The sequence below is a fragment of the Hemiscyllium ocellatum genome, unplaced genomic scaffold, assembly GCF_020745735.1.
Source record: "Hemiscyllium ocellatum isolate sHemOce1 unplaced genomic scaffold, sHemOce1.pat.X.cur. R1, whole genome shotgun sequence".
NCBI classification, from domain to species: Eukaryota; Metazoa; Chordata; class Chondrichthyes; order Orectolobiformes; family Hemiscylliidae; genus Hemiscyllium; species Hemiscyllium ocellatum.
Window position 1 is genome coordinate 1865200 of NW_026867603.1, and position 288358 is coordinate 2153557.

A 288358-nucleotide genomic window follows, 5' to 3' on the forward strand; every position below is an offset into this window, starting at 1 on the left:
AAATAATTTGGCAATACAGTGGGAAAAAAATCAGATCGTCTTTCTGGAATTTAAAAAAAGCAAAGTGTCTTGGAGAGACATGTTCAAAAATCTTGAATGCATGATTATAAGTTGATACTCCGATTAGGAAAACTAACGTGAAACTTTGCTTTGATAGGGGGTACGCTGAAAAGAATGAAATGATCATGATTCACCCTTCTCTCTTTACTTCTCTCATTAGTCCTGGACTTTAAAGTTGTGAAAAAAATTTTCGCTGCCCTACTGGATAACAATGCTGAGGCTGTTGCAGTGAAGTCGACGATCCGAGTAACATGAGGTATCTGAGATCAAATAAGAACAGTAAGTGCACAGATGATTAATACTGGACGATTGACATTTTGAATATAATGAAGACATTTGATAGACACAAAAGAAGGGAAGAATTTTGCTATATTTGGATGGCTAAATATGCAATACAAAATTCCTGAATTAAAATGAACAAAACATAATTGCTGCAGATGTAGGAAGGAAGTACTTTTTATACAACAGTAAGACGTGAAGCGCTGTACTTAATGCAAAGAAGATGGAATTTCCAAAGGAGGTTTGAATAACAACAAGGGAAGTTAACGTTGAAAAATCTCTTGGCACTTGGGCATATCAAACTATTTCCCAACAACCGAAGTTAGGTCTTTTTGTATTTGTTAGAACACATGTCTCGTGCTACCATAAGTGTGTTTGAAGTACGATTTTGTGCAAGGTAATTTATCCTGATGGGAATTTAATTCATTTGTCAAAATCATATTTGACATGCTCTTAATTAACGCAAGTATTACATGTTCCGATTTCGATTCCTCCTTCTCAAACTTTCTTAATATATTTACAATTTTCTCTAAGCGATCGATATACACAATAGTAAATAATAACAAAGAGTGCTGCAGTAGGTCACCAGTCAGTGTGCTGAGTTAATGTTTTGAACCAGATATGATTCTCCTTCAGAACAGATGAGATGCTGCAAAATATTATGTTTCGTATACTTCAAAATGAGTTGTGACGCACCATAAAACTATAACGTGGAAGAGTGGAATTAGGAATTAGTTCATTTATCTCGTTCAGTCTACTTTTCAATTCCATCATTTCTGAGATACTTCTCAAGCACATTCTCCTGCCTTTCCATTTAAAACTTGATCCCGAACTTTTCAAAAATCTGTTTACATAATCTGTCTGAAATAGGCTCAATTACTTGGATTTCACAACATTTTCAGATAATGAGCCCCATAGAGTCACCGCTCCCTTCTTCTTAATTAGTTGAAGGCGTGTACTGTCCCCGGAAGAGAAACCTGCATATCCCAACGTGTGGTGCAACTAGATACCAGTTGCTTTCACAGCAGTTTGAAGTTTACCGATCAGTGGAAATTATGCCCTACAACTCTAAGACCCAATCTAATTTGAATTTTACTGTTTTGAAAGCATTGAACCAATGAGGTGATCTGATGTTTGGTCATATCAAGCAGGATGTTTGAACTGTTAGCCAGAAAGATCACCATTTTCCATTTGAAACAATGCTCTCTCTCAAGTGTACGTACTTCGGATGAAATATCTTGCAGCAGTAGGCTGAAGACGACGCAGGACGAGTGCCAAAGCGAGGAAGATTATCCGTGCTGATGACAGACGCTGTCTGGTTTTGAAAGAAAAAGTTGCAGTAAATCTAATAAGGCCCTTCGTGCATAAGTATATTGTGATGGAGTGGGTTTTGGAAGCTGCGTAAAAGTTTTCTTCAAGAACTTGGAAAGTTTCTGGGCCCAGAATTTTGCAATCAAGTGGAAGGAAGAGATTCGTCGTTCTTCCGTTTGAAGAGGTGAAGGATTGGTTCTTACAAAGGGAAATATATCACGAGGTGATCCATCATTCTGTCCCACTACACCAGTCAATACGACCTTGGCTGATCTAATTATGACTTCGCCTCCTTCACTTTGTGGAGATTTTATGTCTCTGCAGCCTCTGCTCCATTTGCTCCTAATGTTTCAGAATCAGGTGCGCTTTCACTACCGTCCCCATCCCTCACGTAGAGTGGTTGTGGGGGATGGGTGGTTCCACACTCACTGGTCTCCCTGAATGTCAGCAACATCTCACAGCACAACATCCAGCATATCATCCCAAGCACGTCTACTATATTTCAAACAGAATTTAGCTGAATTTCCGTCGACAACGAATTACATAATAATTCCAAAACAATTGCATTCGAGGGGATTTCACAGTTACTGAATACATGATTATGTAAGATTAACGACAACAGGCATTCAGTATAAGCACACAGACCAAGTTTCAAAAATGAGTGCGAATGTTTCGAAACCCCGGTGTACTATGTGAGGTCTCCTATTCGATATATATGACAAAACGGCGACTAAGTATCTGTCGAACTTGGGAGCCGCGCTGAACAAACAAATGCATTCATAGATAATCCAAGACAAAATGTCTGTCTTGCTTGGGAGATGTGCAGACAGCACCAGCACAATTATCTATAAACATAGAGCACGAGTTCAAACAACTTGCGAGGCTCTACCGATTATACCAATGAATTGGTCATTAGCTTGTTTTGGATTGGTGCACAATATGGGTGAACTTGCAGCTTGTGCTGAGGAGCACAAATCACATGGCTCCCGGTCATTTCCTGCTCCATTTTTCCGTTGTGGCTTGATCATTTCTAGAAAGAAATGAAAAGGAAATCAATTTAAAAACATTAATTGTTTTGGTGTTCTGTGAAATAAACAGCGAAACACATAATGACTAACTCATGGAAGAATATATTCATTGATTTCAGAATACTGAAAAGAGGATATTTCAACAGAATCTTGCAACATGGGCCAATATTCTCCAGCAAAGGTACCTAAGCAGGATTTTGGTGTGCATTCAGATGTAAGAGAATTTGGATAAGCATTTGGACAATAACTTTGCAAATAGAATTGGGGTCAGCAGACTTTGGAATGTTTGGATTGAATCTTACAATAAATTGGCGAAGTTCCTTTATTTCAGAGTTTGAGGGAGGGATTCAAGCATACCCTGCCTGATAATATTCTTCACCTTCTATGCTCGGCCGATTCGTTGTGAATTAAATAGTCTTCAGTGGCAGTGTCCACATCTCATTACTACATCTTCTAAATCAGTTTGTTCTGGCCCATCTCATTTTGACATGGAACCGACCTTATCAATCTCCAGTAAGTTTCCACTCTCATGCGATGACCCTGAGCAATTGTGTTTCTGCAGGACCCCGAACGGCACTGAGTAATTTGAAAGTATTATCAATCATGAGACTAAACTTACAAATGTGCAACTGGAGCATCCGGTAATGCAGAGTAGCTTTCACTCAGAAATTGGCTTTTGGGATATGGACAATAGCAAGAGGAATATGACAGTGTCAGCGGAGACCAATGCAATCTATCGTTTTCTTCCAAAGTGAAGTTCTAAAATGAAAGCATATACGACAGGGAAAATCGATAAAGCCAATCAGAGTCAGCTAGTTGCACAGCATGGAAACAGTCCCTTTTGTCCAAAAGGTCCATGCCGACCAGCTATCACAACACAATCTCGTCCCGCCTCCCAGCACCTGGCACATATTCCTCCAAACCTTTCTTATTCATATACCCTCCAAATGCCTTTAAGTGTTTCAAATATATCGGCCTCCACCACTTCCTCTGGCAGCTTTTCCTTACACATACCACCCTTTGCGTGAAACGGTTGCCCCTTAGGTCTCTTTTATATCTTCCCCTCTCATCCAAAGCCTATGCCTTCTAGTTATGGACTCCCTGACCCCATGGAAAAATCTTTGCCTTTTTATCTTATCCATGCCGCTCATTGTTTTGTAAAATTGTATAAGGTCAACACTCAATGCTCCAGGGAAAACAGCTCCAGCCTATTCAGCCTCTCCCTGTAGCTCAAATCCTCCAACCCTTGCAACATCCTTGCAAATATTTTCTGAACCCTTTCAAATTTCAAACATCTGTTCGATAAGACGGAGACAAGAATTCTAACATTGGCCTAATCAATGCCCTTTACAGCCGCAACTTGACGTCCCAACTTCTGGACACAATACTCTGACCCATGAAAGAAAGCTTACCAAACGCCTTCTTCACTATTATATCTACCACCGACTCCACTTTCAAGGAGGTATGAACCTGCACTCCAAGGTCCCCTTGTTCAGCAACGCACACTCGGACCTTACCATTAAATGTATAACTCTTGCTAATATTTGCTTTCCAAAAAATGCAGCACCTCGCGTATTTCTGAATTAAACTCCATCTGCCATTTCTCAGTCCATTGGCCCATCTGGTCAAGATCCTGTTGTAATCATAGGTAACCCTCTTTATTGTCCACTAAACCTCCAATATTGTTGTCATCTGCAAATATACTAACTGTACATCTTATGCTCACATCTAAATCATTTCTGTAAATGAGCAAAAGTAGTGGACACAGTACCGAACCTTGTGGTGGTCAACTGGTCACAGCCCTCAGTTTGAAAACCAACCCTCCACCAACACCTTTGCGCCAGTTCTATACCCGAGTGGTAGTTCTCCCTTAATTCCCTGAGATTTAAACTTAGTTAATAATCTCACATGGAAAACCTTGTCGAGAGCGTTACTGATGTTCACAGAGATCAGTAAGGCTTTCGACTGTGCTACTGAGACTTTATAAAGCTCTGGTTGGGCCCCATTTGGAGCACTTTGTCCAGTTTTGGTCCCCACACCTCAGGAAAGACATACTGGCACGGGAGCGTGTCCAGCGGAGATTCACATGGATGACCCCTGGCATGGTAGGTCTAACATTCGAGGAATGGCTGAGGATCCTGGGATTGTATTCATTGGAGTTTAGAAGATTAAGGGGAGATTTAATAGAAACGTACAAGAAAATGCATGGCTTGGAAAGGGTGGATGCTCGGAAATTGTTTCTGTTAGGCGAGGAGACTAGGAACTGTGGACACAGCCTTAGAATTAGAGGGGGTCAATTCAGAACAGAAATGCGGAGACATTTCTTCAGCAGAGACTGGTGGACCTGTGAAATTCATTGCTGCAGAGTGCAATGGAGGCCGGGATGCTAAATGTCTTCAAGGCAGAGATTGAAAAATTCTTGATGTCACAAGGAATTAAGGGCTACCGGGAGAATGCTGGTAAGTGGAGTTGAAATGCCCATCAGCCATTATTGAATGGCGGAGTGGACACGATGGGCCAAATGGCCTTACTTCCACTCCTATGTCTTATGGTCTTATGGAGAACACATCTACCGGTCTGCCATCATTAATCCTCTTCTTGACTTCTTCTTTCAAAAACTCAATCAAGTTTGTGAGATATGATTCCCCGTGATTTGTTTGCTATTGCAGTGCTCGCTTATAAAAGAGAAAATTGGCTGAAAAACACAGCTCGATTACAGAAAAAATGAGTTGGCGTTAAAGTTTGATAACGAAATTCGTGCAGTGATTTGTTGTAACGATGGTGCAGTTACAAACTGGCTTACCTCAATTCCTTTCGCATTCATTATCTTTCTACCAACAGTGCTTTTTTTCATCGCATTACATTGCAGACATGGCTGATAACCTATTTCACGTGTCTGTAAGATGAAATGAAGCCCTATGTGGAAAACGAAGGGAAACGACTCATGGTGTCTATTTAGACAGACACAAAACAAAATGCTTTCTGAACTGTCTCAAAAATGTAATGGACGCAAAAAAAGCTGTTGATTAGGCTGGCCCCTTACATAGATCTAAAGCCTGAACAATAGTGGGCGGCACGGTGTCACAGTGGTTAGCACTGCTCCCTCACAGCTCCAAAGATCTACGTTCGAATCCTTCCGGCGTTTCTCCGTGTGGAATTTGTCCATTCGCTTCGTGTCTGCGTGGGTTTTCTCGGGATGCTTCGGTTTCGTACCACAATCCAAAAATGTGCAGGACAGGTGAAATGGCCATTCTAATTTGCCCGCAGTGTTAGGTGAAGGAGTAAATGTAGGGGAATGGTGGTGGGTCAGTGTGGATTTGTTGGGCTGAAGGGCCTGTTTCCACACTGTAAATAATCTAATACCTTTAAGTGTGTAATTCGAACCAGGGTAGTGAGAAATTTTTAAAAAACTCTCACGAAAATTCATGGTTTTTTTTGTATTCCTCCAAAAGTACATCGTCGATCCAATTCAATACGACGTGACAAGAACAACAAAATGATGATCTCCGTTCTATTTTACAGTAAAGTAGGGACAACACCCCGTTTCTGCATAAAGCTGTAACTGTGTCGGCAGAGCCAATGCCCTACTGAACAGAGGGATTTTGAAGTCCATGTTCGAGAATAGTAGTGTAAAGTTTTGGGCGACAAAGCTGTTGCATATAACGCAGTCCTATGTGGAGGTGAAACGTGGACTGCCTATGTAGATAATTCAAGACAGTGGAGCTACAATAACAGAGACTCTGCAAAAATTTTGTCGAGATTTGTGCAATTCGTTAGAGTGTTGGAGGGGGTTAGCATATTCAGTATCACTACCAACTTAATTGAGCAACTACACAAATGAACCCTTCATGCCATCCGAAAACCCAACTCAAGTCTCTCAAATCACATCATGTATTCACCAGCTGAAGGACGGATGGCGTCCGCCTGCTGGCCAAAGGAACAGGTTCAAAGATAACGTCCAGACCACCTCAAGTACTTCCATATCAACGTCAACAACGAGGAGGACATGGCTGTGATTGGAATCACTCGATAAAAATCATCGAGCAGAGAACTTTACAGCAGTGTAATCATCTCTGCTCTGCCACTGGACAGAGGTGTCTTCTGTGCAAAGAGAGAGAATATCAAGCATGCACAACCATTGTGAAGAAATGCCCAGATTGGCGTCTTCAGCCAGCTGAAGATACACAGGTCGATGCCGTTATGTAGAACAACGTATTTGACCTGAGTGATTGCTGACGATTTGAATAAAATAGGTATTTCTGACATGTTTCGATCTGGGAACTTATTCCGTCATGATAATCACTGCACTAAGAAAGACAGCACAGCCGTTGATAAGATTAAGTTTCTGTATTCTCTGTCATTCTGCACTGTTTCGCTCAAAACATAATTTAGCTAATCGTCAATGACTTAATTAGAACTCACTCGTACCAAGTCTCAGTGTGGTAAGTGACAATGAAATGCAGAAGCAGTTACATTTGCGTTTGCACCGTCTAAGTGTACAAACCTGGGCCCACGAAAAAAACGCGCTCTAATGTTGTGGCTAAAATACAGCATAAGCAAAAGCGTAGGGAAAGAAATCCATGATTCCAATCCTGATGAACTATTTTCTTAGCTTATCAGGAATGTACAGACACACTATGATTTTCTGAAGATACCTTTCAAGATACAATGAGCTGAAAAATTTAATATTTCTGTGAGAAAATATATTCGATATGTACTGATGAAGAAAACAGGAATGGAACGACTTTTCATTAATTCACACATTTATGATGGACACTGAGTTTGGGTCTGCTCAGGGAAATAACAGATTTCGCATTTTGATGTCAAACGATTCGCCCCAGACTGCCGAGAACAAGCACAAAGCCGAACTAGCTGCATTGTCGAGAATAAGATATTCCATTCAAGTCTGCCTTTGGGCCAATATCGATCATGTTACTGTGTCATTGGTTTAAATCCTGTCATGGCAGGTGATAGCATCTGAGTCCATGAACGAAGCCGGCAATGGGAGTCTGATGATCACAATGTAAATCTGTTATTAGTGAAGCCCAGACTGCACGATGATATGCTTCCGGGAAGGAAAATGCTATTCTGAACTGGACTGGTGTACATGTGACTCCCGAACAACAGCAGTGCAATTACCTCACCCATATCCAGTTAATACGTTGCTCGTGACTCACTTCAATACTACTGTTTAAAAAATGTGAAGCGTTATTGCAAATTTCTTCCCTTTCCAAAACAGACATTGTCGTTATTGAGAATGCTAGGGGTGGGTGTGGGCGCAACAATTTTCTTTTTGGCGTCCCCCAAATGACCTGAGTAGCTGAAAGTCAAGTCTCAACCAAAGGGAGAGTTCTTGGAAAGACAAATAATTGAAGCAACACCGTTATGATTTGTTGAATGGTAATCAACTTGGTTGCAAACTGCCGGCAGCATATGAAAACCGAATCTATTTGTGTCTGAGTGCGTAAGTCAATAGGTTGAGGATCTTTTGATTTGTAACTGTGGAGGACTGCTTTGAGCTGACAGCGTTTCTAATTATTCTTGACTTCTTTCTTTTATTCTTGGTTTTGTAGCGGTTAACACAGAAACGTTGCTGTTTCCAAAATGACGTGAACCAGGCCTGTTGATCTCAGTATGAAGAGAAACTCATGCTCAATATACCTTCAGCACACTTGCTTCTGGTAATTTATCTTTTCTTCCATCCAGTTTCCAAATAAAAAATCCTTCTGCTGGAATGAGAAGGTCAGGAATTGACTGACACACAAAACAAAAGAAGTATTCAATATTTCCACTGTCACTCTTCAGACAGGTTAGCCGTTCATTCAATAACAGAAGTTAATGGCTCCAATGGATTTGGCCAGATTTGAAACACTAACACTACTTCCTCACGCTTTGCTCTCATACATTGACATTCCTGCTGAATTCTGGCAGCATTTTTCTTTTTTTCCTGATCTCCAAATTAAATTTGCTTTGTTTAATCAGTAAACTTAATATGTTTCTTGAGGGGGAGGAATAGTTACACTGACACAAAAAGATAACAATGGCAAGTGGGAAAGAGGGAAATTGATCATCGACAAACAAAAGTGGTGGAGTTGGAGCAGCAATACCACAGGCAATGGGTAAAACTGCAGCAGCAGAGACCAAAGCAGTGCAAAGGGAGCGAGACCAGGGAGGACATTGTTTAAAACAGCATGCGGCATCGGAATAAGAATGCCACTCAGTGTGATAGCGTGCGAGAAACACCTGCCCTGCCGCCGCACAGCATAAGCACATGAAAAACACAAAATAAATTCTGCGAAACACAGAGATTATGCTTGCCAACACATGGAGAACACACCCACAATGCCCCAGTTTTAGCCAAACAGGCTAACATACGAAGCAAAAATGGCCAATCTACTCCCAGACTAAAGAATAAACTTCCCAAACAGTCTTCACAGTAAACTCTCAGCCCAATATGCGTTTGTAGGATGAATTTGTACTGCAGAGTTACATTGTACTTTGCTCATAAACTGCGTGAATCCTTGTAAATCTCTTTTTAGATTAGAATCAGTCATGATTCTAATTAGAAACATTATGGCACAGACAGGGAACACAGGGGGATAACTCCTTTAACATCTCAACATCTTAGCTGTTCTGACACTAATTGTTACAGTTAACATGAGAATGTCATTAAAAAAACGTTTTGTGATTTGCATGTGAAAGAAATGCAACTATCATCATCATTCTAACAGATGAGAGACTTAGCAAACAATCAAGGCATTTTTCAATTTATAATTTATAATTTCTTCTACATCACATTGTAAACGTTTGCTATAAATTCTGTGTCTTACAATTGCGCACTCCACAACCACCTGATGAAGGAGAGTTGCTCCGAAAGTTAGTGCTTCCAATTAAAGCTATTGGACTATAACGTGGTGTGTGTGATTTGTAACTGAGAACAAACAGAGTTGTTAGCAATCGTTATTCCCCGTGCCATGTGATACGGATGCAAAGAATATGGAAAAAATACCAGCGCAACACGTGGCTCCAGGGATGGTGCAGGAAGGAGGGTTTCAGATACTTAGATGATTGGGATTCATTCTAGGAAATATCGGACGTGTACAAACAGGATGGTCCTCACTTGCACCAGAGGGGTACTGATATTCTGATGGGAAACTTGCGAGTGCCATTCGGGTGTATTTAAACCGGCTCAGCAGTGGGAACCTAATGTGTAGATGCAGTAAACAGAAGAATGAGAATAGAGAAGATCGGTACAGGATTTCATGTTCACAAGAATGGCAGATAGCAAGCTGGTTTGAAGTGTTTCTACTTCAATGCCTGAAGTATCTGAAGTAATGTAGATGAACTTGTAGCATGGATAGGTACCTGAGACTTCGATGTTGTGGCCATTTTGGAGAGATGGGTGGAGTATGGTGAGGAATGGGTGTTGCAGGTTCCAGGGTTTAGATCTTTCATTAAGAACAGGCAAGGAGGTAAAAGAGGGTGAAGTTTGACCTGGTTAGTAAACAATAGTAGAACGGTGGCTTAAAGAATTTTGACGAGGACTCGTCGACTGAGGTAGTATGGACTGAGGTTAGAAACAGGAGAGGAGCGATCACACTGCTTGGAGTCTTTTATAGGCCGCTGTAGAGTTCCAGGGAAGTGGATGAGAGAATTGGCAAAATGATTCTGGGTAGGAGTGAAAGGAAGAGGGTAGTCATGATGGGCAAGTGTAACTACCCCAACATTGACTGGATTTAGCAGTTTGGATTAGAAACTGGATGGCGGTTAATGGAAAATATTCAGCCTGGAGTTCGGTTACTTCCGATGTACCACAAGTATCTGTTTTGAGACCAATGCTGTTTTTGTTATATTTTTAAATGATTTAGGCACTTACATTGATGGATGGATCAGTAAATTTGCAGAAAACACTAAAGTCGGTGGAGTAATTGACAGTGTGCAATAATGTTACAGGTGATAGAGGTACTTGGATAAACTGCATAAGTGGGCTGAGAGGTGGAAAATGAGGATCAATTCGGCTAAATGCGTGGTGATTGACTTTGTGAAGATTAACAGGAAAGCAGAGTACAAAATCAATGGAAAGATGCTTGGTAATGTGGATGTGCAGATGGATCTTGGAGTCCATGTACATAGATCACTGAATGTTGCCACCCAGGTTAGATAGTGCTTTTAAGGAGGCATACGGTGTGTTAGGTTTCATAGGGGGATGGATTGTATACCTGAGCCATGTCATGCTGCAACTATACAAAACGCCAGTGCGGCCACTCTTGGAATATTGTGTACAGGAATGATGTGGAAGCATTGAAAAAGGTGCAGAGGAGATGTTGACTGGTCTGGAGGGAAGCTGTTATGAGTAAATCCTGATATACTTAGGTCTGTTCCCATTTGAAATATGTAGGCTAAGAGGAGATTTGCTAGAGTCATACAAGATCATCAGAAGTTTAAATAGGGTAGACAGTAAAAGTCTTTTACCTAGGATTATGACGTTAGCTTGTATGAAGGAGCATAACGACAAGGTAAGGGGTAATAGATTTAAGACAGATGTCAGAGGCAGGTTCTTTACTCAGATCGTGGCAACGGCATGGAATGTTCCACCTATCAATGTTAACTCAGATATATCAGGCTGATTTAAACAATTCTTGGATAAGCACATGGATGATGGTAGGTTAGTGTAGGGGGATAATATTAAAATAGTTCACAGTTCGGCGCAACAGCGAGGGTGGAAGGGTCTGTTCTATGCTGTTTTGTTCTATGATCTATGATCTCTATGATCTATGAATGTCCACCCTCTGCCGAGACGTACAATCAGCGGGACCGTTTCTGTCTTAGCCGTGTGAGGTCACCTGGTCATGACCGTCAATCATAGACAAAAAGATGCTTAGGAGGCAGGCAATACGTTACCTTCAAGACAAATCTAGGAGATCCTCGTTTAACACCTAGGTCTAGTGGGAACAACGCTCAAAGAAAACAGGGAACTGCCCTATGTCACCCGCTTCAGTCGAGACCTGGACACCTGGTCCCACGGAAAGTGGCTATCTGTGATTTCTTTCGAATTTGAAAAGATTGGACTGCAGTCATTGCTGGAGGAAATGGTGACCCCTCCTCGGGCACTGTAGATTTACTGAAATGTACAGGAAAATTCATAGAGGTTGCAAACCAACACCAGCCCACTAACGTGAAAGAGCATCACGAGAGCCCCCCCCTAAAACGGCCATACCACAACTCCCAGGCGTTGCCCGCCTCATTATGCCATTCAGTACCCCAACCTGCCCCTACCACGTCCTGAATCAAATATGCTGCAAAATGGGTTGCCTGCTTTAGCCCCGTCCCAGGCTAAGGAGGGCACACAGGAGGACGCAGCGGACACAGAGCGACCCGAATTACCACCGCCGCCATACATCGCCGACCATTCTGATTACCTGCAGCAGAGTTGCTGCTGCTGCTCAAAAACAACAGAGCACAGACCATCTACTCCCTCTCATAATCATCAGTTGCACTACGATGGATAAGCTCTGGATCCATGCAGAGTTCTGGAACATGTTGAAGAACCTTTGGGCGGCACGGTGGCACAGTGGTTAGCACTGCTGCCTCACAGCGCCTGTAGACCCGGGTTCAATTCCCGACTCAGGCGACTGACTGTGTGGAGTTTGCACGTTCTCCCCGTGTCTGCGTGGGTTTCCTCCGGGTGCTCCGGTTTCCTCCCACAGTCACAAAGATGTGCGGGTCAGGTGAATTGGCCAAGCTAAATTGCCCATAGTGTTAGGTAAGGGGTAAATGTAGGGGTATGGGTGGGTTGCGCTTCGGCGGGTCGGTGTGGACTTGTTGGGCCGAAGGGCCTGTTTCCACACTGTAAGTCTAATCTAAAAAAAAAACCTTTTAGAAAGCCCAATGCCCTTCCACAATTGGCTAGTGCAAATTTCAGCCATCTATAATTTCCTGCCCAAAGACACACAGATCCTTTTGCAACTGGCATATTGGAGAACTGTTCGTTCCGCTGTAGAACTGCCTACCCGAGAGTGGGACTCCACTTTGTACAAGTGGGAGTGCAGGCTGAACAATTGAACAATACTGTAAAAGATGCAATAAATAAAACAATGCAATGCAGCACGCAGATCTTAGCGTTGTAACACGGTATCTGCAAAAAGCAGATGAAACACGAACAGACGTCATTGACCGTTTCAAAAAAGTTTACGATCGTTCAGCTATCTTGTTTGTAGGAAACCAACAACTTGCAGTACAGACTCTTGTAAACAACATTTTGCCATCCGATGACCAAATATATAAATTACACAGCATGGCCTGGCAAACAGCAGAATGGGGAAACACGTTAACGACAGGGAACAACCTGGATGGAAATCAGTTGCTTCCCACTTGCAGCCAGAAAGGGACATTCTCTCGGACTGCATGACCAACCCACCGGACACACGGCAACAAGCCACCACAATGGCCCAGCAGCCGCCCCAGATGGCAATGCTGCAATTGCGGGAGAGTGGGACATTGGTGAGGGGATTTAGTTCAGGAGTCAGAGTCACCCATATGACCACACACCACCCCATCTCCAGTGGGCACCACAACAGAACACTGCACCTGTGAGGCAACTTCGATAGGCTGCTAACACAATAACTAATGGCTTTTCCCGTATTCAACAACCCAACGAGGGCTGTCACAAGAGGAAACAGCTGCAGGCAGTTTCCGTATGCGTCTCCTACACGCCGTCTGGAAATCCAACGGTGGATATTAAACTCGAGGGCCACCCATTCGTCTGGACCTCCCTGACTGAAATTTAAAACAAGCTGGAAAACTGTCTGAACCCTGGGGTTTTCGGGAATGCACAAGTTGTAGCGACTTCCAGATATCATGCAGTTCACCATAAGACCCACCATAGTCCTAGCCACTGCCATTATCTCTGTCTCTTGTCCTGTCGGCCTCCTGCCTCGCCAGATACTGTGCAAGTTATATTTCTACATCCAATGCTCCCCTTCAAGGACTCACGCTCGAAATCCCAGAAGCAAATTATTCCATGCTGTTGGCAGTCCTGAGCCCTCTGAAAAGGGAAACACTTGCTCTGCCTGGTTGTGCCAGGAGAACGTACCCACGCCTTATTGCAACCTCTCATCTCCCAGCTCTCAACCACAACTGCATCCCCCGCATTATCCTTCACGTTGGCTATCGTGAGTCCAGCCCGCAGCAACAGGCATCAATTAATGTGTTTTCTGTGTATAATGCAGAAGTTGCAGGATCAATTCATTCCAAAAAGGAAGAAAGGTCCTAGGAGGAGGCATGGGTGGCCGTGGCTGACGAGGGAAGTTAAGAAACATATAAAGTTAAAAGAGAAAAAGTATAACATAGCAAAGATAAGTGGAAAAACGGAGGGCTGGGGAGTTTTTAAACAATAACAGAGGATTACTAAGAAGGACATACACTTAGGAAAAGTGAGGTACGAAGGTAAACTGGCCAATAATATAAAGGATGAAGTGCTCTGGCCCGAAACGTCGCATATCCTGTTCCGTGGATGCTGCCTGACCTGCTGTGCTTTAACCAGCAACACATTTTCAGCTCTGATCTCCAGCATCTGTAGACCTCACTTTTTACTCTTAATAATATAAAGGAGGATAGTAAAAGTTTTTTAGGTAAGTGTAAGGAAAAAAATGGTTAAGACTAAAATTGGGCCCTTTAAGGCAGAAACAGGGGAATATATTACGGGGAACAAAGAAATGGCAGACGAATTGAATTGGTACTTCAGATCTGTGTTCACTGGGTAAGACACAAGCAATCTCCCTGAGGTAAGAGTGGCTGAAGGGCCTGAACTTAAGGGAATTTATATTTGCCAGGAATTGGTTTTGGAGAGACTGTTAGGTCTGAAGTTTGATAAGTCCCCGGCGCCTGATGTTCTACATCCCAGGGTACTGAACGAAATGGGTCGAGAAATCGTGGATGCGTTTATTTTCCAGAGTTCGATAGATTCGTGATCAGTACCTGCAGATTGGAGGGTGGCTAATGTTGTACCACTTTTTAAGAAAGGTGGGAGAGAGAAAGCAGGAAGTTATAGACCAGTTAGTCTGACCTCAGTGGTGGGAAAGATGCTGGAGTTTATTATAAAGGATGAAATTACGACACATCTGGATAGTAGTAACAGGATAGATCAGAGTCAGCATGGATTTATGAAAGGGAAATCATGCTTGACTAATCTTCTGGAATTTTTTGAGGATGTGACGTTGAAGATGGACGACGGAGACCCTTGTAGGTGCAGTGTACCTGGACTTTCAGAAAGCTTTTGATAAAGTCCCACATAGGAGGTTAGTGACCAGACTTAGGGTGCGTTGTAATGGTGGAAAAGTACTAACTTGGATTGGAAGTTGGTTGGCTGATAGGAAACAAAAAATAGTGATAAACGACTCCATTTTAGAATGGCAGGCAGTGACCAGTGGCGTACCTCAGGGATCAGTACTGGGCCGCAGCTTTATACAAGATATGTTCATGATATAGAAGATGGTATTAGTAATAACATTAGCAAATTTGCTGATGATACTAAGCTGGGTGGCAGGGTGAAATGTGATGAGGAAGTTAGGAGATAACACGGTGATCTGGACAAGTTAGGTGAGTAGTCAGATTTGTGGCAGATGCAGTTCAATGTGGATAAATGCATAGTTATCCACTTTGGTGGCAAGAACAGGAAGGCAGATTACTACCTAAATGGAATCAATTTAAGTAAAGGGGTAGTACAGAGAGGTCTGGGTGTTCTTGTACATCAGTCAATGAAGGTAAGCATGCAAGTACAGCAGGGTAGTCAAGAAGGCTAATGGCATGCTGGCCTTCATACAAGAGGGATTGTGTATAGGAGCAAAAGGTTCTTCTGCAGTGGTACAGGGCCCTGGTGAGACCACACCTGGAGTACTGTGTGCAGTTCTAGTCTCCAAATTTGAGGAAATACGTTCTGCTATTGAGGGAGTGCAGCGTAGGTTCACGAGGTCAATTCCTGGAAAGTGGGATTACCTTACACTGAAAGACTGGAGAGACTGTGCTTGTATACCCTTGAGTTTAGAAGACTGAGAGGGGATCTGATTGAGGTATATAAGATTACTAAAGATTGGACACTCTGGAGGCAGGAAACATTTTCCGCTGATGGGTGAGTGCTGAACCAGAGGATACAGCTTAAAAATACGGGGCAGACCATTTAGGAGAGAGATTAGGAGAAACGTCTTCACCCAGAGACTGGTGGCTGTGTGGAATGCTCTGCTCCAGTCTCTGGATTCATTTAAGAAAGAGTTGGATAGAGCTCTCAAGGATTGTGGAGATAATGCAGGAACAGGATACCGATTAAGGATGATCAGCCATGATCATATTGAATGGTGGTGCAGGTTCGAAGGGCAGAATGGCCTACTCCTGCATCTATTGTCTATTGTCTATTGTCAAATGCTGCGCTCACGGATTCATATCTCGAACTCACTTCCTCACTAACGATCACTGGGAGAAAATTTGTCGGACCTCACGGTGTTGCAGCAGAAGTTCAAGACAGAACAGAGCAGGCTGTGCTGGTCTGGAACGACCAATGCCATTTCCTCACATTCGCCTTATTGTTAAGGGGCCATGACTCCCACAAGATCTAGCAAGCATGGTAGTGCAACCTGAATAAACATCATTACATTTCACACCCCTTGGGTAAGATACAGATCATTGTGCACAGTTTGGATAAGATGAGTTCTGTGCATCCTGCGCTCCCCCATTACTACAAGGTGCATTTTTTAAAAATGGAACCCAGGCACTATCCAATTGTACGAGAGTCTCTTTTTCCAAGATCACTGTGGGCACAGCACTCGAACCGCGCAGACAAGATACTATCCGCCCCATCACATACAGTTACACTCAGCCAGGGAACCGGAGTACCATTAATACAATCACCCGCTGCAGTGAGGATGATCAAACCAGTTATTGAGTCACATCAGCAACAGGGAATCAGCGTGCCCACCACCTGCCCGTGCAACACACCCCACCCAAAGCCCGAGAGATCTGGAAATTGGCACTTTGCTCAAGATATTACTGTTGTTAATGCCATTGACGTTCCTTGCTCATCAGTGATCCTGGACACAAATGCGAGCTTGACCAATATCTGCACATCTGCCACATGCTTCGCTGTTATCTACCTATGCTCAGTATTTTTTTCACGATTAAATTGTCCCCTGAAAATCAATATGTTTTGCTTTTACGTACAACTGCTGCAAATAGACATTGACCCAGAGTTCTCAAGGGTGTGTGGAGATGCCCGCTGTTTTTGTTGCAGCAATACAACGCACCCTGTCCACCCTCCAGCTGCAGTTTGCAGATGACCTACTATTGTCTTGTGCCTCTGCTATTACATGCGTAAAGGATATAGAGGCCTAGCTCCACTGTCTGGTACTGGATATCTATCGCAAAAATGCAGCTCTGTCAGAAAAAAACGCCCAATACATGGGGTATGACCTTTCACATAGCGTTAGAGCAGTATCCAAGGAGCGGATGGCAGCCATCGCCCAACTTCTCTCACCTGCCACAAGGTGCAAGCTTTTCTAGGAATGGTAAACTACTGCAGATGCTGGATCCCTGATTTGTCATTGATGCACCCCTGCAGGATGCAGCTTCCCATAAACAGCCAGCCAAGTTGAAGTGGACGCCCGGAATGTAATGGGCATTCATTGAAGAGACGACTAATCTCTCATGCTGCTCCAGAAGGCCGAAATTTCTCACAATCTTTATGTAACCAAATCAGAGGGGTTCATGAACCTACTTTTTAATGCAACTTCATGGGGATCTCAGTTGCCCTGTTGCCTTTTACCACCTGATGTGAGGGGAATGTTGTTATGCTTGCACGCATTTACACCAGCTGCAGTAACCTTCAGAATGTTTATCCCCGATGTACTCGATCACTCGTGTCATGTTTAGGTACCACAGTCAGTCTCCCTGCTTCTCAATTGATCAGCAACTCAATATTTTGCGACAACTCGGAGGACTGGCTGCGAGTTTGCTTTGCGATCTGAGGCAAACGTCTCCCTCCAGCATGCCCCAGCCTTGAACCACGCCACCCCTTCCGCTCACCCAGCATGATGTTGCAGACGACCATGACACTTAAGACACCTGCTTCAGCAATGATTACCCAACGTCCTGACTTGCCCAAAACGCCACCAGGAAACTCTGAACTGATGCCTTTTACTGACCACTCTTCCTTTCGGCCATGATACGATTGCACATTAGCAGGGTATGCATTCTGCACCCTTGACACCATCCTAGAACCAGCTGCATTACCAGACAGGTTGTCTTCACAGGTTGCAGAGCTCTTCACTCTCAATGGAGCCTGCCTTTGGGTAAAGTGTATCACAGCCAACATTTACACATACTCCAAAATATGCCTTTGTCATCGTTCACGATTTTGGCACAATATGGAAGCAGAGGGATTCATCACACCAGCATGCTGCAGTCATCGCCAACCTCCGAGAAGCAGTCCTGCTACCTTCTGCTATAACAGTTATAAAATGTGCTGCTCACACCTCTGCCACTGATCCTATCATTAAAGGAAATGCCGTCGCTGATGTAGTAACCCCGGAGGCTGAACTTCACCCGGCCACATATGTCCTGCAGAACCCCAGGGTGGCAAAACCTCCGCAGACCACTGATCCACTCGATTCAGTCAGAGCTGCTTAGTAAACTTCCCCACAAGAAGAGAGGGCCACTTGGGCCCGCATTGGGGCCGTGCACTCACCCTCCGTGCATGTACTTATACACCCTGATGGCTGCATCATCTGACCAAAAGCGCAATTACACTTACTGGCGCTGATGGCACACGAATTCAGACACACAGCCAAGAGAGGTATGATACATGCTGAGCCGTTCTGGATATGCACCGGAATTCCCTGCAGTTGCCCAAGCCCTGCTGTCACAATGTCTCATCTGTGTACAGAACAATTCAAACATGATCTCTTAGCAGTTCCTGGGGGCCATTCACGCACCTTCATAATGATTTGGCCCGCTGGCCTCCGAAACAGAGGGACCCATTTCACTGCGAATATTTTTATTACAGTAAGTGATGCTCTTGGAAAACCCTGGAGACACCACCCTACCGGCCCCAGTCATCCGGAATGGTGGAAAGAATGGAAGACACCTTCAAAACCATCCTCAGAAAAATCCTTCAGGACACAGAACTGACTTGGTCAGACACTCTGCCACTGGCGCTGTACACGATAATAGGACAGGTAAACCGAACGACGGTACTTACACTCTTTCAGGTGCGAATGGGACGACCCATGTCCACAGCCATCAGACCCACAAATCTGCCCACTGACACGGCGCTGATGTAATTCCGGGAGGCTGTCTTAGATTACGTTCAAGTCCTTAGTAGAATGATCACATTAAATCATGATTTGGTAAAAGCTGTGGTGCTCACAGCACATCAGGAACTACTTCAACAATTTAAAATTGCGATTATGTATTGACACAGTCACTGCCGAAACATTTTTTCCCCTCGGTGGAAAGGATCATTCCTGGTATTGCTGAGGAGCAGGACAGCTGTCAAAGCCCTCCAGCTCCCGAGAAGAACGACCAAGCAGGACAGGAAGCAGCTCCTGAACCAGAGAGGGACACAGCTGCGCACCATAGATATTGTTGGTCAGGGATGATACAACGGCTGTGCTAAAGGAGGGCACTATGGAGGGCTTGAGTAATGAGGCATTATGAGTGGAGCTGAGAAATAAGAAGGCTACTTTTACATTGTTGGGGGCTGTATCACTGGCCTCCCAAAAATGAGCATGCGGTAGGAGATCACAAATGTAAATAGATTACGGAAAAAAAAAAGCCAGGCAACAGGGTGTTAGTGGTGGGAGATATTAATTTTCCCAACATTGACTGAGATGAACTTAGTGTCAGACGTCTGGATGAGGTAACACTTGTAAGAAGCGTCTAAGAGAGTTTTCTAGAGCAGTATGTCAATAGTTAGATGAGGCAAGGGATTATATTGGACCTGTTGTTGGGGAATGAGCCAGGCCAGGTAGTAGACATTGAGGTGGGGATTTATTTGGGAAAAGTCCCCACAATTCTGCAAGTTTTAGAATAACCAAAGATAATGAGAGTTGTCCTAATGAACTAAACTGAGCCAAAGCCAATAAAATCAAAATTAGGCAGGAGCTGGGAAATGTTGATTCGACACAGCTATTTGAAGGAAAGTCCACATTTGACATTCGGGAGGCTTCAATGATAGTTTGAAGATAGTGCAGGCTGGGCATGTCCCGTCGAAGTCAAGGATAGAAAAGGCAAGATTCATGAACCGTGGATTACAGAAGAAATCATGCGACTAGACAAGAAGAAAAGGAAATGTACATAAGGTCTAGGCTGATAAGACAGAACGGGAACTGGGTGAATATTGGAAGACCAGGGCCAATCTTAACTGAGGAATCAAGCGAGCTAAAGAGGGTCATGATTTAGCTTTAGTGAGCATAATTAGGGTCTTTTCTTCTTACATAAGAATCAAGCAGGTAACTAGAAAAAGGATTAGTCCACTAAAGAATAATGAAGCAAGGCTGTGTGCCGAATCAGAGATCATGGGTAACATTCTGAATGATTACTTTAAATCAGTGTTCACTGAGGAGAAGGACACGATGATTTTTGTGATTAGAGATACAGGTTTCATTACTCTGGATTACGTTGATATAAGGAGGGAAGGGTGTTGGGTAAGCTAGAAGTTATTTAGGTATATACATCCCCAGGACAGGATGGGATCTAAACCAGGTTGCTGAGGGAAGCGAGAGAGGAAATAACTGGTGCCCTGACAGCTATCTTTGTCGCATCCTTAAATACAGGTGAGGTGTCGGAGCATAGGATAGTTGCTCATGTTGGCCCTGTACGAGAAGGGCTATTCCGGGTAACTATAGACCGGTGAGCCTGACGTCAGTGGTGGGAACTTTGCTGGGGAAGGTACTGAAGAATACAATCTATCTATGATTGGAAAAGAATGGGCTTATCAGTGATAGGCCAAATGGTTTTGTGCGGGGGCTATCGTTCCTTACCAACTTAATAGAGTTCATTGAGGAAGCGAAAAAGATGATAGGTGAAGGAAGGGCTGCAGATATCATGTGCATGGAATTTAGTAAGGCCTTGATAAGGTTCCCCATGGTAAACTAATAGAGATAGTAGAGTCACATGGTGTGCAGTGTGTTCTAGCTAGGCGTATACAGAACTAATTCAGCAACAGGAGACAGAGAGTAGTAATAGAAGGGAGGTTCTCGAAATGGAGAAAGGTGACCAGTGGTGTTCGACAGTGATCAGTACTGGGACCACTGTTGTTCATGATATACAACAATGATCTAGAAGAGGGCACTTTTGGTATGAGCAGCAAGTTTGCAGATGACAAGAAGATTGGTGGAGAAGCAGAAAGCATATGGGTCTGTCAAAGAACACAAGTGACTACACATAGATTAAAGAGTTGCGCGGAGAATTAGCAGATGGATTTCAATCCAAGGCAAATGTTAGGCAAATATTGGGAAATCTAAGTAAGAACTGAATTATGCAGGAAACAGAAGAGTCTTCGAAGAAGTTGATGAGCAGAGAGATATGGGATTGAGGACTAATATACACTGAAGGTTGCTGTATAGATGGATAGAGTGGTCAAGAATGCATATGGTATGCTTGCCTTCATTGGATAGGGTACTGAGTATAAGAGCTGGCAGGCCATGTTAAAATTGTGCACGCCGTTGTTTCAGCCACATTTAAAATACGGTGTGTAGTTCTGATCGCCACATTACCAAAGGAATGTTGATGCTTTGGGAGGGTGTAGAGAAGATTTACGAGGATGTTGCCTGGTATGGAACATACTAGCTGTGAAGAGAGGTTGAGTAGGTTACTTTGTGTTTTCATTATAAAAAAAGGAGATTGGGGGAGGGCCTGATTAAGGTCTGCAGAATCGTGAAGAGTATAGGCAGAGACGATTGAGATAATGTTTTTCCCAAGGGTGAAGGATTAAATAACGAGAGATCACGCTTTCATGGTGAGAGGTGAAAAGTTTAAGGGGGATTAACGCAGCAAGTACTTTGCACAGAGGGTGGTGGGTGCCTCGAACGCATTGTCATCAGAGGTATTAGAAGCAAGCACGGTAGATTCTGGGCAGATGCATGAGTAGGTGGGGAGCAGAGGGAAAAATATGCTTAGGAATTGGGTGACAGGTTTAGACAGGACTTTGATCGGCTGGGGTTGGAGGACAGAAGGGCCTGTTCCTTGGCTGTAAATCTTCTTTGTTCTTTGTTCTCTCCACATGGGAGACTGGTTAGAGCCATTGTGCTAACGCACTTCTCCTGATCCCCGCAGATCACCAGTCGGTAATAGTTTGCAGCATCCTAAATTTATTTGTCCCCATCAAGTCTGCACACAATTCTACTTTCAACAGCATATGAACAGGAACACTAATCCACCCATCTAAAAACACACAATGGCACTTATTTAGTCTTCATTCTAAAGGCATAACCTTGGCTGCCACTGTCATGTACTGGCAGCTGTTTCATCCGGGAAGTGGTACCATTCATTTACCACTCTCAGCCCTTCTCACTTCGAGAAGCTTATTACCTTCAGGAAACGCGTCCTCACTGCGCTAGACGAGGTGATGTTCATATTTATGCCCACTTACGCAATGCTGCAGCTGGACATCGAGGCACATCAGCTGGCCACCACGTTGGAGAAGATAGCAATTGTCACAGTTGAAGTCATTCCCCAGCTGAAAGCAGAGTGTGTCGCCAATCTAACTGTGGATCCACAAAATAGAAAGACCCTGGACAACTTGCTGATCAAAAAACGGGGCAAGTGGGCCCTCATAGGTGTGGACCCCAGCGAAATATAATGGACCTGGCGCACTTCATCTGACAGGCTGCTGCTGAATTACATGTCCTGCTGCAGAGACTGATATGCCTTAATACCGTTCTTGAAGATATCGTAGTTCTGATCATAGTCCTCTGTATATGTTGGTTCCGGTTGTGTGCAGCATTGTTACCCACGACCCCTCACAACCTCGCTAGGACAAGGCCACTGGAATAACATGGAGAAAGTGAGGACTGCAGATGCTGGAGATCAGAGCTGGAAAATGTGTTGCTGGAAAAGCGCAGCAGGTCAGGAAGCATCAAAGGAGCAGGAGAATCGACGTTTCAGGCATAAGCCCTTCTTCAGGACTGATTCCTGAAGAAGGGCTTATGCCCGAAACGTCGATTCCCCCGCTCCTTTGGTGCTGCCTGACCTGCTATGCTTTTCCAGCAACACATTTTTCAGCACTTGAATGACATCCCAAAACCGACACAGCCTCCAATCTGTCAGATTCAGACAACAACAACTACAACTCTGACACTGAACGCTCACCACCTGAATGCCCCAAACCCCAGGATCTGGCCACATTGCCACCTTTTCTCTCCATTAGTAACAAAAAGGAGGAATTGTGGGAGAGCGAATTGTGATCCCGCCCTAAAAAAATGACCACATAACAAACACAGAATCATGCCTGCGAAACACGGAGATCAAGCCTGCGAACGGATATAGAACCCACCCAGAATGCCCCAGTCAGAGCCAAATCGGCTTTCATAGAAACCAGACATGGCAAAGCTACTTCTCAGACCACAGAATGCACTTCCCAAACAGACTTCACCGTGGGTTCCATGCCCGATTAGCACGGCTGATCCAATCCATAAGTGTCAGGCTCATTTCCCATTGAAACTCATACCCTAAAACCAAAAAGGAGCCTGAGAGGCCCTAGAAGACTTTGCTCTCAGGAGGAACACAATGGACGGACCTGGATGCCAGGAGAAGGGACAATTACACATGCTCACGTGGCCGGGAAACACAACAAAGACTACTCTAGACGATTTTCTCACCTACTCACAGGGATGGCTGGAATCTCGTGTGTCAATTACCAATGACGTTTGATTAATGTCCATTTAGATTTTTTCATGTTTTATTCTCTTTATAATTTTAAGCATTGTACTGTAACTACTTTCCAATTATTACCTTTGTGCTATACCTCAATAAAATCTGCCTGCACCTTCCATTCGGGCAAGAGCATTCTGGCTATCTGTGTAGACAACGACTTCTGTGACAACCTGGACAATTTCTCTTCCACGATATTGCTATGTTGAATAAATCACTTGCCAATTTCACCACCATCCTCTTTGTAGTTTCTGAATTATTGGATTGAATTTCTCCAGCAAGTATTCATTAGGAGAGTCAGTGCAGGCATAGTGGTTACTCGTCAAACAATTTTGGTGTTTCAGTGAGGCTACGAAGAGATTCTCAGTCTGGATGATTAGGAATACTTTTCACCACAGATTGCTATAAAATGGTATCTTAAATCTGAAAAAAGCAACTGTAATGTCATGGAATCTCTAAAGTGTGGAAGCAGGCCCTTCAGCCCAACAAGTCTACACCGACACGCCGAAGAGTATCGAAACAAAACCTGTTCTCATATGCTATTACTCGACATTTACGCATCAATAATTCATCTAAGCTACACACCTCTGAACACTACGAGTAATTTTTCATGGACAATTCTGCTGACCTGCACATCTTTGGACTGTGGGAGTAAACCGGAGCAGCCGGAGGGAACCCACGCAAGCACGGGGAGAACATGCAAACTCCAGACAGACCAACGCCCAAGGCTGGAATTTAACCTGAATCCCTCGCACTGTGCCGCAGCAGTGGTAACCACGAAGCCACCGTGCCGCCCCGTGTCATCAAATAAAAAAGGCCATTCAGTCTGCCCCGCTAATTTATATTGACAGTTGTGATTAATGGATAATGTTATTTGCATCAATTTAAATAGTCCGAACCGAATTTTGAAAACAAATTTAAAGTGAAAGATAACTCGAGTATGGGAGTATTACAGCTGTACCAAAATTACAGTCAAATAAAATATATCAGTTATTTTTTTTTATTGCGATGGTGTGTGTTATTCTCTTACGTTATCGCAAATATTTGTATAATTCTCTGAACAAGTTAATGAAAACTGAGTAAATTCCAGCATAGAAACAACAGAAAAAAAGATTGACTTCCGATCAAGATCAGTCGTTTGAGGAGGCAATGCTCCAGAATTAGGCAGCCAAATCTGAACATTTCTCTCACTCATCCTCGAGAGATGGGCTTTCAAGTAAAAACACTGGAAAAGGAATACACAGCCTTTTGAAGTAAGGGTTTGTTGGATACTATAACAAACAGAGGCACACATAACGGAGCATTCACGTCAGATACGATTTTACGAAACCACAGAGAAGATGTGAAGGAAGTATAGCAGTTACACATGGATTGGTCTCATGTTCTCGAACTTCCTGTGTACGCTTAATCCAGCGCCTCATTTCAAATCATTCTCACAACTGGACTGTGGTTTAGAAACACAAACATAACTTTCTGGAAATGCTGAGGACAGCTGTGGAGAGAGCTCACATTTATTGTTGCAGTCCAGTGCCTGTTCCTCAGAAATATCTTCAATACAGTCTGCTGGCTCCATTGTCTTAATCTTGTGGACCAGTCGTGGTCCCGCCTGGGGTTGTGATGCCATGTTAGCATATTTGATTCCGAATCCTACAGCCAGATCATCAGATCAGAACATGACAAGTTCAACTGATGCGACCCTCAGAAAGCCTTCCCTCACCTCAAGTGTTTTCAATTTCCATCAGGGCACAGCATAAAGTAGAGAACTGTTTATCAATCAAAATATGTTTTGCTATTGTTAGCCTTATTGCTGCTATGTCACTTTTTCTAGGCAGTTTCAATTATACTTTTGAATCAGAATTGAGATTCATGGATGTGGCGTGCTCAAAATTTTATGTGTAAGATATGTTTCTCATTGTGAACAATTGTTGAAGGAAGTCCGTGGAGCTGATCATGAACATTAACTAGTTTATCTCACAGTATATCATGGGGAGAACCTCCCTTCTAATTATGGTACGGTAGAACTGCGAAGTAGAGCAGCAAGTTACAACGTTTTGCTGGAAAGAGGTCCCGGGCTAAGACACAACCTGACAATTAATTATAAAGTATCAGTGTGGTCTGAGGTGATACCGAATCAGGAGTCAGCTCTCCGAGTCCGTTTTAATTGATGCTACACCTTCCACAAGTGGACAGGAATGCAAGGTATCATCTAGCATATTGTTTACAGAGATCCATAGCAAGTGTAGGATAGATGTCCTTTATTAGAGGAACCGCACCTATTGGCAGTACATCGGAAACAAATTAACTGGGAAATACTCACTTGAACAAGCAAGCATCACTGCATGGAAGGAGTGAGCAAGCAATACACGGCGCCTTGAAGAGATAAACTACATTTTGGCACTACCTCCTAGTGAGAATGGAAATCACCTATGCGTAGGCCGTTGTGAAACAGCCTTTCGCAGCTACATGCCAAGTACTATATTTCTGCAGGGTGAGGAGCACTTCAGAAAAATGATTTGTTCACTGGGACGGAAGCCACGGCCAAGACAATGGCTTCCATAACAATAAAAACAAAATATTAATCGATAAACACACGGTTGTATCACTGGATACAAGTTAAGGAGTTCGAGATTGGTATTAACAATATTCTCATCTTATAATGCGTAAATGATGATTACTCAGCTTTATTTTAACAACTGTCAGGAGAGTCTACCTCGTCGTCGTAAAGCAGAATGACTGTGACCAGGTTATCAAGGAGTTAATTCACCTTACTGTTCCTGGAACGATGATGGTCATCGATCAAAATTAAAAATCACACAAAGATTTACAATATTTTTTCTCCATAACCATTTGAAGAAGGAGCAGCGCTCTGAAAGTTGGTGCTTCAAATTACATATATTGGACTACAAGCTACTGTTGTGTGATTTTTAACTTCGCTACCCCAATCCAACACCAACATCTCCAAATCATGGTCCTCAATCAGTTTTACTCAACTCATTAAACGCGGAGACATTCACTGGGGAGACATTGGAACACTCTGATGCCAGTATTCTCTCCTGAATATTCTGTCCCTCTTCAACTGGGGAAATCTCTCTTCATATGTTTTCCGTGCCTTTTCTGAACCTGACTTTTTTTACTGTCTGGAAGTCGAGATGTTTGAATTCTCGAGACACAGCGACAAGAATCCTCTGAAAATCTTGCTTTAGTGAATGCTGCTGAGAGCATCAGAGAGAATGTTGCAGCTTGTCAAAGAAGTGAAATGTTTATTGACACTTTGTTATCAATAGGACAACGTTTTTCTGACTTCAGTCCCCACAGATTTGGAAAGAGTCATGGAGTAGTTGACTGCAATTTATGTCACGTTCCTTTCAATGTCCTAACAAACACTACTTTCCAATATCCCATCGCATTACTCCATCTTATATTTTAGCTTTGTGGAGAGATTCCAGAGACTGGTATTCCTCTCCTTGGATTTAACAAAAGTTAAATACAGACATTTCGTCGATCTATTTGGAATGAACCAGGCGTTGCGGTTGGAAGTAAGGGTTTGGAATGGGGAGCTGTTTTATAATTCCAACACATTACACTTGCAAAATAAAACCGTTTCCACTGACAAGGATGAGAATTCTGAAGACTGGAATTAGTGACTACTGAATTAACGATGTAAATCAAGAAGAATAAAGAAATATACAGCCCTTATTTTCATTGACTGATGTTGATACTAAACTAGAACATAAAAAAGCTGTTGGAAAAATCATGTACAAACTCTTCGAGTGACTGCGATGACTTTGGAATCTTCATCACTGATTACCCTCCAGGTGTCTCTGAGTACGTGCTGACCAGCATATGTGCAAATTGTGCCATTGCACACTCCCTTAACCATTATCATTTGAGTTGTTTCATTCACCTGCATTTTCAACAGGCACAGGCATTCCATATTAGGCAAATCCTGAATGATTTTTGACTTTTCAATGAAAAATCTCTTTCGATACTCTGCAGTTCGTGTAGCCTGGAGACAGAGATTACGTTTAATGCTGACTTTGGTTGTGAAAAGCAAATCTTACCTTCAACTTGAACAAACGAGTTTCAACATAAAGGCACACAATCTGGCGTTAAAACCTATAGTCCTGAGATGAAGAGTTTTACGGTATATTGATTATAATGGCCCAACACGTGCAAGGACACGTCAATACCCCCTTAAAAAAGAACAAAATAGAGCCTCTAGATGCAGAAAGAGATCGAGATTTATGGAGAGAAGGGAGGAGAATGGTGTTACAAAGAACAAAGAACCAAGAAAATGCACAACCCAGGGACAGGCCCTTCGGACTTTGATACCACTCAATTGCCATGTCATTTTATTCAAAGAATATCGATTTGCATGTAATGGACTGGTTCTACTCTTACAAGCTATCGTTTTATGGTGCATTGTAGCTCCGTTTGAAGAACATGAAAAATAACATTTTGTTCTGAAAGAGAATCATATCTGGGTGAAAACATTAGCTAATCACACTGCTTGCTGATCGACAGCAGTACTTTCTATTATTATTTAATATTGGCATATCGATCAGTTAGAGAAAATTCTGAACATATGAAGGCATTTTGAGAAGGAGGCATCGAAATCTAAACATGCAACACGCGTTAATTAAAGAGCATGTCAAATATGTTTTGAGAAATGAATTAATTTCAATTCGGGAGAAATTGCCTTATACTAAATATTACTCTGAACACACTTCTGGTAGCAGGAAAAGTGTGTTCTATCGATTACAAAAAAATGCTCTTTTTGTGGGAAATGGTTTGATATGCCCAAGTGCCAAGTAATTCTTGAAAATTACTAATTGTTATTAAAATCTTCTTTGGGAATTGAAACCCCTTTGCATTAAAGGGTTCAGGTTGTGTAAAATGTAATTCCTTACTACATTTGCAGCAATTTTTTCATTTTAATTCATTAATTTTGTGTTGCATATTTAGCCATCTAAATGTACCAAAATACTTGTTTATTCTGTGTCTCACGAATATCTTCATCATTGTTAAAATGTCAATCGTCCAGTGTTAATTACCTTTGCACTTACTGTTCTTATTTGATCTTAGACACCTCATGCTACTCGTATCATCTACTTCACTACCACATCCTCAGCATTGTTATCCAGTTGGGCTGCGAAAATATTTTAACAACACTCACGCTCAGGAGCAATGAAAGAACGGTGAATCATGGCGATTACATTTTTCTTTTTCTGTGAACCCCCTATCAATGCGAAGTTTCACATTAGCGCTCCTAATCGGAGTATTAATGTATCCTTGCACATTCAAGATTTTTGAGCATGTCTTTCCAAGACACTTTCCTTTTTATTCCGAAAAGACGATCTAATTTTGATCCCATTGCATTGCCATGTTATTTCATTCAAAGAGGATCGATTCACACGTGTCAACAAAAATATTTATCTATTTGGTGTGGCATATTCTCGAATAAAAACAGCAGCGATGAAAGGTTAAAAATAAATTGACGAAACTTGACACAAATACAGACATATTTGAATGATGCATCGCTTTGGAATGCTTATGAAGGGAATAGTTGATAAATGTCACTCAGATAGAATAGATGGAGAGACTGATTTATAAATCAATACACCTTCTTGGTTAATTGGTATAAGGCATGGAGAATAAGAGCAAGCATTTTATTTTCAATATGTGGAAGTCCCTCGTTGAGTCTCAGCTGGAATATCATGCTTACTTACAGGTACAATACTATCAGAAAAATGTGAAACTCCTGAATAGATTATAACACAGAATATAGGATCTGCGAACAAATTGAAGACATTCTGCCCCTCAATCCTGCTCGGCCATCCATTACATTCTAGGCTTGTCTCAACTCGCCCTGAAATCCACTGTCTTCCCGCTCTCTATTATACTTGTGTCATTTTCTCATTCAAGGTCTGTCTACCTTTTCCGTAAATTTATAAAATTACCAGACTCTTTGGTGGTGAATTCCAGAGACTCATTTCCTTTGATAGAAGGAATTTCTCCTCAAATCTGCATTCAATTTGTTCAGTTTTGTTCGGAGGTGTAAACTCCTATTTCATACTGCTTCTATTTTGGAAAATCTTCTCAACATCTTTTCTGTAAATTCTTATTAATATAATGCACCCATCTATGAGATAATCACTTATTCCACGAAACGCCACGCTTAGCCTATCTCATTGAGGCAATTTTCTGTGGCATCAGTCTCCTGTGCATATCCTCTGAAGTGCGTCCAATGTACGTGTATCCTCCTCAAGTCAGGGTACAGATAGAGAAAGCAATGTTTCGGGTTCAATCTCAAAAAACATCGTGCACAGTCTCAAAAATCCATTCTGAAATTTATATTCTGTGCATTTAGCAATAAATGCCAACATTCAATTTGCCTTCGTTATTAAATGGTATACCTATGATCTTTCCATTACTTTAGTTCCACTATCCTGCTGTGTCAACATAACCCTTAATTCCATTACTAATCATACGGTCATCCACATTATCTTTAAAACTTAAAATGAGGAAAGCTCAACTACTTCATTGGGCATGGAATCCGATTCGCAACCCTCTTGGTTAAGCCATTACTTCTCAATTAAGTCCGAAATCTATTTCCCCTAACTTGAGGCTGTGCCCTGGTTTCACCGACCCGTCGGAAATTTCTCTCTAATTCTATCCTAAAATTCCCTTCATAAATTTGTATGCTTCTAACGATCCTCCCTCTTTTTTTTATAAATTGCAATGAATGTAATTGCATTGTAATATATTTCCACTTTCAAGTAAAGCCCCTCAGCTACGGAATCAACCTTGTGAAACTCCTGTGCACAATTTCTTGTTCCAGGACATCCTTTCCCAAGTAAGAATATAAAAACTGCACGCAGTGCTCCAGCACCCTTTACAACTGCAACATAAACTGTCTGCATTCAAACTCAGTGCTTCTGGCAATGAAGGAAAACGTTCCATTTGCAAAGAAAAGTTCCATTTTCCTTCTTAATTACCTGTTGCTTCAGTTTCGGTGTTTCCTGCACAAGGGCGCTCAGGTCTCTCTGCTGACCAAGGTGCTGTAATTTCTTACCATTCAAGTAGTAGATCATTTTACTGTGACTCCTAACGACATAAGTGAATTCTCATTTATTAACATTGTACTCTATCTGCCAGACGTTTGTCCAATAATTTAAACTGTCTAGGCACAAGGGCCACAGTGTTCTCGTGTCGAGGAATTGCAAAGACTCACAACCACTTGAATGGAGATATTCCTTCTCATCTCAGTCTTACATTAACACCGCTTAATTTTGAGATTGTGCCCTCGAGACCAGGTCCTCACATGACGGGAAACATCTGTCAGCATTCATGGAGTGGTTCTGGTAGGGGATTTTAAATTTCCAAGCATAGACTGCGCATGCCATTGTGGTAGAGATTTAGATAGAGATGAATTTGTTACATGTGTAAAAGCAAAGTTTCTGAAAACTGTCTGTGAGTGTACCTGCCAGAGAAGGTACAACAATTGACCTACTCTTAGGAAATAAGTCAGGGCAATGAGCGTGGTGGCAGTGTGGGAGCATTTCAGTGTCACCGACCGTAATTATATTAGTTTTAATACATTGATGGAAAAGGATAGACCACTTCTAAAATTTAAATCTCTAACTGAGAGAAAAGCCTTTTTTCAACTGACTAGGCAAGAAAATTCTACAGTTGATTGGAGGAGAATTTCACAGAAAGCGACGGCTGGAAAATGAGAAGACTTCAAAAAAAATGAGATAACGAGAGTCCAGAGACAGAATATCAATACTAAGTTGGAAGGCGAGTTCAGTGGAGAATGCTGAATGATATGATAAATTGAAGTTTTGCCAACAAGAAGAAGGATGATTATGTCGGGTATAGACAAGAGATCGTGCAAATCCTCAGAAAAGTATAACGGCAGTAAGTGTAAACTTAACAGTGAAATCTGGACTTAAAAGAGGACATGCGATAGCTTTCGCAATATGGTAAATCAAAATTGAAATGGATTTTACAGCATGTTTAGAACAAAAGGATAACTAGGGAGAGAAAATAGGGCCTCAAAAATCAAAATGGCAACCTATGTGTTGAACTCAGGAGGTGAGATGTATACTAAACGAATATTTTGCATCACTGATTAATGTGGAGAAGGAAATAGATGACATTGAATGTGTTGAAGTAGAGAGTGACGTATTGAACCAAATATCTACATTGCAAAGATGGAGGTGCTAGATGTCTTAAAATGCATAAAGGTGTGCTAATCCCCAAGACTAGATCACGTGAATCGTTGAAATCCGTGGGAAGCAGGAGAAGTGATGGCTAAGTCCCTTGCTGTGAAATTTATAACATTAATAGCCATAGGTGAGGTTGGAGGCCTGCTAAAACAGTTGCACTATTACAGAAATGTGGTACAGAAATGTGACGGAACCTCAGACCGGTGAGCCTGCTATTGGTGGCCAGCAAGTTTTTGGAGGGAATCCTGAGGGATAGAAGTTCCACATATTTGGATCGTCAAGAACTGGTGAGTGATAGTCAACATGTCTTTGCCCGTTGGAAATCATGTCTCATTAAGTTGATTGTTTTTCTTTTAAGAAGTAACGAAGAGAATTGATGAGAGCAGAATAGTGGACGTGATCTATGTAGAATTCAGTAAGGCGTTCATCAATGTTGCTTATGGTGGACTGGACCACACAAAATACAGCGATAACTGGCCATTTGGATACAAAACTAGCTCGAAAGGAGAAGACAAAGGGTGGTGCTGGAGGTATGCTTTTCAGAATGCAGGACTGTGTACAGTGATGTGCCAAAAAGAGCGATGCTGTGTTAACTCCTTACCATCATTTAAATAAACGATTTTCATACGGTCATACGAGGTATACTTCGTAACTTTGAAGGTTGCACTTCAGTTGGATGTATAGTGGACTGCGATGGAGGTTACCTCAGTGAAAAACGGGATCTAGAACTGATGGGCTAATGGGTCGAGTGCTGGCAAATGGAATTTAATTTAGATAAACGTGAGGTGCAGCATTTCGAAAAGGTAAAGTAGGGTTGGTCTTAAGTAACTAATGTTAATGGCCCAGTGCATGTTGCTGAACAACGAGACTTTGAAGTGCAATTTTATAGTTCATTGCAAGCTATGTCACAGATAGATCGGGGAGTGAACGCGTTTGGAATGTTTTCCTTTATTGGTCAGAACATTGAGTATTGGATTTGGGAGTATATATTGTGGCTGTACAGGCCATTGGTTATGCTACTTCTGTAATACGGTGTGCATTTCTGGTCTCCCTGATTTCGGAAGGATACTGGGCACTGAAACGTATACGGAAACAAATTATGAGGACTATGCCAGGATGTGTTTATTTGAACTATGGATATATATGCACCAAGTGCAAGTAACTTTGACAAAATTTGAATATCTGCCAGTCATGAAGGAGTTTCACGAATGGTTTGTTTCTCTGTTGTACATATCTGTGACTCTATGACTCTATGACCCTGTCAAGCATCTTAGGAATCCTTCATATTTCATTGTATCACCTCCCTCTCCTCTTATATCCTTTGAACAGACTCACAACTTTTTAGTCTTTATTCAAAAGGCAATTACTCCACACCTTCTCTGAACTGCCTCAAATAACATGATATTTTTCCTTATATTCAGGAACCAAAACTACCCGCAATATTGAAGATGCTGTCTCACCATCACTTTGTACATTTCCGGTGAGTTTTCCTTAGTCATATTCCAAACCCTTTGTCAAGGTTTTCGCCATTTAAATAATTATTTTTCTCCCTTCCAAAGCTACCAATTTCACAGTCTCCCACTGCATTTGCCAACATTTTGATTACTTACCATTAACATCTCTGCATAAACTGTTTGTCTTTGTTTTACGACTGGCCTTTCTCCGTGGTTTTGCAAATTTGACAACAGCACATTCTCTATCATGCTACACTTCAAATGTTCCCAGCACTGATTCCAGGAATAAAGTGTTATTTTTCAGTTTGATGCCTCATAACGATAACATGCATAGACAGAGCTTAGGAGGATGACGGATGGAGTTAATTGAAAATTATAAACTGACAGATGACTGCATGGAAATAGCATGGAGAAGATATGTCCACTAGCAAGGGTGAGCTGGACCTGAGGGCACAACACCAGGTTCAAGGAACGATCATTTACTGCTGAAATGAGCAACAAAATCTTCAGTGAGAGCTTCTTGAATATGTGGAACAAATGGCTGCAGAAGGCTGTTTAGGACAAGTGAAGAATGGTAAGCAAGTGAGGGCTGCAGATGCTAGAGATCAGAGTCGAAGAGTGTTGTACTGTAAATGTGCAGCTGGTCAGGCAGTATCTAAAGATCAAGAGAATCGACGTTTCGATTAGATACCCTTCATCAGGCTTGTGGGCCAAGAGGTCTGAGAGATAAATGGAAGGTGGTGGGGCTGAGGGGTAGGTAGCGGAGAATGTGATGGATAGTTGAAGGTGGAGGTAAAATTATAGGTGGGAGACTAACTGTATTTGAGATAGGGATAGATAGCATCTTGATTAGGAAGAGGATCAAGGGTTGTGGGGAAAAGACAAGGAATGTGTTTGAGGAACATATTCGCTGTGACTGAATGGTGGAGCAGACTCACTGGCTAAATTATCTATTTCTGTCTCGGTACCATATAGTTCCTTGCGACAAAGACTTTAAAAAAATTGAAGAACATTTGAATATGAACAAGGATCTCACTTAAAGCACCGTTCAAAAACAGGGAAAACGTGCTTTGAATCATCTTCAGATTGCAGAACTGCTTTATCAATATTAAAAGCTATGTCTGTCACTTTTAATTTAATCAATCAGAAGTCAAGCGAATTAAACAAATTGTTTCGCTTACATTTTAGTTAAAGATCCAAGATACTAGCCTGTAAGTGTTTAAATCTGCTGGAAATTTTCGTACTATAAGTCTATTCAAATTTGTCTAGCCCATTTCAAATCACAAATCCAAAACCAAAACTGTTCAAATCCCACAATAAATCCCCAAAACCGTTCAAATTTCAGCGAACAGTCACCAAACTTGCAGAATGGGGTAAGGCCTCCTGCCAATTCACACCAGCAACACAGAAAAGATTTATCTCTTGCAGTATTCTGTGAAACTTCGAGAGGCCAAGAACTATTTGATGTAAAAATTACAAATTTATTTCTTAATGTATTACAGCGAATAATTAACTAACACATATTAACAAATCCTTCCTATAACATATCTCGAACCTTCCCCTTCTATATTACTAGTCCGGTAAAAACCACCGATTAAGATTTAGAAAACAAACGTCTTACCTCAAACGGAGCAGCTTTTGCTCCTTCTCTGCCTCCCTGTCTAATTGTGGATTCTGATTTACAAGTTACTTATCAATAAAGACACTATTCAGATAGCTATTTTGTTCAAGCAGTCTCTACACGCTGATGGTTTGGCAGTTCTCCTCTCAATGGTTCAAACCTCCACCGTCTTATACCCCAAAGAATTGGATTGCGTCATTGACCTTTAAGATTGTCAATATACTAAATTGAAACTGAATTGTAGATTTTTTTTGCGGGAGGAGGTAAAATGTAAACTGGTTGGTCTAGTTCGAGTCTGGTTTTGTCTCCAGGCAACCAGCTACCCTGACTGCTGGAACAAAAAAATGCATTATATCTCTTCATAGAACACTTTGTGCTATCAGGTAGTTCGGTTTATTTTAACTCTCTGAAAGGTGCAGTACACTCTCATCTTCTAAACACTGATGCAAGGAGGAATTTCTTCACTCGGAGGATGGCAATGCTTGAGGTAGCTCTACCTGGGATAGGTAGTTTCAAGTCAGACGTTGATACATTTATGGATATTAAGGGATATTTAGATGGTGCAGCAAGTTTGCTTTGTGGTAGATAATCATCTGTGATCATGTTAAATGGCGGAATGGCCTTGTGACACAAATAGCCTCCTCCTCTCCCCTTATTTCCTTTTCTTCAGAAACGGGTTTGAGTTAAAGCATCACAAAGGCACGGCGTTCAAAGCCAAATTTGTATTTTCAGGATTCAATATTAGAAGATGCAGAGTGGAAAGCATTGACAATATGAAAATAAGAGCTAGTGAGGAACTCCTGCTCAGCAGCTGCGAGAATGTTTTGGGGATATTATTAAGAATTATTATGTCAGTTCTCTCACTGTTTTCTGAGACAAGTATGCCACATAAATCTGTGACGTGGTTGACTTTCTCAGACCTTTCAATGGTTCACTGTCCAACAGTTGCACAGTGAGGGAGATCAGAGCACATGAATATTGCGTCAAGATTCCACACTCACACACACCAATGTCCCACTGCCTATGTCAGCAGAGACTATAGCTTCAGTCACTGTCTTCCCGCCAATCCTTGAGAAAGAAGATCCTTCCAACTCGGACCAAGCCGCTCAATATACCGAAAACAGACTAAAAAAACACAAGGAGATTATATCCCACTCACGAATCCTCAGAGTGGCATTGAAATAATCCCCGAGCGAGGCAGTCACAAATAAATTCACAACACCTCCTTAAACATTTCAACAGCAAAATACCTTCATTTTGTGCAAACGGTGGCGCCTGCAAATCTGAAAACGAGCTCCACCGAATTTGTGTCAGCCAGTGACTTGTTTCATATCGTTATTCTCATGACTGTAATTTAGTTGGTGTTCGATATCGAAGTCAATCTGATTACAGAATACCCCATGATGGCTGAATGGTTGAGGAGATTTATTCAGAGGTCTATTGGGAATTCACCATACTGACTACCGTTGGATCAGGACAGTTATAGGATAGCTTTGTCCCTTTGGGACAGGGAAGAGGCGGGAGTTGTTTTCACTTAACATGATGGGAATCTGAATCTTTCTCCATCTCTGTATTGTCGAGGGCGAAACCTTCACAAGTTTGTAGAAATATTTCAATGTGAGATGTGATGCCACGTTAGACAAAGCGGAAGGCCAGGTCCTTGAAGATCTGATTTGCAAATCTGGTAGAGAAGACAAGGCTGGCCTTACGAATCCACTGACACTTTGGCTCAAATTACCTGCTGTGTTTTTTGAGATATTTCTTCTTTTTGTTGGTTTCCAGCATCCACAGTTCATTTGGATTTACTTAATAAATAGGCAGGTGTTTACTTTTGGCTGGAGGGACAAAGGGTACATTTTGTGCTATGGACCTCTGTAAACAACTGTGGTGAACTGCTGAACTATTTGGGGCATAACACGGACACGGAAGTACCTGTCTGTTGCCTTGCTTTTCTGTAGCCTGGCTGTGGTCATGTCCGAAGGACGTTGCATTCTGAATAGAGCTGGCAAACTGTATCGAGAGGTGAAGATGATGCGTCTCTCAGCGCGGGTTTACATCACACCGATTCTACCCTGACGGTTTTTGACATGATTCAGTTCCCTGCAGAAATAAATGTCGAAAATCAGGAGGACAAAATCGAACCCAACATTCTAAATTGTTGTATTTGCGGTGAATCGTGAAGAGTCAGGAAATGTAAATCATAGAATGGGATAATAATGATCCAATTTGTGAGATCCTTGTTTTCTGGGGATTCGGCTCTCCTGTGAACTCGATTTGAAAACTGTGGTGCTGGAAAAACACAGCAGACCAGGCAGCCTCCGAGGAGCAACAGAATCGACGTTTCAGAATAAGCCCTTCTTCAGGAATGAGGCTTGTGTGCCAAGCGGGCTGAGATAAAAGGTAGGGGGAGGGAATTTGGGGATGGGCGCTGGGAATACGACAGACGGGAGGAAGAGAGAATGAGGATGATAAGCTGGAGAGGGATTGGGGCGGAGAGGTCGGGAAGAAGATTGCAGGTCAAGAGGACGGTGCTGAATTCGAGGGTTGGGACTGAGATAAGGGGGGTGAGGGGAAATGTGGACTCTGGAGAAATCCACATTCATCGCGTGGGGTTCGAGGATTCCTAGGCAGAAGATGAGGCGCTCTTCCTCCAGGCGTTGTGTGGTCAGGGTCTGGTGATGGAGGAGGCCAAGGACCTGCATGTCATTGACGGAGTGGGAGGGGGAGTTAAAGTGTTCAGCCACGGGACGGTTGGTTTGGTTGGTGCCGGTGTCCCAGAGGTGTTCCCTGAAACGTTTCACAAGTATATAAGTAGGCCTCCTCGATACTGGGGAGACAGGCCGCCTACTTGTGGAACGCTTCAGGGAATACCTCTGGGACACCTGCACCAACCAACCCAACCACCCCGTGGCTGAACACTTTAACTCTCCCTCCTACTCCTCCAATAACATACAGATCCTTGGCCTCCTCCATCGCCAGACCCAAACCACACGACGCCTGGAGGAAGAACACCTCTTCTTCCACCTAGAAACCCTCCAACCACACGGGATGAACTCAAATTTCTCCAGCTTCGTCATTTCCCCTCCCCCACCTTTTCTCATTCCCAACCTTCGGATTCAGCACTGCCCTCCTGACCTGCAATCTTCTTCCCGACCTCTCTGCCCGCACCGCCTCTCCTGCCTATCATCCTCACCAGCACCTCCTTCCACCTATCGTATTCCCAGCGCTCCTCCAAAAAATTCCCTCCCCCTACCTTTTATCTCAGCCCGCTTGACACACCATCCTCATTCCTGAAGAAGGGCTTATGCCTGAAACTTCGATTCTTCTGCTCCTCGGATGCTGCCTGGCCTGCTGTGATTTTCCAGCACCACATTTTTCAGCTCTGGTACTCCAGCATCTGCAGTCCTCACTTTCTCCTGTGAACTCGGACAAACTAATGAGATTCTCTTTCATGAGGGTGCATGAACATACTTATACCAACTCAACCTTCCTTCGCATTTCATTATTCATCTGAATGAAAAAATTCAGAAGAGGATATTCTGCAAGATATTTTGTCTCTTTCTACTTCTCTTACAGAAATGACATTTGTGTATTGCATCGAATATTAAATGAATTTTCCCAATGCGTTTATCAAGAATAAGCTCAATTTCAGATTACTGAAACAAAAGATGCTGTTATGTCATTTGGAAACAATAGAAACGTAATCTCTGTTTTTCGTGGTGGTCGTGGTGATGTTTTGACAGTTAGGATTGAGCTTGATTCCCATTTGAGGGAGGAATGTTTATCACACATTTACTAAATGAACCCCGCTATTTGCTGAAGCACACAAGATTCTCAAAGGCTTTAAAAGTTTGGATGTGCAAAACTGTTCCTCCCCTTCTGCTACAGTCTTCAACCAGATGGCAGAATAAGAGTTGCACATTACATAGAGAGTTGAGGGCAAATTAATTCTATTCTTGAATCTGAGATTTTCCTTACCGGAGAGGACTGTCGAGGCTGGATCATTAGGTACATACAAGGATGCAGTCGACAGATTTTTAATCGGCAGAGAACTAAATGCTCATCGTGAAATGCAGGTCGAACCCCGCAGTGGCTTAGCGGTTTGGGTTCGACCTTTTCATCACAGAGGCCAGGGTTTGAATCCTGTTTAATGAAAGCTATTTTCATAAGTGCTGCTGATGCATCATAATGATAGCATTTCGAGCTGATTTCCAGAATATGAAAATAAGCTCTGGAGTCCTTAGATGAATTCATGTCAACCCAAACGTGTTCATCTAACGATAAAAGAATTGTGGTTGCTCGAAATCTGAAACGCAAAGCAAATCACTGGCGTTTATCAGCTGAAAACGGCAGCAATTATGCAAAGGAAAAATAGGTAAAATTTTAGGTTCAGTGTCCCTTCTTCAGATCTAGCTTAGTTTTGCAGCTCTGCATCAAAACGGCTGGGGTGAAAAATGGAGTTTTTCTGGCATATTTGAATTTTTAAAACACAAACTCAGCTTTACTGTTGAAGCCTCTTTTAAACGGTACCATCTCCCAGTAATACTGTTGATATCCAATTTTACAGACCTCAAGCGTCTCTAATCCAAAACACAGAGTGGAAACAGTCCGCAGTGCTGGAAATCAGTAGTACCTGTAAGGAGATTGGTTCGAGAGCTGTGATAGACTGTGATGCGGGAGGAACTTAACACCTGATAACCAGAGGGACTCGGGACTGCGACGACAGCTTGAAACAGTGCGAGTGTTTAAAGGGAGGTATTCTGTTATACAGCCCGAGGTGGGAGATGATCTGAATTCTGGAAAACACAATGGGAGTGGTAAGATCCTGAAAATAGCAGGCGTACATGCAGGATAGGGGTAGGTATCTCAGAGATCGAAAGTTGTCCGACATAATATACATCTGAGAGTTGAATAATAGCATGATGCGACAGCTGAAAAACGGGGTGAGCCGTAAACTCTTTGAGATGTCAAAACTCCCACACGAGGGAGATGTCTGAGAATCTCAAAAGCAGTGTTTCAGGCTAACTGTATGTGAGCCGGAAAATAATGAGAATGGAAAGCTACAAGAGAGTGGTGAGTTTCAAAAGCCGCGTGGGAATAGATCCAAGAACTGCAAACCAGCAAGTGAGTTTGGAAAACAACCCGAGAGATGAGTAGTGTCAGCGCTAGATTCCTCCACAAGATTGTAGTGTTCTGACAGTTTGAAGCTTGGCGATAATGTGATTGGCCTGTGAGCTAGAAAGGAGCAAGATAGATGAGTCCAGCAGCCATTCTGCTGAAGTTCAGCACAAACTTCTTGGTAAAATCCAATCAATCCCAGGAACTGGAGTAATACTTTTCTCTTCCTCGGTGTGGGAAATTCCCCATTTACTTTTGTTGCCACATCTCGTGGGTGCATTCGTCCACGTCTAATAACACGGCCCAAGAAAGTGACATTGGCTTTGGCAAATTCACTTTAGCTAGGTTTACCACAGAGCCTGCTTCCCGATGTCAATCAAACAAGTCTGAAAAATGCTGTAAATGTTCCTTCCATGAGTGACTAACCAATCACCAGGTCTTCAATATATGCCACACAGTTGGGTAATCGGGAAACTACCTTATTAGTCTGACTCCGAGAAATGGCTGGAGAATTTTATCGCACCAAATGGCATGACTTCGAACTGATATTGTTCACTTACCTTTGCAAAAACAGAAATTGCCTTTCCACTCTTTAATAGAAGAACTTGCACAGTCGCTTCTGAGCTAGTTCAGCTGCAAAATGTAAGTCGTATGTCCCACTATCTCGACAAAGTCCTACAAATGTGAATTGGATGTGCATCAGTCTTTGTAACAGCGTTGACTTTGCGATAGTCCACACATAACTCTTGGGTACCATCTGGCTTTGGCAACATGACTATAGGTGAGCTCCAGCCACGATAATGACAACGATTATGCCATCTTGTAGCATGTGCTCAATCTCCTGCTGAAGCTGTGCCAACTTTAGAGGGTTATGTTGATAAGAATGCTGCTTAATTGGAACAGAATCATCTTCCATGCACATTTAGCTTAGTATTTCCTAATTTATTTCCACATATCTCCCCATGTGATAGCAATGCCTTTTTCAGGACATTTCGATTTCCTTGTGGAAGATAACTTAATAATTTGTCACACATTTGGACCACGTCCTTACTATCCAATTTTATTTGAACTTTGTTCAACTATGAACTTAGTTATTCCTGTGCTGGAATGACTAATACCTTCTCTTCTTGCTTTCCTTTCCGATCAAGATCAGCATATTCTCATGACGCTCTCTGTTGGATTTCATCCTGTCTGGAGTCTTCATCAAGTTGTTCACTTCACACAATACCCTCTCGATTTGATAAGGTTGACTTAACTTTGCTTTTAAAGGATCACTTGTTCCAGGAATTGACAGAAATACCTTATCCCAATATGCAACATTGCATATTGCATGTGGGCGGCACGGTGGCACAGTGGTTAGCACTGCTGCCTCACAGCGCCTGAGACCCAGGTTCATTTCCCAACTCAGGCGACTGACTGTGTGGAGATTGCACGTTCTCCCCGTGTCAGCGTGGGTTTCCTCCGGGTGCTCCAATTTCCTCCCACAGTCCAAAGATGTGCGGGTCAGGTGAATTGGCCATGCTAAATTGCCCCTAGTGTTAGGTAAGTGGTAAATGTAGGGGCATGGGTAGGTTTCGCTTCGGCGGGTCGGTATGGACTTTTTGGGCTGAAGGGCCTGTTTCCACACTGTAAGTCTAATCTAATCTAATCTAAAAATTGCGAATTTCTGATTTGTTATGCGCTTCCTGTTTCAATGCATGCTGTAATATGTTTTAAATGCTGCCTCGCAAATTCTCTAGCTCTATTTAATCGTTTTTTGTAAAAAAAAATTGACAATAAACCAAATGGGTGATTTCCAAATTCTGCATGTTTAATTTTTCCTTAATCAATGTTAATATTCTTTTACTTCGTGCCTCAAAATGAATTCAAATGTATTGCATTTGGTCACTTTATTTGGTACATCTCAGATCTCAAAAAAGGCAAACAGTACTTCCTTTTCCCAATCATCTGGATAATCATGACCATAAGTCCATTACATGTTATTTAGTGTTTTATTCCATGTCTTTCGCCCTCCCTGCGATTCTGATTGGTGCACACTGGATTTGAGTTGCTTTATTCCCAAGTAATCCATAACCTCTTTGTAGAGTTTAGGTATGAAAAGTTGATCTTTGACCTGACTGGAACTCTATTTGTAGTCCACGTCTAGTTAAAATAACTAAGCAATTATTCTCCAGCCCTTTTAGCTGTGATGTTGCATAATGAGTTTGCCTCTGGATATCTAGTTGCCTCTTCAGTTACCTGCATCTGCACTGGCTTTTCAACTTGAATAGCTAGCAAACCGACAAGTGAATCTGCTTTATTATTTGCAAGGACAAATTGCATTCCTGGAGTTGAGAGGTAGCCCAATACTCTAACACAAATTCTCCATGATTCTCTGGAATCTCGAGCCTCAGTTTACATAATTGAGTACTTCTTTAATTTCACATGATTTTCCGTTGACAGTACCTTTTCTGGCAATAGTCTCTGAGGAGTACATATCTCCTCATCATTAAGCCTTCAGGCAAATGCGAGGTGAGCATTTTGGAAAGTCTAAATCTAGACCGAATTATACAGTCAACGGAATAGCCTTGGGGAAAGTTGATGAGCAGAGAGATCTGGGAATTCAGATCCGTTGGACGCTGATGGTTGCTGCACAGGTGGGTAGAGTGGTCCAGAAGGCATATGGCATGCGTTTCTTCAACAGACGGGGTTTTGAGAATAAGAGCTGGCAAGTAATGTTAAAATTGTACAAGGCTTGGTTCGGCTTCATTTAGAATACCGTGTACAGTTTTAGTCGCAAATGTGTTGCTGGTCAAAGCACAGCAGGCCAGGCAGCATCTCAGGAATAGAGAATTCGACGTTTCGAGCATAAGCCCTTCATCAGGAATAAGAGAGAGTAGCCAAGCAGGCTAAGATAAATGGTAGGGAGGAGGGACTAGGGGGAGGGGCGATGGAGGTGGGATAGGTGGAAGGAGGTCAAGGTGAGGGTGATAGGCCGGAGTGGGGTGGGGGCGGAGAGGTCAGGAAGAGGATTGCAGGTTAGGAGGGCGGTGCTGAGTTGAGGGAACCGACTGAGACAAGGTGGGGGGAGGGGAAATGAGGAAACTGGAGAAATCTGAATTCATACCTTGTGGTTGGAGGGTTCCCAGGCGGAAGATGAGGCGCTCCTCCTCCAGCCGTCGTGTTGTTATGTTCTGCCGGTGGAGGAGTCCAAGGACCTGCATGTCCTCGGTGGAGTGGGAGGGAGAGTTAAAGTGTTGAGCCACGGGGTGATTGGGTTGGTTGGTTCGGGCGGCCCGGAGGTGTTCTCTGAAGCGTTCCGCAAGTAAGCGGCCTGAATCACCAATATAGAGGAGGCCACATCGGTTGCAGCGGATGCAATAGATGATGTGTGGAGGTACAGGTGAAATTGTGGCGGATATGGAAGGATCCCTTGGGGCCTTGGAGGGAAGTGAGTGTGGAGGTGTGGGCGCAAGTTTTACATTTCCTGCGGTTGCAGGGGAAGGTGCTGGGGGTGGAGGTTGGGTTGGTGGGGGGTGTGGATGTGACGAGGGAGTCACGAAGGGAGTGGTCCTTGCGGAACGCTGATAGGGGAGGGGAGGGAAATATATCCCTGGTGGTGGGGTCCGTTTGGAGGTGGCGGAAATGGCGGCGGATGATACGTTGTATGCGGAGGTTGGTGGGGTGGTAGGTGAGAACCAGTGGGGTTCTGTCTTGGTGGCGGTTGGAGGAGCGGGGCTCAAGGGCGGAGGAGCGGGACATGCAGGTCCTTGGACTCCTCCATCGCCAGATCATAGAAACACGACGGCTGGAGGAAGAGTGCCTCATCTTCCGCTTAGGAATCCTCCAACCACAAGGGACGAACTCCGATTTCTCCAGTTTCCTCATTTCCCCTACCTACACCTTGTCTCCGTCCCAACCCTCGAACTCAGCACCACCTTCCGAAACTGCAATATTCTTCTTGACATCTCCGCACCCACCCCCACTCCGGCCTATACCCTCACCTTAACCTCCTTTCTCCTATCGCAATTCCAACGCCCCTCGCCCAAGTCCCTCCCCCTACCTTTTATCTTAGCCTGCTGGACACACTTTCCTCATTCCTGAAGAAGGGCTTACGCCCGAAATGTCGATTCTCCTGCTCCTTGGATGCTGCCTGACCTGCTGCGCTTTTCCAGCAACACATTTTCAGCTCTGATCTCCAGCATCTGCAGTCCTCACTTTCTGCTTACAGTACCCCACTCGTAAATGAAATGGACACTCTCTTTCTTCTTTCTGCCAGCCAATTTCTGGTCCAAACTGATAAACCACTCTCAATGCCACGCCTCCGTATTTTGTGCAATAGTCTGCCGTGGGGAAACTTGTCAAACGCCTTTCTGAAATCAGTTTCCACCACATCAACGCTTTGCACTCATTCAACTGTTTAGTCACTTTCTCAAAGATCTGACTAAGATTTTTGAAGTATGACTACCGTTGAGAAAACCGTGTTGACTGTCTCTAATTAACTTATTTCTTTCCAGATGATTATGTCTCTTATAACCCTTTTCAAGACTACCCACAGCTAAATTACCAGTGTTGTCGCTACTCCCCTTATTGAACAAGGGAACAACATCTGCGATCCTTCAGTCTTCTGGCACGATTCCTGCAGATAATGATGACATAAAGGTCAACGTCAAAGGCTCAACACTCATCTCCCTGGCTTCCCAGCGAATCTGCAGATTAATCCTGTCTGGGCCACCGGACCTATGTATTTTTACACTTCCCAGAAATGCAGATACCTCTTCTTTGTGAACTTAATTCCCATCTCCTGTAGTAGCTTGCTTTTCAGTATTCTCCTTGACAACGTTCTCTTTTTCTAGTGTGAGCACTGCCGAAACGCGTTCACATTAGAAACATTAGTGATTCCCCTATCTCCTCAAACTCTCCGCTCAACTTGCCACTATTACCCTGATTGGCCCCAATCTTAGGCGAAAATGAGGACTGCAGACGTTGGAGATTGGAGACTCGATTAGAGTACTGCTGAAAAAGCACAGCAGTTCAGGCAGAATCCAGAGGCCATTCGTGAGAAGGCTTCCAAACAGAAACGTCAATTTTCGTGCTTCTCTGATGCTCACTGACCTGCTGTGCTTTTCCAGCACCACTCTGAGATAATTGGTGCTAATCTTACTTGAGGCATTCTTATATTCCTGATATACTTAAAGAAAGTCGAAGGGATTTCCTTGATCATATCCTCCACCGACGTTTAATCTAGTCCGGCTCTTCATGCTCACTGTTTAGGACTTTCCTTGGTAAATTGGAACACTGAAGCGCTCTTACTGAGCCATGTCATCTCATCCGAACATAAGCCTTCTTCTTCAGTAAGTCCGAGCTCCCATGCTCCACAGCATTCTCCCTGCCTGACCAGTCCATAGTTATCAAGGATCCAAAGTAGCTGTTCCTTGAATCAGCTACAAATTCCAATTCTGCCCAACCACTTCAGTTTCCGTCCCCATCCTATGCATTGTAGATCTTGCCTATTTGCATCGAAATTTCCTTTCCCCCAGCAATATTTCATGCCCTTCGGTATATTCGTATTCCATTCCATCCTGAAAGCAAACGTAACCGAATTGTGGTCACTATCACACACAGTGCTCACCTACCTCCACATCTAAAACCTGGTCGAATTTATTGCCCAGTACCAAATCTGATGCGTATCACAATCAAAATACAACTGGATATTGAACATGCAAGGAAAGAGCATGTTTCACAGTGAATTGAATCCTGACATGAGTTCTGTGTGTCGAGAACCAGCTGGCCTGTCGAGACACAAATCATGCTGGGAGATGCCATTGGAATGTGGGGACTGTGGGAAGGAATTCAACGAACAGTCTGAGCTGGAAGTTCTCTGACACAAGTCACACTGAGAAACGTGGCGATTGCGGTGAAGGATTGACATCCTTGCCTGAGCTGGATATCCATCAGGCACAGTTACAGTGGGGAGCGAACATTCACATGTTCCTGGTTTGGGAAAGAATTCATTCGATCTTCTTATTTCGCGACCCACCAGTGACTTCAGACTGATGTTTCAAAAGGACAGAGCACAGGAGGTGCCATTAACGTTGTGCAAACCTGTTGGCCACAAACATGTTCAAGAAGGGGAGTAGAAACAATCCAGGTAATCATAGGCTAGTGAGCCTTACTTCCGTTGTTGGTAAAGTGTTTGAAAAGGCTATAATAGATAGGACTTTCAACGATCTATAAAAAAAGTCTGATTAGGGATAGTCATCAAAGTTTTGTAAAGGTAGGTCGTGCCTCACAAACCTTACTGAGTTCTTTGAGAAGGTGACCAAAGGGGTAGATGAGGCTAAACCGGTTGACGTAGTGTATATGGATTTCCGCAAGGCGTTCGTTAAGTTTCCCCACAGTAGGCTATGCACAAAACGTGGAGGTAGGGGATTGTGGGAGATATAGCAGTTTGTATCAGTAATTGGCTTGTTGAAAGAAGACAGAGTATGGTTCTTGATGGGAAATGTTCATCCTGGAGTCCAGATACCAGTGGTGTACCGCAACGGTCGGTGTTGGATCCACTGCTCTCGTCATTTTTATAAATGACGTGGATGAGGGCGTAGAAGGGTGGGTTAGTAAATTTGCGGACGACACGAAGGTCGGTAGAGTTGTGGATAATGACGAAGGATGTTGTAGGTTACAGTGTGACATAGATAAGCTGCAGAGCTAGGCTGAGACGTGGCAAATGTGTTCAATGATGACAAGTGTGAGGTGATTCACTTTGATCGGAATAACCAGAATGCAAAGTACTGGGGACTAATGATACACTTCTTGACAGTGTAGATGAGTAGAGAGATCTCAGTGCCCAGGTACACAGATCCTTGAAAGTTACCACCCACTTTGGCCGGGTTTTTAAGGAGGCATACGTTTTATTTTTTTTACCTTTTATTAAGAGAGGGATCGAGTTCCGGAGCCATGAGGTTATACTATAGCTGTACAAAATTTTGGTGCAGCCGTACTTGGTGAATTGTGTACAGTTCTGGTCACCGCATGAAAAGAAGGATGTGGAAGCTTTGGAAAGGGTGCAGAGGAGATTTACTAGGATGTTGCCTGGAATGGAGGGAAGGCCTTACGAGGAAAGGCTGAGGGACTTGAGGCTGTTTTCGTTAGAGAGAACACTGTTGAGAGGTGACTGATAGAGCCAAATAAGATAATAAGAGAGTTAGATCGTGTGGACAGGGAGACCCTTTTTCTAAGTATGGTGGCAGCGAGCACGAGGGTGTCAGGACAGATCTTAGAGGTATTTACTTTACTCAGAGAGTAGTGAGGGTATGGAATGCTTTGCCTGCAACAGTAGTAGATTCGCCAACTTAAAGTAATTTGAAGTCGTAATTGGACAAAGATATGGATGTACATGGAATTACGTAGGTTCGATGGGCTTCAGATTGGTAAGACAGGTCGGCGCAACGTCGAGGGCCGAATGGCCTGTACTGCGCTGTCATGCTCTATGTTCAGATTAAGGAGAGATCTGTCAGATTCTGTTGTTGTTGGAAAAGGTTGAATTAATCAACAGAAGACACTGCACACCAGAGAATTCACACTGGGGAGAAGCCATTCACCTGCAGTGTGTGGAAATTGATTCACTCAGAAAACCTGCATGCAGTATCACCATTGTGTTCCCGCGTAATTTCAGGAGTTAGAAATTGCTATTAATCACATCCAGGCATAACACATGTTGATTGGTTAATGAATTCGAGCTCAGTTTTAATTCTTAACATTCTGGATAAAATAAAATCAATCAACTTTGTAACAAAACAGAACCTTTTATTATTTTGTGCAATGAGCTCATGTAATTTTCTAGAGAGAACATTGTCGACCCTATCGGAATACAATTGTTAGTTCCCTATAACCCAAACAAAATTGCAAGTCTACAATTGATGATCTATCAAACGAGGCTGTACTCAAAGTTCTGACTTGTGTAGAACTGCCATCAATTGGGATCATAACATTTGGAGAATGAGACACTACATGTATGAAGGGTCAAATGGCCAAGAACAGCTCTTTCAAATATTATGTTATATGTTAAAATGAGCTAGGATTTGATTACTTACACATTCCTGTATCACAAATAATCAGTTGCTTCAAATATCAATAATTCAGAATAATTTCACCACAAACGCAAAATGAGAAACTATTGCAAACACTTATCAAAGCCCATCTGCGTCGACTGATACGATCCTGTTACATTGTAACCACTTGGATATTGTAAAAGATGAACAATCTGAATGTTATTACATTAGTAGACCAATACCAGACACATAAATAATCTGCTATTAGCAATCACTCGCTTTCCCTTTCCTCCAGAGATCAGCAATCTCTGACCTTCTTCATTAAATATTTTACTGTTGTGCAACACAAATTTTGAGGCGTGAAAAGAGTTCACACTGGCAAACGTTTAGGAAAGAAGTGATTTAATATAATTCCTTTCTAAATTTTAAATGTTATGATCTCACTTCTTATCTCATTATTCAATCTCTGTTTTCTATCTCCCTGAAAGAAGGTGTTATTATTCCACAGATATCAGGTGTCCTTGTGGGTTACTTAATTGGTGTTGGGTCTGTTTCATGCCATTCTTGTCGTGTTCGCAGACTAGAGAGTACAGGAATGTGGTTATATAAAACAGAGACCGGAATGAAGACTTCTGGTTTCGAAAACATTTCCCCGAAATCTTTTCACTCCTAATGTTTTAAGCAGATCTGCTAAGAAATAGTAAGGATATAAATCCTGCTCCCAGCTCTTTTCCTGCAGATGGAGAAGACCATGTACGTTGTCAATTTATCAGCACAGAAACCCCATTGTGAATCGCCATAGTTTGGAAACAGGCCACACCAACCGTCGAAGAAATATCCCACTCAAATGCATTCTCCTTTCCTAATACTTTGCATTTCCTACAATCATCCTAAACGCCATGGGCCATTTAGCATGGCAAATTCATCAAAACTGCATATCTTTGGACTGTGGGAAGAAGACAAAGCACTCACGGGGAACCCACACAGCCGCGGGGAGGATGTACAAACTGCACACAGACAGATCACAGCTGGATATTTGGCACTGGGAAGCATGAGTGCTAACCACTGAACGACAATGGCACACCCCCCAAAAAATCAACTATGCTTCAGGATAAATTCGATCTGAAGGTGGATTAAATCTTTCAGATCTGACTCTCGTGAAGGGTTTCCTTATGATACTGTGTGGGCTGTTTCTTCGTTGTTGCAATGTCCTATCACACCTTTTTTTACATACATTATGATACTGCTTGCATCGCGGTTCACCTGTATAACTGATCCAACCTCCTAATGGAGCAAAGAGAAGTCATGAGGGTGGGATGTAGATGTGGCTTTCTGCGTTTGAGCAATTCATCTGGATTTCCAGCATAGTCTCTCTGTTTGTCAAGTAACCAATGACCTTTGTAGGCTTCGGTTCCTCAATTACAATAACCATATAAAGAAGCCTGCAGGAGAGCCTAAAAGAGAAACTGGGCGAAGTCTGTCTCACGGGAGAATCGCTCAGTATCATGATCAACCCAACAGGACATTAGTTGTGTCACTAGCATTAGCACTATCTACTATTTCAGTGTTTAGGGTGTGGTGGTATTAGGGACAGTTGAACATCGTGTCAAATGGTCCTCTATTAAACAGCAGTTTGTATTTTCTAGTCTGTATTTTATTTTGTATTTTGTATTCTCCTGGACAGTTTGTATTTTTTACATTGGCTGATCCCAACAGTGTTTGCAGAGTATTGTTCTTCTTTTCGTATAATTCCTTTGGCTATGTTAACTATTGTTGCGTTCTAGCTGTGTCCGAACGGATTGAAATGGTCACCTTATGGCATCATCATAACAATTATGAATGGTGGAATTTTGTACTGTCATGCCTGTAAAATGCTTCCTTCTTCAGTTTCGGTCTTCTTCAGAGTTTAATGTCATAATACACATTTCATAGACAGTGACAATAAGCGAGAATTGTCAGCAATAAAAATCAGCACTTTTTCATTGGAGGTTTTCATCAGGGAAGGCCTTATGGCAGAGTTACAAATTTTCCACCAAACGTCAATGTTGAATTGAAGTAAAAGTTCAAAGTTCTTGATTAAACAAGTTTCTGAGATTTCTTGAATCTATGAAAAAACTAATCAGTTTGAGCCTTGTATAGGGATATGTGCAGCTTGCAGAATCAGTGAGTTAATCTCGAATATTAATCTGCAGCCACATAGGGCTACTTATGTCAGCAGAAACATAACCAACTCTTTTATAGGATGAGTCTTGCATGAGATTAGTACATTAGATCCTGAACCCTATCTCCACTTCTGAATTTGCTAATATATCAGTAGGTATCACGACTGAGTGAGTTCCTTTCCAAACACAGAATAATGGAAAATGTTCTCCTCAGTTTGTGGCAGTGAGCGTACTGAAGAAGAGGCACTGTAGTCAAAATGCTGACTCTGTTTTTCTCTCCAAGAATTCTACTGGACTGACCGAATTTCTCCAGTAATTTCTGATGCTCCTTTGGATGACTGTCTGAACCTCTTACAAACGGAGAGCAACTGCTTTGTTTTTGCTCAGTGTGAACTCGGCAGTATAACTGGAGAAGATATAACTGAGTTAAACCCTCCACCAAACAGGGAAGGTGAACGGTCTCCCCACCGTGTGAATCCCGTGTCTGGCCAGGTGGAATGATCGAGGGAATCCTGCCCCACATATGGACAGGGTGAACGCTGTATCTCCGTTTGAACTTGCTGGGATGGAGTGAGTGCTAATGAATTGTTGAAGTTCTTCGACAGTAAATGCAGTTGTAGAGTCTCTCCTCAGTGTGTCCTCTCTGGTGTCACATCAGTGAGATGTCCGGGTACATCTCTTGCCACATATGGAATAGGAGAATCGTTCTCCCCAGTGGGACCGCATCAATGGCTTTCCAGCCGACATGAAGAAGTTATTTCTTTACCAATAAGCTCATATTTGCATGGCTTCTCCCTCTTGCCAGTATTTGCTATATCTCTCCAGGATGGACAATCACTTGAAGCCCCAATCCCACATACAAAGAAAATCGACTGAGTCACCCCGCTTTTCGTGGTGTAACGGTTTGTCAAGCTGTGTAACTTGTTCAAGCTCTTTCCAGTTAGTGCTGTCCTGGGATCCTGAAACTCAGTTTATGTGCGTTACCCTCAGTGAGTTTCATTTATATTTGATCAGTTATCCGGCAGGGAGATCAGGCATTTCTCCGACATAAAAAGACAAAAGGAATTCCAGTCCAGCCCCACCCACCCCATCACCCTTCATAAACCCACTTCCAACCCGATCCGACACAGTCTCGCTTACAGACAAGGGGAGAGACACATAATTAATGAGGCATTGTCACTGAGATTCTATATGAGTGAAGAATGCAGCATCTTCAGTGCAGAGCACTTCTCTGACATTTAGATCATTTGTTGACCTTGCTGTCTGACCTGGTGTCGAGATTCATATATGCAGCTGAAACCAAGGAAAGGAAAATGGGAAAGAAAACATCAAGGTGGAAGATGACATATAGCCCCGTTTCATCGTATTCTTCAGCCTGAAACTGTTGTATGTGGTGTGTCATATTACACAACATATGAATAAAGATGAGACTGAAGAGCTTTGCTGGACAAAACATTTGATATAATTCCTTCTGTAACTGTTGCTTTTGAGAATGTGGTAAATATACCTGAAACAAGAGCAGCAAAAACAACAGACTCCAACGCCTGTAGATACTCTTCTAAACTTATTTCATATCTGGGCCATCATATATTTTCTACCTCTCATTGCTGTTGAGAAGATGTTGGGTAACTGAGTTTTTGAGCTGCTGAAGTCCATGGTGCACTGCTGTTCACTTATGAACACGCTCATGTGCCGCTGGCACAAATGAGCCTTAATAATTTTCATAAGTTGTAGAACGTGAAAAGCTGAGCATCCCACTCATCACCTCAGCAGTTGCCTCACGTATGTTAGAGGATGTGGATTCAATACTGAACTCTGCGATCACTTCAGGGCCCACAACACTGCAAACGATGATGGTCATCCTCCATTCAATAGAGGGATGAGATTTTGCGAAAGGGATCATTGTAACGTTAGTAAATATGTTGAGCAGAGATTATTTTGAATGCTATCATTATGCCGTTCAGTCAAAAGTTACCTCTCTAATACTTCATCTTCATCTTCATCTAATCTTGCAATGCTACGATCCCTCAAACTCCTTTTGGTGAAACTGCAGAATATTGGATTCGGCTTCTCAGTTACTTACCGTAAGGATATAAGAGCTGTCAACACGGGGAAGCAATTCAACCCTTCCAGTCTACACCAGCATTTAATACGATGATGTCTGTTCTCAAATCATCCTCAACTTCCCTGTACTGCCTCTAACTCTTCAAACTATTATTAATTAAACTTCTGTATCCATGCATTAAATTTGCTCCATGCCTTCTATTCGACACATTTCGGGGAGTGAATCCTTAAAATTCCTAACATGTTGAAGCAAGCTGTGGGTTGTCCGCGCCGAGCTGAGAAGTTGATTTAGCAAGGCTTCATCCCCTGTCGATGTGACATCTTCAGTGCTTGGAGCCTCCTGCGAACTGCTGCCGCACTGAATCTTCTGGAATTTTTTTTTGTGTTTCTCCTGCTTCTGGTTTCCGGTTCTGGGAGTTCATTATGGTGGCTGGTATGTTGGTTCTCGGTCTCGAGGTTGGTTGAGGGCGTTCGTTGGTGAGTGCTGTGCTTCGAGAAACACATCTACCAAGACCCAATATACCAGTCACGACAATGAAGCAACAGAACCTGCAACCATAAGCAGTAGGAACGGAACTAAGGAAATTCCAGAAAACACTGCACAGCAGTGCTTCACAGGATCCTCCACTCCAAAAAAATAACTGAAGTCACATAGACACGGAACGAAATTTCTACAAAGCAACTTCTAATTTCAGCGAACATACTCACAACCAGGATAACCGCACCTGGGATTCAAATCTTTCTGCAAAACTTGAACTTTGAAACATTTATAAATCTCCCCATCTCTGGTTTAAATCTTGTCTTCTCCATTCTCCTGTACCTCACAAATGACTGAATCTTCATCCCCGATGTCAAAACATGGTTTGGCTATTGGGGCTGTCACAGTAAACTCCAGTAAGTGCTGACATATTACTTGTATCTGAATGGGGATACTACGCCCATCACCCTCCACGCCAGTTCACCCACTTCTCAGAACCAGACCTCAAGTGGATTATTGGGGACTCCGACTCCAACAATCTCTGAGGCACGAAAACTAAGAAGAGGACGTGTGACAAAGCATAGCAAACTGCTTACGTGCAATGAGGAATTGGGTGAAACACATTGCACTTCGTGATTGGTTGGAGGAGGCAGCACTCAGTTGTTGTTCGGCCAAGAAGAAAGTGAGGACTGCAGATCCTGGAGATTAGAGTCGAAGAGTGTAGCGTTGGACAATCACAGCATGACAGGCAGCATTCCAGGAGCAGGAGCTCCTCCTTCATACAGATGAAGGTTTCATGCCTGCAATATCGACTCCCCTGCTCCTCGAATGCTGTCTGATTGGCTCTGCTTTTCCAGCACCACGCTGTTCGACAGTAGTTCGGTCAGCCGTTCGTTATATCACAGACACCCCAAATCTTTCAACCCTCTCTGATGTCTTATAACAACAATGTGTCAATGGGAAACAGCTGAGGACTGGAGGTATTCCGGTCCTCAGCCAATCAAGCACCCTATTTATCTGAGCGAGAAGTCTGAAAAATGAGTTTGTGAAACTACTGCTGCTGCCACTCTCTCCGAATGAAGATGGAACTTCTTCCTCTCGCCATCATCTGGCAGCACAACACAGGCTTTTTTTTCGTTCATTTCCTTGTTTTTAAATTCTATGATTAAATTATTAACTCGTACAAACTGAAGGGAAACGAAGAGAAGCCACGATGGGAGCAGAGACTGTCCAGGACAAGAAGCACAGAGCTGTTTAACTTCAGGAGATTGGGAAGTGTTTACATTAGCAGCAGCATAGTGGGAATAGTGGGATGTGTGTTTGCGTGGGATAGTTAAAGATTTGAAGATATAGAGATAAAGCAAAGCAGTTCCCTAAAACTTAGAATTGTCTGTCCGAATTTCAAATCTGTTCTTATTATTTTAAAAACAATCCTTTCAGAGGATGTCAGAAGGCAAAGATTCACAGACAGAGCTGCATACTGATCGGCTTCCCACTCGCTCTCTTGCTCCCTTCTCTTTTATCCCGTTTAGTTTAATGTGTTTTGATACTTTTTCCACCACTTTCCAAAACAAACTAAATATACAAAACAACATCACTGCTCTAAGAGATCGAGAAAATCAGTTCCAGCACTGAATAAGCACCTCAACACAGGATCCGCTCTGACCGCCAAGATTCTCTCCCGTTTTCCATTTTAACTCCTTACTCCCATAGAAATCATGCCTGTGATGTTTGTGGATGTTGACCTTGCAAAGACACAACGACACGCATAAGACGGAGAAACTGTTGAAAGGTGAGGTTTGGAGAGTTCCTATTCACATGTTCTGAGTGTGGTAAAATATCAGTGTGCATTGTATCCTGTTAACATACGAGTAAACTCATGTTTACCTGCACTGGGACAAATCCCCAAGACCGAATGACACTTATCCCACGTTGCTGATGGAGACAAGGGAGGACATAGCTGGGGTACTGACAGACATCTTTCTGGCATACTTAAACACGAGTGAGGTGCCGCAGAACTGGAGGTTTGGTCATGTTGTCCCTGTACAAGAATAGTAGTAGGGATATTCCGGGTAACTACAGACACTTTAGCTTGACGTCAGTCGTGGGAAAGTTTTTGGAGAAGGTACTGAGGGATGACATCTATGTATATGTAGAAAATAATGGCATTGTCAGAGATCAGCAACATGGATTAGTGCGGGCAAGATCATGCATTGCTAACTTAATAGAGTCCTTTGTGGAAATGACCAAGTTGATAGATGAAGAGAAGGGATGTAGATCTCATATACTTGTACTGTAGTAAGGCGTTTGATAAGGTTCTTCATGGTAAACTAATAAAGAAAGTGAAGTCACATGGAGTCCATATTTAGCTGGGTGAATAAACAATTGGATGAGCAACAGGAGACAGAGAGTAGACGTTGAAGGAAGTTTTTTCAAATGGAGGAAGGTAACCAGTTGTGCTCGACAGGAATCAGTGCTGGGGCCACTGTTGATTGTGATATACATAAATGATCTGGAAGAGGGCACTGTTGGTGTGATCAGTTATTTGCAGATGACACGAAGATTGATAAAGTAGCAGAACGCACAAGGGACAGTCAAAGAATACGCTGAATGTTGCTGCACAGGTGCATAGAATGGTCAAAAATGGTATGCTTCCCTTCATCAGACGGGTATTGAGTATAAGAGCTGGTCGGTCATTGTAAAGTTGTACATGACGTTAGTTTGGCCGCATTTAGAAGGCTGTGTACAGTTTTGGCCGCCGCATTCCCAATAGAATGTAGACGCTTTGGAGAGGGTGCAGAGAAGGTTTACGATGATGTTGTCTGCTATGGAAAGTGCTAGCTGTGAAGAGAGTTTTGAGTAGGATACGATGGTTTTCATTCGAATCAAAAGAGATTGTGGGCGTGATTGTGGTCATGAAGAATATAGTCTGGTAGATAGATATAAGCTTTTCTCCCAGGGCGAAGGTTTTAATAATGAGAGGTCACGCTTTTAACTTGAGAGGTGAAAAGTTTAAAGGGGATACGCACAGAAGGTGGAAAGTGCCTTGAACGCGTTGCCAGTAGAGAAATTGGAAGCAGGCACAGTAGATCCCTTTAAGATGCGTCTGGACGGATGCATGAGTAAGTGGGGAGGAGCGGGAAACAGATGCTTAGGAATTCAGCGAGAGGTTTAGTCAATGGATTTGTAAGCTTGGAGGGCCGAATGGCCAGTTCCAGCAGGGCTGTAAAGTTTCTTTGTTTCTTTGATTGTGGAAAGGAATTTGCTGAGTCATCGAACCTACAGAACATGAGTGAATTCATAAATTAGAACAGCAATTGTATCTGCTGTTAATCAACAACAACGTCCACGTACTTAGACAGCATTTTTCAAACTCTCAACTTCTACCATCTCGAAAAAGGACAGCAGCTGCACGAGATCATCACCACCAGGGGCCTATACTCTATGCCACGCATTACCCTCACTTGGAAGTTTATGGGCTCTTCCTTTACCGAAATTAAGTCACAGTCAGGAATCCTGTGGACCACTTGCATCCTAAAACTGAATTTAAACAGATTATGCAATGAAAGATCTAATTTTCAAGACGCAGGAATGTCTGACTGAAAACAGCTATCGATACTTTTCAGTCTCACAGTTTCAGGATGACATGAAACTTTCAGAACCTTTCAGACACCAAGAGCAGGCATAGGCCATTCAGCTGCTCTCGACTGTTCCCCCATTTAGTATGTTCATGCTTAATCCTCCATCACGGTGCCATATTCCCACTTTCTTTCCATACCCCGTGAAATACTCAAACTATAGCAAAATTATCATTCACTTTCCTGAATATATTAAGCCAGTGACGTCCACCGCCCTCATTTGAAGAAAATTAAACATATTGACCACCCTCTGAGTGAAGTAAGTTCACCTTATCTCCTGTCAAGATCGAATACGTCATCGATGTTTATGGTTAGCACTGTTGTTTCACAGTGACAGAGTCTCAGGTTGATTTCAGCCTCGCATGGCTCTCTGTTTGGAAAAAAAACTCGGTTTGCCCCAGTTTGTGTAGGTTTCAGCTCGGTGCTCCCACAGTACAAAGATTTGCACGTTAGGTCAACTGGCCAGGGTCAATTGTCCATAGCGCTGAGGAATGTATCAGTTACGAGCATCAGCCATGGAACATGCTGGGTTATTAATAAAAAGGATTGTTCTGGAAGGGATAAAATTTCAAGGTCGGTATGGACTTTTTGGGCCAATGGCTTGTTTCCTTAGTGTGGGTGTTCTATGTCCTACTGCCAGGGAAAACATAAGACCGGCATCTAATCTAACAGGTGCTGTTATAATTTACTTGATTCGTTTCAATTATATCACACACTTCATTCGTCCAAATACAGGCTCTCGAAAACCAATGGCTGCTCATGGGACTGTCCTGCCATCTCTGGTGTCAGCTGAGTCACCAGTCACTCTTTTCCCTCTGTGACAAGGATATCCTCTCTTAGGTCGGGAGGCCCAAATTGCACGCTCTCCTCCCCGTCTGGTCTCATCACCATTCCTGTACGGCTGCAGAAAAAAAAACATCCTTATGTCTGAAATGCAACTATCTCACAGTGAGGCCAAAGTAGCACTTACCTTTTAAACTGCTTTCTGATGTTGGTCTGTTTCGCTGTACTGGTTTACAAAGATATCAGGATTAATGGTTCGTGAGCACATAACCTACAGCTGGCTTCAATGTGTTGGGACTGGCACATGGAAGCTCACTGAAACACTGAGAAAGGGGCAGAGATTCATTCCAGATTGAAGTCTGAGGAAAGGCAGTATAAAAGCACCAGTAGCAACGTTAAAATGGGTACACGGCCTTCCTGATGAAGGGCTTTTTCCCGAAATGTCGATTATCCTGCTCCTCGGATACTGCCTTAACTGCCTTGCTTTTCCAATTTTCGATTCCAATTTCCAGCATCTGCAGTCCTCACACGGCCAGATAGACCTCGGCTTTCATCTCAGTGAGCTTTTTCAGAGTTACTATGTATCTCAGAATTCTTCAGTTATACTTACATCTAACAGTCTTTAAAAAGTTGTCAAGTTCCACTGTGTTTGAAACTTAATATTGAAATATAATTCGGCTCCGATTTAGGTCAGTGAGCTCTCATAGCACACAGTCCCACCTCCGTTCCTGTCTGTTGCTTCTGTCTCCCTCAGTCTCACAGTCAGTCTGTCTCTCTCTTTGTCTTGCTCTCACTGTCTGCTTCAGGATGTTCTCCTCTCTGTGTTTATTACAATCACATCACTGACAGTCCACTGACCGTGAATTATAACAAGGCAATGTTAAGGCAGAGTGTCCACTGAGAATAGATGCATTTTCTCTGTCCTTGGGGGGAGAGGATTGGCTGGAGGATAGTAAATAGGAAACAAACTTAATATCTCCAGTATCACTGGGAAAAACCCATATTCAGTGGAGAAAAAGCTTAGGGAACGATCGAAGAGGCTGTATAGAGATCATAGACAGCTCCGTGAGTATGCAAGGAATTGGTAGATGGAATAGAATGTGAAGAAATATCAATGAGCAATATAGATTTACAATTTAACTCAATGACAGATTAATATCCGCGGTCCGGGCATAATTCACACTTCCAGACCAAGCAAGGTTTTGTGCCTGAGGGAGGGCAACTTTCTGACTGGCTATGATTAAATTGAAACCTAAAGGTACTGGCTACAGCACAGTTCACTATGTCTCATATCATCACTGATATAGTATAGTGCGAATTATATTGAAAAATAAATGATGTGGTGGTAGCAGTGTTGGACTGGGCTGGATAGGCATAATAATCACACAACACCATGTTGTAGTCTGACATGTTTATTTTGAAGTACAAGTTTTCAGAACTATGTAATTAAGGAGCAGCATTCTGATAACCTACTGCTGTGTGATTTTTAACATCGTTAAAGATAGCAGTGAACATGTGTATAGGTGAGAACAGTGATTCACACTGTTTATAAATTGTGAGAAATTAATAAGCTTTCTTGTCCAGAGTGGCTTGCAGGAGCAGATATTTAAGTGAATTGTCGATCCAGCTACGCACAGGACACTTGACACATTGATAGTTGTTTCCACCCTCTCGATCGGATTTTCCCTTTCACTGAATGTATTGATAACTCTGCAATTTATCCTTGACATTGTCGCTCTGTGACACATTGTATACACAGACGTGCACGGTCTTGATCTGCCTTTCAACATCAAACACGTCCACAGCAAAAGACATTAATTGAATCTCATACTAAATCCTTTACACCTGCGCACAAACATGCTCAATTTTGGACTCAATTTGTCTGCCACTTACACAAGTTCACACACATACACAATCTCACATCAATGTATCCCATCCTGACACGCACCTGTGTCAATTTTGAACGCATCTTCCCACACACTCAAACACTCTCGCATTCAAATATACTCAATGACACACTCACCTACATCTGCACACTGTTGGATAATATTTTGCGCATGCGCATACTTTCCATCCAAGAGGTTTGTTTTATTGCAGATTTTATTTTTGTATGCAACTCTGTGACAGCAGAGACGATATGAAGAGAAATACTGCTTTCGTACTGTCCCAAGGAATCAACTTGGCTTTAAGAAAATATTTTTCTCCACACAATCCACATCAAACACGCCCAGAACAGGTCCAGCACGGGATTAAATACAGAGAGAATGTGTATCCACATCCTCCTCCTCGAACACGCTAGGATAGGGCCAGCACAATATTAAATACAGAGTGCATGCCCCTCCACATCCTACTCCTTAACCGCGCCCAGGATTGGTACGGCACGGGGTGGGATACAGCGTTAATGTCCCTACTCATCTTCTTCCTCACACACGCCCAAGACAGGGATAGCATGCGATGAGATACAGAATGAATGTCTGTCCACATTATTGCGTTCAAACACGCCCAGGAGAGGTACAACACAGGGTTAGATACAAAATAAATCAGGTCAGTAAGCACACACAGCTCTTTAAATATCGATATCTCTATCACTCTTTCTCTCACTCCATCTCTTTCGTTCTCTTTCTCTTCTCTCTTTTCTTTTTCACTCGTTTTCTCTCACACACACACTCACCCACCTATTCTCTTTCTCTCACTCTTCCTTGCTCACTTTACCTCTTTCTTTCGTCCTCTTGCTCTCGGTCACTCAGTCACACTCACTTGCTCAGTTACATTCACTCGCCCGCTTCCTCCCTAAATAAAAGCAAATTACTGCGTATGCTGGAATCTGAGACCAAAAGAGAAAATGCTGGAAAATCTCAGTACGTCTGGCAGCATCTGTAAGGAGAGGAAAGAGCTGTCAGTTAGACTCGAAAGGTCAGCGTTTTTTTCTCTCTTTACAGATGCTTCCAGACCTGCTGAGATATTCCAGCATTTTCTCTTTTGGTTCTCGCTTACTCCCTCACTGTTATCCACATTCCCCAACAGTCATGGTTCCTAACTCACAGCCACGTCCACTCCCTCATGGTCATGCTTACACCTTCACCGTCATGCTCGTTCACTCAATCTGCACTCACTCCCCCACTATCACGTTCACTCCCTCAGTATCAAGCTCACTCCCCCACAGTCACACTCACTCCCTCACTCAATCTCTAACTGTCACACTCAAGCCATGAAAATCGCACTCACTACCTCACACACCCTCCCTCACTATCACACTCACCCCTCAATCTCAATTATCCTGTCAAGCTGACTCCCTTACCCTCTGAGTCACTGTCTCACGCCCACTGCCTCACTGCCACACTCACTCACCACATCCTCCCACACTATCTCATTCACTCGCCATATCTCACTCACTCTCCAACCCTCGCACACATTATCCAAAAGTCTCACTCACTCCATCACAGTCACTCCCTCACTGACACACTCACACACCCATTGTCACTCTCTCTCCTTCACACTACTCCCTCATTCTGACTCACTTCTTCACTGTCCCCAAACACCTTCACGATAACAGACTGTCACTGCTTCATTATCACACCTCACTCTTTCATTGTCGCCCTTACTCCCTCACAGTCACATTGATGCCCTCGCAGACACAGGTGCTTCCTCATAATCACACACTCAGTCCCTCACAGTCGCACTCAGTCTCGGACTGACACTCACTCTCTCACTGCCACTCCCATTCCATAATATCTCTCACTCCCCTATCTAGCACTCAATCCCTCACTGTTATACTTATTTCTCAATCATACGCTCACAGGCTCAGACTCAATGGCTACCACTCACGTCCCCACTGTCATTTTCATTCCATAATGCTCAGTCCCTCATAGTCTCTCTCACTGTCACATTCTTTTCCTTAAAGTCACACTAATTCCTCGCACTCACTCCTTCACCGTTACATAGTATCCTTCGCCATAATACTGACTCTCTCTCACTCACTATCTTAGTGTCATGCTTAGTGTCTCACTGTCATGCTCATTCCCTTGCAATTACTCCATCACTCTCACTCTCTCACTGTTACCCTCATTGCCTTACTGACACCCCGATTCCCTCTTTGTCATGTTGACTCCCTCACATGCACTCTTTCACAGTCCCTCTAAATCCCTCTAAATCCCTCTAAATCCCTCTCTGTCACTCCCTCACAGTAAAACTCACTCCCTGATTCTCACTGCTCCACCATCTCGCTCATTTTATCACGTCTTGTTTTCTCCCCCAAAGTCTCCTTCACTGTCATATAGCTCTGTCATTGTCACCCTACGTGTCGCACAATCACTCGCAGTCTCATGCAATCCATTAGTATCACTCATTCTCTCACAGTCTCACTTACTTCCTCGGAGTTCCATTCGTTCCCTCACACTGCCTTACATCTCCTGAAAACGACCGCTGAATTCATTCACTCACTCTGCATTGAATACTGGCCCGTGAACACATCCCCAGTCAATCTCCTTGAAATCGCCTTTCAACGCATTCACACTCTATTCTTCGAAAAGCAGACAGTGGCCATGCAAAAGCTATTCCGTTTGTAAAATTCTATTTCCCTCTCCGCCTCCCAAATCTTTTGACCTAGCAACAGCTACACTTCACTTTTTTTTTCCGAACTAACATTTGTGTTCTCTGGGTCACTTCTCCCCTCGCACTGGCTTTTGTCTCAAGCCTCAAACTGATATCCTTACAACGACCAGAAGCTAGATAGCCCTCTCTGTGGCCCTCGCAACAGAAGGTGAGACAGGATTTGAGAAAGATTTGTGTTGGAGGGCAGGGAATCCAAATTGGAGAATACAAAACGGCGGGAGAGTGAAGGAGACAGGGGCAAGGGGGATATTGAGAAAGAGAGAGAAGAAGAGGAGGAGAGACAGGGGGATATGAGACATAGTAGAAGGGAGATATGGACGGAGATGGAACGTGGGATTAATTTTGTCAAGGCCAAGTTGAGGTGAAATCAAGGACAGAGTGATTACACCCCAACCCCTGAGATCAATCTGGGTCCATTACCATTTGCTCAGGAGCAGTACTAAGGACAACGACCACGCTAAAACAAGGGACAGGATAGATCACTCTGCTGTTTCGTACTTTATATTGAACGTTTTTATTTTTCAATTGAATTAATCGATACAGTGAGAAAAATTGTGTCTTTTCGCACTGGCCCCTCAGTTGAAGGAAATGTTGAAACGTGCCCGTAAAATCCCCTTTGGGATAAGGTTGGACAAACCAACAGTGCCTTCAACCAAAGTGACAGACTGTTGCATTCCTGAAGCATTGAATTGAAACGATGAAATGCCGGATGGAGTTTTAATGAGTGAATATTATTGATTAATGAATTTGAGTAAAGGATATTTCAGCACATTCTTCAGCTGCTTTCTGAACTTAGTCTGGGTCACTGCATAAATCGCAGTGTTTGTGCAGCAACTGAGGAGCTGTAACATGAAGCCCAATTCCTGCACAAACTTATGTAGATACACAGAATGATACATAATATTTCTGATGCGGTTCCAAATAGAAAACACCATTAACGTTGACCACAGGAATATGAAATTGGCCGAGATCATAAACAGTAAAATAATGGATTTCTTTCGGTTTTGCATTTCTGTGTCACTCGGACCGTCACCACTGGTGTGAGCCCGAAGTCTCCTGCGGGCTTTGCTGGTCACTAAAATGTGTCTGACGGTGAAAACATTGAGCAGCAAAATCAGGAGAAATGGGACAACCGGGTTTAGAATGTGATGGAAGAACTCGATTACGACCCAGAGATAAACGTAATAAGCTTCGTTCACATTGTCTCTTAATTGACAAAACCAGGGCTCGTTCACCAGCCAATACCGATCTTGAAGCATAAAATACCAGAAAATATTTGTTAAAAAGCTCAGCGTAGTCACTATTCCCAGAACGGCAGCTGACGTTTTCTTGGTACAATATTTACTTTTCAGCTTCTGGCAACAAATGGCCACAAATCGATCAAAGGTGAAAGTGACGGTGAACCAGACAGAACAGTCAGTGGCCGCATAAAGCAGGACGGCGTGGATATTACACACTGGGATGAAAAACAGAAAATAAAACTGTTCCCAGTAAACAATGGGAATGTGTCTCAGTATCAGGTCGAGGATAATCACCAGGAGATCCGCCACTGCCATTGCCCCCAGGTAACATCTGATACATGGAGTCAATCCACAATCTTTATAAAGCAGGATGTAGATCGTTATTACGTTAACTGCGGAGAAGGGAAACAAAGACATTATACATCAGCCTGGAGGCAAAGTTACCAGTATGATTGAGGACAGTGAGAATTTCAGTTGTGTTACTGCATTCCGAGAGTTATTAAAATATTTGGAGCAGACATAACAAATGGAAATTTTTGAATCACTAACAGAAATGTGGCGTAAATCAGAAGATAACCTCCCTCCCCAAACACACCAACATACGTTAATCAGAGCAAATGTTTTCCAGAATGTTCTCACGCACTCGAAAGCAGACACAGGTCACTTCTTCACTATTATGGAGTCTGAATACGTTGTCATCTTGAAGGATTTTCTCCCGGTTCTTTAAAGACATACAGAGGATGGAACTTTTCTGTCCTATTTTCTAAATTGTAATTGATCTCTGTCGTAAAGAAATGTAAACACAGGAAAAACGTATTCAACCTTTAACTGCCTGAGGGAACTTCGAAACAGTGTTTCTGCCTTCCTGGAATAGGACCTCTTCCCTCGGGAAACTGCCTTTTGTTCAATTCACTGAAGTCCAGCCATTTTCCAAGCATGTTGATTACAGAATGTGCTGGGGAATGTGGGGCATAGACCGCTACAGAGAATGGCGTTATAGAATGTTCTGGGGAAAATCAGACATAGAACTTCCTGGAAAATGTCAGTTGTACAATATTCTGGGGAATGTCGAATATGGAATGTTCCAGGGAATATAGGTTCTGGAATGTTCTGTTGAATGTCACTTTTGTAATTTTTGGTGAATATTAGACACAGAATGTTTGAGTGAGTATATGGCACAGGATCTTACGGGGAATCTCAGGTACAGAGTATTCCAAGGAATATGGTGTATAGAATGTTGGATATAGAGTGTTCGGTTCAATGCCCATCTCGGAATGTTCCATGGAATGCCGGTTATGTAATGTTCCATTTAATGTCATGTGTACAATATTTCAATGAATATCTGATATAGAATGTTCAGAGGGATATCAGGTATAGAATATTCCAGGGGATATCGGATATAGGATGTTCCGGATAATGTTGGGTATATAATGATAACAACCTCATTAAAAAAGAGGCCATCTGCCCTTCATGTTTGGTGAGATCCACTCAGCCTCACGGTGGGAATCACTCGCCAAACGCAACTCAGCTGGCACTCTGCATAAAAATAACATTAAAATTAAGAAAATACCTCCAACACTTAATGTAAATCACACAGATGCACTCACGTATTCGGAGATATCCTTCATCTCCTTTTCAGTTTTGCATAAAGCATTCAGCTATGAAGTGTTCAAAGGTATTCAGTTTCCAAAATCAGTCACCCTGTAGCCACGTGTCTTTAATGCCATTAAACAATACGCATTTGTGCAACAAAAGTTGCACAAACAGCTTTTTTTTAGAGTGCAACACAAATTCAAATCGAGTACCTTTCATTCAGATTTTTTAAAACTACTATTCTCTGCTGCAAGTTCACCACCTTTATTTCTCACATTGATTGGTCATGAAATACTCTACCATCATTATATTCATAGAGTCTGACCAGGTTAGTAGTGTGTCATGAATCCCTATCACTATCCCTCGGTGTATTCTGTCCGACTCATAGGTCAGATCCACCAGTGATAGGGCACCGTGGGATGAAGTCACGAAAGGAGCCACCCTGTAATTCCCCAACACAGATGTTTCAGAACCCTGGAAATCTCATGGTAAAAAGTTAAAGGTAATGAAAGGAATCGCCTGATGATGGAAATCTATTGCCCTGATAACTCAGATCCCCTAGATTAGATTTGATTACTTGCAGTGTGGAACCAGGCCCTTCTGCCCAATAAGCCCACACCGACCAGACGAAGCACAACCCATCCATTCCCCAACATTTGCCCCTTTATTTAACACTACGGGCAATTTAGTACGGCCAATTCATCTGATCTGCACATCTTTGGACTGTAGGAGGAAACCGGAGCACATGGTGGAAACCCACGCAGACACGGAGAGAATGTGCAAACTCCACACAGTCATTCGCCTGAGTCGGGAATTGAACCCGGGTCTCTGGCACTGTGAGGCAGCAGTGCTAGCCACTGTGTTACCGTGCCGCCCACAGATCTTGAAAAGAAAACAGAAGTGGCACTTATGGTGACAAGGACACAGAATGTACTCCAAGTGTGGCACTTAAATGCCATCACCAATAGTGTCTCCGCAACCTCGCCACAGACTGAGCTGGGCCAGGTCTCAAATAAGCTGCAGAGATGCAGAAGCCAAGAATAGGGAATAGTGCACAGAAAGCTACATGTCGCCAATGTGTCTGTGCCTTGCACTGTCTGTAGGAATACCCAACATGCAATCCTCGAGCCAGGAAAGATTTTAGTCACACACTAACGGTACTGCTCACTATGTTCTATAACACTATCGCCTGCAAAGTAGAGCGTGCCTCTGCAGGTCTGAGCAAATGGAATCTGGGCATCCATCAGGTCGTGAGTGCTATCAGCAGCTGCAGCATCAATGACTATGCCTCCTTCATAACGTCAGAAGTGGCCTGTTCACTGAGGAATCCAAAATGATCAGCACCATCCACAACTATATTGAAGCAAACTATTCAGCCCATCCAGCGTTTTGAAACAGGAACAGAATGAGGTCATTAAGCCATTCGCGCCTGCTATTCAGCAATTTCAGCAGATTTTTAATCTCTCATGCCTGTTACACAGTAAATGGAAGCGAATATTCAGCCTTTCAAACCTGCTATAACATATTACGGGGAGTATTGTTTACTGAGGCAGAAGCAAATGTAAAATAGGATAAATTAGGATTTAGCAGTTTAACAGAAATTAATGACTGCAGTGACAATTGCTGAGTCCTGAACTATTTGCAAATGAAATCAATAACTTCAATAAATGGCATAGAGACATTCCAATTAAATGTGTCAATGGTATAAAGATAGGTACAAAACTCCTTCAATATGTGTTTAGAAGCAATTTTCCATGAGGACGGACTATCCAAAGAAAGTATTACATCAAATTTAGACTGTGTACATAAGCGTACTTTACACAGACCAATCAAAAATGTGCACGTATTTTATAGTTATCAATACCTAGTCACAATGAGTAATTCTAGTTATTTCACTTGTTCCAATTAAAGGCAGTATCTAAACACTTATCTCGTTGTAAAACATGATTTCAGGAGAGACTTATTTTGACCTGAGTCATTGTCTTAACCATTATGTGACATATAGTATCTGCCTTGTTGTCTTTTATCTTTGACTATTTCTTTCTAGAGCAGTTACATGGTCTCCCCTGCAGTTTTCGAGATGACTAATTTATGATGGGAGAAAGTGAGAACTGTAGGTGCTGGAGATCTGAGTCGACAGTCTGGCGCTCGAAAAGCACAGCCAGTCAGGCAGCATCCGAGGAGCAGCAGATTTAAGATTTCCAGTATTAGCCCGACACGAGATTTCTTGTTTAAGGGTTTATGATTGAAACATTAACTGTTCGACTCGTTGGATACTGCCTTACTGGCTGTGTTTTTCCAGCACCACACTTCGACTGGTTTATGATACAGAGGGACGCCAACAGCGCAGGTTGTATTGCCCATGATGACGAGATTACCATAAAGGATCCATATTCTCTACTCACACCCAAGATGTGGGGACACTCAATTTTAATGACCATAATTGGACTCTGTCAAATCTGAGAGCAGACACATGGTTCTCTGTGACACTCCCTTCTTCATTCGGTCACTACTAGCATTATTACAATTGTTCTTCGTTATTATTTAGTTTTTCATTTTAATCCTGGTTAGTCTAGTCATCTGCAGTTCTGTCTAGTACCACTTTCAGCACTTTTGCCGACATCACACATTTCTGTGCACTTCCCAATAATCATTGGCACCTATGTTCTCTATGAATCTGTTTACCTCGACATTTGTATTTTAAAAAAATCAATATTTCTGCCTCGAGGGGAGAGAATTCCAAAGTCGTACAACACTACGGTAAATATTTTATTTAAAACAAACCAAAAGCATAACATATCGCCGCTAGCTGTACTTGAAATGAACTGTGTCGGAGGACAGTGGCAGTTACACCCAGTCTTTCTGAGAACACATCCAGAGTGCTTTGTGTAAAGATGTCTTTGTCTCCTTATCTGAGAAAGGAGATAAGTACATTGGAAGTAGTTCTGAGCTGTTTCTCTTCACATATTCCTGGGCTAAAGAGCTTATTTTGTGGCGACTTTAACATGTTAACTTGGAATGAGGTTTGAATATATTAAGTCAATCAAAACCTTGAACAGAGTGAATCAGGTCAATATTCTCGCCATTTGGCTTTGCACCTTTATTGAGTCAGCTTAATTCAGTAAGAAACTTTTTATTTGTTGCTGGCTGAAGAAATCTGCCTGAGCTGTTCCTTTAACTGAACCTGACCTAGTCTGAGACTGATAGCCATGCGACCTAGACCAAATCACCAACGTTTTTACGTTGAAAACCTGTTTTGACCAGAAGAGGAGAGGGACGACAAAAGGATAAAGTAACCCCTCCAAACTGTGACAAGACCGGGATTGGGGGAATTCATCAAGTTGGATTGCATTCAAGTGTGAATTATCTTTCCCAAATATATGTGGTGGTTGGATCCATGAATTACATCGAGAGTAAATTTGTTTAATTTTTGATAAAAAGTTGAATCATTGATAATGGGGGGTTTTAAAGAAAAACGCAGGCTGGGATCAGCAATGAGAAGTTTCCAGAGCTTATTTGCTAGTGTGTTCGTTTCAAACTCTCAAATCGATCAATTGTGCTGCCCAGTGCTTTGTTCCGGTGCTCTACTCTGCGATTAAAGAGTAAATAAAAATCTTTTGGTCCGGTGTAAGTTGGGCAACGTAGGTGAAAAAAACAGGCTGGGTTAGGAAGAGGCGTTCCCCCATTCCTCTTTCCAAGTTTCCATTCTCTGCTACTTCAGAACAACTTGTTGATCATGTTACATACCCAGATTCACTGGAAAGACCCCTTCCACACCATGTATCAACAAGTTTTAGCTTAACCGAATCCTCTGCTCTTCCTCAATGTTACATTGCGCAACACGAATTCCAGGAAAACGATCAATTTATCTCCAAACACAGAACATAATTACATAAGAAATGTGATCAGAAGTAAATTGTTCCATCAGGCCTGCTCTGTCATTTAATGAGAAGATGGCTGATCTTCTCCAGAGCTCAAATTCACTTTACTGCCAATTCCTTCTATCTTTCAACTCACTGATATGCCAAAAACTTATCCAACCCAACAGTAAATATTTTCAGTGATCGAGACTCAAAGATTCTTTGGATTAGTGCTTCCCTAATATTCGCTGTCTTCAGAGAGAAGAAATCTGTTCGCATATCATCGACGTCGATCTTTAAAGTGAAGTGTCTGATTCTTTATCTAGGTCCCTGAATTCGAGACTCCACCCAGAAGTGGAACCCCCTTCTCTACTTCTACCTCGTCAAGCACCCTCTGTACCTTGTATGCTTCAGTAATGGCACCCCTCGTTCATTTTAAAACAAAATCAATCAACCCCTAATTATTTGAGACTTTCTGGATAATTCAATATATTCATCACGTAAACCAGCCAAGTGAAATAACCTAGTTGCATGCTGCACCAGAATACTAATTTCATATTCCATAAACAGGTGCACCTCAACCCCTTTGTTCTGCACCTTTTTCCTGAAGCCCTCACCATTAAATGACGGTCTGCCTTTTGTTTCGGTTTTCCAAAGTGCATGACCTCATTTATTTTGTTTACAATCATTTCTGTCTGCTAATGATTTGCCTCCACAGTAACTGCATTTACATCCCCATTCGGATTCCGTTTAACATGTCTCCACACGTATTTCGGAAAGCCGGATATATATTGTACTCACCCCACCCACCGCCTTCAATCCATCAATACAACTGATGCCATAGAACTGATATTTGAGGTGATCCAGTGGATACGTCTTTTTAACTAGATAAAATCCGTTAAATCCCAATGTCCATTTTCTGTGTGTTAACCAATCTTCATTTCATGCTAATGCATTATCCATCACACTGTGGGTTTTATAAGAAGCTTTGTTTTGTGATACTTTATGACATATCCCTGGAAAGTGAAATACTGTGTCTGTCAGTTCTCTTTCAACAAATTTGCTTATTTATATTCTCAGGGAACTCCAACAGAATTGTATATGACTTTACAGGCCAAACCATAATTGCCCATTCACAAAACAATGTTGATCTAATTAATTGAACTTTTGTCAATGTCCAGCAATTCCTTCCTTAATAAATTAGTCCAGCAGATTCCCAGCATTAATTGACAGGCTCATTGGCCGATAGATTACTGCTTTCTGCGTCGCTCTCTTCTTGAAGACATTCCTCGCATTGGAGGTTCTCCAGTTTCACAAGAACACTCATGAAATCCAGAGACTTATGAATTACTTCAAACAACGTCGCCAGTCACTCCGTAAACAATATTTTTAAAACTGAGTATTGATTGCTGCTGACCTGATTACCCTTCGCCATAAATGTTTGTCAAAATCCTTGTTGTTTTTGTTAGAGATAGTTCAAGAACTTTCATCCTATTACCATCTTGCTTATATCATTGAAATCCTTATAGTGTCACCCATATGAAGAACAATGTGAAGTGCTGGTGTAAATTATCTGCCTGTTACCTGTAATCAATTCTACAATCACATTCTCTTGATGTCCCACTTATACTTCCCTGACTTTCTTTCAATATCCATACATCCATCTTGAACTATGTTTGATATGCACGGATGTGTTCTTGCTGAATGTTTTTTTTGTCAATTTCTTTCATAATATTTCTCTTCTTTTTTGCTTTGTATTATCCGATTCCAACAATACGTTTCCCAACTCTAGTCACATTACTGATGAAGGGCTTATGTGTGCAGTGTCGATTATCCTGCTTCCCGGATGCTGCTTAACATGCTGTGCTTTCCCAGCGCCACAGTTTTCAACTACATCAGTTCTTGCCAATTTGAATTCTTTCGGTTGAGATTGAGTATTCTTCTTGATGCCTGTTATGAACGATGGGTGTTTCGCTTTCTTATTGAGTCATTCTTTTTGAACAGGAACAACCATTGCTGACCAATATTTCTGCCCCTGTATACCGACTGAACTTGCTCTTGGTGTATTTCCACATTCCACTTCAGACCCAGATGGAAGACAGGAAGCTGGAATTAAGATGTCTGGTTCTTTTTATTCATTTAGGGGACTTTCTGCATCTGGGTGAACGTACGATTAGCTGACTGTGTCTCCTTCTCCACTTTCTCCATCTTTGCCATTTCTGTTCGATGATGCCATAATCCAGCGGGAAACTTTCGAAATGACCTGCTTAACCCTCAAAGGAGAAATCCTACAAATTCTGGTGGAAAGGGCCTTCAACTAGGCCTGCTTCATCTATCGCACTTTTGGAATCACCACTTCCTCTCCTTTCCAGAGCATTGATAGCAATCTCCGTGTTCGCACTTCCCATTGCACTAGAATTGACATTCCCAAACCTCCACGACGGCATCGTCATTAAACACGTCATCTCTCATCCACGGTCAGCATTTCACAGGTACCTTTACCTCTGTGGCACCCTCGATCGCCCTGAACACTTCCCCACTCCCCATGGAGCCTTCACATGCAAATGCGGAAGTGGCAACTCTTGCCCATATATCTCTTTCCCTTCTCTTCCAATTACCCAAACATATCTTCCAGGTGAAGTCCCATTTCTCTTGGAGTCTTTCAATCAGGTCTCGTGTCATTGCTACTCACAATGCAGTCTCCTTTATATTGAGAGTCCAGAGTCTGCTTTGAGGAGCATTTCCTCACTGTCGGAAAAACACTGACTTTCCCATTGCTTCCTATTTCCATATCCTACCTTCCCCGCGCACTAACATTTCTGTACTGGTCTGCTACAATGTTGCAAAGAAGCACAAACCAAGTTCTAGTAACTTACAACTTCAAACTTTGGTGTGTTACTGCATTTAGGACTTCAAAGTTTGTGAGACGATTTGTAGCTCGTGTGCTCGGTGTTGTGGTTCTGTTCGCCGAGCTGGGAGTTTTTCTTGCAAACGTTTCGTCCCATTTCTGGGTGACATCTTCAGTGCTTGGGAGCCTCCTGTGAAGCGCTTCTGTGCTGATTCCTCCGACATTTATACTGGTTTGAATCTGTCGCTTCCGGTTGTCAGTAGCTGTCCGCTGCAGTGGCCGGTATATAGGGTCTATGTCAATGTGTCTGTTGATCGAATTCGTGGATGAGTGCCATGTTTCTAGGAATTCCCTGGCTGTTCTGTGTTTGGCCTGGCCTATAATGGTGGTGTTGTTCCAATCGAATTCATGTTGTTTGTCATCTGAGTGTATGGCTACTAGGGATAGCTGGTCGTGTCGTTTCGTGGCCAGTTGGTGTTCACTCTCAGACAACAACTCACCAAGACAAAGGACCCGATTCCCAGCATGAGCAAAACCAACGTGGTTTACAAAATCCCATGCAAGGACTGCACAAAACACTACATCGGACAAACAGGAAGACAGCTAACAACCCGCATCCATGAACACCAACTGGCCACGAAACGACACGACCAGCTATCCCTACTAGCCATACACTCAGATGACAAACAACATTAATTCGATTGGGACAACAACACCATTACAGGCCAGGCCAAACAGAGAACAGCCAGGGAGTTCCTAGAAGCATGGCATTTATTCACGAATTCGATCAACAGACACATTGACATAGACCCTATGTAACGGCCACTGCAGCGGACAGCTACTGACAATCGGAAGCGGCAGATTCAAACCAGTGTGAATTCCGGAGGACTCAGCACAGACGCGTTTCACAGGAGGCTCCCAAGCACTGACGATGTCACCTAGAAAGGGGACGAAACGTTTGCAAGAAAACTCCCAGCTCAGCGAACAGAACCACAACGCCTTTAGGACTTAATATATAATTTGACAACTTCACAGCCTCACCCCATTATTTTCATCATTTTTCACACATTTTCCGACCTAGTCCATATGGCCTTAACTAGTGTGCATATTGCGCATCTTTTGCTATGCAGAGAACTGTTCCCCCATTCTTAACTTAATATTCTTCACATTGACATCTACTGCTTTTTTGTAACAACTGAGGGCTTGTTTTTCTTTTGCACTGATCTCCACACTTTCTACTTTTCGTCGTTCCTCCTCCATCTGTGCAAAAACATTAAAGAAAACATTTTCCCATCCTGTCCAGTTCTGAAGAAATGTCACGCTGGACGAGAAACGTTCGAACAGTTCCTGTGTGTCGACAGATATTGCCAGATTTGCTGATTTTTTTCGAGAACTCACGAGGCACAGAATATATCTTCAATACAACTATGAAATTCTGATACTGGCCATCTGAAACAAAACAAAACAAAAATTAATGTTGGAGCTGAAAGCTTTGAAGAAGGCCCACTGGACCCAAAAGTTTAAATCCGCTTTCTCTTCATAGATGCAAGTGTCACTATGTCAGAAACAAGGGTTGGTCACTGGCTACGGATCTGGTAGGTGAGTGGTCTGAGTAGGAATGGAGTTCAGGCAGCAGAATTGCTTTGCAGATATTAAAGTTCAAACTGGGCATTCATGTGGTGCTGTGGGCTGCAGTAACAACAGAAGTGGAATTGTATTCTATCGCAATACATTACATTTTAACGCAAGTAATCCCTCAGAATACCATCAAGCGTATCTATGGTTCAATGACGACCGTGGATGAACATGACAGGGTCAAGACCATGTGTATCTAAAAGTGATGACAACCCGTTCAAGCTCCGGCACTGGCCTGTTTGAATTCCAACAGAAAAACTAATACCTGAAAGAGACAGCGAAATGATCCCAAGACCAACACGTCAGATCAAAGTTCTGCAGTCCTGCCACATCATGCATAATTGGAGAGGGGCTATGGAAAAACTCACTGGAGGAGAGGGCTTCACAAATGTTCCGACCTGAAACAATTGAATAGCCCTCCACATCAGTGTAAAAGACAAGGATATCAAATCTGTCCCATGCTTAGCCAGAAGTGTCGAGTGGATTATACACCTCACTCTCATCAGAATACCCACAGAATCACATACAGCAATTTTCAACAAATTCGACCCACTGCACGTGATATTTAGAGACAGTTGAACACAATCGATAGGACAAAGACAATTGGCTTTGACAAAATTCGTGCAAGAAGACAGGATATTTTGTGCTCCACAACAGACCGTGTTTCTGTGAAGCTGTTTCATTACATTTCCAATTCTGACATCGACCTGGTAACGTGGAAAATTGCTCAACTATGTTCAGTCCACGAATAGAAGTGTAAATGCAAAATGACCAATTACCCCTGCCGCAGTCCGATCACGATAGTCAAATTGGTGGGAGTTCGTTTTGACACAGCTGCCACGCAGCTCAGAAAAAAAAAAAGTGGCTTCCGATAGTTTCCCATGTGGAATTGGAGCTTTTGTGGAAATGTCACCGGATTATCAATCCAAACTAAGCTCATTCTGTCGTCGCTGATGGAAGTTAGAAACAATTTTAAAACATCGAGATCTAAACTGTGGTGTCAGTAATCGTGAACTTGAAGGTAATGTCGATTAAATAAAAACACCAAATTGCTTCGCCAATATACTTTCAGACAAGAAATCTACTTTGCTTTCCTGGCCTGAACTTAAAGTTACTCCAGACACAAGGACATATCATATACTCTTTAATGATCTCTTTCAAGTCCAAGCAAACCACTCAATTGTATCAAACTTCTCCGAGGTCTTAAAGGACAAAATCAGATAGAACACTTGGCACTAGCCTCGATATCGGAAAAGGGAATGGGAACTATATTCCTGTCCACCCTGCATAGATCTCCTTCCTAACGTCTGAGAGCTTGTGACTGCTGTTGCAGATCTTTCGCACAGACATCACTGAAAAATTGGGAAATAAGTAGGCTATTAAATCTACTGAGTCTTACTCATTCTAGGGCATGGCCAAACATCTCCATAGTGCACTTATGTTACACAATATCCATGCCCGTTAATGTGATTGTCCATCAGAGAAATGCAAAATGAGAACTGCAACAGTCCCTTCAGTCCGTTGAATATGCTCCTCCATTCAATATATATAATGAAGTTTGATCATGTATCTCATTCACATACTCCTGCTCTCTGCCCTTCGTTTAGTGTCCAGAAATCTTTATTTATTTTCAGTGCTTTGGCTTTCACAGCTTTATATGATACAGAATTCCCCAGTTTCACTGGTCTCTGAGTGCAGACATTAATTCTTACCTCAATGCAAAATTGTTTACATGTATATTACACTGTGCCACCTTGGTTTAGACATCCCAGCCCGTGGATTTATCATCCCTGCTTCCAGGTTGACCCACCCGATCAGAGATTCATATATTTCACCTAGGTCCCCATTGATTTTCCTCAAAACACAGACCTCATCAGACTAGCTCTGCTCACACATCTCACTTGACAACCAGAGATCAGTCTTGTCATCCTTCGCTATAATCCTTCAATGTCAGGACGATGAAGGTGTTGTGCTCCGAAAGCTAGTGCTTCCAATTAAATCTGTTGGACTATAACCTGGTGTTGTGTGATTTTTAACTTAGTGCACCCCAGTCCGACACTGGCATCTCCAAATCATAACAGCTTTGCCTGTATTTCGGCAGTGACACAGAAAACTGCACATAATGCTGTACAATGCTTGAGGGGCAGGGGTCTCACCAAGGCCCTGTACAGCTATAGTGAGACACCATTACTGTTGTTCTCACATCTCCCGAAATGAATGTCGGACACCATTTATAGTCCTGTTTCCTAATATTGCAGTCATGCTTTCAGCGATAGTTTCACATGGAGATCCCGATCCTTTTCACCATTAAAGCTACCCACTTGGTGGTTCTACGTACCATGGTCAGGTGGCCAATGCCATTCCCAGTATTGACTGTTGGCTACAGAACTCATTGCTTACATTTAATCCAGAGGTCTATGCGGGAGAACACACAAACAGGCACATAATTCTATCAGAGTTAAACATTTTTCAGGTATACCCTTTTTAAGTGGTAGGCTGTCATTCTACTCATCTCACCAAAGCGTACAACATCACATCGGTCCATGCTTCTCTTCATCTGCCACGTATTTGACAATTATCTCCACGTGTCTCGATCACCTTAGAGGATATTACATATCTTCCTCCACTCACACATCCATCCAAAATAAACTCGTGCTGTCAGCAAACTTGGAAATATTGCACTTGATTTATTTAACCGAATATTTGAAAAATATTATGAAGAGCTGGAGCTGAATCATTAATTCTGGCAACATTTCATGTGCCTTCCACTCTGACAAAAAAACTTTTTCAATTCCTACTCTGCTTCTTGCCATCTGTCCATTTCTGAATTCATGTCCACTTATTTACCACAACCGCAAAAGATTTGCTTTGCACACTCGGCTTCGAACTTAGTCAAAACTCTTTCTGAAAATCAAAATGCATTGCTTCTCCATAATTTATCTAATAGTCACTATCTCAAATACATTTCCCATTTAATAGATCTATATTAGCTTTCTCTGCACCCACAACTTTCAGTCCTCATGATTTCTTTAAAACTGCTCATTTAATAATAAAATTCTACACTCACCTGATTTAGGTTTCCTCGTTTTTCTGGGCATTTATTTTTGTTTAGATCATATCTGAACAAATTTGAAGTACTTGTTTCATCATTTTTCCATTCCCCGTACTCCAGTCTCTATTATCTGGTTTCATAATGTAAGATAACTACAATTATTTTACTTACCTTTCCCATTAACGTATATTTAGAAGGAATTATGTTCACTTTTGTAAACCTTGCCATTAGGTAACTATCAATTCCTGTCTTAATCTGATCAATGATTGATCTACCACACTCATACAATCACAGAAGCATCGAAAGTGTACCATGAGAAATACAGTACGGTATACTATAGTCTCATGTTCCTTCACGACGGCTGTAACCATGACTGTTGTTGCACTTCAAATGCTGGTCCAAATACTTCTTGAATATTTGTATGGTTACCCACCATAATTATTGACTAAACAAGTGCATAACAAACCTCAACACCCTCTGGTTGAAACACAGCTTCAAATCGATTCTATATCTCAAAATTGTCACTTTAAAACTGTGTTTATTTTTTGTTTTGATCCTTTGATGAAAAGGAACAGCTGCTGTCTGTCCACCCTGTCCAAACACCTTTTAACCTTATCCTTCTCCAAAACTATAATAATGTAGGATAGGTATGACTTCACTTTGATAATATCTTGCTGATGGTCCCTGATCAAATCTTGCCTCTGAATGGGATTAGTTTTCCACCTGCCTAATTTCTGAAGTAGTTACATTAGCACTGATCTGATACTTACAGGTCTATACATCCCTGGTCTAATGTTCCCTGATCTCACTCTACCATTCTTCCTGAAAATGAAACCACATTGCAGATTCTCCAGTCCACTGGCATGTCCGCTGTGGTCAGATTCTACTTAAACATTTCGGTCAAATCCAATCCTACAGCAACATGAGAGTCAGATTGTCCATATCTGGAGATTTGTCCTGTTTTACCCAGTCCGAACCATTAATTCCTGCTCACGTCCTTTTGTCAATCTACTCAGGAGCATCACAGTCGGTTTCCTAGAATTCAGAGCTGCATCCTCCTTCTCCAGAGTAAAACAGACGTGAAGCTATCACATAAAAATCTATATGAAGGAAAGTCCACATTTGATATGCGAGAGGCTTTCAAAGATAAGTTGAAGATAGTGCAGAAGAGGCATGTCCATTTGAAAGCAAGGGATAGGTATGGCAACATTCGTGAAACGTAGATGATAGGAGAAATCATGTGATTAGTCGAGAGTGAAAGGAAGCGTACATAAAGTCCTAGCAGCTAAGAACTGAATGGGCCCTGGCGGAATATCGGGAAAGTAGGACCAATCTTAAACGAGGAATCAGGCGGGCTAAAAACGGTCATGAGATAGCTTTAGCAAGTACAATCATAGATAATCTCATGCCTATTATTCATATATATGAAGCAAGAGGGTAACTAGAGAAATGGTCGTTCCACAAAAGAATAAGGAAGGAAGGTTGTATTGCTTGTCGAACCTAAGAAAATGGGTGAGATTCTTAATGATTATTTTGCATCAGTGTTCACTGAGGAGAGGGAAATAATGAGTGTTGAGATTTGAGATAGTAATTTGTTTACTCTGGTCAAATTGAAATGAGGAGAGAATATGCGTTGGGTAGGTCAAAAATATTAAGATCATTACCAGGTATGATGGGATCTGTCCCAGGTTGCTGAGGGTGGCGAGAGAGTAAAATTCTGCCACCCAGACAGATATCTTTGTAACATCCTTAAACTGGAGCGTTGTTAATGTTGGCCCCGTGTACAAGAAAGGTAGTAGGGATATTCTTGGTAATTGTAGATCAGTGACTTTGATGTCAGCTACTGGAGAATCTGTTGTGGGATAAAATCTATTTCTACATGCAAAAGAATGGGATTTTCAGTGATTGGCAATGTGGTTTTGTGCGGTAGGATCGTGCCTTACCAACTTAATAGAGATCACAGAGGAAGTGACCAAGTTGATAGATGAAAGAAGTGCTGTAGATGTCATATAAATGGAGTTTAGTGAGGCGTTTGATAAGATACCCCATAGTAAACTAATGGAGAAAATGAAGACACATGATGTGCAGGGTGTTATAGCTACGTGGATAAAGATTTGCTTGCGCAACAGGAGACAGAGCTTAAATGGGTTTCTCGAAATGGGGAACGGCGAGAAGTGACGTTTCACAATGATCAATGCTGGGGTCACTGTTGTCTGTGATATAAGTAAATGATCTGGAATAGGATATTAGTGGTTTGGTCAGTATTGTTGCAGATGGCATGAAGATTGGTGAAGTAGCAGAAAGCATTGGCCATTGACAAATAATACAGAAGAATATAAATAGACTACATATTTTGGCGGAGAAATGGCAGGTGGTGTTCAATCCAGGCAAATGTGAAGTGATGCATTTTGAAAAGTCTAATTCTACAGCGAAATGTACTGTAAACAAAAGAGACTTGGGAAAAGTTGATGCACAGAGAGGTCTGTGAATGCAGTTCCGTTGTGTCCTTAAGTGACTCCCAGGTGGATACAATGGTCAAGAAGACATATTGTATGCTTGCCTTCACCGGACTGTATATTGAGTATGACAGCTGGCAGGGCATTTTTAAATTGTACAAGAATTTGGTTTCGGTCGCGTTTAGAATACTCTATACAATTCTGGTCACCGCATTGCAAAAAGAATGTTGACGCTTTGGAGAGGGTGCAGAGAAGGTTTACAAGGATGTTGCCTTGCATGGAACTAGCCAGCTGTAAAGAGAGGTTGTGTCGGTTATGACTGTTTTCATCAGGGAAAATTGGGATTGAGTGTGGTCCTGATTGACATCTACAAATTCATGAAGGGAACTGATAGGGAGGACAGAGATAAGCTTTTTTCCCAGGGTGAGGGATTCAATAACGAGAGGTCACGTGTTCATGATGAGAGTTGAAAATTTTAAGGGGGATGATCGCGGGAAGTATTTTACATAGAGGTTAGTGTCTCTACTACGTGACAGTAGAGGCAGGCACGGTAAATTCACTAAATGTTCTTTTGGACAGATGCATGAGTAGGTGGGGAGCAGAGGGATAAAGATACTTACCAATTGGACGATAGGTTTTGATAGTGGATTTAGATCACATTGATCGGGCCAAATAATAACAAATTATCCCAGCTTTTGGGTAAGGAAGAGCAGATTTTAAAACATAAAACGTGGGAGAACTTATTTCGCTCAAAAGGTTGTGGATCTGTGTAGTTCCCTATCCCAGACTGCAGTGAATGGTGGGACATTGATTAAGTGAAGGTTTTTTTGAGAGGGGGCAGTAAAGTGGAACATCTGCCGTAATGACATCAGCCATGGTTGTATTAATTGACTGCGCAGGCTCGAGGGACTGAATTGTCGAATGATGCGCTGCATTCCTATGCCTTGATGTAATATTAAGGCCGTAAAATGTGCTACATAGAAATGTGGGAGGTCTGCTATCAATTAGAAAGCAGACACTCAGGATAAATCAGAATTGATCAGCTTTAAATAATGTAACCAATGGGGACACACAGTGACCAGTGCTGGGTCCTCAATGTTTGCAATCTACATCAAACATTTGGAACAATGGAACAGAGGTGTTCTAACTATGCTTAGTGATGACATAGGAGTAAATTAAATAATCTATAAAACGTATAAAGACTTCTAATGAATACAAACGGTCAATTGACAATAGATTAATACGTGGAATACAACATGTAAGATAACTTTTATTCAGTATGAACAGAAGGCAGTATATTACTGAAATGTTCAGAGATTACAGAACTTAGTGATTCGTTATGTACTGAAGTGTTCACTCTGAGCCGTTCACACACGGAAGTGTTGCTCCATTTGCCCTCAGGTCTTCTCCCTGGTGTTCGCAGTGGATCCATTGCTCTCAGTTCACACAGGATATAATGATGTGGTTAGTTGGATGTGGGGTGATGTGATGGGTCGAGGCTGTTTTGCGCAGTGTGTCGAGTAAGCACCCTTTATTCGAGAGGCTACTCCTTGTTTCTATTTGGAGACATGAAGAGGCTGTGGCTGCTGCTTGGAGAGTGGGTATTCACCAACATGATAGAATTTGAGTGATTTCACTGCAGCATTAATCAATGGAGTGTTTGGATTGCCTCATCATAAGAATGAGTACTTAAAATAAAGGCATTTGTGGACCAGTTAAAATAGTCAGTAACATTGCATTCTCAATTCACTAGCGGAGGACGGTAAAAACGTGAATTAGCTGTCGGATGAAGATTTGCTTCGGAGCACTTAGGATTATCAGAAGGAGTACCTTAGCAAGGCAAGATTCGAGGGCAAGCAATCACATGCACTGAAGAGATTGTCATTGTCTGCTAGTTCTTATGGACTTGTTAAGCCCCAAACACTACATTTATATCGTGCTTCTTTCTCCCCACTTCAGTAAACAAAACAAATGTGAAGGGCCAGAGAGATGTGCTATTGCAAAATTTTTTAGAAGCATTGTAATGGGTAGGCCTTTGCCACGAGAGGCTTCGAAGGGCTGCAGCTTCGTAAAAAGTACAGATGAACTCGGGTAAATATACTGCAGTTAAGGTGGCAGTTAGGAAAATCCCATATGTCGCCTGCAGGATGCAGAAACTCATGGAGACTTCCATCGAACCTGATGACGACGCCTGTGTGAAATGAACCCATATGCAGCTCTTAAGTGTTGGAACGGGATGCACTCAGGGCCTTCAAAAATGCTGAACGATTCATAGATATTTGGTAGAATGTCGACAATCTGTGTTTTTTTTTTGGAGCAGCTTATGATGGAAACCATTGTGGAATATTCAATGTTGGAATTACTGTTGTACAATGAGGCAGATCTTTCAAGGGAAATAATGCTGAAGGAACCCTTTGGCGCTAATGGTCATAATATGATTGAAATTACTCTGCAATTTCGAGAAAAGTGTAGAATCAGAGGTCACGGTATTACAGCTAAGTACAGGCAACTACAGAGTCATGATGCAGCATCTGTGTAGCATTGACTGGGAGAGGAGCCTAACAAGAAAACAGGGGAAAAGCAATGGGAGGTGTTTCCGTGAGTAGTTCAGGAGGTGCAGCAGAGATTCATCCCAAGGAAAAAGAAACATGGTGGAGGGAGAATGAGGCATCCGTGGCCGACTGGTGTAGTCAAAGATAGCATAAAAGCAAAGGAGAAAGCACAGACTGTGGGGAAGAGCATTGGGAATTGAGAGAATTAGTAAGCTTCCAAAACAAAACGAGGGCATTAAAAAAACAACAAAAGTAAGAAGGGTAAGATTAAATATGATTGTAAGACAGCCAGTAATATAAAGGAAGTCTGTAAGAGTTTACTTCGATATATAAAGTGCAAAAGAGAAGCCGAAGTGGATATTGGACGGTTGTGAAATGACGCTGGAGAGATAATAGTGGGAAGGCAATATCCCTGCTCCTCGGATACTGCCGGACCTGCTGTGCTTTTCCAGTGCCATATTCTCGTTCTGCTCTCCAGCATCTACAGTCTTCGCTTTCTCCGCAATAGTAGGGAGCAACAAGGAAATGGCTGAACAACTGAATAATTGCTTTGCATCAATTTTCACGGGGAAGACGCGAGTAGTAACCCCTAAATTCAAGAGAGTGAATGGGAAAAGCTGAATAAGTTAGCTATCACCAGGGAGAAGGTGCGAGAAAAGCTAAATGGCTTGAAGATGGATAAAGTATCTGGACCAGATGGAGTATACTCGAGAGTTCTGAAGGAAGTAACTGAAGTGATAGCGAGGGTAAAGGTACTGATATTTCAGGTACTGCTAGAATCAGGGAGGGTCCCAGAGAATCAGAAAATCACGAATGCGCATTCTTTTGAAAAGTATGTCAAGCAAATGACAGAAAATTACACACACATTCGACAAGTTTGGTCATGGGTAAAATCTTGGAATGCATTTCGAGGAATGAGATTTCTGAATACGTGGAACTGTATGGTAAAATGCGACAAATTCAGCTTGGTTTCGTGATGGGGGGTTCTTGCGTGACAAATCTTCTGGAACTCTTTGGGGAAAAATACAAGCAGGTTTCACCAAGGAGTGCCAATGGATTATATCTATCTGGAAACCAAGAAGGCCTTTAACAAGGTGCCTCACAGGAGTCTCCTGAGTAAGATAAAGGCCCTGGTGTTGGAGGCAACATGCAAGCATGTATAGAAGCTTCGCAGTCTGACAGAAAGAATAGAGTGGCGATGAAAGCTTTCTTCTCATGTTGGCAACTGATGACGTGGTATTCAAGAAGGTTTAGCGTTGGGATCACAAATATTGACAGTATACATGAACGAGGGTTTTGCAACTAACTTTTCAGATAAGCAAAGATAGGTCGAGGGACGGCTAGTATCGAAGAGGCGGGGAGGCCGCGGATAGATTTGGACAGATCAGGAAAGTGACCAAAGAAGGATCAGATGGAGCACAACTTGTAAAAAAAAACAATGAGGTCATCAAATTTGGAAGGAAGAATAAGGCATGGACAATTTTCTAAATGGGGAAAATATTCAGAGGTCTGAAGTATAAAGACACTTAGGAGTGCTTGTCAAGGATTCTGAAAGTTGTAATTTATGTCAGTAGTTAGGATGGAAAATGCAATGATGACATTGATTTAAAGAATACCTGATTAGAAAAGCAAGGATGTACTTCAGAAGTTGTATAAGATTCTGGTCAGACCAGCTTTGGAGTCGTGTGAATAATTTTAGCTCCATATCTCAGGAAGGATATACTGGCATTGGAAATTGTTCAGAGGAGGTTCATGAGAATGGTCGCAGGAATAAAAAAAACTTAACATATGAAGAACGTTTCTGGCCATGGTTTATATTCGATGGCGTTTAGAAGGAATAGGGAAAATCTAATTGAAACACACAGACTAGTGAATGGCCTGGACAACACAGATGTTGCAGAGATGCTTCAATTGGTGAAAGAGACAACGAACCGAGTGCATAGCCTTAGAGTAAAGGCAAGAACTTTCAAAACCAGATGAAGAGAAACATCTGCAGCCAGAGAGTGAGGAATATACATAATTTACTGCCACAGAAGGCTGTGGATGCCAAGTCATTGATTACCTTTAAGAGTGGAATATTTAGGTCCTTGAATACGAAGGGGGGAAAGGATTCCTGGAGAAACCAGGAGAACATGTTTCAGAAACTTTACAGCTATGATGAATAGCGGAATAGATGCGTTGAGTGGCCTAATTTCCGCCCCGATGTCTTATGGTCTTGCAATAGTTTGAGTTAGATGGTTACAATAAAGCTGCTGGCTAACGACCAGGAAAGGCAAGGCAGAGTTTACTGGAATCCCTTGTGCTTAATCGCTTCAAAAACAAGTATCACACTTTGAATACTGTTGCAGGTATGGCCGTTCAGGGGAAAACATCAGGACCCAGATTGGTGGTGCGACTACTGTCTCTGGGACGCAGTGGGAAATGGTAATTGTCAACAGGACTTTAGTGAAAAGTGCCTCTATATTTGGCTGTCACATGGCGATTTTGGGCCTACAGAAGGGAATCCAGGATGGTGCGTTGCCTCCCAGGTGCCAGGGTACAGGATGTCTCAGAAAAGCTGCCTAACGTTCTCAAGGGAGAGGGTGAGCAGCCAGAAGTCATTGTGCACGTATACCCAATCGACATGGGGAGGAAAAGGGATGAGCACCTGTACAGAAAGTAGAACAAAGAACATAGAACAGAGAGCATGCAACATTAAAATGCAGTCCAGTCCCTTTGCCCCCCGATGTTGCATTAAACCGAGAAATCTATCTGAAGCCTATCTACCCTACATTATTCCGTTTTCCTTCACATGTTTATTCAACGACCATTTGAATGCCCACAAATTTAGCGAATCTATGACTATTGAAAGCAGCGCCTTAATCAACTTATAGATTTCTAGATGATTGCAAATCCTATCTATTATGACGTGTTCCAACAATTTACACGCAACTGAAGAAAGGCTTATATTAGCGCTTCCTCAATTTCCTTTGACTCCATGCACAAGTTCTCAACACTATCCTTAATTGGCTCGAATGTTATTCGAATCATTCCTTTATTCCTTGTATACTAAAATAAAGCCTTGCTGTTATCCTTCATCCTATTTGCCAATGACTTCTCATGTCCACAGCTGGCTCGTTACTGCTCTCTCTTTAAACTTTCTGTGTTTAACGTGTAACTCTCAAGCCCCCTAATTGAGCCAACACATCTCATCCTAATTCAGGGCAGGTCGTGCCTCACAAACCTTATTGAGTTCTTTGAGAAGGTGACCAAGGAAGTGGATGAGGGTAAAGCAGTAGATGTTGTGTATATGGATTTTAGTAAGGCGTTCGATAAGGTTCCCCATGGTAGGCTTATGCTAAAACTTCGGAGGTATGGCATTGAGGATACATTAGAGGTTTGGATTAGGAATTGGCTGGCTGGAAGGAGACAGAGGGTAGTAGTTGATGGATTATGTTCATCTTGGAGCGCAGTTACTAGCGGTGTACCACAAGGATCTGTTTTGGGACCATTGCTTTTTGTTATCTTTATAAATGATCTAGAGGAAGGACTTGAAAGCTGGGTAAGCAAGTTTGCGGATGACACAAAAGTCGGTGGAGTTGTGGATAGTGAGGAAGGAAGTGGTAGGTTACAGCGGGATATAGATAAGTTGCAGAGCTGGGCGGAAATGTGGCAAATGGAATTCAATGTAGCTAAGTGCGAAGTCATTCACTTTGGTAGGAATAACAAGATGATGGATTACTGGGCTAATGGTAGGCTACTTGGTAGTGTGGATGAGCAGAGGGATCTTGGTGTCCATGTACACAGATCTCTGAAAGTTGCCACCCAGGTAAATAGTGCTGTGAGGAAGGCATATGGTGTACTGGGCTTTATTGGCAGAGGAATTGAGTTCCGGAGTCCTGAGGTCATGTTGCAGTTGTATAAGACTCTGGTGCGGCCTCATCTGGAGTATTGTGTGCAGTTTTGGTCGCCATACTATAGGAAGGATGTGGAAGCTTTAGAACGAGTGCAGAGGAGGTTTACCAGGATGTTGCCTGGAATGGTAGGAAAATCTTATGAGGAAAGGCTGAGGCACTTGGGGCTGTTCTCATTGGAGAAGAGAAGGTTTAGGGGAGATCTGATAGAAGTGTATAAGATGATTAGGGGTTTAGATAGGGTAGATACTAAGAACCTTTTACCGCTAATGGAGTCAGGTGTTACTAGGGGACATAGCTTTAAATTAAGGGGTGGTAGGTATAGGACAGATGTTAGGGGTAGATTCTTCACACAGCGGGTTGTGAGTTCATGGAATGCCCTGCCCGTATCAGTGGTGAACTCTCCTTCTTTATGGTCATTTAAGCGGGCATTGGATAGGCATTTGGAAGTTATTGGGCTAGTATAGGTTAGGTAGGATTCGGTCGGCGCAACATCGAGGGCCGAAGGGCCTGTACTGCGCTGTATCTTTCTATGTTCTATGTTCTATGTTCTAATATAAGGATTATTTTCCTCTGGACACGAGGTTCAACTCCGTTAGGAAACCCTGACACCCGTGCTCGACAACGTCCTCCCGACCTGACAGGTACATACTTATCAAGGACATACATTATATGTACCTTGAATAAGCTCCATATTTCAATTGTGCCCATCCCCTGCAGCTTTCTTCCCCGCCCTCTGCATCCTAATTGTTGCTTAATCACTCGTAATTGGCTTTCCACCAGTTACAACCCTTGCCCTGCGGAATGTACCTATCATTTGCCATTTTAAAACTAAACATAACCGAATTGTGATCACTATCATCAAAGTGGTCACCTACCTCCAATTCTAACACCTGCCCTGGTTCATGACCCTGTACCAAGTCTAATGTGGCCTTTTCCCTTGTTGGTCTGTCTACATACAGTTGCTGGAAACTCTCCTGCACACATTTGACAAAAAATAATCAATCTAAAGTATTTGAACTATCGTATTCCCGGGCAATGCTTGCAAACTTATGGAGCCTCATTACAACGACCCCATCACTTTCGCTCCTATCGAGAATCACCTTTGCTATCCTTTCCCCTACATATCTGCAACTATTCGGAGGGCTACAGAAAGATTCAAACAGGGTGACCTCTCCTTTACTGTTTCTAACCTCAGCCCATACTACCCAATAGAAGAGCCCTCAAGTATCCTTTTCTGAAACAGTAACAATGTCCTTGACTGACAATGCCACCGCCCCAACCCCCCACCCCCACCCGCACCACTGCGTTTTGCCATGTTCTTCATTCTTACTGAAATATTGAAATCCCAGAACCCACAACAACCATTCCTGTCCCTGCTCTACGGATGCCTCCGAAATGGCCACAGCATTGAAGTCCAGGTACCAACCCATGTTGCAGGCTCACCCACCTTCTTCTATATGCTCCTGGCTTTGAAGTCAAAACACTTTAAACAAATTTCCTGCTTGCTGGTGCCCTATTGCGACCTTGAGAATATATTTTCAACCTCACTACTTTCAATCTCCTGTACATTCGGACGAGAATATAACTTTCATCTCCCTGCTGAATTAGCAAAACCCACCCAAACAAATTTAGCAAACCCCGACAGGACCCCACCCGCTCAAAAATCCATTGGTGCCCCTCTGGTTCAGGTGCGGAGTAATGAAAAATGTTAAAACAAGCATCTTGCTGGTGATAATCTCTGGAATATGTCCAGTGTCACGTGTTTGTGAGAGTATGAACAGGAGGAGTTCACAGATGAATGCGTGGTTAAAGAATAGATGCACTGCACAGGGATTCAGATTTTTGGATCATTGCGATCATTGTAGTGCATCTGTCTATATTCAAGATGGACAGTTTGCTCTTGAAGTGGAAGACAATCAATATCTTGTTGGCCACATGTGCTAATGCTGCAAGGGACGGTGCAAACTAGATTGACAGGGGAATTGGGATCCACAACGGCAAGGAGGCAATTGCGACGTTCGAAGGAGATACAGTAATCATAAATAGTAAAGTGAATAACCATGTCAGCTGCAAAACAACAGACAGCAAGGAAAGCTTGTTGGATAATTTTACATTTATTTCAATATAACATTGCTGCCAGGTAGGGCTGATGAACTCAGGGCAAGGATAGTTACATGGAGCTGGAACATTGCCTCAAATATAGAAACATGGCTAAGGGAGGGATAGGGTTGGCAGCATAATGCGACAAGGTCCAGGTGCTTTATGCATGACAGAGGTGGTGGGAAGAAGGCAAGAAGGGTTGCATTTTTGACTGAGGAGAATTTCACAGCAGTAGCCAGAGATGAAATAAGTGAAAGAGCATCAATTGTGATTTTGTGGTTGGACATAATAAAAAAAGAAGGGAATGGCAATGTTACTGGGGTTGTACTATGGGTCGTCAAATAGTATTAGTCCCCTATGTGTGATTCCTTTTTCAGTTTCGCTACGATCAACGCACATTCTTTGAAACTGGAGAGAACACTGGCATATATTCCACATCAGACAATATTACCATCTGAGTGATTCAGCTGGAGGGTGTTCAGTGCACATCCCCTGTGGTCAGTATATTGTTTCTTAGATTGTAGTACCAAACTGTGTACAATATTTCATGTACTTTTCATCAATACTCCATGCATCTGCTTCAGGATGTATTTACCTCTGTACTCACATTCCTTTCAAATGAGTGCAAACGTAACTGAAGCCTTCTATTTGCATATCTTACTCCCAATATCCATAACTTCAATTTTGTTCACTATTGCACTGCGTGAGTTCTTGTAGGTTACTCCTGTATATCCAAATATGCCATACCCATTGCTTCACCATTGTCAATTGCTGCAATAATTACCTTCAATGCATTCAAAATAAAAGTTGGTCATAGGATTGTTTTTCAGAAATGGGTACTATTTCTCTCCAATTTAGCTGTTATTTTCTAAATATTGAATATCACGTCCTTTATCAAAGATTGAAAATAATTCCTCTAGTGCATGACAAGTTGACTAGTCCGTAATTGGCAATTCATCCTTTTCTTCCATTCTTTGATTGTCGGATTACGTCACGATTAGATTAGATTACTGACAGTGTGGAAACAGGCCGTTTGGCTCAATAAGACCACAATGACCCGCCGAAGCATAACCCACTCAGATTCTCACCCTACATTTACCCCTTCACCTAGCATGACGTGCAATTCAGCACGGCCAATTCACTTAACCTGTATATTTTTGGAGTGTGGGAAGAAACCCACACAGAGTCGCCTGAGGTGGGAATTGATCCCGCGTCTCTGGCACTGTGAGGCAGCAGTGCAAACCACTGTGCCACCGTGCCACCCTAACTTCCAGTTATCCAAATTTCCTGTACATTTTGATTTTTCAGAATGTATAAGAAAATAATATAATAATCCCCAATACAATCAAGATGTCTATTGTTCTTTCCTCCGAACTTCTCGTAAGAATTGCATCTCATCAGTCAGACTTATCAATGCTTAATCCAGCTACTTTTTCAAATGCTATCTTAGAATTCTATAAGTGTGGAAACTGGCCAAATGGCTGAACGAGTCCACACCGAACCTCCAAAGAGCATCCGACTCAGGCTCATTCCCCTTCCCTTATTACTCGACATTTCCCCTCACAAATGCAACTCGAAGAACACGGCTAATTCACCTAACCTTCCCATCTTTGTACTTTGAGAAGAAACCTGAACACTGCTAGAAACACACAGATAGAAAGTGCAAACCCCGAACACACAGTCGCCTGAAGCTGAAATCGAACCCGTTTCACGAGCACAGTAATGCAACAGTGCTAATCACTAGGCCACCATCCCGCCTTCTCAGCGATATTAATGATGTTTGACTTTATTTGCACCCGTTCACGTAGTCAAGTCATCTGCTTGACAGACGTTCTCGATCTTCCTTCATGAAGTCAGATGGGAAGTAACTGTTTAGTATCCCAGTCACTTCTCTGTTGTCTACAATATATTATTCTGTCTTCTCACTCATTCTTGCAAATTTTATAACCCTTTTATTTGCTTTGCAAGTTTTTGTATTTCTTGTTAGTTTGCATTATTGTTCTCTTTTTGATTTTCTTATCAGTTTCTTGGTCCTCCTCCGTTTGTGTCTAAAATTTCTCTGAATCCATGGATTACCACAACATCTGGCTTCTTTTTATTTTTCTGAGTCCAATTCTTCGACCTCATGTTATCTTTAACATCTTTTGTTCATTAAATTTGAGTCAACTTTCCGTTTGGCAGTTTGTACCTGGGAGAGATGTATATACATTGTCTAACTTACAGTGTTTCTATGCGTAACAGACATTGCCTAGCTCCTGTTAAAACTGATTCATGTACTCTTCCAATGCATTGAAGCCAACTTGTCCTCATCCCTTCATAGATGGCTGGTCTCGGGTTCATACCCGTAATTTAACATAAAACAAAAAACGTTTTCTTTTATTTCGACATCATATAAAATGCAATATAATGTGTTGAATATGCCCAAAAGCTCCTTTATAACAAAGTTTTCACATCTGATCACACAGCACCTATTCTACAGCAGCCTGATCACTTTCTTTGCGCTCAACATATTGTTAAAGCAAACAGTCTCACACACGCTCATGACATCCATTTTTATCATCATTAATTTTCAGTTCAGCTAACTCTGTTTAGATCCAGCATGAATTTGTCCATTATTACCAGACTACACGGAACTTGTATATCTAATTTCCTGCTTGAAAATATACCCAACATTTGACTTGCCGTTTTGACTTAGACATATAGATTCCATCAAGCTATGCTTTAACTTGCTATTTCTTAGCTCCACCTTGCCACGTTCTGTGAAGATTAAGGGTAGATTCACTGGAGATGTTTTGGGTGGCTTATCTCGACATTGAGAGCATTAACTCTTCTCAAAAAACATTTTGACTTTTTCAACACATCTTCCGTTATGTGGGTGAAGTAGACAAGGCCAAAACGTCTTTTAACAATGCTGTGTATTCCCAAAGACTGGGCTAACCTGGTTCGGAAGTGTACACTAGTGTGGTAATGTGTTGCTGCAGCTTTACACCATTTTAGTGAGATCACATTTGGAGTAGTGTGTGCAGATTTAATCACCTCACCGAAGAGAGGATATTGTTACATTGGAAACAACTTAGATATGATTCCCTCAAATGATTCGTTCAATGAAGCTGTTAACTTTTCAGGGAAGGATTATCAAGTTGTTCAAATATACAATTACTAGGAATGAAAGATGGTCGCATTTTTATCTAACACTGGAAGGAGTAACCAACACAAGACTATCACTGAGAAAAAATGGAGCAATCCATTCCATTACTCCAGCCGTTTACACAGGAATAGCTCAAGTATATTCAGGTCTTCGATGATATTGCACCAGAACAAGAATGGAATGTTCAGGTCCTAAAGCCTGATGCACACTTACAAGAGGAAGCCAATCAGCCCCTCCAGTCTTCAACACTGAACGCAGAGTAGGCCATGCATCTCCAGTATGCTATTGCACAACAACAGGATCAGCAGATTCAGATTCCTCAATCTGTAAAATTGGAATTGCAAAAAGGTCTCAAAGTGACTGCAAATTGTTAGAAGAAAAGACAATTGATCACAGCGAGCCTGTTGCACAGGAAGTGGAGAAGGATACAAAGCCATTTGAGGCCTTACTAAAAATGTGGCAGAAGAACGTATTGCAGCTATATGCCTGTTTTATGGGAAGAGAAAAAGACGAATCCCTCCTCCGGTCCTATTTCAGTGATGCAGGAAAAGAACGTCTCGTACCTCGAGTCTGTTATGAAAGGCAAAGATTGCTCAGCTCCCCCAACTGCTGCACAGCAAGAGAAAGATTCCATTACATATCAACAGTTTGAGGACAAGCAGACAATAAGCCTCTGACTCGCGAACAGGGGCAGGGGATACCGACTATAATGTTAGAACTGCGGGAGGATAGTCAGTCCATCGAGTATTAAAACCAGGAACGCAATGATTCTGTTCAGTTACTCATCCTTCTTGCACAGCAATCTGAGCATACCTTTTAAAACTTTGTGCCCGATAGACAGGTGGTTATGCAACCGGGAGAATTTTGGATGAGCATCTTCAAGAAGGAATATAAAGTAGTTGACAAAATATTGGGATTACATGCAATTTGTTGAATTCCATTGTGTCACAGACAAGGCCATATTCCCTCAGTATAGTTCAATGCAGTAGCCCAGGACCTGTTTGGATCCAAAACACTAGCGGTTTTAAGCAGATGCATTGCGGATAGTCCAAGATTGATGCAGCTGGCCCAACCATTCTGTTTCGAAGAAAAACAAAATTTGCACATAGACTACTGCAACAATAAACGGGCAACAGAGAGCAGAATACAGAATGACTCAATTTATCTGAAAACACCATCGACTCTATCACGACTTAATGATGCTATTCCAAACTGTCAACTGATACTAACGTATTTAGAAGAGTATAATGTAATTAAATGTACGAAATTTACAAATGGGTATGGTTAGTTTCGATGAATGGGCGAACGTTTGGCAGATGGAATTTAACGTGGAAAGATACTCCATGGGCTATTTTGGTTTAAGGAATACAAATACAAATCATTATCTAAATTGAAATAAACTTCAGAGTGCTTAAGCACAGAAGGATCTTGATTTCCTCGTACATATCATAGAAAACAGATATGCAGGCACAGCAGATAATGAAAAACGCAACAGTAATTTAGCGTTTATTTTTACAAGAATAAAATATAAAGGTAAGAATTGCTGCTGCAACTTCGAAGAGCATGAGTCAGGTCACAACTTGAGTACGCTCTGGAGTTTAAAGTAATGAGGGGCGATTTCAATGACGTCTGTAAATGCAAAAGATGATTCACAATGTGGATATAGAGTGGAGATTTCCTTATGTAGAACATGACATCGGTTTTCGGATAAAACAGTAGATTTAAACAAGGTGTGAGGAGAAATTACTTCCCTCAGACTGTTGTGAATCTGCACAATTTACTACCCAAGACTGCAGTGGATGCTCGGACATTGATAAAATGACCATTCAGGCAACAGAGGTGTTGCAATTTCCAGTACAGAGGGTATTCACCAACATGATTTATGCGCATGGTCACACTGTAACATCAATGAAGTGAGAGTTCCTTCTTATCCTCTACCACTGCACATTGAAACGAGGACCCCGCAGAACCATGTTCACCATCGCGATCCCGCTATGCTGGGAAAACAAGGATCCATCTGGGAGCTCGCTGCTGAGGGAGAAAATATTGCCGTCAGATCAGTCAACGTTTTTATACTCTGTCACTTCCTGTTGACATTGATGTTGGTGTGTTCAGAGATGGTGGATATGTGACCCGCTTCTGCCTACAAAGTTCTGGAACACCGAAGCTGAATGAAACTGTGAGCCGAACAGCCACTCGCAACTCCATCCTTCACCTGATGTGTGGCTGCAGTTTGTGTAAAAGCAGGTGACACCGCTCAGTGATCAGCTCCTTAATCAATCGGAGTCCACTCACAATCTGCTACTGTTCTTTGTGTGGCTGAGGAAACGGTTCCTGGAATACTCGAAGATGATACGGCAGATCTCTTTAACACATTCACTCATTTGTCACTTATGGGTGGCACGGTGGCACAATGGGTGGCACGGTGGCACAGTGGTTAGCACTGCTGCCTCACAGCGCCTGAGACCCGGGTTCAATTCCCGACTCAGGCGACTGACTGTGTGGAGTTTGCACGTTCTCCCTGTGTCTGCGTGGGTTTCCTCCGGGTGCTCCGGTTTCCTCCCACAGTCCAAAGGTGTGCGGGCCAGGTGAATTGGCCATGCTAAATTGCCCGTAGTGTTGCACCTAGTGTTAGGTAAGGGGTAAATGTAGGGGTATGGGTGAGTTCGCTTCGGCGCGTCGGTGTGGACTTGTTGGGCCGAACGGCCTGTTTCCACACTGTAAATCTAATCTAATCTAATCTACTTCGCCTGATGGATTTGTATCGAACAATAATTTATTTCAGCGTCATTTTGACGAAGTGTGACGGGGGGATTATCTGCAGGAATCCGAGGCAGTTACCTGGTGCTATCTTATCTAGCACACGTTATTAATTTCCTATCCCACCCCATAGTGTCCCTCTCATTCAATGCCAGCCCAATTCTTCCACTCATCATTGCTGGAGGTACTCACACTCTCCAAGATTCCGTTATCCCTGGCACTAGTGCCATGTTTAAAAGGCCAATGGGCACACAGTTAAGCTTTCTCAGTTCAGAGCTTGCCTGCACATTTTACTCTGAGTATGCAGATAAGGTGTAATTACACCATGATGTGTCGACAGGTGCACGGATGGGTTGCTACTCATGCAGATAATTCTCTTTCCAGAGAATGCTACGCCACCAAATCCAGATAAACTGAGGACCGCACATGCTCGAGATCAGAGTCGGGAGTGTGTTCCATGTGCCCAAAACACCGAATCTCCTGTTGCTCGGATGTTTCCTGACCTACTATGATTTTCCAACACCACACACTCGACACCACCAGACCCATGGAACATGGACTATGATCACCATCCATCTCAATGCAGTCTCTGCAGTCTGAAGAAATATTCAACAATACAGGACAGCATCAATAGCCTTTCCCGCTCTGCGAGGATGCACTTTCCCATATTCTCTCTGCTCCTTCACTCTGATTGTATATGAGGTTCATAGGTCCTTGAAGTAGAGTTGCAGCTAGATAGGAGAGTGAAGAAGGCTTTTGGTATTTTTCCTTTATTTGCCAGACTATTAAGTACAGGAGTTGGGGCGTCGTGCATCTGTATAGAACTTTGGCTGGGCTACTTTTGCGTGCAAATCTGTCCTCCTGCCTAGCAGAAGAATGGTGTGAAATTGAACGAGTTCAGAAAAAAAAACTACAAGCATGTTGCCAGCATTGAAGGATTCGAGCTGGAGGGAGGGATTGAATCGCCTGAACTGTTTTCTCTGCAGAGTAGGAAGTTGAGGCGTGACCTTATAAAGGTTTATAAAATCACGAGTTTGATGGATGGGATAAATTACGAACTGTTTTACCCTTTGATTGTTGAGTCCTGTATTCGAGCGCATAGGTTTATGTTGAGAGGAAAAATATATTAAATCGATATTAGAAGAGACGTTTTTGAGTCAGAGGGTTGTACGTGTATGGAATGAGCGGCCATTGGAAGTAGGGGTATCTGCAACATTTAGAAGGTATATAGATTGTTATATGAACAGGAATGATTTAGAGAGATATGGACCAGGTGATGGCAAATGGAACTAGATTAAGTTGGTATATTTATTTCGGCATGGACGAGTTGGACGAAGTGCCTATTTCTGTGCTGCACATCTGTATGACTCAATGACCTAACCCTGAACAACTGTCATACTCCACCACTTTTACTACTGCATGCAGGACCTTTTCTCTGTCTCTCTCTCTGGCTATCTCTCTCCCTCTCTGTGTCTTTCTGTCGCACACCTCCACTTTACCCCATGCTGTAATCACTGCATGGATTTAACACTGAAGCCTAAATCACTCTGGACACATCACCATTCCTTTCCACAACCCACATTCCATCCAGTCTCATCTCACCCCTTCACTGTCTTTCTCTCATTCAAGGAGAAACATCCTGGAAAAGGACAGAAAGGGTGAAACTGAATAGTTGAGTTCCCGATGGTCGTGCCTTTTTCCTCCTGTCCCCGCCATCTGGGGAGGACCATGATACAATCTGGAGGGGCACATGGCCACTTGTGTGGAGACTCTGTAACATCAAATTCCCACTAACACAATAAGGAGTAATGCTAAGTGAAGCGCCATTCTCACTTTAAACACATTGTCAGTTCCGTTTCCTCCTGGCACAATGTAGAAGCCGTGGTCCTGAAGCCATCTCTGATTTGTGTCGAGCTAATGCAAATAGACTATCCATGATATTAGTGAGCGCAAGGGTGGGCTCACAACAGACTGTTCCCATCACCTCCCAGGGAGGGAACCCGGATGCTTTCTTTTAAACCTCCCCTGTAACCTGCTCAGTTACTCAAACTAATCTGCGACACTTACTGCTCTCCCATTTGTCCTGAACAATTGACCTTCTTTGAACATTGCTAAAGTTTCAGTTGATTAGACGTGGATATTTCAGAATCTGGATATGAGTCGTCCCTGTATTCTTTGGCTCAAATAGACATAGCGCCGTCTGCCACTGCACTCCCATTACCAACACAACCTTTCTTTATGTTGCTTTTCCATGTTTTTGCGAACGAAATCATTACCTCACACTGTGCTGTATTGATCCTCATCTGTCATACACCTGAGCACTCACCGACTTGTTGATGTCCTGTTGGAATTCGACACTGTCCACCACAAAGTTTACAAATTTGCAAATTGCTGCCAAAGACGAGCATTGAATTTTTTATTGAGTCACAATGCACACAGAACAACAGAAATATTGACACCCTCATTCGCATGAGCAAGAGAAATTTTGATAAACACCACACTGAGCAACTGAAAATTTGACACACACCCCACGGAGTCTATCAGTGAACTCTGTTTGCACATATGTTTGAATCAATTCAACTGCTTTTTTTCCCAGCTAGTGCAGGAATTGAACCCACCATGTTGGTTTCATTCTGTTTAATAAACCATACAGCTAGCCAACTGAACTAACCAACACCCAGAGTATGGCATAATGACGCATTATCCCCTACTGTTATATTCAACGTTGCTCTTCATAATTGATACAGTCCTGTGATTTTACCTCATCACCTATCATATGTACAAAACACATATTTGAACTCATGCATAAGGGCATCCAGATTCCATTGCATCTTATAACTCTTTCAACCCTCGTCATTTAGATGATACATATCCAAATATCTCTTTTCTATTATGTCATCGTACTTTCAAGGTCACTGGTTCAAAATCCTGGAAGTTTCTTTGAATGATGACAAGCGGTATATGACAGCTTGCTTCATCCGGAGCCTCATTGATGATGTTACCTAGTATGGTAATATAAGGTTTAAAAACGAACCTTCCAGCTCAGCAAGCAAAATGACATCCGGATTTCTGGGGGATGTTCGAATACCTGCTAATGAAGCTAAGCAACGCATTAACCTCGGTAGGAGTAGGTGACTTCCATCATCAAAATGACACAAAGATGAACAGCATCTCAGGATATGATGAAAGTCACATCTTTCCTGTTGGGGAAGTTCCAGATCATGGGTATTCTCTAAAACTGGGATGTTCATGGCCAATGTGACCACAGTGCTCATCTTGGTATGGTGGTCCCTGTTTTGTTGAAACGGGACAGGTTTGCATAACCCTGACGCCACTTTCTCTTTGAAACAGATTTCCATCACTCTGTGCAACTCTTTTACCAATTTGTTCGGAAAATATTCCTAGAAAATTAGTTGGCACTGCTAAATTACTTCACCTCGATGACCTAGCTAAACTCAAACTTCTATTTCTTTGCTCATAATCTCCCGTTCTGAAGATTTTCCACAGCTTGTTAGGTATATTGCATGATCTCACTGAATATATGCAGCCGCTCAAACACAATTGAGTAAACCATTCAAACACCTCCACGAACTTTCCACTGAGGCAAGAACGTACATTCCACAAATACACAGGATGCCCAATCATTGTTGATCCCAACAATTCACTTCCTTCCTTCTTTTTTACTCTCGTCTGTTCACATCACTTTCTACAGAGACAGTACAATTACTTTCAGCAACATTAATATTGTGACACTTCATCTCTCCATAGAAATGATTCACATAATAAATCATGACATTTTCTGAAGTCAACATCTCTCACACTAACAACAGTGGCGCCTCTGCATGCAAGTCAGAAGCATAGAAATATAGAACACATGGAAATATACAATCATGTCAGATACAGGCCCTGCATGCCTGCTCCACCAAGTATCACGTTCATGGATTACTTGACCAAGTTAATAGCCTAATGCTGTTTTCTCCGCAGAACTTTTGTTCCCATTTGCCCCAAGTGCAATGTCTAGCCATGCCTTGAATGCATTCAATGTTCTGGCATCAAGTAATCCCGCTAGAAAGAGATTTGACAGGTTAACAATTCGTTGGGTGAGGAAATATGTCCCCACCTCCATCCCAAATAATCCATCGCAAATTTCCATTCAGTGAGCGCTATTTTTGAGATGCACCCACCATAGCATTCTTTCTGCATGCATCCTGTTTGCCCTGTTAGAACTATGTAAATCTCTAAAAGAGCCATTCCCCCCACCACGTTCATCTGAACTCCAGCGAAAACAATCCTATGCAAATAAATTTATCCTCATCCGACAATCCTGCTGTACCCCGAATCAGCCTGGTAAACCTTCGCTGCATTCCGTCGACAGATATACATAGTTTTTTTTTAGATTACTTACAGTGTGGAAACAGGCCCTTTGGACCAACAAGTCCACAGCGACCCGCCGAAGCTCAACCCACCCAGAACCATTCCCCCACATCTTAACCCTTCACCTAACAATTTAGCATGGCCAATTCACCTAACCTGCACGTTTTTTTGGACTGTAGGAGGAAACCGGAGCACGAGGAGAAAATCCATGTAGACATGGGGAGAACGCATAAACTCCACGCAGTCAGTCGCCTGAGGCGGGAATTGAACCCGGGTCTCTGGCACTGTGAGGCAGCAGAGCTAACCACTATGCTACCGTGCTGCCCACAATGACCCCTTTCTCAGTAAAGATGATGAAAACTGCACACAATTTTCCAGGTATTGACTCACCAACGCCTCGCAACAACACATCCCTTCTCTTGCACTCTACACCTGTCACAATGAACGTCAAATACCACTTGCATTCTTAAACACCTGCAGCACTTACTTTCAGTGCTCCACTCTCTTTGACTGTATCCTCAATTTCCTGACCTACAAGCCACAATCAGTGAAGACTGGGAACAATATTTCATTTGCACTAACACCCAACACTGGAGACACTGCGATGCATACTCAGTATCCTACTGTACTCAGTACACCCATGATTGTTTTGGCAGTTGTCAAACTAATGCTATTTTCAAGTTATCTGATGACACCACCCTTGGAGGTCGAATCTCAGATGGCGATGAAACAGATGACAGACGTGACGTGGAGGACCTGGAAAAAATATGCACTGAGAACAACATCGATCTCAACCCCTGCAAAACCAAGAAACTCATTATTGACTTTCAGAAGGATGTTACTCATACCCCCCTACACACTAACAACACAGTTGGAAAGAGCGGAGAGTACCAACCTTCTGGGAGTGGTCATCCACAACACGTTTTCTTGGACTCTTCATGTGGCCACATTGTTTGCAAAGGCCCAACAATGTTTTATTTTCCTCAGGCAGTTGAGGAAATGTGGCATGACGGGAATCAGCTTGCCAACTTTTATTGGTGCGCCACGGAGAGCGCTCTGCCTGGATATATCACGACGTGGCATGGCAAATGGACCATTCAAGATCGAAGACCTTTACAAAGAGTGGTGAACTCGGAATCCATCTACCATGATTGCTGTCTAGGAAAGGCCGCCAGCATTCTTGAAGATCCATCTTAAATTGGCAAAGTTTTTCTCCAGCCTCTACAATCGGAGAGAAGGTGCAGAAGCCCGAATACACGCAGCAACAGGCTTTAAAACAGTTAATACCATACTGGTGTTGGGATACTGAATGGACTCGTTAACATTTAACATTCACCTATATCTGTGTTTTTGTTCTTTTGCCTCTGCTTACTGTTTATTTACTGTATATGCTACTTAGCTATGTGCTGTGCCTGTATTGCTCGCACTGTGCCTTGGTACACTTAACAATAAATTCAATTCAGTTCAGTGACTGGTGCACAACAGCATTCAGGTCCTGCTGCACAATCCCCTCTCTAAAAGTACAGCCATTTAAACAACAATCCTTTCTTCCAAAGTCAATAACCTCACATTTCTCCAAATTATACTCTATCTCCCATTGATTTTCACGCTCCTCCACCCTGTCCAGATCATGCTAGAGGACTTCTGCATCTTTGACAAAGTGCACCTCTCATCCAACTTGGTATGATCTGCAAACCTTGGAATGTTACGTTTTGTTCCCTTATCCAAATTAATTTTGCATATTATTTATAGTTGTATCCGAGAACTGCTGCCTATATTATCTCACCAGTTCTACCTGCTAATTTGAAATGCAACGTTAATTCCTCTTCTTTTTTCCTACCTGCCAACCATTTGCCTACTCATTTTAATAACTTCCGCCATTACCATGCGCTATAGGTTTCCACAAAAATCTCACTAAAAACTGTGCTCAGGGAGAGAAAAATGTGAAATAAATTCACTTTAAGCAGGATATCACGTACATATGGAAATGGAAATGATCTTCAGGAAGAAAAAAAGTAATGAGAGAGGAAAGTGACTCACTTTTTTGACAATCATGACGCGGGTAACACTGGCAAGAACAGATTTGTTGTCTAATCCGAATTTCCCTGAATTAAGTGGTTTGTTCGGCCATTCTGAGTTTGTCCAGAATGTAGATAGCACAGACTGAGTAAGAACTGCAAAATCTTTTTTTTCTAATGTATGCATGATCCAAAATCAGTGTCTTAAAATCTTGAAAGTGCTCAGGCAGTAATGGTGAGCACAGGTTAGTTGGACATTACAGCAACTGAAAGGTGGTAGGAACCACATTCCAACCCCCCTCCCCCATTTCTCCAAAATGTGAACCTGGGGCTCTGCGCTCCCATTACAGTGACACCACCACAATCTCACCATCTTCCAGAGAAACAACATCTGTCGGCAGCGGAGCTGGAAACCTTTTTGGGTGAATTAGTTCCAGTAAGAATGGTAAGTGGAAGAGACTTGGAATACGCAACTCTGAGCAGAACAAAAACACAGATGGTGGTATTTTCAGCAGCTGGCGTCAAACTGAGTTGGGGAATTGTGTATTGTGGAGTTGATACTGTACAGTGTTCGTGCTGAGGCGAATATGAAGGTAAAAATAAGATTAGGGCAATCTCACTCCTTGATTGATCCTCAGATATCGGCTTTGAAGTTAAAAATCAAAAGAAGTGAGGAAACGAACATTAGATAGGAACCATTAAATCTGCTTTCTCTCCACAGACAACTGAGCTGTTATGGTAATTTCTGTTTTTGTTTTTGGCTTTAATCACTTTGATAAGGGACAGAAATTATGAATGGCAATTACAGTTCTCCAAACCTTCCACAACTTAAATAACGATGATCAGAATTCAGTGCAACATATTCAGCGGAGTAAATAGTCAGATCGACACACTTACCAGGAACGCCAACCATAGCCAGGATAGGATAGTAACCAGCTTGGATCACCCAAAGTACACACAAGATCCGCATTGGCAAGGATGGCCAATTCTGAGAAAGCCAGGAAAGACCCCAGGATAAACTCCTGTCCATTGCTGGAATATCCCAGTCCGTTGTTCTCAGATTCTGATCCATTTTTCTAACGTTCCAGTCTGTTATTTTCAGATTCCGATCTCTCCTCTTCCTTTATCTGGAATTGCTGATCCCTGTAAGTGTCGGAGTCGATGATCCCGCTGATACTATTGGGTAACTCTTTGAACGGAGTCCCTTATAAATGAAAGAGGGGAACTCTCCAGCGGCATAATTAGAAACCATGGAAACTGACATAATTAAAGTCACTGAGCATAATTTCGAGTTAACTTCATCCAATATAACACCATTACATAGTCAATTAAATCGAATGTTGAGTCCAAGGAAGGCTGCCTCAGGATGGCCGAACCAGTTCTAACAGTATACAAAGAGGTGTGAGCAGAACACTTGAAATACACATTTGGAAATCGATTAAATTTTACAGGACAGTACAGACTTATATGCAATGGGGATGTCTTCAGTGTTTTCATAATGTTGAAACAGGTTTCAGAATCCTCTGCAATGGAAAAAATCTTTTATGAAGGGAAGAGAAAAAGCAATAGACAAAAACATGAACTAGTTACTTATAGATATTTAAAATACAATCGAAAGCAAGTGGGAAGATGTTGTTGCCACAGAGGACTATCAGTGATCATATTGAATCTTGTCATAAGTTCAAAGTAATTAATGCTGGATCTTTGCACATTGCCTCGAAGATTCTGTGTTATTTAATTTCTTGTCCAATATCTCTTCCAATCAAGATAACTTTAAATATAAACAGTTTGGTGACAGTATTAAAAAATATATATCGAGTTCAGGGCAAACATGACTGCTGTGTTTGGTTATTCAGCAACAACAGCGTGGTTATTACCAAGCCACTCTCCACAAACAATACTATGAGACAAATTAAACCACTTCAACGTTAACTGGAAACACTTCGACAGAAAGTTAAACTCATCATAAAAGACGAAATGACAGATTACCTCTGATGGTGTTCCGAAGCTATTCAGCTAAATGTTGCTGGTTCTGCACTCCCGTCCGTGACTAGGTGTTTTGGCTGAATTATTTATGTTCAGCTGACGGAGTTGGTTACAAAGCATACTCTGCACAATTGGTATACATGACTTTGGGTTTCTCAACCTAGAGTCAGAAACTGTTACAGTGTGTCTCAGGGAGAGAGTCAGAGAGTGCCACAGTGTGTCTCAGAGACTGTCACAGTGTCTCAGAGACTGTCACAGTGTCTCAGAGAATGTCTGTCAGTGTCGGAGAGAGTCAGAGAGTGGCAGAGCATATCTCAGAGTGTGACATAGAGTGTATCAGAGAGTGTCAGAGGGAGTCAGACAGTATCACAGTGTGTCATACTGCGTCTCAGAGAGTGTCACATTGCGTCTCATAGTGTCAGAGGGTGTCACACTTTGTCTCAGAGAGAGACAGGGACTGTCGCTGTGTGTCTCAGAAAGTGCCAGGGAGAGTCAGAGAGTGTCACAATGTGTCTCAGAGCGTCACAATAAGTCAGAGAGTTTCACAGTATGTCTCAGACAGTGTCAGAGAGATAGTCATACCGTAACACATTGTGTATCACAAAGTGTCAGAGAGTGTCTCAGTGTGCGTCAGAGTGTCCGAGAATGTCACAGTGTATGTCAGATAGTGACAGAGTGACTCAGGGAGTGTCACATTGTTCTTCAGAGATTGTAAGAGAGTTTCAGAGAGTATCACAGTGTGTCACAGAGTGAATCAGGGAGTGTCACAGTGTTTCACTGAGTTTCTCAAAGAGTGTCACAGTGTGTCTCAGAGAGAGACAGAGAGCGTAAAAGTGCGTCTCAGAGATGATAGAAACGGACAAAATGTCTCAGAGAGTAAAGTCAGTGTCAGAGAGCGAGCTAGAGAGTGTCACAGTGTTTCACAGAGTGTCAGAGAGTGTCGGAGAGTAGCACAATATTTCTCAGAGAGAGTCCTAGAGTGTCAATGTATATCTCAAGGAGTGTCAGAGAGTTGCAAAGTGTATCACAGTCTGTTAGAGAGTGTCATATTGTGCGTCTCATAGAGAGACAGAGAGTGTCGGAGAGTGTCACAGTCTGTCAGAGATTGTCACAGTGTGTCAGTGAGTGTCACCATATGTCTCAGCCAATGACAGAGACAGTCAGACAGTGTCACAGTTTGTTTCAGAGAGAGTCAGAGACTATCATAGGGTCTCAGAAAGTGTCAGCACCGTATATCTCAGAGAGTGTCACAGTGTGTCTCAGAGTATTGGATGGTGCACAGTGTTTCTCAGAGAGAGTCAGAGAGTGTCAGGGAGTGTCACAGTGTGTCAGGGAGTGTCATAGTGTGCATCAGTAAGTGTCAGAGAGTGTATCCGAGTGTGTCTCAGAGTGTCACAGCATGTCGGATTGCCACAGTGTGTCCGAGAGTGTCACCGTGTGTCTCACAGAATGTCAGAGCGAGACAGAAAGTGTCACAGTGTATCTCAGAGAGTGTCAGAGAGAGTTAGAGAGCGCCACAGTGTGTCTCACAATGTTAGAGAATGTCTCCGAGCGTTTCAGAGAGTGCCACAGTGTATCTCAGAGAGTGTTATAGTATGTCGGAGTGTCACAGTGTCTCAGAACTGTCAAAAGTGTTTCAAAGAGCGTCAGCGAGAGTCAGCGAGTGTCACAGAGAATTAGAGAATGTCACTGTGTATCTCAGAGAGTGTCAGAGCGTCACAGTGAGTCTCGGAGAGTATCAGAGCATGCCACAGCGTATCTAAGAAAGTGTCTCAGTGTGTCAGAGTATGTCACAATGTACCTCAGTGACTGTCAGTGATTGTCATAGCGTGTTTCAGAGAATGTCACGTTGTGGCACAGTGTGTCTCAGAGGGTGTCACAGTGCCTCAGGGAGTGTCAGTAAGAGTCACATAGAGTCAGAGAGTTTCAGACTGTATTAAAGAGAGTGTCACACTGTGTCAGAAAGTGTCCACGCTATCTCAGCGTCTCAGTCTATGCCACAGAGTGTTACAGTGCGTCAGGGAGAGTCAGAATATGTATCAGAGTTTGTCGGAGGGTGTCATAGTTTGTCTCCGAGAGTGTCACACTGCCTCAGAGAGTGTCAGAGAGAATCAGAGAGTGCCATAGCATATCACAGAGTGTGACACAGCGTGTCTCAGAGAGTGTCAGAGAGAGTCAGAGATTGTCACAGTGTGTCTCATAGTGCCAGGGTGTGTCACAGTGTGTCATAGATAGAGGCAGAGAGGGTCACAGTACGTCTCAGAGAGTGTCACAGAGTCAGACAGTATCACAGTATGTCATAGAGAAGTTTATAGAGACTTAGACGGTGTCACAGTATGTCTCATAGAGAGTAAGAGAGTGTCACAGTGTGCGTCAGGGAGTTTCACAGCATGTCGCAGAGAGTATCAGGGAGAGATAAAGAGTGTCACAGTGTGTTTCAGAGAGTCAGAGACTGTCACAGTGTGTCGGAGAGTGGAACAGTATGTCTCAGAGAGTGTCACAGCGTATCTCAGAGAGTCTGACAGTGTCACAGAGAGTATCAATCAGTGTCAGAAAGACTCAGAGAGTGGCACAGTATATCTCAGAGTGTGACATAATGTGTATCAGAGTGCCAGAGAGAGGCAGACAGTATTACAGTGTGTACTACTGCCTCTCAGAGTGTGTCACATTGCGTCTCATAGTGTCAGAGGGTGTCCCAGTGTCTCTCAGATCGAGGCAGAGAGTGTTACAGTGAGTCTCAGAGAGAGTCAGAAAGTAGCACATCGTGTCTCAGTGAGTATCATCGTGTGTTTCAGCGCGTTTCACAGTGTATCAGAGAGTACCACAGTGTGTCTCAGACAGTGTCAGGGAGAGTCAGAGAGTGTCGCAGTGTGTCTCAAAAAGTGTCAGAGAGAGTTGGAGAGTGTGAGAGTGTGTCACAGTCTGTCAGAGATTGTCATACTGTCTCAGAGAGTGTCAGAGTCTGTCACAGTGTGTCAGAGAGTGGCACCATATGTCTCAGCGAGTGACAGAGAGTCAAAGAGTGTCACAGTCTGTTTCAGAGAGAGTCAGAGACTGTCACAGTGTGTCAGAGAGTTGCAGCTCAGTATGTCTCAGACAGTGTCACAGTGTGTCTCAGATGTCAGAGGGTGTCACAGTATTTCTCAGAGAGAGTCAAAGAGTTTCAGGATTTATCACACTGTGTCAGGGAGAGTCATAGTGTGTATCAGAGTGTCAGAGAGTGTCTCCGAGCGTGTCAGAGTGCCACAGTGTGTCTCAGAGAGTGTCAGAGTATATCGGAGTATCACATTGTCTCAGAGACTGTCACAGTCTGTCAAAGATTGGCGGCACACTATGTCACAGTGAGTATCATAGTTTGTCTCAGAGTGTCGGAGGGTGTCACACTGTTTCTCAGAAAGACTCAGGGAGTGTCAGGGAGTGTCACAGTGTGTCTCAGAGAGTGTCAGAGTATGTCGGAGCGTCACAGTGTCTCAGAGGCTGTCACAGTCTGTCAGAGATATGCGGCACAGTATGTCACAGTAAGTGTCAGGGTTTGTCTCAGAGTGAGGTAGGGTGTCACACTGTTTCTCAGAGAGAGTAAGAGAGTGTCAAGGAGTGTCACAGTGTGTCTCAGAGAGTGTCAGGGAGGGTCAGAGAGTGCCAAAGTGTGACTCAGAGTGTCAGAGAATGTCTCCGAGCATTTCAAACAGTGTCACAGTTTGTCTCAGAAATTTTCAGCGGAAGTCAGAGTGCCACAGTGTTTTTCAGAGAGAGACAGAGAGCGTTACACTGAGTCTCGGAGAGTGTCACAGCGTATTCCGATATGTCTCAGAGAATGTCAGAGATTATCACAGTGTATCTCAGAGAGTGTCTCGGTGTGTCAGAGTGTCAAAGTCTGTCTCAGAGAGTGTCAGCGAGAATCAGAGAGTGCCACATTGTGTCTCAGAGAGAGAGAGTGTGTCACAGTGAGTCTCGGAGAGTGTCAGAGATGTTCACAGTGTGTCTTAGTGAGTGTCTCAGTGTTTCAGAGAATGTCACATTGTGTCTCAGAGAGTGTCAGAGGGTGTCACAGTGTTTCACAGAGAGTGTCAGAAAACTGTCATAGTGTCTCAGAGAGTGTCAGCCAGTGTCAGAAAGTGTCACAGAGAATCAGAGTGTCACAGTATGTCTCAGAGAGTTGCAGAGTGTCACAGTGTATTTCATTCAGTGTCAGAGAGAGTCAAAGCGTGTCTCAGAGAGAGTCACATTTTGGCAGTGTGTCTCAGAGAGTGTCACAGTGCCTCAGGGAGTATCAGTCAGAATCAGAGGGAGTCAGAGAGTGTCGCTGTTTGTCTCAGAGAGTGTCAGAACCAGTCAGATAGTGTCACAATATGTGTCAGAGAGTGACAGAGTGAGTCAGAGAGTATCACATTGTGTTTCAGAGAGTATCACAGTGTGTCTCAGCATCAGTCAGATAGTGTCACAGTGTTTCACGGAGTTTCTCAGAGAATGACACTGTGTGTCTCAGAGGCAAACAGAATGTCACAGTGTGTCTCAGAGAGAGACAGATCGTAACAGTCTGTCTCGGAGATGTCAGAAACGGTCACTGTGTCTCAGAGAGTAAAGTCAGCGTTTGAGAGATTTAGAGAGTGTCACACTGTGTCAGAGAGTGTCAGAGATTCGCACAATATGTCTTAGAGATAGTCCGAGAGGGTCACAGTATGTCTGAGGGAGTGTTGGAGGGTGTCACAGTGCGTCGCAGTCTGTAAGCGATGTGTCAAAGTGTGTCTCAGAGAGTGTCAGAGATTTGGGGAGTGTCAGAGTGTGTCACAGTCTGTCAGAGATTGTCACACTCTCTCAGAGAGTGTCAGAGCCTGTCACAGTGTGTACATGTGTCTCAGCGAGTGAAAGAGAGTCAACGAGTGTCACACTCTGTTTCACAGAGAGTCATAGTCTGTCACAGTGTGTCAGGGAGTGGCAGCACAGTATGTCTCAGAGAGTGTCACAGTGTGTCTCAGAGTGTCGGGTGGTGTCACAGTGTTTCTTAGAGACAGTCAAAGAGTTTCAGGGAGCATAACACTGTCTCACAGAGAGTCATAGTGTGTATCATAGAGTGTCAGAGAGTGTCTCCGAGCATGCTAGAGTATCACAGTGTGTCTCAGAGAGTGTCACGGTATGTCAGAGTGTCACAGTGTCTCAGACAGTCAAAGTCTGTCAAAGGGTGGCGGCACATTACGTCACAATGAGTGTCACAGTGTGTCTCAGAGAGTGTCAGAGGGAGAGTCAGAGAGTGTCAAAATGTGACTCAGAGCGCCAGAGAGTGTCTCCGAGCATTTCAAAGAGTGTCACAGTGTGTCTCAGAGAGTGTCAGCGAGAGTCAGAGAATGTCACAGCGTTTTCAGAGAGAGACAGAGAGTATCACAGTGAGTCTCGGAGAGTGTCAGAGCGTATTACAATATGTCTCAGAGAGTGTCAAAGAGTATCACAGTGTGTCTCAGAGAGTGTCACAGTGAGTTTCGGTGAGTGTCAAAGATTGTCACAGTATATCTCAGAGAGTGTCTCAGTGTGTCAGAGAATGTCACAGTATGTCTCAGACAGTGTCAGCGAGAATCAGACAGTGCCACATTGTGTCTCAGAGAGAGACAGAGTGTGTCACAGTGAGTCTCGGAGAGTGTCAGTGCGTGTCACAGTGTGACTCATGAGCGTCAGAGAGTATCATAGTGTGTCCGACAATGGATAAGTGTGTCTCAGAGAGTGTCACAGTGAGTTTCAGAGAGTATCAGAGATTGTCACAGTATATCTCAGAGAGTGTCTCAGTGTGTCAGAGAGTGTCACGGTGTGTCTCAGAGAGTTTCAGTGAGAATCAGAGAGTGCCATATTGTGTCTCAGAAAGAGACAGAGTGTGTCACAGTGAGTCTCGGAGAGTGTCAGAGCGTGTCACAGTGTCTCATGAGGGTTAGAGAGTATCATAGTATGTCCGACAGTGGATAAGTGTGTCTCAGAGAGTGTCACAGTGAGTTTCGGAGAGTATCAAAGATTGTCATAGTGTGCCTCAGAGAGTGTCAGGATGTCACAGTGTGTCTCTGAGTGTCAGAGACTGTCAGAGTGTCTCAGAGATTGTCAGTCAGTATCAGAGAGTGTCACAGAGAATCAGAGAGTGTCACAGTGTGTCTCAGAAGTGTCAGAGTGTCAGAGTGTATTTAAGTCAGTGTCAGGGAGAGTCATAGCGAGTCTCATAGAGTGTCACATTTTGGCACAGTGTGTCCCAGAGAGTGTCAAAGTGCCTCAGGGAGTATCAGTCAGAGTCAGAGAGTGTCACACTGTCTCAGAGAGTGTCAGAGAGTGACACAGTGTGTTTCAGAGAATGTCAGAGAGGATGAAAGTGCGTCAGAGAGTGTCACAGTGTGTCTCAGAGAGAGTTAGAGAGTGTCACAGTGAGTCAGAGTGTGTCACAGTGTGCCTCAGAGACTGCGAGAGAGCGTCATAGCGTAAGCCAGAGGGTGTCACATTGAGCGACAGTATGTATCAGAGAGAGTTACAGTGCCCCAGGGAGTCAGTCAGCCTCCGAGAGAGTCCGGGAGTATTACACTACGTCAGAGAGTGTCATACCGTGCCAGAGTCTCACTCTATGTCAGAGAGTGTGACAGTTCGTCAGAGAGTGTCACAGTGCATAGAATATAAAGCATAGAACAGTACAGCACAGAACAGGCCCTTCAGCCCATGATGTTGTGCCGACAAATGGTCAAATTTCTGTGACCATATGCATGTCCAGAAGTCTCTTAAATTTCCAGAATGACCTTGCTTCCATGACTGCTGCTAGCAAAGCATTCTTAGCTGTCTTTGTAAAGAATCCGCCCTTAACATCCCCTCTACATTTTATTCCAACCAGCTTAAAACTATGTCCCCTCGTGTTAGCCATTTCTGTCCTGGGAAACAGTGTCTGGCTATCGACTCTATCTATGCCTCTCATTATCTTGGGTCCCTCAATTAGGTACCCCTTGCTCCTCCTTTTCTCCAATGAAAAAAATCTGAGCTCAGTCAAACTGTCTTCATAAGATAAGCCCTGCAGTCGAGGCAGCATCTTGATAAACCTCCTCTGAAACCTTTCCGAGCATCCACATCTTTCTAATAATAGGGCGACCAGTACTGGAGGCAGTTTTCCAAGTGCGGTCTAACCAAAGATTTACAGAGCTGCAACAAGGTCTAACGACTATTAAACTCAATCCCCCTGTTAATGAAAGCCAAAACACCATGTGCTTTCTTAACAACCCTGTCCACTTGGGTGGCCATTTTGAGGGATCTGTGTATCTGCACATCAAGATCTCTCTGTTCCTCCACACTGCCAAGAATCCTATCCTTAATCCTGAATTCAGGGTTCAAATTCGACCTTCCAAAATGCATCACCTCGCATTTATCTGTTTGAACTCCATCTGCCACATCTCAGCCCATCTCTGCATCCTGTCAATGTTCCAATGTAGCCTACAGCAGACCTCTATACTGTCAACGACAGCTCCACCTTTGTGTCATCTGCAAACTTGCTGACCCATTCTTCAATCCCCACATCCAAGTCATTAATAAAAATTATAAACGGTAGAGGCGCAAGAATATTAGAAATAGTATAGTGGCTGCAGAAAGGCAGTTCGAGGGGGATCTGCCTTTGGAGGTAGTATGGGTTGAAGTCCGAAATAGGAAAGGAGCAGTCGACTTGTTGGGTGTTTACTATAGGCCACTCAATAGCAGCAGAGATGTGGAGAAACAGATTGGGAAGCAGATTTTGGAAAGGTGCAGAAGCCACAGGGTAGTAGTCATGGCGATTTCAACTTCCCAAATATTGATTGGAAGCTCTTTAGATCAAGTAGATTGTTCGACCAGAGGGGAGGCTATATTGGATTTGGTACTCTGTAACGAACCGGGTCAAGTGATGGGCTTGTTAGGAGGTGAGCATTTTGGTGATGGTGACCACAATTCTGTGACTTTCACCTTGGTTATGGAGAGAGATAGGTGCGCACAACAGGGTAGGTTTTACAATTAGGGAAGGGTAAATACGATGCTGCAAGACAGGATTTGAGGCGCATAAGTTGGGAGCATAGGCTGTCAGGGAAGGATGTCGTTGAAATGTGGAACTTTTTCAAGGAACAGATACTACGTGTCCTTGATATGAATGTACCTGTCAGGCAGAAAAGTGATTGTCGTGTGAGGGAACCTTGGTTGACGAGGGAGGTTGAATGTTTAGTGAAGAGGAAGAAGGAGGCTTACATAAGGTTGAGGAAACAGGGTTCAGACAGAGCGTTGGAGGGATACAGGATAGCCAGGAGGGAGCTGAAGAAAGGGATTAGGAGAGCTAAGAGCGGGCATGAAAAATATTTGGCGGGTAGAATCAAAGATAACCCCAAGGCCTTTTATGCGTATGTGAGAAACATGAGAATGACGAGAACGAGGGTAGATCCGATCAAGGACTGGAGTGGGAGACTGTGCATTGAGTCGAAAAAGATAGGAGAGGTCTTGAATGAGTACTTTTCTTCAGTATTTACAAATGAAAGGGACTATATTGTTGAAGAGGAGAGTATGAAACGGACTGGTAAGGTAGAGGAGATACTTGTTAGGAAGGAAGATGTGTTAGGCATTTTGAAAAACTTGAGGATAGACAAGTCCCCCGGACCTGACGGGATATTTCCTAGGATTATGTGGGAAGCAAAAGAGAAAATTGCAGAGCTGTTGACAATGATCTTTTCGTCTTCACTGTCAACCGGGGTGGTACCAGGGTACTGGAGAGTGGCGAAAGTTGTACCCCAGTTCAAAAAAGTGAATATAGATAACCGCGGGAATTGCAGGCCAGTTAGTCTTACTTCGTTAGTAGGCAAAGTAATGGAAAGGGTACTGATGGATAGGATTCATGAGTGTCTGGAAAGACACTGCTTAATTAGGAACAGCTAGCACTGATTTGTGAGGGGTAGATCTTGCCTTACACGTCTTATTGATTTCTTTGAGGAGGTGACCAAGCATGTAGATGAGGGTAGAGCAGTGAATGTAATGTACATGGATTTTAGTAAGGCATTTCATAAGATTCTCCATGGTACTCTTATGAGGAAAATTAGGAGACATGGGATAGTGGGAAGTTTGACCAAATGGATAGAGAACCGGCTAACCAGTCGAGGTCAGAGAGTGGTGGTAGATGGTAAATATTCAGCCTGGGGCCCAATTACAAGTGGAGTTGCGGAGGGATCAGTTCTGGGTCCTCTGCTGTTTGTAAGTTTTATTAATGACTTGGAAGAGGGAGTCGAAGGGTGGGTCAGTAAATTTGCAGACGATATGAAGATTGGTGGGGTTGTGGATAGTGAGGAGTGCTGATGTCGGCTGCAAATGGACTTAGATATGATGCAGAGTTGGACTGAGGAGTGGCAGATGGAGGTCAAACCTGTCAAGTGTGAGGTTGTCAGTTTTGGAAGGACAAATACGAATGCGGAATACAGGGTTAACGGTAGGGTTCTTAGTAAGGTGGAGGAGCAGAGGGATCTTGGGGTCTATGTTCATAGGTCTTTCAAAGTTGCCACTCAGGTGGATAGAGCTTGTAAGAAGGCCTCTGGTGTATTAGCGTTCATTAGCAGAAGGATTGAATTCAAGAGTCGTGAGGTGATATTGCAGCTGTATAGGACCTTGGTAAGGCCACATTTGGAGTACTGTGTGCAGTTCTGGTCGCCTCACTTTAGGAAAGATGTGGAATCTTTGGAGAGGGTGCAAAGGAGATTTACCAGGATGTTGTCTGGAATGTAGAATAGGTCATACGAGGGTAGGTTGAGAGTGCTAGACCTTTTCTTATTGGAACGGCGAAGGATGAGGGGTGACTTGATAGAGGTTTATAAAATGATCGTGGGAATAGATAGAGTAGACAGTCAGAGAGATTTTCCCTGGGTACAACAGAGTGTTACAAGGGAACACAAATTTAAGGTGAAGGGTGAAAAGTATAGGGGGCATGTCAGAGGCATGTTCTTTACCCAGAGAGTGGTGGGGGCATGGAATGCATTGACTGTGGGAGTGGCAGACTCCCAATCATTGGTGGCATTGAAGCAGAAATTGGATAGGTACATGGATAGGTGCTTAAGATAGGTCAAATGTTCGACACAACATCGTGGGCCGAAGGGCCTGTTCTGTGATGTATTGTTCTATGTTCTGTGTTCTATGACAGAGCCCTGTGGAACACCACTCACCACTGACATCCAGGTAAATATTTTCCTTCTACTACCGCTCGCTGTCTTCTGTATTCAGACAGCTATGTTCCCCGAATTCAAATCCTCCTGACCTTCTGAATGAGCTTACCATGGGGAACCTTATCAAATGCCTTGCTGCACTCCATATACACCACATCCACAGCACGACGCTCGTCAATTTTTCTAGTCACATCCTCAATGAAATCGATAACGTTTGTGTGGCATGACCAGCCCCTCACAAAGCCGTAGAATAAAGTGGAGATGCCGGAGATCAGAGATGAAAAATGTGTTGCTGGAAAAGTGCAGCAGGTCAGGCAGCATCCAAAGATCAGGGGAATCGACGTTTCGGGCATAAGCCCTTCCTCATGAATGAAGTGGGTGTGCTAAGCAGGCTATGATAAAATATAGGGAGGAGGGACTTGGGTGAGGGCCGTTAGGAATACGATAGGTGGAAGGAGTTTTAGGTGAGGGTGATAGGCCGTAGTGGGTGTGGAGGCAGTGAGGTCGGGAAGAATATTGCAGGTCAAGAAGGTGGTGCTGTGTCCGAGGGTTGGGACGGAGATAAGGTAGGGGGAGGGTAAATGAGGAATCTGGGGAAATCTGCTATCATCCCTTCTAGTTGGAGTGTTCGTAGGCGGAAGAAGAGGCGCTCTTCCTCTAGGTGTCATATTTCCATGGTCTTGCGATGGAGCAGGCCAAGGACCTGCATGTCCTTGGCGGATTGGGAGGGGGAGTTCAAGTGTTCAGCCACTGGGCGGTTGGGTTGGTTGGTGTGGGTGATTAAGAGGTGTTCTGTGAAACGTTCCGTAAGTATGTGGCCTTTATCTCCAATGTAGAGGAGGCCACATCGGATGGAGTGGATGCAGTAAATGATGAGTGTGGTGGCACAGTTGAATTTGTGACGGATATGGAAGGATCCTTGGGGCCTTGGACGGAAGAGAGGTGAGAGGTGTGGGCGCAAGTTTTGCATTTCATGCCGTGTTAACTGCATTTAATCAAGCTATGCTTTTCCAAATGCTCATAAATCCTATCACTCAGAATCCTTTCTAACATCTTGCAGACGATAGACATGAGACTTACTGGTCTGTAATGGCCGGGGATTTCCCTATTTCCTTTCTTGAAGAGGGGAATTACATTTGCCTCTCTCCAGTCCTCAGGTACGACTCCAGTGGAGAGCGAGGATGCAAAGATCTTCACAAGTGGCGAAGCCATTGCATTTCTCGTTTCCCAAAGCAGCCGAGGACAAATCTGGTCCCGGCCTGGCGACTTGTCAATCTTAATGTTTGACAAAATTTTCAGCACAAACGCTTCTTCCACCTGTATTCTTTCTATCATGCACATCTGCTCTTTAACGGCTTCATTCACTGCAAAGTTCGTTTCTTTTGTAAAGACAGAAGCACAAAAAACATTTTGGACTTCCCCTACCTCCTCAGACTCCACACACAGGCTCTCTATGCTATCCTTGATCGGCCCTACTCGTTCTTTGACCATTCTCTTATTCTTCAGAGTTTGTCAGAGTGTTATCGTTTGTCTCGGAGAGTGTCACGGTGTCTCAGAGAATGTCTCTCAGAGTCAGAGAGAGTCAGAGAGTGGCACAGGACATCTAACAGTCTGACACAGTGTGTGTCAGAGAGTGTCAAAGAGAGTCAGACAGTATCACAGTGTGTCTCAAAGAGTGTCAGAGTCTGTTAGAGTGTGCCTCAGAGATTTTCACCATATGTCTCAGGGAGTGACACAGATAGTCAGAGAGTGTCAAAGTGTGTTTCAGAGAGAGTCAGAGACTGTCACAGTGTCTCAGAGAGTGTCATTCAATGTCAGAGAGATTCAGAGAGTGGCAAAGCATATCCCGGTGTGTGGCACAGTGTGTGTCAGAGAGAGACGGATAGTTTCACAGTGTGTCATATTGCGTTCAGAGAGTGTCAGAGTGTCACAGTGCTTCTCATAGTGTCGGAGTGTGTCACAGTGTGTAACAGATAGTGTCAGAGAGTGTCATGTGAGTATCAGAGAATGTAACAGAGGGTCAGACAGTATCACAGTGTGTCTCAGAGAGAGACAGTGAGCGTCCCAGTGTGTCTCAGAGAGTGTCAGAAAGGGTCACAGCGTCTCAGAGAGTAGAGGCAGTGTCAGAGAGTGTCACAGTGCGTCAAAGAGTAGCACAATATGTCTCTGAGCGTGTCCGAAAATGTCACTGTATGTCACAGAGTGTCAGAGAGTTGGACATTGTTTATCAGTTTGTTAGAGAGTGTAACCATGTGTCACAGAGAGTTTCAGAGTGTCAGAGAGTGTCACAGTCTGTCAGAGATTGTCTCAGTGACTCAGAGAGTGTCAAAGTCTGTCACAGTTTGTCATGAGAGTCAACATATGTCTCATCGAGTGGCAGAGGCAGACAAAGAGTATCAGAGAGAGTCAGAGACTGTGACAGTGTGTCAGGGTGAGTCATAGCATGTCTCATAGAGTGTCAGAGGGATTCAGAGAGTGCCACAGTTTGTCTCAGAGAGTGGCACAGCGTGTCTCAGAGAGTGCCTCTGAGCGTGTTAGAGAGTCTCACAGTGTGTCTCAGTGAGTGTCACAGTCTGTCGGAATTCCATAGTCTGCCTCAAAGAGTGCCACATTGTGTGACAGAGAGTGAGACAGTGTGTCTCAGAGTGTGTCAGAGAGAGTCAGAGAGTATCACAATGTCTCTAGGAGAGTGCCACAGTGTGTCACAGAGAGTGTCACAGTATGTCAGAGATTGTCACAGTGTGTCTCAGTGAGTGTCACAGTGTGTCAAAGAGTGCCACAGCGTGCCTCAGAGAATGTTAGAGGGAGTCATAGCGTGTGTCGGAGAGTGACCCATTGTGGCACAGTGTGTCTCAGAGAATGTCAGAGTGCCTCAGGGAGTGTCCGTCAGACTCAGAGAGACTCCGAGGGTGTCACACTGTCCCAGAAAGGGTCACACCGTGTCATAGTATCACTTTATGTCAGAGAGTGTTGCAGTTCGTCAGAGAGTGTCACAGTATGTCTCAGAGTTTGTCAGACAGTGCCATAGTTTGTCTCAGAGAGTGCCAAGTGTCCCAGCGAGTGTCAGTCAGTGTCAGAGAGAGTCAGAGAGTGGCACTGGATATCTCAGAGTGTGCCACAGTGCATCTCAGAGAGTGTCAGAGAGATTCATAGTGTCACACAGAATCAGAGAGTGCCACAGTGTGTCTCAGAGAGTGTCAGAGTGTCACAGTGTGTTTCAGAGCAAGTCAGAAAGAGTAAGAGAGTGAAACAGAAAATCAGAATGCCACCGTGAGTCCCAAAGAGAGTCAGAGTGTCACAGTGTGTTTGAGAGAGTGTCAGAGAGAGTCACAGCGTGTCTCAGAGAGTGTTGCATTGTGGCACAATGTTTCTCAGAGAGTATCAGTCAGAATCAGAGGGAGTCAGAGAGTGTCACATTGTCTGAGAGAGAGTCAGAGAGTGTTACAGTGTGTCTCAGAGAGAGACAGCGATTGTCACAGTGTGACTCGGAGAGCGCCACAGTGTGGCTCAGAGACTGTTCGAGAGCTTCACAGTGTGTCCGAGAACGTCACAGTGTGTCTTAGAGAGTGTCAGAGAGTGTCACAGTGTGTCACAGATTGTCACCGTGTGTCTCACAGAGTGTCATAGTGCGTTAGAGTGTGTCACAGTGTTCCTCAGAGACTGTGAGAGAGAGAGTCATAGCGTGTGTCAGAGAATGTTACATCGTAGCACAGTGTGTCTCAGAGAGTGTTACCGTGACTCAGGGAGTGTCAGTCAGAATCAGAGAGAGTCGGAGAGTATCACACTGTGTCGGAGAGTATCACACCGTGTCAGAGTCTCACTCTATGTCAGAGAGTGTTACGATTCGTCAGAGAGTGTCACAGTATGTCTCAGAGTTTGTCAGAGAGTGTCATAGTTTATCTCTGAGAGTGTCACAGCGTCTCAGAGAGTGTCAGTCAGTGTCAGAGAGTGTCATAGAGAGACACAGGATATCTCAGAGTGTGCCACAGCATGTCTCAGAGAATGTCAGAGAGAGTCAGAGAGTGTCACTGTGCGTCTCTGATACAGACAGAGAATGTCACAATGTGTCAGAGAGAGCGTTAGAGAGAGTCAGATCGTATCACAGAGTGTCATACTGCCTCTCAGAGAGTGTCAGAGAGTGTCACAGTGCGTCTCATAGTGTCAGAGTGTGTCACGGTGTGTCACAGATAGAGGCAGAGAGTGTCTCAGTTAGTCTCAGGGAGTGTGACAGAGAATCAGACAGTAGGACAGTGTGTCTCAGAGAGAGAGAGAGACAGTGAGCGTCACAGCGTGTGTCAGAAAGGGTCAAGGTGTCTCAAAGAGTAAAGTCACTGTCAGAGGGCGTCGCAGTGTGTCAGAGTGTAGCACAATATGTCTCAGAGAGAGTCCGAATGCGTCGCAGTATGTCTCAGAGAGTGTCAGTGTGTTGGGCAGTGTTTCATCGTCTGTTACAGACTGTCACAGTGTGACTCAGAGAATTTCGGAGAGTCGGAGAGTATTACAGTCTGTGAGAGATTCTCACAGTGTCTCAGAGAGTGTCAGAGTCTGATAAGGTGTGTCATGAGTGTCACCATATGTCTCAGCGAGTGGCAGAGACAGTCAGAGAGTCTCACAGTGCGTTTCAGAGAGAGTCAGAGACTGTGACAGTGTGTCAGTCGGTGGCAGAACAGTATGTCTCAGAGAGTGTCACTGCCTGTCTCAGAGATTGTCGGAGAGTGTCACAGTGTGTCTCATAGAGAGAGTCAGAGAGTGTCAGGGGTCGTCACAGTGTTTCAGGGAGAGTCATAGCATGTCTTAGAGAGTGTCAGAGAGTGCCACAGTGTGTCTGAGAGAGTGCCGCAGTGTGTCTCAGACAGTGTCAAAAAGTGTGCCAGTGTCTCCGAGAGTGTCAGTCAGTGTCAGAGAGAGTCAGAGAGTATCACAGTGAGTCAGATATTGTCACAATGTGTCTCAGAGTTTGTCAGAGAGTGTCATAGTTTGTCTCAGAGAGTGTCACAGTGTCTCAGAAAGTGTCAGAGAGAGTCGGAGAGTGGCACAATATATCTCTGAGTGTGGCACAATGTACATCAGAGAGTGGCAGAGAGAGTCAGCGAGGATCACAGTGTGTCCTACTACGTCTCAGAGAGTGTCACAGTGCGTCTCATAGTGCCAGAGGGTGTCACAGATAGAGACAGATAGTGTCACAGTGAGTCTCAGAGGGTGTGAGAGAGAGTCAGACAGTAGCACAGTGTGTCTCAGAGAGTGTCAAAGAGTGTCACATTGTGTTTCAAAGAGATTCACAATGTATCAGTGAGTTTCACAGTGTGTCTCAGAGAGAGTCAAAGAAAGTCAGAGAGTGTCAAAGTGTGACTCGGAGAGTTTATGAGAAAGTCAGAGCGTGTCACAATGTGTCTCAGAGAGAGTCAGAGAGTGTAACAGTGTGTTTCGGAGAGAATCAGAGAGTGTCACAATGTGCCTCAGAGACTGTCAGAGAGTCATAGCGTGTCTCAGAGAATATCACATTGTGGCACAGTGGGTCTCAGAGAGTGTGACAGTGCCTCAGGGAGTGCTAGTCAGAGTCAGAGGGTGTCAGAGAGTATCACAGTGCGTCGTACTACGTCTCAGAGAGTGTCACAGAGCGTCTCATTGTGCCAGAAAGTGTCACAGGTAGATACAGATAATGTCACAGTGAGTCTCAGAGAGTGTGTGAGACAGAGAGAGAGCCAGACAGTAGCACAGTGTTTCTCAGAGAGTGTTAGAGAGTGTCGCCGTGTGTTTCAGAGAGTTTCACAGTGTGTCTCAGAGAGCGTCATAAAAAGTCAGAGAGTGTCACAGTGTCTCTCAGAGAGTGTCATAGCATGTCTCAGACAATGTCACAATGGCACAGTGTGTCTCAGAGAGTGTCACAGTGCCTCAGGGAGAGTCAGTCAGAGGCAGAGAGAGTCAGAAAGTAACACACTGTGTTAGAGAGTGTTACACTGTGTCAGTAAATGTCACACTGTCAGAGAATATCACAGTGTGTTTCAGATAGTGTCACTGTGTTTCAGAGAGTGTCACAGTGTCTCAGAGAGAATCAGAGTGTGTTACAGTGTCTCAGAGAGTGTCACAGTGCGTCAGAGAGTGTTACAATGTGCCTCAGAGACTGTCAGAGAGAGTCATAGCTTGTCTCAGAGAATATCACATTGTGGCACGATGTGTCATAGAGAGTGTCGCAGTGCCTCAGGGAGAGTTAGTAAGAGGCAGAGAGAGTCAGAGAGTATCACGCTGTGTCAGAGAGTGTCACACAGTGTCAGAGAGTGTCACACCGTCTCAGAGTCTCAGTCTTTGTCAGAGAGTGTTACAGTGCGTCAGAGAGTGAACCAGTATGGCTCAGAGTTTGTCGCCGAGAGTGTCATAGTTTGTCTCCGAGAGTGTCACAGTGTCTCAGAGAGTGTCAGTCAGTGTCAGAAAGAGTCAGAGAGTGTCACAGTATGTCTCATAGTGCCCGGGTGTGTGACAGTGTGTCACACATAGAGACAGAGAGTGTCACAGTGTGTCTCAGAGAGTGTCAGACAGTAACAGTGTGTCATAGAGAGTGTTAGAGAGAATCAGATAGTATCACAGTATGTCATAGAGCGTCTCAGAGAGTATCAGCGAGTGTCCCAGGGCGTCTCATAGCGTCAGAGTGTGACACAGTTTGTCGCAGATAGAGGCAGACAGTGTCACAGTGAGTCTCAGAGAGTGTGACAGAGAGTCAGACAGTATCATAGTGTGTCTCAGAGAGAGAGAGAGTGTCACAGTGTGTCTCAGAGAGTGTCAGAAAGGGTCACAGGGTCTCAGAAAGTAATCTCAGTGTCAGAGAGTGTAACAGTGTGTCAGAGTGTAGCACAATATGTCTCAGAGAGGGTCCGTGTGTGTCACAGTATGTCTCAGAGCGTGTCAGAGAGATGGACAGTGTTTCACAGTCTGTTAGATGGCGTCACAATGTGTGTTAGAGAGTTTCACAGAGTCGGAGAGTGTCACAGTCTGAAAGAGATTGTCACAGTGTCCCCGAGAGTGTCGCAGTCTGTCACAGTGTGTCCTGAGTGTCACCACATGTCTCAACGAGTGGCAGAGACAGTCAAAGAGTGTCACAGTGTATTTCAGAGAGAGTCAGAGACTGTGACAGTGTCTCAGAGAGTGTCAGCACAGTATGTCTCAGAGAGTGTCACAGCGTGTCTCAGAGAGTGTCGGAGGGTGTCACAATGTGTCTCAGAGAGTGTCAGAGAGCGTCACAGTGTATCTCAGAGAGTGGCACAGTGTGTCTCAGAGAGAGTCACAGCATGTCGGAGTGTCACAGTGTGACTCAGAGAGTGCCACAATGTATCTCTCTGAGAGTGCGCCAGTGTGTCTCAGAGAGTGACAGAGCGTGTCGCAGTATGCCGCAGTGATGCCTAGGAGAGTGTCAGAAAGTGCCCGAGAGCCTCAGAGAGTGTCAGTCAGTGCCAGGGAGAGCCAGAGAGTATCACAGCGTGTCTCGGAGAGTGTTCGAGAGTGTCACATTGTGTCAGAGAGTGTCACCTCGTGCCTCAGAGAATGTCAGAGACGGTCAAAGAGTGTCACAGTGTGTTTCAGAGAGAGTCAGAGACTGTCACAGTATGTCAGAGAGTGGCAGCACAGTATGTCTCAGAGAGTGTGACAATATGTCTCAGAGACTGTCGGAGGGTGGCACAGTGTGTCTCAGAGAATGCCAGAGAGTGTCAGGGAGTTTCACAGTGTGCCTGGGAGAGTGATAGTGTGTCTCAGAGAGTGTCAGAGAGAGTCATGGAGTGCCACAGTGTGTCTCAGAGAGGGTCACAGTATGTCGGACTGCCACAGTGTGTCTCAGAGAGTGCGCCAGTGTGTCTCTCAGAGTGTGCCACAGTGTATCTGAGAGAGTGGCAGAGAGTGTCACAGTGTGCCTCAGTGTGTTTAAGAGACTGTCAGAAAGTTCTGAGAGTCTCAGAGGGTGTCGGTTAGTATCAGAGAGACTCCGAGGGTATCACAATGTGTCAGAGAGTGTCACAGTGTGTCTCAGAGAGTGTCACCGCGTACCTCAGAGAATGTCAGAGACAGTCATAGAGTGTCAAAGTGTTTTTCGGAGAGAGTCAGAGACTGTGATAGTGGGGTCAGAAAGTGGCATCACAGCATGTCTCAGAGAATATGACAGTGTGTTTCAGAGTGTCGGAGAGTGTCACAGTATTTCTCAGAGAGAGTCAGAGAGAGTCGGGAAGTGTCACAGCATGTCTGGAAGAGTCATACTGTGTGTCAGAGAGTTAGAGAGTGTCACAGTGTGTCTCTGAGGGTGTTAGACAGAGTCGGCGAGTGCCACAGTGTGACTCAGAGTGTTTAAGATTATCTCTGAGCGTTTCAGAGAGTGTCACAGTGTGTCTCAGAGAGTGTCACTGTATGTCGTTGTATCACAGTGTGTCATAGACCGTCACAGTGTTTCTCAGAGAGGGTCAGCGAGAGTCAGAGAGGGCCACTGTGTGTCTCAGAAGGAGACAGAGAGTGTCACAGCGAGTCTCGGAGAGTGTCAGAGTGCATCACAGTGTGTCTCAGAGAGTGTCACAGTGAGTTTTGGAGAGTGTCATAGATTTTCACAGTGCTTCTCAGAGCGTGTCTCAATGTGTCAGATAATGTCACAGTGTGTATCAGGGAGTGTCAGCGAAAGTCAGAGAGTGCCACATTGTCTCTCAGAGACAGAGAGCGTCACAGTGAGTCTCAGAGAGAATCAGAGAGGGTCACAGTGTGTCCGAGAGTGTCACAGTGTGTATCGGAGAGTGTCACAGTGAGATTCGGAGAGTGTCAGAGATTGTCACAGCGTGTCTCAGAGAGTGTCTCAGTGTGTCTAGGAGAGTGTCAGAGAGTGTCACAGAGCATCTCATGATGACAGTGGGATTCACAGTGTGTCACAGATAGTCACATTGAGTCTCAGAGAATATGATAGAGATTCAGACAGTATCACAGTGTGTCTCAGAAAGTGTTAGTGAGAGTCAGAGAGTGTCACAGTGCAATAGAGAGTGGCACAGTATGTCTCAGAGAGTGTCAGTGAGTGTCAGAGAGTATGAGAGAGAAACAGACAGTGTCACAGTGCGTCTCAGAGCGTGTCAGAGAGTGTCACCGTCTGTTTGAGAAAATGTGACAGTGAGTTTCGGATAGTGTCAGAGATTGTCGCAGTGTGTCTCAGAGAGAGTCTCGGTGTGTCAGAGATTGTCACTGCGTGTCTAGGAGATGATCAGAAAGTGTCACAGTGTCTCAGAGAGTGTTGGTTAGTGTCAGAGATAGTCAGAGAACATCACCGATTGTCACAGAGTTTCACAGTGTCTCAGAGAGTGTCAGAGAGAATCAGAGAGTATCACAGTGTGTTTCAGACAGTGTCAGAGAGAACCACAGCATGTCTCACAGAGTGTCACATTGTGGCACAGTTTGTCTCAGGGAGTGTCACAGTGACTCAGGGAGTGTTCATCAGACTCAGAGGAACTCCGAGAGGGTCACACTGTGTCAGAGTGTGTCACAATTTGTCAGAGTCTCACTCTATGTCAGAGAGTGTTACAGTCCGTCAGAGAGTGTCACAGTATGTCTCAGAGGTTGTCAGATAATGTCGTAGTTTGTCTCCGAGAGTGTCACAGTGTCTCAGAGAGTGTCCGTCAGTGTCAGAGAGAGTCAGAGAGTGGCACAGGACATCTCAGAGTGTGCCACACTGCGTCTCAGAGAGTGTCAGAGAAATTCAGAGAGTGTCACAGAGAATCAGAGAGTATCACAGTGTCTCAGAGTGTGTCAGTGTGTAACAGTGTCAGAGAGTGTCAGAGAGTCACAGCATGTCTCAGAGAGTGCAACGTTGTGGCACAGTGTGTCTCAGAGAGTGTCACAGTGCCTCAGGGAGTATCAGTCAGAATCAGAGAGGGTCAGAGAGTGCCACACTATGCCTCAGAGACTGTCAGATAGCATTACAATGTGTCAGAGAGTGTCACAATGCGTTTCAAAGAGTGTCAGAGAGTGTCACAGTGTGTCAGAAATTGTCACAGTGTGCCTCACAGAGTGTCACAGTGTGTCAGAGTGTGTCACAGTGTACCTCAGAGATTGTGAGAGAGAGTGTGTCTGAGAGTGTCACATTGTGGCACTGTCTGCAGGGAGTGTCACAGTGAGTTAGGGAGTGGCAGTTAGACTCAGCGGGAGTATGAAAGGGTCATACTGTGTCACAGAGAGTCACACCGTTTCTTAGTCTCACTCTATGTCAGAGAGTGCTACAGTTCGTCAGAGAGTGTCAAGGTATGTCTCAGAGTATGCCAGGGAGTTTCATAGTTTGTCTCAAAGAGTGTAACAATATCTCAGAGAGTGTCAGTTAGTATCACAGAGAGTCAGAGAGTGGCACAGGATATCTCAGAGTGTGCTACAGTGTGTCTCAGAATGTGTCAGCGAGAGTCAGAGTTTCACAGTATGTCTCATAGTTCTAGAGGGTGTCGCAGTGTGCCTCAGGGAGTGTCAGAGAAAGTCAGACTGTATCACAGTGTGACTCACAGAGTGTTAGTGAGAGTCATAGAGTGTCACAGTGTCTGAGTCACTGAGAGTGTCAGAGTCTGTCAGAGTGTGTCTCAGAGAGTCTCACCACATGTCTCAGAGAGTGACAAAGAGAGTCAGAGAGTGTCACAGTGTGTTTCAGATAGAGTCAGAAACAGTCACAGGGTGTCAGAGGGTGGCACGGTATGTCTCAGAGAGCGTCAGAGAGTCTCACCGTGCGCCCATAGTGTATCACAGTGTATCACAGACAGAGACAGAATGTGTCACAGTGTGTCTCAGAGAGTGTTAGAGAGTGTCACCGTGTGTTTGAGAGAGATTCACAGTGTATCAGAGAGTATCACAGTAGTTTCAGAGTATATCACAGTGTCAGAGGGTGTCACAATGCTTCTCCGAGAGTAACACAGTGAATTAGAGAGTGTCATATTCCGTCTCAGAGATTGTTAAAGTGTGTCAGAGTGTGTCTCAGTGTCAGAGCGCGTCATAGTGTGTCGCAATGTGTCACAGACTGTCAGAGAGTGTTACAATGTGTCTCAGAGTGTGTACGAGAGTGGAGAGTGTCACAGTGTTTCACGGAGTTTCTCAGAGTGTATCACAGTGTGTCTCAAAGGGAGACAGAGGGCGTCACAGTGTGTCTCAGAGAGTGTCAGACAGGGTCACAGTGTTCTAGATAGTAAAGTCAGTGTCAGGGAGTGTCACAGTGTGTCAGGGAGTGCACAATATGTCTCATAGTGAATCAGAGAGAGTCACAGTATGTCTCAGAGAGTCAGAGTGTCTCAGTGTGCCTCAGTCTGTCTGTCAGTGATTGTTACAGTGTCTCAGAGAGTATCAGAGTCTGTCAAAGTGTGTCAGAGAGTGTCAACATATGTCTCAGCCAGTGCCAGAGACAGTCAGAGAGTATCCCAGTGTGTCAGAGAGAGTCAGAGAGTGTCAGGAAGTGTCACAATGTGTCAGGGAGACTCATAGTGTGGCTCAGAGAGTGTCAGAGAGAGTTAGAGAGTGCCGCAGTGTGTCTCAGAGAGTGCCATAGTGAGTCTCAGAGAGTGTCTCCGAGCGTGTCAGAGAGTGCCACAGTGTGTCTCAGAGATTGTCACAGTATGTCGGAGCGCCACAGTGTGTCTCAGAGAGTGTCACAGTGTGTCTCAGTGAGTGCTACAGTGTGTCTCCAAATGTCAGGGAGTGTCACAGTGTGCCTCAGTGTATCTAGGAGAGTGTCAGAAAGTTTCCCGGTGTCTCAGAGAGCGCCAGTCAGTGTGAGGGAGAGTGAGAGAGTCAGAGAGTTAAAGTGTGTCTCAGAGAGTACCGAAGATTGTCAGAGATTGTCATAGAGTGTCGCAAGCGTGTCAGAGTGTCACAGTCTGTTTTGGAAAGTGTCGGACAGGACCAGAGAGAGACCAGTGTGTCTCAGAGAGTGTCACATTGTCTCAGACAGTGTCAGAGAGTGCCACACTGTGTCTCAGAGACTTTCAGAGAGTATCATAGTGTGTTAGAGCGTGACACGCGTGCCAGAGATTGTCACAATGCGTCAAACAGTGTCACAGTGTGCCTTAGAGACTGTCAGAGAAAGTGATAGCGTGTGTCAGAGAGTGTTACATTGTTGCACAGTGCGTCTTAAACAGTGTCACAGTGCCTCAGGGAGTGTCAGTCAGACTCAGAGAGACTCCGAGAATGTCACACTCTGTCAGAGAATGTCACACCATGTCAGAGTCTCACATTATGTCAGAAGGTCACAGTAGTGTCAGAGAGTGTCAGTCAGTGTCAGAGAGAGTCAGAGGGTGGCATATACCAGAGTGTGATACAATGTGTCTCAGAGAGTGTCAGATTGTGTCACAGTGTGTCTCATAGTGTCAGAGGGTGTCACAGTGTGTCTCAGGGAGTGTCAGAGAGAGTCAGAAGTATCACGGTGTGTCTCAGAGAGTGCTAGTGAGAGTCAGAAAGAGTCTCAGTGTCTCAGAGAGTATAAAATCTGTCAGATTGTGTCTGAGAGAGTTTCACCATATGTCTCAGAGAGTGACAAAGAGAGTCGGAGATGTCACAGTGTATTTCAGAGAGAGTCAGAGACTGTCACAGTGTGTCAGTGGGTGGCACAGTATGTCTCAGAGAGTATCAGAGAGCGTGACAGTGCATTTCATTGCATCAGAGGGTGCCACAGTGTGTCACAGATAGAGGCAGGGTGTGTCGCAGTGTATCTCAGAAAGTATCAGAGAGTTTCACAGTGTGTTTTGGAGAGTATCATAGTGTGACTCAGAGAGTAGCAGAGAGCGTCACAGTGTGTCTCGGAGAGTGTTAGAGAGAGTCCGAGAGTGTGTCTCAAAGTGTCAGAGTGTCTCCGAGCGTTTCAGAGATTGACACAGTGTGTCTCAGAGCGTGTCACTGTCTCAGAGAGTGTCAGTCAATGTCAGAAAGGGTCAGAGAGTGACATATCTACAGGGTGTCACACAGCTTGTCTCAGAGAGTGTCAGAGTGTGACACAGTGTGTCTCATCGTGCCCAAGCGTGTCACAGTGTGTTTCAAAGAGTGTCAAAGAGTGTCCCAGTATGTCAGAAATTGTCACAGTGTGTCTCACAGTGTGTCACAGTGTGTCAGAGTGTGTCACAGTGTACCTCAGAAACTGTCAGAGAGAGTCATAGCGTGTGTCAGAGAGTGTCACATTGTAGCACAGTGTGTCTCAGAGAGTGTCACAGTGGCTTAAGGAGTGTCAGTTAGACGAGGAGAGTCAGAAAGGGTTACACCGTCTCAGAGTCTCACTTTATGTCAGAAATTCTTACAGCATCAGAGAGTGTCACAGCATGTCTCAGAGAATGTCAGACAGCCTCACCATGCGTCTCCCAGTGTGTCACAGATAGAGGTTTTGTGTGTCATTGTGTGTCCCAGAGAGTGTTAGAGATTGTCACTGTGTGTTTGACACAGATTCCCAATGTATCAGAGTGTATCAGCAGTTTCGGAATATAACACAGTGTCAGAAGGAATCACAACGTGTCTCCGAGGGTGACAAAGTGAATTAGAGGGTGTCACAGTCCGTCTCAGAGAATGTCAGAGTGTGTCAGAGTGAGTCTCAGTGTCAGAGCGCGTCATAGTGTGTCAGAAATTTTCCCATTATCTCAGAGAGTGACAGTCAGTGTGTGTGTGTGTGTGTGTGTGTGAGAGAGAGAGAGAGTCAGAGTGAGACAGTGTGTCTCTGAGAGTGTCGGAGAGTGTCAGAGAGTGTCACAGTGAGTCCTAAATTTTCAGAGAGAGTCCTGGAGTGTCACAGTGTGTCTCAAATAGTGTTACAGTTAGTTTCGGAGAGTGTCAGAGATTTTCACAGTGTGTCTCAGAGAGAATCTCACTGAGTCAGAGAGTATCAGAGTGTGGCAGAGAGTGCCAAAGTGTTCCTCGGAGAGTATCAGAAAGAATCACAGCGTGTCACAGTGCCTCAGAGTGTGTCAGAGTATCAAAGTGTGTTTCTGAAAGTATCAGAGAGGGTCAGTATGTCAGAGAGTGCCACAGTGTTTCTCGGAGAGTGTCAGAAAGAATCACAGCATGTCACAGTGTCTCAGAGAGTGTCAGAGTGTCACAGTGTGTTTCGGACAGTATCAGAGACAGTCACAGTATGTATCAGAGAGTGTTACACTGCTTCAGGGAGCATCAGTCAGAATCACAGAGAGTCAAAGAGTGTCACACTGTTTCAGAAAGTGTCAGAGAGAGTGAGTGTGCGTCTCTAAGAGAGGCAGAGAGTGTCACAGTGTGTCTCAAAGAGTGTCGGATAGTGTCACAGTGTGTCTCAGAGATGTCAGAGAGTATCACAGTGTTTCAGAGAGTGTCACAGTGTGTCAGAGATTGTCACAGTGTGTCAAACAGTGTCAAGTGTGCCTCAGAGATTGTCAGCGAGAGCCACAGCGTGTGTCAGAGAGTGTTACATTGTTGCACAGTGCGTCTTAGACAGTGTCACAGTGCCTCAGGGAGTGTCAGTCAGACTCAGAGAGAGTTCGAGAGTGTCACACTCTGTCAGAGAATGTCACACCGTATCAGAGTCTCACTCTATGTCACAGAGTGCTACAGTTCGTCGGAGAGTGTCACAGTACGTCTCAGAGAGTGTCAGTCAGTGTCAGAGAGAATCAGAGAGTGACATATCTCACAGTGTGGCACAGTGTGTCTCAGAGAGTGTCAGTGTTTCACAGTGTGTCTCATAGTGCCAGAGCGCGTCAGAGAGTGGCAGAGAGCATCAGAGAGTATCACGTTGTGTCTCAGAGAATGTTAGTGAGAGTCAGAACGTGTCACAGTGTCTCAGAGAGTGTCAGACTCTGTCACAGTGTGTCTGAGAGAGTTTCATCATATGTCTCAGAGATGTCTCGGAGAGCGGCACAGGGAAAGAGAGAGTGACAGCGACTCTTGGAGAATGAGGGAGAGTGCCAGAGATGTCACAGTGTGTCAGAGAGAGTTAGAGAGTGTCACAGTGCGTCTCAGAGATTGTTAGGGAGAGTCCGAGAGTGCCACAGTGTGACTCATAGTGTCAGGGGGTGTCTCCGAGCGTTTCAGAGAGTGTCACCAGTGTGTCTCAGAGAGATTCACTGTATGTCGGAGTGTCACAGTGTGTCAGAGACTGTCACAGTGTTTCTCAGAGAGAGTCAGAGCATGCCGCAGTGTTTCTCAGAGAGAGACAGCGAGTGCCACAGTAAGTCTTGGAGCGTGTCAGAGAGTATCACAGTATGTATCAGAGAGTGTTAAGCGAGTTTCGGAGAGTGTCAGAGATTGTCACAGTGTTTCTCAGAGAGTGTCAGCGAGAGTCAGAGAGTGCCACAGCGTGTCTCAGAGAGAGACAGAGAATGTCACAGTGTGTCTCAGAGAGTATCGGAGAGTATCACAGTGTGTCCGAGAGTGTCACTGTGTGTCTCAGAGTGTGTCACAGTGAGTTTCGGAGACTGTCAGATAATGTCACAGTGTTTCTCAGAGAGTGTCTCAGTGTGTCAGAGAGTGTCACAGTGTCTCAGAGAATGTCAGAGTCTGTCACAGTGTGTCTCAGAGAGTTCCACCATTTGTCTCACAGGGTGACAAAGAGAGTCAGAGAGAGTCAAGTGTGTTTCAGATAGAGTCAGAGACTGTCACAGAGTGCCAGTGAGTGGCACTGTATGTCTCATAGAGCGTCAGAGAGTGTCACACTGCGTCTCATAGTGTCAGAGAGTGTCACCATGTATTTGAGAGAGCTCCTCAGTTTCTCAGAGAGTATCACAGTGTGTTTCAGAGAGTATAACAGTGTGTCTCAGAGAGTGTCAGAGAAAGTCTGAGAGATTCACAGTGTGTCAGAGTGTCACAGTGTTTCGGAGAGTGACAGAAAGAGGCAGAGTGTGACAGTGTGTCTCAGAGAGTGTGGGAGATTGTCAGAGAGTGTCACCACTGTGTGTCAGAGAGCGTCAGGGAGTATTAGAGTGTGTCTCAGAGATTGTTCGAGAGAGTCTGACATTGCCCCAGTGTCAGTCAAAGTGTCAGAAACTGTCTCCGAGCTTTTCGGGGATTGTCACAGTGTTTCTCAGATCGTGTCACTGTGTCTTAGAGAGTGTCAGTCAGTGTCAGAGAGAGTCAGAGATTGGAATATCTCAGAGTGTGACACAGCTTGTCTCAGAGAGTGTCAGAGTATGACATAGTGTGACTCATAGTGCCAGAGGGTGTCACAGTGTGTCTCAGAGAGAGTCAGAGAGAGTCAGACAGTATCATGGTCTCTCTCAGGAGTGTTAGTTGGAATCAGAGAGTGTTACAGTGTCTCAGGGAGTGTCAGAGTCTGTCGCAGTTTGTCTCAGAGAGTTTTACCATATGTCTCATAGAGTGACAAAGAGTCAGAGAGTGTCACAATGTGATTCTGAGGGATTCGGAGACTGTCACAGTGTGTCAGTGAGTGGCACAGTATGTCTCAGAGAGAGACAGCGAGTGTCACAGTGCATCTCATAGTGTCAGAGAGTGCCACAGTGTGTCACAGATAGTGGCAGGGTGTCTCACAGTGTATCTCAGAAGGTGTCAGAGAGTATCACAGTGTGTTTCAGAGAGTATCATAGTGTGACTCAGAGAGTGTCAGAGAAAGTCAGAGAGTGTCACAGTGTGTTTCAGAGAGACTCACAGAGTGTCACAGTATGTCTCAGAGAGAATCAGAGAGTGTCACAGTTTCTCGGCGAGTGACAGAGATAAACAGAGTGTGACAGTGTGTCTCAGAGAGTGTGGGAGAGTGTCGGAGAGTGTCACAGTGTGTCTCAGAGAGTGTTAGAGAGAGTCCAAGAGTGCCACAGTGTGTATCAAAGTGTCACAGAGTGTCTCCGAGCGTTTTGGAGATTGACACAGTGTGTCTCAGAGCGAGCCACTGGCTAAGAGAGTGTCAGAGAGGGTCAGAGAGTGGCATATATCAGAGTGTGACACAACATGTCTCAGAGAGTGTCAGAGTGTGACAGTGCGTCTCATAGTGCCCAAGTGTGTCACAGTGTGTTTCAACGAGTGTCAAAGAGTGTCCCAGTGTGTCAGAAATTGTCACAGTGTGTCTCACAGTGTGTCACAGTGTGTCACAGTGTGTCAATGTGTGCCTCAGAAACTGTCAGAGATAGTCATAGCGTGTGTCTGAGAATGTCACATTGTAGCACAGTGTGTCTCAGAGAGTGTCACAGTGACTTAGGGAGTGTCAGTTCGACTAGGAGAGAGTCAGAAAGGTTCACACTGTGTCAGAGTGTGTCACACTGTCTCTGAGTCTCACTTTATGTAAGAAATTCTTACAGTTCGTCAGAGAGTGTCACAGAATGTCTCAGATTTTGTAAGAGAGTGTCATAGTTTGTCTCAGAGATTGACATTCTGTATCAGAGAGAGGAAGAGAGTGGCACAGGATATCTCAGAATGTGCTACAGTGTGTCTCAGAAAGTGTCTGCGCGGTTCATAGAGTTTCTCAGTGTGTCTTATCGTGCCAGAGGATGTCACAGTATGTCTCAGGGAGTGTCAGAGAGAGTCAGACAGTATTACAGTGTGTCTCAGAGAGTGTTAGTGAGAGTCAGAGAGTGTCACAGTGTCTCAGAGAGGGTCAGAGTCTATCAGAGTGTGTCTCAGAGGGTGACAAAGAGAGTCAGAGAGTGTCACAGTGTGTTTCACGTGGAGTCAGAGACTGTCGCAGTGTGTCAGAGAGTGGAACGGTATGTCTTAGAAAGTCTCAGAGAGTGTCAGAGAGTGTCACCGTGCGTCTGATAGTATGTCACATTGTGTGAAAGATAGAGGCAGTTTGTGTCACAGTGTGTCTCAGAGAGTTTTACCATTTGTCTCAGAGGGTGACAAGGAAAGTCAGAGAGTGTCACAGTGTGTTTATGATAGAGCCAGAGACTGTCACAGTGTGTCAGAAAGGCACGGTATGTCTCAGAGAGTGTCAGAGAGTCTCACCATGCGTCTCCCAGCGTGTCGCAGTGTGTCGCAGGTAGAGGCTTTTTGTGTCATAGTGTGTCCCAGAGAGTACTAAAGAGAGTCACTGTGTGTTTGAGAGAGATTCACACTGTATCAGTAGTTTCAGAGTGTATCACAGTGTCAGAGGGAATCACAAAGTTCTCCGAGAGTGACAAAGTGAATTAAAGGGTGTCACAGTCCGTTTCAGAGAGTGTCAGTGTGTGGCAGAGTGAGTCTCAGTGTCACAGCACGTCATAGAGTGTCACAATGTGTCACAGTCTGTGTGAGAGTGTCACAGTGTGTCTCAGAGTGTGTACGAGAGTAGAGAGCGTCGCAGTGTTTCACGGAGTTACTCAGAGTGTATCACAGAGAGCGTCACAGAGTGTCTCATAGAGTGCCAGATAGGGTCACAGTGTCTTAGAGATAACGTCCGTGTCAGAGAGTAGCACAATATGTCTCAGAGAGAATCTGAGATAGTCAAAATATGGCTCAGAGAGTAGGAGAGTGTCAACGTGTGCCTCAGTCTGTCAGTGTTTGTCATAGTGTCTCAGAACGTGTCAGAGTCTGTCACAGTGTGACAGGAAGTGTCAACATATGTGTCAGCGAGTGACAGAGACAGTCAGGGAGCGTCACAGTGTGTCAGGGAGACTCATAGTGTGTCTCAAAGAGTGTCAGAGAGAGTCAGAGAGTGCCGCAGTGTGTCTCAGTCGTTTCTCTGTCTGTTGAATGCCACAGTGTGTCTCAGAAAGTGTCTCCGAGCGTGTCAGAGAATGTCACAGCATGTCGCAGAGTGTCACAGCATGTCGGAGTGCCGCAGTGTGTCTCAGAATGCGTCACAGTGTGTCTCAGGGAGTGCTACAGTGTGTCTCCAAATGTCAGAGAGTGGCACAGTACGCTTCAGTGTGTCAGAAAGTTTCCCAGCGTCTCAGAGTGTGACAGTCAGTGTGTGCGTGAGAGAGAGAGAGTGTCAGAGTGTGACAGTGTGTCTCAGAGAGTGTCAGAGAGTGTCACAGTGAGTCAGAGAGTTTCAGAAAGAGTCCGAGAGTGTCACAGTGTGTCTCAGAAAGTGTTGCAGTTAGTTTTGGAGAGTGTCAGAGATTGTCACAGTGTTTCTCAGAGAGAGTCACAGAGAGTCAGAGAGTATCACAGTGTGTCAGAGAGTGCCACAGTGTTTCTCGGAGAGTGTAAGAAAGAATCACAGCGTGTCACAGTGTCTCATAATGTGTCAAAGTGTCACAGTGTGATTCAGACAGTATCAGAGAGAGTCACAGTGTGTCTCAGACAGTGTCACAGTGCTTCAGGGAGTATCAGTCAGAATCACAGAGAGTACATATACGTTTGTGGGTTGAATTTATTTTTGCCGAGTTGTATTTCATTTTGCTCAAAAATGCAAGAATCTGTGTGAAACTCTGTACACAGATATTTTACCGAGTTTCACCCAGATGCAGAGGGCTTGTCAGTCTGACTAAACATTAGGACACGGACAGACTTCACACCTACTGTTAGAAAAGCTGAATTATCTTGAGAATGTACTTTAAGCAATGTTCTGGTATATACATATCTAAGAACAAAAATCGGCATATCCCATTATAAAAGAGAAAATATTTCATCTAAAATTGTTTCATGTATCACATCTCCATGAAACTGCACTTCTTTGCATATAAATTCTGTGCTCATGATCTTATTCTCCACAACTCCACAACAGCGCTCCAAATGCTAATGCTTCCAAATGTACCTGTTGGGCTATAGCCTGGTGTCGTGTGATTTTAAACTTAACCAAGGAGACGTCAGAGAGACATCAGCACGGTGCTGCTTTTTTGAGTCCAGCAGCTTTTACCACTGCTAAAAAAACAAACCAAACCAAGAAAGCTGAGCTGAGAGAACTCAACAATCTCCTTTCATTGTACAAGTGTTTTATTTTCAAAAACGTGAAAGCTTGTTGCCTGAGCCAATATGTTTGCTATAATCAAACTGGTCCTGTAACCGTTCAACTCAGTCTTTTCGGAGACTGTGCCTTTTATGACCTCTCCGAAACAAAAAAAAGACAAACGGGGCAGCTTCATCACACCCCTCAAAACGAAATTTCTAACCAAGCTTTTGGTTACCTCCCCTAGTAACAGTTCCATGACGATTGTAGTCAATGTTTAAATTTTGAAATAACTGGATGTATTGTGAAATGTTTCCGCCATGTCAAAGATCTATACAATGAAAGTTGTTCCTGCATTATATCGACTTTTTAAAACTTGTGCTCTTTTAATGCATCAGGAGATGAGCTTCCTCTCGGTCTCGCTGTCAAAACCTCCAACATCCGAATACTTAAGTCGGGGACCTTAGGAAAAAAAACATTTAGAACATGCAATAACTGCTTTCATGAACTTATGTTTTCTTTGCATACATATTACTTGCAATATACAACATATGTGCTCGTACTGAAAGTTTGTTAGACGTCCTCCTGGGCAACTCAGCATAAATGGGAGCATTTCCTTTGTTTAATGGTGATGGCAGAGAAAGTGTTTCAATCGAGTTTTTTTTTGTCATTAATCGTTCTGGCAATGAATCACTGAAGCTAGCTGTCTGGGAACATCTCCAAGATCATAATTTGTGAAGAGCGAACCCCCATCCACCCCTCATAAATGGACTGTAATGCTGTCGTCATTGGAGACGTTAATTTAGCTGCTTGACTGCCCCCCACACCATACATAGAACTCTGCAGATCTGGGCTTTATTTTTCATCCAATTTCATCAGAAAAGCTCCAATTATTCTCTTTTTTAAAGTATTCAGGAAAGCTATATCCTACACACCGAAGCAATGTTAACGGCCCAACCTCTTGCCTATAAGGTCCAGGTTCAAATTTATCTTCTGCAGTGTCAAAATATGTCTCAATAACGTTCATTAAAAGTAATTACACTTGAATTCCTTCGTAAAGACAGATTTTGCAGGGCCTTGTGGTGTAATGGTAGTGTCCCTACCTTTGAGCCAGAGGTACAAATCTCACCTGCTGCACAGAGTTTCATAACACATCTGAACATGTTAATGTTTGTTTAAAGTTATACAGTCGAAACACTTCTTACAGCCCTCATCAGTGAAATAATGTGAAATCGGTTTCAAGTGCCTTGCAGCATTCAGTCGTCCCTTGCTAATTGCGCATCTGCATGGACAAGGGATCCAAAGGACTCACAAAGCATTGTGCCCTCTTATGCCTGACAGAATGGTCACAGCGACCTTTGCATTAAATAATGTTCTCAACAAGAATTCACTAGCAGCACACAATTGATCTAAAATTCAAAATTGAACGAAATTGTGGAAACCTCAGACTGTGACTTGCATTGTATTTCTCCAGCACTTACTTTCGATTCTGTTTTCCAGAAGGCGAATGTGTAGCTGGTTTGGGCTTCGCAATTTCCTCTTATAGAACTTTCCTGCAGACACATGGGTACCACAATTTTGGACCTGTACCCCCTCTCGATAACAGCCTGTGGCAAACATTTTCTTTATAATAATTCAAAGCAGTCCTTCACTCTTCTCTTCTTTGGTGCCCCTATCCCCTCTCAATAGCCCTGATCCAAATGAAGGCACAAATTCTGATGAAGCGCCCACCATTGGTTTGGGACAGAAGTGAATACAACATACCAGAAAACATAATGCAGAAACAGGTGGCAAAGCATTTTTGCTTAAGTTTTCGTAATAAGGAATTAATGTCGGCCCAGTAAAATGCAAAGTTTAAAACATGCAGTGAGTGGGTTAGGACAGTGATGAGGCATCAGTATTAAAGATACACAGTGAGAGTGACTGCCTTCGAGGCTTTGTGTGAAGTTTGGAGCTACCTACAAGTTTAAGAATGTCTATATTTCTGAATGTGGTGGAAGGAATTATGTCATTTTTATTGAAGAATGTCCCAAATTATAAGTCAATATTAGGCATAGCAATCAAAATTTCGAAGCTGAGTGCAGAGCGAGAAGTCTGTTTTTGGAAAAATGAAATCTTGGTTGAATGAATTCCTGTATGTGACCGAAAAATGCAAACATAGCACAGTTCTGGAATAATGAGTTGAATGTCTCTTAAATGCCGTCAGTGTTGGTTTCTCTTGTAACCTGAGATTTTAGGTGTCAGTTGTTTGAATGTTAGGGAAGTGTTTAACAGTTTATGCAATTCAAAAAGTTTTTTAGGGGGTTACTGATCAAAACTTAGTCAGGGCACATAGCAAATCCCCGCATACTAACCTTCAATTGATGTATCTCTGCACTGGAGATGAAAGCTGCAACAGGGGAGGAAGAGTTTCTAAATGTGCAAACGTTGTAAAATTGGAGAGTATCAACAAAGAAGCAGAGGCAATTCGATTTTTCCCCAAAGCAGAAATCTAATGACCTGTATAGCAGGACCCCAAAGGATTGGAGAAATCGATTCAAGTATAACTTCAATTAAGACAATTTGGGTTTCTCTTTTTGCCCATGGCCAAAATATTCTGTTCGTTTGCCCTCATAAACAAATGCTTCAATGAAATAATTCCATCAATAAGCTTTTGAATTTGAAAAAGAAAAGATGACCCGTACTTGCCTTGGATTTTTAAACATGACAGCTTACCCATGTCTCTCACATTATCTCTCAACGTTTCGATAGTGTATTTAAAAAAAACCGTGCAGGTTATTACTTTCTCACTCAGCTATGTGTTTGGCTTGTAGTCATCTTAGATGGTGGTGCTCTTGTAAAGGTTAAGTGAAAATCCTGTAAAATCAAGGAATCTCAGCAAACGGAGGATTGTTCAAATTTCAGTAGCGTGGTTCTCAATAAACCATAATCTGCCTCAGGTTAAGACAGCCTTTTATTGTATTTACTGTGTCTTCCTTTCACAATGTAGCTGCTTATTTATTTGGATTCTTGGATCTCTGATTGGTTTATTGGCTTTGGATGGAATTCTCCATCTGCAAGTAGCATCTTGGTATTTTTACGAAGTCAACAACTAAATTGTTTCCTTGTTATGTGACAATCAAAAGTTCAAATGCCTTTTCTAACCAGCGGGGTGCTCTGTTTAACATTAGTGTCTGAGTCAGCCATTGCATGATCGCTCAAAGGTTATCATGGTACAGTGGAAGTTTATAGTATCGATTTGCCTTACAGATATCTTACATTTCAAGACTTTCCTTGATCGATTGTTTGCGTGTGTGTGTGTGTGTGTGTGTGTGTGTGTGTGTGTGTGTGTGTGTGGTTTATTGGAATGCTGTTGTTACTTTGGTATTCTCTAACTGGATGCAGGGAATTTTTATATGAATGTTTGCCTTTACTTTGCTGCTTATTTTCAACTGAGAATTAACTGGCATTCAGAGTGGTTAGGAACCTAAAAATTGAGCGGCCATTGAAAAAAGAATGTTTCTACTCAAATTTTACAAGTATTGACTAACAGTCCATGACTTATGAAGGAATGAATATACAAGTGACAGATTTGCTGATGAGACAAAGAAAGGTTTTTAAAAAGCCTAAGAAGGCATTGGGATGCTATAGAGAAGTATGGGTTAAGTAAGTAGTCGAAGACCAGTGGATAAATGTGAAGTTGCCCAGTTTGACTGGAAGAAAAGCATTTTTTTTTAATGGAAGGAGATTCCATAGCTCTGAGATACAGTGGGATCTGAATGCGACATTACCTGAATATTGAAATTTTAGCAGACAGATACAATAAGTAATTGGGATAGCGAATATTGTTCCCTTTTATCATGTGGGCATTTAAACACAAAAGCAGAGAGCATGGTCAACATATATCTTGAATGCTCTAATTCCTATTGATCACACTTTTTAAGGAAGGAAGTAAATACATTGGAGGCAGTTCAGAAAAAGGTTTACCAGAACGATACGTACTGAGTGACTTGTTGTACAAAGGGGATTTGAATAGGCGAGGTTAGTGTCAGTTTGTCTTTCGGGGAGGAAGAGGCAAATTGATTGAATCAAGCAGATTCTTCTTACAGAAGAGACGGGGATGAATGGTTACTGTTATGGAAAATGGAGAGCATGAAAGCATGGGAAGGATAAAAGCATGAAGACCATTGGCAATCTGTGTTCTGTCGAAGGCAGGAAGGGGTAACAATAGTGAATATTCTTACACTAATTAGCAGAGCAAGGTTAAGGCTGAAAGATCACTATGGCGTGATGAGATAATACAAGCAATAAAACAAGTTCCTCTGTTAAGTGTTATTATGACAGGATTAGGAGCGTAAATATGACATTAAAGTATCTAATTAATAGTTAGTAGAATCAGCTTGAGACAGGAGACGATTGTAATAGGTGGAGTAGCTAAATGTCTATCCTGATAAATTAGTCTGCAATGGAAGATCACTGTGGCTAAAGTGATAATAAATATCCAACCATGACATTCGGAAAATATTAAGTAGGGTCAGGAATGAAAGACCATTGTAGAATGTTCGCAATAAATATCTAATTCTGACATTAGAATAATATTAAGGAGAATGTATAAGCAAAGAGATAATGTGAACTACCATCACTGGTTTATTGTGCAGCTCGAGTAAGGTATTTTGATTAATATAGTTGGACCTGCTGATAAGCTAACAGAAGAATGATAAAAAAGATAGAAAAATTCACAGGCCCTGAGGTTCATGGGCATTCGAGAATGTGCTTTCTCAGTGTCACGGTTTTTTGTTTGCAAATAAAAGATCTATTTCGTGAAGAAGGACTCTCTGCATCTCCTGGTGGTTCTCTATATTTTCTCCACAACACTGTCTAAACTTCAGTAGTTATCCATTTAAAAGAGAGGAGGTGATTTGTTTTCTCTCAAAATGTGGAATCTCTGAAACGTCATTAAAGCAGAACTGTGGAATATTTTAAAGGCAAAGGTAAATAGATTATTGTGGAGTGAGAGGTGGTGAAAGTTTTTCAGGTTAGGCAGGAATGTGGATATAAAGTTGCAATTAGATGAGACATACTCATGTTGAATACCTTACTCACCCTGTTTGCTTGGGATGTGGCAGGTTGATTAAAATTCCACATTGGAGATTCAATATAAAATTTCAACACATAGGTTTCGAATGTGGAAATCCACAATCTTCAGAGCTTTTTCAATATATGAATTTTTCAAGAGTTGGTATAAAAATCACTTAATTTGTGCTGTAATACCAATTGCAGATATGGAAACTGTTACACTTACCAGGCGGAAGAGATTCCACTCATGAATGCAGCGATCACAAAGAAAGGTAAAAACAATGACTGCAGATGCTAGAACCCAGATTCTGGATCAGTGGTGCTGGAAGAGCACAGCAGTTCAGGCAGCATCCAACGAGCAGCGAAATCGACAAAAGCCCTTCATCAAGAATAAAGGCAGAGAGACAAGGTGGAGAAGAAGTGTTGATTTAGCAAGCACGTACACAGCTTGCATTGAAGGGGGATGCACGCTAGCAATCGATCACAGAGGGATGTGGTGAAGCAGTCAACCTCTGTGATAAAACAGCCAAGCTAACACCTCCACTTTTGTCACAGACAAGACCAAATAGGGCAAGAATAAGGGGCGACAGGCTTAGAGGGTTGGAAGAAGTAAACAGAGGAGGAGTGAAACTAGAACTTGTGATAAGTTTGACGTATTGAATGCTAAGCCAATAAGGTAAAAGGGGAGTATCGAGAGACTCAGCTGAACTGTATAATTTGCAATGTAACATTCAGATCGATGAGCCTATCCTGTAGACACCCGTCTTGCAAGAGCGTTAATCGATTAAAGTGCTGCTTCAGAGATTGTCTCGGACTGAAATTACTTAAGCAAGTGATTCTATTTCCCACAACACGTATGTAATGGTCGCATTTTTCTTAGAGATTAGAGAGTTTGTTTGCTTAAAAAAAGTTGCATCAATGCAAAACCTTCAAAAGTGGTCAGTGGAAAAGTGCTTGCCCATTCAATATTCTGATCTCAATTTGTAGTCGAACATTTAGATAGCTGAACTCTAAAACAGGATAAATGTATTGAACAATTAGTATTCCTATCTCCTCTGTTACACTCATCCTGTTTGTGGTGTCTTTTAAATCTCCTGTGAAAGTTTTGAAGAAAGTCCTACTCTTTTCCATTGTCCTACTACCTCTCTGAAAGTTGATCTATTTCATAAAAACAGTTGATCAAAGAATATAATACTGAATCGCTGAGTATCCAGCAATTTATACCAGCCATCAACCAATTGTGCTTACAAGACCAAGCTTAAACTATCTTTTTTCATGACTAACTTCAGCTGTGTATACTGTGAAGAACAGGGAAATCGAATTTCTCCAGGGACAGTTTCGATGGTTAGAAAATAGGTTTGCTCCAGTATGTGTATAAATAATCCTTGATTCAGAATTCAAAGACATGAAAGAAAATTGCTGGAATGCTGTTGTTTAGATTGTTCCGGGGTTTCCTCTTCATAGCATGTGACAGCAGTGCAACAAACACCTTTGCAGGCCAGACCACATCAATCACATTGAATTTGCATCTGTAATTTTTGCGTTTATCCCACAGACTTAAGCTCTTACTTCATTAGATGAACAGAAAGAATCCAAATAAAACTCGAAAGAACTGTGAATGCAGTAAATCAAAAATAAAAGCAGAGTTGCTGGAAAAGCCAATGCTGGTAAGCATCCAAATCTCTTCAGTGAAATGTTTCTTCGCATTCATCAGCCCGTTCATGAGCTGTTTACGTGACAATGACCTCTCTGGTCTATACTACAAGGAAAAATTCTTTCTCCCCGACATTCTCTGCCTCTCCCCCTACCTGTGCTCTGCTTTCTTGCAAACCAGTTACGTAAGTTTGACAAAAATAAATCACCAACTCATGCAGTCGTTCTTCTACAGTGCAAGCAGTTTAACAATAGCAGCTGGATAAGAGCTGCAATACTGAATCCAGATCCTTCAGCCATTCCAACAGCTGGCTCACAATTGTACATGGCGGCAAATGCCGATATCAGTGATTAAGCTTGTCTGATCAATTGCAGGCCTGATAAATGTGACAGCCTAAACTGTTTTGAAGATGCAAAACCGTGCCTCCAAATCTAAGGCGGTCACAAGAAAGTACATTTACTACAATATGTGACCATAATTTTGCTTCATTCAGATTACAAGAAAATGGAATTATTGAGATGGCATGATCCCAGGAGCTAACTGCAACACCAGAGTGAAGGCAGAGCAGCGACCTTTCCTTTGCTGCCATTAGTGTGGAAAAAGCTAAGGCTGTACTAAAGAGCTTTGCACGCCAAAGCCCACTGTGGGAGTTGAGGAGCTCTACTGTTCACATTGGAAAATTGGTTGCTTACTCTCTATTTGGGCCTGGAGATCTTTAGTTGAGATATTTCAAGTTGTTGCAGCAAGTATGATATATTGAAGAAATAAAGTTGTTGAATTGTATCTTCCTTTCTTTGCTTCCACCCACCAGCCTCACTAGCTTGTCTTGCAAACAGCCAATGAAGGCTTATGGGGTAATACATCGCCATCTACTGTAATTGTATGTTGACGTGTTTTTTTTACAAAACCAGCTGTCAATGACTTGAAGTACTTCCTCAATTTTTGACATTGATAATGATTTTATTGTGCATGTGGATGTACGCTTAAAATGACTGAATAGCACTTTCTGACCATTTGCAAATCACCTGACAGTCCAAAGTAATAGTTAGATGGAAAACTAGACATTGTAAAATCTATGATGAAAAAGTAAGTTTGAAAACAATATGTGATTAATGTTTTGCTTCTTTCAGAGTCCAAAAATTAGAAAGGAAGTTACTAGTGAGCTGGCAGTACTGTAAGATATTGTAGGGACTCTTCAGGAACCATCGCACAGCAGTTTAGTGAATATCACGCCAGGCAAGAGCATTTGCATCACTGTCTCTCTGTTGTCCGCATTACTATTAGGACTTCAGAATGTTGTTTTTTCAAAACTACTGCACAGGAGAGAGGATTTGGACTTGCTGGTGTTGGACTGGGGTGTACAAAGTTAAAAATCACACAACACCAGGTTGTAGTCCAACAGGTTTAATTGGAAGCACACTAAGCTTTCGGAGCGACACCCCTTCATCAGGTGATGAAGGAGTGTTGCTCCGAAAGCTAGTGTGCTTCCAAAAAAACCTGTTGGTCTATAACCTGGTGTTGTGTGATTTTTAACTTTGCATAGGAGAGGACATCAAAACACTTCATTGGAAGTTTGCTTGCATTTTCTTCTGAAGTTTATAAACTTTGAATATGAATATATTCAAGTACTTGATATCTCATTTCTGTGTCTAATCGTTATCACCAGCAACAGTGTTCTTCAAACCCTTGAAAGGTTTTGAAGAACAAATTCCCAACCTATAGCAGTCACCCATCTGGAGTGTGGCCAGTTTCACTCAAACAACAGAATGCAGGCTGCAGTCATGAATCCAGAATCTTCAGTCTTTCAAACAGCTGGCACACAGATGTGGGATGTAGGCAAATGCTCATTTAAATAACTTAATTTATCTTTTATGACCAATTGCAGACATAGTAAATGTGACAATCCAAACTGTGATGGAACTGAAACGTATAATCCTTCAGGAACAATTGAAGCAATTAAAGTGTTAGTTTGATCCAAAGTGCAATTTAATTCCCGATTAATATTGTATTTGGAATAAAGGTTTTTCTGGATAACCACCAATTCTTGTAAAATTATGTAGGTATTTTGTTCTGCATAATCCGAGAACAATATCAAATACACTATGCCAGGCCACAATTTTCACATGACAAATACTGCTGGGTTCTGCCTCCAAGTATGTATTTTTTTCTAGAAGCTAGATTGCGGTGTTTCTTTTTTAAACAGTACAATTGCAGTAATAACTTTGTGAACTCTAATGGTGCCCTGCTGGACTGAGAGCTGGAACCAGTGCTGCTGTGATGGATAGCAGCACCAAGGGCGGCATGCTGCTGATGTGGCTTGATCAAGAAACTGTTGCTGGGATCAAATGGCCTAATCTCATGAGCTGATGGTGAAATCAGAATGATGGTAGAGTAGCAAAGTTTTCTGCGCCATCATTAATGCTTGCGATTGCTGAGATGAAAGAAATTGATGAGGAAAATTCAGTTCTGTACGGAGATACAGTACACAAAGCTCTTCACTAGAGAAATTGGACAGATAGCCGCCCTTTTAGAATTGCCTTAAACTCTTTACTTGTGATTTTTGTAGACTATGCAACACATGTAAAGTATTGAAGAAATGAATTTGTCATATCCTTGGTTTCCATGTTGCAGCCTGATTGTCACTGGCCTGAAATCCTCATACTCCTATTCAAGTGTATAAAAATGATTTTATTCTGAATGTAAATGTTTGCTTAAGTTGACTTAATAACACTTGAAGACCGTTTGCAGCTCTGCAAACATCAACTGCCGGACGTGCAAGGGAGCTGGCGTGTCTGGTTCTAAAGAAATTAAGGAGGTCATTGAAAATTAAGATGAACACAATGTGTGACTTTCCACTAAAAACTAACAGATCCGGATGCATCTGTGCAGAGTTAATATTTTTAATTGAATGACTCTTGTTCAGAACTTCAGATCTCTGTGAAGAACGGTCTCTGGAGTCAACATGAACTTTGCTTTCGCGCCACAGATGCTGCAAAACTATTGAGTTTCTCCAGCAACTTCTGTGTTTCTTTCAGATTGTCATCTTTCATAGTCCGTTATTTTATATTCGTTGTGGAAATTAAATCGACTCGACTCAAATGCTAGCGAGAGCAAAAAAAAGTTTATTCGGACCCTGCAGGGTCGACCTTTTGGCAAAATCCCTCATATCGGGGTGCCTGAATAGCTTTCACATTTTCCCTTCATACTAAACTACACTTACTCCCATCACATCTCAAGATCAAGAGCTTAGATCATTCGAGTTTCTTCCCACATATGGAATTGATTTTTCTCATTCCTTGAATATTGATATGGTAGTTTACTGTCGTTGGGAGACTACTGTGAGTCTGGTTTGAACAATTCATTTTTCCCTGACTTTGCTTTTCTGCCTGCCTGCAAGAGTTTGCAAAGTATTCTCTTACAGATTTCGCAATAAATGTTAATTTTCCAGTGTAATGTTAAAGAAATTATTGACTGTCATTCTAATCTTTGCTCTATCACTAAAAAGAAATCATAGTTGAATCTTTTAGTTAGTGCTGCAGACCTAATCCCAGTACTGAATCCTGGAGACTTTGACCTTTGCCAAGGATATGTTATCAGTTGTTTCTCATCAGTTGACGGTGTGGCATAGATTCAAGAGTTGCTAGTCCAGTGCGAGGGATGACAGATCGGCACATTTCTGTGCCCCACTGTTCATGCTGATGATCGCTGAGCCTGTGAAGGTGGGCACTGTCAGGGAAATGAGGAAGGCAGGCCTGAGAGATCATGAAGTGTCAAGACGTCAAAGAGAACAGGTCGATGTCAGCATGTCTTAGCAATGGGAAGGTGTCAGACTCCTTCCCTCACATTTTCCCAATCCTATCACCTCCCAGTTAAAAACCAGTGAATAATTGAGTATGCATTAAAACAAATTATTTCAATAATTATTTCTCGCCCTTCAATGTTCAGGTCTTCAGTTTTTCACTTACAAGTACTAGACTGTGCAATGAGGGTAAACATATTGAAGACTCATCGACTTCCTAACTCTGCTTCACAATCCTATTACATCACACACCTCCCCTCACCCTATCTCTCAAACAAAAACAGACCATGGTATCCTGAAAACCACTGTGACTTTTTTTTTAAAGACAACATATATTGCAGTCATATCTTTTAAACGTGGCCTTTTTAACAGAGTGTAATGTGAAAGGGAATTTCTGGAGAGCAGATATTTCTCTAAGCTTTCTGGAGTAACTTCCTCTTGACAACATCTTCCAGTGCTATAGCAAACACCACGATTCCAGACCACAGCCTCTCCCAAAATTTGCATTATTCCTGATGATTAGAGTGATTCCTTTTTTTAAAAATATAATAGTTGTATAGCTGTATCAGCTCAATAGAGCCTTTTGATCTTCAGGGTTTATTTTCAAATGCTTGTATGCCATTTATATGTGTAAGTCCTTTGTTAATTTGTGCGTCATGTTGACTTGTAGCTGGGGAAATTTTGATAGACCAGATTATCAGGCGGATGGGAATCAAAGTTTGCTAGACAAGAGGGCAACCATGAGGAAACAAGTTTCACTTGATCGAATTTTGATGTGGTTTGGTTATGCTACATTTCGAATACAACAAATTGAAAAGATAATTTTGAAGAACCATTGATTCCTTCAGAATCTATTGTAATGCGATGAATGGCAGTCCAGACAACAGCAATTATATTAAAGAGGCTGCTGGACTACCTCCTCAGGAATTTAATATTTGCAACAGAGTTGTCTTAAGCATTTGTACCAACATCTAAGAATCGAAAACTCTGATTTCCTTGCTAATCAATATTGAGGTTATGTTTCTGGACAATGCAGTCATAGCTAAAATACTAAAGAAATGGGTTCCTCTCCCTCACCCTACCTCATCGTTTCTCTTTGTTTCTCTTTCCTGCTCATCCTCACTCACGCATCCCCCACTCAACATAACCTCCAAAATTATTGCCATGGCCTCCAACACTTGATGACATTTGAAGAAATATGGCTGCAGACTGTGACCGACTCCTGGTCCCCTCGCCTGGTCCTATCTCCCATTGAATGCTTTGGATTTTTTATAATCTAAGTTGGCCAGCTGCCATACGTATCCACGGAGTCAAGCCCTTTCCCAAGTAATTGCTATTTGTTTGAATCAAGCTTATAAACGTCTTCCATGGCGAATTCAATACAGGCAGCAGCACATCCACACCGTTTCACTGATGTCATCAATTATTAGAAGTCTAAATACTAAGGTCATTACACTGCTCTAGGTCAGAGATGTGTAATTACTCCTGTGTTTATTATGGCCAGAACTTTCAGTGAACTCCGAGCGGATGGAGGAGCAGGAAAGGAAAAAGAATAAAATTCTCTTTTCAACAAAACAGCCAGTACTGGCTAATATGACATGAAGCTTCAGTGAATTTGAATAATGTCAAATTACTGTATTCGAGTTCTGAATCAAACATTTGTTCGTGTAAGGGATAAATGAGCAATAGTGTATAAAGAGCTTGAGTTTCTTTTTCCGAGGTAATGAAGTTAAACTTAAATCCTTGCACGTGGTATGTTTTCCCTCTGTTCCAGTGCAGACAAGTCTATATTTGACCTCTTTATTCCACGCCCACCAGTTCTTGCCCTCACAGCCAAAACTCTGGATGGTGATATGAAGTGCTAAATATTAACACTGTGATCATGGACATACTTAAAATGATTTAACTGGTACTTTATGACCAGTTGCAGCTGTGAAAATGTTGACACGTCACACCATGAATTAGGTGGAAACCTGCGTTTGCCAGAAGCTAAAGGAAATGGATTGGCAAGTACGTTTGTTCTGAGGTCAGATACAATCTGCTATATTTAGTATCAATAATGTAAAAGGAAAGTTCTGGCAGTCGTTGTAAGATTATGTAAGGATTGCCTCACGAAGGCATCACATGGCAGCGTGGTGAACACCAGCACAGATGAGAACAATCACAGAAAACAACTGCTTGACTAGTTCAGAAATGTTGGTTCATTTTGAAAGATCATCCTTGAATCAGCACAAAACATCCAAAGTTTGTCAATGGTCGGTTGAATTTTGCTTGCATTTCAGTATGAAGGTCTTGCATAGCCCAGAAATTACTGTGAACAAGGGTGACATGCTGAAGAAATGGTGTTCTCTTCTTTTCCTTCTGTGCTGTCTCTTCCACACCACAACCGCAGCATAGCCTCATTGTGGTCTACTGTAGACATCCTGTGGAAATCAAAAAAACCCGTTACCAACACGATTATCTTGCACAGTCATTGACTAACTTAAGAAAACTCGTTGATCAGGCGTAGAATACTGACTAACAAGTCTGCATTTATTTTGATGAATTGCTTTAGAGTTAATTCTGGATAAGTTTACTTATGTTAAATGATTAATTTGTGCACTTTGATGAATTACAATTCTGGAGACATTGTCATTACAAATGTGGCCGGCACGGTGGCACAGTGGTTAGCACTGTTGCCTCACAGCGCCAGAGACCCGGGTTCAATTCCTGACTCAGGTGACTGACTGTGTGGAGTTTGCACATTCTCCCCGTGTCTGCGTGGGTTTCCTCTGGGTGCTCCGGTTTCCTGCCACCGTCCAAAAATGTGCAGGTTAGGTGAATTGGCCAGGCTAAATTGCCCGTAGTGTTAGGTGAAGGGGTAAAGGTAGGGGAATGGGTGGATTGTGCTTTGGCGGGTCGGTGTGGACATGTTGGTCCAAAGGACCTGTTTCCACACTGTAAGTAATCTAATCTAAACGGTGAGGTAAATGGGAATGCCGGTTTTCCTGGATCAAGTGAAGTAATTGCAAAGTAAGTTTAGTTGACTGCATGACTAAGATAGTCATTATTTCAGAATGTAACAAACCATTAGGAAATCACTGGAGAGTTGTCAGTTTCTGCAATGTTAAATAACCATCAATGGTAACAGCTCGGAGACAATGATTTGATCATGTTCGTATCTGCTCTCAAAGAGGAACTTGCCTACGATCGCTAATCAGAGAAAGTGAGAACTGCAGATGCTGGATATCAAAGTTGAAAAATGTGTTGCTGGAAAAGCGCAGCAGGTCAGGCAGCATCAATGGAACATGAGAATCGAAGTTACGGGCATAAGCCCTTCTTCAGGAATGAAGAAGGTATGCCAAGCAGGCTAAGATAAAAGGGAGGGAGGAGGGACTTCAGAGAGAGGCGTTGGGAATACGACAGGTGGAAGGAGGTTAAGGTGAGGGCGATAGGCAGGAGAAGGGGTAGGAGCGGAGAGGTAGGAATGAAAATTGCAGGTCAATTAAGCGGTGCTGAGTCTGATGGTTGGGACTGAGAAAAGGTGTGCGGATTGGAAATGAGAAAACTGGAGAAATCAGCATTCATCCCTTGTGGATGGAGGGTTCCTAGGCGGAAGATGAGGCCTTCTTCCTCCAGGCGTCGTGTTGCCATGGTCGGGCGATGGAGGAGGCCAAGGACCTGTATGTCCTTGGTGGAGTGGGAGGGGGAGTTAAAGTGTTCAGCCACGGGGCGGTAGGGTTGGTTGATGCGGGTGTCCCAGAGGTGTTCTCTGAAACATTCTGCAAGTATGTGGCCTGTCTCCTCAATGTATAGGAGCCACATGGGGTGCAGCAGATATAGTAAATGATGTGTGTGTAGGTGCTGGTGAATTTCTGAAGGATATGGAACGATCCCTTGCGGCCTTGGAGGGAAGTCGGGGGGAGTTGTGGGTGCAAGTTTTACATTTTGTGCAGTTGTAGGGGAAGATGCTGGGAGTGGAGGTTGGGATGGTGAGGTGTGTGGAGCGGATGAGGAGTCGCGGAGGGAGTGGTATTTCAGGAATGCTGATGGGGTGGGGAGGGAAATATATTCTTGGTGGTTGGGTCTGTTTGAAGGTGGCGAAAATGACGAGGCATGATACGATGTATCTGGAGGCTGTTGGGGTGGTAGGTGAGGACCAGTGGGTTTTGTCCTGGTGGCGATTGGAGGGGCGGGGTTCAAGGACGGAAGAACGGGAAGTGGAGGAGATGTGGTGGAGAGCATCGTCAACCCCGTCTGTGGGGATATTGCGGTCTTTGAAGAAGGAGGACATCTGGGTTTTTCGGTATTGGAATTGGTCCACCTGGGAGCAGATGCGGCGAAGGCGAAGGAATTGGGAATATGGGATAGCACTGATAAAGGGGGCAGGGTGGGAGGAGGTGTAATCTAGGTTGCTATGTGAGTCAGACCATTTATAGTAAATGTCCGTGTTGAGTCGGTCGTCTGAGATAGAAATGGTGAGGTCTAGAAAGGGGAGGGAGCAGTCTGAGATGGTCCAGGTAAATTTCGGGTCGGGGTGGAAGGGGTTAGTAAATTGAATGAACTGTTCAACGTCCTCATGGCAGAACGAGGTAGTGCCGATACAGTGATCGATGTAGCGGAGGAAAAGGTGAGGGGTGGTGCCAGTGTAGATGCAGAAGATGGATTGTTCCACATATCCAACGAAGAGGCAGGCATAGCTGGAGCCCATGCGGGTGCCCATGGCTACTCCTTTGGTTTGGAGGAAGTGGGAGGATTGGAAACAGAAGTTGTTCAGAGTGAGGACCAGTTCAGTCAGTCAAAGGACGGTGTCAGTGGAAGGGCACTGGTTGGTTCGGCGGGCAAGGAAGAAGCGGAGGGCTCTGAGGCCTTCGTGATGGGGGATGGAGGTGTATAGGGACTGGATGCCCATGGTGAAGATAAGGTGTTGGGGGCCGGGGAAGGGAAAATTATGGAGGACGTAGAGGGCATGTAGATGAAGAGTTCTTGGACTAAGGGGGACAAGACCGTGTCAAGGTATGCAGAAATGAGTTTGGTGGGGCAGGAGCAGGCTGAAACAATGTGTCAGTCGTGGCAGGCAGGTTTGTGGATTTTGGGCAGGAGGTAGAAACGGCCAGTGCTGGGTTGTGGGACTATGAGGTTGGAGGCAGTGGATGGGAGGTCGCCTGAGGTGATGAGGTTATGGATGGTCTGGGAGATGATAGTTTGGTGGTGGGACGTGGGGACGTGGTCACAGGGGCAACAGGAGGATGTGTCCGTGAGCTGGTGTTTAGCCTCAGAAATGTAAAGATCGATGCAGCAAACAACCACCTTGCCTCCCTTTTATGCCGGTTTGATGGTGAGGTTGGGGTTAGAGTGGAGGGAGTGGAGGGCTGCACCTTGCGAGGGTGAGAGGTTGGACTGGGTGAGAGGGGTGGACAGGTTGAGGTGGTCAATGTCACAGTGGCAGTTGACTATGAAGAGATCGAGGGCGGGTAAGAGGCCAGCACTAGGTGACCAGGTGGATGGGGTGTTTTGGATGCGGGAGAAGGGGTCGTCAGAGGGTGGGCGGGAGTTCTGTTTGAAGAAATAGGTTGGGAGACGAAGGCGGCGGAAGAAATGCTCGATGTCTCGCCGTGTAGGGGAATGAAGGTGAGGCCTCTGCTGAGGACTAATCTTTCATCCTCAGAGAGGGTTGAGGTCTGGAGGGATGGTGAAAATACGGCAGGGCTGGGAGCTAGCAGCTGGGATTGGAGCTGGGAGTGGGGGCGGGGTTAGATGTGGGGACGGGGTTCGGCGTGGGGGCGGGGATCGGCGTGGGGGCGGAGACACATGCGGCGTGGTCGTTGTGCATGGTACATTCGCTACCAAGTCCTTGTACTATTTGATACTGCAAAACTTCTCCTTAGGAAATTTGTAGATTTCTTTTCAACAACTCAATGGAAGCTGCCTGCACCACTACACTCTTAGGCAGAACATTCCAGTTTCCAAACTATGCTGTTTCTTTCAAAAAAGAATTCCTTGTAACCGTGTCCTTTTCTTCTCAGGACTTTTTAAAGAAGAATGCATCCAGTATGGAAACAGGCCACTTGGCCCAACAAGTCCACACCAACCTTCCAAATATTAACCAATCCAGATGCATTCCCAAACCCTTTTACTCTGCTGTATCGAAATCCCTCATAACTTTGAACACTTATACAATGTCTTCTTCATCTTCTCTTCTCCATAAAGAGCAGTCCGAGATTTTTCAAACTAGCCACACAGTTGTCCAGTTGTTCATTTCTGGTAGCATGTTTGTCTATCTTTTGTGCACCATCACAAGTCCCTTCCTGAAGCATGCAGCATGAATACTAGCTGTGATGGAAAAGCAGGTTTTTTAATAAATGTTTGTCACAACATCCTTATTTTGCATGTGACGGTCCTATTTAAAACGTTTAGAATCCTAATGATATCTTCAATCCGCACAGCCAACTTCATAATCTGTGCGCATGCACACAATAGGCATAAACTGCATTAAATATTAGACTGGGATCAGTTAAGCAAGCATTTATCATTGTATGAAAAGATACAAGCTTGTGTATAAAATTAACAAAGAACAATCCAGAATAATTCTGAGGTGGAGGGGGCCTGATTTCAATAGAGGAAGAGGGCATTTGAACAAGCACATTTGAGCACAAATTTGGGAAATGTTCAGCTACAGTTCTACAGTGAAGCTTATCATTTCCACCAGCAGGAAATGGTGGCAAAAACAAAACTCTAATTGCCTGGATGATTTTGCAAAGGATACGGATTATTGATAACCCCAGTGAGAACCGTGCTAAATATAGACAGTTCAGTGGGGACGTGAAGAGTAAAGGAGACAGGCAACTAAAATTAAAAGGGAATCCAAAAGTCATCCTTAGTCACAAACAGTGAAAGCGAAGCTAAACAATGATTGGGGCTAATTATCATACACACCCTGTTTAAACTTCATAGGGGCAGGCACCTGGCTGAAGCATTATGAAGAGGAAGTTGATGTCCAATTCATTGTGAAAAAAATATGCAATTGATACTTAGATGAGATGAAGTTAGACAGAATTTTAGAAAGTCTAAAATAAAATAAAATTGCAGATGCTGGAAATCTGAAACAAAAATGGAACTGCTGGAGAATCTTAGCAGGTCTGGCAGCATTTGTGGCGAGAAAGCAGAATTCTGCTGCAATTTCTGCTTCAATAAGAAAGGCTGATTTTCATAGAGTGTTGGTAACTGATAACAACTGAATTGGAGACAACTTCTGATATAGGGAAAAGTAATATTGAAGCTGCAGCGGTAATGTCCACAATAACCTAATCCAGTTCAAATATAGGTATGGAATCAGAGACTGGGAAATCACAACATTTAAAATATTTTTGTTCAAAATTGTCTGGATAAGTCCAAAAAACAGATTCATCTTAGTGGTGGGAAAGCTTCTAATGAACTCTAATCTCAGCCTCAAGCAACGATACTGGGAGATCATGTGGACTAACTTTATATGCTGACTAAAATATCTCGTGTGTAACCCGTTCACCTAAATCATGTGATGAAGGCTTATAATTCTGAAACTTCAGGTTTTTTTTTGAGTATTTAAACCAGTTTAGAAACATCGAAAATAGGAGCATGAGGAGGCCATGCAATCCTTCGAGTGTGCTGTGCCATTCATCACGATCATGGTTGATTGTCCAACTCAATAGCTTTCTCCTCATAATATTCGATCCCATTTGCTACAAGTGCTATATCAAGCCGCCTCTTTAATTGTAGTTGAAAATGCTTGCTTCAAGTTTCTAAATTTGTTCTTGCGTTCAATTGAAGCTGTGAAACAAACATGAAGTCCAAACTCTGCCGAAATTCTGAGGAAGTTGACAATTTAAATTCAAAAGAAAAGAAAGTGACAGTCAAAAAGTAAGTTTGCTCCAGTGTATGACCATGTTATGCTTCATTTGCGAAACAGCAAGTCGACAAAGGAATTCCTGTAGAGCTGGTGGATATACGTTTGATCATCAGAATTCGTTTCATGAAGATTTCAATGTTTCAGTGTTGTATGCTACTCGATAAGACATATCACATAAAAAATGGCATGGACACAACTCCCAATCATAGTACATTCATGAAGAAATGGCTTCTCAATTGTTGACACATTTTCTCCCTACTCCCTTGGAACAAGAAATGCTGAGTACTTAGTGGAGGATAAGCAGCAGTAGAGCGTTAAAGTGTTGAGTTTACTTCAGACTGAAATTTCTAGACTATGTGGCAAATGCAAAGTGTTGAAGAAATGGTTTCACTCCTTGTGCCTGCTCCTTTTCTCTGTTACCACCTGCTGCCACCACAGTTGTCAATGCTTTGGCCCTCAGTGTCATTTCTTGCAAATGTATTGAAGAATTTTAAAGAAATAATCACCATCTTGTGCAGTTTTTCTTTTGAAGTATGACCTTGTTTCATTAAATAAGCTGCTCAGTGCTTGAAATGCAGTATTGTGAGACTTCTGTAATTTTAATGTCTGACAATAAGTTAAAGACCCAGCGACCATTTTAATTTGATATTAATTTTGTGGTTATTCATCAATTGCACTTTCACAGACCGAGCACTCAAGTAAAAGGTAAAGACAAGGACTGCATGTGCTGGAAACCACATTCTAGATTAGATGGTGCTGGAAAAGCGCAGCAGTTCAGGCAGCATCCGAGGAGCAGGAAAATCGAAGTTTCAGGCAAAGGCCCTTCATCAGGAATAGAGGCAGAGTGCCTGCATGGTGGAGAAATAAATGAGAGGAGGGTGGGGCTGGGAGAAAGTAGCATGGAGTACAATGGGTGAATGGGAGTTGGGATGGAGATGATAGGTCAGGGAGGAGGGTGGGAGAAGGTAGCAAAGTGCACAATCGGTGAATAGGGCTGGGATGAAGGTGATAGGTCAGAGAGGAGGGTGGAGTGGAGAGATGGAAAGGGAGATAGGAAAGTAGGACAAGTTATGGGGACAGTGTTGAACTGGAAGTTTGGAACGGTAGTGAGGTGGGGAATGGAGAAATGGGGAAACTGGTGCAGTCCACATTGATGCCCTGGGTTTGAATTGTTCCGAGGGAGAAGATGACGCATTCTTCCTCCAGGCGTTTTGTGGTGAGGGAGAGGCGGTGAAGAAGCCCAGGACCTCGATGTCCACGGCTGAGTGGGAGGGGGAGTTGAAATGTTGGGCTACAGGGCGGTGTTGTTGATTGGTGTGGATCTCCCAGAGATGTTCTCTAAAGGTCTCTGCTCAGAGGCGTCCTGTCTCCCTGATGTAAAGGAGACCGCATTGTGTGCAAATGATATTGGTGGATGCGCAGGTAAAACTTTGATGGATGTGGTAGGCTCCTTTGGGGTCTTGGATGGAGGTGAGGGAGGAGGTGTGGGCGCAGGTTTTGCAATCCCTGAGGTGGCAAGGGAAGGTGCCAGGACAGGAGGGTGGGTTGTTGGGTTCGTGGACCTGACCAGATAATCACGGAGGGAATGGTCTTTGCAGAAGACAGAAAGGGATGGGGAGGGAAATATATCCCTGTAGTTGGGTCCGCTTGGATGTGACAGAAATGTCTGTTTCGTGATTCTGGTCATTAGTCCTAACTCTTCTGAGACAAAGCAACAAAATTCTCCTGTTTCTGTACTTCCATCATTTTGGTGAACTCATCTCAAGTAACATTTTGGAATTTGACAGTCAGGTCAACATTGCTCTATGTTGAGTTTTATGAATTTTGATCAGTTTTCCAGCCCTTCTTGTGCTGGAATATTGGAATGGAACTGGGTTCTATCAGTCCTTTAGGGACAGGCTGCAAGGGAAATAGGTGGATAATATGGTGGAAGATGACCAGGTAAGGAAGAAGTTTCACTGACTCTTATATTTCCAAGTCCGTAGTATTTTATTGATCCCAAATTAAGGAATGGATGGCTATGCAGGTGGTCAATGTAGAGTCTATTCCCGCCAATTCTGGCAGTTTATTAGCAGCAGACGTGTCCTCCATTGTGTGGGAGACCTCCTCCTGCATTCTGGAGGCACTCTTGCTCGATGTCCCTCCTAAAGAAGTACCTCATGGCTCACAACAGGGTATCCCACCTGCATACTGGAAGCGTCACTTGTCCATGGTGGCGATCAATACAGGAACTGGAAATCAAAGTAGGTGAGTGAAAGAAGTCGTGAGGGCTAGAGTGTACAGAACATTTCCAGAACCAGGTTGGCACATCCAATGAGGCCATTAATGAGTCATTAAAATCCCCCAGTTGGTGCATGGACAATGGGTTACTCCTAATCCGAGTAAGAATATTGTGATTGCTGCTGTTTCAGTGATATCAAGCAAATAGTGAAGGGTGGGCATGTGATAAAATCATTTATATTCAGTGCTGAATGCTTGAGACTTTATTGTGAAAAACTTTATAATTCCTCTAGATGATCTTAATGCACTGATTTTTTCATACAACGGTGTTTTTCTACATAGAATTACAGAGGAGATAGAGACAATTTTGCGCAATCAGTTCATGTCAGTGTTTATGTTCCACTCAAGCTGTTTCACATCTTTCCTCATGTAAGTCGCCCATTGTAATTCTCTACTCTCATCCATTGTAAGTGCTCTCCTTGAAATACATGTAAACTATTAATTTCAACTATTTTGGCTGATCACATATTCCCCGTTCTCATCATTCTATCAGTGAAGAGGTTTCCTCTGAATTCCCTTTTGGATTTCTTGAGGTACTGACTTCCATTGACAGCCTCTAGCTATGTTCCACCCCATTGAGAAACGTTTTATCTGTACCTTTTCTTTTCAAAACCTTTCATAATTTCAGAACTGTCAGCCTTCTTTTCAAGAGAGAAGTGAACAGCACAATTCTTCCCTGATATACACAGTCAGAAATTTGTTTATCATTCTTATAAATCCTTTCCTCACTCTCTCTCGCACATTCTATAATATGTCAATTGGAGCTGCAGGCAATACTCTTAATTATAGTCAATCAATTTTTTATAGGGACTCTACTTTCAAATCTATCCCTTTGGAGATAAGGCTCAGTGCTTTGTTTGCATTTTTGTACCCTTCGGAATCTGTGATGAAATGGTTAGTGACGGATGTAATTGTCTGAGATCCCATTGTTTGTCTCCCACACTTAAATACGCATCTTTGAATATGTGACCTGCACATTATTCCGACCAAGGTGTAACACCTTACGTTTATCTGTGTGGATCTTCATTAGCTAATTTTTTTACCATGCAGTAAATTAATTAATAATCTCTTGCAACGTATGTAGTCCTCAGAGGTGACTATCCTTCAACATTCCTCTTCCAATTTGGTGTCATTGAATTGTTTTTTTTTAATAATTAGACACAATATTTAATTTGCAGTTTTATTTTGTTTGATTTGAATTTTTGTTTAAACACTTAGAACATAGAACATAGAAGGATACAGCGCAGTACAGGCCCTTCGGCCCTCGATGTTGCGCCGACCGAATCCTACCTAACCTATACTAGCCCAATAACTTCCAAATGCCTATCCAATGCCCGCTTAAATGACCATAAAGAAGGAGAGTTCACCACTGATACGGGCAGGGCATTCCATGAACTCACAACCCGCTGTGTGAAGAATCTACCCCTAACATCTGTCCTATACCTACCACCCCTTAATTTAAAGCTATGTCCCCTAGTAACACCTGACTCCATTAGCGGTAAAAGGTTCTTAGTATCTACCCTATCTAAACCCCTAATCATCTTATACACTTCTATCAGATCTCCCCTAAACCTTCTCTTCTCCAATGAGACTTCTCTTCTCCAATGAGAGAAGGTGCAGTAATCTACATGATAACTATAGCAACTAAATGTAGAATGACAGATAAATGAGAATTATTACAAGCACAGGACGAACTATTAGGCTCTATTAACTGCAAGGTCAAAGCAGGGAACTATTTTTTACACGAATGATATAGTGAGATTATCCGGGGCTGTAGCTGATTTCCTTGGACCGTTGGAGGCTGTGGGGTGAATTTATAAAGGATTGTAAAATCATGAGAGGCATTGATACAGTCAGTAGACAAGGCCTTTTCCTTGTGATGGCTAGAGTTTCACTCTAAACCTAAACTCGTGAATATCAGTTTAGAGTGAGAGGGGGGAAAAGTTGTAAGTATCTAAGGAGCAATTTTTTTTTCATGCAGAGGATGGTGTGTGTATGGAATGAACTGCCAGAGAAAGTGGTTAACGCTGGTTCAATTTCAACATTTAAAAGGCGTCTTAGTATGTATATGAATAGGAAGGGTTGACAGGGATGTGGGCCAGGTACTGGCAAATGGGATTAGATGAGGATATCTGATCAGCATGGGAAAATGAGACCAAAGGGACTATTTCCATGTTGTGCATCTCTATGACTCGATAACACTAGTCCTTTGCTCTTAATGTATGAGTAGAATTTCTTTGGATTATCTTTAACATTATCTACCAAAGCTATCTCATTTTTTTCTTTCCTGCCCTCCTCATTCCCCTTTTTAGAACGTCCGTGCATCTCGTGTACTCTTCGAGATTCACTTCATCGCATTTATCTATATCTAATATATGATTTGTTCTTATTCTTAATCAGAGCCTCAATATCTTTATTCCTCCAGTGTTCCCTCCTCTTCCTAGCCTTACCTTCACTCTAACAGGAATATCACGCCTCTGAAGTCTCGTTATCTCACATCTGAAAGCCTCGCTTTTGCTGGCCTTCCCTTTAGCTGCATACAGTCTACTCCAATCAATCTTTGAAAGTTTTTGTCTTATACTGTCAAAATTTTCCCTCGTCTAATTCAGAACTTTAACCTGTATATAATGCCAATCCTTTCCATAGGTACGTTGCAACTAATCGAAATATGACCCCTGGCCCAAACTGCTCCCCTACTAACCATTCAGTCACTTGCCCTGATTTATTTAACAAGAGTAGAACAGATTTGCTCCTTCTGCGGTAGTTTCTTTTGCATATTAATTAAAAAAAATTTCTTCCACACTGAGCAAATTCCTCATCACTCAAACTCTTAAGACCATGACTGTCCCGCTTTATGTTTGGAAGTTTAAAATTTACTATTATTACAACCCTATTACTCTTACGTACAAATTAGATCTCTCAAAATATTTATTACTTAATTTCACTCTGGCTACTGGGGAGACTATTACAATTGCCTCAACATAATCATGCTCTTTTTATTTGAGTTCCACCCACATAGCTTTACTGGACCATCCCTCAGAAATACCTGCTGTCAGAACAGCACTGATATTTCACAACAAGAAAAATTGACTCCAATCTCCTTTTAGGTCTTCCTACTTCTGCCGTACCTTTGATGGTGTCAGTTGTCTTTGAGGGGCTTTGAACATAAACTATTCAATTTACTAGTAATGGTTAGTAGCTGAAAATAAAAATACTATAGGTGACTTGGTGATGGGAAATAAAAAGTTACATTGTGTGGAAGGAAATTTCTGAATATAAGTAACATTTTTTTTTACAAAAAACGAACTCCATTCTGACTGCTAACGTCTTGCTTACACCGTTGTACCTTCAGGCTATTTTCCATATATTTTGATTATTTCAAATTCATATCACCTGCTGTTTTGTACTTGTCAGCCATTTGTTAACGGATGTTTGCCGTTTCAGAATATAGGTCGCCGTATCGTGTACGCTCTCAGAATTCAGTATTTGGAGTGCTTGCAGTTTTAACCTGTGCTTTGATCAATAAGGCAAAATTACAGAAAAATATTAATAGCATTTTAAGGTAAAATGTTAGGATATTGGAAGAACAACTAAGAGCTTCAATGTTTTGCAGAGGGTTTGTGGGAAATGAAATGGAGAGCTGCAGGTTTTCCAGTACGTCTGATCGCTGCCTTTCCTGATCGAAATCAATCTGTGATTTATAATTTTGAGGATTCTTATTCATTAATATTGGTGTGTCAGATACATCTCAGTGTCAGGGGTGTGTGACATGCCTCTGTACTTTGTGATGAACTCAGCAGAATATACAATAACAGGGGTGTAAACCCAAAGGGGTGCAGGAACAGAGGGTCCTCCATGTATATGTGCAGAAATCAGAGAATGAACCATGACATGTGGACAGAAAAGCAAAGAAACCTTGCTTCAAGTACTCTGTACCGAACAAACGCGAAGCAATTATGTTAAACTGAAATAAAGCAGTCGCTTGTCTCACCTGGAATATTGCGTCTAGTTTCAGAAGCCACATTTTTGGAAAAATGTAAAGTTATGAGATAGGATGCATGACTGATTCACAACACTGTTCCCGGGATGATGTACCTCGCCGACTCTGAGAAATTGGGACTGTTCCCCTCTGCTGATAGATTCCAGACGCTGTGAATAGTTGCTATGATTGGTTCTCAGTTCAATCTTGCGTCACATAGATCCAAATGGCTGAACAGTTCCAGTACTTCTGAGCTGTGCCTTGCCTGATCGACATCGACCTCTGATTTATTATTTTTGAGTGTTGCTGTTCAGTAATATCCGTGTATCTGATAGATCTCAGACTGATTTCCTTGGATTTGACAGGTGTTTGTCAAATAGATCCCAGGAATTATGCTCCATGAGATTTATTTGTGAGACAAACTCCAGTTCTGAGAATCTGCCCTTGGATTATACATGTGTTGTGTCTGAATACCTGACTGAACGTTGATATTTTTGACTGATGAATATTTTGTTGGGCGTTTTAGCTGGTGAATTGTGCATTACTAACTCAGGCTGTCCCGACGTTGGGAGTACTTTTAGTTTAGACAGAGCAGAGTAACTTTTAAACTCCGTTGCCTGCCTTTTATCTGCTTAGGTGGAGCGAAGCTCCTCATTTTTATCATTATGTGACCCGAGGCCGTAACCCTTTCTGCATAAGAGGAAATGTTCTCGTGTCATTCTGCTTCTGGAGTGTTCCATCAGGCATATCGTGTGGAAGATGCATTTACATTAGTGGGCTGCATGGTAGCCCAGCATTAACCTCAATGACTGGATGAAACACAAGCAAACAGAACAAGTGAAAGTATTTAGCTGGAAAACGAGAGGGACGTAAGAAAATGTATTATTACTGATTAGACTTGAAGAAAGAATTAAGCAAACTCATGGTTAGTGCACATTTATTCGAGACTTATTAACCATTTCATAAAGCAATTTATTCAAACGTTAATATTAAAGTTAACAGACGTGAATACAATGGCTGGATGCCACATTGAGACGAGATCGTGTGCACTCGGAGCTGTGAGTTTCTGTACATCCGTAACTGTCAACAGAAAAGGAATACAATAGCTCATCATAAACCATTCTGAATGAGGAACAAATTAAAAGAAAAAACAAATGGGGTTTAAACAACTGGGCAGTTACAATTTTTTTCAACTACAATCATCTCGACGATACCAAAGTAAAAAGGAAAATCCATGATTAATTGTTTCAGTTACACGCTGAGAAGCTGAAATGATCTCACAGTTAGAGTCAGCAACAGGACAGATTAGAGATTGGGAATTCATAAACCTTGATAAGCAGATCAGCAAAATCAAAGGGGTCCACAACTCATTCACTTAACCTGGAAAAGAGAGATAACGCAATGACGCAGATATTTATGATCAGGGACATTCAGATTTATTTTTAATTCAATGGTACACTTAGAGATTTTACAAAACGTATTGGGCTGCTTGGCGTGTGAAAGATGTGATTATTCTCACCTTCACCAGGGTGACAGCAGCGCTGTAGAAAATACTCAGGCAGAACAAGGTGGTGAACGTGGAAGCAGTTGTCCAGATGTTGCCGTTATCATCCTCATAGTCTTCAATCCAAGTGTAATTCATTGAATCTATGAATATAAATCCAAGAGAACGCATTTAAAATGTTTATGGATCCAGTCCGATCTATCCACATCCAGGTCATATAACTAGAGACCATTGCATCTTCATAAACAGGCAGATGTTTCTCAATTGTGACTATTTGAATTTCTTAGTGCATTATTGACTCTTGGCAAGAGCTTCCAAAAAATAAATGCACATGTTCCTTCTGCACTCTCTGTAGCAACATTTTAAATTACTTTTTCTTTTAATCTATTATTGAAGGATATTATTATTTGAGGAGCGCTTATTAGGAATGATTATTTTAATTATGTCATTATATTTTAATTATAGTTTGTGACCGCAGTTTAGTTGAAAATCGTAGCCATCATTGCATAAAAGTTCAAATGTAATTCTCATCTTTATTTATTGGTGAGAAATTGTTTGGCAGATTATGAATATACGTTGCATACACAATTAGAACTTTGCTTCATATTTTTGTTTGTACGGTCTCTATTTTAAGGAATATGTTTTTGTGCATGTGTCCCTTAATTTATTTGATCTACTGCTTGATGTGTATGGTTTTCCTTTAATGTTTCTGCATGTGGTTATGATTTACTCTGAGTTCATTCTTACCCATGTTTGAGTCTGTGCATGAATAAACATATTCATGCTCCTTTATTGCTGGTGTGTTCGTGCGTTTGTGCACGTAAGTTTTGTTCAATTCACAATGTATAAGCATCTTTATGCTAATATGCCATTTCACTGATGCCTATGTTTATCTCATAATGTCCTTGTGATTGTTCATTTTTCGTTAGTGCTATCTAAAATGTGTGTTCATGTGTCAATTTCAGATTCTCGCTTCACTAGTTTATTTTCATGTTTATGCTTAATAAGGATTAGCATATACCATCATGTTTTGATGGATGTTTATTTTTATGTGATGATGTCTGCTTGTGTGGCAATCTATCCTAAATCATATCCTGATAAGCTTGTTTGTGTTATTGTGTGAGGATGCTTGCTAATGCTTGTGCTATTATCCTTGTTTAATAAATGCCCCACTTTTTGTTGATCTGTGCACTTGCGTGTCTGCATGTGAGACTCTGAATTTGTGTGTGTATGTGACCGCGTATACGTGCTGATCAACGTGGCTTAAAAATAAAAAAAAAAGCTGCCTCTGTCATCATATGTTTGTGATAATAAAAAATGGGAAAATAATGAAATTTACGCTCTCTCTGTGCACTTATGTGCCTGTGTATGTCGACATGCAGGAGGGCATATTTTGGTATGTTGTATTTGTGTTCATGCATGTATGCCTGAATGCATTGTGCTAGGAAAAAATGAGGACTGCAGATGCTGGACATCAGAGCTGAAAACAATGTGTTGCTGGAAAAGCGCAGCAGGTCAGGCAGCATCCAAGGAGCAGGATAATCGACATTTCGTGCCTAAGCCCTTCTTCAGGAATGCACTGTGCTGCATGAATGCATATGAATTTGTGTCCATTTATGTGTTACCGTGTGTCTATGTTTTTCATGGTTATGTATGAGTACCCCTGTTTATTTCTGTATGAGCTTTTCTTTCGGTGTATGTGAGTTTTTGGAAAAGCTCAGGTGAATGTTCAAGTACCATTTGCATGTGTGGTTCTGTGCGTGTATGCGTATGTGATGTCTTATCTATATGCACATCTGAGTGGATGTGCATAACTATTTATCTTTATGTGAGAGTCTGTATATGTGTCTTTATGTTTGTATTTGTGAGCATATCTCTGTATCTGCGTGTGCTTCTGCTCTTATACCAAACTGCAATTTGTATTATTCGAAGTTGGTGGTTCTAATTTTAATTGATTGCCCACGATAACATCGACCTTGTTTTATAGGAAACATTTCCCATCATCGTAAAGAGATAAGTGTTTTATGTGCGATTCTTCTGTTGCAGTGATAGAATTTCTGTCTCTGAGGCAAAAGGCCTGAGTTCAAATCCCGACTGCCCCAGAGATGTTTAATAACGTTTCTGAATATGTTTATTAGAAAATAGTTACTTGTGTTCTGTATTTGAAACAATGGCAAAGTAGTTGTTAGAATATCATAATTGATCCTATAAGTTCCAGAAAACTGAGACAAGACTATGAAATTCACACCAGGACTATGCAAATATCAGTTCTGGATTATGGAGTCACTGTCAATCATTTGTTACCAGGGCCAGGCATGTCCAACATGCTTCAAAGTATTATTTTGCATGGAAGTTTTACATTTTCAAACAGTATGCAAGAAGCCAAATGTTCCTGTTAGTAACTGGGTTATATTACAGAGGACCACCACCGAGAAAACTCTGCACTAGGAGTAAGAGTACAGATAGTTCATCATCCTCCTCCCCTCTTCCCTGTTCTCCACAACAACCTATCTGTCGGTTTTCTTTGGTGTGAAACTAAAGATGCATTCTGTCAACTCATGAGTTGGTGCAAGATCCCTTACATTTCCCCAGAAATAAATGTTAAATTCAATTTGATCTCCACACTATACGATTGGTCTGTCCAATCAAAACTAATTTTAAAAGTCTCTTAGTTTACGTTTCTAATTGGTGAATTGTGACAGTTTAAAACTGACGTGAATTTTGTAAGAATGGCCAATCGAGGAATCAGGAACACCAAGATCAAAACTTGTGTTCTCCCCTTGATGTAGAATGGACGTTGTCAGATTCCATCACAGTGGGATTTAGGATGGATGAGGTACTTGGCGGAATCGTGCAATGAGTGAGCTTTACTCAGTCTCTCACCCAGGGTGTATCGGAGCAGGGAACATAACTGCACAAGACACACTTCCCAGACCTGTTAATGATTCAATTTAACTTTGTGCAATGTGTGCATTGTCCGCGCGTCTGCGTGGGTTTCTTTTGGGTGTCCCAGTTTCCTCCCACGGTCCAAAGATGTGCAGGTTAGGTGACTTAGCCATGTTAAATTGCCCGTAGTGTTGGTTTCGTTAGTCAGGGGTAAATGAAGGGTAATGGATCTGAGTGGGTTGCTCTTCGGAAGGTCGGTGTGGACTTGTTGGGCCGAAGGGCCTTTTTCCACACTGAAGGTAATCTCATCTCATTTAAACTGCACAGATGAAATAGAAGTAAGAATGAAATCAATTCATTCAGCAGTTGTATATTTAGCTCACAACTAGAGGAACAAAAAATGCTTTATTACTTTTGTTGAATTATTGAATCAACGTTGAGATTTTTATTGACATGAATTAACAGTGTCCGTCAGTGCAGTGAAATGCCTAAAAACGTGATTTACCACTCGACTTATTGACAGTTCTGTTGATGATCTTCAATGGAATCGCTTCATGTCCCACCACACAGGAGTAAGAAGTACCGCTGGCCCACTCCTCCGCTGTAATGGATAACAAGCTGTACATGAAGAAGGAGGTGTTGTTGATCTCCACCATCACCTCAGTGTTCTTGTAGTTACTGGGATTCACCGGCTTGTCATTGTTTGTCCACTTGACGAAGATATCTCGGGGGTAGAAACCCCTCACTAAACAGGTGAGGGAGAGAAACCTCTGAACGGAGGTTTCTTCTGCTGGTGGCAGGAACACAGACACTGATGGCTCCAGTGTATTAATCACTGCAAAATATTTGAGACAAATATAAATCAACTATAAAAATCCAAAATCAATATCACGATGTCCCAGTTTCCTCCCACGGTCCAAAGATGTGCAGGTTAGGTGACTTAGCCATGTTAAATTGCCCGTACTGTTGGTTTCGTTAGTCAGGGGTAAATGAAGGGGAATGGATCTGGGTGGGTTGCTCTTCGGAAGGTCGGTGTGGACTTGTTGGGCGAAATATTAAAATATGCCATTCTTAATTTGGGATTTATTCACATTCATTTTCTAATAGGAGCAGAGTGGTAGACATTATGTTCAATTAAAGATGTAAAAAGTTTAATTTGAAAGTCGCGTCCATGTTTCCAGCCCACAACGAGGACATTCTGTCCATGTGTCATTGCTGATGGTGACGTAACAACCCAGGTTCCTTCCCACCTTATCTGATTTAATCGGAATAGAATAGCCTTTGGTCTGTCTCTTTCTTAATCAGATACTTAGCTTTTCTGTTATCAAGTACATGATTTATGCTCCCAACAGTGTTTGCTCATTACCAATCAAAGCTTACCATTGATGTGCCTGGATCTCAATTACACATCGAATTCTTTGTGCTTTAATCCCACCGCTCACCTTTCTTCTTGTGGATGGAGTCTCTCAACGGAGTTTGTAGATTCTGATGGTACACCACACATTCAAAAGTAATGCCACTCAGCCAGGAATCAGTCGCAATTTCTAATTTGCTGATTGCACTGCCAGGATTCTGTCCAGACTGGTCAGCAATTTCTAATTTCAGAAGCTTCTTTTCTCGTATCCAGGTGACGTTGAATCCAGAAGGAAGATTGGACACAAGGCATCTTAACGTCACCTTCGCCTCCAGCAAGACCTGTTCTATTGGTGGCGGGAGGATTTTAACTGTGTAATCATGGCACGCAGTATCTCCTATGAAACAGCAATCAAAATCAATGTAAAATGCCTTTTCAGATTCAGTACACCCACTCTTATTGGTTATTTCGTCACAAGGTGAACTAACCACCTTCGAAATGGCAACTTCTAACTCTTGCTGAAACGATACTTACTATTATTCATATATTTTGATCTGTGAAAGAATTCGTGATTACCTATAACGTAAGCTGTGTAATTATTCCTAAAGAACATTGGCTTTGTAAAAAGTGAAACCTGAGAAAAAAGTAAAATAATCGAAGACACCATAATGTAATTCACGGAGTTATCTTTCTTTCAGAGTTGGTCTCTTACTTAAGACCATCTATTGATACTTGGGACAAGAGTAATCCGTATGTAATGAGTTCACTTCTATGTCCATGAACGTTCCGTGCAAATGCTGCTGGTCACACTAATTGCCAAATCAGTTATCGAATTTCGGACAAATTGTATTTAAACATAATTATTCTCTTAGTTTTCATGCATTTGCAGAGGTTTTAAAGTGTTACAGAAACGGTGAATGGCCATGGAAATTCTGTTAATTTTATTTTCCGTGATCGAAAATACTTGGCATTATTGGTGTGAGACGATTCTCTAATTTATGTCATTATTCCTTGTGAGCTGAATTTGAAGTTGACCTGAAAACAAGGCACTGAGTACAGCACTAGACATCGTGAAGAACACCCATCCCCTCAAGTCTTTCCTTCCATTCAAAGAGTTCATGACAGGTCTGTAGATTCAATTTATTTACCAGGCTGCATTTTTTTTTACTTTCTTCATTGAAAAAAAACAGCAGAAACATCTTAAATTAATCTACAAACTCGATGGAAATTTGCACTAGTTTTATTCAGATGTATACTCACTATGTAAACATCCCCAAGCCAAATCAGGCTGAATCAGCCTGGCTCTAATTCCTAGTTCATTCATCCCTATTGAGCATTCCCACCAGAATTTATTTTCCTGCCTCATTCGCTAATTTCGGAGAACGTCTGTAAGAAGCTCAGTGAGATTGCGTTTATCCTCGTTAATCAAATGTGAAACCCACTTGGTCTGTGGCCACATCCCATAAATGAAGTCGAATAGCTTAGTACCAGATATAAAAAAAAGTCTGTGTCGTACAATGCCCAAGGCAATAAGTCATTCTTGAGCATGGAATGAAGTATTGAACGTGTTTTCATTTGTTTGCAAGTAAGGGTTACTGCATATTTTTACCATGTCACTTTGAGACCACAAAACTATAAAATAGAGGATCAAAATGAGGCTATTCGGTCAATCAAGTCTTCTCCGCCATTCAATTATGACTGATATGTTTCTCAACCCCATTCTCCCGCCTTCTCCCCGTACTAAGCAAGAGCTGATCATTTCTGTTTGAATACAGACAATGGTCTGGGCTCCACAGCCCTCTGCAGCAATTCGCTCCATAGATTAGTTACCCTCTGGAAGAGGAAATTCCTCCCCATCTTAGTATCAGATGGTGCTCCCTTTGACTCTGAGACTGTGCCCGTGGGCCCTACTATCGCCTACTGGTCAAAACATCTACTATACGTTCACTCTAACTTGGACTGTCAGTTTTCAATCAGATGCCTCTCAGACACCCCTGACCCCAAATTATCCTTTTGGCCGCTATCAGGCAAGGACTCGGCACTCTGAATGCCTCTCCCAGCATGGTCAGCCAACAAACTATTTAACAAAGTTCACTGTCTACTCGTCTTCAACAAAGAGGAAACATGCTTTTCTGATTAGCTAAAATAATGAATTATGAGCAATGATAATGCGACACTCAAACAGAAATACGAGGCACATGACATTTTGGGAAATGAGAAGCTGTACAGATTTGTTTACTAAGCCTGATAAAACTGTGTGTTTGATTCATAGGCGAGTTCAAAATGATTTGTAACCCTCTTAGTATGTGTCTCTTACCCTGGAATGCGGTGATATTTTTACTTTGAGTGTTCTCTCCATGAGTGACCTGGCAGGTATAGACTGCGCTGTCGAACCATTCACTATAACGGACCGTCAGGCGACTCGTCACCGAAAAGTTCCCGCTCGCCTCACACACAGGAGACGTGAAGAAGCCAGAATCTAAAAGTCGGCCATTTTTCAACCAACTCACTGAGATTGACTTTGGATAGAAATCGAAGATTGAACAGACGAGAGTTGCATACTTGTTGCTTGCGATTTCTTCATTGGGACTCACAGTTAGGAGAAGAGTTGGAGGGAGAACATCTGAACCTTAAGGAAATATATATGAATAAATTATCTGACGAATTTAATAACAAATGCAATCAGTTCTTATATATTATACTAATCCCGATATTACCAGAATCATAATTTGCAGAGTGCTAGAGAAGCTGAAATCCATACAGAAAGATCAGCAGGGCAATGTGAAGGGCTAAAATTAGAGGACTCTGCAAGGGAATGTAAGAGGCATAAAAATGATAGGCTGGTCAAATTAGAAGGAACGTAACAACTTTTGATGGTATTCATTTTAATGAAAGAGTTTGATGAACAAGGCGGATGAATTAATTGCGTAAACGAGGAAATTATGCGATTGGTCTCATGGTGACATGTTGAGAGAGGGGCAGAAGTGACTATTCAATATTCCACAATTTAGTGCCTTCAGGCGAGACAGGGAATGATGGGAAAAATGGGGTAATGGGTGAGTGGTCGAAAATGCCCGTTCTGTAGTAATTCTGACGAGAGTATTTTAGACTGGAAAGAGAAATGAAATGATGGATACCTCCTCGAACGAAGGCAAATAAACAGTACTTCCAAACCAAAATACAGCAAACATAACTACTGGGAGAGCACGATAGACCTTACTGTTTTGTCCAAATGGCTGAGAAGTGCAGATACATGGGAAAATATCAGAGCAACGTAAATTAACTTAAACGTAAATTAAATGAGAAAACAGGATTTTGTCTTCCTCAGCGTGGGCTTGGATATCAATTTTGCCAAAAATTTAGAGGGAACAGAATTCTGAAAATGCCCCCAGGAGAATATCTTCACAAAGTTTGTGTTTAATACAGAACATTTTAATCCAGACTTTGCAAGAGAGGGGTGAACCTGGACTTTACTTTAGGGATTGAAATCGATCGAGTAGGTAAAAATTAATGTTGGAGCTCTTTGCAGATGGTGATCTTAAATGTGTTGGATTCCAGATTGTTCTGGAAAAGGATTGAAATGGGTCCAAAGTTCTGAAAGCGGAAGGACAATGTTAATAAGATAAGGTAATGGTTTGACCAGAGTGGACTGGAATCTGAAACTTCCTGGTAAATCTAAATCAGAGCATTGTGACACATTTAAAATAAAAGAAATAGGAAAAGCGCAGGGAGAACATTTCCCATGAATCCACAGCATGGGACCAAGAATGCAGCCAGCCCAGAACGTAAAAGAGCATAGCGGGTGAGATGAAGAGATACAAGGAAGGCTTCCATTCTATACTGAAATCTCAAAACAAAAGAAATTAGAATGAAGGACAGAATGTGCAAGTGGGTATTTGCAAGAAAAAAAAGTATTAGGAGAGGAAAAGGGACCATGAAAAAATAATAGCAGTCAAAATAAAGAAAGCTATTTTAATAAGTTATGGGCTCATTCATAAAAGAAACATTCAGGGAACAGTAATACCCATTAGATTATATTATTGGCATGGGCCAGAGGATTACGTTGCAGTCGAAACAAATGTGCTCTGTCAGTTTTCAACAGTAAGAGAAACAATGTGGGGATAGAAATCATGGAGGAGTGTTGTAAAGTACTTTCAAAAGTTCGGTCAGATGATGTGATGTTCTTTGTTGTCTTGCTGGATGAAAAGTGGTTATATTTCCAGGGCAGATGAAATATATAACAAGCTGTTGAGTGATGCAAAGAATGAAATAGTTGTGTCACTGACAATGGTTTAGAATTACTGTCTGACATGTGAGTGCAGATCAGCCAACGTTGCATTTGCAAGGATTTTGCCTGGGTTGAAGTATTTTAGTTATGAAAAGATTAGATAGACGGGGGATATCCTTGCAGCAGAGGAGAATTAGGGAGAAGATGTTTGCGATGTCTATACCTCAAATAATTCCAGGCAGGCGGAACTGGACAAAAACAATCCCCTTGAGGGAGAGATCAATGCCTCAGAGGCACAGGATGAAGGCATGGCCAGGAGTTTTTAGATGGATATCAAGCCAAAACAATATCAAACAGAGGGTTATGTGAGTCTGGAGCTCAGTGCTGACAAGTTATGTAGAGATTGAGCCCCTCATAACATGTATGAAATATTTAGATGCATACTTGCAAAGGCAAGTCACACAAGGCAACGGATCAAGTGTTGGCACATGAAACTGAAATAGTCAGGTGGATGTTATTTTTAGGTGTGGACTGGATGGACCAACGGGCCTTTTCCTGTGCTGTGTAAAATGCTTCTGTGAGAATGGTTATCAATAATGCCTTATTCATGCTAATCACAGATGTTCTGTTGATCTCAGTTCCCACAACACTTACCTGGACATGGCATTTCTTTGATCTTGTGTTGAACCTCACAGTAGATTTTGCTGGGGCAATCTACTGCTGACCCGGGCAGGGTTAACTGGCTGCTCTGGGTATAGGTTCCACGCTTGTTTCTCACTGATCAGTAAGTCTTCAATCCAGTCGTGATTAACTCCCCACCTTTCTTCCAGGTTACCTTGGTTACATCAGGGTAATAGTCCATTGCCAAACAACCAAAGATCAGAGAACTGGTGTTGTGGTCCTCACAGGAGGAGACCAGGCCATAAAGCGTGGGGGGAGACGGTGTCTCTACGATAGAACGATCAATTGAGCACATTAGTTTCTGTTAATTTGTCCATATTAGTTACTCACATTCATCTTCATTTGTAAACGTTTTCCAGCATGCTCCTGCTGAAGTCCACAGTAACACTGGAGTTTATTTTTGCTTCTTAACAGATGTCGATCATGATCTATATGTTTCCTCTTCATAAACATGCCCTCTATCTTTACCATTACCATTTAATTTAGGAAGAAGAACATGCTGATCCCACCCAGTAACTGTTTCAAAATCTCACCAACTGACGCTTTCACTGAATTGCAAGTGAAGAGCGGAGAGGTTTCACAAAATACAAACCAAGGAAATGCGGATTCATCAAAATTCTACAGTGTGTGCAAACAGGCCATTTGGCCCAACATATCCACACCAACCCTCTGAAAAGTAACCATCCAGGCCCATTGCTCTACCCTGTTACTCTACATTTAACTCTGACTAATGGACCTAACATGCCAATCCCTGAACACAGAATGCTGAAACTGCAGACCTCACTTTCTCCGTGAACACAGTTTGCACATCTTTGGACCTTTGGAAGAAACCCACACAGCCACAGAGAGAATGTGAAAACTCCACACAGACAGTCACCCGAGGATGGAATAGAACCCGAGTCCCTAGTGCTTTGAGGTAGCAATGCTAACCACGGAAACAGTGTGCCACCCGATTAGGTACCGTGCTGCGTGAACTCAGAAACAAAATCAGATATTGCTGGAATAACCCGACAGCTGGCAGTATTTCTGGAAAGAAATCAGAGTGAATAGTTCAGGTCCAGTGACACTTCCTCATTTATCAAGTCAGAATGTTCTCTCTGGGAAGATAGTCACTACAGCAGCAGCATGGGCAGGAGCTGAGCACTGGGACTTGGAGGAAGTCTGTCATAGCTGGACTCATGTCAATTGTCTGGAAGTTGAAACTTCTAATTTAAAATTATCTGAGTTCTGGAGGACTCTGAAAAATGGAGGAGCATTAGGGTTCAAAGACTTTGAAGGGTTACAACTAACTGAGTTGACTATTTACGTAAAGATGATTTGCAAAATTAACAAGTACTCTTTAACTTTAATACATTTCAAACTGTCACGCAGTTCACCACCAAAACCATCATCTCTCAGACTAAGCACTGCTCTCCCTCGCTGTCTAGACCTAAATTTCTACTCACATGTCCAAATCCTTCCGGTTACTCACCCATTCATCCCCGGAATACACCACCCCTATCACAAGAAACACATCCAAGGCAATCTATATTGGTCATGTCGATGAGCAGAGAGATCCTGGTGTCCATGCATATAGAGCCAGTCAGGTTGATAGGATTGCTAAGAAGGCATACATTGAGTTGGCTTTCATTAGTAGAGGGACTGTGTTTCAAAATCATGAGGTCATGCTGCAGCTGTACGAAACTCTGGTGCGCCTGCTCTTGGAATATTGGGCATAGTTCTGGTCATCATTTTATAGGAAGAATGTGGAAGCTTTGGAAAAAGTTCAGAGCAGAATAACCAGGATGTTGCCTCGTGTGGCGGGAAGGCTTTATGAGGAAAGCATGAGGTTCTTGAGGCTGTTTTTGTTTGAGTGGAGAAGGTTGAGAGGTAACTTAATTGAGAGATATACGATAATCAGAGGGTTAGATAGGGTAAGCAGAGAGAGTATTTTTCCTTGGATGGTGATGGCTAGCAGGAGGGACATAGCCCTAAATTGAAGGCTGATAGGTAGAGGACAGATGTCAGAAGTAGTTTCTTTACTCAGAGAGTAGCAAGGGCGTGGACGGCACTGTCTGCAACAATAGTATATGTGTAAAATTTGAGGACATGTAAAATGTCATTGGATGAACATATGGATGAAAATGAAATAGTGGAGGATAGATAGGTTTCAGATTGGTTTCATAGATTGGCATAAAATAGACGCTTGAAGGGACTGTACTGCAGTCTAATGTTCCATGTTCTACATTCTAGATTGATACATAATGTCAATCCCAGAGGTTTACAAAATTATGAGGGGCATGGATAGGATAAATAGACAAAGTCTTTTCCTTTGTTTCAGGGAGTCCAGAACAAGAGTGCATAGGTTTAGCTTGAGAGGGCAAAGATGTAAAAGAGACCTTGAAACGGGTAAAGATGGATAAATCCACAGGACCTGATCAGGTGTAGCTTACAACTCTGTGGGCATCTAGAGAAGTGGTTGGTGGGACCCTTGATGAGATATTTGTATCATCGATAGTTACAGGTGAAGAGCCGGATGACTAGAGGTTGGCTACCGTGTTGCCACTGTTTACGGAGGAAAATCCATAGAACTATAGACCAGTGAGTCTGACGTAGGTTGTGGGTAAGTTGCTGGAGGGAATCCTGAGGGACAGGATGTAACTGGATTTGGAAAAGCAAGGACTGATTAGGGATTGTCAACATGATGTTGTGTACGGGAAAGCATGTCTCACAAACTTGACTGAGTTTTTTGAGGAAGTAACGAAAAGGATTTATGAGGGCAGAGTGGTAGATGTGATCTATATGGACTTCAGGAAGGCGTTTGACAAGGTTCCCCATGGGATACTGATTAGCAAGGTTAGCTTTCATGGAATACAGGGAGAACTCACCATTTGGATACAGAACTTGCTCAAAGGTAGAAGACAGAGGGTCTTGGTGGAGGGTTGTTTTTCAGACTTGAGGCTAGTGCCCAGTCGAGTGCCACAAGGATCGGTACTGGGGCCTCTACTTTTTGTCATTTACATAATTGGTTTGGATGCGAGCATACGGCGTACAGTTAGTAAGTTTGTTGATGACACCAAATTGGAGGTGTAGAGGACAGCGGAGAGGGTTACCTCAGATTACAACAGGACATTGACCAGATAGGCCAATGAACTGAGAAGTGGCAGATGGAGTTTAATTCAGATAAATGCGAGGTGCTGCATTTATGAAAGCAAATCTTATCAGAAGTTCTACACTTAATGGTCAGGTCCGAGGGAGTGTAGCTGAACATAGAGAACTTGGAGTGCACATTCATAGCTCCTTGAAAGTCGAGTCGCAGGTAGATTGAATCGTGAAGAAGGCGTTTGTTATGCTTTCCTTTATTGGTCAGAGTATTGAATGCAGGAGTTGGGAGGACATGTTGTGGCTGTACAGGACATTGTTTTGGCTACTGTCGGAACATTGTGTGCATTATCTGGAAAGATGAACTTGAAAGTGGAACTTGAAAGGGTTCAGAAAAGATTTAACAAGCATGTTGCCAGGATTGGTGGATTTGAGGTAGAGAGTGAAGCTGGACAGGGTGGAACTGTTTTCCCTGGAACGTCAGAGACTTAGTGGTTGACCTTATACAGGTTTAGACAATCCTGAGGGACATGGTTAGAGTAAATAGGCAAAGTTTTTTCCCTGGGTTCGGAGAGTCCAGAACTAGAGGGAATAGGTTTAGGGTGAGCGGGGAAAGACACAAAAAGACATAAGGGACAACGTTTTCATACAGAAGGTAGTACGTGTATGGAATGAGATGCCAGAGGAAGTGGTGGAGACTGGTACAATTGCAACATTTAAGAGGCATTTGGATGGCAATGTGAATAGGAAGGGTTTGGAGGGATATGGGCCATGTGCTGGCAAGTGGGACTAGATTGGGGTGGGATGTCTGGTCGGCATGGACGAGTTGGAACGAAGGGTCTATTTCCTTGCTGTACATCTCTATGACTCTATGACGCTTTAAGAATCGATGTATCTGAACTCCCAGGTCTCTCTGTTGGACAACACAACCCAGTGCCCTACAATTATCTCTGCAAGTTGTGACCTGATTTATCTTCTCAAAAGGTCGTTTTCATTTAATCTATACTCCAAATGCAATTCTTCAGCCCATTTGCCCAGCTGATCAAGATCTCTTTTAGATAACGTTCACTGCCAATTATAGCACCAATTTTGGTGTCATGTGCAAATTTACAAACCATGCCCCATTCGACGTTCTCATGACTTTCAACCAATATTGTACCCTGCTTGTCTTTTTTTCCACATGCTCGTATTATATCTTCAGAATTGAAGGAATCTATCTCCTTCTTGAAATCACTTAATGTTTTAACCTCAAGCAATTTAGTGGCGGAGAATTCCAATGGTTCATCATTCGTTCACTGAACAGTAAAGAATCGGGCTCAATTTTATCGGGTGTTGGAAAAACTGGTGAGCAGCAGGATTTATGATGATCCCATGAATGGAATAGCATTCTAAGTGGACCGAGGTGCCTACTTCAGCTTCTAATTTGTATTCTAACATGTCCCTGGCAACATGTTTCAAAACTGTGATCTTTGAGGATAAGGGCGTGCATGCATGATAATGCTTCATCTGAATGATTACCTCCAAATTAGACTCCACCTTGAATTGCAACTATTTCCCTGCCATTTTACTTTTCCTCAATCACAGCCATGGGACTCACTTTCTAATAGTGCTGTGAATGCTAATACCACACGAGCTTCAGCAATTCAAGTAAGCTGAGGACAACTGGTTTTTCAATGCGATATAAATGTTTGACACTTCCACACCTGTCTTGAGATGCAAATAACCGCTGGAAGAATTAAAAAGTATTTGAGGCACTTGCGTGCCCACACAAGATGATATAATGGAAATGAAGCTCCCCTCATTTTTAGCACGGCAATCACACATTATGCTTCCCTGGAATAAAGAAATACCATCAGTGGAATACGAGATTGGGATGTTACAGCCTCATTGTGTCACTTTAAATACTCACAGAAATGCCTTTCAAAAACGGTGTTTCCCTTTGTTGTGGGCAGTCGAACCATTAAATCTGGGATAGATTTTGCTTGTGAAACAACGGTAGTAAAGAGTTTTAGCCAAAGGGAGGCATCTGCAGTTAGTGCGCGGATGCACCATGATATCAGTAAGTGGTGGAGCAGCTCGAGGGCTTAGTGCTCTCCTCCTCCCCATCCCTAACATTGTGTCAGTCGTTAGGTTAGCACTGGCGGTGAACAATTTGGATTAAAATACTTTAGCAAATTTGTTGTTTCACACATTCTTTAAAAAATAATTCTGTTGATTACAGGTATTTGGAATGGGAGCACTGATATTCACTACTTGACTGATCAAAATAACTCCCACCCAATTACAGCAGGCACTGCACTCTGGAGTGTGCTGTTACTTCATGATACTTTCTTGTAAAATAGTGTGTTCACACTCAATGATTCTCTGATATTAAATATCTCTGAACATTCTCAATTTGTTCAAGTGCATTTTCTCTCTGAACAACTTGTTTAATCGAACAGAACATTTTTAAAAATTAATCAACAAACTTGGAATACTAGAAAACTAAAATAAAGACAGAAATTTCTGAAGAAACTAGGCAGATCTGGCAGCTCCTGTGGAGAGAAAGCGAGGTTAACGTTTCACGTCGAGAGACACCCCTCACCCCCCTACCCCCATCCACTCCCGCTTCAGCAAATTATTTTCATGCTATTGGCACAAGAACACACACCTGTTGAGTTAGACAGCGGTTACGTTTGCTTGACTGCAGTGAGAAAAGCATTCTTAGCAGAGGTAGTGGATGAGCTGAGATAACAATTGAAGACCACTTGAAAAGCTATCACCATATGCTGCAAGTGTTGGAATCAGCGGAACCCCCACTGTACTGAACAATCAAATTCAGCCACAGCACCAGTTTAATATAAAGTAAAACAACCTAGGCATAATCTCATCAATTATGCTTCAAAACAATTCATTCTGGATTAGTAATACGTGATATTATTTGAACAGCAATTTGAAAGCTGGGAACTATTTAAGGACTTACTCGATTAACCCCAGCTAGATGTGCTCAAAATCTTGTGAACAAATATTGATCTCGAAAAAGCTGCTAAACGCCAAAGTTTTGTTTAATATCTAAGAGATACAAGTCAGGACAGAGATAAAATAGATTTCACCTGCCTCTGTGAGTGGAACTCCAACAATCACACTAACAACTCAATCTGCTTTTTTGCCCAGAATTAACCGGATAAGAGTTGGTATTTTATACTTCTCAACCAGGCTGTAAGTGAACACAGGCCACCTGCCATGGAGTCAGGCACACCACAATAATATCACAACAGACCTGAACACAATGAGCTTCACACTATCTCAGAGAACACAGCCCACCTGTTTGACAGTACATAAACGATGTTAATTATTGATACCTTCCAACAACAAGGGATTGTTCCAGAACGTTTGTACACGAAAGTAACATTGCAACAATTATCAAATAATACTTTGACAGCAGCTCCGAATTGTCCAACTCTCTGAGGAATAAAAAGTGGGATTACATTACCATCAATTCACTGACACTGGATTTCAAACTAGAACTCCCTTCCCTAGAACCCCAATGAATGTTGCTGCCCCACGTGGTCTACTTAGTTTGATATAGATGAAAATGTTTTGAAGTGCGTTATGACCGTTGCCAGTGATATTAAACGCTAATAGGTTTTCAAATAGTAAGATGCAAAATAATTTTTGATTCTACATTGTGCTACATGTCCATGACCAACTGAGGCACAAAAGGAAATAATCAGCATGTTTCCCTCTGCATCGTTCAATCAAGTATCCCTTGTTGCCAACAACCAATGTCAAAACACTTGGAATCTGCCTGCCTTTTGTTACTGTGGTATTATTGCTGATTGGAATAACTTAGCCACGGCACTCAGTTCTGAGGCACCCAATCAAATATTGCAGTTCTGGCAGATAAAAGTCGATTTGAAGAGCAAGATAAAATTGAACTGTCGGAAATTCAGGTACCCAAACCAGACAATTTACAAATGGTCAGGACCCGTTGACAAGTTAGTCGGAGATAACACTGAAACGAAATGTACAACAATCTATATGTTAGCAGATATATCTGCTCAATTCCTCACATCCAATATATTCATGGCAATTGAACATTCATCATAGGAACTAACCAAAGGATTAATGCAAACGAGAAGGTGTTCACAATGAACATAGATAATCACTGAGTTAATAAACTTAACAACTCGTTGTAATTAGCAATGGTGAGATATGTCAACAATTAATGCAAAGCTCCGGAGGAAATGGATAATACTCTAGATAGTTTTTACATATCTGAAAGCATTTCTTGAACTGTGGAGATTTTACATGAACTGCATGACGTTAGTTCTGCATTACAGTGTGGAAATGCATGTCTGTTGAAGAAATTAGGGCAAATTCATTTTCTTGTTAGCAGTTTTTCATGTACGAAAATGTTTGTTTTAAAGTGTGAATTGAAAACATGCTTCTCTCTGGAGTTGCCCGCTTTAACTGAATGGCTAAGTAAGTGTGGGCAGAGCGGTGGATTCGTGGTGCGCACTGCTGCCTCACAGATCCAGGTACCGGGGTTTGGTTTCAGCCTCGGGTGACTGTCTCTGTGGAGTTTACACAGTCTCTACTTTGTCTGCGTGTGAATCCTCCCACAATTCAAGGATGTACACGTCAGGTGAACTGATCGTGCTATATTGTCCATGGTGTTAGGTGCATTACTCAGGGGTAAATATGGGGTAGGGGAATGGGTCTGGGTGGGTTGCTCTTCACAGGATCGGTGTGGACTTGTAGGGCCAAATGGCCCAATACACACTATAGGAAATCAAATCTGAATAATCATCATACTTAACTAATGTGAGCAGTCTCTCTTCAGATTGCTACATTGCAATAATCGGTCAAGTATATTAAGTAAAAAAAATTACTCTATTTTCAGCGTTTGAATAAACAATGTGCTCTGTTATCCTCTAGTTCATGTCTTCTGCAAATTTATGAACTCTGCATATGTCTGAATACATCGATGTGAAATAAATTCTCAGCTTTTGCAGCAAGTACTTCCATTGTTTTAGAGTACATGTCCAACATATTGGAAACAGGCCATTTGGCCTAACAATTCCACACCAATCGCCCGAGCAATATGGAGCCCACGAAGATCCATTTACCCAGCCTATATTTACCCCACCGAATGCACCCTAAATATGCACATCCCTGAACACTATGTGCAAAGTAACACTGACAATTCACCTAACCTGCCCATTTTCAGGCTGTGGAAGGAAACCGGAACACCTGGAGAAAGCCGACGCAGACACGGGGCGAATGTGCAAAGTCCATGCAGATAGTTACCCGAGGGTAAAATCGAACCTGGGATCCCGGCGATGTGAAGCATCAATGCTAACCACTGAGCCACGATGCTGCTCTCCGAGTTCATAAGTGGATTATTTCAATTAATTCGAAATTTGGCCTTGGTCAATAATTCACTATAGTAGTTGTTTCCAAAAGAATGACTCTTCAGTTGATATTGTGCTGTAAAATGTAACTATTTATTTAAAAAGTAGGGATTGGGGATACCTAAAGCACTGTGCAGATTAAATTACTCAGGTTTTTTTTTCACAGCAAACCCAGTTTAATCAGGGATAGAACAATTAATTGACTCAGATTACTTGTGAAACTGATCAAAGCAGTGAAACTGATCAGTTGTTCATCGAATTGAGCAGAATTTCCAAATGGTCTTTGCCAATGATATTTTCCAGCCAGAAAACTTGTGTGTAGTATACAGCAGAATGGAAAGGCGTATCTTGATTAATTATAAACACAGTTAAGGCCTTTTTTGCAAAGGTAAGAACTTCTGGAACATTATACTTTTGAAATTCAATTTATATTTCTCTATGACTTGTTAAACTGTTTAAAGACGGAACTTGTGGTTTAACTAAGTAGTTGAGTTCTGAACGTGGATTGTAAAGAGTGGATTAGGTTAATCTTTAATTATTACTTCTCGTTAAGAATCACGCCTGAAGGTATCTGTTTTCCCTTCATTTCCAAAACCCTGCGACTTACCTTTCACTTAACGTTCGGCTTTTTGAAGTTTCATTTGGCGTGCTGATTGCATTGAATGAGAAAAAGGAAACTGGAGCGGTTCACTGACAGAAATCATGTGAACAGTGCAATAACAATGCAGAAACCTCAACATAGCAAAGATCAACAAATGACAACGCAATGTGTTTGCAGCAGAGATAGCACTGCAAACACTTTCAACAGAACCAAGAACATGATGTAACCTCACAAGAAAACCCGAACTGAAGTCTAACAGAACTGCTCAGAATCAAGCAAACTAATGATTAAATTGAACAAATAGTAACAAGTCATAACATCAGTCTTGTTTGTGAGGGGACGTAACATTTAAAGCTGTAACTTTTCCGGCAAAGGTTAGATTTATTTCCAAACTGTACACCCTTGAAGATCATGACAATCTAGTGCAGGGAACAGTAAAGCATTTGAAGGTATATAATGATTAATCTCTTTAAGGACAAAACAAAATTTCTCTAATGTAAAAATATTAGGACAATATAAAAAATATAATATTGTAGTAAGTTAGTTTCAATTTTGTGAACTGAGCAATTCTGCAGTTGCAGAATTTAGTCCCAAATTTTATTTTGAATGAGCCGACTAAAAACAAAATTCGGTTAGTTTACAATTAGAAATGCGATTTTTAAAAAAATCACCACTGTATTAAAAAGTCGAGTTTTTCATTCCTTGCGCTTCTTTATTTCTTAAGTTGGTTTTCAAACAGTTACAAACAGATGTAACTTTTTCAATCAAGCAGAGTTAAAAATGGCATACAAATTTAACAAATGCCGAAACGATTCAGGAAAACCAAAGAACTTCACAAAGATTGTTAGGTAAAAGTTATCCAGAGAGACCATCTTATCGCCAGAAAGAGAACACCAGTTACTGAAAGCATGAAAACACAGGTCAATTCCACAAACTGAATAAGAATCCAATCAACTCAATTCAACAGGTTCGAGGAAAATAAAACCAGAATCCAATCGACTCAAAACAACAGATTTAAATGAAATATAATCAGAATCTCACCAATTCAATTCAACAGAACCAAATAAAACAATTTCAAAATTCAATCAACGCACTTCAGCAAAACCAAATAAAAGCAAAGTCAGAATCCAATCGACTCATTTCAACCGAATCAACTGAAACAAATTTAAAATCCGAACAACTCAATTCAACAGAATCAAGTCAAACGATCTTAGAATCTCAACCAACAGAATGAAATATAGCCCTGCAAAAAAAATTATGACAGTTTCTAACCTGCTTGTCATCAACAAAATTAGCAAAATAAAGGTGAAAATATAATCATGGTAAGAACATAATGTATACAGGAAATATATTCAAGAAATGGATAATGATATTTTAGCATATTTAATCATGTTTGGTAGTATTTTGAACATCTTCAACTTCTTAGCATTTGTTGTCGATAAGAAAACCGATAGTCCCAGTGTCACTGTCGTTAAACATTATTTATACCTGACTGATTAAGAGACATTAAGTAACCCAGCCACACTGAAAGCCCATCGGATCGAAACAAAGAGACACTCAGAGTAACTGACTCCGTCACAACCATTATAACTACTTGCTGAGCCTTAACTGAAGTCTATAATCAACCTGAACAAAAATTATTCCGAACCAAACCAAACTCAAGAAAGAATATGAGTTTCGTTTAATACAGAAATTAATCACATGAATGGAAAGTTTTTTTTAAAAAGTCACAGTTAAGGTTAAAATTCTCACCTGAAGTCACTGTCACCATCGTCCCTTGGCCCCAGTCATTAAGATATTCACATTGTTACATTGTCTGCACCGGGCCACACAATAACTAGCTCTGCATAAAACAAACCAAAAATCTCCCATTACATTTTCGGAACCACAGGCAATATTAAGTCACAATAAAGCTACATCACATGCACTATGAATTCTGATCATTCTTGATAAATTTTTATATTGTTTTATATTTCACAGAGTAACACTTGAGCTGATTCTCAAAATAACCAATTGGTGTATCAATAATTATCACCACTTTTACAAATTAGACATGCACAGAAGCCCACAGAACTAATACTGCACTGCAAGTTAAGACGGTTTGTAGAAATAATTACTGACGTGTTGCAAACAATAGGGGCTGAAAGGTTTTTGTATCGATCATAATTGCAGTGAATATCCAGCTACCCACTGCTCTTGCACAGTAATAGATGGCGGTGTCTTCGATCTTCAGGTTTCCCATGTTCAACACAAAAATGTTGTCTGAAGTCTCTTTGGACGCAGTAAATCGGCCCAATATCGCTGGTGCATAGTTTTTGTCGACTGAACTATAGTAGTACAGCAGCCATTCCAGGCCCTTGTCGGGAACTTGTCGGACCCAGTGCATGTAGCTGCTGCCAAGATTGAACCCGCTGGTTATACAGGTCAGTCTCAGGCTGCCAGCAGGACGGCCAGTCTCTGCCTCTGGCTGAGTCAAAACAACCTCTGACTGGACACCTTTGAAAAGAAAACAAATTAACATGAAACATTAACGCTGATGAAATGATGGCTGAGTCTTTGTCATTCCTGAGGTAGACTAACATTGAGACAGTAACAAAGAAATACTTGAACAAAAAACACTCACATGATAAGAAAGTCAGTAACAAACTGAGAAAAATTGTTGATACAATCATTCTGATAAATTGTGAGAAAATATTCTGTCAAGATCTTCCTAAACAAAGCCGATCCAGCGTGTTGAATTACGGTCCAGTGCCCAGGATTTATATGGCCATCAGAAGGGGCAGGCTGACAGCTTCCGACTCTTGGTTTCCAGTTGGAGTCTGAGAACGGATCCTGGTATCAGCTTGCACAGCCCGAAAAGATGGGTTCATGTATTTACATGAGATTACGCTTTAACTTGGAGATATACACATCTTAAGATATTTGTTTTGCTGAACAGCTTCTTTGGAAGTGTTTTTTTTAATGGTGGAAGTAAATTTGAATAGCTTCAGGTCTGTTTCAAATAATATTTGCAAGTTTTTTGTTTTAAAAAATACAAAACGAATTAAATTGGAATTTAACTCCTGTATTTCTAAATTCTTTCACCATCAGATAAAACTAAAATCAAAGTTCAAAGATATTACCAGCTAATAAAACAATTGAGCATTTTTTTTTTCTGGACACTGCAATTCTCTGTCGTACTTCAAAATAACATGTAATTCATACTAGACATTGCGAAAATCAATTTAGGCAACTGAATATAGAGCGTGTCCAAAGTGATTACATTTAGAATATTCAATTACAATTTAATTCTACATTCAACCACAAGCAGATAAAACTAAATAGAACTTCACTAATATTATTAGCCATCAAATTTAGTGGCGTTATTTTTACTGTCCCTCAAAGTCTCTCTGACATGACAAAATAATATATCATTTCCAATCTGCGTTTCTGAAATCAATCTTGGCAACCTAATATAGATCATGTCTGAAGAGATTATATTCAGAATGTGATTGTATGTCACTAAACAGATTGGATCCTGGGATTAGAAGCAGAATGTCTCTCCTTGCATCTTTTTTTTTGAATTGCTTCGACCCTTAGATGCATAGTAAAGGAAAGCTGTTTGCCTGAGAAACAAAAAGAGAGTTGGCAGTGATATACAACATCCAGGTAACCTTTTTAAAGAGCATCTAATAAACTAGAACAAGCCAGTCCATTAGTTAAAGCAAAATCCTCAAAATCTAAACCATTGCAGGTAACTGTCTGGGTACATCAGGAGTGTTTTGTTATATTAGTGCGTATTACAATAATAATTACCACGAATGTTGGTCATAAACAGTACATTTCTCTGCTTACTGATAGGGACAGTTAACTCGTAACAATCAGCAAACATTCGGCGTTACATTACACCTGTATTAACCATGTATAAAGGGCCCATTTAGTTTTAATGAGGTGCATGAATCAGAGAATCGTGCATTAAGTGATGTGAGTTTGAACCAATTCGTATTTGTCAATTTATTTCGAAAAAACAATAACAAATGTTACTGCAACGTGGGATTTTGGATCAATTAATTTCATATTCAGAAGCTTTAAATATACTTTAAATATGAGGAGTAACAAGAAGATGGATTACTGGGCTAATGGTAGGCTACTTGGTAGTGTGGATGAGCAGAGGGATCTTGGTGTCCATGTACACAGATCTCTGAAAGTTGCCACCCAGGTAAATAGTGCTGTAAGGAAGGCATATGGTGTACTGGGCTTTATTGGTAGAGGAATTGAGTTCCGGAGTCCTGAGGTCATGTTGCAGTTGTATAAGACTCTGGTGCGGCCTCATCTGGAGTATTGTGTGCAGTTTTGGTCGCCATACTATAGGAAGGATGTGGAGGCATTGGAACGAGTGCAGAGGAGGTTTACCAGGATGTTGCCTGGAATGGTAGGAAAATCTTATGAGGAAAGGCTGAGGCACTTGGGGCTGTTCTCATTGGAGAAGAGAAGGTTTAGGGGAGATTTGATAGAGGTGTATAAGATGATTAGGGGTTTAGATAGGGTCGACACTGAGAACCTTTTACCTCTAATGGAGTCAGGTGTTACGAGGGGACACAGCTTTAAATTAAGGGGTGGTAGGTATAGGACAGATGTTAGGGGTAGATTCTTTACACAGCGGGTTGTGAGTTCATGGAATGCCCTGCCAGTAGCAGTGGTGAACTCTCCTTCTTTATGGTCATTTCAGCGGGCATTGGATAGGCGTTTGGAAGTTATTGGGCTAGTGTAGGTTAGGTAGGATTCGGTCGGCGCAACATCGAGGGCCGAAGGGCCTGTACTGCGCTGTATCTTTCTATGTTCTATGTTCTATGTTCTATGTTCTATACTGAATAAACGGGCTGAACTAACCAGAACGTAATTGCATTCAATTTCCTGTTTTCTCATAGTCATACAGTGAATGCTGTATTCAGTGACTTTCCTTTTAAAAGAAGAAATGCAAAGTGGAATGTGTCCACTGTGAGAAAATGGGAAAATATAGTTTGGTGGGATCTTATTTTGCTTGCTTCATTTCTTCTTTTGTATCGGCAAGATGCAATACTTGGCAGCAAATAACCTAACTGCTGAAAAGGTCCTTGAGTTCCCAGTTTCATTTACTGGAGTTTCTGCAGTGGATCAAAGATATTTTGACTCACTGTTGCCGAGGTGGTGGAAAGCCAATTGCAAACTATAACCACTTCCTCCACAGAATCAATTCTGCACAGCAACAATGCTGGTGAACATTTTATTTTTAAGTTATGTATCTTGGAGAACTCGTCCCTCCTCTCATTGAATCAAGAATTCGCAGAGTCTCAGACACAATATAAACGTCAACAGTTCATTCTAGGATCACGGCAACACTGTTCAATATTAAGAGAAAAAGATAAATAGTCGCAGAGTCATGGAGTGATTAAGCATGGAAACAGAAACTTTGGTCCAGCCAGTCCATGCCAGTACTTTCCCAAACTAAACTGATCCCACCTGTGTGTACTTGGCCCATATCCTTCCAAATGTTTGATGTTCATTTACTTATCCAATTGTCTTCTGAGAGTTTTAACAGTACCCACCACAAACCATTCTCTGTGAAAAAGCTGTCTCCGTTATATTTTTTACATTGTTTCTCCTCTCATGATAAAAACATGTCACCTACTGTTGAAATCCACCAACAGAGTGCAAATAAAGTGGGCGGCATGGTGGCTCGGTGGTTAGCACTGCTAACTCACAGTGCCAGAGACCTGGGTTCAGTTCCTGACTCAGGCAACTGACTGTGTGGAGTTTGCACATTCTCCCCGTGTCTGCGTGGGTTTCCTTTGTGTGCTCCGGTTTCCTCCCACAGCCCAAAAATGTGCAGGTTAGGTGAATTGGCCACGCTAACTTGCCCTTCGTGTTGGGTGTAGGGGAATGGGCGTGGACTTGTTGGGCTGAAGGACCTGTTTTCACACTGTAAGTAATGTAATATGCCAATATCTTAGTCAAAACTTGAAGACAATCCCAGCTCCAAGCATTTACAAAATACCATTATGGATCATCCTTGTGCACAAAAAAGATTTCTCCTTTAATCAATGGTTTCTAAAAGTTGCTTGTGTATCTGTCGTAAAGGACGTTTTCCTAAACTTCTGAACTGCAAATTGTTCACATCCATCGGATTAAAGTAATTATGTGAATTACCCCACACACGAAAAAATAATCAAGCAAATTTGTTAAAAAGAGTTGCTCTGAGGAAGTCTACGATGGATTCATTTATCAAATTAAATCATTTCCAATATTGTGAGGCCTCGTCTATCTTCTGTACAATAGTCTAAATTTTAAGTTCTGTCTGACTGCAGATGAAACTGATTTGTGTAGAAGTATGGTTTGAGTCTTTCACATCGTTAATATTTATTGCTGACTTTATTTGATTGGAGGGACGTTGTGCCAGGCATCGTTTGGCACCATCATATACATCATATACACATCGCTGGTGTCATGTGGAGTTTATTGATATGTGATGCTTTGAAACGAAAGCTTCGAAAATTTCCGGTATGAATCATGTCAATTAGAGCTATTCGCCATTCCACTCATGGCTTTATAAACTTACATGTAGTCACTCCCAAACCCGAACTCTCAACCTCCAGTGAAAAATGTTCAAGTCTATCTGGATTTCCAACATTGATTCTGTTCCCACACATTCCATTGTTAAAGATCCTCCTGCCGCCCCAGGTCCACAGACAGCGTCCCTTGTTACGAGTTCAAAGAAGTGAAAGGAAGTTGTCCTACTATATTGTTCAATTTTAGTTGGCTTCAAAAATAAATGTTCATGTTATTGCTGATTTACTGGAGAATGCAATGTGCCAGTATCTGCTGAAATACATGCAGCACCATCCTGAACCTGATTTGCAGGTTCACCTGCTGCGCACATACGGAAGTGGGCATCAGGGAACAGTGAACATCGCCCACCCCCACAACACCTCACCGACACACTCAACCTCCCCTGTACTTTGGACTTTGTGAATTGCGTATTTTTAATAATCAGTTAATCCGAAGTGGTTTTTAAAACTTATTTATTACATGTTGCTGATCTTGGCAAAATAAACGTATGTTGCTGTCAGCTTTTCTGGAGAGCATGTCTGCATTTTTCACGTGTCATTTCCATTGATTCATGTTGCTGATCTTGGCTAAATAAACGTACGTTGCTATCACCATTTCTGGGGAAAATGTCTGTATTTTTCTCCTTTAAGTCAAGAATACTCAAAACGTCTTGAGAAACATCTAGCCCTTCTTCTTCCCCATAAGCCAGGATTTACAACATTGGAAATCATATCTATGATGAAAGTGGATTAGACCCTACGCAATGTTCCCAAATATTTACTTCAAGTGCTATCACCAGCAGGGTTATGGACAACATACTTTAAAGTGGGTGTCAGCTGGAAAGGTCTGTTTTCAGGTGGCACAGGTGCGATGGGCGAAGCGGTCTCTCTTTGTCGTGAAAGATTTCTACAACTCTAAATTCATCTTTCTTACTTTGTCTAATTCAGAGGCTCTAATTCAAATGATTCATTCTGGATACATTCCAAGCCTTCGTTTTAATGATGTCACATGTCAATAAATTCCACCTGACACTCCTGCTCGCGATGTGGAAAATAATGGTTTAATTAATAGTGCCAGATGATGCCTAAGACAACATTCCTTTATTCAACTAATGTCAGCAATATTAATTAACAATTTGAAAAGCACAAACTGTACTTTTACCCAGTTTCACCTGCAGTCAGACCCAAAATTCAAACCATTAAAGCTCTCTCAACACTCATCCATTAAACACTGAAACGGTTGTTCAAAGATATTTTGCATATGTGTGTGTGCATGTCTGTGCCTGTTCGTTGTAAGCTACTCAACATTACAAAATCAGAAAGACAAGAGTAGTGGTTCAAGCCCCTTTACACTGCTACATCAAATGATTTCCATGATTGTACAGTCGATGTATGTGCTGGGTAAATCTCCCCCTATATTGCACTGTCCAATGCAATCATATCAAATACATTTTGGTTTATAGTAAAACAGCATCCAGGATTCCCTGGAAAAAAAATCCTCCCAGAGCAGGCACAACACAGAATCGATACAGAATAAATCGTCTTGTAGAATATTAAACATTCCATGAGATGTGAAGAAAAGGTTAAATATAGGCTAAATCTGCATTAGGCTGAGCCATTAAACATTCCTCAGTCAAGAATAATACTGGTGAGATAAAATGATAACACTAACACAGTAAAGTTTTGCAGCCTCAATCATTTACAGGTCACTCAATACTCAGACAGATTTTCGAGAACATCTTGCCCTACTGACTCAAATCACTCTGAAGAAATGGATGAATTTGGCTGAGAGGAGATGTTGGTGAGGTTTTGACTTCATGTTATTGAGAAAAACCTTGACTGACTGTGGAGAGGCAAAACAAGACATCAGATATAAAGACAAAAGTGGGCAAGGCAGGAGGGGAAGAGAGAAAGAGAGAGACTGAAACATTGGTTGTGCCAATATATCTCTTAATTATTTTTTTGACTAAACATGACAATTGATACCTCTGTCATTTAAGACTCATACAACCTATGAATCAAAAAGGTCCAACATAAATTACTAGTGGAATGCATTCAGTTACTTGCATTTGTTTTTGCCAATAATCGTGCTTTATGCTTGTGGGGAAGTACAAATTTGGGTTTTGTTGTTCTGTAATCTATTCTGTGAGTTCTATTTCTGTGTCAATTTACAGAAATGCTTAATTAATTTCATGGAAATGTTGATGAGAGCAAAGCCAGATGAACGAAATAATTTACTGGTAAGTTTTAATTCGAAACAAGTTTATTTAAGAATGTTGACAGTTTGCAGAAAGGAATACAAATTAATGAACATTATTTGTAAGGGATGCTATTTATTTCAGGAAATTAAACACAATTTAACACTTTTATTTAGATTAAGAATTCCGTTCTGAAAGTTCTGCAATTAAACGTCTCTGTCCAACTACTATGAATGTCCCATTGATTTATATTGTAGTCCGTTTAGACAGGAAAATATCAAAAGATTCAACACAGCTCAAAGTGCATTTTAGAATATTCATGTAAAATATTTGAAGTGACATCAGGAACTGCCGCAACAACTACATTTAATTGATATAGTTGTTGCGAGGTATCATCAAGCTTTATTGATATAGTTGTTGCCAGGTTTTACCACTCATATATTTCCTTATATTCTTTCCTAAAATGTTGACATTGCTGGCAAGGTCAGCAATGAGTCCTTATCCCCTAACGCCCAATGTATAGCTTGTGAAGGCCACTTCAGAACGCAATGAATTACTTCCCGATTGCTCTGGAATCTCACGTCGGCCAGATCAGGTAAAGGCGATAGATGCCTTTCCTAATTCATTAGTGAACCAGCTGATTTTGTATTTTTTCCATTGACTTTGATAACATTGCCACCATTCGGCTTTTTTTCTGATTCCATGATTTCTTTGAATTCTAATGTCACCCTGGGCAAACGATGGTATTCCAAACCCTGTCCATTCAGCATCAAAATTGAGTTCGGGAAAACTGGTCTCGTGATATCACCACTGTGTTCCTAATTTTGGAAATGCAGGAGACATGCACGGAAAACGGTCACAAACAGAAATGCAATAAATCTGACACTTTGTACCATGAACCAATATTGGACTGGAATACTGGCAAGAGTTATCTTTCTGTTCACAGCAACATCACAGGAGACCATGCATCCAATCATCTATCTTAAAATCTGTATCGGACTGTTTGAACAGCCTGACTCCCTTGCTACATAATTCCCACATTTGTATTCTGCTTCTCTTTCAGATTTCCATACTCCACCACAAATTCCACTTTTTGACTTCTTGTTTGAAATATGAAAATGTCAGTCACATATCTCAAGAAGGTGGTCATCAGCTACTTTTTTTGAAAGGCTACCATCTTGCTTGGGTAATTATGGTTGACCTTTCTGAAGAAGATTTATTACAACTGATTGACTTCTTATTTGAGAGTGTCGTGCTGGAAAAGTACAGCAGATCAGGCACAATCCGACGAGCAAAAGAATTGATGTTTCGGGCATAATCCCTTCATTAGAATACCTAATGCTGCCTAATCTGCTGTGCTTTTCCAGCACTGCACTCTCGACTTTGAGCTCAAACATATGCAGTCCTCACTTTCTGCTAATGGATTTCTTAGTCAGTGGGCGGCACGGTGGCACAGTGGTTAGCACTGCTGCCTCACAGCGCCAGAGACCCGGGTTCAATTCCCGCCTCAGGTGACTGACTGTGTGGAGTTTGCACGTTCTCCCCATGTCTGCGTGGGTTTCCTCCGGGTGCTCGGTTTCCTCCCACAGTCCAAAGATGTGCGGGTCAGGTGAATTGGCCATGCTAAATTGCCCGTAGTGTTAGGTAAGGGGTAAATGTAGGGGTATGGGTGAGTTGAGCTTCGGCGGGTCGGTGTGGACTTGTTGGGCAGAAGGACCTGTTTCCACACTGTAAGTCTAATCTAATCTAATTTGGCACAGGAAAGGAACCGTCATCTTATTGTTGGACTGGTAGGTCAGGCCAAGTCGAAGGGGCAGACGTTCCCCTCTGAAGGACAATACTGGACCATGTAATGTGCATCAAAACTTTGGTAAGTCCGTGATGATCGTTCATTACATCAGCATTTTCATTTCAAATCCTTTCATTAAGTAAAGTTGTCATGCTAGAGGTTGAAATCTTGATTCTGGAACTTTACTCCAAACTTTTTGATTGCGTATTAAGTACTCGTAATGCCCCCTCAAACACTTAATCGAACTATCATGTTTGCGACGAATAATTGTTTTATTGACTCATGGGACGTGGTGGTTGTTATTAGCCGTTTGTCGGTATCCTTCAGAAGATAGCATTAAGCTGCGTTTCTGAAATCCCATGTTCAACGTGCCCTGAGGAAGGGAAAGCCAGATTTTGACCCAGTTACAGTAAAGGATAGATGATATATTTCCATGTCAAGATGCAGAATGGTTTAGAGAGGAGCTTACAGTTCTGTTATTCCCATGTATCTCCTGCTCTTGTTTTTCGAGTTGCAATTGGGAGTAGGAAGTTACTCTCTAAGGAAGTGGCCAAATGACTGCAGTGTAGTTTTTTAGATAATGCATATGGCAGGAACTGAGCATCAGATCTAGGGCAATGGACGGTTGTGAACATGCTGCTGATCAAGTGGGATGCTTTGTCCTGGACAATGCCAAGCTTCTTGATAGCAGTTAAACCTGCTCCTATCCAATAAAAGGGAGAGCTGTGCTATTACAGTCCTGACTTCTGTCTTTTCTACAGTCAATTCTTTATGCGAGTCAAGAGGGTGAGTTACTCGCTGCAGTAATCCTAGCCTCTGGCCTGCTCTCACAACCATTGTATTTATATGAAGTTTCCAATTCAATTTCTAATCAACAAAAAACCCAGGATGTTGATGGTGAGAGATTCAGTGATGGTAACAATATCATGGGGTTTTAGTTAGACTGTCTCTGGTGGTCGCTGATTATTGTCTGGCAGTTTTGTGGTGTGAATGCTACTTGCCAATTGGCAGCACAAGTATGGATGTTGTACAGATCTTCCTGCATTTGACTGTGGACTTATTGCGTGTGTGAGGAGTCAAAAAAAAGTGCACTTTTCATTTCTAACCTTCTGATGGAGGAAAGGTCATTGATGAATTAGCTGAAGATGGATGGCCCGAGGACACTTTCTTGAAGAACTCCGACAAGATTTGCTTCGGCTGAATTGACTGACCTTCAGCAACCAGACCATCTTCCAATGTCTGTCCAGGCAGCGAGGAGTTTGTCACGTAATATCCATTGACTTCTGTTTTGCCAGGGCTACATAATACCGTACTCTGTCAAATTTGAATTTAATATCAAAGGCTGTCACTCTCCCTTCATTTCTGGAATTCGGTTCTTTGTCCATGTTTACATCAAGTCTGTAATTCAGACAAGAGCTGAGTTGGCCTTTCTAATCCACATTGACCATCACCGAGCAGGTTATTGCTGGGCCAGTGTTGCTTGATAGCACCGTTGATAGCACCTTCCTACACCTAACTCATGATTGGGCATGGACTGAAGGGGCAGTAATTCGTCAGGATGGTTTGTCCTATTTTCAGTGCACAGGACATGCCTGGCCTATTTTCCATGTTGCCAAGTCGATTCCAGTGTAGTAGATGTACTGGGACTGCTTGGCTAGCAGAAGTCAACAGTATTATTGTAATAATTTTGTGAGGCTCCATAGCATTTTCAGTAACGAGAGTCCCAACCATGTCTTGATATCATATGGAGAGAACCAATTTCCTTGAAGACAGGTATCTGTAATATTGGTGGTCATTGGAAGATGCCAAGATGGATAATACAATTGGCACTTCATGCTAAAGATTGCTGTGAATGCTGCAGCCTTACCTTTTGCACTGATATGTTATGCTATCTATCACAGAGCATGGGAATATCTGTGGAACCTATTCCTCAAATGAGTTGTTTAATTAACAACCATAATTCACGACTTGATGTGGCAGCACTGCGGGCTGAGACCCGAGTTTCCTGAATTAATACTCAAACCACAATACCTGGAGACTATCGCCCACACCTAACTCACCACATGATGTGGCTATGCACAACACGAGATCGCTTACCCTTTGTGTTTTGTAGATTCCAACCGTGCATCGTATATTTGCTTAAATTGTTAGTCTCGAAAATGCTTTATTTCACAGACTTTAGGATACAATGTTTTGTTTTTAATTCATTCTTCTGTCGGAAAGGCAAGTCATCGATGTCATACTGTATTCCAAGGTTTTCCTCCTCGTCAATTGCAAAACTAAACGTTTTTTACCTCATCTTTGACCTTACTCATCAAAATTGCTACATTCTTGACGAGATCATTAATATACACTGCAGACAGCAAAGAATCCAACACCAAGTCTTTTAATAAGCCACTGGACAAGATATGTCTTCATAATGATTACCGTCGACCATTACCCTCGACCTTCTGCCACCAAATAAACGTTCGATGCATTTGCCAAACTGCAAAAGATCCCATGAACTCTTTACTGAAGATGCAAGCTCTTGTCAAAAGCCTCATTGAAGTCAAGAAGCATTTCATCCATTTTTTACACTCGTTGACAAATCTCATTACCTCTTCAGAAAGCAGAATCAACCATGTCCGATATGATATCACTTCCACCAAAGCCATGCTGAATTTTATTGTTTACAACTTACAATTCCAACTGTTAATGAATGCTGTCTCTTAGATTTATTTATTAACTTCCCTCATGCTTTCTACTTTTAAATATAGATTTATGAGCGAAACTACATATTGTCATTTACCTCCTTTGGCCCGATGGTAACTCTTCGTATCTCTCAGATAGGTAATTTATTATGCCTTAAATAATCTTTTGACGCTTCGTTTTTATTCTGGAAAATGGGAATCGAATTAAATGTAATTTTGAGGCCAACAGCCGTTTGTTCTTGATACTGTCAGTGTGTGTTCACCCACAGAGGCAGGATGACTGTTTGTGCTGATAATACAGAATGTAGCGCCTGGTGTATCATTCTCAGCTGACACACAACTTCCTGTTTGTATGTGCCAGCAGCTGGCAAACATCTCACTTCTCATCAGAAAATAAACTCAGGGGACACAATCTGGCGGAAACATCTGCCAATGTGGCCTATATCAGGGCACAAAGTGTAAAATGAGCATTGAAATGACCTTTCAATCGCTGTTTTGTGGTCCGATACTATGACGTCATTGGACGAGTCTCTCGACTATGTAACAAGCTCATTCGAATCACCACCGTCTGGAACATATCGACTGCACCGATTCCTGTCTTTGAGTAACTTCTTGTTACTCTCACTTCAGATTTAATGTTCCCAGTTTTAGATTCTGTCTTCTGTATATGTCACCTCCCCAGCTGAATACATTCTGTTTGATCTATTAATAGATTTTCATCAATTAAGCAAACAGTTTTGTAGAGACAGGTATGTCGGTGGGTCTGCTTAACAGAATCCATATATGGAGAGATCACCTTGTCTGTGTCTAACGCTGACCACATTGAATAGAAATAAAGCACAGCACTGTATAGCTTCAAACTTTGCAAATCCTCTTTGAAAGAGCTAATTCTAACGGCTAATTATTTTCTCGATTATTTCAGAAACTATGACTGAAAATGCCTATTTTTAACAGCGTTTCAAATATTCTTAAAATTTGAGTCACTGGCATTTCCCACAGTCAGCTTTGTAGTATTTAACGTTCTGGTCAAAATTTGCTTCAAGCGGAAGTCTAAAACATTGTTTTTTCTAAGTTACCAGCCATTGTCCTTGCAGTTCCATAAAAACTGCGAGCTATTGATAAGCCCCAGAATGAACAGAATGTCAAGGCCCTGTACACATGCAAACACCATGACACAGGCCTTGAAGCTCTCCATTTTTTCCTGTTACACTAACCCAAGCAGTACCCTGCCTCTCACACTCTCATTCACTTGGCTGAACAGCTGAACCGTCAACTACTTTTACTTCCAATCGTCTCATTACCTCCAACCTAAAGGGGTAGCCATGGGCACCAGGATGGGCCCAAGCTATTTCTGCCTCTTCGTCGGATATGTGGAACAGTCAATCTTCCACAGCTACACGGGTACCATTGCCCACCTTTACCTCCGCTACATTGATGACTGTATCAGCGCCATTTCATCTCGGAGTTTGAACAGTGCATCAACTTCACTAAAACATTTCACCCTGACCTCAACTTCACAGGGACCATCTGGGATACCCCCTCCCATTCCTAGACCTCTCCATCTCCATCACCAGTTAACGACTAAACATTTACTACAAGCTACTTGGACTACATCTCCTCCCACCCTACATTCTGTAAAAAAAGCCATCCCTTCTTCTCAATTCCTCTGCCTCCACCGCATCTGCTCCCAGGAGGACCAATACCACCATAGAACGTACTAGATAACCTCATTTTTCGAAGACTACAATTTCCCCTCCCACCTGGTCGATAATGCCCTTGAAACCCCCATCCCCTCCAATCGCAGCAGGGATCCCTCTTGGTCCTCACCTTCCATCGCACTGACCTTGCATATATCATATCATCCTCCGCCACTTCCACCACCTGCAAGCAGACCCCATTACTTGGGGTATATTTCCCTCCCTACCACTATCTGCACTCTGCAGATAACATTCCCTCCACGACTCCCTCGTCAGGTCCACGCCCGCCACCAGCCCACTCCCCACCCCGTCATCTTCCCCTGCCACCGAAGGAAGTGCAACACCTGCGCGCACGCCTCCCCCTCACCTCCGTCTGAGTCTGCACCACCAGATTTGGAGGCATCTACATCAGGGAGACAGGATGTCAACTTGTGGATCATTCCAAAGAACATCTCTGAGACACCTCCGCCAACCAACCCCACGGCCCCTTGTCTGAACACTTTAACTCCCTCTCCCACCCATCAATAACAGGCTGGTCATATTCTGTTCATTTCCAGTGAATAAATACAAGATAACTGATCCTGAATTTAAATGGTATGGTCAGGATTTATTTTGATAAAAGCAGGAACAGTGTATTTTGACATAACAGGTGGAGAGATTCACTTCCTGAAAAAGCAGCTCGAGTGATATAAGCTGACACCAAAACAAGTTTGGTCCAAACAGAGGCAAAATGCAGCATATAATATTTATATATATATATATATATATATATATATATATATATTCCTGAGTGAAATAAATAAACAAAAACTATCTTAGCCCCGGAACAAGATAGGGTGTATTAAGTATAAACAAAGACACAACTATTTTAAATTGTAGTCGAAAATTAATTGATCGTATATTGAAATGCAGCCAGAGCCGTATATTTGTGTTTTTGCATTCTTCCGATCTAAATTAATCATTTCATAAATGCTTTTGGTAAATGTCATGTATCACTCGTCTGTCCATTACACGAACCTTGCTAGGGCCTTGTTAAATTCTGAACCATCGTCTTCCTGGTTCACAGTGTTTGCTAGTTTCATGTTACAATAAATGGTGAGGTTGTGTACTGTACGCCAATATCTTAGTCAAACATTTAAAGCAATCACAGCTCAAAATATTGCAAAATATCACTATGGATCTTGCTTGAGTCCAAAGAAAAATAGTCCCCTTTGAATCAATGATTACTAAAATTTGCTCACGTATATGCTGTGAATATTTTCAAACAACCTGAAGTGCACATGGTTCACATCAGTCAGAATAAAGTAACATTTCGTATGTTACCACACATAAAAATAATCAAGCAACTTTCTTGAAACAAGTTGCTCTAAGGAAGTCTACGATTGATTCTTTTATCAAACAACATCATTTCCAATGTTATGAGGGCTCATCTACCTTCTGTGCAATGGTCTGAATTGTGTGTCTGACTGCAGGGGAAACTGGGTAAAATTACAGTTTGTGCTTTTCACATTATTAATTTATAATGCTGCCTTTGGTTGAATAAATGAATGTTGTCCCAGGCATCATCTGTCAGCATTAATTAGACCATTAATATCCACATCGCAAGCCAGAGTATCAGGTGGTGTTTATTGATTTGTGATATAATTGAAACGAAGGCTTGGATTGTTTCCGGTATAAACCATGTGAATTACATCCTCTTAATTAGGCAAAGTAGGAAAGATGGATTTAGAGTTGTAGAAAGCCTTCATGACAGAGAGAGATCACTTCACCCATCGCACCTGTGCCACCTGAAAACAGACCCTTCCAGCCGACACTCACTTTGTAGCATGTTGTCTGTAACCCTGCAGGTGATAGCACTTGAAATAAATATTCGTGAACATTGCTTAGGGTCTAATCCATTATCAACATAGATATGATCTCAAATGCTGTAAATCATGTTATTTGGGGAAAAAGTCGGGGCAAAATTGTATCAACATTCAAACAGTTGGTGCATACCTGAGGAGCATATGGGCCCATTTCTAAACGTTGTTTCTCAAGACATTTTGACGATTCGTTACTTAACATCAATGTAAACTGACATGAAAAAAATGCAGATAATTTCCCCAGAAATGCTGACAGCAACATACGTTTATTCAGCCAGGATCAGCAACATGAATTAAGCAAGTTTTATTTTAAAAAACACTTCTTCTAACTGATTATTTACAATATGGATTTCACAAAGTGCAAAGTACAGGTCGGGGAGGATTGGGGCCGTTTGTGGATGGTGGACGATGTTCGCTGTTCCCTGATATGTACTTGTGTTCGTAAGCAACAGGTGAATCTGCGAACCAGATTCAGGATGGTGCTGCAGGTATATCAGCAGATACAGTGTACATGGCATTCTCCCATAAAGCAGCAATAACATGAACATTTATTTTTTATAGTATTTGAAGTCAAATAAAGTTGAACAATATGTCGGGACAACCTCCTTTCTTTTCTTTGAACTAGTATCAAGGAATACTCTCTATGGACCTGGGGTGGCGAGAGGATCTTTAGCAGCAGAATGTGAGGGAACAGAGTCAACGTTGGAAATCCAGATACACTGGAACATTATTCACTGGAGGTGAGAGTTCGGGGGGTGACCTCATATAAGTTTATAAAGCCATGAGTGGAAAGTTGAATGGATCTAATTGACATGATTCATACCAGAAATTTTTAAAGGTTTCGTTTCAAAAATATCACATATCAATAAACTCCACCTGTCATTCCAGCTAGCGATGTCGAAATTACTGGTGTAATTCAAGGTGGCAGACGATGCTAGGGACAGCATCCCTTTATTCAACTAAAGTCAGCAATAAATATTAACAATGTAAAGGCACACACTGTACTTTTAACCAGATCAGTCAGTTTCATCTGCAGTCAGACAAAAGTTAAAATTCAGACCATTGCACAGATGATAGACGAGCCCTCACAACATTGGAAATGTTTTTGTTATATAAAAGTATCCATCATAAACTTCCTCAGAGCAACTCGTGTCAACAAACTTGCTTGTTTTTTTTGTGTGGGGTAACTCAAGAAATGTTACTTTAATCTGATTGATGTGAAAAATTTGCACTTCAGAAGTTATTTGAAAACGTCCTTCACAACAGATACACAAGCAAATTTTAGAAATCATTGATCGAAGGGGGCAATCCTTTGTGGACTCATGCAAGACCCATAGTGATATGTTGTAAATGTTTGGAGCTGGGATTGTTTTCAATTTTTGACAGATACATTGGCGTTATTTTCGTATGGTGGGGGATTTCAACAGGAGGGGGCATGTTTTTACAATAAAAGGAGAAAAAGTTTTAAAAAGTTAACGGACACAACTTTTTTCACAGAGAATGGTTTGTATGTGGGATGATTTGGTGATGGGTATTGTTAAAACTGTCAGAAGACGTTTGGATAAGTAAACCTGTATCAAATGTTTGGAAGAATATGTGCCAAGTACACACAGGTGGGATCAGTTAGTTTGGGATTATCACTGATATGGACTGATTGGACCGAAGTGATACCGAATGCTGTATCACTCCATGACTCTGAGACTATTTAACAATTTTCTCAATATCAAATAGTGCTGTAGTGATCCTCGAATGACCTGATGACGTTTAGATTGTGTCCGATATCTGCGAATATTTCAGTCAATGAGAGGTGGGACGAGTTCTCCAAGGTACAAAATTGAAAAAGACAATTTTCTCCAGCATTGTTGCTGTGTAGATTTGTTTCTGCGAAGGCAGTGGTTATGGTTCGCAGTTGGCTTTCCACCAACTGGTCAATAGTGAGACAAAAATATCTTTGATCCACTGCAAAAACTCAGGTGCTTCCAGGAAATGAAACTGGGAACTCTAGGATCTTTTCTGCAGTCAGCTTAATTGCTGCCAACTATTGCATCTGGCAGATTAAAGGGAAAATGAATGAATCAAGATAAAATTCTACCGAACAAATTATATTTGCCCGTTTACTCACACTGGACAAATTTCACGTAGCATTTCTTCTTTAAAAAAGAAAGTCACTGAATACAGCATTCAATGTAAGACTATCAGAAAACAGGAAATTGAATGCAATGACGTTCTGGTTAGTTCAGCCTGTTTATTGAGTATCTTAAAAGCTCCTGAATATGAAGTTAATGAATCCCATATCGCACATTGCAGTATCATTTATTATCATCTCAAAGTAAATTAACACACTTGAATTGGTTAAAACTCACATCACTCGTTGCACCATCCTCTGATTCATGCATCTCTTTAAAACTGGGAGGGCCCGTTATACATGGTTAATACTAATGTAGTGTAACGGCGAGTTATTGCTGATTTTTACGAGTTAACTGCCCATGTCAGAGCCACCAGGGAATAGATTAATGTAGTGTTTATAACCTACATTCATGGTAATTATTATTGTAATACTATCTACATTAACCAAACACTCCTGATGTACAAGACAGTTACCTACAATGGTTTACATGTTGATGATTTACTTTTAACTAATGGACTGGCCTGTTCCAGTTCATTAGATGATCTTTCAAAAGGTTACCTGGGTGTTTGGTATCACTGCCAAATCACGTTTTGGTTCTCAGGCACACAGCTTTGCTTTACGATGCATTTTAGGGTCGGAGCAATTAGAAAAAAAAGATTCAAGGAGAGACATTCTGCAATGTAAGGAGGTGCTTCTAATCTCAGGTGCTTCTAATTTCGTGACATGCACTTACATTCTGAACATAATCACTTCAGACATGCTCCATATTATGTTGCCTACATTGAATTTAGAAACGCCGATTTGAAATGAAATATTAATTTGTAATGTCAGAGAGACTTTGAGGGACAGCAAAAATAAAGTCACTACTTTGTTGGCTAATAGTATTATTGAAGTTCTTTTTAGCTTTATCTGCTTGTGGTTGAATGCAGAATTAAAGGGAGTTAATTTCTAATTGAATATTCTAAATATAATCACTTTGGACACGCTCTGTATTCAATTGCCTAAACTGAAGTTTGAAATGTTTCACATGAATTACATGCTATTTTGTAGTGCGACATAGAATTGCAGTGTCCAGGGAAAATAAAACTCAACTATTTAATTAGCTGGTAACGTCTTTGAACTTTAGTTTTAGTTTTATCTGCTTGTGGATGAACGCTGAAATAAAGGGAGCTAAATTCCAATTTAATTCGTTTTGTTTTTTGAAACAAAATACTTGTGACTATATCTGAATTAGACCGGAAGCTACTCAAATTTACTTCCACCATTTAAAAAAAACTTCCAAAGAAGCTATTTCCAAAACAAATATCCCAAGATGTGTATATCTCCATGTTAATGCATAACCTCATGTAAATACATGAGTCTATCTCTTCGGGCTGTGCAAGCTAATACCAGGATCCGGTCTCAGCATCCAGCAGGAAACCAATAGGTGGAAACTGTAAGCCTGAGCCTTCTGATGGTCATATTAATCCTGGGCACTGGACCATAATTCAACACTCCTGGATCGGCTTTGTTTAGAAAGATCTTGACAGAACCGTTTTCCACAAGTTATCACAACGATTAGGTCGACAATTTTTCTAAGCTTGTTACTGACTGTCTTAACATGTCAGTATTTTTTGTTCAAGTCTCTCTTTGTGACTGTCTCAATATCAGTCTACTGCAGCAATGTCAACGATTCAGCCATCATTTCATCAGCGTTCATGCTCAAGAGTATATTTATTTTCTTTTTTAAAGATGTCCAGTAAAATGTTATTTTGACTCATCCAGAGGCAGGGATTGACCTTTCCGGAGGCACCCTGAGACTGACCTGTAAAACCAGCAAGTTCAATCTTTGCAGCTGCTACCTGCCCTGGGTCCGACAAGTTCCCGAGCAGGGCCTGGAGTGGCTGCTTGGGTACCAAACTTCATCCAACAATAACTGTGCATCAGCGATTGAAGGTCGATTTACTGCTTCCATAGGCAGTTCAAACAACATTTTTGCATTGGACATGATTAACCTTAAGACTGAAGACACCGCCAGTTATTACTGTGCAGTTGGTACACGGCATTTATGATCAATACAGAACCGTATTCAGCCTCCATTATTTCTGCATTTATTAAATGATTACTTCTACAAATCGTCTTAACTTACAGTGCAGTATTAGTTCTGAGGGGTTTTATGCAAGAATCACTGTTTAATTTGTCATGATTTGGAGATGCCTGTGTTGGACTGGTGTGTACAAAGGTTAAAAAAAAGGTACAAAGGTGTGCTTCCAATTAAACCTGTTGGACTCTGACCTGGTGGTGTGTGATTTTTAGCTTTGTTTAATTTGTATAAGTGCTGATAAGTATTGATACGCCATTTGGTGATTTTCAGAATCAGCTCATATGTTACTCCGTGAAGTATAAAACAACATTAAAATTTGTCAAAAATGATCAGAATCCACTAGCACAGTTATATGATTAAGATATATCGTGACTTTATTTTGCCTTTGGTTCCGAAAATTTAAAATAATGGTTGATTTTTGTTTTTTTTTATGCAGATCTAGTTATGGTGTGAGCAGTCCAGAGACTGTGGCTATCTTGATTACTGGGGCGAAGGGATCATGGTAACAGTGACTTCAGGTAAGAACTTTGAACTTTCTTAGAGACTTTTGTTAAACTTTGTATTCGTGTGACTAATTTCTGAATTAAGTGAAACTCACATTCTGTGCTGAGTTGGTTTGGTTCGGATTGATTTTTTTTTCAGGCTGATTATAGACTTCAGTTAAGGTTCAGCAAATAGTTAAAATGGTGATGACGGAGTCATTTGCTCGGTGTATCTTTTTTTTAATCAAGTGGTCATTCTGTGTGAAACATCTAATTTTGCTTAATCGGTCAGGTATAAATAATGTTTAATGTCAGTGACACCCTAACTGTGAGTTTTATTATCGACAGTAAATGCTCAGAATTAAAAGATTTTTGAAATATTAACAAACATGATTAAAATATACGAAAATATCATTGTTTATTTCTTGAATATATTTCCTGTATACATAATGTTCTTACCATGATTATATTTTCTCCTTTATTTTGTTAATTTTGTTGATGACAAGCTGGTTATAAAATGTCTTTTTTGCGGTGCTATGTTTCATTCTGTTGATTAGATTCTGAATTTTCTTGTTTGATTCTGTTGAATTGAGTTGACTTGGATTCTGACTTTGTTTTTACTTGGTTTTGTTGAATCACACTGATTACCTTTTGAAATTGTTTTATAAGATTCAGTTGAATTGAGTTGGTTGGATTCTGATGATCTTTCATTTAAATCTGCTGTTTTCAGGTGATTTTATTATGAGTTTATTTTATGAATCAGTTGCAGTGAGTTGATTGGATTCTGATTCATTTTGTGAAATTGATCTGCGTTTTCATACTTTCAGTAATTCGTGTTTTCTTTCTGGTGAGGAGATGGTCTCTCTGGATTACTTTAATTACGAATTTTTGTGAGGTTCTTTGTTTTTGCTGAAGCGTTCCTACGTTTATTAAACTCATCTGGCATTTTTTTTTGCTGCTTGATTGAAAACATTACGTCTGTTTGTAACTGTCTGAAAACGAATTTAAGGCAGAAACACGGAAGTGAAAGAAATGAGAAAATAAGTATTTTGGAGCATTATTTTTTTTAAAAAAATACCTCAGTTCTAATTGTAAACTAAGTCAAGTTTGTTTCGAGTTACATCTTTCAAAGTAAAATTTGGGATTAAAATCTGAAACTGCAGAATTGATCAGGTTACGTAATTGAAACGAACTTGCTATAATTTAAAATAATAATGTGGTAATGTTTGCCTATTGAACTACCTTTATTTTGACCTCAATCTGATTAATCATAATATGACTTCAACTGCTGTACTGTGCACAACACAAGAATGGCATGACCGGAAAAGGTGTACAGATTGGAATTAAATTGAACTGTTTCCCAAAACTTTACATCTTAAACTATGAAGTAAATCACCTCACAAACAAGGCTGCTGTTATTATTTAGTATTTCTATTCAATTTAATCATTCTCTGCCTGGAATCTGTACAACTTTGTTTTGATTTCTTTTTTTTGTGAGGTAACATCATGTTCTTGGTTGGAAATGTTTGCAGAGCCAGTTCTGCTGCAAACCCATCGGTTTCCTCAGTGTTGTCATTTGTTGATCTTTGCTCTATTAAGGAGGAGGGACTGTAACATTCATTTTGTTATATTTGGGAAACTGTTTCTGGTTTCTACATTGTTATTGCACTGTTAACATGGTTGGTGTCAGTGAACCGCTCCAGTTATCTCATTCAATGCAATCATCATGCCAGTTGAATCTTCATAAAGCCTAGTATTACGTGAAAGGCAAATCGCAATGTTTTTGGAAATGAAGGAAAAACAGATACCTTAGGGTGCGAGTTTTAGTGAGAACATAGAAAATTACGGCAATGTTCAGGCCCTTCGGCCCTCGATGTTGCACCGGTTTGTCACACCAATCTGAAGCCCATCTAACCTGCACTATTCCATGTACGAATATATGCTTGAACAACGATGACTTAAATGTAATGAGAAGTAATAATTAAGAATTAATCTAATCCACTATTTACAATCCAAAGTCAAAACTCAACTATCCAGTTGAATCACAAGGTCTGTCTTCCAAACATTTACAAGTCATAGAGAAATATAAATACAATTTCAAAATTATGTTGTTCTAATAGTTCTTGCTCTTGAGCAAAGATGCCATGACTAAGTTGTAATTAGTCAAGAATCACTTTTCAATTCCGCTGTACACTACACACAAGTTTTCTGGTTGGAAAAGATCATTGGCAAAGATCGTTTGGAAATTCTGCCCAATTCGATGAAGAACAGACCAGTTTCACTGCTTTGATCAGTTTCACAAGTAACTCGAGTTAATTAATTGTTATGTCCCTGATTAAACTGGAATTGCAGGAAAAACATAAAACAGTGACTGAATGATTTAATCTGCACAGTGCTTTCGGTGTTCCCAATCCATGAGTTTTAAATGAATAGTTACATTTTACAACAAAATTTCAACTGAAGAGTCATTCTTTCGGAAACAACTGCTATGTGGAATTATGTGATCAAGGCCAAATTTTTTATTAGTTTAAATAATTCACGCATTAACTCACAGGGCGGCATGCAGGCTCAGTGGTAAGCATTGCACAGCACCACTGACCGCATTTCGATTCCATTCTCGGGTGACTACCTGTGTAAAATTTGCACATTCTCCCCATGTCCGGGATTCTTCTGTGTGCTCCAGTTACCTCCCCCCCCCCCACCCCCGCCACAACCCGCCCTCCCCCCGCCACCCAAAGTCACTAAGGTGTTCAGGCGAGGTGAGTTGGCTGTGCTAAATTAAACATTGAATTCAGGGATGTGTAGGTTATAGTGCATTAGTCAGGAGTAAATATAGCGTAGGTGGAATGTGTTACTTACTGTTCGGAGGGTCGGTGTGGAATTGTTGGGTACAGTGGCCTTTTTCCATACTGTTGGAAATCTAGTGTAAAAGAGTAGGAATGCTTGTTGCGAATGCAGAGAACGTAGTCTGCATCGATGTGTTCAGACATATGCAGAGTTCATAAATTTGCAGAAGACATGAACGAGAGGATAGCAGAGCACGTTGTGTATTTCAACTGAAAATAGAGTTTTTTTTAATTGATGTACTTGGCCAATTTTTGCAATGTACTTAACATTAGCTATGTGTGGCGATCATTTTGATTCGATTTCCTACACTATGGAAACGGGTCATTGTCCCAGCAATTACACACAGATTCTCTGAAGACTAACCCACACAGACCTATTACCCTACCCTATATACACCCCAGATCAATGCACCTAACACTATGGATGATTCAGCATTACCAATTCACTTGGCCTGCACATCTTTCGATTGTGGGAGGAAACCCATGCAGACACAGGTGAGAATGTGTAAACTCCACACAGACAGTCACCTGAGGCTGGAACCAAGCACGGTTACCTGAACCTGAAAGTCAACAGTGCTCACCACGAAACCATCACACCGCCCATATTTACTTAGACATCAGTTAAAATGGGCAACTCCAGACAGAAGCAAATTTTCAATTTATACGTTTTTAAAACATTTTCGTACGTTACAAAACAGCTAACAAGAAACTGAACCACCCAGTGTAAAGAAAACCTGATAGTAAATACTTGCCCTATTTGTTTCATCAGAAACGCATTGCCACACTGGAATGGAGTATTGGCTTTGTCCAGAACATGTAAAATCTTCGAGTACAAGAAATGTTTTAAGAATACGTAAAAATAATATAGAGAAGAATCCATTTCCTCTGAACCTGTGCATAAATTTGCAATATGCGCTACATCAATAATGTTGTTAATTACAATGACCTTTTTAGTTGATTAAATGGGTGATGATCTATGTTCACTGTGAACCCATTCTCGTTCACATTAATGGGTATTATCTTTTTCATTCCTACGATGAATGTTCAATTACAGTGAATATATTGGACCTGAGGAATTGAGCAGATATATCTGCAAAGGCCAAGACTGTTGTACAGTATGTTTCAGTGCTATCTCCGACTAACTTGTCAACTGATCCTGACCATTTGTAAGTTGTCCGGTTCCAATACCTGAATCTCCGACAGTTCAATTTCATATCCCATTTCAAAACCATACTTATCTGCCAGAAATAGAATATTTGATTAAGTGCCTCTGAATTGAGAGCCCTGGTCATGTTGTAGTATCAGAACGAACACTTCAGTAACAAAAGGCAGATTGCAAGAGTGTTTCAATTGGTTGTTGGCAGCAAGGGATATATAATTGAGCGAGGCAGAGGAAAATATGCTGCTTATTTTCTTTGTGCCTCGATTGTCCGGGACGCGTTTAGTGGCACAATGTAGGATCAGAAATTATTTTGCATTGTATTATTTGAAAACCTTTTGCCTGCTTTTAATGTCACTGGCAAATGTCATAATACAGTTCAAAATGTTTTAATCTATTTCTAACTAAGTAGACCATCTAGTGCATCAACATTAATGAGTAAGAGGAAGGGGGTTCAACGTTGAAGTCCAGTGACAGTGAATTTATGGCAGTGCAATTCATAGTATTATTCCTCTGCAGTTCCCATAGACTTTGGACAATTCAGACCGAGAGTCAAAGTATTCCTGGAGAATTGTTGCAATGTTAATTTCATTGCATAAACATTCGGGAACAATCCTTATTTGTTGGAATGTGTTAATAATTAACATGGTTTATGCACTGTAAAACAGGTGGGCTGTCCTCTCCGATATAGTGTCGAGCTCCTTGTGTTCAGGTCTGCTGTGATATTGTAGTAGTGATCCTGACTCCATGCCACGTGGCCTGTGTTCACTTACAACCTGTTAGGGACGTATGTAACATCATCTCTATTTAGTTTCATTCGGGGCAAAAAACCAGATCGAGTCGTTTGGGTGTTTTTTTGGAATTCCATTCACAGAGGCCGTTGAAATCTATTCAATCGCAATCCTGATTTGTGTCTCTTAGATATTAAACAACTTTGGCGGTTAGGAGCTTTTTCCAAATCCATTTTTGTTCGCAAGCTTTTGGACATCGCTAGCTGGGGTTAATGGAGTAACTCCTCAAATAAATCCCAGCTTTTAAATTACCATCCTAACAATAACATGTATAACTAATCCAGAATGAATTGTTTTGAAGCATTTTTGATGAGATTATGCCTAGGTTGTTTTATTTTATATTTAACCAGTGCTGTGGTTGAATTTGATTGTTCAGTGCAGTGGGGGTTCCGCTGAATCCAACACTTCCAGCAGATGGTGATAGCCTTTCAACTAGTCTTCAGTTGCTATCTTACACCAGTACCTCTGCTAAGAATCCTTTTCCAACAGCAGTCAAGCAAACGTAATCGCTGTCTAATTAAGCAGGTGCCAAAAACATGAAAACAATTTTCTGAAGGGGAATCTCGGAACGCGCAATGTTAACCTTACTTTCTCTCCAGAGCAGCCACGAGACCTACTGAGACTCTTCAGAAACTTCTGTCTTTATTTTGGTTTGCTAGCAATCAAAGTTTTTTCTTTCATTAAAAAGAAGTTCTGTTCGATTAAACAAGCTGTACAGAGAGACGATGCGTTTGAAGAAATTGAGAATGTTCAGAGATATTTAATATCAGAAAATCATTGAATGTGAGTGCCCTGATTTCAAGCTGTATTTTCACAAGAAACTGTTTCGTGAAGTAACAACACACTCCAGATTGCAGTGACTGCTGTAATTGGGTGGGAGTTGTTTTGATCACTCAAATATAGAACGTCAATACTCGCGTTCCAAATTATCAACAGATTTTTTAAGAATTTGTGAAACAATTCATTTGTTAAAATATTTTAATAAAAATTGTTCAGTGTCAGTGCTAGCCTAATGAAGGACACAATTGTAGGAAGGTGCAGGAGGAGGGCACTCAGCCCCTCGAGCTGTTCCCCTATTACTTAGATCATGGTGCATCTGCGCACTATTTTCTCAGGCCTCCCTTTGGCTAAAACTCTTTTCCATCTTTGACTAGCAAGTAAAAACTATCCATAGTTCAATGATTTTACTTTCCTTAACAAAGGGAGAAACCGTTGTTTAAAGACATTTCTGTGAGAAGTTAAAGTGACCCATTGAGGCTGGAATTAATTGATCATGAAAATAATCTTTAAATCTCTGATACCTTACAATTTAAACATCCCAATCACCACATTCCATTAATTTAAGATTATATTTCTTTATTCCAGGGAAGTATAATGTGTGATTTCTGCTTTAAAAAATGAGGCAATGTTCATTCCCACAACATGATTAAGAATTTGTTCAGAGAAAAAGAAGCCAAACTACACAGAAGGAAACCATTCACAATTCGTGTAAATACTTTTCCATGCTTCCAGTGATTATCTGCATCTCTAGACAGCTGTGGAAGTGTCAGGCTTTTCCTTGAGAAACAAAACATCATCAACTGACTTGAATTGCTAAAGTTTGTGTGGGGCAGTGTTTTCTCGAGGAATAAGACTGTGTTAAATTCTGGCTCTGTAACTTATGAAGGAGCAAAAATTGGCTTTAATAGAGTGGTATGTGCTTCTTGTCAGATGTGGGAATTTAAAGAGAGATTAAGCATTATTGCGGATTATATCTGTCATAGGTCCTGTTGGATGCGAATCTTATCAGATCGAATGGATCGATTGGAGAGACAGTTAGAAGCAACAGTATATCATGGATGGCAGTTATAGGAAGGGGCGATGTCTCAGATACTGTCACATAGATGGGTTAACTCCAGGAAATGTAAGATAGGTAAGCACCTAGTGCAGGAGTCTTGTGTGGATGTACCGATTTCAATCAGGTATGCTGTTTTGAAAAATGTAGGGGGTGATGGAATCTCAGGGGAACATAGGACGAACAGCCAAGTTTCTGGTATTGAGACTAGCTCTAATGCAATGAGGGTTATATCGGCTTCAAAGAGATCAATTGCGTTCGGGGATTCTGCAATCCAGGTGTAGAGATACTTTTCTGTGACCAGCAGCGAAAAAGCAGAATGGTGTGTTGTTTCCCCGGTGCTAGGATCAATGATGTCTCAAAGAGAGTGCAGAAAGTTCTCATGGGGGAGAGGGGACAGCAAGAGGACATTGTCCACTTTGGAACCAAGGACAAAGGAAGGGAAAAGATTGAGATTATGAAGGGAGATTACAGAGAGATAGGCAGAAAATATTAAAGGAGGTCCTGGAAAGTAGTAATATCTGGATTATTCCTAGTGCTACGAGCTAGAGACGGCAGGAATATGAGGATAGAGCAGATGAATGCGTGGCTGAGCAACTGGTGTATAGGAGAAGGATTCACAATGTTGGATCATTGGAATTTATTTTGGGTAGAAGTGACCTGTACAAGAAAGACGGATTGCACCTAAATTGGAAGGGGACCAATATTCTGGCCGGGAAATTTGCTAGAGCTGAACGGAAGGATTTAAACTAGTAAGGTAGGGAGAGGGGTAGGGTGTGACCCAGGGAGATTGTAAGGAAAGAGGTCAATCTGGCACTAGTGCAGTTGAAAACAGAAGCGAGTCAAACAGTCAGAGCAGGCAGGGACAAAGTAGGACTAATAAATTAAACTGTGTTTATTTCATTGCAAGGGGCCTAACATGGAAGGCAGGTGAAATCAGGGCATGGTTAGGATCATGGGAGAGGGATATCATAGCAATCACAGGTACATGGCTCAGGGATGGGCAGGACTGGAAGATTAATGTTCCAGGATACGAATGCTACAGGAAGGATAGAAAGGGAGGCAAGGGAGGAGGGTGATTGATATTTTTGATAAGGGATAACATTACAGCTGTGCTGAGGGTGGATATTCCCGGAAATACATCCAGGGAAGTTGTTTGGGTGGAATTGAGAAATAAGAAAGGGATGATTATGCGCTTTGGGTTTGTATTCTAGACCCCCTAATAGTTAGAGGGATATTGAGAAACAAATGTGTAAGGATACCTCAGCTATATGTAAGAATAATAGGATGGATATGATAACGATTTTAACTCTATAAACATATACTAGGAAAGCAAAGTTAAAAATCACTCAACACCAGGTTATAGTCCAACACGTTTAATTGGAAGCACACTAGCTTTCGGAGCGACGCTCCTTCATCAGGTGATTGTGGAGTGCTCGATCGTAACACAGAACTTATAGCAAAACTTTTTAGTGTGATGTAACTGAAATTATACATTGAAAAATTGATTGTCTTAAGCATTTCATCTGTTAGAATACAGTGATAGTTTCACTTCTTTCATGTGTAAATCACAAAACCCTTTTTTTAAACATTGCATTCTCGGGTTAGCTCTTAACAATGGTGATGGCTAGACAATATGTTGAATGTGTTAGCCCCCTGTGTTCTCTGTCTATGACCTGATGTGTTGATTGATTCTAATCCAAAAAGTGAGAACTAGATATTTCGATATAGAACTGGCTCGAAGGTAGACGACGAGGGTGGTGGTGGAGGGTTGTTTTTTGACTGGAGGCCTGTGACCAGTGTAGTGCCTGAATCGGTGCTGAGACCTTTACTTTTTATAATTTACATAAATGGTTTGGATGCGAGCAGAAGAGGTGCAGTTATTAAGTTTGCAGATGACACCAAATGTAGAATACAGCAAAGAGGGTTTCCTCAGATTACAACGAGACCCTGACCAGATGGGCCAATGGGCGGAGAAGTCGCAGATCGAGTTTAATTCAGAGAAACGTGAGATGCTGCATTTTTGGAAAGCACTTATGTCATAGCGAGCGTTGCTGAACAAAGAGAGATTGAACAGGAGAAAATGAGTCCTACAGATGATGGAGAACAGAGCTTAAAAATGTGTTGCTGGAAAAATCGGAAATATTTGGAGGGATATGGGCTGGGTGCTGACATTTGGGATTAGATTGGGTTGGGCTATCTGGTCGGCATGGACGTGTTGGACCATACAGTGTATGACTAAGATGGAGACTAATTTGGAGGAAAGATTTCAGGTGAAGCATTTACATGTGTACACGCCCTTATCCTCAAAGATCACAGTTTTTGAACATGCTGCCGAAGGGACATGTCAGCATGCAAATTACATCGGAAGAAGGCACCTCAACCCCTCTAGAATGGTGTTCCATTCATGGGATCATGATAAATCATGCTGCTCACCAGTCTTTCCAACACCCGATAAAATTGAATATGTTTGTTAACTGTTCAACGAAAGAATTGTGAACCTTTGGAATTCTATGCCACAGAAATTAATTGAGGTAAAAACATGAAGTGATTTCAAGTAGATATATTCCTTCAATCCTTTAAAAAATGCTACAGTAATGTGGGAAAAAGGCAAGCAGGGTACAATATTGGTTAAAAGCCATGAAAACATTGAATGGGATATGGTTTTTAAGTTTGCACATGACACCGAAATTGGTGCTATAATTGGCAGTGAAAGTTATCTGAATGTATAAGAAGATCTTGATCAGCTGGACAAATGGGTGGAGGAGTGGCAGATGGAGTTTAATTTAAATGGATACGACATGTTGCTTTTTGAGAAGATAGATCGGGTCACAACTTACAGAATTAATGGTAGCGTACTGGGTAGTGATCTTGAACAGAGGGAAGGGGGGAATCAGACTCATAGATTCTTGAAAACATTGTCTCAAGTAACTTGCGTGTTGCAGGTGTTTGGCACATGTGGCTTCATTGGTCAGAGCATAGAGTGCAGGCGTTGGGGCTTCATGTTATAACTGAACCAGACATTGGAATGAACTGCCAGAGGAAGTGGTAAATGCAGAGAAATTTACAACATTTAGAAGACATTTGGACACGTACAGGAATTGGATAGGTCTGGATGGACATGTGCTAAAGACAGACAAATTAGTGTAATTTTGAAACTCTGGTCAGCATCGATGGGCTGGACCAAAGGAACTGTGTCTGTGCTATGTGATTTTATGACTGTCTGACTTTGTGAAGGAGTAGACTCAATGTTGGAAGCTGGTGAGCAAGTGAGGGAATAGATTGCGAATGTAGGAGAGTTTGGGCTGTAGGCTGGGAGGTGTTGGTTGGCTGTGGGGTAAGCTTGCATGCACCCCATCTGCAGGGTGGCATCCAGGCAAATGGTAATGGTCACAGGAATAATTTCGTCGAATTGTGCTTGATAGGTGAGGGGTAGTTTGAGCTGAAATGCCTGAGGTCTTTCTTTGCCAAGCTTCCCATCGGAGATATCGGCAAGGTACCACTCTGGTTTGTGGAGAGGTGTGCAGGGTGCCAGGCTGGTTAGTGTAGAGGTGGGCAATGAGCCACGCTCTTTCAGCGGTAGAAGGTCACTGTAATAAAGTGGCCGGTGGAAGTGAAGTCAAACTACAAAGCTCAGAGTCTGGAAAAATGGCAGGTGGAAAAGGACAGATGCATAAGGAGCTAGGATACAATGTGCACAGATTGACTTGGGTTAAATGAGAGGTCAGTGACCAATGATTGAAGTCATGTCTGGTGGAGTGGGGTTCTGTCAGAAGATGTGAAAGTGATGGTGCCAGGTTCAGTCAAGGCCTGATTCAATATGGACCAGGTGCAGGGTGGCAGCAGTGGAATTGAGTGAAAGGAATTGAGATTATATGTGCACCTGGAATATAGGCCATAGAGTGTTATACTGCAATATAGGACCTTCAGCCCTCGATATTGCGCCGACCTGTGGAACCAATCTGAAGCCAATCGATCGTGCACTATTCCACTTTCATCCATATGCTGATCCAATGACGTTTTAAATGCCTTTAAAATTAGCAAGTATACTATTGTTGCAGGCAGTGCGTTCCACGCCCAAAGTACTCTCTGAGTATTCAAACTACGTCTGACATCTTTCCTCTTTCGCTCAACCCTCAATTTAGAGCGTTGTCCTCTCGATTAGCCATCACCAGCCAAGCAAAAAGAGTTTCCCTATCCACCTTATCGAACCCTCTGATTGTCGTATATGTCTAAATTAAGTCACTTCGCAACCTTGTTCTCTCAAACAAAAACAACCTCAAGTCCCTCATCCTTTCCTCATTAAACCTCCCTCCACACCAGACAACATTCTGTTAAACCTCCACTGAACTCTTTCCAAAGATTCCACATTCTTCCTATAATGTGGTGACCACAATACTCCAAGTACGGCCACACCAGCGTTTTGTACAGCTGCAGCACGATCTCATGGTTTTGAATCTCAGACCTTCTTCCAATGCAAGCCAACTCAAAGTATGACTTCCTAACAATCCTATCAACGCGACTGGCAACCTTTAGGGATCTATGTACATGGACGCAAGGATATCTCTGCTCATCTACCCTACCGATATGGATTGCCTTGGATGTGTTTCTTGTGAAAGGGGTGCTGTACTCCGGCCACGAATCGTGTGTAACAGGGTAAGGTTTGTCAATGTGTGTGGAAATTCATGTTTGGACAGGGAGGGAGAACAGTAGTTTGTCTGTGACAGATGAGAGTTTTGGTGGTGAACTGCGTGTCAGTTTGACAGTCATTAAAGTTAATGAGTACTTTTATTTTTTCAAATCAGATTTACGTACATTGTCAGCTCAGTTAGCTGTAATGCTCCAAAGTGTCTGAACCTTTATGAGTCCTCCATTTTTCAGAAGCTACCAGACCTCAGATAATTGTAAATTAGAAGTTTCAACCTCCAGACAATTGGCATGAGGTCAGCAGTTACAGACATCCTCCAGTCCCAGTGCTCAGCTCCTGCCTGTGCTGCTGCTGCAGTGACCTTCTTCCCAGAGAGGACCTTCTGCCTTGTTTTGATAAATGAACAACGATCACTGGACCTGAGCCATTCACTTGGATTTATCTCCAGAAACACTGCCAGCTTTTCGGGTTTGTGAAGCAATTCCAAGCAATTTTGTTGCTGATTTCCAGCTGCACGGTGCATAGTGGGGTTGCATGCTGGTTCGGTGGTCAGCATTGCTGCCTCGCAGTCGTAGGGACCCTTGTTCGATTCCAGCCTCGGCTGATTGTCTGTGTAGAGTTTGTACTTTCTCCCCATATCTGTCTGGGTTTCCTCCCAAAGTTCAAGCATGTGCAAGCTGGGTGAATTCGTGATGTTGTATTTAGGGATTGGGAGGTTAGGTCCATTAGTCAGGGTGAAATGTGTCTGCATGGGTTATTTTTCAAAGGATGGTTGTCGACTTGTTGGGTCAAATGGCCTGTTTGCACACACTGTCGAATTTTGATGAATCCTTATTTCCTTGGTTTGTATTTTATGAAACCTCTCCGTTCTTCACTTGCAACCCAGTGAAAGTGTCAGTTGGTGAGATTTTTAAATAGTTACTGGTAGTGGGATCAGGATGTTCTTCTTCATAAATCTTATGGTAATGGTCAAGTTAGAGGGCTTGTTTCTGAAGAGGGAATCAATACAGCATGATCAACAGCTGGTAAGAAACAAAAATAAACTCCAGTTATGCTGTAGACTTCAGCAGGAGCATACTGGCAAACGTTTACAGCTGAGGATACATTTGAGTAACTGATAAGGACAAATTAACAGAACCTAATGTGCTCAATTGATCATTCTATCCTAGAGACACCGTCTCCCCCCACGCTTTATGGCCTGCTCTTCTCCTGTCAGGACCACAACACCGGTTCTGTGATCTTTGGTTGTTTGGCGATGGACTATTTCCCTGAAATAACCAAGATAACCTTGAAGAAATGTGGGGAGCTAATCACGACTGGATTGAAGACTTACCCATCAGTGGTATACAACAAGGGAACCTACACCCAGCGCAGGCAATTAACCCTGCCCGGGTCAACAGTAGAATACCGTAGCAAAATCTACTGGTTTAACACAGCGGGTTGCACAAGAGCAAAGAAATGCCATGTCAGGGTAAGTGTTGTGGTAAATTAGATAAACAAAACATCTGTGATTAACATGAATAAGGCATTATTTATAACATTTTAAGAAGATTCGCCTTATACAGCACAGGAAAAAGCTCTTTGGTCCATCCTATAAATAACAGCTACCTAACTATTCCAGTCTCTTGGGCCAACATTTGATCCATTGCCTTGTGTGTCTTGCCTTTGCAAGCATGGATCTAAATTCTTCACACGAATTATGAGGGGCTCATCCTATATTTAAAATGTAAGGAAATAATTACGATAATCGTTCCTAATATCCATTCCTCAAATAATAATATTCTTCAATAATAGATTAAAAGAAAAAGTAATTTAACATGTTCTGACAGTCAGTGATGAAAGAACATGTGCAGTTAGAATTTGTAAGTTCCTGCTGAGAATCGTTATTGCTCTAATAGATACAGCTAAGAGAGTCACATTTGATAAACATCTGACTACTTCATGAAAATGTAATGGTCTCTAATAACATAACTTGGATGCAGATAGATCGGACTGGGTCAATAAACTATTTAAATGCGTTCTCTCATCTTTACATTCGTAGGTTCAATAGATCACACTTGGATTGAAGATTATGAAGAAGATAACAGCAACATCTGTACAACTGCTTCCACATTCATCACCCTATTCTTCCTGAGCATTTTTTTACAGCGCTGCTGCCACTCTGGTGAATGTGAGAATAATAAGATCTTTCACACGCCAAGCAGCCCAATATGTTTTGTGAAATCTCTCAGTGTGCCATTGAATAAAAATTGAATCTGAATGTTCCTGATCATAAACATCTGCATCATTGTTTTATCTCCCTTTTCCAGGTAAAGTGAATGAGTTGTCGACCCCGTAGGTTTTCCTGATCTGCATTACAAGGTCTCTGAATTCCATATCGACAATCAGCCCTGTTGCTGACTCTATCAGTGAGATCACTTCAGTTTATCAGCGTGTAACTGAGACAATTATTGATGGGTTTTCCTAGTATATCCTTTGATATCGTTGTAATGATTGTGGTTGAAAGAACTTGTAGCTTCCCCTTTGTTTGAAGCCTATTTGTTTTGTTTTTATTTGTTCATTATTCAAAATGGTGATGAGCCATTGTATTCCCTTTCTGCTGACTGTTACAGATACATAGAAAGTTCACAGCTCACAGCGCATGCGTTCTTGTCTCAATGTGGCAGCCAACCACTGTATTTACTTCTGTCATCTTTTACATCAACGTTTTGGATAAAAAATGCCTTCTAAAATGGTTAATAACTCTCGAATGAATATGCACTAACCTTGAGTTTGCTTAATTGTTTTTTCAAGGCCAGTCAGTAATAACACATTTTCTCACGTCCCCACACTCCTTTCCCAGCGAAATACCTTCACTTATTCTGTTTGATTGTGTTTCATCCAGTCATTTAGGTTAATGCTGCGCCACCACGTGGCCCACTTATCACGATATGCCTCGTGGAACACCAGAAACAAAATGATTAGAGAACGTTTCCTATTTCGCATTAAGGGTCACAGCCTTGATATACATAATGATACAAATTTGGAGCGTTGCTCCGCCAGAAGCCTATAAAAGGCGCCTCATCTTCCACCTGGGAACCCTCCAACCACAAGGTATGAATTCAGGTTTCTCCAGCTTCCTCATTTCCCCTCCCCCCACCTTGTCTCAGTCGGTTCCCTCAACTCAGCACCGCCCTCCTAACCTGCAATCCTCTTCCTGACCTCTCCGCCCCCACCCCACTCCGGCCTATCACCCTCACCTTGACCTCCTTCCACCTATCCCACCTCCATCGCCCCTCCCCCTAGTCCCTCCTCCCTACCTTTTATCTCAGCCTGCTTGGCTCTCTCTCTCTTATTCCTGATGAAGGGCTTATGCTCGAAACGTCGAATTCTCTATTCCTGAGATGCTGCCTAACCTGCTGTGCTTTGACCAGCAACACATTTGCAGCTGTGATCTCCAGCATCTGCAGACCTCATTTTTTACTTTTTAAACGGAGATTGAAAGTTTACTCTACACTGTCTAAATTAAAAGTACTCCCAAAGTTGCAACAGCGTGGATTAGTTATGCACAAATCACCACCTTACACACCCAACGAAACATTCATCAGCCAAAAATGTCACCGTTCAGTCAGGTATTCCGACACAACACGTGCACAATCCAAGAGCGAATTCTCAGAACTGGAGTTTTTCTCACATATAAATGTCATGGAGATCAATTTCTGGGATCTATTTGAAACACCATATCTGTCAAATCCCAGGAAAAGAGACTGAGGTCTATCTAACTCAGGGATATTACTGAACAGAAGCCCTCAAAAATACTAAATCAGAGGTCGATGTCGATCAGACAAGGCAGAGCTCAAGATGTGCTGGAAATATTCAACCGTTGCAATCTATATGACGCAAGATGGAATTGAGAACCAATCATAGCAGCTATTCATATGTTCAGCAGAGGGGAACAGTTCCAATTTCTCAGAGTCCGTGAGGTACATCATCCCAGGAACAGTGTTTTGAATCAGTCACGCAGCCTGTCTCATAGATTTGCATATTTTTAAAAATGTGGCTTCTGAAACTGCTTGCTTTATTCCAGGTGAGACAAGCGACTGTTTTATTTCAGTTTAACATAATTACAGCGTACTTGAAGTAGGTTTTATTGTTCTTCCGTCCACCTGTCATGGTACACTCTCTGATTTATGCATATATAACGGAGGATCCTCTGCTCTTGCACCACTTTGGGTTTACACCCTTAATATTATATGTACCCCTGAGTTCATCATAAAACAAAGAGGCATGTCACACCCGCTCGAGACTGAGATCTATCTGATGCACCAATATTAATGGACAACAATTCTCAAAAATGATAAATCAAAGGTTGATTTCGATCAGTGAAGGCAGCGATTAAACGTACTGGAAACCCGGCTGCTTTCCATGTCTTTTCTCAAAAACCCTCTGTCATATTTTGAAGCTCTTAGCTCTTCTTCCGATATCCTAACATTTTATCTTAAATTGCTATTAATATTTTTCTGTAATTTTGCCTATTAGACCAAGGCACAGGTTGAAACAACAAGCACTCCAAATACTGAATTCCGAGAGCGTACACGATAAGGCGACCTACATTCTGAAACAGCAAACACCCGTTAACAAAGGGCTGACCAGTACAAAACAGCGGATGAGACGAATTTGAACTAATCAAAATATAAGGAAAATATGCTGAAGGTAAACCAGTATACGAAAAAACTGAGCAGACAGAATGGAGTTCGTTTTATTTACAAAAATGTTGTTTATATCCAGAACCCTCCTTCCACACAAGGTAACATATTTACTTCCCATCACCAAGTCACGCATAGTATCTTTATTTTCAGGTACTAACCATCAGCAGTAAATTGAATGATTTATGTTCAAAGTCCTCAAGGGCAACTCACACCATCAAAGGTACAGCAGACGTAGGAAGAGTTAAAAGGAGATTGGAGGCAATTTTAATTGTGGTGAAGTATTAGAGCTCTTCTAACAGAAGGTATTTGTGAGGGATGGTCCAGTAAACCTACGTGGATGAGACTTAATAATAAGGAAAGCACAATTACTTTGATGTTATTGTAATAGTCCCCCCGGTGGTCTGAGTGAAATTGAATAGCATATATGTTGACAGAACTCATTTATACGTAAGAATTTTAGGATTTTAATAACAGCAAATTTTAACCTTCCAAACATAAAGTGGGACAGGCATGATCTTAAATGATTGGATGGTGAGGAAACCGTTAAGTGTTGAAGGAATTTGTCTTCATTAATATGCCGATGAAACTACCATAGAATGAGCAAACCTGTGTTTTCAGGCAGGGCAAGTGACTGAAGGGTTAGTAGGGGAGCAGTTTGGGGCCGGGACATTAATTTAATTAGTTGTAAAATACCAATAGAAAGGATTGGTATTATATATAAGTTAATGTTCTTGATTGGGCTAGGGCAAATTTTGATAGTATGAGTCAAAAACTTTCAAAGGTTGATTGGAGTAGACTTTCTGCAGCTAAAGAGATGGCCAGCAAGAGCGAGGCTTTTAGGAGTGAGATAATAAGAGTTTAGAGGCTTGATGATCCTGTTAGAGTCAAGGTAAAGCTGGTAAGAGGATGGAATACTGGAGAAATAAAGATATTGAGGCTCTGGTTAAGAAGAAGAACGAATCTTATAATAGATATAGATAAATGAGATCAAGTGAATATCAAAGAGTACAAGATATGCAGGAGCATTCTAAACAGGGAGGTGAGGAGGTGATGAAAGGAAAAATGAGAAAGACTTGGTAGATAATGTTAAAGATAATCAAAAGAGATTCTCCGGGTACATTAACAGCAAAGGAGTAGAGTCTTAGAATCATAGAGATGTACAATTTGGAAACAAACGTTTGGTCTCACTCGCCCAAGTTGACCGGATATCCTCAACTAATCTATTCCCATTTGCCAGTACTTGGCCCATATCCCTCTAAACCCTTTCTGTTCATATACACATTCAGATGCTTTCTAAATGTTGAAATTGCAACAGCCTCCATCACTTACTCTGGCAGTTCATTCCAAATACGCCCCCTCCTCTGCATGAAAAAGTCACTCCTAAGGTACTTTCATCGTTTTCCCTTCTCACTCTAAACCTACACTCACGAGTATAGGTTTAAAGTGAGACTCTACTCACCCCAGGGAAGAGCAATTTTATATTCACAGCCTCCATGCCGCTCATGATTTGATGAACGTTTATAAAGTCACCCCTAAGACTCCAACGCTGCAAGGAAATCAGCCACAGCCTAATCAGCCACACCATGCATTACTCTAGGTGGCTGCGGATATGTATAAGCCTGGAGCGACGACTTCATAAATCATGCTGCATTTTATTGACCACCTGAGTGGCCATCCGTTCCTTAATTTGGGATCAATAAAATATTACGGAGAAACAGAGGTGGTAATAAGAGAGGCACTGAAGCTCCTTCCTTCCCCAGTCATCTTCCAACCTCTTATCCACCTATTGACACTGCAGCCTATCCTTAGAGGCCTGATAGAACCCAGTCCCATTCCAATTTTCAAGAACACGAACGGCTGGGAAACTGGTCAAAATTGATTAGGATCAATATAAGCAATCTTGGCCTTACTGTCAAATTCCAAAGTGTAACTTGATATGAGTCCACCAAAAATGACGGAAGTACAGAAAAATCACTTACATCCATCAGAAACAAATTTCTACGAATGGCAAAGGGTGGTCTGCTATTTGGAATGAAGCAGTGCATTTAAAAAGTCAATGAGGGGCAGCAATGTTTTGTGTTGGGCGTGTGCACAGTTTGAAGCTGTTTGCTGGTTCAGTTTTGCTAAAGGTTTAGCAGATAGATTCCAATAAGTATTATTTAAATTTGCCAGTGTGGACATTAAATACTCACGTTTATCAGTAGCTTTAACTGGAAGAGGATGCACCGAATGCCAAACAGGACAAGGTTGTTGGCGTGTATGAGAAGTGTTAGGCACAAATAACAGAAACAGTAAACAAGTTTTTAGGCAAGCTTTCAAAGAGTGAATGAGTAACAGAGGGAATCTGAGGAAGTTTATCATAGAGTACAGCGAATGAAAGAGGCTTGACCATACTCATGGACAAAAAGAAGACATAATTCAATCAGAGAACCAAAGAATAGAGTGTTATATAAAGGGTACAAGAGAGAGTGTTGATCAAAGCCTTGAAGAATTTAGAGATAGACCTAAATTTAAATTCAATACATTTAATGAGAATTAGCCAGTTAAGATCTCAGTCCTTTCTCTATAAGCAGAAATTTAAGCTTACCATTCTTGTTCAGGCCAGCATTAAATGGGATTTCTATTTGCGCTGTGTACATCTCCTGATTTCACAAGATATCTTAGATTTATAAATGCAATAGAATATATTTTCCATAGTTTCAGCAGTTCATTAAATAGCACTTAACAGAAATAAACAATTTTCCCAAGGCTTCTTTCAACAGCCACACTGATACAATATTCAAAGAGGATTTGCATGAACAAATTGGGCTTGTCAGGGGGTTACGTCATTTCAAATTCTAAAACTTGTTCCGTTTCAATCGTATCAGCTGGATGTTGGATACTCTATTAGCAAAGGTTTCCCATATTCAAAGGGTTGTTTCCAAATACAGAAATTAAGCATTTTTTGTTGTTTTGCCTCGCATTCATCAGGATAGCTGCAAGAATTTTGACATAAAGGGAAACAACATTTTACACTGCATAAGAAAAGATTTCTGATGTTTTGGAAAGTGCACAATGATTGTTCGAGATGTTACCAATGGAAAATGGACTGGTCAGATGGTGACGGACACTTGACAGGTAAAGTTTGTCAAATTTTCAATTGGCAGGTTGCCTGAGTGGGCAAGATATTGCTCTGCCAAATGAATCAGGGAATGGTCATCACAATTTAGTCGAATCTAAACAAGCCACAACAAGCATTGGCAGTTAACTGCGAATCATCACCTGGTCCATTCTACATGTCTTCACCAATCCACACTCATTGCTCATGTTTTCTCGCTTTCCATTAGTATTCTTTAGAGTGTCCTGATAAGTGCAATATTAAAATCTTAAATTTAAAAATAAACTTTATTTTGAACAATACTCAAATTTCCATGTTGTACCAGCTGGCGTAGGTGAAACTGAACTGTAATATATCAGCCTTACAATGAACTGGTAGCGTTCTGTACTGGTCTCAGAGGAAATTCAGCAACAACGACATTGTGGAGAGAGAAGAATGGTATTACTTTGCCTTTGATCCTACACAGCAAGAATACAAAAGCCATTGAGGACCAAAAACAGAGACAAACCACATGCACATGCACACAACACATTATTAATTAAATTAAGAAAAAAATAATTGTTATTCTGAATAGTGAATGTGGCACCAAAAGCACCTTTCTGATTATGACAGTTTGAAAATTGGTTTACAGCAGTTGAAGAGTTAGTCATTCTATTATGAGACCTGCACAGTCCCTACATCAGAATGTGATCATAGATTCAGATTGTTTTTAAAGGCAGATATCAATATGAAGTTGTACAGTGGCAGGAGCACGGCTATCCTATGGACAGCACTAAAAATATCTCAAACCCATTGCCTCTTTAAGAAAGAAATGTGGCAAACCTAAAGATAGGGAAATGTAAATAAAGGAACTACGATCAAGATTTCATCCAATTCGATAGCAACAGATATCGGATCCCCAAATTCAGCTGCCACTTGAAACGATGTAAGAAGCCCTATAAGGAGATACTCCAACTTTCATTTGATTCCACGTCACCTTATCGCAAGAGAGCTTTGTAGTTGCCTTCTCGCAGACATTATGTTTTTGTACAAACCACATAGGTTTGACAGAGAAGCATTGGTTCTGAACAGAGATCAGAGCCGAATAGTGCAGAACCACATCATAATTCATCTCGAGAAGCTTTGTCAATGGGTGTTTGGGTTTGCAGTGCCTCTGTATTCTGAGCTTATTCCCCAGTCTCTCACGTTTCCCTGAATTTTCTGATAATTTGCAGTTCCAGTCAGTTTGTATTTTATCATTATCGCAGATTATATATGTTTCAGTATCAGTGAGTTCTCCAGCACATTGAGTAAATCAGCAGTGGCTCTACTGAAAAGGCTTTTAAAACCCATAGTTCATAGAACAGCATATATTAATCCCTTTTAAAAAATGTGAGACCAATTAACAGCATTATTTTTGATCTGCTATATTTTCCATTACTGACTGCAATGAATCTACCCCATGGGATACAGAAAATCAATAATGTCAGTAAAAACATCTTAAACTTTGGACAAAGCCCAGGCTATTGACATAAGAGGAAAAAAAAAACTCCATGCAATTATGCAACTAAGAAAAGCAGATTGAAGTCATATGATGCACAGGTTTGATAGAGAGCAAAACTCTCTCTACCCTAGCAGGAAAAGAAGTAGAGGAATTGAGACCTTATCTTTTATCTTAGCCTGCTGGACCCACTTTCCTCATTCCTGATGAAGGGCTTATGCCCGAAACGTCGAATTTCCTGGTCCTTGGATGCTGCCTGACCTGCTGCGCTTTTCCAGCAACACATTTTCAGCTCTGATCTCCAGCATCTGCAGACCTCAGTTTCTCCACCATTCAATAAGACTCTGGCTGACCCGATTATTAACAAGCTGATAAAGCATTCGACTGACAATATCCCACTTCAGCTTCTCTCATTTTAATATATTCCACTACACATCGATTATATTCTGCAGAATAATATTTTTGCTGTTAATTACTGGTCCACACTGTATTCCTCTCCTCATTCTCGAATTGAAGGAGTCCGTAATGTACTGTTTAGATAACTTATAGTGTGGAAACAGGCCCAACACGTCCACACCGAACAGCAGCCCACCCATTCCCTACATTTACTCCTTCACCCAACAAATTAGCATTGCCAATTCACCTAACTTGCACGATTTTAGACTGTGGGAGGAAACCAGATCACCCGGAGGAAACCCACGCACACAGGGGTAGAATGTGCAAACTCCCCGTGTGTACACAGACAGTTGCCTGACGCAGGAAACCCGGGTCTCTTGCGCGGTGAGGCAGTAGTGCTAGCTACTGTGCCAATGTACCGCCCACTGTTCTTTTCCTTTGCCTATTCTTTAGGCAAGATAAAAGAGATTGGAACAGACACACTGTTTGCTGGTACTTGACACTCCAGATACATCGGATCATCCTTCATCATTTCCGCCACCTCCAAATGGACCCCACCCCTATCAGCATTCTGGAAAGACCACTCCCTCCGGGACTTCCTTGTCAGATCCACACACACCCCCACCCCCCCCCCCCCCCACCAACCAAATCACCACTCCCGGCACCTTCCCCTGCAACTGCAAAAAATGAATAATTGCGCCTACATCTCCCCCCTCACTTCCCTCCAAGGCCCCAAGGGATCCTTCAATATCCATCAGAAATTTACCTGCACCTCCATACACATCATTTACTGCATCCTCTGCACTCGATGTGGCCTCCTAGATATTGGGGAGACAGGCGCCTACTTGCGAAATGTTTCAGAGAACACCTCTGGGACACCCAAACCAACCAACACAACCGCCCCATGGTTGAACACTTTCACTCCCCTTCCCACTCCGCCATGGACAGGCAAGTCCTTGGCCTCCTCCATCGCCAGACCATGGCAACACGACACCTGGAGGAAGAGCAACTCATCTTCCGCCTATGAAACCTCCAACCACAAGGGAAGAATGCAGATTGTTCCAGCTTCCTCATTTTCCCTCTCCCCACCTTTTCTCAGTCCCAAACCTCAGACTCAGCACCGCCTCCTTGACCTGCAATGTTCTTCCCGACCTCTCCGCTCCCACCCCCTCTCCAGCCTATCACGCTCACCTTAACCTCCTTCCACCTATCGCATTACCATCGCCCCTCCCCAAGTCCCTCCTCCCTACCTTTTACCTTAACCTGCTTGCCACACCCTCCTCATTCCTGAAGAAGGGTTGATGCCCGAAACGTCGAATCTCCTTCTCCTTTGATGCTGCCTGACCTGCTGCGTATTTCCAGCAACACATTTTTAAGCTCTGATCCCCAGCATCTGCCGTCCTCACTGTCTCCTACAATTGTGGAAAAATATAATTTGTTTTAATCCTTTAAAACTGGTTCAATTTGTCTTATATTTGCATTGGATGGTATTTTAGCTTGATCCAGATGTTAGTATAAAATGACATATTACAGCACTGAGCTTTGTCTCGTTCTCTTTTGGTGGAAGTTGGAAAGGAGTGTTTTCTTACAGCAGAGAGTGAAGAGAGTGAAGAATGAACAACAAAGTTGATCAATAACACATGCATATTCTGACAAAGGCAATTTTCAATCATAAATATTCTTTTAACCAAAGTATTTTTGATCATGTAGTCACATATCAAAAACGTGATATCTAATTTGTGTACCATGAGAAAGCCAGGAAGGAGATAATGACCAGAGCATCTGCTCATTAGGACTAAGCGATAAATATTGGCCAGGCCACCAGGTATGATCTCCTCACTTTAATTCAGAATAATAAAAAGGTCCCTTTAGAGGGCAGAATTGGCTTTAGTTTAATGCCTCATAGATGTCTGATGTCCAGGATTATCTCAGGACAGCACTGCTGTGGCAGTATCAATTCGTCTGTTCTAACCCCAAGGGTAGATCTTGAATCCTCAAACTTCCAACTCAAAGATCAGCATACTACTCAGTGGCGCTTGAGCTACACACAGCTTTCTGACAAGCGGCTTATAATTTACATCTCCAAGGATTAATGAAGCAATTAAGGGCAATTGCATCGATTCTGTATGAAATGCAAAATAGGACTCTTATGGTAGAATGAGAGTCTCCCTACCCTATGATCAATAGGCTCAAGTTCCTCGATTAGAATTAGTCATCTTAAATTCCTGTCCCAACTACAGCAGAGGTGTGTTATACATCTCTGATCGTTTTAATTAAAAAAAAGTAAATTTCTTTAACCAATGTGCTGTTCTCATTGAGAAAGTGCTACATCTCTAATTAGGAATCAGCACTTTGGGTCACCTTTGCTGATTCCCCGTGTGTCTACGGGAGCCAGTAATGCTTATCAGAGTCCACCATTAAAGCTACAAAAAGTCCTCTAATATCTCTCCTCAATGGATCATTCTTCCGTTTTGAATACGGTTAGTGAGCATTCAGTCCTATCTCTTCCTTATCAACAAATGGCTACCTTGTTTCCAGCTAGCTATCAGAAATAGGTTGACTTGCACTGTCAAAGTGTGGCAATACTGAGACTAACCTTCCCCATACATGACCCAGGCTAAGATCACAAGGTGCAGCACAAGCCACTTGCTTATATCCAGAATCAGATAACCAGGAAGGGTGTTCTCCAAGACTGGGGAGTCCAGAAACAGGGCTCGTGCTCTAAGCATACTAGCTCGGGTATTTTGGACTGAGATGAGGAAACTTTTCTTCACCCTGACAGTGGTGACTCTTTAAATTCACTGTCATGGAAATTGATTGAGTACAAAACATATTTTGTTTTACGGCTAAAGAGATCAAAGCCTACAGAAAGAATGATGGAACAGGGCACTGAGTTGAATAATCAGCCATGATCATTTTGAACAGCAGCGCATGCTGAAGGGTCTGAAGAGCTTACGGATCCACATATATCTGTGACCACTTTGTGGCTTGAAGAGATGTGTTTGGTTCAAAATCTATTTTGATAGGAAAACAAAAGAGAATGTGTTACTAGTTACAATACAGAGTGACGACACAATTTCAGATGATTGTGAATTGGACATTCGTAAAATTAAATTGAACAATGAGGACGGACTGGAAAACTAAAATAAATTGCTGAGTTAACTTCCAGATGAAAATCGAAATATCCTGAAAGAGTTAGCATAATCACATAGGGAGATATGTGGGTATAACCTGGGAATTACTAAACTCCTTACACATCATGTTGATTCGAGAAATGCGATTCCAATCAAGCAACATCCTATACACTTAACCTTTGAAAGTTGGCAAAGGTTCAGAAAGAGACTGAACATATACTGAAAGACAATATAATCAAAATCAGTCGTAGCGAATTGAGCTCAAAAACATCAGTGGTACCAAAGTCAGATATTATCAAACGATTATGTGTAGACATATGCAAAATCCATGCAGTTACTAAATCTGATGTATAACTTAAATCAAGTTTGGAAGACCATATTGAGAAGATGGGACAAATAACTTATATTTCTCAGTCCGACTTACTCAAAGGATACTGGCAGTTACATTTATTGAAAAAGATGAAGACAATTTCGGCATTCGTGACACCAAAATGCACTGTACCAGTTTACCGTCATGTCATGTGGTATGAAGAATGTGACTACTAGATTTTAAAGACTAACGAATGCAGTAATTTCTTCCTTACCCAATTGCGTGATACACATTGATGACCTGATTTTTACTCATACGTGGAAGGAAAATTTGCAGAATTTCTCAAAATTATTCATTCTACTTTGGGAGGCAAGCTGGATGATAAACCTGGCTGACAGCGAATTCGAGACAACACAAATCGCCCTCCTGGACTATATTATTGGACATGGACAGATGGTCCTATCGACCAAAAGAGCAGTACGACTATAAAACAACCTTGATTATCCAAAAAAGATAGGTGGGGATAACTGATTGTTCAGATAACTGATTGCTCGGATAACTGATCTGATTGCAAACAAAGGAAGCCGTACAGGACTTTGAGCTCTTGTTCGGATAATGGGATTTTGGATACTTGAGGTTTGGATATCAGAGGTTGTCCTGTATTTGGTAGCAGCACTCGTGAGTTTTATCAGAAAGTCTTTGGAATCTTCGCAGTGTGGTTGCTCCACTCATTGAATTACTGAAGAAATGCAGGACTTTTCAATGAATGGAAAACTGCCAGAAGGCATTTGACAGCCTGAAAGTTGTGTTTACTATTGCCCCAATATTTGCAACACCTAATAACCCAACACTATTCAAGGTAGTTATCGATGCAGGTGATTAAAGTGTCGGTGCTGTACTTTTGTAAGAAAAAAACGAGAAGATAAAAAGAACTATCAAATCTTTCTCATGAAGATAAACATTTATCAAAAGAAACATTCGACTGTTGATAAAGAGAGGTTGAGATTGGTATTGGCGTTAGAAAATTTGCCAGTAATATATCTGAGACAACCATACAGATTGATCATCATCCATTAACTCTTTGTTGGAGAAATTGAAGAACAAACATTGCATACTGGTTGCGATGGTTTGGAGTGCTGTTTGCCATCTGGTTTGGGGGGCATGTCTTCATAAGCAAGCCTCTTTTTCTTATAAAACATTTTGGCTCTCCAAAAATTTCTCTCACGTCGCAAGATTCCGAATTAAAAATACAATTTAGCCACATGACAATTCAAACTTTCTTTTTCATCATTGCTTTAGTTTCTGCAGAACAGAGGCTTTTTTATTCTTGAATGCTCGGTGTGTAAAAGAACAATTGATCAATAACCACAAAATTAAAAGCAAATTAAACCGGTCTCTGGGTCGATAATTTATTGCCAGACATTAAAAGTAACAGAAGTCTCACAATGCTGCATTTCAAGCCATAATCATTTAATTTAATTAAACTAGGTCATACTCCAAATGTAAAACTGCACAAGATGGTGAATACTTCTTTAAACAATTTGCAACACTAGATTTTTTAGTCAGCATATAAGTTTAGTCCATATGATCTCCTGGTATTGTTGCTTGAGGATGAGATTACAGTTCATTAAAAGCTTTCCCACCACTAAGATAAATCGGGTTGCTGGATTTATAGACAATTTTGAACAAAAATATTTTAAATGTTGTGATTCTCCAGTCTTTGATTCCATGCCTGTATTTGAACAGGATTAGGTTGTTGTGCATATTACCACTGCAGCTTCAATGTTACTTTTCTCTGTATCATCAGGTGACTCCAATTCAGTTGTTATCAGTTACCAACACGCAATGATAATCAATCTTTCTAATTAAAGCAAAAATTGCTGCAGACGCTCAATGGGTCACAGGATTCAAAACCATTAATTCTGCTTTCCTGCCACAGATGCTGCCAGACTAGCTGATATTCTCCAGCAGTTTCATTTTTGTTTCAAATTTCCAGCATCTGCAATTCTGTTTTATTTTAGCCTTTCTAAAATTCTGTCAAACTTCACCTCCTCCAAGTCTCAAATACATTTATTTTTCACAATGAACTGGACATCAACCTCCTCTTCTTAATACCTCAGACAGGCCACTGTTCCTATGAAGTACAAAACAGGGAATTTATGACAATTGGTCCCACTCATTCTTTTGCTAGCCTTGCACTGTTTGTGATGAAGGATGACTTTTGTATTTCCTTTTAATATTAGTTGCCAGTCTCCCTTACTCTTCACTTCCCCTCTGAACTGTCTATATTTAGCACGCTTCTCACTGTGGTAATCAATAATCCGTAGCCTTTGCAACATCATTCAGGAATTAGGCTTTTGTTTTTGCCACCATTTCCTGTTTGAGGAAACGATAAGCTGTACTGAACAGCTGACCCTGAACATTGCCCGAATTTATGCTCAAACGTCATTTCTCAAATGCCCTCTGTCCCATTGAAATCAGCCCTCCTCCAACTCAGAATTATTCTGGATTGTACCTTGTTCATTTTCTACACAAGCTAAAATCTTGTATTGCAATGATCAACGCTTCCTTAAATTATCCCAGTCTAATAATTAATGCAGTTTATACATATTGGGTGTATGCACACAAATTATGAAGTTGGCAGTGCAGATTGAAGATATCATTAGGATTCTGAACTTTATAACTAGGACCGTCGCATGCAAAATAAGGAAATTATGACAAACTGTTATAAAACGTCTTGTTTTTCCCTCATATCTACTATTTATGTAACATGTTTCAGGAAGGAATTCGAGAAGGTGCACTAAAGGTGCACAAAAATGGTACCAGAGATGAGCAACTGGACAACTATGTGGATAGTTTGAAGAAGCTTAGGCCGCTCTTTATGGTGAACAGAAGATGAAGAAGACATTTTACAAGTGTTCAAAATCATGAGGGATTTGGATAAAGTAAAGTAAAAGGGTAGGGAAATGCATGTGGATTGGTTACTCTTTGGAGAGTTGCTGTGGACTTTTTGGGCGAAGTGTACTGTATGGATTCTATTTAAGAAAGGCTTGAGAATAAAAGGACACCGATTAAAGATGATCAGCAAAAAAAACGGTTACAAAGAACACTTTTTATAAACAAATTATTTCAGAAAATGGCATGTTCTGCCTAATATCGTAGTGGTGGGTGCAGCTTCAATTAAGGTCCTCAAAAGGAATCTGCAATTTACATAAGGAGAGGTTTTGTAGTATCACATCGTAAAAGGACTTGGGAGCCAACGTTGGCAAGTTCCTCTTTGAGAGATGATACAAACATGATCAAATCTTTGCTTCCGAGCTGTTACCATTTGTTCGCTTATAATTGCACAAACTGCCTGCTCGGCAGCTGTTTCCTAACGGTTTGTCATATTCTGAAATAATGACTAACATTGTCATGCATGCAACTAAACTGACATTGCAGTACTTCACTTGATCCAGCAGCACCTGCATTCCCATTTTCCTCACCGTTTGCACTAACAATGTTTCCAGAACTGCAATTGAGCAAAGAACACAAATTAAGTCATTTAACATAAGTAAACTTACCCAGAATTAACTCCAAAGCAATTTAAGGCTTGAGATTCAATATGGAAAGCTTGGTCAACTAGTTTTCTTAAGTTAGTCAATGACTCTGCAAGATGCATGCGTTGGTATGCGGTTCTTTTGACGTCTCCAGGATGTCTACAGTACACCACAATGAGGTAATATTGGGGTATGGAAGAGACTTTAGAGAGTGCAAGGAAGAGAAAATCACTTCTTCAGCGTGTCACCCTCGTTTTATAGCCGTTTCTGGGCGAATTCAACCGACCAATGGAAAACTTTGAATGTTTTATGCTGCTTCAAGTTTGGTCTCTCAAAATAAGCCAAACATTTTTGAACCAGTCAAGCAGTTGTTTTCTGTGATTGTTTTCATCTGTGTTGGTGTTCACGACGCTGCCATGGGATACCTTTGTGAGTCAATCCTGATATAATCTTACTCCAACTGCCAGCACTTCCCTTTCACATTATTGGATCCCTAATTTTTTTTTAGATTAGACTTACAGTGTGGAAACAGGCCCTTCGGCCCAACAAGTCCACACCGACCCGCCGAAGCGCAACCCACCCATACCCCTACATTTACCCCTTACCTAACACTACGGGCAAATTAGCTTGGCCAATTCACCTGACCCGCACATCTTTGTGACTGTGGGAGGAAACCCACGCAGACACGGGGAGAACGTGCAAACTCCACACAGTCAGTCGCCTGAGTCGGGAATTGAACCCGGGTCTACAGGCGCTGTGAGGCAGCAGTGCTAACCACTGTGCCACCGTGCCGCCCGTGTCGGTTTAAATATCGCAAATTTAAACCGACATCAGACGAAACTTACTTGCCAATTCGTTTCCTTAATTTTCTGACAAACTTAGGTTTCCACCTAATTCACAGCGTGAGGTTTCAACATTTTCACAGCTGGAACTGGTCATAAAGTACCAGTTAAATAATTTTAAATATGTTCATGATCACAATGTTTATCTTTGCCACTTCTTATCAACATGTAGAGTTTTGGCTGTGAGGGCAGAAGCTGGTGAGTGGGGAGTAAAGAGGTCAAATAAAGACTTGTCGCCAGTGGGACAGAGGGAGGACACCTCAAATGAATGGATTTAAGTTTAACTTCCTTGTCTCGGAAAAAAACTCAAGCTCTTTATACACTATTGCTAATTTAACCCTTACAAGCACAACTCGTAACTCATGCTTGATTCACAATGTGATTATAGTAAATTCTCATTATTCAAGTTCACAGAGCGTTCATGTCATATTAGTCAATATTGGCTGTTTTTTTTTAAAAAAAAGATAATTTTCTTCATTTTCCTTTGCTTCTCCTTCGTCTGTTCTGAGTTTACAGGAAAATCTGGCTATAATAAACCCAGGAGTAATTGCAGGTCACTGACCCAGAGCAGTGTAATGACCTCAGTATTTAGGCTTCTATTAATTGATGACATCAGTGAGATGGTGTGGCTGTGCTGCTGTCTCTATTGAATTCGCCATGAAAGCACTTCATAAGCTTGATTCAAACAAATAACCATTATTTGGGAAAGTGGCTGACTCCGCAGATACACATGGCAGTTGGTCGACTTAGAGGATAAAAAAATGCAAAGCATTCAATGGCGACACTGAATGGGAGATAGACCAATGCGAGGAGACCAGGAGCCGGTCGCAATCCATAGCCATATTTCTTCGAATATGTAGCCATATTTCTTCAAATGTCACCGGACCTTGGAGACCATGGCAATGATTTTGGAGGTAGTGTTGAGGAGGGGTGGGAGAGTGAGGATGAGAAGGAAAGACAAACAAAGAGAAGCGATGAGGTGGGGTGAAGGAGAGGAACCCATTGCTTTAGTATTTTCACTGTGCCTCCAATGTCCAGAAATAAAACCTCAATATTGATCAGCAAGCAATTTCCCATCTCCGTGTATTGGATGCTTCAATGTTGGTACTACCGTTTAAGAAAACTCTGTATCAAATATTAAATTCCTCAGGAGGCAGTCCAGCAGCTTCTTTAATGTGGCTGCTGCTGTCTGTACTGGTGTTCTTCGCATTGCACAAAACATTTTGAAGGAATCAATGGTTCTCCAACATTTCCATTTCACACTGCTGTATTCCAAATGAAGCATAATCAAACCACATCAAAATCAAATCAAATCAAACTTGCTTTTTCGTGGTTGCCCACATATCTGGCATACTTTGATTCCCATCCTTCGGACAATCTGGTCTGTCAAGATTCCCCAGCCCCAAGTTGTCATAAAGCACAAATGAAACAAAGGACTTACACCTATAAATGACTTGCAAACATTTGAACTTAAACCCTGAAGATCAAAAGGCTCTACTAAGCTGACACAGAATTGTTTTTTAATAAAAAGAAGAAACACTCAAATCAGCATGAATAATGCAAATATTGGGAGGGGCTGTGGTCTGGAATAGTGGTGTTTGCTATAGCATTCAGAGATGTTGTCAAGAGGAAGTTCCTCCAGGAATCTTACAGGAAGTCCTGCTCTCCTGAAGTTCGGTTTCTCATTACACTGTTAAGAAAAGGCCAATTTCAAAGCTAAGACTGCAATATATGCTGACTTTTTTCAAGAGGTTTGCAGGACACCATGGTCTGTCTTTTTTTTGAGAGATGGGGTGAGTGGAGGTGGGCGATGTAATAGTATTGGGAAGCAAAGAGTTAGGTCGTAAATGTGTCTTCAATATGTTTACCCTCATTGCACAGTCCAGTGTTTTGAAGTGAGCAACTGAAGACCTGAACATTGAAGGGAGAGAAATGATTATTGAAAGACTTTGCGTTAGTGCATGCTCAATTATTCACTGGCTTTTAAATGGGAGTTGATCGGATTGGGAAAATGACAAGGAAGGAGTCTGGCACCTTCCCATTGTTAAGCCATGCTGACATAGACCTGTTCTCTTTGACGTCTTGACTCTCCATGATCTCTCATTCGTGTCTCCCTCATTTCTCAGATAGTGCCCATCTTCACTGCCTCAGCAATAATCAGCATGGACAGTAGGGCTCAGAAATGTGTGGATCTGTCATCCATCGCACTGGACTACTAGCTCTTCAAACTAGGCCACACTGATGAGAAGCCCTGGCAACAATCTCTTCATTGGTCACTGCTGGCAACATGCCAGCCTTGACGCAGGCCAAGGCCTGCAGGATTCAGTTACAGCATCAGGTCTGGAGCAGTAACTACAAAATTCCACCTAAGATTTCTTTTTACAACACTAACGATAGAGCAAATATTAGAATGCCAGTCTATAAGTTCTTTAATATTGCAATGGAAAATTGACATTTACTGTGAAATCTGTTAAAGAATACTTTGCAATGTCTTGCAGGCAGGCAGAAATGCAAAGTCAGGGAAAAATGAAAAGTTAAACCAGACTCACAGTAGTGTCAAAAGGTCAGTAAACTATCATATCAACAGTCAAGGAATGAGAAAAACAATTCCATGTGTGGAGAGGTGTTTGAATGTTCCAAGCTCTTGCGTTGCGATAAGAATAAGCGAAGTTTAGTATTTGGAGAATATGTGAAAGCTATTAAGGCACTCCTTAAATGAGGCATTTTGCCAAATGTATTCGGTCGACCCTGCAGAGTCCGAATAAACGTTTTCTTGGCTCTTGCTAGCATTTGAGTCCAGTCGATTTAATTTACATGACAAATATAAAAGAACAAATCTGAAAGAAAAATGACAATTGCTGGGAAAACTCAATATAATTTGCAGCATCCATGGAGAGAAAGCAAAGCTCATGTTGGGTCAGGTGACCCTTCTTCATGGAGATTTGGAGTTCTGAACAAGAGTAATGCAACTAAAAACACGAACTCTGTTTTCACTCCACAGATGGAGCCAGATCTGCTAGCTTTTAGTAGAAAGTCACACATTGTGTTTAGCTTATTTTTCAATATCATCCTTAGTTTCTGGAGAACCAGAAACACCAGTTACTGTGCACTTACGGCAATTGATGTTTTCAGAGCTGCAAATGGTCTTCAAGTACTATTAAGTTAATTTAAGCAAATAATTATGCTCTGAATAAAAACTTTTGTATAAACTTGAATAGGAGTGTAATGATTGCAGTCGGGCTGGAACATGGAAAAAAAAGGATGTGACAAATTCATTTTTTCAATACTTTACAGTGTTGCATAGTTTAGAAAAGTCTCAAGTAAAGAGCATATGGCAATTATAGAAGGGCAACTAACTATTCAATTTCTCCAGTGAAGAACTTTGGATACTGTATCTCCATACAGAACTGAATTTTCCTCATCAACTGTTATCACCACACAATTGCAAACATTATTGGTGGTACGGAAAAATTGATGTCTGCCATCATTCTGATTTCTCCATCATCTCTTGAAAGTAGGCCATTTCATTCCTGGGAAAGTGACCCAGCAACAATTTCATCATCAGTCCACATCAGCAGCGTGCTTCCCTTGGTGGTGCCATTCATCACAGCAGTACTGGCTCCAGTTCTCAGTCCAAGCAGCAGGGATCCACCACAATTCACAACATTATTATTGGAAATGCATTGTTTTAAAAAAAGAAACACCACATTCTAACTTGTAAAAAAAAACATACTTGGGAGGCAGAGCTCAACAGTTTGTGTAATGTGATAATTATGTCCTGGAATAACGTATTTGACATTGTGCCCGGATGAATGGAGAAGGAAATACCGAAATAACCTCACAAGAATTGCTGGTTATTCAGCATAACCTTTATTCCAAATAAAATTTTAGTCTCGAATTAAATTGAACTTAGGATCAAACTGACACTTCAATTGTTTCAGTTGCTCCTGATGGACTATAGGTTTCATTATCATCGTAATTTTGATTGTCAAACTTAGTACGCCTGTAGTTGGTTTTTAAAGATAAATGAAGCCATTTAAATGAGCATTTTCCTGCATCCCACAATTGTGTGCCAGCTGCTTGAAGGACTGAAAATTCTGGATTGATGACTGCAGCCTGCATTCAGCTCTTTGTCAATGTCTTCAGTTTTGACTGGTTCGTTTGATGCTACATTATGTCAGTTTTGGTCATGGGTCATTGGAGGAGGGGTTGATGATTTTTTTGTTAGACTGTTAATTCGTAGACAAGATTAGCGTGGTGCTCGAAAAGCACGTAGGTCAGGCAGCATCCAAAGAGCACGAAAACCGAGTTTTCTGGCCGAAGGCCTTCATAATAAATGAGGCTGTGAGCCTACGGGCTGGAGAAATAAATGGGCAGGGATGGGGCTGCGGAGAAGGTTGTTAAGGCGGGAATAGATGAATGGAGGTGGGCATAAAGATGATAGCTCGGTGAGGCGGGTGGAGCGACTAGGTGAGAAGGAAGATTTGAAGGAAGAACAAGTCATGAGGAAGGTGATGAACTGGCAAGTTGGAACTGGAGTAAGGTGGAGAAGGGGTAATGAGGAAACTGGCGAAATGCACATTGATGCCCAGAGGTTGAAGTGTTCCACTGAGCAAAATGAGGCTTACTTCCTCCAGGACTTGGGCGGTGAAGGAGTGGCGGTGGAGGAGGCACAGAACCTGCATGGTTTCAGCAGAGTTGGGAGGGAGTTGAAAAGTTTGGCCACGGAGCAGTGGGGCTGATTGGTGTGCGTGTTTTGGAGATGTTCCGTAAAGCACACAACAAGAAGGCGTTCAGTCACCCCAATGTAAAAGAGACCACATCGGGAGCAACGGATCCAATAAATGACATTTGTGGAAGTGCAAGTGAAACTTTGGTGAATGTGGAAGTCTCCTTACGGGCCTTGCATGGAGATGAGCGGGAGGTGTGGGCGCAAGTTTTGTAATTCCTACGGTGGCAAGGGAAGGTGCCAGGCGGCATCGAGGGTGGGTTGTTGGGAGGCATGGACCTGACCAGGTAGTCACGGAGGGAACGACATTTGCGGCAAGTGTATCGGGGTTGGGAGGGAAAATATATCCCTGGTGGTGGGGTCCGTTTGTAGGTGATGGAAATGTCAGTGGATGATGCAGTTTAAGTGGAGGTATGTAGTGTAAAAGGTGAAGACGAGGGGCGTTCTTTCCTTGTTGTCGTTGGAGGGGTGGGGTTGGTGGTGGCGTTGCGGGACGTGGATGAGCTGCGTTGGAGGGCATCTTCAACCACATCGATGGGAAATTTAGGTCTTTAAAGATAGAGGCCATCTGGTGTGATCTGTGGTGGAACTGATCCTCCTGGGAGCATATATGGCAGAGGCGGAGGAATTGGAAATAGTAGAGCGTTTTTGCACGAGTTACGGTGGGAAGAAGTGTAACTCAGGTAGCTGTGGAAGTCTGTGTGTTTGTAAAACTGTCAGTGTTGGTCATCGTTGATGTAGATGGAGATGTTCAGGAAGGGGAACGAGGTGTCATAGATGGTCCAGGTGAACTTAAAGTCGTGATGAAAGGTGTTGGCGAAGTTGATGAACAGCCCAACCGCCTCGTGGGAGCACGAGCTGGCGCTGACGCAGCCATCAATGTAGCAGAGGAAGAGGTGATGAGTTGTGACAGTGTAACTACGTCATATGGACTGTTCTACGTGGCCAACAAGGCGACAGCATACCTGGAGGTCAAGTAACGCTCTGGGGCCCCGGGTTCAAACGCTGCCCCAGCAGATAATGTAACCCGAATTCAATAAAATAAGACTCTAATGATAACCATAAACTGATTGGCTACTGTCAAGAAAATCCAACCTGGCTCATGAATGAGCTTCAGGAAATGAAAGTAACTTGTTCTGGCTTCCATGTTACTCCATACCCACAGCAATATCGCTGACTCTTAACTGGCCTCTGCTTAATTAGGTACAGACAAAAAATGCAATCCTGGCCATCGATGCTCTTATTCCATAAACGAATTTTAAAAATGCTTTACCTCGTAATCAACAGTTATTCTCTCTTATTAGTTCTCGTATTCTGTTAATCTTGCATGCCTAAATTCGAGCTAGGATGAAGTCAGGATCTGAGTGGGCTATGAATTGTCTATTATTGAGGCAAAATTATAATTTCGTAATATTGCATCTCTGTCCCTATCCATCATTTTACAGATGATCGAAAGTAGACCGACTGGTCATTAATTAACAGACAAAAGGATTGAATAACACCCAGTTTTCCATAGTTATGTCAGAAAGAAGATAATGACAAGAGTAAGATTCGGCTCCATCAAGGACAGGTGTGTGAAGTTGTGCGTGGTGTTCATGGAGGTAGCAAAGGTTGGAAATGAATATTTTTCGTCAGTATTAACTCTGGAAAGGACAATGTTGTTGAGGAAGATATTGAGGTGCTGTATGTCAGACTAGACGGAATTGGGGTTAACAAGGAAGAGTTTAGGACTTCTGGCAAGTGTGAAAATAGATATGCCCTCCGGGGCGGATGGAATTTATCCCACGATTCTCTTGGAAGCCGGGGCGCGGGCAGACGGAGGTTGTATAGATTTTGGATTTGATCTTTATGTCGTCCCTGTCTACAGGAAGAGTGCCAGGAAACTGGGGGATAGCAAATGTATTCCCGCTTTTCAAACAGGGGAGGGGATACAACCTAATGATTATAGACCGGTGAGACTTATTCCAGTTGCGGGTAAAGGGTTAGAAAGGGAAATAAACTATAGAATTTATAATCATTTGGAAATGCATTGCTTGATTATGGATAGTCAACATAATTTTGCGAAAGGTAATCCTGCCTCAGAAATCAAATAGGGATTTTTTTTTGAGAAGATGATCAGCAGATAGGTGAGGGTTTCCATAGAATCGTCAAATTACAAATGGAAGCTGCCCACGGATCGTTTGAAATTGACAAATATTGATTTGTTTTTCACGATATCGTGGGGAGGAGAAATGAACCGGACTGATGCAAAATGGACACTTTGCACAGCTAATTCAAGTATTCTTCCTGCGCAGTAGGTACAGTCAGTTTTATATGGTTACAGAAGTGAACTGTGGTTACAGGAAGTGGGCGGCACAGTGGCACAGTGGTTAGCACTGCTGCCTCACAGCGTCAGGGACCTGGGTTCAATTCCCGACTCAGTCGACTGTGTGGAGTATGTACGTTCTCCCTGTGTCTGCGGGGGTTTCCTCCCATAGTCCAAAGATGTGCAGGTCAGGTGAATTGGCCATGCTAAATTGCCCGTAGTGTTAGGTAAGGGGTATATGTAGGGGTGTGGGTGGGTTGTGCTTCGGCGGGTCGGTGTGGACTTGTTGGGCCGAAGGGCCTGTTTCCACACTGTAAGTAATCTAATCTAATCAAAAAAAGTTAATTACAAGGCAATGCAGTTTCGATTGCATTTAATAGGAAATGATAACATGTTCGCCAATATACATTGGTAACAGTTGTAACAGGAGGTTTAGCCAATCTGCAGAAATGGCTTGCATCCTGACTTCAATAGGCCCCGAGACTCGTTTTCATTTTTGTCAAGTTTCTTGATGCCACCTAGTCTGCTTGAGCTTTGTGTGGGTTGAGTCGCTGAGGAGAAAGGGAATGAGCTTTTGGCTTCAAGACTGGCCATGCTAATCTGAGGTAACAAAAAAAGTTAGCAAATCATCTGGGAAGTGCACTCCTTCAGTTGGGACACTGCTTAGGTAAGATCTCGCTTCCCTGTTAGTCCCTGAGCTGAGTCTGGTCACTTTGAAGTACCAGCAACCTTATGGGTTGCCGATCGCTGTCTAAAAAGAGACATTATTTCTGTGAACGAATGGTGTGCAAGCAGAGTGTTCTTTTTCTTTTCTTCCACAATTCCTTTTTTTTTGTTTTTGTTAAGGAAGTGATAGGACAAGGGTTGTAGTGAAAGGAGGACACAACCAGAGTCAGAGTGGTTATGTGGTGGGGAAGGCTCAGATTCACTGGGGTCATATTTAGAAATTGTGCCGGGGTCCGAATACTCTGCTTCAGAGGGAAAATTTACTATCGCAGTCAACATTCACGAATTGGATAGTGAGGCAGGTGGGTGTAGCAGCAGTAAGCACAACCGTATACAGCAATGTTTGATGTTCATGTCAGTGATTGCGATAAGGACAATGATGGTCATGAAGACAATGAGTCCCTGCAGCAAAGCTGTGCCCAAGAAACCTATCAAAAAGCACATCTCACTGTGCTCTGGATGTGCAGCACAGTGGCAACTCATTGGATATTTTGATCTCAGTCAGTGATATTTTCACTGGATTTGGGTGCAGCAAATGGAGCCAAAGAGGGTGCATGTACCCCGCTTCTCGACCAGCAGATAGTGCAAAAGTCATCCGGTTCTGTATGGCTATAGTACGAATGTCTTCGCATTTAGCTGCTTGATCGCTTTGGCTGTCGCATTGCCCACCTCTTCCAAGGTGGGAGCCAATGTGGGGTTTCTAATTCCAAGTGGACAGCTACATGGCGATGTGAAAACATAGAGAGAACCCGTTCAAGAGTGATGAGGGTTCGCCTTCTGCAAGTTCGTGGCTTCGTGAAGGGAGAGGACTGGGAATAATCGCGAAATGGGATGACATAAAAAATTTTGCAGCTCGCAGTCAAAGATTCATGTCGGCTTTGTGGCCACAAATGAAGTATGTGCCATTGTTGATCCGCAGAGTGTCAGTCTGGGTTCCTATCCAGACGGTTGTGGAAGCGTCATTCAAGGTGGTCCTGTTGAGGTCCTGCAAGTATAGTACACCGCCTGACGATGTGGACAGACTCGCCAATGGGTTAAGGAGCAGGGGGTTTGCACACCGGCTGTTACCAGTATTCCATCCCGCGGATTTCCGTTTGTCAGACAAATGGATCCCTCGGGTGCAGCTTGTCCATGAGGAGTAGGGCTGGAGGTTTGTGGGAGACATTTACAAGGTGTAGGACCAACATTGTCATTTGCTCAGTCGGTATTCTGTTGATTGCTAACAGGTTTGACAGTTTCCCTCGTACGTTCCCATTTCAGTTGGACGGCTGGAAGTTAAAAGCTTCCCAGTACTCCGATTTCCCATACATCTTTGTCATGTTATACTTTTTTCCCCACTTTGTCTTTATATTATCCTTAACTACACTCGCCAGCGCTACCTCCCCTTAGGATCTTCCTTCCTTTTTGGAATGAACTGATCCTGCATCTTCTGCATTATACCCAGAAATACCTGCCATTGTTGTTCCACTGCCATCCCAGCTTGGGTATTGAACTACTGAACTTTGGCCAGCTCCTCCCTCATAGCTCCATAGTTCCCCTTATCTAACTGTAATATTGTCACTTCCGATTCCACCCTCTCCCTTTCAAACTGCAGATTAAACTTATTGCATTGTAGTCACTACCTACTAATGGCTCCTTCACTTCAAGGTCCCTGATCAAATCCGGTTCGTTGCACAACACTAGATCCAGAATTGCTTTCTCCCTGGTAGGCTCCAGCACAAGCTGATCTAACAGTCCATCTTGGAGGCACTCCACAAACGCCCTTTCTTCATATCCATTACCATACTGATTCTCCCAGTCTACCTGCATGTCGAAATCCCCCATAACAGCTGTAGTAATATCTTCGTGGATGGCTAATTTCAGCTCCTTATTCAACTTACAGACAACATCCATGCTACTGTTTGAGCGCTTGCAGATAGCTCCCATGAGGGTCTATCCATACTGACTCTACATCCCCTGATTCTAGGTTTCCCCGCACACGGGACTGAATATCATTCCTTACCAACATGGCCACCCTACCCCCTCTGCCAGTCAGCCTGTCTTACAATAGCACATATAGCCTTGAATATTTATTTCTCAGGCCCTGTCCACTTGAAGACACGTCTCAGTTATCCCTATAATATGGTACCTGTAAATTTATAAATGAGCCTCAAGCTCACTTAATTTCTAATGTTTTGTGCATTCCTATACAAAATATTTAATTTGTTACTCCCCTCACCCTTCCTATCAATCCCTATTTCACTTCACCTTATGGCATTACCCTTAATGAGTTGTCTTTCTTGAATTCTCTTGATCTAACTTTCCATCTAACTTACCTTTTAATCTTCCAATTTGTCCCCTCCACCCCCACTCCCCCATCCTTATTTAGTTTAAACACAGCTGTGTTGTTGTGACAAAGCTACCTGCCAGAATGCTGGTCCCCCTCCTACTAAGGTGCAAACCGTCCGTCTTGTATAAATTATCCTTACCGCTAAACATACCCCAGTGATCCAAGAATTTAAATCCTTGCTTCGTGCACCAGTTCCCTAACCACACATTCAAGTCCATTATCTCCCTGTTCCTGTCGTCTCCAGACCGAGGAGCTGGAAGCAAACCGGAGAAACCACCCTGGATGTCCTGCTTTTCAGCCTTCTTCCGAGTTCTCCGAATTCTCTTTGCAGAATGTCCTTCCTCTTCTTCCCGACGTCATTTGTGCAGACATGCACCACTATGTCTGGCTCTTCCCCTTCGCCCTTGAGGATTTCCTGCACTCTGTTTGCTCTGCCCTTAATCCTGGCACCAGGAAGGCAACACACCATCCTCAAATACCGCCTTTTGCCGCAGAAACAACTTTCAATCCCTCTCGCTCTGGACTGCCCTATTATCACGCTTCCGTGTGATGTCTGACTCCTCGGCTCTGCCTCCACGCCAATTTCTGATTGGCTGATCTGACCGCCTCTTGGACTGACAGTGACGTCAGTCTCGAAAGCATACTGACTTAAATAACGCTCACCCACCTTTCTAACAACCTCTGCGCTCCCGCCGCTCCCTGCTGAAGTTTTTATCTGTCTCACCAGACAACAACTCACCAGGACAAAGGACCCGATACACAGAATGAGCAAAACCAATGTTCTGTACAAAATCCCATGCAAGGACCACACAAAACACTACATAGGAAGAACAGGAAGACAGCTAACAATCTGTATCCATGTTCACCAAATAGCCACGAAATAACACGACCAACTATCCTTAGTAGCCACACACAGAGATGAAAAACAACATGAATTCGACTAGGTTAACACTACTATTATAGGGCAGGCCAAACAGAGAACAGCCAGGGAATTCCAACAGGCATGGCACTCATCCACAGATTCTATCACCAAACACATCGACCTGGACCCAATATACTGGCCACTGCAGCGGACAGCAACTGACAACCGGAAGCGGCAGAGACAAACGACTGTTAATTCCCGGAGGAAACATCACAGAAGCGCTTCACAGGAGGTTCCCAAGCACTGAGGATGTCACCTAGAAAGGGGAGAAACGTTTGCAACACAAACTCCCAGCTCGGCGAACAGAACCACAAACAGATACTAGTGAGTTGGTCAGGTGTTTAGGTGGCTATTTGGTCTGTGTGCATACTGGCCCCGAGTTTCCTGCCTGTGTGACCGATGCAGTATTAGTCAGAGGGATGAATGACACGTATACGACCTGGGACAAAAAGAACTTCAAGTAGCACTGGAATCCAATCCAAAGAAAATAGAGTTATGAAGCAAACGCAGCAGGCCATCAGACAGACAATAACACCAACACTTAACAGGATGAAAAAAGGAGCACACTCAACACACAGGAGTGGAAAGCCCTGGAAGGTCTCAGAAAATATAAGAAGTATTGTAATCCGACCAACTAAAATATGGCACATAACTGTCATCCAGGACAGAACACAGTGCATTCAAAACTCACTACTCACCGACGGAAGGCAATGGACCTGGTTCCACAGAAAGAAAACAGGATCACAACTGACTGAGGAAATTCTACAAAACAGACGAAATAAATACGACAGACGGGCAAAGAATGAAACCTGGTGAATCCAACACATCACTTTTATCGGAATTGCCGAGGCACAAATATTTGGGGGTCATTTCAGACACTTAGTGTCACTCATTGGCATACCGACGTACAGAATAACTAAAGAACTTCAACATAAACTGAACACCTATTGGAAGCCTCACGCAACTCCGTCCACTCCACCCAACAATTCTTGAACATTATCCAAACAACAAGCTATGGGAAGACGAAGTCATGGTTACTTTCAACGTAACGGCCCTATTCATTTCAATTAACATCCGCCTGGCCAAAGAAAAACTGACTGCACTACGAGACGAACAAAGGATGCAAACTCCAGACAGCACCAACTCCATCAGCAAAGACAGCATCTTCAAAGCAGTAGACCCATGCCTCACAACTCATTTCACCTTCAACGACAGGACATACAAACAAAGCAACTGTACACGCATGTGATCACCAATACCAGTATTCTTAGCAGAAGTCGTTATCCAGAGATTCCATGATCAGCCCATCTCACGATGTAATACAATCTTTGCATCCACTATTCGGACGACGCATTTGTTATCCCGAAATGGAACAAATTCGAAGAAACCTGCAATCTCAGAAACAACATTCACCAAAGAGGAAGAGAACATAAACAGACTCTCCTTCCCAAATGAAGGGCTTTTGTCCGAAACGTCGATTTTCCTGATCCTCGGATGCTGCCTGACATGCTGTGCTTTCGCAGCTCCGCTCCAATCTCTAGCATCTGCAGTACCCACTTTCCCCTACCTTGATATCACAATATAAACATTGTGAGTCGGAGTTCAGATGCCATAGTGTAGCTGTACGGCACATTGTTGAAGTCATCTTGTTGATCAGTATGGTTGATCAACATTGTTAATCAAATCTCCTCTCAGAATCCTCTGTTCCAAACCTTCCTCATTACTGCATTTTCACCTTCACAGAATAACGACTTTCCTGTGTACTCTCTCCAGTCCAATTCCACCCTTTCATATGATAGGGAGACCAGAACTGCACACAGTCCGCAAGCTGCGATAGAACTCATTATTTACACAGTTCCAGCATGAGCATTCTGCTCTTCTATTTTGAAGTTTGGCTGGTAGTGGAAATGAATCCATTCTCTCACTTACAGAAATGATTGAGGTGCCCGTTTACTTTGTGTGTTCTGCACACTCTGTCTATCCTCTCACTTATTGTGCATTCTCTCTGTTTTTGATGTCCCCAAATGCTTTTCCTTGCACTTCTCTTGGTTGTTTGCTTCATTCACCTGCGCCCAATAGTTTCCGTTTTTAAAGAGTATACCATGTATTCTCTTGCCAAATCCAAGTACATCACATCAATTTTCAAGTTAATGTCTTAAGCCAAAGGAACCAGATTAATTCTGCGTGAGCGTCCTTGAACAAATTCAGGCCGACAGTCTGGGAGTCTTTGGGCAAAAATACAGCAAAAGAAAAGTTGCAGTAATACTCGAAATTTGAAGTCTTTTGATATTAAAAAGGAATATAATGAGGAAACCAATGGTTTTAGAGCAATAATTGGGATGAAAGCCAAGGTAGATTTATTGAATGAGTATCATATCTGAGAAACTGACTGGTAGATAAATTATGGAGAAACAATCGATTCAACGCATTTAGGTCAGCAGAAAAAAATATCAATAAAGACCCAAGCTGACTGGGCAAAATCAAATCTTATAGAATTGAGGCTAACATATTGGCATGTCTTAAAAATTGGAGAACTGGCAGAAAACAATATGTTTTTGGTTCGGAAGGCTCGTGTGGTATCACATGGATCAGTGTTTGCACCCCAACATCGCAATACATATCAAACATACTTTTACCCAAACCTGCAGATGTCACTAAAAGATGTCAGATTATGAGTAGGTGAGGAGCAGGTTTCAAAAAAACGCTCCAAGGTGACTGAGACAATGGGAGTGAATGTGGAAATACATGGCAGCCGAAAAACAATTTGGAGTTATGCACTTTGGTGATTTTTAGAGAATATCAGCCTGCAGTTGAAGAAGGATTGTTTAGAAAATATTGATCGATAAATCTTTTCATGGTTCTCTTATTGTTTTGATCAGCGCAGACCTCTGAGGTCAATGCAGGACAGTGTTCCCTGAAACCAGCTATTAGTATTGGAATAACATTGGCACGCTGAGCAGTGTACATAGAACGACTACGAGGGTAGCTTTTACATTGAAAAGGATCTGGATATGCGTGTCCACCAGTCACTGAAAGCAATATTGCAGGAGCAGAAAGCATGATAAATGGTGTGTTGAACTTTATTTCTGGGGAATTCAAGTAGGTGAGTAAGGGCGTCTCACTGCAGCAATATAGGACGATGTTGAGACCTCATTTCGAGCATTGTGCAGTACCGTGTCCAGTTTGGTCTTCTTACCAAATAAAAGACAAATCAGATATTGAGGGAGAGCAGGGAAGGATGACCAGACTGATCACTGTGACGATCGCCTTTTTGTGTTAGCACATTTTGGGTCGAAATGGCGTGTATTCCATGCGTTTCAGACCTCAACGAAATATAAAAAGCACTGACAATACGGAATAGATTTGAAGGAGAGATGATAATTCCTCTGGCTGGGAGGTCTAAAACAATGGGCCACAGTGTTAGGTATGGACAGACCGCTGTGCATTGAGATGAGGATAAATGTGTCCACTCAGAGACTGGTGAACCTGGATCACATTCTACCACATAAAAATGCACCTCTTTGCCCACTCTCCTACCCTGTCCAAATCCTTCTGTAGATCTGCACGTCTGCTTCATGCTCCCTCTCCATCTCCCTAGATTTGCATCGTCTACAAACAAGCTAGAAGTCTTTCAGTTCCTTCTTCTGGACAGTTAATGTATAAAGTGCATAGTTGTGGTCCCCACACTAAGCCTTGCAGACCACCATTTGTCAATGGCTGCCATCCTGAAAACAACTGTTTTATCCCAGCTCTCTGCTTTCTGCCAGACAGACAAACTTCTGTACAGTTCGAAACATTCAAAAATCTCTTTCTTCGCTGTGGATTCCAGGATATTTACCACAACCGAGGTTAGGCGACTCGATCTGCAATTTACCATCTTGTACATTATTCCCTTTTTAAACAGGGGTATCAAATTAGCGATTTTCGTCAGGGGGCCTAACTAATTCTCACGATTCGTTTTTTGAAATTGATCAAAAATCAACAATCTACGTTATTTCTTGTAATTAGATTTATAAAAGTTCCAGAAATACAATTAATTCGCAGTTAACACGGTGCATCTTGCAAACGTTACGATACTCAAATAGAGAGTTAAGAGTCTGAAAAATATCATAATGGCCGGGTGTGGGGTTGGGCAGGGTAGATGACATGCATGTCCACCTCATAATCAGCAAGTTTGAACTTTTGAAGATACAATACCTCAGAGCCAATTACAGAGGGATTTCTTAGCACCCCTTAGAGAGTAATCAAAATGGGGACTGGCGGTGTGTGTGTGTGGAGGGTGGGGGGTGTGGGGGGGCGGGGTTTGGTGTATGTGCTCAAAGTTGGAAATGTATCAGTTACAATATTCCGAAATGATTTATGCGTCTTTTTGCCTTTTTGTTGTGTGTTCTAACTGAGCTGTAACTCGCTGATAACGGTCTCATAGATGTAACCCACAATGTGGTCTCTCAGTGAAAATCTGAGATATAATGATCTCGCGGAATCCGGCAGGATGGCGAAAAGAACCCAGTCGTTACTGTCGACCAGAGTCCCACCATGGCGTCCATAGAGGTAAGTACTGCACCTCCACAAAGATTTGGTCTCATGCAGAAAGGCTGCGTGTCTTAATTCTGTTTTCGTCAGTGGGAAGACGTTTGGGAGATGACTTATTTGAGACACATAACAAAATCAGAAGGGTAGATAGCCAGAGGCTTTTTTCTCGGATGGCGATTGCTTTCGCGAGGGACATAGCAATGAATTGAAGGGTGATACATATAGGACAGATGGCAGAGGTAGCTTTATTACTCAAAGAGTAGTAGCATGGGCGTGAAATGCACGACCTGCAACAGTTGTAGACTCGCCAAGTTTAAGAGCGCTTAAATATCATTGGGTAAACATATAAATGAAAATGGAATTGTGTAGGATAGATAGGGTTCAGGTTGTTTCCACAGGTCGGTGCAATGTCGAGCACAGAAGAGCCTGTCCTGTGGTGCAATGTCCTATATTCTATGTTCTACTGTGAAAGTCAAGGCACTGAATTTAATAAGGATACCGAGACATTAAAAAGGTGGATGGTTTGGCGATAGAGATCATCGATGACTATATTTAATGGTATCTATCCCAACGATGACCCAAAAAACCTCTTGCAGTTCCCTTCCTGATTTCTTTTCCCAACATTTGGGACAAGTGCATTGAAATGATTTTCGTCCATGATCTACAGTTAGGGAGACCATATAGGTTCAATGGCCTGCTCGTGTCCTGACGCCATCTGTGGGAAAGCTCTGTAAATAATTTTACAAGTCCTCAGATGTCAGGAAGGCAGCCTCTGCTCTGTCAAGAGGAATGTGCATCCCGTTACATGTTCCACTACCGATGCTGGTCCACCGTGTTCAGTACAGTTTTATACTCGAAGACATTATAATTGAGGATCCGGTTTGGTTGTTTCGGAGACCAGTGTCGGTTTTATTACGTTCTGTGCATCTGGAGTTACTCTTTGGGCAGACCGGGAAAGCACGGGAGATGTGCTTCCTGAAAGGACATTGGGGAAGCAACTTGTGGCATTCAATCGACATTGGCTTCAAGGTCACTAATACAGAAACCAGATTTCAGATCTCTATATTTTATTAATTGTTTTTAATTTCAACCAGCTGCCAAATGATTAAACTGGTGTGGATCAGTCATCCAGCGACTTTTCCACAAAGACGACACCATCTCCACGTTGGGGCACCTCGGAGTCCAAACTGAACATGATATTCCTGTGCTGCTTCACGGCTCTGTCAAAACGAACTTCGACTAATTTGATTATCGTGATGAGACTAGTGGTGTGGTAATTGGTCAGATTGTAATGATTCTCCTGGTAACGAGGTGGACACAGTTGAGAATTTTTCCACATTGGCAGGCAGATGTCAGCGTTACAGCTGGAATGTAACAGCTTCCCCAGAGACAAGGCTTGTTGTGTAGCATAAGTCTTCTGTCCCATTGCAGGCATGCTGTTAGGACCGATTGCCTTTGCCGTATCTCCTGTCATATCCATTTTACTTTTCATTTCACGTACAGTGAATCAATTTGATTGAAGACGGGCATCTATGATACTGTAAGCATCATGACGAGTGGATAACAGACACAACACGTATGTCTGAAGGTGGTACAGATACTACGTTCGAGTTTTTACTTTGAGGTCCAGACCTGCTCCGTAATTTTGAGTGGATATATTGTGAAGCCATCTCCTTCAGTGAGTTGTTTTATCGTCCATCATCATTTCTGACTCGATGGAGCAATACAGTAGAGTAATGATCTGTTCTGTTGGTCTTGCGATCATTTCACCCTCTCCATTGGATTTGACTTCTACTGCTTGGAATGTAAGCAGTCAGGTGCGGTCCGGTTAGGGATTGCTTTCAGTTTTAGGTACATGTGGGTCTGACCCTGGCAGGTTCATCCATACGGGAGAAAGTGAGTACTGCAGACGCTGGAGACCAGAGTTGAAAAGTGTTGTGCTGCAAAAACACAGCAGGCCAGGCAGCATCCGGGGAGCAGAAGAATCGACGTTTCGGGAATAAGATTATGCCCGAAATGTCGATTCTCCTGCTCCTCGGATGCTGCCTGGCCTGCTGTGTTTTTCCAGAACCAGGTTCATCCATACTCATCAGTTGACCATAGATTGGCTTGATGGTCATGGCAGAATCAGAGAATATGTCGGACAAAGATTTACACATTGGGGTTTAATATAAGCCTGCTCCTGCTGCTGCTGTATTCGACAGCACCACATAAATACCCAGTTTAAGCTGCACGTTATGCATTCGAAATTTTCTGCCTGCCCCCCAATTCACACGAAGACCCATTGACTCGTCATCCCGTATTCAGTGACCTACTCTAGTTTCTGTTGTTGTAAGATTTCCATTTTATTATTCTCATTTTGCAGAGGGTCTTTTGTGGTGTCGCCTCCAATTTGCCACATTTTTCAAAACATCATTAACGATTCGTTATTGCCATTCCAGTAGTGTCAACTTCTGTGATTAAACTGAATGTGTTTCCCTCTGATTCTCTCTCTGTGTTGTTTATTAAGCGTTCCATAGTTCCACTAATGCCAATCCTATACAATTTTAGAAGCAATTAATTTATGTTATCATTCACTTCCCCTTGTATGCTAAACCATGTGGGAGAGGGCATTTCAAAAGCTTTGACACAGGTCTTTGGAACTTTTTCAAGAACAGAAATTGTCGGAGAAACGATGCAGATATGTGGAGTGAAAGCAGAGTTCATATTTTCGGTCCAGTGATGCTTCTCCATACCTCCCAGTTTCTCCAACAATTTTTATTTATGTTAAAGAGTTCTAGCATCCACATTTCTTTGTTTTTTTAAAACGAAATGTTTTGCCTCTGGTGATTTCTGGAGACACACAGCAAATCTAACAGCGTATGCAGAGGCAAAGAAACAGAGTAACGTTTTATTTTCCGTTTGACAATTCTTCAGAACGGAAAAGGATGCTTAAATGGACTCTTTAACCTCTTGACGGCGGTGGAGAATGGGTGACGGGTAACAGAGCGTATGGTTGTACCGTGCAAAAAGCAATCAAAATTTTCATTTTGGTGAAAGAGAGACAGTTGTAAAATGAGTGTAAATTGATGTGTCAAATGGGGAATGGGGTTTACACTACTGAGTGCAAGATTAAAGAGGCATAACCACGTACGTTCATAGGGAGACCAGTAGAGATAGAGTATGAGAAAAGGAAAACAGTCATAATGGGTTCTGGGTGTGAAGTTCTGGAATTGAATATAAACTCCTAAAAGACAGTAACGTTCTAAAGATTAAAGTAAGATTTTTCTCGAGTTTGGTCTGTTCTTCATTGGAATCTTACACAAGCCCAGCACCTAAATGTTAAGCACGGCAGTAAAGTAGATTATTGTAACGGAAAGCAATGGGAATGTCATTGATATTCCTACAGACTGAGTGGAAGAGCTTCTCAATGCAGTTTCTGTTTTCAAAAATGTGAAGGATATCGCATTGTGTGCATTGAAAGAGTACAAGTGAAATGCTGCTTCAACTGGTAGGTCTGTTTGGGATCTTGAACAGAGAGAAAGGAAAAGTTGAATGGGCAAGTGTTGCATCTTCTGCAATTGCCATGGAGGACTGGGGAATTGTACGGCGTGTTGGAGAGTGTCACAGAGGAAACGGTCCCAGAGAAATGCTGACAGTGGAAGGGAGGGGAAAGACATATTTGGTAACGCTATCCTGCTGGCGAATATGGAATTGGTGTAAAATATTAATTGAATGTAGATTCTAGCAAATTGCGATGTGAGGACATGTGTATCTGTATCATTGTTTTGGGAACGAGGAGAGGAATGAGGCATAAACGCGGAAGTGGGATAGCCACAGCTAAAGGCCCTATCTAGAAAAGTTGGGCGGAACTTCCATTGACAGAAAAGGAGGTCTTGTCGGACGCTTCCACTGGAATGTGGTATCATCGATCAGAAATGACAATGAGCTAGAAACTGCAAGAATTTTGTCACCCTCAGCTGATCATGTATTCAGCGCCATTCAAAAGATTGAAAATAATAAGATATCGACATTACAGCTTCCTGTCATAATTATATTCTAAGTCAGGATGCGAAAGCAGATCCTGTGGAAGGTCAGTGTGGGAACGGGCTAGACTCTTAACCAGATATTTCAGAGCACCTGGCAATGACTAATTCTGTTGAAAAGAAATGATTCGATAAGGAAATGAGCTGCACATTGTTCAGGTCGGCTGTCAAGAATAGTACTCTATCACAAATTCATAAGCTTCACTGCAGGCCAGATTTGCACGTTTTCTTTGTTTACATTTTTCTTTGTCATTGATAGTTTCTGTCCAGAAGCAGTGTCATATTTTCCCTTCAGTTCGCTGGATGGCGTTTTCGTGATGTCAGCAGATGGGAATCAGGGGAAATTAGAACAATTGATGTGTGGCGGACTTGATAGAAATATACAAAATTATGGAAGGGAAAAATATGAGATCGAAGCATGGAGATTCTTTCCAGTGTTGTGTGAAGTTAGACCTTGGGGTCATGATCTGAAAATGGAGGAGAGTAGATTTATGACTGAGTTGAAGAGAAACTTCTTCACCCAAAGAGTTGCTAATTTGTAGGAAATCCCTGCCAAGTAAAGCAGTTCAGATTACCTCGTTGAATGTTTTAACGTCAAAGAGAGATAAATTTTCTGCGGAAAAGGAATCAAGGCTTATGATGAGAGGGCGGATAAGTGGAGCAAAATCTATGAAATGGTCAGCCCAGATCTTACTAAATTCAAATGCCCAAATGGCCTACTCCTGCTTTTGGTTCTTATGTTCATATGTATTGCTTTTATTTTATGCAAAGTGTCAGTTTAGTTGAGTTTGAGGAGTGATTCTCACCGTGAGGCTGAGCGGATCTCAACAACTCCCCACTTTAATAGGTGTCCGAGCCCTCACGCTAAGAATAATGTTGTGTTTCTCCCAATTCTTACTCCACATCATTCCCAGAGAAACTCTACACTCAGCTGAGAACCTGAAATTAACCAGCATCCCAAGAACTATTACCATAATTAAAAGTCAATAGTGCACTAGGACAAGCAATATCTGTTCAGACCTATGCTGCACAGCAACTGACATTGATTCTGCATGTGACAGGCAGGGGGAAATTGCTGCTTTTCCCAAACACATAATGTGAACATGGGCATGGAGCTCCTTCTGGGTGGGGATGTTAACAAGCAGGATTGCTATTCCAGCTGGATGAGGACTGAAGTCCATGACACAGACTTTGCTTACCTCATTTCAAATTGCTCCCCTTCTCCGGTTACAGAAGTCTCAGCCACCGGGAGGAGTAGCGTAAGGTGAGACCCATGATGAATCATGCTTTTGAGAAAAATAAACAAGCGGCAGCGAGATTATCTTCACATCACGAACGGTCTCAGGAAACACCTCACCAAATCTAGCATTAGTGTAACCACAGCACACGGCATACAGATTACAAAAACACTTTTGGCTCAAGTTTAGAAGCAGCAAGGAGAAGCATGTCTGTTGGGAGTTTTATATAGAAGGCAGTACTGGGGGGACAATTTTGTGCATGTTATAAAAAGGAAGTTAGATATTCCAGAAATTGGTGGTGAAACTCAGCAGGGCTGGTAGCATCTGTGGGAAGAAATTTGAAGTGGAATTTCATCAGAACAGTTTTTGTTTCTGAGCTCCAGTGCCTGAATTTCGTTTTTTTTTTAGATCAGCAAGTATTGTTCATACAATATTAATAGACAGCATGGTTGAGAAAAGAGGGAAAGTGGTGAGGGCATGAGTGCAGGAGGCGTCAGAGACAGCTGAAGGTTCTGTTCATCAGAATTTGGGGGTTATGTATGAATCCTCGGGGAACAGAAGAGGTCATCTCAGAAGTACCCCACTGAACAGATGTGACAGATCCGGAGAAATTGGGAACATAGAGTTACTCTCATCTGGTTATTGGGGTGAAACAGTGGCTCAGGGTTTATCGCTGTACCTAGGATGAGGTTTGATTCCACCCTGGGCTGGCGGCCTACAATGAGTTTTAACATTGCCCCGCGTTTGGTTGTATTTATTCCAGATGCTTGGTTTTCCATCCCACAGTCGAAAAACCCACTGGTCTGTGGATTGACCATGGTAAATTGTATTGCAGAATCCAATGATGTGCTGGTTAGCTATGGGAATGCAGAGTTATAGGTATAGGTTACCTATGTGTCTGGTGGTATGCTCTTTGTAGAGCCAATATTGTCACGATGGACAATATGGCCTTTTTTTCCACATTGCAGAGGTTCTGTGAATTATATTTATCACACTGTTTTTGACAACCCTTCCTACTACTCTACAAATATGTGCTGGCCTGATTTGCCTTCACAAAATGTTAAATCTTATACTTGTCTAAATGAAACTCCATCTGCTACTCTTCGCCCCTCAGCCAGGCTGATTAAGTTCCCGTTGTACTCCGAATCTGTCGTTTTCGCCATCCACTACAAACCAATTTTGGATGTTGTCTGCAAACTCACTAACCATTCCTACCATATTCAAATCAATGTCATTTTCGTAAATGACTCAATCCATCGGATCCATGAAGCGGAATGCAGGCCACAGGCCTGCATTTCAAACAACTACGCTCCACCACTAACTTCGTTTCTTACCTTCTAGCTAATTACATCCATTTCTCACTGGATTCCATATTATCTAACTTTGCTAACAGGCTATCCGGTTGAAAATTGTCGAAAACCCTACTGAGGCCTAAGTAGCCAACATGCACTGCTGTGCCTACATCAATCTTCTTCCTCATCTTTTAAAAAGACATCCAGCCAAGTAAGTGAGACACGATTTTCAAAGTACAAAGCCATGTTGACTACCACTAATCAGTCCTTGCATTTCCAAATACTAGTAATTCCTCTCACTCAGAATATTATCCAAGAAGTTGCCCACCACTGATGCCTGGTTCATTGTTGCGTCATTCCTTGACATTTCCATACCAATTTTCCAAAATAATGGTACTCACATTTGCATATCTTTAATCTTCTGACACGTCATCTATGGCTATCCACGGGGCAGATAACTCATTACTAGGCTCAAACAATCACTTGTTTAGCTTTCCAAAGAGTTCTGGGTTACAACTGATCAGGTCCCGTTGCGATTTCCGCCTTTATGCATTTTAAGACTTCTATTCTTCCTCTTCTCTAGTATAGACACTTCTGAAGTTATCATTAATTATTACCACAAGTTCATTAGATTCCATGAGCGTCTCCACAACAAATACTGATATTAAGTTTTCAGATAATATTTCCGCCAATATCTGTGCTTCCAAGGATAGGTGGCCTTGTTATTCTTTAAGGGGACCTTTTCTCTCTCCAGTTAATCTCTTGCCCTTGCTGCATTTGTAGAATGCCTTTGGATTCTCCCTGACTCTATTTACTGAATCTTTGTCTTGTTCCCATTTCCCCCAACCCCGATTTCCTTTTTGAGTATGGAACTGCTGTCTTTGTTCTCCTCGATGCCTTGATGCGATCCCTGCTGTCCAAACCTATCATATGCTTCCTTCTTTTTCTTGACCAGATCCACAACATCCAGCCGTCTAGCATACTTTACACCTGCCAAACTCACCCTACTCATGAACAGGAATATACTATTGCTAGACTCTGTAATCTCACTTCTGAAGGCATCCTACTTTTCTGTGAATAGTCTCTACTAAGCAGATTTTTTCAAAGTACTTGCCTAAAACGATCATAATTGGCCCTACCCAATTTAGAACTTTAATATTTATGTCAGGGCAATTCTTCTCCATGTTTCCTTTAGAACTAATAGTTACTGCAAAACAAGGTCAACATCTCTTGTAACATGTACGAGAGGTTGAACAGCCTCCTCCTTGAACTCTGTAACAGAAACACAATGCAGATTGATGCACCCTGTTTTGCGCAAGCACACCCAATGCTCTAAAAATCTCTAAATGTTACAACGCAGTTTGAAAGCAGGGCACTTAACAATCGGTGCAGCATTACATTAAGTCAATGGTTCACAAATGTTGTTACCCTGACTTATAATCACTTTTAGTTTCCCCATCGGTCACATTTTCAGCTAATCTTTTGTAAATTGGGTGGTATATATGCACCTCTGCAGTTGCAAGGCACTGCTCACACATACAAGAAAGGATTTAAAATTTTGAAAGATTAATGGTCTATCCTTCCAAAACCCTCATCCATTTCATTCGTATTCCCCGAGTAAATGTTCCCTTTTATTGTGACATGAAAAGCGAAGTAAGGAAGAGGTTAACTGAACCTGTTTGTACAGTGACTGCGATCAATAGCATTCTCCATGGATTCTAGTTATCCCAGTGGAGGAGTTACACCTTTTAATGAAAAATGTGCTCCATTCACATGATTATCCCAAAGGGTGAGTGGGAGCCACGAAAGCATTAGCAGCAATCATCCAGAGAGAGGGCGAGGACACATCAGAATCTGACTGCATTATACTGGAATGTTCGAAAAATGGATCCGAATATGATAACATTATACTGGAATGTTCCAACAATGGAAAGGGATTTATACTGGAATATTTGGGCTCTTTCTACATATTATAATTATTTGCCATTAGCAGGGCGGATTACGTATGTTCTTTACATTGTTCAATACATTTATTATCCAATCCTGGCCATCGTTGGTGTCCCTGGTAAGTCTCACTTTTCAGTTTTTCATTACATACACAGTTTATGGACATAATGCTGTTCTCTTCAATTTACCCTACTGACCTTGCTGATGGTATTGCACCTATTGAGAGTGTTAATTCAGATATTCCTTCCACACACCACTACTAACTTCATCAGTCCACTTCTTCATGCATTATCTCCCTCTTTCCTGTCTCTTGTGCATCTCTATTTTGACCTATTCCGTTTCTGCTATGAATCACCACTCACTGTATCACAGTCCTTGTTATTGGAATATTGGGAACATGGAGTGACTCTCTTTTGTTCTGGTTACAAACTCCATTTCCTTCCTCTCAGTCTATCCCATTTTGTGCCAATATCTGAGTCTGAAACAGACAAAGTGCAGCTGTAGTGATCGTTTTGGCCATGAACTGGTTCCTGCCACCATACCTGACCATTCCTAATTGTCATTCATAACAATTCCATAATATAATTCACTGATTCATCCCATTTGGTACTGGAAACTTGATCTATGAAATACAGTATTACTGATGTCAATAATCTGCTGTTGACAATCTCTGCATCAAACCTGCAGAAGCAAATCTGAGTCGACACTTCATGGCTCGTATTTGAAATCACGCCGAAATCTGATTCTGCCATAATTCCTGTGAGCGGTTTTCTGTATTGGTATCGGGATTAGTAAAGCCATTATTTTAAAATTCGCAAACGCAACATCATATCTGTCCGTCAATATCTCTCTTGTCCATTACCCAAGCCCCTGCCAGTTGATCATTAAAAAAACATATTTTCTCCATGGGTGTTTTCTGTTCGACAATGAATTTCACATCTAACACCGCCTCAGATTCAATCATGCATACACACATAGAATACCTTGCCTTGAACTGGTACATGCAGATATGGACATACACTCGTGGGAGCCCCAATTACTGTCACTCACAGTATGATCTGCAAATCTTGACCTATTAGGCAGATATCTAGTCCACGTATAGCAGCAATGTATTGGCAAAGATTTGCAATACTCCTAATTTCTGGCAGATGGGCTTGTTTTACTGAGCAATACATTAGTAATGTCTGTACAGCTCTTTCTGCTTGTCTTTTACCTTGTCCTAGTTTATACTACCAGGGCAGCTTTAGAATTAAATGCATGGTGGCGCAGTGTGAGCGCTGCTACTTCACAGCACCGATTCCAGGCTCGGTTGACTGCCTGCATCGACATTGCACATTCTCCCCGTATCTGCGTGGGTTTGCTCCGATATCCTCCCACAGTCACAAAGCTGTGCAGGCCAGGTGAGTTGGCCGTGTTAAATTGCCTATAGTGTTAGCTTCAATAGTCAGAAGGAAGTGGGTAGCTCTTCGGTTGGGCAGCTTGACTTGTTGGGCAGAATATTCTATTCCACACTGTAGGTAATCTAATCTCAACTACCATATCAATTGATCAGCCAATGTCGTTCGTCAATGTCTTCATTCTTTGATTTGAAACTTCAAAAACGGAACACCTCTGTCTTTTATTTCCGCCATATTGCCACAACATGTTCTCACTTAATTAATTGCCTGTTTCTACCTTTATGTGAATCCCCCTGTTGCTCCGTATCTTTCCCTGGTCATGGTATTTGACTCACATCTTTGAAACTTGTTATTTACCTGTCCACTGAACACATTTGTTTGTCCCTCTCAGCTGATTGTGCGGTCAGTAACACCAGCAATCCGCTGAGAATTATTGTATAGGACGAGGCATCTAACTTGAAACTTAGGGGCTTCAGGCTGACTCTTGTTGTTGATAACTTATTGGAGATGCTGGGTATGTTTTGCTGATGGATGTGCTATGGTCCACCTCAGACAATCAAGGGGACCTGAGGGTTTTGTATCTCAATTCTGGACAGAGCATGGGGTATGTAGTTACAGTATCTGGGTCTGCAACATGTCCAACAAGTGAAGCAGAGGTGCAGAGATGGGAAGCTCTGAAACAATAGAGTGGGAGCGTGTGGGGAGAGGGGTCTGCTGTATCCATCAGTGTCTTCATGTAGACGCACACACTCTGACTCTCCCTCTCACACACACTCACGCTCACTCTATCATACAAGAACATAAGTAGATACATTTTAATATTTTGGGTGAATATGCATTTGCAGATTTGTATTTACGGATATATTATATTTCGTTCAAAACCATACAATATGTTGACAGACAGATAATGTGATAGTTTATAAACTCTTACTTTGAAAATAAAGACAGTCTGACTCCAGTTGAAGACACGGACAGACTCCAAACAAGACCTCACGCCTAAAGCACATTTTCTGATTGAAGGGATCACGTCCTTCACATCGATAATACCTTACATTATCTCCAGTGATTTGACATAAATTCTGAGAATTGCATATTAATGCATCAAGACCCACACCACCATTCTAACTGATAAAGCATTTAAGCGCCATGTTAGGTGTACTCAATACATGCACAAAAGTTGCAGGATCCTTTGATCTTTTCCTCATAAATTCTGAGTCTGTTCTTATTCCCTCACTAACACCTAAGGAAAGTGCAGCATTCCAAAAGCTAGTGTTTTCAAAATATCCCGTCGGACTATAACCTGGTGTTGTGTGACATTTTTTGCCTTGTCCAAGCTAATCCAACACTAGCACCTTCACATTAAGGCTTTTATTGGTTAGCCAATCCTCTCCCCAAGCATTTTTATTTCCCTAAACCCGGGACGCTTGTATTGCATAGTCACCTTTTGTGTGGCACTTATGAAATGCCTTCCAGAAGTCCAGTGAAAATACATCTATAGGATGACCTTTAACCATTTTGATTGACATATTTACACATACACTCCAAAAATAATTCAAACTGAATTTATCCTTCTAAAACCATGTTGACTGCGTTGCATTGTGGTTTAACATTGACAACCCCTATTATTAATGCCTTAATAGCAGGTTTTAAGAATAGCTTCAATTTCAATAGTTTGCTCCCAACATTATATGAGAATAACTGTTAATACTCAAAGACTGGTGAACCTGGAAAATTCTCGATCACATAAAGCTGAGGTAGCCAAGGCACTCAATATGAATAAGGATTTCTAGACTCTGAAGTTATGCGGAGAGATCACAAAAATGGAATAGAAATTTGAAAGTTGGAACAAAACTGGTAGACCAAAGGGACCACTGCTTTTAATATTATATATTTTATATTTATAATCACATCATGACGTGTGCATGTGAAAATTGCACTGAAGAAATATTCGACTGATAACTAGAATCTGGGGGTGTGTGCTCAATGGTATGAAAGCTTTACTACTTTCACGACGTTTCTTTGCATCCAGTTAGAAAGCTCTGTAAGTTTTGCAACAACCTCTGACATATTAGGAAAACGACTTATGCAGGTCGACAATTTATCCCGTTCCTTTTCCAGGACCGATGCTGGTGCTGGGTTTCTGAGTGTCTGGCGAAACTTCTAGGCGAGACCTGTAAAGCACGACAAATTTACTTCCTGAACGTGTATTGGTTAAGCAAATCTCTATTTACATTCGCTTCAAAGTCACTCCTCCTGACAGCACATTTTACATCCCAATATTTTGTCAGTTGCTTTAAGCTTTCACCAGCTGCTAGAGCATTAACCTTGTATGCAATCATAATCCAGCAACATTTCCACATGGCTCCAACTCCACATGATGACCTATTAGAAACCACACCGAGCAAGATATTCCTGTGCTTCTTGAAAGCTATGTCAAAAAGAACTCTCCCCTATTTGATTATCATGTTGGGCCTGATGGTGACGGCAGTTGGGTAGATTGCAATTGTCCTCACTAATGCTCACGTCGACTACATATGCTACTTTACTTTCATCTACCTGCTTTGTCACGTCTTGAAAAAGTTCAGTCAAGTTTATGAGAGACGTTTCTCTCATGCACCAAGTTAAGCTGACTATCCATAATTGCCTTTCTGAATGCATATAAATCCTATCTCTCAGAATTTCCTCTACTTACACACCCCTGACATCAGACACACTGTTCTGTAGTTCTCTGGATATTCCTTGATGCAATTTTGAAAATAATGTCACAACACTAGTTGTCTTCCAATCCTCTGACACCTCAACCGTGGCTGTCAATGATACAAATAAAAAAAAGCGAAAGAACTTCAAACACTGTCAAGCAGAACCGAAAACTGTAAACAGACGTTGCTGGTAAAGTTCAGCAGGTCTGGCATAATCTGTGCAGAAAAATGATAGTTAATGTTTTGCATCCAGTGGCCTTTCCCCAAAACTCCCAGGAATGCTATAAATATCTCTGCTCTGTGGCACAAAATGTCTCCATGGCTTCCCACAATAACCTGGGATACACTTGCACAAAATCTGATATTTCTTTCAGTTTAATTATTTTAAGACCTCCACGATTCCTATTCCATAATGTGGCCTCATTTAAAAAAAAATCACATGCATTTATTTCCCCGGGTTCCCGAGCTTCCATGTCATTCTTCACAGTAAGAATTCGTGTAGGATTTCGCCATCCCAGCAGGAACAGGCTGTACGACAACGGACTAAGGGACGTCGAGTCCTTGTGAGCAGTCTGAAATCAACATGACCAGGCGCTTATGAACTGTGTAATTGAACTGTGTTTGTTTATTTTTGAACTATTATGGGAAGGACCACCGTATGATAGGTTTCAGTATTTTTTTTCCCTTTTATGCGTTGTAAAACGATGCTGTTCCGTGTGGAGGGCAGGGTTAGGTGGTTAAACTTCATACCTCAAGTTGCATGATGTGTTGAGACTTGCAAACTTTCCGCTGTACACAGATGAGCACATGTGACAATAAACGCGATAAAGCTAATCCTTCTCCAGTGTTTATACACATAGATGACCGTTTGATTTTTAAGGGGGCGAATTGAAAATCTAGTTTCTCTTGTGCGATTAATATGCTTGTAGACTCTCTTCCCATTCTCATTAAAGCAACCCTGATGAAGAGGATATGCTCGAAAAACAACGATTCTCCTGCTCGTTGGATGCTGCCTGATTGGCTGTGCTTTTCCCGTACCACACTTTTAGACTCTGATCTCCAGAATCCGCAGTCCTCACTTTCTCCATCAAGCAGAATTCGATTAATTTTTCCATGTTATTTCCACATAGCGCCCCATGTGATCATAATAACATTTTCACATTGTTTCGACTTTCCTCTAAAAGTTAACTGGATAATTTATCCCAGTTTTTACAACTTCCTCATTGTCCAATTTAATTTGAAATATGTCCGATTCAGAATCATCTAGACTTGATTTTTGGCTCTGTGTTGTAATCAATCACAGAGTCTCCTCTTGTTTTTCTTCCCCATCAGAACACCATTTATACATATCCACATAACACATTCTGTGAGATTCCTTTTGTCTGGAGTTCATCTATAATAATTTGGTGTTCGACATGATAATTTCCACTAAACCATAATTTTAAAGGTTCACCTAACGCTGGAATTACCACCAACATCTTATCCCCGGTAGCAAATTGCAGCTTTTGATTTCTTGTCTGCTTCGTGTTCCTTTGAGGGCTATGATATATTCAAATACTGTCTAGTCGACTACCCCACTCTATTCAATTATTCCTGAAAATTTGACGCATAGTCCAAATACGTGGTCTGCAAATTCTGACTTACAAATACTGCTTAATCAATTTTATCGACCTTCTCACTTCATGCCTAAATAGTAATTAAAATGGACTTAATTTCGTTAATTCATTTGTTGCTTCGCAGATAAAAAGTAAAATGAGTTCTTTTACTCCCATCATCTGGATAGCTTTGACAATTAGACCTCAAACATGGTCTTTAATTTCTGATGCCACATTTCAGGCGTTCTCTGCTCTTCTGCGAACTTTCCAAACTTCACTGGGTATTTTAGCCGCACTTTGCATAATGAAGCGCTTTTTTTTGGTCTCACCTTCAATTCTTATTAACACAACTTTTCTGGCAATAGTCCTTCAGAAGTACATATCTCCTTATCTTTCTACATCGCAGATTGAGAGGATACTGTATCTCTTAAAATTGTAACCTCTTACATTGCTGCTCCTGGCTTATGCGAATAAACTTTACAGTCAGAGCCAATGGTTTAAGAATATCTGGTACACGCACCTTAAACAACTTTTGACCATATTATACATTCTGTTGCAGCTTTCTTGCATTCACTGTGCTTTTTGTTGCTACTCCAACCAAATTCATTGGCTAATCCTTTTTTTAAAAATTTCCTACATCTGTCTTGCCAGTGCTTTTCCTAAACCACCAGCATAGTGATTTCATGTGGCCTACATTTGTTTTGCAGTGAAAACGCTGAGTGTTTTTTTTTTGCCTTTTCTTTCCACTTCAAGGGATTCAGTTTTACTCTGTGGTCACCAAGATTTACCATTCCCTTTCCTTTTCCCCAATTCGTATCCCTCACGGATTGAAATAGATTTTGAATGACAAACTTTGATTTATGGATCAAGTCATTATGGATCAAGTCTGCTATTCCAACTGCTCATCTTGCCGTTTTAACTCTCTGCACTTGATGTGAGTCCTAACTGCTTCAGAAAGTGATTTTTTGATCACCTTTCTTAGTGTCACTTTCTGAAGTTCAAACTCCCTCTTTCTACTCTCTCTCTTTCTCTACACTTCTCGTTCTTTATCTTCACTACCTCTGTCTGTTTTTCTCTTCTCTCTACATTTTGTTGCAAATACAAGTCGTTTCCCTCAAACTCAAGGTGCCACCTGTTCAACTAAATTTTAGCATTCTCGAACGATTCTGACAGCGGGTTCCAGCAAATTTTAATGCTGACGTATCGCTGTAATTATCTCTCCTTTCCTCACGCGAAGAGGCAGCTCCAACTCCAGCGTGTCTGTCGACTCCAGGCTTTGTCTTAATTTCATTCTTTAATAATCCCAAGGTAACTTCTTCCACCTCCAGTAAAGTATTGGTGACTGAAAAGGCCAGTGCTGCAGCAAGCATTGTTTAAAAGAACCGAATTCACCAATCAGAACAAAATACACTAACAGCTATATTGAAAATAGTACGTTGAACTGTATGGTGCAGTACAGGTCCTCGATATTGCGCCGACTGGTAGAATCAATCCGAAATCGATCTAATCTACACTATTTCATGCTTGTTAATATTCTGCCCTAATGAGCTGTGACTCGGCGCCTTCGAGGCTAACAACCTAATTGCAATTATCGAGCAAAACACGCAAAGAACGTCCATCTTTCAAGGACAAGGTGATGCCTCCTCAAAATATTTCAAGAAAATCGCCTGAACCATAACCTTGCCAGTTGTTTTAAGCATGTTTAACGCGGATATTCCACTTAGCATTAAATAGTACGCAATTTGTAGACAGCATCAACAAATGAAATGCAATCAATAATAGAATAGGACAGAAAGTAGCTTAAACTGTCTAAATAGCCAATAGATTTTACCAACTTAATGATACGATCACTGACTAGTGGTGTGCCTCAATGAGCGGTGTTGGGACCGCAATTATTCAGAATTTACATAGATCATATCGAATTGCAGAGTCTCAAAGTGGAGAGTGTCAAAGTTTACAGATATCTCTGTGATTGGCAGCACAGCAAGTATGCAGAGAACTGTGAGTCTTTGAAGAGGGACATAGATACATTGAGTGAGTGGGCAGAAGTCTGACAGATGGAATACAATGTTAATAAACGAGAAGTCATACATTTTGGTTGGCGAAAAATAAAAATGATTATGATTTGAATGGGCAAAAATTGTAGCATGCGACCATGCAGTCACCTGGCTGCCTTTGACGCTGAGTTGACGCCAATTCAGTAAACGTTTTTAATGCTAAGGTCGATTTTACTTTTTTGAAAAAGAAGTATTTCAGAGGGACAGCGAGAGCGCTAGTAAATGGACCTGAGTCCACGAAAATATCAACCATGATACTGTTGAATGACAGAGTAGGATCGAAGGGCTGGACAGCATATTCCTACTCCTCGTTCTCATGTTCCTTTATGATCTTATGTTCAAAATCACCATATACCAATCACAGAAGAGAAGCTGAGCTGGGAGAACTGGCCACTCCCCTTTCAAAGTGCAAGTTTTTAAAAAAAAATAGAGTTTGAAAGCCTTCCACCTGATACCGTGTTTTTGTTACCCATAATCAAACTGGCAATACAACCCTTCCAAGCCCAGATTTTCTGGTGTTTGTGTGTTTTACGATCTTCTAAAAAAAGCCAAGGACTCTTTTACCTTGACAAAAGAGCAGCATCGTCACACTTTTTTTACTCTCTTGATTTCCCTCGGGAGTGTACTCCTATATCCTGTCTGCTCTTCAAGTGATTCACCTGATCTCACCTGACGAGACCTGAGATATAAATCCTACATTTTTCTTGACAATAACCTCAATATCCCCCGTCATCTACAGCAAACTACTCCTGCAAACATTGCCCGTCACACTATGAGGAACATGTTATCACTTAACGCTCATTATCGCAGTTTTGAAAGACTGCTACTTGCCAGCAATCTATTTACTGGGAAAAAGCTTCCCCCAATCATCTTTTGAAAGATCCTTCCTAATACTGTCAACATTACCCGTGTCCGAATTTATAACGTTTGGTTATCAACCAGGCGTATTCATTTCCAGAGCTATTCTCAAACGAATAGAATTATGGTCACTGGTCCTATCGTTCTCTCACTCTCACGGCTCAGTCACCTGCCCTGTTGTATATACCAAGAGGAAATAATGCAGAGGTCTAATTCAGATGATCTATGGTCACATTTAATGACACTGTTGGCTTGAGGGTGCGAATGTTTGCTTGCGTCTAAATTATAATTTGTGTATATGTGTTTGTTTCTATGTTTGCCAGTGCCTTTGTGTGTGTGCTTTATTGTATTAATTTGCATCTGCATCTCTGAGCATTAAGGATTCTGTCGTTTTGGGAATGAATTCATTGAAATGGGGATGAACATGTCCATTTTCGCTCTCTTTCCCTCTTCGTCAGTCTCACTTACTTCTATTTAAAGTGATGTAATAACAGCCTCTGATGGCCGCTCCTTGACACAGCACAGGCAGAAGCTTTGTTTGGAAAAGGCAACAATTTTGGTGACTCTCTCACAATTCAACTCAATTAGTTCGGTCGGCAGTGCAATCTGATGAATGCAGTGAAAAGTTTCTAATATCATCACCTGTTGCATATGTTAGGTCCAAGTTTCAGAAAGCACGGTGTATCAGTTCTTAGCACTGCTGTCTCACAGCGCAGAGGAACCGGTTTTCACGTATGCGTGGATTTCATGTACGTGCTCCAGTATCTCCCACAATCCAAAGATGCCCAGAGTCGGTTAATTGGTCATGCTAAGTTGCTCACACTGTTCAGGAATGTGTAGGGAAGCTCATTAATCAGGGCAATTGCTAATTAATAGGGTAGGGGAATGGGTCCGTGTGGGTTATTCTTTGCAGTGCCAGTGTAGGGTTTGGGCCATATGGCCTTTTTTCACGCTACACCGACTCTATAACTAAGGTACAGAAACTTAAGCACTTGATATTAATATGAATGAAAGAAAAATTAAAGTCCAGTGCAAGGATAAATAGTTTAAACAAAGAACATTGGAATTACTATCCTGAAACCCAGTCTATGCAACTACCGAGTTCCCAGACTGCACCAAGCTCAGTCTCCAGACCGGTCTGTGCCCAGTCTCCAGACGAAGTTGAGCTTCAAAACTGGATGCATATCTTCCTGGGTTAGACTCCAGTTTGGGACTCCCCTCCAAGACTTGTCACCTTCATTACTCTCAGAGTTACTTCCGGAAATTAAAGGTTTTGGGAAAAAATGCTTCTGAAAGATAAAAAATAAAAACAAGTAAAACGAACGGGCGGAGCAGAGATACACCGGCTGGAACATCATGAATCTGCTGCCATACTTTGAAAGACTAAATAGTTATTTCAATTTCCTATGTGATAGACATGAGTGATTAAAAGGTCTGCTCCAATTGCTGATTAACAGATTCGAATAGCTGAATGTTTGAATGGCCTCATTCTGATACTGTTTAAAACTCTTGATGGCCTGAATGGTTTGCTTCTGTGTACGTGCAGTTGTGAGTGGTGCTGAACATGTTGGAACCATCAGTTATCAACCCACCTCAAACATTATGACGGAGATTGCAGCTGCTGATAGCCCACAGTACCCCATGGATGCCCAGTTTCCATTTGCTCGGCCCTCTGGAAGTATGACCAATTGCGCAGGACTTAGTGCCAAGTAACACAGTGGGTGGTGTCTTCAATATGAGGCTGAGACTTTCCCAACACCAGGACGGTGTGCTGGCTGCTCCAACAGGTACTGTTGGAGGCAGATCTATCTGTGACAAGTAGTTTGTTGAGAATGTTTCCATCTTGTTTATCTGTCAGTTCACACAGTCTAGCTGTTGTTTTTCAGTCTTCGTTCTGCTCAGTCAGTGGTGCGATTTTGGAGACACTATTGGTAATCAACATTGAAGTACCAGACCCATAATATGTTCTGTGTCATTGCCAACATCAGCGCTTCCTCTGCTTTGTTTTTAGCATCGAAGGGGACTGATTAATTAACAAAGGGTGGTGTGGAGCCCATTGGATATCCATCATCAAGACATTTCCTGGAACATACCTGAACTGTTACCATCAGGTTTCCCCAGTTCTGGAATCAATGTTCGGCAATACCAGGGGAACTCAGTCCTGAATGCATTCCACAGTGCAATCAGTGGTGGGTCTGTCCTATTGGTGGGTCAGGATCTACCCAGGGATGGTGATGGGACTTCATCAAACGTTGTCTATCAGTTCTGTTTTTGTGAGTATGAGAATGTCATCCTTTCTCCTCACTGGTCAATATGAGGAATGAAGAGAATAATGGGACAGGGAATAATGGGTTAAAAAGGTCTTCTATCAAAATGTGTGTAGTGTTTACAAAACAGATGTAAGTATTCAAGGCATACTTTGAGGGTAAATTAATATGAATTAATGGCATTGGTGAGACCTGACTGCAGGGGGACTGATATTGGAAATTGAACACCTAGAACATTTCATATTTTGGAGTGTTATTCAAAAAGTAAATGGATGTCGGGGAGGTCTCGGAAAAAGGCATGGCATCTGCATGAGAGTAAAATCGGATTTTTCATCAAATGGTCGAGATATTGTCTTCAGCGGACTGCTTTGGTAGCTAAATGCCATTCGAGTTTTGGGAGCGATTCCCACCGTGAGGCTGAGTGGGTCTCACCAATCGTAATCGGCAGAAAGCCCTTTGGCCTGTGGATCTTCAGGACACTATCACCTTCTGGACCTGACATTCCCTAGAATTCTACAACTGTCATTCCCCTGGACATTCTGGAATAGACATTTTTTGTAAGATCCTATCACTGACATTGTCCACACCATTCTATACCTGACATTCCCGAGAGCATTCTGCATCTGAGATACACGAGAACATTGTGCTACCGACTTTCTCCAGATCATGCTACAACCGACATTTTCTGAAACAATCTACAAATAATTTTCCCCATAACATTCTATAACTGACATTCTCTGGAAACTTCTATCACCACCATTTTCAAAAACATTTTTTGACTGACATTTCCCAGTTTATTCTTTCACTGACATTATTTATGAACGGTCGGAAGTCAGTGATGTGAACAAAAGTAAGGCCCCGAGGTGAAATATCCCTTAGCAAGTCGATGCAGGAACAGTTCGAATCCTCCTCGAGCATTTAAAGGGGTGAAAACATTTTCCCTGCGTTTACATTTCTTCATGACAGAGGATCGATCACAAATTCGACCAAAAGACAGAAGTTTCCAATCTCCAGTTGTCCTTAAGGAACTGGGTGAGAAACCTTCAGACCGGCAAAGTTTTCACCCTCCATATTTAAACGCTGAAGTGATCGAGTGTGTGGGAATGTTCGAGAAAGCATCTGTTATTGAGCATGTTCTACGTGTATTTGTGGAGGGAGTGTTTCTGGCCTTTTATGACGCAATTTTGTCATTAAGTCAGAACTTTTACTTTGTTATTTTTGTTCCAATCATTTCAGTAAATCTCTGAACTCAGTGACACATGTGAAAATGTCACTGGGTCCAAATCAAATGTGCCTACAGAATGATGTATAATCTGTTTGTTTTCCATCCACACAGTTAACGCAGTGACAATCTACGTCCTACTCTCTAAAGATTGTGGCTTGTCTCCCTGTGTCAGCCATTACCTGGGAGCCATGGCAGTGGCGGATCTACTGGTCATTATCCTCGACTTGATATTGAGACACATTCCTATTGTTTATTATGAACAGTTTTATTTCATGAATTTCATCCCCCTGTGTAATATCCACGCTGTCCTACTTTATGCAGCCATTGATTGTTCTGTCTGGTTCACTGTCAATTTCACTTTTGATCGGTTTATGGCCATTTGTTGCCATACGCTGAAAACTAGATATTGTAATGAGAAAACGGCGGCTGTGGTCCTCGGGACAGTGACTGTGCTGAGCTTTTTAAAAAACATTTTCTGGTATTTTATGTTCAGATCTCGGTATTGGCTGCAGAACGCCCCCTGGTTTTGTGATGTAAAAAAGGAAATTCGTTACTCCCGAGTCTGGACCACAATCGAGTTTCTCCACCAAATTCTAACCCCGGCTGTCCCATTTCTCCTGATTTTTCTGCTTAATGTTTTCACCGTCAGGCACATCTTGGTGACAAGCAGAGCCCGCAGAAGACTCCGGGTTCACAATAATGCGAACTCTGAGTGTGATACAGAATTGAGAAATCGACAAAAATCTATCATTTTACTGTTTGTGATCTCTGCCAATTTCATCCTGTTGTGGTCAACGTTAATGGTGTTTTCTATATGGTACCGGATGTATCATATTGGAATTACGTCTATATATCTACATTCCTTTGTGAAGGAATTGGGCTTCATACTGCAGCTCCTCAGTTGCTGCACAAACACCATGATTTATGCTGTCACCCAGAAAAAGTTCAGAAAGCAGCTGAAGAATGTGTTGAAATATCCCTTTGCCCACAATCAAAAATAAATTACAATCACTCAATCAATGCACAAAGTGCTTTCTCGATTCAGTTCACTGTTTCAGTAATGGCAACAGTCTGAGGGTCGTGTTGTTTCGTCGAGCCGTATCGCACAGGAAGTTATGTGGACATTTCAAAACTTCTCACAACTCAGGGGACAGTGAGAAAGCAGCATCACACTAACTGTATCGATCACTTCAAGTTGTAAACAATAAACGTGTTTAGTAAAATGTTCCAAGCAGCAAAGTGGACTGTATCGTTGATGTGCTTGTAGCGAAGAGTCTGAGCTGGAGAGAGACGCACTCTGCCCCAATCCTGGTCCTCAGAGAAGATCAGTGTACTGGGGCTGATCTCAGGTGATGGGTTTAAGTCACTCCATCCCTGCTTCCACCTCGTGGTCACCCAGTTCCACCGGCCTTTGGCAGAATCCAGTGTTCTCGCTTTGTCAGTCTCTATCCATATATCCTTCCAACTCTCACGCTGTCCTTATGTACTCTCTCCTATTTCGGTTCACATACTCAGTTTCACTGACCCTTTCGCCATTCTCGTCAACTCTCTCTCTCGGTCTTGCGCTCTCTACCTCTCAAAGTCCCTCTTTTCAAATCTATGTTCTTCAAATCCTCTCTCGTCTTCCATTGCAAGGAAACAGAGACAGGGTTTGGTGGTACTGTCAACCGTAGTTCGTTGATTGTGTAACAGAGGGGGTGTTGTGGAGCATCAGTCCGTTGATTGGGTAAAACTTTGGTCATTTGGCCTAATGCCATTCACAGGGGACACAGTGGGAGTGAGAACACTGAATGTTACACTGGGGTAAATATATAGAATGCACAATAGGCTGTGGTCAGGTTTAAAAATTGAAGTTGGGACAACACGGGATTGTGTGTGGTTGCGTTCCAAGGCCATTTCTAGAGGATTCTCTGGGGCGGGATGAACAGGTTAATTCTCAGGTAGTGAGTGCCAGAAGATTGAGCTTCAACGGCGGGTCAGTGAGAATGATATTGCGTATGACGGTGAAGTACTGGGTATGGAATTCAGAGTGATGTTGGGGGAGTATGAGGGCGAGTGCGTAAGGCTGTAGGGGAGTGCTCAGGGAAGTTAGCATGAAGTGGCAGAGTGTATGTTGACGTGAGCCTGATGGTGGAGGAGAGTACAGGGAGTGAGCCTTAAGGTGCAGTAGTGTGTGGGAGCGTCAATATGACGGTGGGATAGTGAGCAAGATATTGACCGAGAATGCTGGGGGTCAGAGTCACGGTGAGAAATTATGCGCAGGAGTGAGTGTGATGGTGGGCAAGTGAGCGAGGAGTATGAGTGATCTTTGAGCAATGAGAGGGGGAATGAGCATGATATTGGGGGATTGAGTGAGTGTATTTGCTGGATGGTGGGGACGTGAGGTGAGAATGAGTGTGACCGTGCAGAGGTAAGTGCGGGAGTGTGATGAAGATGCGTGAGTGTGCGAGGGCATGAGCATAGTTGTTGGAAAGTGAGCGGTGGCATGTGTTGGTCAAGGGTAGTGAGCGAAGTAGTGAGCGTGACGGCGTGAAAGTGTGCAGAGCAGTGAGCGTGATGGTGGACGATTGGCTGTGGAAATATATCTGAGTGTGCTGGAGTGAGGGGGAGTGAGTATGACAGTGGGGGTGTATAGGTATAGTGCGGTTTGCATGATGGTGAGGAAGTGTGCATTGAACTGATGATGCGACGGAGAGTCGTCTGTGGCTGAGGGCGTGTGACTGTGGGGTAGAGTGCAGGGAATGTTGTTGTCAGGGTTGGTGAGTGTGCAGGCCTATGGGCGTGACAGTGGGATTCTGTGCAGGATAGTTCGTGTGACAGAGGGGGTGTGGGATCGTGACATTGAGCGAGTGTGCCGGAAAGTGAGCATGAAGTTGGGTGACTGTGCGGGGAAGTGAGTATGATTGCCTAGGAGTGTACACAGAAGTGAACCAGACTGTGCTGACTGCAGGATGTTAATTTGTGTGTGGGTGAGCGAGCGCAGGGCAGTGAGTCCTACGATGAGGGAGTGTGCCAAGATGTAAGCGTGACGGTGGAGAGCGTGTGTGCAAGTGAGTGTGGTGGTGGGTGGGTGTGTGAGGCAGAGTGCGTGACGCTGAAGGAGAGTGAGCATGACGGTGGGGGATTGTACTGGGGAGTGCGTTTGATGGTATGGGAGTGTGTGAGGGAGTTATCATGTGGTTGAGGTTTGTTCAGTGATGGTGACGGCGAGGACTGTTGCTGGGGAGCGTGACGATGGCGAAAAGTGAAGCAGCATGAATTGACAGTGAGGCGAAAGGAGTGAAACGAGTTTGATGGTGGGGGAGACTGCAGGTATGTGAGTCTGCGGTTGGGGTAGTATCCAGGAGAGTAAGAGTGACGTTGGAGGGTGTGAGGGATAGTGAGTGTGACGGAGGGGTAGTGTTAGGCCAAATGAGCGTGTCGGTGGGGGAATGTGCGGGTGAGTGAGAGTGGTGTTAGTGACGTCTGTGGGGATTGTGCCTGACGGCGTGAAAATGTGCAGATGAGTGACCCTGATGGTGCAGATATGTGTTTGGGAGCCAGAATGATGCTAGGCCGGAGTGCCAGAAAGTAAGTGTGATGGATAGCAGAATGCAGAGGCGTATGCATGATAGTCGGTGAGTGAATCTGACAGTTTGGAGTATTTGAAGGTATTTTAATTGATGGTATGGATGTGGATGGGAGAATGAGTGTTATGGGGCAGAGTGAGCACAGTAGCTTGCATAAGGGTGGATGAGAACGCTGGAGAGTGAGCATGATTGTGATGAAATCAATGGGGAAGTATGCGAAATCGTGGGGAGTAAGCGGGGCAGAGACCATGACTGTGGGAAAGGGAGCAGGGGAGTGTGATTAATGGTGGTGGAGTAACGGGGGAGCCCACATGTTGTTGGGGTAGTGAGCGAGGGAGTGAGCATGACAGTGGTAAAGTTCGCTGACCAATAAGCATGGTAGTAGGTGAATCAGTGACAGATGAATGTGATGGTAGGCAGTGTGCAGAGACAGTGAGTGTGAGGTAAAGACGTATGGGGGACAGTGAGCATGATGGAGGGACAGTGTTTGCAGAAGAGAACGTAATGGTGGTGTTATTTACGAGGGAGTGAGTGTGATAGTGGTTGAGGATTCAGTAAAATGAGCAAGACAGTGGGAGAGTGTATGCGGGAGTGAATGTGATGGTGAGCAAATGCGCGGTGGAGTAAGAATGATGGTGTGGTAATGTTAGGGGGAGTCAGCATCACGTTAGGAGTGTTTGCAGGTGAGTGAGTTTGTTTATTTGCGATTGTCTGGCGTAGTGAGTGTGATGGTGTGGGAATGTGTAGATTAGTTAGCATGAAGGTGGGCATTCGTGCTGTGGAGTGAGTGTGAAAGTGCTGTTGTACACATGGCAATAGTGTTTCTGTGGCTCAGTGGGCAGGGAAAGTGAGCTTAAAATTGGGGACTGTGCGGGGGAGTGATTTTCAGGGTGGTGCAGTGCACAGCAAGTGTGTATGACAGTGTGTAAGTGTGCATGGGAGCGACTCTGACGGTGGTAAATTGTGCAGCGGACGAGGCACGAAATTCGGATAGGTACAGGTGAGTGAGTATGATGGTGGGGGACGTGCATGGAGAGTGTGCATGATGGCGGGTAATTGTGTGCGATAGCGTGCGCAACAGAGAGGTATCATGCGGGGGTGTTAGCATTCGGGGTCAGTTTTATCTGGGTGCGTGAGCGTGACATTGGGGCTCAATGGAACGAAAGTGGCAGTGAGGCAGTGTGCGGGGGCATGAGCTATACAGTGGCTGAGAGGGCAGTGACGTGAGGGTGCTGCTGGAGACGTGTGTGGAGGAGAGCGTGATAGTGGTGTAGTGTGCCAGAGACACCGTGTGAAATTGGGCCAGTGTGCAGAGTGAGCGTGACGGTGGCGAAGTGTGTGTGGGAGTGACAGTGAAAGTGGTGGAGTGGATGGCAACTTAGCATGATAGTGTCGAAGTGTGCAGGAGAGTGAGCCTAATGGTTTATGAATGTTCAGCGGAGTCAATGTGAGATCAGTGAAGTGTGCAGGGGAAGAGGTGTGGGAGAGAATGTGACAGTAGGAATGTTCGCAGTCGAATGAGCAAAACAGTGTGAGAGCGTGCAGTTGAATGAACGTGACGCAGGTGAGAGTGCAGGGAAGTGGGTGTGATGACGTCGTATTATGCGGGTGAATGAGTGTGACAGCGGGAGAGTGTGTGGAAGATTGGGACCTTAGGTGTGGGAGTGTAGAGAGGATTGAGTTCGATAAGATGGAGTGCATGGCTGAGTGAGTCTGATAGACCATAGAACAATACAGCACAGGACAGATTATTTGGCACTCGATGTTGCACCAAAATGCGAAACTAACCTGAAGCCTATCTAAACGACACTATTCCACGTTCATCCAAATATTTGTCCAATGACCATTCAAATGCCCTTAAATTTGTTGTCTCTTCTACTGTTCCAGGCAGGCTGTTTCTTCCACCTAATACTCTCTGAATAAAGGATGTCCCTCTGATATCTATGCTCCAATAAATATCCCTCAATTTAATGTTTTGTACCTTCGTTCTAGCTATCACCATCCGAGGAAAAATATTCTCACTGCCCACCCTATCTTATATGTCTCAGTAAAGCTACCTCACAACTTCCTTCACTCGAACAACAAAAAGTCCTTCAGACCTTCCTCGAATGACATTCCCTCCATACCAGGCAACATTCCGGTAAATCTGCTCTGAACCCTTCACAAAGCTTCCGTATACTTCCCATAATGCGGTGACCACATCTTCAACAGTGCTACAACTCCAGCTGCACTAGAGTTTTATACATCTGCTGTATCATCTCATTACTATGAAACGCAATCCCTCTACTAATAAAAGAGAACACCCCTTATGGCTTCTGAATCTGGGTTGAACCTTGCAGGGATCTATGGTCCAACAGGAGAAAGTGAGGTCTGCAGATGCTGGAGATCAGAGCTGAAAATGTGTTGCTGGTTAAAGCGCAGCAGGTCAGGCAGCATCCAAGGAATAGGAAATTCGACGTTTCGGGCATAAGCCCTTAATCAGGAATGAGGAAAGTGTATCCAGCAGGCTAACATAAAAGGTAGGGAGGAGGGACGTGGGGGAGGGGCGATGGAGATGTGATAGGTGGAAAGAGGTCAAGGTGAGGGTGATAGGCCGGAGTGGGGTGGGGCCGGAGAGGTCAGGAAGAAGATTGCAGGTTCGGAGGGCGGTGCTGAGTTCGAGGGAATTGACTGAGACAAGGTGGGGGGCGGGGAAATGAGGAAACTGGAGAAATCTGAATTCATCCCTTGTGGTTGGAGGGTTCCCAGGCGGAAGATGAGGCACTCTTCCTCCAACCTTCGCGTTGTTATGTTCTGGCGATGGAGGAGTCCAAGGACCTGCATGTCCTTGGTGGAGTGGGAGGGGGAGTTAAAGTGTTGAGCCACGGGGTGGTTGGGTTGGTTGGTCCAGGCGTCCCAGAGTTGTTCCCTGAAGCATTCTGCAAGTAGGCAGCCCGTCTCCCCAATATAGAGGAGGCCACATCGGGTGCAGCGGATGCAATAGATGATGTGTGTGGAGGTGCAGGTGAATTTGTGGCGGATATGGAAGGATTCCTTGTGGCCTTGGAGAGAGGTAAGGGACCGACTGACTCCCACAGCTACCTGGACTACACCTCCTCCCACCCTGCCCCCTGTAAAAACACCATCCCATATTCCCGCTGCATCTGCTCCCAGGAGGACCAATTCCAATACCATGCAGCCCAGATGGCCTCCTTCTTCAAAGACAGCAGATTCCCCCCAGACCTAATCGACGATGCCCTCCACCGCATCTCCTCCACTTCCCGCTCCTCCGCCCTTGAGCCCCGCCCCTCCAACCGCCACCAGGACAGAACCCCACTGGTTCTCACCTACCACCCCAACAACCCCCGTATACAGCGTATCATCTGCCGTCATTTCTGCCACCTCCAAACAGACCCACCACCAGGGACATATTTCCCTCCCCTCCCCTATCAGCGTTCGGAAAAGACAACTACCTCCGTGACTCTCTCGTCAGGTCCAGACCCCCCCCCCCCCCCCCACCAACCCAACCTCCACTCACGGCACCTTCCCCTGCAACCGCAGGAAATGCAAAACTTGCGCCCACACCTCCTCCCTTACCTCTCTCCAAGGCCCCAAGGGATCCTTCCATATCCGCCACAAATTCACCTGCACCTCCACACACATCATCTATTGCATCTGCTGCACCCGATGTGGCCTCCTCTATATTGGGGAAACAGGCTGCCTACTTGCAGAACGCTTCAGGGAACACGTCTGGGACGCCTGGACCAACCAACCCAACCACCCCTTGGCTCAACACTTTAACTCCCCCTCCCACTCCACCAAGGACATGCAGGTCCTTGGACTCCTCCATCGCCAGAACATAACAACGCGAAGGTTGGAGGAAGAGTGCCTCATCTTCCGCCTGGGAACCCTCCAACCACAAGGGATGAACTCAGATTTCTCCAGTTTCCTCATTTCCCCTCCCCCCACCTTGTCTCAGTCGATTCCCTCGAACTCAGCACCGCCCTCAGAACTTGCAATCTTCTTCCTGACCTCTCCGCCCCCACCCCAATCCGGCCTATCACCCTCACCTTGACCTCCTTCCACCTATCACATCTCCATTGCCCCTCCCCCAAGTCCCTCCTCTCTACCTTTTACCTTAGCCTGCTGGACACACTTTCATCATTCCTGATGAAGGGCTTATGCCCGAAACGTCGAACTTTCTGTTCCTTGGATGCTGCCTGACCTGCTGCACTTTAACCAGCAACACATTTTCAGCTCTATGCTCCGACACCTGTGCTCAATTACACAAACAAGAATCTGACCATTAGCCCTGTGTTCTGCATCCTTGTAACTCCTTACAAAGTAAATCGCCGCACACTTTTCAGAATTAAGCACCAGTTGAGCTGAGAATTAACCTCTCAGCTCACCTCAGCAGTTTATCTGTGTCCTTCTGTGACTGATAACATCGTTGCGCAATACCCACAGCTCCGCCGACCTCAGTGACATCCGCAATTTTACTTTACTCATCCTTCTCCAAACTCATCCAGATCATGTTTAAAAGGACAAACAGCAGTGGACACAAAACAGATCCTGGCGTTACATCACTCGTATCGAAACGTCAGGATGAACATTTTCCATCATAATCTGTTAGCTAACAAATTTCTGATTTAACTGCTGAGACATTCTCAATCCGATAACTCCGAATTTTGTGCAACAGCCTACCATGGGAACCTTATCAAACGCCTTCCTGAAATCCATATGCATCACAGCAACGAACGTACTCTCATCCACCTGTTTGTACACCTTCTCAAAGATCTGAATAAGGTTTGTGAGGCACAAGCTACCCTTGATAAAACAGTCTTGACGATCACTAATCATTCTTATTCCTTCCTGGATGTTTTAAATCATATATCTTGTTACATTTTCCGACCCATTACACAGAATCGAAGTAAGGTCCACTGGTCAATAATTTCCAGGGTTGTTTCGAGTCCACTTCTTGAACAATGGATCAACATTTGCTATCCTCCAGTCTTCTGGCAATATTCCTGTAGATAGTGACGACATCAGGAACAAAGCCAATCAGTCAACAATCCGTTCCTTCTGTTCTCAGAGAATCCTAGGTAAATCCCATTCGGCCCTGGGGATCTATAAATTTTCACACTTTCACGAATTCCTAAGATCTCCTCCTTATGAACCTCAATCCCATTTGGTCTAATATTCAGTATCCAGAATTTGATACGACACGACCGTCTTTTTTCCAGTCTGAATACTGACAAAACATATTCTTTGATTCTATGAGTGTGTGTGAGGGAGTGTGCCTGATAGTTCGGGAGCGACTTTGATATTGGGGTAATGTACTGCCGTGTGTGCCTGGTGGTGGGGGAGTATGCAATGGAGTTAGTGTGATAGTGTGTGAGTGTGTGGGAGAGGGGGTGTGATGGTGAGGGAATGTGCAGGGGAGTGAGCATGTCGCTGTGGGAGTGTCGAGGAGAGTTAGTTTGACGATGGGTGATTGTGCGCCGTTGTGTGCAGAGTAGAGAGCACGATGGTGGATGATTATGAGGGGCAATGAAAATAAATTTGTGGGAGTGCATTGAGGACTGTGCATAACTGCGGTGTACAGGACGGGGCATTGAGCTTGCTGGTAGGCGGATATGTGGGAGTGTGAGCATGACGGTGAGGGAGCGCGTGGTAGAGACAGCATACTGTTGGGAGGATGTGTGGGACAGTGAAAGGAATGCTGGTGTAGAGGTCAGAGGTGGAGTAAGCGGGAACGTATGGATGTCTCGGTGAAGTTAGTGCGATCGTGATTAGCTCGTGATTAAGGAGTGTTCAGTATCATGTATAAGTCAGGAGGGAAGTGAACCTGACGTCGAGGACTCTTTGAGGAGTGTACATAATGGTGGGGTTGCAGGCAGCGGAGTGTACGCCATTGCAGATGGGTGACCAGCGCAGATTGCATGGGTGCCGGCGAGAGTCGGGAAGTGAATGTTATCGTGGAGGAGTGTCTCGGCAAGTGAGCGTTACAATGGAGTGTGAGCGGATTACATAGAACATAGAACATAGAAAAATACAGCGCAGTACAGGCCCTTCGGCCCTCGATGTTGCGCCGACCGAAGCCTACCTAACCTACACTAGCCCAATAACCTCCATATGCTTATCCAATGCACGCTTGAATGACCATAAAGAGGGAGAGTCCACTACTAATACTGGCAGGGTATTCTATGAACTCACAATCCGCTGAGTAAAGAATCTACCCCTAACATCTGTCCTATACCAACCTCCTCTTAATTTAAAGCTGTGACCCTAGTAACAGCTGACTCCATACGCGGAAAATGGTTCTCACTGTCAACCCTATCTAAACCCCTAATCATCTTGCACACCTCTATCAAATCTCCTCTAAACCTTCTTTTCTCCAATGAGAACAGGCCCAAGTGCCTCAGCCTTTCCTCATACGATCTTCCTACCATGCCAGGCAACATCCTGGTACACCTCCTCTGCACCCGTTCCAGTGCCTCCACATCCTTCCTATAGTATGGCGAGCAAAACTGCATACGATACTCCAGATAAGGCCGCACCAGAGTTTAATACAACTGCAACATGACCTCAGGACTCCGGAACTCAATTCCTCTACCAATAAAGCCCAGTACGTCACATGCCTTATTCACAGCACTATTTACCTGTTTGGCAACTTTCAGAGATCTGTGTACACGGACACCAAGATCCCTCGGCTCATCCTCACTAATCCATCTTCTTATTACTCCTTCCAAAGTGAATGACTTCACACTTAGCTACATTGAACTCTATTTGTCACCTTTCTGCCCAGCTCTGCAACTTATCTACACCCCGCTGTAACCTGCCACATCCTTCATCGCTGTCCACCACTCCACCGACTTTCGTATCATCCGCAAACTTGATCACCCAGCCTTCAAGCCCCTCCTCAAGGTCATTTATAAAATTGACAAACAGCAATGGTCCCAAAACAGATTCTTGTGGAACACCGCTAGCAACTGCACTCCAAGATGGAACTTTACCATCAACTACTACACTCTGTCTCCTTCCAGCCAGCCAATTCCTAATCCAATCCTCTAATGCACCTTCAATGCCATACCTCCGTAATTTTTGCAGTAGCCTGCCATGGGGTACCTTATCGAACGCCTTGCTAATATCCATATACACCAAATCTACTGCTTTACCCTCGTCCACTTCCTTGGTCACCTTCTCAAAGAACTCAATAAGGTTTGTGAGGCAGGACCTGCCCTTCACAAAACCATGCTGACTATCCTTGATCACATTATTCCTATCCAGATATTCATAAATCCTAAACCTTACAATTATCTCTAAGACTTTGCCCACAACAGAAGTGAGACTCACTGGCCTATAGTTACTAGGGCTGTCCCTACTCCCCTTCTTGAACAATGGAACCACATTCGCTATCCTCCAATCTTTTGGCACTATTCCTGTAGACAACGACGACATAAAAATCAAGGCCAATGGCTCCGCTATCTCCTCCCTAGATTCCCAGACGATCCTAGGATAAATGGCATCAGGCCCAGGGGACTTATCTATTTTCACCCTTTCCAGTATTCCCCGGACCTCTTCCCAACATACCTCAAAGCTATTCATTCTAATCATTTCTGACTCAATATTCACATCAGCGACAATGTCCTGTTCCTGAGTGAATACTGACGAAAAGTATTGATTTAGATTCTCTCCAATCTCCACCGCCTCCACGCGCAACTTTCCACTACTATCCTTGACTGGACCGATACCTACACTAGTCATCCTTTTATTCCTGACATACCGATAGAAAGCCTTTGGGTTTTCCCTAATCCTACCAACCAAGGGCTTTTGATGTCCCCTTCTCACTGCTCTTAGCTCTCTCTTTAGATCCTTCCTGGCTACCTTATAACTCTCAATCGCCCCAACTGAACCTTCACGCCTCATCTTTACATAGGCCGCCCTCTTCCCTTTTAGTAAGCGTGATGGTGTGTGAGTGTACAGGGAGGAGAACTGGGTAGTGGGATAATGTATGGGGAGTAATTTTGACGGTGGAATAATGTGGTGGGGAGTAAACGTGATAGCGTGGGTGTGCGCGTGGCATTGAGTGAGACAGTATGCGTGGAGTGTGCGTGTGATAGCAACGATGGTGTGGCCTTGTACAAGTAGCATTATTATAATAGTGGGAGAATGTGCAGAAGTGTGATCGTGACGTTGGATGGGTGTGCCTCGATTGATAATTAAAACTTCTGAATCTACAAGAAAGTGAGCGTCAAGTGAGATTGTGTGTCTACGATTGAGAGTGTTGATGCGAGAGTATGTGGGAGGGAGAACATTATAGTGGGGGAGTGTGTAAAGGAGTGCACGGGAGAGTTTGTGTGGGCGTGAGGGAGACGGATGAAATGTGCATATGACCCCTGAGTGAAGTAGAGCAATTCTGTTTGAATGTGTGGCAGGGTCTGCAGAATAGTGGGGAGTTGTGACGACTTCGGTGCGTGACAACAGAGTGAGTGTCCAGGAATGGTAAATGTGATGGTGATGGAGTGTGCGAGTGAGTGAGTGTGGTGGTCGGGGAGAGCGTAAGAGAATGATGAGGATGAGAGTTTGATTGGGCGTGGGCATGAGCATGGTACTGCATTGTGTATGAGAGAGTGTGAAAATTGGTGAGTTGGCAGGAGAGGGAATGTGATAGCAGTGGAGTGTTCGGTGCAGTGAGCGTGATTGTGGGAGAGTGAGCAGTGTTGTATACATGAGAGAGGGTGAAGTTGTTGTGTTGTGATTTGGGATTGAGAGTGATGGTGAGGGAATTGTACGGGGCAGAGACCGTGATCCTGGAACAGAATGAGCGGGAATGAGAATAACGGTGGGCAAGTGCATGTGAGAGTGTGTGTAGCAGTGTGCAAGCATGTGGGAGCGTGAGTGTGATGGTGCAGGAGTATGCGAGGGAGTTATCATAACGGTGGGAGAGTGAGAATGACCGTGAGTGAGAGTTTACGCAGATAGAGTATAATCGTGGGCGAAAGTGTTGATGAGTGAGAGTGAAGGTGCGGGTGTGTGCAGGATGTCAACGTGTTGGTGGCGGCATGTGCAGTGGAGTGAGAGTTACGGCGCTGGAGTGTGCAAGCAATGAGTGATTTTGCGAAGGAGAGTAGAGTGCATTTGAGTGAGATTAGCGGCTGGGGAGGACGCGGGGGAGTGCGCAGGGTAGTGGGGGAGTCTAAGGGACAGTGTGTGGGTTCTCAGAGACAGTAAGCCCGACGGTGGGGGAGCGTGCAGAGCGGTTTGTACGGAAGTGAAAGGGACAGGGGAGAGCACAACACACTAACTGTGACAGTGGTGGAGTGTGAGGGAGAGTGAGCGTAGCCATGTGGGATGTGTTTGGGGGAGTGAGTGTTCCATTGCGAGAGTGAACGTGCGATGAAGCGGGATGGTGGTGAAGTGCATGTGATTATGTGGAGGTGAGTGAGACGGATGATGAGGGGATTGTACTTGGCATTGAGTGAAATTTTGTGGGAGACAGCAGGGAGTAAGTGTAACACTGGGTAAGTTTTTGGTCCCTTGGCCATGATGGCATAGAGTGTGTGGGGAGTGAGCATGTCCATGCAGGATTATGCGGCAGTGTGAGTGTGCCATTTGGAGATGGTGGGGTGTGTTTGCAGGTTTGTGTGCAAAATCTGTTGGAGAGTGCAGAGGTTTGCGCATGATAGTTGAATTCACTGCGGTGGAGTGAACAGAATGGTGTAGGTATATGTGGTAGATGTATCTAATGTCGGGGAGTAAGCAGGCGAGTGTGAGTTTGGTGAAGAGTGTATGGGGGTGTTGATGTGATCATGGGGGAGTAAACAGGGCAGTACGTTTACAGTAGTGAAGTATGCAGGGAGTCAGCATGATCGTTGGGATGTGCACGAGGCATTGTGAATGTTGGTGGCAAGCGAACAGGGAGGGTACAGGATGGTTGTGGTGTGAGTAGGCGATTGACCTTTACAGTGTGGGAGTGTGCCAATGATGGTGTGCGAGTGGGCAGAGGAGTGAACGTGACGTTGGCGAAGTGTGTCATGAGAGAGAATGAAAGTGGGGATGTGTGTGGTGGTGGATGTGGGCTGTGTGTAATGTGTGTGTGTGTGTGTGTGTGTGTGTGTGTGTGTGTGTGTAAGGCAGTGACGATGACAGTGTTGGAGTTTCCGGGCGTGTATGATGGAAAGAGAGTGACAGCGGTGGAGTGTGCGCCCGGTGACCCAGTATATTATTAGCGTGTGAGGGACTATGAGTGTGATGCTTGGATGCGTGTCTGGGAGAGTGTGTGGGTAGAATTTGAGGGAATGATGGTGAAAGTGGGGAAGCATGTGGCAAAATATGAGTGATGGAGTGGAGCGTGACAGTGGAGGGAGTTTGTGGGGCAGAGAATGTGCCACTGGGAGAGTAGGCGGTCAATTGAGTGCAATGATGGGGAGGTGCGTAGGAGAGTAAGAGGAATGGGATGGGTTTGCACATGGGAGTTAGCATGATGCTGGGGGTGTGTGCAAGGGAGTGAGCATGACGTTAGGCGAGTGTGTAAGAGAGTAAGAGTAATGGTTTCGAGTGAGCAGGTTGATGTGCCACAGTGTGTGTCTCCGTGAGAATATTGCTGCGGGACTGTACAAGGGAGATAATGTGGCAAAGGGGAACAAGTAGTCTGCATGACAGTGGGACAGTATGTGACGGGGTGAGTCTGATGATGAGCAGATGTGTGTGGCCGAGGGAGTATGATGGTGTTGGAGTGTGCACGGGAGTGAGTGTTCAGAGGATGGCGGATACACTGAGTAAGGTTGATGGTGTGGCCAAGTGCAGAGGAACGTGTGTGTCTGTATGATTATAGAACATAGAAGGATACAGCGCAGTACAGGCCCTTCGGCCCTCGATGTTGCGCCGACCGAATCCTACCTAACCTATACTAGCCCAATAACTTCCAAATGCCTATCCAGTGCCCGCTTAAATGACCATAAAGAAGGAGAGTTCACCACTGATACGGGCAGGGCGTTCCATGAACTCACAACCCGCTGTGTGAAGAATCTACCCCTAACATCTGTCCTATACCTACCACCCCTTAATTTAAAGCTATGTCCCCTAGTAACACCTGACTCCATTAGCGGTAAAAGGTTCTTAGTATCTACCCTATCTAAACCCCTAATCATCTTATACACTTCTATCAGATCTCCCCTAAACCTTCTCTTCTCCAATGAGAACAGCCCCAAGTGCCTCAGCCTTTCCTCATAAGATTTTCCTACCATTCCAGGCAACATCCTGGTAAACCTCCTCTGCACTCGTTCTAAAGCTTCCACATCCTTCCTATAGTATGGCGACCAAAACTGCACACAATACTCCAGATGAGGCCGCACCAGAGTCTTATACAACTGCAACATGACCTCAGGACTCCGGAACTCAATTCCTCTGCCAATAAAGCCCAGTACACCATATGCCTTCCTCACAGCACTATTTACCTGGGTGGCAACTTTCAGAGATTGTGCACAGGAAGTGGGCGTGACGGTGATGATTGGGTGGGGGGCGTCAACATAACTGTGGAGAGGTACGTGGGGGTATGAGTGCGATGGTGCAGGTGCCTGCTAAGCAGTGAGATTGGGATGCAGGAGAGGGCTAGATAGTAAACGTAATAATGGGACACTGTTCGGAACAGTGCGCATGACGATGTGGGAGTGTGCAGAAGATGAACATAATGGTGAGGCGTGTGCAGTGCACGGAGTGTCTCTGTATTGGAGTCTACCTGGGAGTGAGAGTTGCGGTGAGGTGATGTGCTTTGGAGTGAGGTTTCGGGAGGGGTAATATGCAGGGGAGTATGCATGATGGTGAGGGTGAGTTTGGAGAGTTAGTGTGAGGGGAGGAATGTGCAGCAGACTGGACGTGGTAATGTGTGACAGAGTAGAGTGTGAGCATGTCCGTGGGGCAAAATGCAAGGCATTGTGCAAGAGGGTTTTTGAGTTAATGGGGGATGGATCGTACAGGTGAGGCAGTGTACAGGGAGAGAATATAACGATGAGGGACTCTGCCGTGGACTGAGCTTGACGGCTGTGCCAAGGAATGCGTGTGATGGTTTGGGAGTGTGCAAGGAAGTGAATTTTACACTAGGTGATTGTGCAGGGTACTGAGTGTGACGGTGGGTAGGCGTACAGATGAGTAAAATTGAAGTTAGTTGTCTGCCAAAGGTGATGGTGGCATGGTCGGAGTGTGCAGGATATTCAGCATTATGGTGGGTAAGTGTGCGGCGAATTTGGAATGACGCTGGTGTAGTGTGTGCTGCAGTGACTGTGACGGTGTGGGAGTGTGTTGGGGAGTGAGCGGGACTGTCAGCGATTGTGTGGGGGAGTGAGGTCGACAGTATGAGAATGTACAGGGAATCTGTGTGATGGTGGGGAAGTGTACAAGGGAGCAGAAATGATTTTGTGGAAGTGTGCGAGGAGTGTGCGTGATGGTTTTGCGAGTGTGTGGTAGGGTAAGGCTGATGGTGTGGGAGTGTGCGAGAAGCGAGATAGATGGGGGGAGTGTCCGGGGGAGTATGACTGACTGTATGTGAATGAGTGGGCAAGTGGCTGTGTTGGTGTGGGAGTGCCTGGACGAGAGAGGATGACGGTGGATTCGTGTGCAGCAACTGACAATAACGTTTGGGGAGAGAGTAGTGCAGTTAGTGTGAAGGTCGGGGGAATGTGGGCTGTTAGTTGTGTTGGTGTGACAGCATATGGGGAGAGGGCGTGACTGTGGTGGAGTGTACTGTGGACTACACGGGGTTTGTGTGAGGGAATGAGAGTGGCATTCATGCATTGTGCATCAGAGTGCAGGGGACTCAATGTTGGAATGTGCGGGTTATTGAGCAAGATGTTGGAGTGAGTGTAGGGGTGAGTGCGTGTGAAGCTGTACGAGGGTGTGAGGGTGCAAGTGGTGAGTGTGTGGCAGATTGATCAGGATAGTGGTGGGGTGTGAGGTGGAGTTAGAGTGGGAATACTGTGATTGTGCGGTGTAGTAATGTAATGCTGGAGTATTGTTAGAGCGAGAAAGCATAATGATTGATCAGTGTGCGGGTGAGAGAGCGGGATGGTTTGGGAGTGTGTGGGGGAGAGCACATGATGAAAGGATAGTGTGTGAGGGAGTGATCATGACGTTAAGTATGTGTCTGGGAGTATGAAATCGATGGTGAGGGTATGTGATCTGGACTGATTGCTGTGGTGGGCTAGTGAGCAGCGTTGAGTGCAAGATAGGATGCTGATGCTTGACGAGTGTGAGGATTGTGTGCCAGCAAGTGGGAGGGATGTTTGGCGAGAGTGGCACATGGAGTGTGATTCTGGGAGCAAGTGTGCGGGAGTGAGAGCAACGTGGGGCACATGTATGAGGGAGTGAACGTGGCTGTGGATAGGTATGAGGGGGCAGATTGTGCAAGGGTTTGAGATTGATCGTGGGGAATAGGGTAGTAAGTATGTCAGTGGGGAAGCGTGCGGGGAGTGACAGTGACGGTGATGACAAGTGACGGGGAATAAGTGTGATGGTGTGTTAATGTCTGGAGGAGTGGTCATGATGGTTGGTGAGTTTATGGTCGTGTCAGCCTCATGTTGTGAAAGGACATGGTGAATGGGCGTGATGTTGGGACTGTGAAGATGAGTGCACATGATCGTGGGGAGTATGCGAAGGATTAATTAGAATGGCATGGGATGGTCTGGAGAATTGAGCATGATGATGCGTGATTGCAAAGGGGAGTGACTGATGGCGTAGGAGTTTTCAAGGGTATTAAGTGTGATATTGGGACTGTGTGCATGGTAGTGAGCATGGCTGTACAAGAGTGTGCATTTTGCTGAGCTTGACAGTGGGTAACTTTCTGGCAGAGTGTTATTCTGCGAGAGTGTGTGGAAGAGTGAGGAAAATGGTGTGGGAATTTTCAGTGTAGTGAACCTGATGGTGGGCAAATACGCGTGTGCCTGAGCATGATTGTGTGTGAATACATTGTGGTGTGATCGATGTGGTGCGCTTGTGTGCATTGAGTAATGGCATGAGTGACTGAGAGTGTGAGGGAGTGAGGGTGACAGTAGAATGAGTTGGACAGTGTGTATGTTGTTGGCAGCGAGGTTGACGGTAGTAGAGTGGGCTAGGCAGTGTACATGACAGTGAGGAAATGAACAGGAACGTTAAAGCAGTGTGTGGCGGACCATGCATAGCAAACGACTTGAGTGTCACGGTTAGGGAGTGTGCTGAGATGTGTCCGCCATCGTGGGATGCTTGTGGGTGTGTGAGCGTGATGTTAGAAGAATGTTTGCGGGAGCTAGAATTCAATTGGAGGATTGTGTGGGGGCACAGCATGATAGTATGGGACTGTGCAGAACGATTTGTGGAAGCATGCAAGGGAGTGCGCAGGGAAGTGTATGAAGGAGATAGGGTGGTATTAGGAAAGTAAACTGGGGAGTGAGAGTGATGGTGAGGATGTGTGTGGGGCAGTGACCATTATGGTGAAGGAGTATTTGGTTCAGTGAGGGTTGCAGTGCGCAATTGCATGTGAGTCAGCGTGATACTGGGTGATTGTGCGCACGAGTAAACAAGTCTCTGAGGATGTGTGTGGAGTTGAGAGCGTGATGGCGGATGACTGTGCCAGGGATACACTTAATTGTGGTGGAGTCGGCGACTGTCCGAGCATAATGGTACACAAGTGTTCAGGAGAGTGATTGGGATGGTGTAGGTGTGTGGGTGGGAGTAAACATGACCTTGGCAGTGTGTTCAAGATGGTGAGCATGACGTTATGGATGTGTACAGGAGAGTGAGAGTGACAGTGATGAATTGAGTGGGTTAATGTGCAGGAGTGTGGTCATAATGAAGGGGGGTGTGGGGCAGTGAGCATAGCAGTGGGCAAGTGTACAGTGGAGTGAGTTTGGCTGCGGTGAAGTATGTGGTGGCAAAATTGTGTTGGGGTGGGACTATGCAAGGGAGTGGAATTGGCAGAGAGAAGAGGGTGGAAGAGTGAACATGATCGCAGGGTGCGCCTGATGATGGGGATGTGAGTGTGACAGTTTTGGAGCGTTGCAGCGAATGAGTGCACATTTGAGTGAGGTAAGTCGTGGGTGAGTGTGTGCGGGAGTGTGTGCGACTGTGTGAGTGGAGAGTGCAAGGGAGTGAAAGTGACTGTGGGGAAGCATGTTGTGGCGGGAGTATGGAAAGGAGAAATAGGGGGACAGGGCTGGGTAGTAAGTATGAAGGTGGGAGCTTGTGTGGAAGAGTGTGCTTACTGGTTTGGGAGTTTGCAAGGAGTGAACATTATGTTGGGGTTAGTGCACGCGCGAGAATGAGAGCGTTGGAGTCTGCCTGACAGTGTGAGTTTACAGTGAGGAAGTGTGCTTTAGAGTGAGGTTGATGGTGGGGCCTGTGCAGGGTAGTGTAAGTGATGGTGAGAGAGTTTGCAGCTGGTGACTATGGGGGTAGGGAGTGTGCGGGAACGAGCGTGATGTTGGGGAGTGAGCAGGGTTATGTGTGAGACCGTGGGGCCGAGCATAATGTTGGGGCAATGTATCGAACAGCATGAATGATTTTGTGAGAGTAAATGGACTGGTCATTACGCTGAGGAAGTGTATGGGCGAATGAAAATGATGGTGGGTGAATGTAAATGATGGTGGGGACTACACAGAGGATTGAGCTCCATTGTGGGGCAGTGTGCAGGGGAGTGAGTATGACGGCGAGTTAAAGTGAGGGGAAGTGGGTGTGACGTTGGGGAAGAGATGGAGGAGTGTGCATGATAATGAGTGATTATGCAGGGAAATGAACGTGATGGAGGTCAGTGTGAGCGGGAGTGAACGTGGTGATCGTGAGGTATGAAGCAGAATAAGTGGGATAGTGGGGGAGTGTCCACCAGAGTGGGCGTGACTGCGAGTGAGTGTGTGAGGGAAGTGAACATGACAGTCTCAGATCGTGCAGTGAAGTTACCGTGAGTTTGGGGGGAATGTGCTCAGTTGTGTCCAGGCTAGCAAGCGTGATAGTTGGGGAGAATGTGCAGACTTAGCATGAGTTTGGAGGAGAGTGGGGGTGTGCGACCGTGACAGTCGGAGAGTGAGCAGCTTTATATACGGGGGAGTGAGAATGAACAAAGGAGCCTGTCCGTTGCAGAGATCGGACGCTACAGGAGAATACAGGGGAGTGAGTGTGACGATGGAGCACTGTGCAGTTGGGTGAGCAGGGCGGTCGGGATGTCTGCGGAAAAGGGTGTTTGTGGCGCACTGAGCGTTCTTATTTGGAAGTGAGTAGGGCCTTGAATGTGATGGTGGGAGCTTGTTTGGAAGAGTGAGCATGATGGTGTGCATGTGTGTGGTGGATTGAGAGTGAAAGTGGAGGTATATGCATGTCTGTGTTTGCGATGCTGGCAAGAATCTACGCAAGTGAGCGTGACGGTTAGCAGCAATGCAGTGGAGTGAACAGAATGGTATTGGTGTGTGCAGAAGAAAGAGTGATCGTGTGGGAGTGATTTTGACGTGTACATGACCATGGGGGAGTTATTGGGAGAGTGAAGATAATGCCGGGTGACCTTTTGGGCAGTGAGCATGATGGTAGGGGATTGAGCAGGGGTGTTTGCGTGATCGTGGGTGAGTGAGCAGAGGATTGTACACAGTGATTAGGGAATAAGGGGGATTGTGCATAATCGTGGCGAGTGAGCGGGGGAGTGTGCGTGATGGTGTTGGATGGAACAGCAGAGTGAGTGAGACAGTGGGTGAGTGTGCAGACAAGTGAGCGTGGCAATGGGGGAGTGTGAAGAAGAGTTAGTGTGACGGTGTGGGAGAATGCAGGGGAGGAACAACAAAGCTCTTTTTTTCTGAAATGGAATTGAACGCCAGCAGCGGTTCTTCAATCGCTGAATCCGAACACCGAGGTCACGAATGTTGACTACAGGCGTCTTTGCGTCGTTTCTTCATAACACAGCTTTTGGGATTTTTTTTCACTTGTGATAAGATTTTCCTCCAAAATGATTGACTCGTCGAGTGTTCACAGCAAGATAAAGGCACATTAACCCCATTATCCACACCTGGCCTGTGGTCTTATGTGCTTTGACGTTACAAATGCTCACCTGAACTCTATTTTCCCTGTAATATTTTAATCAAAATCGACGCAATAGATTGAATTTAGAGATGGGGAAACTGTGTTATGCACCCTTGAGGAATTGAACCTTATTTTCACCCACAGAGGGAAACACACAGACACATTTCCCCCAGAGTGACAGAGGTCCGATCAGAGACAAATCCCCAAAAAGTAGGATTTCACCCACTTAGCCTGTATTGTGCTCAGTATTCAAAACCAGAGACTGGATATAGCAGGGAAATGAACCATATGGTCACTCCCGTGTCCGTGTTCCACCCCCACCACTCTCTGCAGGTTATACTTTGTCATCTCGTTATTCCTGCCAAACTGGAAAATTGTTCACGACAGGTGCTTATTGCACATCCCTGCCATCTTCCTCAATTTCCTGTAAAGACAAACAGGAACGGGGCATTTCAAGTGCAATTTTGGATAAGAAGTCCAGTGGTTTTAATCATTCAGCTGCAGAACCAATATATTATCATCAGAATGAGGATGTCTCATGCATTATAAATTGCAAGGCCAACCAACCAACCCAACCACCCCGTGGCTCAACACTTCAACTCCCCCTCCCACTCCACCAAGGGCATGCAGGTCCTTGGACTCCTCCATCGCCAGATCATAGCAACACAACGGCTGGAGGAAGAGCGCCTCATCTTCCGCCTAGGAACCCTCCAACCACAAGGGATGAACCTAGATTTCTCCAGTTTCCTAATTTTTCCTCCCCCGCCGTGTCTCATTCAAATCCCTCGAACTCAGCACTACCTTCCTAACCTGCAATCTTCTTCCTGACCTCTCCGTCCCCACCCCACTCTGGCCTATCACTCTCACCTTGACCTCCTTCCATCTATCGCGTTTCCAACGCCCCTCCCCCAATTCCCTCCTCAATACCTTTTATATTAGCCAGCTGGACACACTTTCCTCATTCCTGAAGAAGGGCTTATGCCCGAAATGTCGATTCTCCTTCTCCTTGCGCTTTTCCAGCAACACATTTTCAGCTCTGACCTCCAGCATCTGCAGTCCTCACTTTCTCCTAGCCAATGTGCCTAATTTACTTTGGGATTATGGTTGGCATGGACTGTTTGGGCCAACCGGTCGATTCCCATGCTGAATGACTCAAAAACTTTATGCATGTCTGCCAGTCGGGAGTATGGAAATTAGAATGCCTGTCTGTGCAGAAAGTTGGCTGAAATTGGCCAATTTACTTCCATATGAGCCATAATGGATAGAAGCCTGAATTCTGCAGCCTCTGCGCACAAAACAAGCCTTGAATCCAGGAATTATTGGGGTGAATCTGCGCTGCTCCTCCAGGAATACCCAGGTTCTGCTTCCTCAATTCCTTTGAAATTAATGATGGAAACATCGGTCCTGTGGAAAGTACTGACACGAGAATAGACAGGTAGCAATGCATTCACCAGTCCACAGCAGGTCGGCAGCAGCATCCAGCAGGGAGACAGCTGGTGGAAAACAGACGAATCTTATCACAGGGCGAGAAAGCATGGCCAGGGCGGGGAAATGCGACCACTCTGGGGGAAAGCCGAACTTGGAGAATCTGCAGGGCCATGGTTTAAGGAAGCATTCTCATGTCTGACTTTAAAAAAAATGCATATCTTCTCACTTTTATTCTGATAACTTTTAACTTTTTAACTTTTTTTCTACCTTTCACCTTTTGTAACTAAGATGTTGTACCTGGGTACATTTTCTCTAAGATGCCGCTGTGTGGAGGTATTACTCACTCTCCCTGTCTCTTGTAGCCTGTACCTGAAAACACGTGGCAAAAAGCCATCCATCCAAAACAATGTTCTGTCTGTAGCAAGTCTCCCAGGTATCTCAATGGAGTGTGTGGCTTGTCACAAACCCATTTCATAGTTGGTCAAGGTTCAGTCCATGCCTCTAACATCCTGATTGTTTCCAGAACCAGCGGCTCCAGCAAGGTTTGCCAACCCCGCCTCTCAGTGTCTCTGGATGGAGGACGAGCATTCCCGCCCCTTGCTTCCGACTGGGCTGTGACCTCATCAGGCGTGTGCGGCTGTTACTGGAGCATTCGCACTGTGAATGTGGATTGCGAGCAAGTGTGCCTCCAGTGAAGCTGGAATGATGTGCTGCTCCTCCCATTCCTAGGCAGTGAGCGACTGTTAAAAAGGATGTCAGCACCAGGAGTAATATTGCGGTGAGTAAGGGTGAGAGAGGAGGCCAATGCAAGTAGCCCTGTTCTGGTGAGTGAGAGTTGAACGAGAGGGCAGTATCAGGAGCTATATTCTGGTGAGTGTGGTTTAAAACGGGTGGGCAACACCAAGAGCGATATTCTATTGAGGGAGTGCTGAAGGTGAGGGTAACGAAGAGAGCTCAATCCCAGCGATTGAGGATGAGAGGCCAGGGCAGGGCCAATAGCTCTATTCCAGAGAGTGAGAAATGAAGGGGAGGGCATCGTCAGGATCTATACTCCTGTCAGTGAGTGTCAAATGAATGGGCAGCGTCAGGTGCTATATTCCGGTGAGCGACAGTTAAAAGGGAGAGCAGCACCAGGAGCAAAGGTCCAGTGAGTGTCGGTTAAAAGGGAGGGCAGAACCAGGAGCTTTATTCCGGTGAGGAAGGGTTAATCGTGAGGGCAGCGACAGGAGGTGTATTCCTCTGAGCAAGGGTTAAAAGTAAGGGCATCACCAGGACCTATATTCCGGTTAAAGTGGGTTACATCGAAAGCGGCAACAGGAGCTATGTTCTGATTAGATATTTCATGTTTGCTCAGTGCAGGGTTCGAGACCCAAGCTTGGTGCTTCCAGGTCAGCAGGTTAAGTCACAGAGAGCGTCAAAATTCTTTCCAGAAAAAATCCCTTGGCAGGGGCCAGTATTCTTGGTTCAGTTTTATGTTTGTTTTGTATTTAGCGCTTCTCTGTTTATTTATCTGCCCTTGGTGTGAATGGATTGAAATCAAAAGGTCATTGGGTAAAATCATTGCTGTGTTCCCTAAGGAGTGTGTGCTGTTGGGAGACCATTGCGTGTGCTTTGGTGAATGAGATTGATAGGAAAATGACCCTGTGAATATCTCTATACCTGAGATGTCGTCAGTTCCAGTGCACAGGAGTTTGAGAGTAGGGAGGGCACGGACAGAATTTCACGGCTCCAGGAGTGTGCTAACAGACAATAAGCTGGTTTGAAGTATCCAAAATAAGGTAGGTTAGCTTAAGCACTGACAGTTACCAGGGACTTCGATGCTGTGGCCATTTCGGAGACATGGATTGAGCAGGGTCAAGAATGGATGTTCTAGGTTCCAAGATTTAGGTATTTCATTAAGAACAGGCAAGGCATTAAAGAGGGGGAGATGTGGCCTTGTTAGTCATGAACAGAATAATAGTGGCTGAAATAACTTTTGCTGACTTGTGTACTGAGTTGTTATGGGATGCGTTTACGAATAGGAGAAGAGAGGTCACACTGCTCCGAGTTTTTGAGTGTGCCTCTGCAGAATTCCAGGGATGTGGAGTAGAGGATCGGCAAAACGATTCTGAGTACAAGTGAAAGGAACAGGGTGGTCATTATGGGGGACATTAACTTCCCCAAAATTGGCTGGAATTGCTATAACTCTAGTTCGCTGGACCGGATCAGTTTTTGTCCATTGTGTGCAGAATGGTTTCCTGACAAAATATGTGAAAAGGCCGACAAGAGGAGAGGCCAAACTGGATCTGGTGCTTTCTAGTGAAAAAGGCCAAATGTTTATTTAGTGGTAGGTGTGCACTTTGGAGAGATTGGCCATAATTCTGTCAGGTTTAATTTAGCGATGGAAAGGGATAGGTACATGCCACAGTGCAAGAGTTAGAGATGGGAAGGGCAATTCTCATGCGATAAGTCAAGACTTAAGATGCATAGAATGGGGCAGCAAAATGCAGGGGATGTGGACAATCGAAATGTGGAGTTTGTTTAAGGAACAGATATTGCATGTCATTGAAAGGCATGTTCCTGTCAGGCAGGGAGGAAGTAATAAAGTAAGGGAACCATGGTTTTCTAAAGAAATTGCATCTCTTGTTAAGCAGAAAGAAACTTATGTGAAGTTGAGACGAGATGCTGCGGGTGAGTCGACAGAGAGTTACAGATTAACTAGGAAGAATTTAAACAGAAAGTTATGAAGAACAAGGAAAGGACATGAGCAGTCTTTAGCAGGTAGAATAAAGCGTAACCCTCACGCTTTCTATAGGTATGTGAGAAATAAGAAGTGACTAGGCTAGAAGTAGAAAATAAAGAAGTGGGAAGTTGTGTATGGACTCTGCAGAGATCAAAGAGGTCCTAAACGAATATTTCTCAACTGTTTTCACTCAGCAAAAGGAGAATATTTTAGAGGGGAAGAATGAGTTGAAGAACGAGCAACGATCGAGATGCGTAAGGTAGAGGTACTATCAATTCTAGAAGGATTGAAAATAGACAGGTTCCCTGGGCTGAATGGGATTTATCCGAGGATTCTCAGGGAATCTAGGGAAGGGATGTTAAAACCTTTGGCCTGGATCTTTGAGTCGTCATTGTTTACAGATTTAGTATCAAACGACTGTGTGATTGCAAATGTTGTGCCTTTATTCAAGAAGGGCAGTAGAGATGATACAAATAATTATAGACCAGTGAGCCTTACATCTGTTGTGAGAAATGTTTTTGAAAGGATAATAAGAGACAGGATTGAAAATAACCTAACAAGCAACAATTTGATTGCAGATAGTCAACATGGTTTCGTCAAGGGTTGGTCATGTCTCACAAAACTCAGTGATTTTGTTTGATAATGTAACCAAGCATGTGGATGAGGGTACGGCAGCTGACGTAGTGTACTTGGACTTCGGTAAAGTTTGACAAAGTTACACGAGATAGGCTTTTGGAGAAAATCCAGAGGCATGGGATTGCGTGTAAATTCGCAGTTTGGATTAGGAACTGGCATTCTGGAAGAAGACAGCGAGTGGTGGTTGATGGAAAATATTAAGCCTGGAGTCCGTTTACAAGTGGTGTACCCACAAGGATCGGTTCTGGGACCACTGCAATTCGTAATTTTCATAAATGAATTGGACGCAAGCATAGGCTTTGTAGGTTTACAGATGGCAATTAAGTCGACAGAGTAGTGGACAGTGTGGAAGAACGTTGTAGCTTGCAGGAGGACTTGGATAATCTGCTGATTTCCGCTGACAAGTGGCAAATGGTGTTCAAATCAGATAAATGTGAGGTGATTGAATTTTTAAGAATAACAGGAAGGCAGAATACTTGCTCAATAGAAACATTTTTGGTTGTGTGGATGTACGGAGAGAGCTTCGAATCCTTGAACATCGATCACTGAAAGTAGCCTCACAGTTAGTAGTGCTGTTAAGAAGTCATACGGTGTGTTCGGGTTTATTGTTAGAGGGATTGCGTTCTGGAGCCGTAAGGTCATGCTGCAGCTATACAAAACGCTACCGAGGCCGCACTTAGAATATTGTGTACAGTTCTGGTCGACCCATTGCAAGAAAGTTGTGGAAACATTGGAAAATGTGCAGAGGGGATTTGCTAGCATGTTACCTGGCCTGAAGGGATGATCTTATAAGGAAAGGTTGAGAGACTTGGGTCTGTTCTCACTGGAGAGAAGAGGGCTCAGAGGGGATTTGATAGGGACACACAAGACAAAAAGCGGTTTAGGTCTGATCAACCGTGACAGTCTTTCCCTAGGACGATGACCTCAGCTTGCAGAGAGCGCACAGCTATGAAATGAGTGGTGATCGATTTAAGACATATGTCAGAGGTAGGTTCTTTACTCAGAGAGTGTTAATGGAGTGGAATGTCCT

At 42.7% G+C, this 288358-nt stretch overlaps 1 pseudogene; it reads right to left on the reverse strand.

Moving 5' to 3' along the window:
• Positions 1-25011: 25011 nt before the first annotated feature.
• Positions 25012-179437, reverse strand: LOC132809091 (Ig heavy chain C region, membrane-bound form-like; annotated as a pseudogene).
• Between the last annotated feature and the right edge of the window lie 108921 nt (positions 179438-288358).